General features: G+C 36.9%; 20 protein-coding genes and 5 long non-coding RNA genes across 36 annotated transcripts; 16 read left to right on the forward strand and 9 right to left on the reverse strand.

Moving 5' to 3' along the window:
- Window positions 1–580: 580 nt before the first annotated feature.
- LOC119078635 (nucleoprotein TPR-like) lies at window positions 581–20,571 on the reverse strand. Its single transcript, XM_037186230.1, has 11 exons — window positions 20,269–20,571; window positions 13,915–20,026; window positions 13,545–13,852; window positions 13,335–13,471; window positions 13,125–13,263; window positions 12,925–13,056; window positions 7,632–7,802; window positions 1,458–5,948; window positions 1,277–1,398; window positions 880–916; window positions 581–824 (listed from the first exon to the last, which is right to left on the reverse strand). The coding sequence occupies exons 1-11, from the start codon at window positions 20,429–20,431 to the stop codon at window positions 793–795; spliced, it is 11,844 nt and encodes a 3,947-aa protein (XP_037042125.1). The 5' UTR covers window positions 20,432–20,571; the 3' UTR covers window positions 581–792.
- On the forward strand, window positions 9,579–10,869 carry LOC119078975 (proliferating cell nuclear antigen). The gene is made up of 4 exons (XM_037186726.1): window positions 9,579–9,747; window positions 9,814–9,931; window positions 9,998–10,385; window positions 10,445–10,869. The coding sequence occupies exons 2-4, from the start codon at window positions 9,824–9,826 to the stop codon at window positions 10,729–10,731; spliced, it is 783 nt and encodes a 260-aa protein (XP_037042621.1). The 5' UTR covers window positions 9,579–9,747; window positions 9,814–9,823; the 3' UTR covers window positions 10,732–10,869.
- Window positions 20,572–22,452: 1,881 nt separating the features above from the next.
- LOC119078976 (histidine-rich glycoprotein-like) lies at window positions 22,453–23,560 on the forward strand. The gene is made up of 2 exons (XM_037186727.1): window positions 22,453–23,112; window positions 23,171–23,560. The coding sequence occupies exons 1-2, from the start codon at window positions 23,095–23,097 to the stop codon at window positions 23,540–23,542; spliced, it is 390 nt and encodes a 129-aa protein (XP_037042622.1). The 5' UTR covers window positions 22,453–23,094; the 3' UTR covers window positions 23,543–23,560.
- Window positions 23,561–42,743: 19,183 nt separating this feature from the next.
- On the reverse strand, window positions 42,744–44,948 carry LOC119078977 (esterase B1-like). Its single transcript, XM_037186728.1, has 4 exons — window positions 44,771–44,948; window positions 43,579–44,571; window positions 43,265–43,519; window positions 42,744–43,204 (listed from the first exon to the last, which is right to left on the reverse strand). The coding sequence occupies exons 1-4, from the start codon at window positions 44,906–44,908 to the stop codon at window positions 42,992–42,994; spliced, it is 1,599 nt and encodes a 532-aa protein (XP_037042623.1). The 5' UTR covers window positions 44,909–44,948; the 3' UTR covers window positions 42,744–42,991.
- Window positions 44,949–48,827: 3,879 nt separating this feature from the next.
- Window positions 48,828–51,560, forward strand: LOC119078979 (UDP-glucosyltransferase 2-like). The gene is made up of 7 exons (XM_037186731.1): window positions 48,828–48,935; window positions 48,991–49,164; window positions 49,236–49,459; window positions 49,522–49,813; window positions 49,997–50,204; window positions 50,688–51,029; window positions 51,085–51,560. The coding sequence occupies exons 2-7, from the start codon at window positions 49,061–49,063 to the stop codon at window positions 51,493–51,495; spliced, it is 1,581 nt and encodes a 526-aa protein (XP_037042626.1). The 5' UTR covers window positions 48,828–48,935; window positions 48,991–49,060; the 3' UTR covers window positions 51,496–51,560.
- Window positions 51,561–52,799: 1,239 nt separating this feature from the next.
- LOC119078978 (exostosin-1) lies at window positions 52,800–132,560 on the forward strand. The gene is made up of 11 exons (XM_037186730.1): window positions 52,800–53,952; window positions 73,636–73,788; window positions 125,329–125,403; window positions 126,608–126,734; window positions 126,803–126,922; window positions 126,991–127,245; window positions 127,311–127,417; window positions 127,480–127,660; window positions 127,717–127,961; window positions 128,867–128,938; window positions 129,001–132,560. The coding sequence occupies exons 1-11, from the start codon at window positions 53,180–53,182 to the stop codon at window positions 129,107–129,109; spliced, it is 2,217 nt and encodes a 738-aa protein (XP_037042625.1). The 5' UTR covers window positions 52,800–53,179; the 3' UTR covers window positions 129,110–132,560.
- LOC119078981 lies at window positions 74,918–101,851 on the reverse strand. Its single transcript, XR_005088093.1, has 4 exons — window positions 101,841–101,851; window positions 85,455–85,458; window positions 79,592–79,598; window positions 74,918–75,061 (listed from the first exon to the last, which is right to left on the reverse strand). It is a non-coding gene; the product is annotated as an uncharacterized LOC119078981 (long non-coding RNA).
- On the reverse strand, window positions 107,294–107,820 carry LOC119078982. Its single transcript, XR_005088094.1, has 2 exons — window positions 107,509–107,820; window positions 107,294–107,440 (listed from the first exon to the last, which is right to left on the reverse strand). It is a non-coding gene; the product is annotated as an uncharacterized LOC119078982 (long non-coding RNA).
- On the forward strand, window positions 109,151–112,388 carry LOC119078980 (alanine racemase 2-like). Its single transcript, XM_037186732.1, has 2 exons — window positions 109,151–110,063; window positions 111,811–112,388. The coding sequence occupies exons 1-2, from the start codon at window positions 109,177–109,179 to the stop codon at window positions 112,166–112,168; spliced, it is 1,245 nt and encodes a 414-aa protein (XP_037042627.1). The 5' UTR covers window positions 109,151–109,176; the 3' UTR covers window positions 112,169–112,388.
- A 5,807-nt stretch (window positions 132,561–138,367) lies between the features above and the next one.
- Window positions 138,368–141,160, reverse strand: LOC119078983 (L-sorbose 1-dehydrogenase-like). Its single transcript, XM_037186733.1, has 3 exons — window positions 141,037–141,160; window positions 139,184–140,367; window positions 138,368–139,125 (listed from the first exon to the last, which is right to left on the reverse strand). The coding sequence occupies exons 2-3, from the start codon at window positions 140,349–140,351 to the stop codon at window positions 138,443–138,445; spliced, it is 1,851 nt and encodes a 616-aa protein (XP_037042628.1). The 5' UTR covers window positions 140,352–140,367; window positions 141,037–141,160; the 3' UTR covers window positions 138,368–138,442.
- Window positions 141,161–144,858: 3,698 nt separating this feature from the next.
- Window positions 144,859–149,567, forward strand: LOC119078997 (translocating chain-associated membrane protein 1). The gene is made up of 4 exons (XM_037186762.1): window positions 144,859–145,262; window positions 145,653–145,732; window positions 148,091–148,199; window positions 148,275–149,567. The coding sequence occupies exons 1-4, from the start codon at window positions 145,128–145,130 to the stop codon at window positions 149,037–149,039; spliced, it is 1,089 nt and encodes a 362-aa protein (XP_037042657.1). The 5' UTR covers window positions 144,859–145,127; the 3' UTR covers window positions 149,040–149,567.
- On the reverse strand, window positions 147,447–153,165 carry LOC119079006. The gene is made up of 3 exons (XR_005088096.1): window positions 153,022–153,165; window positions 149,978–149,979; window positions 147,447–147,460 (listed from the first exon to the last, which is right to left on the reverse strand). It is a non-coding gene; the product is annotated as an uncharacterized LOC119079006 (long non-coding RNA).
- Window positions 151,950–152,526, forward strand: LOC119079004. The gene is made up of 2 exons (XM_037186771.1): window positions 151,950–152,223; window positions 152,295–152,526. The coding sequence occupies exons 1-2, from the start codon at window positions 152,075–152,077 to the stop codon at window positions 152,497–152,499; spliced, it is 354 nt and encodes a 117-aa protein (XP_037042666.1). The 5' UTR covers window positions 151,950–152,074; the 3' UTR covers window positions 152,500–152,526.
- A 202-nt stretch (window positions 153,166–153,367) lies between the features above and the next one.
- LOC119078994 lies at window positions 153,368–158,340 on the forward strand. The gene is made up of 5 exons (XM_037186758.1): window positions 153,368–154,723; window positions 156,704–156,969; window positions 157,030–157,251; window positions 157,309–157,538; window positions 157,690–158,340. The coding sequence occupies exons 1-5, from the start codon at window positions 154,459–154,461 to the stop codon at window positions 157,970–157,972; spliced, it is 1,266 nt and encodes a 421-aa protein (XP_037042653.1). The 5' UTR covers window positions 153,368–154,458; the 3' UTR covers window positions 157,973–158,340.
- Window positions 158,341–160,712: 2,372 nt separating this feature from the next.
- LOC119079005 lies at window positions 160,713–162,706 on the forward strand. Its single transcript, XR_005088095.1, has 2 exons — window positions 160,713–160,896; window positions 162,372–162,706. It is a non-coding gene; the product is annotated as an uncharacterized LOC119079005 (long non-coding RNA).
- Window positions 162,707–164,845: 2,139 nt separating this feature from the next.
- Window positions 164,846–172,498, forward strand: LOC119078990 (choline transporter-like protein 1). The gene is made up of 14 exons (XM_037186747.1): window positions 164,846–165,289; window positions 169,041–169,145; window positions 169,206–169,328; window positions 169,398–169,513; window positions 169,640–169,730; window positions 169,925–169,988; window positions 170,053–170,161; window positions 170,223–170,445; window positions 170,515–170,747; window positions 170,876–171,011; window positions 171,070–171,190; window positions 171,275–171,441; window positions 171,521–171,613; window positions 171,670–172,498. Exons 1-14 carry the CDS (start codon window positions 165,236–165,238, stop codon window positions 171,883–171,885), a joined length of 1,851 nt encoding a protein of 616 aa, XP_037042642.1. The 5' UTR covers window positions 164,846–165,235; the 3' UTR covers window positions 171,886–172,498.
- Window positions 172,499–179,528: 7,030 nt separating this feature from the next.
- LOC119078996 (guanine nucleotide-binding protein G(s) subunit alpha) lies at window positions 179,529–194,016 on the reverse strand. The gene is made up of 10 exons (XM_037186761.1): window positions 193,513–194,016; window positions 185,083–185,762; window positions 184,636–184,732; window positions 184,438–184,558; window positions 184,253–184,381; window positions 183,752–183,931; window positions 183,531–183,655; window positions 183,389–183,462; window positions 181,892–182,038; window positions 179,529–179,795 (listed from the first exon to the last, which is right to left on the reverse strand). Exons 2-9 carry the CDS (start codon window positions 185,359–185,361, stop codon window positions 181,892–181,894), a joined length of 1,152 nt encoding a protein of 383 aa, XP_037042656.1. The 5' UTR covers window positions 185,362–185,762; window positions 193,513–194,016; the 3' UTR covers window positions 179,529–179,795.
- A 6,623-nt stretch (window positions 194,017–200,639) lies between these two features.
- On the forward strand, window positions 200,640–209,092 carry LOC119078985. Of its 6 annotated transcripts, none has more exons than XM_037186737.1 (6): window positions 200,640–200,947; window positions 205,110–205,382; window positions 205,456–205,651; window positions 205,717–207,773; window positions 207,807–208,259; window positions 208,611–209,092. In XM_037186737.1, the coding sequence occupies exons 1-6, from the start codon at window positions 200,917–200,919 to the stop codon at window positions 208,658–208,660; spliced, it is 3,060 nt and encodes a 1,019-aa protein (XP_037042632.1). In that variant the 5' UTR covers window positions 200,640–200,916; the 3' UTR covers window positions 208,661–209,092. The 6 variants fall into 6 exon arrangements, with proteins under 6 accessions (XP_037042632.1, XP_037042634.1, XP_037042631.1 ...); XM_037186739.1 differs by having other exon boundaries at window positions 205,717–207,736; window positions 207,803–208,259; XM_037186736.1 differs by having other exon boundaries at window positions 205,717–207,676; window positions 207,707–208,259.
- Window positions 209,093–212,572: 3,480 nt separating this feature from the next.
- Window positions 212,573–214,794, forward strand: LOC119078999. The gene has a single exon (XM_037186764.1). It carries the CDS (start codon window positions 212,653–212,655, stop codon window positions 213,595–213,597), a length of 945 nt encoding a protein of 314 aa, XP_037042659.1. The 5' UTR covers window positions 212,573–212,652; the 3' UTR covers window positions 213,598–214,794.
- A 4,311-nt stretch (window positions 214,795–219,105) lies between these two features.
- LOC119078984 lies at window positions 219,106–223,918 on the forward strand. The gene is made up of 7 exons (XM_037186734.1): window positions 219,106–219,637; window positions 219,703–220,036; window positions 220,097–220,249; window positions 220,319–220,576; window positions 220,638–220,833; window positions 220,894–223,178; window positions 223,596–223,918. The coding sequence occupies exons 1-7, from the start codon at window positions 219,170–219,172 to the stop codon at window positions 223,643–223,645; spliced, it is 3,744 nt and encodes a 1,247-aa protein (XP_037042629.1). The 5' UTR covers window positions 219,106–219,169; the 3' UTR covers window positions 223,646–223,918.
- A 4,835-nt stretch (window positions 223,919–228,753) lies between these two features.
- Window positions 228,754–233,061, reverse strand: LOC119078987. 2 transcript variants are annotated; one of them, XM_037186742.1, is made up of 11 exons: window positions 232,903–233,061; window positions 231,988–232,061; window positions 231,788–231,918; window positions 231,537–231,713; window positions 231,228–231,478; window positions 230,449–231,160; window positions 230,141–230,392; window positions 229,903–230,073; window positions 229,381–229,833; window positions 229,168–229,321; window positions 228,754–229,105 (listed from the first exon to the last, which is right to left on the reverse strand). In XM_037186742.1, exons 2-11 carry the CDS (start codon window positions 232,040–232,042, stop codon window positions 229,008–229,010), a joined length of 2,454 nt encoding a protein of 817 aa, XP_037042637.1. In that variant the 5' UTR covers window positions 232,043–232,061; window positions 232,903–233,061; the 3' UTR covers window positions 228,754–229,007. The 2 variants fall into 2 exon arrangements, with proteins under 2 accessions (XP_037042637.1, XP_037042638.1); XM_037186743.1 differs by lacking the exon at window positions 232,903–233,061 and adding an exon at window positions 232,591–232,895.
- A 2,403-nt stretch (window positions 233,062–235,464) lies between these two features.
- Window positions 235,465–237,261, forward strand: LOC119078995 (general transcription factor IIH subunit 2). The gene is made up of 4 exons (XM_037186760.1): window positions 235,465–235,738; window positions 235,907–236,108; window positions 236,174–236,730; window positions 236,794–237,261. The coding sequence occupies exons 1-4, from the start codon at window positions 235,680–235,682 to the stop codon at window positions 237,206–237,208; spliced, it is 1,233 nt and encodes a 410-aa protein (XP_037042655.1). The 5' UTR covers window positions 235,465–235,679; the 3' UTR covers window positions 237,209–237,261.
- A 2,231-nt stretch (window positions 237,262–239,492) lies between these two features.
- On the reverse strand, window positions 239,493–241,062 carry LOC119078998 (transcriptional protein swt1-like). Its single transcript, XM_037186763.1, has 4 exons — window positions 240,788–241,062; window positions 240,433–240,719; window positions 240,197–240,320; window positions 239,493–239,993 (listed from the first exon to the last, which is right to left on the reverse strand). Exons 1-4 carry the CDS (start codon window positions 240,951–240,953, stop codon window positions 239,611–239,613), a joined length of 960 nt encoding a protein of 319 aa, XP_037042658.1. The 5' UTR covers window positions 240,954–241,062; the 3' UTR covers window positions 239,493–239,610.
- A 5,132-nt stretch (window positions 241,063–246,194) lies between these two features.
- On the forward strand, window positions 246,195–258,934 carry LOC119078991 (zinc finger protein 239-like). Of its 6 annotated transcripts, XM_037186748.1 has the most exons (14): window positions 246,195–246,346; window positions 246,631–247,245; window positions 247,319–247,449; window positions 247,511–247,646; window positions 247,852–247,918; window positions 247,995–248,078; window positions 248,133–248,216; window positions 248,298–248,381; window positions 254,238–254,321; window positions 254,403–254,486; window positions 258,372–258,455; window positions 258,539–258,622; window positions 258,699–258,782; window positions 258,843–258,934. In XM_037186748.1, exons 1-14 carry the CDS (start codon window positions 246,326–246,328, stop codon window positions 258,923–258,925), a joined length of 1,725 nt encoding a protein of 574 aa, XP_037042643.1. In that variant the 5' UTR covers window positions 246,195–246,325; the 3' UTR covers window positions 258,926–258,934. The 6 variants fall into 6 exon arrangements, with proteins under 6 accessions (XP_037042643.1, XP_037042646.1, XP_037042645.1 ...); XM_037186751.1 differs by lacking the exon at window positions 254,403–254,486; XM_037186750.1 differs by lacking the exons at window positions 258,372–258,455; window positions 258,539–258,622; window positions 258,699–258,782; window positions 258,843–258,934 and adding exons at window positions 254,569–254,652; window positions 254,729–254,812; window positions 254,877–255,236.
- Window positions 258,935–262,725: 3,791 nt separating this feature from the next.
- Window positions 262,726–270,036, forward strand: LOC119079007. The gene is made up of 3 exons (XR_005088097.1): window positions 262,726–262,754; window positions 263,440–263,443; window positions 270,025–270,036. It is a non-coding gene; the product is annotated as an uncharacterized LOC119079007 (long non-coding RNA).
- The last annotated feature ends 18,322 nt before the right edge of the window (window positions 270,037–288,358 follow it).

Below are 288,358 nucleotides of genomic sequence, written 5' to 3' on the forward strand. Positions count from 1 at the left end.
AAAAGATTTGGACATTTTTTCAAGAGTTTCGTTTGAACCCGCTCTAATGGTAAATTTATGATTAGCGCGGCTTCAGCCAAAATTTCTGCTCTACAGAGGAATTTTTAGATGTCGACGTCTTCGGAAAAAATGTTAGTGGAGTTGCAAGGAACAACTTTTCCTTTCAACGTCATAAGAAATTTTGGTTCTAAATATCGAAAGCAGCCCAACCCGTGTAAAGTGAAACAAGGTCGCATGACAATGTAGAATTGGTCCATACATTCTCGACGGTGTTATTCGGGATGGTTGCAGCTACTTAAGTTAATCTGTTAGGATTATGATTTTACCGCACGTTTTGCAATGGACACAAACTGATTTGTGACACAGATGCGTAAATTTGTCTGAGATTTGCTGATTACATCAAAAATGATTTTCAAAATTGCCAGTCAGGTTATTCGGGTTCACTTGACAGACTGAATTTCAGGTCAGATCATCGTCAATTTCCGCATCAGTTCAACACAATCTGTTTTAGTCTTAATTCGTGCTGGTCACATTTTATTGGCGCACCGGACAAATTAATTTTCATCCAAAAAAAAATTCGTTTTCAATTCCTCAACACATTTCTTTTCATCAAATATTTAAGTTCGTGTTTAAAGAAATTTAAATGTTGTAATCCAAGCTATTGATAATTATTTACATCATTGGTAAAAATTAAGTTAAATTCGAATTGATCGGTGATATCTGCCACCGAAAATTAATAAAATTTGCTGAAGAAATCCAATAAGGAAATAGGCCCAACTGGAAGTGATTTTCTCATTGACTCAATCGACTGCGTCCACGACGTGCTAGAGAGAAGAATGCTAAATTTCTTACAACTTCGACGCTATTTGCATTTGTTACCTTCTGTGCGAGAAGAAGTCCTCCGGATGCGACCGAGCTGAAATGGAAACAAGGAGAAAATTTAAATCATCTGGATCTGGACGGATGATGCTTGTAGGCATTGTTTAACATTTCATCGAATTGTGTTACAATACCTAAGACGAAAGATTTGTCTTGGATCTGAGCAGTCTGATCAAATTAGTCTGGGTACTGAGGGAAATGAGGAAGCGGATAAGTTGGCTAAGGCAGGCTTTGAAGAATATATGCGGACAAACCCATGTTTATGCTCTGCTATCGCTCAAAAACGAAACGCCAGAAAAAACGGTAACCGTGACCTAATGAACGACTGGTACGCAAGCGCAGACTTTCGAGCGACAACAACAACGACTCACAAATTCTTTCTTCATTTTGAACTTACCTGGAATTCTTCTGAATCCACTGTTAAATCGGCCGACACTCTTCCACTATCAACCGACTCGACTTCGCTGATCAAATCGTCACCAACTACGGTTGCAGATTCGCTATCACCCGTTTCGTCTGCTAAACAAAAGTTTAAATTAAAAATGTGAAAACAAATCACAAACCGGTCGGTCACTTACCATTCCCATCGACAATAGATTGTTGTGCTCCAGGCAACAACGCCACTTCATCATCCTGTGCGGTTTCACCATTCTCATCGTTGATGCTTTCTTCTAAATTGTTTTTCGATGTAACGGCTTCACAACCTCGTTGTAAACGTGTTCGCTTCGACAGTGGTGACACTTTGACAACTCCAGACGAAACTTTCGTATCGATCGGCAGAACTGCATCGCTATCTCGTGGACGCTTTAAGCCGCTTGGTTGTTTCTTCAGCGAAGTGGTAGCTGATGAAACAGTTTCTGTTGACGTAACAACATTTTTCAGCAGTTCGGGGTTCAGTTCGTTGTTCGAATCTTTTTTGTACTCTGATCGCAGTGCCAGACACTGATTCTTAAAATATTTCGCTTCGTTTTTGGCTCTAAGTTCACTTTCCGCGGATAGTTTCAGTTGTTCCTTAGACTCCTGTAGCGCCTCCTCCAGCTTCGAGGTTTTTTGCATCAGTTTCTTTCGATGGCCGTCAAGAGTCTCCATGTGCTTACACTTTGATTCAATGTCTTGTTCCAGACGAGCCTTCTCAGCTTTCATCAAATTCATTGCTACGGTTGCTTGTTGTTCCTTTTCTTTCTCGGCAGTCAATTCAGCTCTAATCGAATTTAGTTCTTCGGTAGCTTGCCGTTGACGTTCTTTCTCTGAGGCCAATTGCTTCAAATCTCTTCCCAGACAAATTTCGTTGATTTTTAACTTATTGACATTCCCTCGCAGCACTTTGTTCTCCTGAACCATTTTTGCTTCTGACTCAACGAGCGCACTGTTCTTGGCTTGCAACATCTGCAGTTCCCCTTCCAGTCTGGCTCTTTTTTCAGCCAGATCTTCAACTTGATGACAGAGATCCTGATTTTCCGATCGTAAAAGAATGTTGCTGTCTGTCACCGCATTCAATGTCCCTGCCGCACGGCGAAGCTCTTCGTATTCAGCTGACAGTTCAAAGTTATTTATCGATGATGTTAGTGAATCGGAATTTAGTCGACTAGTGAGTTCATTCACCCTATTCTTCAGCATGTCCAATTCAGCGGAAAGGCGAGTATTTTCGATGGTAAGAACTTCCAATTGAGTGACCGCTAGCTCCTTCTCTCGTCGTAAGTATTTTATCATTCCGAAGATCTTTTCAGATGGAAAGTTTTCGAATTCCTCGTCGGTAAACGTCCGATTCATTATGGAACTGTTGACAACGGATTCGTTGAATGGGTCGTCGCTTGCAGGTTTTGCCGGTTTCATATTTTGAGCTTGCAGCAGATCTACCAGCTCTAAAGTTTGTTTCTCCAACATTTCCACTTTGCGTTCCAACTCACGTCGATCGGCGATCAACTGTTTGCTGGTCGCTTCCCATTCCATCTGGGCCTTTTTCTTCGATTCATCGGCTTCCACTTTAGCCAATTTCAGTTGTTGGATTTGATCTTGACAACCATTCAATTCGGTTCTCAGAGAAGTTACACTCTTAAGATCCACGGAACGTGCGGAGAGTACGTCAGCGTAATTCGTTTCGACAATTTGCAAATTTTCCTTTAATTGGTGATATTGCCGGCGTAGCTCATGTAATTCTTTGTTGTTTTCGGCGACCTTCTCTGCGGCTTTCTTATTTTCTGTTTTCATGTTTTCCAACTCGACACTTGAGTTCTTCGATGTAAGAACTCGAATTTCACACTGAAGTTCATTGATGTGCGCCTTTGAATTGCTTTCGCCGAGTCTACACGCATCCAAATCACTTTTGAGCCCATTCTTTTCCGCTTCCCAATTCGACTTGAGCCGGTCAAACAATTTCGTTTTTGACGCAAACTCTTGAATTTCCAAATTTAGTCTCTCGATCTCGGCGTGCTTATTGTTCAGTTCAATCTGCAAATCCTTGGAGCTTCTAGCCTTCTTCGAAAGGCAAGCGGCTGAACTGCCCGTGGCTAAAGCTTCCTGCAATTTTTCGCTCAGACTTTGATTCTGTTGGTCTTTTCCTTCGACTTGCCCTCTTGTCTCGAACAATTTGGTTCGTAGACTTTCAGCAGTCGCTTGCTCATCCGACAACTTATTGATTGCGGTATCCCGCTGTCGCTTTAGTGACTCATTTTCTTCCTTGAATCGTATCTGCTCTTCGTCCAGCTTCCGTTTCAACGCTTCACATTGGCGCGTTTGGGAATCCAATCGCCTTTCCATTTGTATACGGCCCTCGAAGTCAGACCGTTCCGAAGAAATCTTGGCCAGCTCGCGACTGCTCTCCAGTATGCTCTGGGTCATCTTTTGACGGTGGAATACACTGTTCTCAATATCGAGATTTTTATTGGCCTCGGTGAGGCGGCGACACTCCATTTCCAGGTAGCCGCATCGACTTTCGGTTTTTGATATTTGCATGATGGTATTCCAGTATCCCTGTCTCAACTTGTTGTTAGCCACTTCGTGTTTGGCAATCGTTTTGTCGTAGATCTGGTTACGTTCCTCCAAAGCCTGGATCTGTTTCTTGTACATGGAAATGTCATTCCGGAGAGATACCACTTGCTCGCTGGCGAAATTTTCCTGCGATCGAAGTCTACTGTTCTCCGATATGAGTTCACTCACCTTTTGCTCCACACTTTCGCACTCTTGCTTCAACATTTCGAAGTTGATAGTTGCTTGTTTATGATACTCGTTGTGCTCTTCCTTAAACACTTTTAACTCTTTCACCTTCTCTTGCAGTTTGAGTTCTACATCCAAGAGTTTCTTGTCAGCTGTCGAATGACCTGTTGCTGATTGTGAACTACTCAACGGTATATAGTCCATCATCTCCTCCTCCGACAACGTTTGCTTGCCCATGCAATGCATGGCTTCGAAGTACAGTTGCTTGAATCTCTCTTTCTGCTTTGTGGTCATTGCAAGAAGATTTTCGTTAGCCAAACAGGCTGTTTCCGCGTCATTCACTTGCCTTTCCAGGTAGGAAATCTTTTTCTCGCAAGTCTGCAATTTGATGTTTTGGTCTTCCAGTTTGGCAATTCTTCTGCTCAGTTCTCGGATCTTTAACATCAACTTCTGGTTGTTCTCTTGCAGTTCAACGATATTGTCGAACGTGATCAGCTCCTTCCTGATTGCTTCACTGGACAAACCCAACCTTTCGAACTGTAGCTGATCGGATGTCGGTTCGTTGTCACTCGTTTCCACTTTATTCAAGAGATTGCAGATTTGACGAGCGAGATCCTTCTGGGTACATTTCAGCTGGACATTTTCGCTCTCAGCATCAGCCAATCTTTGAGAGTTTTCCTTCAGTTTTTCGCGAAGACTTTCCTGTTCTGCCACAGCTGCAACCACTTGCTCGGTGATCTCTTCGTTTTGCTTCAGAATTTTTCTGAGCTCAATCTGTTGTCGCTCAAATTCTGACGTGATCTCCTGGAGTTCGATCGTCAAACATTCCATTTTTGTGTTGTTGTGCAGACATTCCACTTCTAAACGATGAACTTCATCGAGCGAGTCATGATAACGGCTGAAAATTTCCGTAAGAGTGGCGTTTTTCGTCAGCATACGATTCGAAGTCGCAGCTCTGGGAAACAGTTTCTCCAGCACATTCTCGGCGCGTTCAGTCTCAACGGCTTTCAAAGTCTCACCAGCCGTTTTAAGTTCGTCGTTCAATTTCTCAATCGTCGCACTCATTTCTGACAGTTCCACTTGATGGTGTTCTGTTAAATCCTTGAGATGGGTCTCGAGCATCTCGAATTTCTCTATTGTTTGTTTCAGAGCTTGGTTTAAGCGGGTCGTTGCCGATGCATTTTGAACCTGACACTCATCGAAATTAGCCTTGTGCAAGTCGACCAATTTGATTTTTGCATCCAATTCGCATTTGTAGTGTTCAATCAATGCAGCCGATTCATTCAATTGAGCCTTCAGTTGCACCGACTCACCGTCAGGTTGACTCGTTGACAATTGGGTCGATTCGGTCAACTGACGAATCATGAAATTAGCGGCACGCAATTCCTCTGTCTTTTCTCTTAGGTCATATGACAATTGGGCAGTTACAGAAGTTACGTATTGATTTGCTAACGCCAGTTCCGCTGCCTGTTCGTTGCACTTATCGGTCAATTTACCGACTTCCTTTTTGAGCTGATCGATCTGCGTTTTTAATTTCTCTTCATTGTTGAGCCGCAACTGTTCTTGCTCCTGCATTTCGGCTATGCTTTTCTTGCCCTCATCATTTTCAAACATTTCGGTCTCGAATTGTTGTCTGCAACTCGCCTGGTCCGATCGTAATTGACTGATTACGGCATCCTTTCTGCCACAGATGTCCTTCAACTGATTGTTCTCGTCGACCAGATCATCACGCTTCCGGCGCAATTCTTCGTTTCGATTCTCTTCGGCTTGCATTCGCTCTGTGAGTAGTCTTGTTTCCGCATTGGACGTGTTTAATTGCTGGCGCAGTTCGGTTACACTGGATTCAGAGGTTGAAAGTAATTTTTCCAAATTTCCTTTTTCGGTGCTCGATGTCTGCAGATCTTTTCGAAGTTTTTCTGGAAATTAAATGAAGAAAATTGTAAAGGGTTTCGGTCAACCTAAATAGCCTCAATACAAACAACACACTCTACGGATAATAGCGGCAGAGTCGAAATTTTGCTTGATTTTTGCAAGTGGTTCCAGGTGGTTCCGGGTGGTACCCGTGGTCCAATCGAAAAGTGATGTATGGAAGGTGCCCCTTATTTTTGATAATGAACAAGTCGTCAATACATCATTTTGTCCAAAAACTTCAAATTTAGCCGATATAATTTTGGGTCATTTTGACTCTGCCGCTATTATCCGTAGAGTGTGTGTTGTTCGTATTGAGGCTATTTAGGTCAACCTATTGAGGATACGGCGGTATGTATTTCGACTGAGAGGCTTTTCATCTGTTATCTACAGCAAACGTCGTAGTAAGTGATGAGGACTGGACTGGCGTTCTCTTTTATAACACGCCATGTTCTAAGACTAGCAAAATCTAAGCGCAACACTATCAACAGAAGAAGTAGTAGATTTTACGATTAAAGCTCGACGCGCTCGTCGTTTGTAAGAGGTTAAAACGAAAGGGTCTTTAGGGAAATGTGCCGGGACTATTTTTGCGAAAGAATTTTTCTAGTTTTTTCCACATTTTACTGAATTTTCAACAAAAAAAATGGGAAATTTTAGAAAATGTTTTCCTAAAAGAGATCTACAGAAGTGTTACTTTCTAATAATAGTAAACTCTCTGCCCGAAAGAGAATGCGAAACGGAAAGGAAAATATTTTCAAAGCTTGCAGCAGCCTGCTCTTTGAAAATGTTTTCAGCTATCGAGTAGCTGAACTATACGTTCGGACTTACCAAAGACACGTTGTCTCCGTAATATTTTTAATAAATTTGATCGGAATATCCAATTCGAAGAGGAGTCGAAGAATGTCAGATCAAATCTTACCCGTTCTTGACGTTGGTAGCTCATATCCAAATTTGGGGGACAGTGGGACCAAAAAGTAGAAGTTAGAAAGTTGTTGTTCCTTAGTCCCTAAAATATTATTTTTGCAATTTATGTAGTACTAGACCTGTGTGTCCCGCGTTGTACCCACTTGCGGACATGATATTCTACCGATGATCTGGTAACTGTTTCTGTAGATTTTTTTTGTCCGTTGATTTTTAGTACTAGAATTTGAGGTTTCAGGTGATTTCAAATCAAGTCAAACATACTCAGCCAAGTTTGTGTGAAGAACAGCATTGGGTAAACCTGAACTGAAACTCTGTTCCCCCCATTCCCCGTCCTGGTTCAGAACCACTCTGCACTCCAACTGGATCGTTGCATATTTGAGACAAATTTCCACTTCAAAGCCATATTCATCGATACCCATGTATGGGTGGCGTCATTAGAAAGCAAAGACCAGTAGCAATTAGGGAAAACTGTTTTTTGTCAATTTGGTGGCTTTTCGGATGGACAGGAACTGTCAGAATTTCGCCTAAATAATCAAATTTTTACCAATACTTTCAACTGATCGTAACTCATCAGGGCTGTATTTTACCCCCAAATAAGACTAATTTACCCGAAAGTACATGCAAATGCAATTATTTACCCGAACTATATCGCATCATAGCACCCTCGCGACAATTCGTTATCATTCAAATGAATTACGATGTCATCATGGTTACAGGTTATGTTAACGGAATCGTAATAGTACAAAAATTTAGGACTTCCAACTTACCGATAGTTTTCTGTGATCCATTGAAACGATTTTTCAGATCGGACACTTTGTTATTTGCCTCCTCGAGCACCTTTTCCAGTCGTTTTGCAATACTTTCGGGAATTTTGTCGTAGTTGCTGCGACCGAGCAGCATTAGTAAACTTTTTGTAGTTTCCATTTTTCTGCAACAAACTAATTTATGCGAAATTGAGAAAGGCAGGTATGGATTTTCGTTGCGTAAAATGTTACCGATTGTTCTGTTTGTTTTGAACTTTTGATTTTAATAAAGAAAGAAAACAACAAAAACTAACTGAAGGTTAATCATACTTCGCTCTCGTTAGTCACGACACTTTGATAAATTTCCCAACCGCGAAAACTTGTTTGTAGTAGGGAGAAAAAGCTCAGTCATTATGACGTAAGACGTAGGGGTGTACTGAGACCAAGACTGTAAACTTTGGGGCCAAAGTTTACAGCCTTGACTGAGACCGCTCGCATGCATCAAGGCTGTATTTATGTTGGAGAGGTGATGTCAGTGTCACTCATCTTTTCATAGAAAATGTAATATTTATGCTTACCGCACACGAGACGTCAAACACACATCTCGGCCATAGTTTCATTAACGGTTGTGGAAATTAGATAGAATTTTATAGAAAAATTCCTAACTTCATTTGACAGTCACGACATTTTATCCATAAAAACTAGGACCAAAGCGTGTATTCAATATCTCCGTCTGTGGTGAGCATTAGAGTCATAGGAGGCAAATTATTTCGTATGAAACCCGTGTATTTCTATCTGCGTTACCTTCCCAAAGTTTACAGCCTTGACGTAAACGAAGCGTTTCCGTTTTATGACAATAGGGCGTTCCATTTCGGATATAGTTCACTTTTATGCCGTGGGACATCATACAAAAAATGAGTAACGTGTTCACTTTCGGTATTTTTTTTATGAAGATGCCGTGGGACAAACTTGAACCATCTCCGAAATGGAACACTCTATTTAAACAGAATCTTTTTGTGTAGGTTTGTTTTAAATAACTGTAAACTCGAACTTTGACAACACGAACGACAACATTTCATTCACAGAGGTGAACATAACCTAAACGTCAGCCCGTTAAAATTTTCATCAACCTGAAAGTTGGGGTTGAGCCGTCTTATGTGGATGAATTTTGACATTTCGAAATGACCTTGGAACAAACCTATTGTTTGAACGGACTTTTATCTAAACGGATTTTGACAAGTACCCCAACGTAAGTTATAATTAAATTGTCAACGGTTTTCTCGCTCTGATTATAAAGTATAGTTGTTACTAAAAAAGAGCACTCCGTTTAGCCTCCGTTTACATGACAGTTGTAAAATAGAACAAAGGAAGGAACTGTCACGTAAACGGAGTAAAAAATTGAAATAAATTTAATTTCCACTCCGTTTGTGTGACAGTTCTTTTGTTCTATTTTACAACTGTCATGCAGACGGAGGCTAAACGGAGTGCTCTTTTTAGGTGGAAACTACACTTATATTAGAACACTACATTAGAACAAAAGAACTCTGTCAATTTTGACACTATACGTCGCCTATTTGTCGCTTTCTAAATGGCCAGTAAGTATGTGGAGACTTTTAGTGCCACCAAGACTGTAAACTTTTGGGAGAAGCATTATGATACGCGGTTGACACACCACTCTCAACCTCAATATTAACAATTCACCAAGCCATATAAAACCGATTTTGATTCGAATATTTTTGGATGGACAAGGTGTGAGCCCAGTGAGGAACATGCTTTCGCATTTCCCTAAAATCGCCTTAAACCGGTCTGAATGCAACAGGTGGAATAGACACAATAACTCCGCAATAAACTTAAAAATTCCCTCATCTGTTCACCATGACATTATCCTTTTTGCAGTTAGATGGCAGATGAATCTATTTGTAGAATTTCGAACATTTTCGAATGACGTAGGTCTTTTCAAGCGTTTCGGCTTTGTTGTTATTTTCGCGCCTTTTGCATACAAACTTTGGCATCTGTCACTAAAACTAGTCGCGAGAATCTTCGGTAAATCGTACCTCCGGTAAAAATTATAAATTATTGCAATCTTTGCTCATTTCAATTAACGCAGCGATAAGTCTCGAAAGAGCGGAATACAAAAAAGGTAAAACCAATTGAATGTTACACCAAATTGTGAAATTCATCGTCTACAGTAATCTATCGTCATCAGCTCAGTGAAAATGTTTGAAGCCCGTCTAATATCGTCGTCCGTCTTGAAGAAGGTCCTTGATGCGATCAAGGATCTACTCAATGAAGCCACCTTCGATTGTAGCGATTCCGGCATTCAGGTACACAGTTACTTAAGTCCTTCACTGCCCGAATAGCGAGAATTAATCCTTCCTCTCATTCATCAGCTTCAAGCCATGGACAACTCTCACGTTTCGCTGGTATCATTGACATTACGATCGGACGGTTTCGACAAGTTCCGCTGCGATCGAAACCTTTCCATGGGCATGAATCTGACGAGTATGGCAAAAATATTGAAATGCGCAAACAACGACGACACGCTCACAATGAAAGCCCAGGACAATGCAGACACTGTGACGTTTATGTTTGAGTCGCAAAACGCGGAAAAGGTGTCCGACTACGAAATGAAATTGATGAACTTGGATCAGGAGCATCTTGGCATACCAGAAACAGATTACGCATGCATCGTTCGATTGCCATCGCTGGAATTCGCTAGAATTTGCCGCGATTTGTCTCAATTCGGTGAATCCATGGTCATTTGCTGTACCAAAGAAGGTTCGTTACATCCTCGAGATCCACTTGAATTTTCCGTCGCTAATTCCGTTTCCATTTAGGTGTCAAATTTTCGGCATCCGGTGACGTTGGCTCGGCCAACATTAAATTGGCTCAAACTTCATCAGCTGATAAGGAAGAGGAAGCTGTAGTCATTGAAATGCAAGAACCAGTGACGTTAACATTCGCCTGTCGCTATCTGAACTCATTCACAAAAGCAACACCATTATCGCCTCAAGTACAACTTTCCATGTCGGCCGATGTTCCACTTGTGGTCGAGTATCGCGTCCAAGACTACGGACACATTCGCTACTATTTGGCACCGAAAATCGAAGACGACGACAGTTAGAGTAATTTTTATCCAAATTCTGAAATTTCATTGCCGTCGTTTCTCTTCTAAAATTCACATTTGATTCGTAACGATTGACTAATTGTAATTGTACGCCTTAAGAACTGGATTTCTCATTAAACAAAAAATCTAACAAAATTTCCGAAACCGTTTTACTGGAGCCGGACATCATATAGCAGAGCTGTTTCGATCGCTAGATAGACATGTTATGTTGGTGTGTGCAAATATTGCCGTACTCAAGCATCCATGTAAATGATAATCCCCTGGAGTGAGGTCGACAATGAAATCTTTAACTCGTAGAACCCTCGCTGGTAAGTTCCATTTACATATCAGTCCCGGAAGTATATTTATAAGAATTATAGTGGATTGGGGACTTTTCCGTCATGCTTAATCGTTTTCATACGACAGTCTGTTCAATGTTCATCCATATCGATTCCAGGTTTTGGTGTTCGGTGTCGCTTTCAGTTCAAAGACTAGGTGTTTTAGTACTTGAAAAAGTACTTCAAGGGACAAATAATTCGAAAATTTGAAATTTGTCAATATTTTAGAAACTGCAAGCATGTATCGCAACATAATCATTGAATCTGCTTCTTCATTTGTGTAATGTAGCTCATAGTGTTCTGTACAAAATCTATTACTTCAACATTCTTCAACATAAGCCAGAGCTAAGATTTGTCTTCGTCGACAAACAAATCAAATGTTATTGCGAGTCCATATGCTTAAGTGTTGGCGACAGACTAAAATCAAATCTTTCATTTGCTTAAATATTAGCTAACTACAAAGACGACGTTGTGTAGAGCTCGAGGTTAAAAATGAGACGAATTTCGTAAAAGTGCTGTTTAGCCACTGTGCTATTGAATGTATGTACACAGAGAGTGTTAATCAATGGTAACCGACTGTAGAAACGGACCTCGGACTATTTTCCAATATTTTCCTACGTTTTCTCACATTTACCAGAATTTAGTTTCATCTTTCCAAATCTTCACTAAAATATTTTTCTTGGGAAAATTCAGGAAAATGCTTTCCCAAAAATAGTCCCTGGAGCTAACGGTTTTACTGGATGGTGACGGACTGTGTTAATAGAGGTAAACCGATCATGTAAAAATGAAGAACGACCGTGTTAATAGAGGAGGAATGGCTGTGTTGTTAATAGAAATCGGAAATGACCAGAATTTCTTGATCCTTAATTGATCGTCGTGATAAGTGTGGAAAAGTCGAACTAATTGTGGAAATTTTACTGCTGGATCAGTTCGCTAAGCAAAGGCAGTTGAAATTAGAAATTTATTTTCCGAGACGTGATTGCTTCTATTATACATGCTCTGGTGACCAAAGGCAGAAGCTAAACGTCGCGTGGAAGCGATAAAGCAATCAAAACTTCTGCAATTTCAAGGAAATGCTTCAGATGCTCATCATAAGCGGTGAATTGAATTTACAATGCTGGAAGATCTAATTAACATTGAATGTCAGCTCTAAACATGGAATTTTCATGCAAGTTTTCAGACAAACATTGAAGGCGTATCCGGCAGATTTAACCTGATTAATGTCTTAAGGTTTCGAGTTATATAAATCAGGTAATTCAGGGCCTGTTCAAGTAAAACTGGGCCTGTTTCGAACTTTAGTTAAATTATAAAGCGAAGCAAGTTTAACCCTTTCACAGACGGTAAACAATTTCACGATCATTGGACTTTCATTAGTTTGAACATACGTGCTGTTGGTATACCGGCTCTGTACTTCAGTGTGATTCCCTTCCTCGTTTCCCTGATTATGTCAACAATCGGCTTTTGTCAATTGCAAAATTCCGCCCAAATCAGAGGAAAATTTCTAAGACTAAATATTGCCTCAATTGACACACACTCTGTGGTCCAAACGAGCGCAAAATTTTCACTCGGTCCGCTTACACAAGCGGTGCCGGTTTGAACTAGCGAATATTTTTGTGAATTTTTTTTTACTTTTTCTTCAATTTTTCCAGATTTTCCTAAAATTTGCAAAAAAAAATTTGTGAGGAAAAATTTCGGAAAAGGTGCGAAAATCTAGGAAAATGTTCTCTCAAAAATCGTCCTTGCTTTTCCACGATATCGAACAATCACCCCAAACTGTTGCCTCTACAAATACCAACTCCATTTTAGTCGCTCAATTAAAATTTTATTCTTATTTCAATGTGATTTCACTGTCACATTAAGTAAATGCTAGCTTAACGATACGGTCGCCTCGGAGGCCTACCACGTCCACCGCGTGTTAACGGTCCACCTCGCGTTGGTGATCCTCGATGCGGATTTCCATGCTGTTGTTGCTGATGATGTGGTGGCATTGGATGATATCTCCCGTCTGAAAGTAAAAAAAAAAATGGAACAATGAGAAGACGACTTCTTGATCAGTACGGCCGGTGAACTTACAATTATTGTCGGCTTGATGCCAGATCATCTGATTGGAACGTTGATTGTCGATAGACATTCCGCGGCCACGCTGATACACACGTCGGGATCGTGTATTTCGTGGCAAAACCGATGCTTCAGCTTCGCGATCTTCTTCAACCTTTCGTTCGGGAAATAATGCGATTCGTTAGTTAAGCGAAATGAACAGTTTGTAAGCGCTGCATGACTTACCTGAACTCTCTCCGCCACTGGAGCCTTTTCTCCCTCCGACGAAACTCCATCACTTCCGCCCTCGGCTGATGCCACTTCAACTTCAAGCACATTTTGAACGACATTTGTCGTAGTCGCATCGTCATCAGTCTTGCGTTCTAAACAGAAGACAGAAAATTCAACGACGGTTATACCAGCTTCATCTGATATCGGCAACGCCAAGCAACTTACTCTTCTTAGCAACTGGAATTTGAGATCCATGAGCTTGGCTACTCGGACCGGCGACTGGTTCATTTGCTTGATTGTTGGCACCGTCAGGATCAGTCACCAAATCGACATTTTCCCCTTGTTGAACGTCAAGTGCTGATGAGCTGCTCTGACCGCCATCGCCAGATCCTTCCAACAAATTCAATTCCACACGCGTGTCGTCCATGCCCTCAACAGCATTCATCAATTGAGCTGCACGACCGGATTCACCAAATGTGAAACGAGAGCCATGTTGAACAGTAGGATGAGGCGAACTAATAGCCTCACTAAAACTAACATGCCAAACGTAAGCATCGGAAATTTATCAAATGAAAGTCAAGTTGAATTCACTTACCCGTCAGCTCTACGAGCTACGTATAAAGTTGGCGTACTGGGTACGATACTGTCATCCGTCTCGTACGTCTGTTGGATAACCAAGTTTTGTTGTTGTTGCTGCTGTCTCGACGGGGTTTGTACTTGTCGCCAAAGATTCGCTTGACTCGAAGAGCCGGCATCACTTCCGCTGCTAATCGTTTGGATTTGTTGATTTTCTTGTCCTGACGCTGACAATACAATCACTTCGGCTGGAGTACCTCGCGCCTCAGATGATGCTGCTAATCCACTGGAAGATTGATTCGGTGCATTGCTGCTATCGTCGACATCCACTTCGTTGCTGTCATTCGGAGCAACATCTTCGTCGATATCAATGCCTTCACCTTCATCTTGGCCAAACGATTCGATTTCATCCGTGTCGCCGTTATCAGCGTCAAAATTTTCGTCCACGTCAGCCACTGCTTCATGATCCATATTCTCTTCGTCGTCATCCTCACTATCTACCGCTACTACGTCGTCCTCTTGGTCACGCTGTGAAGAAGTTGGAACTTGATATTCCACGTCCAAACCGGACTCAGTCACACCTTGGAATGTTTGTTCGCCGACACGAGTGCGCTTATTTTGCGGTGAATTCTTTTCAGACGCAGAAGACTCTTCAACTCCCGTCGAACTATCGCCATCAGCATCGCGAGGACGTTTATGGCCTGCTTGCGAAGTAGTGACAGTATTACTGGATGAAGCTTGGTGGTGACTGCTCATTGCTGTTATAAATGATGAACTGGACGAACCAGATGTGCTAGCTGCTTGATCAACCACTTGCTGAGACGGAACCAAAACATTTTGTGGAACGACTTCGACTCGTGGCGATACCAGTGCAACAGTTTGCTGTTGTAGAACTGCTTGCGACGAGCTAGACGACGATGATGATGATTCGTTTGTGTTCACCGACAAACTCTCAGCCTCTTGTGTACTTTCAGCCGAAGCTGATCCCATCGGTGGAACAGCGGCAACAACAACTGTAGCTGAACTTGTAGCTGGCATGTAATCGGTATGTGAGCTTGTGGGCGAAGAGGACATTGCCTCAGCTGTTGATGTGTTACCGGTTGTGTGAACTTGTTGTTGTGGTGGAACTAGAGCTGTGGTCACATTTCCAGCCGATGACGACGAACCCTGAACAGCTGCAACGTTGCTGGTTTGACTGGTGGGAAGAACAGCAGCAATACGACTATTTTGCACAGACACTGGTCGGATACTAGCCAATGGTGTATCGCCACCACGTCTTAAATTAACGGGCGCTGATTGAGTACTTGGAGTCGCCATCGGTTTCACGTTGGCTGTTCTCGCTGCATCAGATGGACTCTTCTCAATACTTCCCGAACTTGTGGATGGTTTGGAGCCCTGTTGCTGGAATTGACGATGTAACTGATTGACTCGGGTGTTGAGCGTTTCATTTTCTCGTGTTAGACGAGCAATGGTTTCTTGTCTCGCAGCTTCCTGATCCAACAATTCTTTCATTTTGGCTTCCAATTGATTCTTCAATGCCGCAACTACTGAATCGTGTTGAGATCGACTCTGTTCGCATGACTGCAATTGACTTTTACAGACCTGATAATCTCGACCAATCTGTCGATGCGCCTCATTCAGTGCAGCAATTCGATTTCTGGCATCCGTTATGATTTGATTCTCGTCCTGTTTTCGCAGACTTTCGTTTTCCTTCTTGAGTTCATTGATTTCTTCTTGCAGCAAAGTCAATCGATTCGACAGTTCTTGCACCGATGATTCGGTGTCAACGCGTGCGGTTGAAGGTCCAGCCGCTGGTTCGCCCGATGTTTTGGCTTCATCGTCCTTCGTTTTCAGCTCAGTGTAGGCCTCCCTGTATTTTTTCGCAATTTTCCGGAGTTGCATTTCCTTGCTACGGGAATCTTTCAGTTGATCTTCCGTCGACGTCAATTCCGTTTGAATGGCCTTCAATTCCTCCTCTTTCTTCAAGATGTTCGCCTTGATTTCAATTGATTCAACGGTCAGCCGCACATTTATTTGCTTGAAATTGTTGAGTTCATCTTGCAATTTCTTCCTGTCGTCACTGACAGCCTGCAGCTGTTTAGCTCTCACAGCACTGTCTTGTTCGATACGATTCTTCTCGGTTTTAATCGAATTCAACTGTTCGTTCACTATTCTTAGGTTATCCTTTTCGGCGGTGAACATTTTCGCCAGATTCTCTCGTTCATTTTGCAGACGCTTAAAATCTTCCGGATTTTTATTGCTTCGTTCGGCGACGTCGGTAATTTTCTGCCTCAATTTATCAATGTTCGAGCGCAGCATGTTGTTTTCCTTAATTTTCTCTTCATTTTTCTCCACCATTTCTCGGTTCTTCTCCTGCATTGCCAACATTTCGCCCTGAAGTGTCTCCACTTTTTCAACCAGTTCTCGAATTCTGTTGTCCAACTGCAGCTTTTCTTCACGCAAATGAATGTTGGTGTCAGTGACCGCATTCAACGTTTCCATGGTGCGGCGCAGATCTTCATAGTTTGTGATCGGCGATATGGCATCGGGTGCATTGATCGCTGATTTGATGGAAGTCAATTCGGCATCCAACTCACTGATTCGTTTCGTCTGCAAGTCTAATTCAGCCAGTTGGCGGGTGTTTTCGATGCGAAGAATTTCCGTGTGTGTGGTCGCTATGTCTTTCTCTCGTCGCAAATACTTAACGACTCCGAAGAGCTTCTCATATGAAAATTCTTTGAATTCCTCGTCGGTCAATGTTCGATTCATGATCGAGCTGTTAGCAACGGACTCATTTAATGTGTCGCTGCTCGAAGGTAAAACTTTACTGTTTTGAGCTTGCAGCAGATCGACCAACTCCAAGTTCTGTTTCTCCAACATTTCCACTTTATGCTCCAGCTCTTGTCGACCGTCGATCAACTTTTTGCTGGTTTCTTCCCATTCCAATTGGCTCTTCCGTATCAACTCATCGGCTTCCTCTTTAGCGGTCTTCAGCTGATACATTTCGTCTTGGCATTTGTTCAGTTGATCCTTGCGTAAAGTGAGATCTTGAAGGTCGGACGAGTGGGCCAACATTTCGTTAGCATAATTTCGTTCGACCACCTGCAAATTCTCCTTCAACTTATGACACTGTGTGCGCAGTTCGCGTAACTCTTTGTTGTTCTCGGTGATCTTTTGAAGGGCTTCCTGATACTCTGCTTGAATCTTACCCTGAGTCAAAGCAGTCGAAGCCTTCGAATTGGAACTGGTTAATTGGAGCCGAATTTCTTGTTGGAGTTCATCGACTTGCGACATAAGATTTGTTTCGTTGAGGCGTGACGCATGCAATTCCGCATTGAAAGTGGTTTTCCATGCCTCGTAATTCTCTTTCAACGCCTTCGTTTCGTCTTCCCAATCTGATTTAAACTTGGCAAATGATTGCATCTTTGCCTCACACTCCTGCAGTTCCAACTTGAGTTGACCGATTTCGGCAGCCTTGGCTTTGACTTGCAGCTCCAGGTCTTTGATCTTTTTATTTCCTTTCGCTATCGGATTATCCGATTTGCATGGAGTCAATGCCTCTTGCAACTTTTCGCTCAAGTTTCGGATTTGCTGTGTTTTCGCCTCAACTTGGTCTCTCGTTTCGGACAATTTTGTTCGAAGATTTTCGGTTTGGGCCTGCTCGTCAGACAACTTTTTGATCGCGTTTTCTCGTTGCCTCTTCAATGACTCATTCTCTTCAGTGAATCGATGCTGTTCTTCTTCCAGTTTACGTTTGAGCACCTCACACTGACGCACTTGATCCTCCAGTTGCTTTTCCATTTGTATGCGACCCTCGAAGTCAGACCGTTCCGAAGAGATCTTAGCTAACTCACAAGTACTCTCCAGTATGCTCTGGGTCATCTTTTGACGGTGCAGTGCACCGTTTTCAATTTCAAGATTTTTCTTTGCCTCGGTGAGACGGCGACACTCCATTTCCAAGTAGCCGCATCGATTTTCGGCTGTGGACAGTTGCATTATTGTATTCCAGGCATCCTCCTTCAGTTGCTTGTTAGCCAATTCTTGTTTGGCTATGGTTTTGTCGTAGATCTGGTTACGTTCCTCCAACACTTGAATCTGTTTCTTGTAGATGGCTATGTCATTCCGGTGAGATTTCATTTGCTCGCTGGCGAAACTTTCCTGCGACCGAAGCTTACTGTTCTCCGATATGAGTTCACTCACTTTGCGCTCCACACTTTCGCACTGTTGCTTCAACATATCGAAGTTGATGGTTGATTGTTTGCGATACTCGTTGTGCTCTTCCTTCAAAACTTTTAACTCTTTCATCCGCTCTTGCAACTTAAGTTCCACATCCAAGAGTCTCTTGTCTTTTCTGTCAGGTGTCGAATGACTTGTTGTTGATTGTGAACTACTCAACGGTGCATTGGCCACTGCCTCCTCCTCCGTCAATGTTTGCTTGCCCATATATTTCATGGCTTCGTAGTACAGCTGCTTGAATCTCTCTTTCTGCTTCGTGGTCATCGCAAGAAAATCTTCATTAGCCAGACGAGCCGCTTCCGCGTCATTCACTTGCCTTTCCAGGTAGGAAATCTTTTGCTCGCAGGACTGCAACTTGATGTTTTGCTCTTCCAGTTTGGCAACTCTGCTGCTCAGTTCACGAATCTTTAACATCAACTTCTGGTTGTTCTCTTGCAGTTCAACGATATTATCGAACGTGATCAGCTCCTTCCTGATTGTTTCACTGGACAAACCCAACCGTTTGAACTGCAGCTGATCGGATGACGGTTCGCTACCGCTCGCCTCCACTTTATTCAACAGATTGCAGATTTGACGAGCGAGATCCTTCTGGGTACATTTCAGCTGGACGTTTTCGCTCTCCGCATTAGCCAATCTTTGAGAATTTTCCTTCAGTTTTTCGCGAAGACTATCCTGTTCCGCCACAGCCGCAACCACTTGCTCGGTGATCTCGTCGTTTCGCTTCAGAATTTTCCTGTATTCGATCTGTTGCCGGTCGAATTCGGACGTGGTTTCTTGGAGCTTCATCGTCAAGCATTCCAGTTTTGTGTTCAACTGAAGACATTCCACCTCCAAGCGATGTACGTCGCTAACGGAATCATTGTACCGGCTGAACATTTCGGTCAGACTGGCATTGTCCTTTAGCATACGATTCGAAGTGGCAGCTCTGGGAAACAGTTTTTCCAAAACTTTCTCGGCACGTTCAGTCTCAGCGGCTTTCAAACGTTCGCCAGCTGCGTTAAGTTCGTCTTTCAATTTCTCAATCGTCACATTCATTTCTGACAGTTCCACTTGATGTTGGTCGGTTAAATTCTTGAGATTGGACTCGAGTGTCCCGCATTTTTCCGTGGTTTCTTTAACAGTTTGGTTCAAGCTGTTCGCCTCAGCTCTGAGTTCATTTGTCTGAGCCTGACACTCATCGAAATTAGCCTTGTACAAGTCGACCAATTTGATTTTCGCATCCAATTCGCGTTTGTAGTGTTCAATCAATGCGACCGATTCATTCAATTGGATCTTCAGTTGCACCGACTCACCGTCACGTTGACTCGTTGACAATTGAGTCGATTCGGTCAGCTGACGAATCGTGAAATTGGCGGCACTCAATTCCTCCGTCTTTTGTCGTAAGTCCATTTCCATTTGGACAGTGACCGACGTTTTGTCTTGATTTGCCACCGTTAGTTCAGCCACGATTTTGGTGTACTTATCGGTCCATTTGACAACCTCGTTACTCAGCCGCTCGATCTCCTTTTCCAATCGTTTTTCTCGATCGTCCATTGACTGTTCCTTAGCTGCCATTTCAGCGAAACGAGTTATGGCATCGTTTTTCTCGGACACGGCCGACTTCAGTTCAGCTTTCAATGCTTTCAGATCGGATTGTAAATGGTTGATTGTGGCGTCTTTACCGTCAGCGACTTTCATTAGCTGGTCTTTTTCGTCGATGAGCTGATTGCACTCTTTGCGGTAGCCAGTTGTTTCCGATTCTTGGCTAGCCACTTGTCTGGTGAGGCGAGCAACTTCGGCATTAGCCGTGTCAAGTTGATGACGCAGTTCGGTAACATTTGACTGGGCAGCATCTTTTTTGGCTGTTGTGTCTTGTGTGGTTGAGAGCAGTTTCTCGTATTCTTTGCGCAATTTTTCTGGAATGGAATGAGGATATTCGTTAAAGGGAGAATTGCTACTGTCACTGACTAGGCTAGGCCAAAAGACAAATCGAAGTGGAATCACGTAGAGAAGAACTTTGTGCATTTCATACTGCCAATAATACGACAGTGCAAGAGCGACAGACGAATCATTTAGAGGTTATGTGTGTACGATGATTGTAACAGTTCCGAGCAGCTGTTCAAATTAAACAAATTCAATTCGCCGGTCAAACAATTACCTATGTTTTTCTGTGTCGTGTTGTACAGAACTTTGGTCTGTATGAATTGCTCGTTGTTGGTTTCAAAATATTTTTCCAATTTTTTCAAAACATCCGGTGGAATTTTGTCTATGTCTCTTTTGCCAAGGACTTTCGTTAATGTCCTGCTCGTGTCCATATCCATTCTTCGCCTCGCCGTGTGATCGCAAATAAGTTGTTTTTGACTCCCAATCAAAATTTTTCGTCTATTTTCCACCTTTTAATGAAAATTTTTGATGCTATTCGATCCGACTTTGTTTCGACACTTTCGACAGCAAAATGAACGTGAAGATGGCAACAATCGTTCTGTCATAGTGACATAAATGACATTAGTGTGTTTCCCAATGGAAAAAACTTTATGTTTAGACTTTGATTTTGCGCGGGAAATTTCAAAATTTAACTATGGAGGACTGATATGCAACGTAGACTTTCGGAATTTACTGAAATTTCATACAGAGTGAAACTCTGTGAGTTGTACAAAGTTTCATTTTCATGTGTGACGTGTTGCAAATTTAACGATCGAGTCAAAGTTACTAAACTTACATTTGTTATATCGACAAGGCTACCCTGCAACGCATAAAAACCAGGTTTAAGGTTTTTATGCGTTGTACGGTAAAAGGGATTAGGGAATCAAAAAGGACGGCTGCTTAGAAAATCATCAAATTTAATTAAATTAAAACAAAATTTTATGACCAGTGCAGTGTGAGGATCGGCGAATTGCTCGATTTCTTTCATAGGTGAGCATGGCGCTTTTCACATGTGTAATTATCGTCTTTATCCACGAAACGAACACTTAAAGGGTAAATGTCACGCAACGTCACGCATTTATCTTACTTACAAAATAACTGATATCGCTGAGGGTAACGCATTGTACGTCGTACGCAAAAGTTTTGACAACAAAAAATTGACCCAAAAAATTTGTGAAAGAAAATTTTCAAAAAGAAATTTGCGTCACAAGTGGCAGATAGTGGTATTGTTTTGAAAAAAAAAAAAAATTGGTGGAACGAGTTAAGGGTTTTTTTTTACTGATATCACCACTTTTGTAAAGTCTTTTCGACAACATCAAAAAACCTTATGGAAGTTAAAAAATTCTAGAGAAATCAACCTGAATCCCAAAGACCAATCTCGGAACACCTCACTCATGTCGAAAATAACTTTTGCTTATTTTCATACAAACATCATTATTTCGAAGTTCAATATCTCGGCCAATTTTGAAGCTGCAGTAACGTTAAATAGCTCGCTGAACTCGTATGGATTCCTAGATTCCAGATATCCTATTTTGGGGGTCGTTGGAGTCAAGGGGGAGAAGTCAAAAAGTTGCTGTAAATATGCTCCGCCGTCATCAACACACTTTTGTTAAAACATTTTTGGTAGTGGACTTGCGTCACGCCCGCTTACTAACGTGCGGGCATGATTATAACTTGTAAATCGCGTGTGGATTAAATAACATCGTTTGGATTGTATTCGTTGAAAAACCCGAAATCTACTTTTCTTACCTAGGACCCGAAAAGTGCGACTACGTCCAATATGAAAAATACTATTCGTACCACGGACTAAAAGTCTTTTTTAGCGTATTCGATTCCAGACCTTGCCTTCGGAAACTTCTCACACGCTAAAAAAGACTTTTAGTCCTAGGTACGAAATGTACTATTTCATCGACTGTAGCCTTCAATTAAATTTGTCTAGCATTCGCTCAATCTACAAATTTATTTGCGACTAGCTGTGTAATTAAGCCTAATTAAGCCGAAGCACCTCCTAGCATATTAATAGAATATATCTTATGTCAAAGAGAGTAGTTTTCGATAGCAGATTGTATGGTATAATTTTCATGACCTTATTCAATGTAAAAATGAAAAATTACATGATACTGATACACTGTCGTAATTCACACCTTTTGTTAATCTACTAATCTAGAGATATTCGTTTAGCTGTCGAAGAAATTCCTAACGACAAGATAGCATTATGTAGCTAAAGTTATACAAAAAATGATATCTGTGCACGGATTGAACTTGTTTCTGTAGGAAAAATTTACTTGCCTCAAAATTACATTCTATTATGCCGACAACAAAAACAATTTGTTTATTTGATGAAGACTAAGTGTGAATGTCATTGGAAAATGTTACTTCATAAATTTACTTTAAATTGTTATAAGTAACTGTCCATCAACAGGTAATAGGTAAGTGCAGCTACACCAATGGGTTGTGATATAGTTTCGTTCAACGAGAGGGGAAATCAGGGGAAATCAGATGGCGTTGCGAGTAACTCTATGATAAATTTGAATATTTGTATGGAGGATGTAAGATTTTTCTGAATTTAAAAATTTTGGAGTACGGAAATGGAGGTTTTTGATTTTTCTCGTTATAAATAAAACGTTCTGCATCGTTTAAAAATAGTTCCAGTGAATAATTATTTTTTCTTGAAATTTCATGCGGAACTATTTTTATACGACAGAAAACATTTTAATTTTAACAAGAAAAATCAAAAACTTTGATTTCCGCACTCCAAAACTTTTAGATTCAGAAAAATCTCACATCCTCCATACAAATATTCAAATTTATCATAGAGTTACTCCTAGCGTCATCTGTTAGTCTTTCTACATACATGCAATTTTTGCCAAAAACAAGATGGCGAAAATCACAACCCATTTACGTAACATGTAAACCTTGAACATCAGTACTACCATTATGGTTATAAATGAGGTAGAAGGGCTGCCATGAGGTCAGTAAGGTGTATGAAGTAAATTTACGTAGTTTTTACAATATACGTTCAGTGTAGTGTAGACGTTGAAACAATAAAAATATAGCTAAAATGACTGTCAAATTTAAGGTGAGTGCCGAATTCACTTCCAATAAACATTATTTAAAAATTAAAAACGAAAATTTAGCTCGCTGTGTATTTGGTTGCGCTTATGGCTGTAGTCATGGCTGATCATGATCACGGTCATCACCACGGGCACTACGATCACCACGACCATCATCACGGTCATCATCACCACGACGATTTTGGTCACCATCATCACGATGATTATCATCATCATCATCACGATGATTACCATCATCACCATGACGATTATCATCATCACCACGATGATGATCATCATCATCATCATGATCATGACCATCACAGACATAGTGGATTCGGACCCGGAAGCGGGCCGTTAGGTGGATTTGGACTTGGTTCTGTGCTAGGAGGACCTTTCAGAAGGCCGGGACTTCTAGGCGGACTTATCGGAGACATAAGACATGTTGGAAGATAGTTGATTGAAAAAATGTTGTTTTCTGTAGTTTCTAATCATATTTACAATAAATTGTTATCCAGTTTTAATCTAATGAAATGAGTGGAAGGGCATGATTTTGAGGATGGGTCTGGTTCAGTAATGCTATACAAGGTAACCTGATGCGACAATTTTTTTTATCTACTTATAGGTAAAATATTAGCAGTGAAAAAGTGCTATTATTTCACCGTCGGTAGATAAAATAACATAGTCACCACTGTCCAAATGTTTATTTAGACACTTGGGGAGTTATTGCATGAGCCGAATGCGAGGTGAATAATCTACTATTACTGGGGGTTTTCGAGATTATTTAAATAAATGCAAAAAAGATGGCTCACAAACACGTATTACGTATCTAATGTATTAATGATTTACTAACCGAACAATGGAAAAAATGATCGTGAAAAGATACAAGCCTCTACATACTCTCAACGAATATCGACATAATCTAATCGATCAAGCTCGCAAAATTGTAAAGGTACTATACTGATAAGACGGATATAATCTTTAGTTTATGTCTGTTACACGTGTATGTGTTCCTAGATCTAGCCATACCGTTCACGGTGTGAATGAAATGAATTTAATTGAGAATTTTTGCACATGTGATTCTCAAGGAATTTAGATTTTCTGGGTCGAAAGAAACAACTTCTGTTCGAACAGTAAGGGGCGCTATTGAAAATATTGATGAAGATATACATTTTTGCAGGGTGTCATCAACGTCAAAGGTAACGATTTTGTCTGTCTCGACGACAATAACTAGATTTGGCGTATTTTGTTTCTAAAATCACGCACGAAGCAACTGTGACGTCATTATAAAAATATGTGTCTTGTGATACCAAACAATTCTCCAGATCCGAATCTCATAAATAAAAAACTTTACAGTCAGATGCAGTGAAATTTCAGTGTGAATTCGCTTCAGCTGATCCACCCATACGATCAAAGCTGTTTATAAGGATAAAGCTTCTATGTGTAAGCGCGAAAATGGTAAAATGGTATTAACGGTTTTGGTTGCTTGTGTGGACAAGCTGAAAAACAGGTGAAGCAAATTCATGCCAAATTTCACTGCGGCTGCTAGGACTTTCGCGCCGCGTCATTCACAACAATTGACAAAATGACACATTTTGTATAAGGAAGATGTCACTTTGTGAGTTATTGTGAATGACACGGCGCGAAATTCCTCAACACCGTTCTACGGTATAGACATAGCCTCATCAATATTTATATGAAAACCTAACTCTTTGGATGAAATCGTGTTCGTTCGGCAAGTGAAAATTTGTGTTTACAGTAACCTGGAGCAAACATATTTAATTCACTAGGTCCCATCTTGTGGATGGGTCGGGTCCTTTGACTGATCCTAACTTAATTGGATATTCGACAAGTTTATATTAAGAGTTAATTCGCCAATTACTCAGACATTTGGAAAACAAGCTCGCTCCGATATGATTGAGTTGTAGCTTATTCGATTCAATTCTAGCGAACAGGTATCTGTAATTTTTTTTAAAACAAAATCCAGTTCGGGTGTAATATGTCTACATGTCATGTGATCTCAGAGAATGGTTAAAACACTGTTTTAGCAATAACTTGAGGAAGGAGGATCCAAATATGCTAAAATTTGTAAAATTGTTGGCCTATCCACGGCCGACAAATTGAGCCCACTCTGACGTCCGCACTCACCACCCATGGCCAGCCATCAGTCAAAGTATGGTCAACTTTCAAACAGTGATGTACGTCTGGACCGCTGCTATTTGTCCGTCGTGCAAAAAGTGCCTCTTGGGTGCTATTTACACATCGTGCAAATAGTCTCCCTTAGGTGCTATTAAGTACTGGACGATGATATCGTCAAGATTGTTTTTAAAAAACTAAATTTTAAACGATATTATTGTTCTGGACGATATTATCGTCCAGATCGATATTAGCGTCCAAACATTTCGTAAAAGGAAAATTACTAAGATTCGAATGAAAAGTCAAATTTTTAAAAGAATTCTTAAAAGGAAGATGACTCTGATTCGGATGAAAGATTTAATTTTCCGAAGAATTCTTAAAAGAAAAGTTACTTTGATTTGAATTTTAAATTTCTAAACTATTTTTAAAAGGAAAATTACTCTGATTCGGATGAAGGTTTAATCTTCCAAACAATTCTTAACAGGAAAATAACTCATATTCGAATGAAAAGTTCAATTTTCCGATAAAATTCTTAAAAGGAAAATTACTCAGATTCGAATGAAAAGTTCAATTTTGCAAAGTTGGAACTCGTTCAGGAACTAAAAATTTGTTACCCAAAGTGAAGATTTTGACATATTTTATATGAAAGAAGTGTCAAAATCCTCACCAGTGAAACTTAACGAAGAGTTTCTGAACGAGCTCTTGGACGATAATATCGTTTTGTTCAGTGACGCTTCTTCATAGATACCAATCCCTCCCTTATTACTAATCGATTCTTTTCGCGATTTTTTGTCAAATATCAGCAGAAATACGAAAAATAAGAAAGTCGTACATCGGGCATTCTCATAATATTGTCATATTTAAAAGATTTTACAAAAAGAAAATCTTTGAAAAAGCACTTCCCACTCAATTTCACACCCAAATCACATCCACCTTGAACTTAGTCGAATATAGTTTAACGAAGAGAATCGTCGTTAAAGTCGTATGGGGAAGCAGTAATGAAACAAGAAATGTTTCCTCCATAATTATTTATTTATTGAGATCTGAACTCGATGAGAGCTGAGATGGATCTGTTTCTCTCCGATACATAAATCGTTCTTATATACCAATCTAAATGTCAAATGTACAAATCATGAACGTTCTGGAAAACGTCAAAACTAAATGACAGTTTACAATGAGTGCGTTTAGTGCGCGCGAGACAAATGTGTGCAGTGTTGCCACATAACTCCCCTCTTAGAAAAGACTAGGGATTTTGACAAAATAGAAAGAACTCGCAAAAAAATGAATCACAAATCAAAATCTTAAGCTAAGCACAATGTAGAGTTTTTACAAATTAATATAAAGTTTCATATAAAATCGTTGTGCGAAATGTGCTGTGCTGATACATTTGGATTCGTGAGCCACGTGGATCGGAGAGTAGGTACATGTTTGTCCAATTCGCTTGTTGTGCTCCAATAATTTTCAATGGGTTCACTACGGTGGGAACTTGTCGTTGATGCTTCGGATATTTGACTGGAACATGTTGAATTGGTAGTTGGTTTAAAGAAGTAGTTCCACTTCTTTATTCGATGAACGGGAAACTCAAATTGTAATAATTTTCGTAAAGAGCAGACAATCTGAATCAAAAGTGCGTCGAAAATTTAGAACTTGGTTTCGTTGATCTGTGTGAGTATCATCTGGATGTCAGAAAGATGATTGAAAGATTTTAGTTGTGAAAATCAATTTGAAGAAACATGGAAATTTCAGAAATTGATATCAGTTAGCTTTTCTGCTTGGTATCCGTGATTGGAAAACGCTTCAGGTCGACGCTTAAGTACAAGTTAAGCATTGATCGAGACCTTCCGAATAAGGAAGTGGCTTGAGGACTTGCTCTAAGCGCTCGTAAGGTGTTGTAATGGATTGAAATGAATCATAAAGCGTGATTTAAGACCAATTTACTTTTCCAATAGCTTTAGTAATACTTAAAAGCGAAAGATTTTGAACTGCCCGGAAACATTCTTTCGTGAAGAAAGCTGAATGTTTGATCGAGGGCTTTTGATTTAAAAACAAAAAATGAATGGCTTGTGATCAGTCTTGCTTGCAGGCTTCCAACCCAATTAGAAGCGCTTGATCAAAGCGTAAACGCATAACAATTCACGATTATAGGTGGATAGGTGGACAGTCGTTGTATTTGAACTGATTAACTCCACCGATCGCTGCGTTGGTAATATGGAGCTCATATTAGAAAATTGACTTGCTCAGAGTCATAGCTCTGTAAACGCTTGGAAAATAAATCAACCGTAAGAGGCAGGTTGCGTTGGTTGACCGTTTAAGCGAGGGTAGCTTGACGGGGTCTGACGATGAACAAGTTTGAGTTTCTTGTAATCGGAACCAGAACTCTTACATGTACAACGTGTGAGTACGCTGAACGAAGCGAGTACGTGTTAGACATTTGAAACCTTCCGAATAGGGAAGTGGTTTTGACAATGTCAATACGTAAATGGAAACCTTTAGTTATTCCGTATGGAATACGAATATCAACCGAAAGAGGCAGTTTTGCGTTCGTTGACGAGTGCAAAGAGCGGTTTGAAGACCGAATAGGCAGATATTGCTAGCTTAGCAACGTGTTCCGTGAGGGGAACGATCGAAATTGCCGCGGGACATTCAAAGCTGTACACATCATATCTCACAATCAATCGACGATAGCCGACGAAGATTGAGTTTAATAGAGATAGTTGACGGTCAGTCAATTACTTTTAAGGGCAACGTGACCGCCACGAAAAGTGAGAATCAATTACTTGTAAGCGTCAAAGGATGACAGAAAAAGTCAAATCCCGTGCTGTCATAATTCTAAGTGTAATTTTGAATTCTTGAAACTGAAGGTGCTCGGAGAAATTGCGAAGCGTGTCTTTGTCGCAGCAACGCTCGAGAGCCGGAGGGCCGATGAGGAAAAATTTCCGGAAAAACGCGTTAGGTTAAGTTTTTCAAAACCATCGGACGCCCGAGATGCCATGAGTGAGGTTGAAAACTGATGAACTGGGCTTACGCCAAGCTAGTGAATCAGCATCGATTACCACCAGCGGGTGAACTTATAAACAACAGACACGCGTTGAATAAACATTCATAATCCGCACAATGATGAAAAAATGTCGTGTTACCGCGCACGGATGTGCTCAAGAATTTAAGCGCCTGGCTTGATGCAAAAATGATCATATCTACTGCAATTACCGGAATATAGCAGAAGCTAGGGATTCCCATGCTCGATAGATAATGAGAGCTGACATCGAAAAGCAAATATACTTTTAACCAGGTATTGCTTAGCCTTCCAAAAGTAACGGCTACCAGGCTACTTTCGTGACACAGAGGGTTCTGAGCAGGGAAAGTGAAACCTTTAGTTGGTAAACATTATTGAAGCTTTCAACCTTTAATTTTCGTTCTATCAGGTGGGCTGAGCAGCCGAGTCTGAGTAAGAGAACGAAAGAGCTGAGTTAGAAAATAAATCGCAGGTGGAACCGAGAAACGAGTCGTTTGTCGAAAAGGTTCCAGCTGAGACAAGAAAACTAGTGACGATGGTAGTCAATGGATTCGTGCGATGCAGTAGGACAGGCTTAAACCGTAACTGTGCATAGAAGACACAAAGTCCTGGTCCAATTACTATTCAACGAGTTGAAGAGCTCACCGATCGAAATGTTGATGCGTAGTTAGGACGTTGGAGCGAAAGTTCTCTTGTCTGTGTCATTAAGTATCTTTAAATTTAATTCGGGTGAACAGTAGAAATTAATTCACGTATGAGCTAGACTGTGTTCCGAGATCAAATAATTTGACTGCGCTTAACGGCTATAGCAGTCTTCATACTTCGACGATCTTATAAAAGTTTGACTAACCAATTTGCTAGCAAAAATGAATTGGTTGTAGTCCTGAGTAGGTGTTTTGAGCGACGGGCTCACCTAGTCGATGACGCCATAAAGCAAACAGTACAATACTGTTATCACAGCGTTGAGCTATCAGTGTGACTACCTTCACGTGCTGTGCAAACTTTGCTGAGCGTCAGTCTGACCAACTGAATTTTATGGCTGCAAGCCAGTTAAAATGAATTGGTTGAGAATGTTGCTGAAGAGAAAGGTGCTTTCTCGTTGAGAGCAGAAATTATTCTGATTTATTATGACTGTGCTAGTAGGTAGCAGTCAGAAGAGTTGCTTGAAGCTACTCGTGATCACCGATATGCTATGACCTTATCAGAAGCCTGACTTATTCAGAGTAAAAACTTTGTGAACATCGCGTTGACCAATTTGTGTATTTTAGCAGGTAAGATTATGCTAAAATAGAAATTGGTTATAAAAAGACGTGTTCGCAGCATAAGGCTGAACGTCGGGGTCACCAATTTATGGGGAAGCAGTAATGAAACAAGAAATGTTTCCTCCATAATTATTTATTTATTGAGATCTGAACTCGATGAGAGCTGAGATGGATCTGTTTCTCTCCGATACATAAATCGTTCTTATATACCAATCTAAATGTCAAATGTACAAATCATGAACGTTCTGGAAAACGTCAAAACTAAATGACAGTTTACAATGAGTGCGTTTAGTGCGCGCGAGACAAATGTGTGCAGTGTTGCCACAGTCGTTAATCGTAACATGAGTACTGTTTTTGAAACGTCAAATCACCAAAGCAAAAATTTAGTGTCGGTTGTGAAAAATGTAATAATTTCGGTGATTTCGATGTGATTTAAATCAGATTTTGTGCGGAAATGTGCTTTTTGTGTTTTTTTAACATTACAATCAACGGTTTACTTTAAATATTCATCAAAGCAAACGAATTTATGAAAAATTTATGATGACCAATCATGTAAACAAACAACAATATTGTCGTTTGGTGTGATGTGAGGTTCAAAAGGGATGACCCAGTAGAAATACAATGTCGGCGGTAATCTTAAAAATTACGTTTTAGCGGAAACGCTTTAGTTTAAATGTGTGTACGTTTCCGGTGAAATAAATTAGTTCGAAAGTATACACTATTGAGGAGCTTTACGATAACACCTTTAGTTAGAGGGGTGTCACATCCCTTATTGGACAATGGTCCAGGGCGCAGGGAAGATGGGGCGCTATAAAATGCGAACAGAAATTTCATACTACATACTTTGCATTTGCATGAAAATTTATGGGATGTTGCTTGAAAATAAAATAAAATAAATGATGGAATTTGTTTATGTATTGTCCATTTGACAAGAGGATCGCCACGGTTCAGCGGGGGGTTTTGAACATTTGTTTTTTACACGTTGGCACACGTGCTCTTGTCAGATTCAAGATTCTTTTTACGAAGGTTACGCTGATTATACTTTGTGAAAAAGGCCAATACCTTGCAAATATGTCACATCTTGGACAGAATTTGACACTGCAATATCTGCAACATGAAAAAACTAAATGTTCGAAACCCCCTGAAACCCCGTGCTTCCACCTACGTAATATACACAAACTAGGTGAGCCAATCTTAATTTATTGCTGTGCGGCCTTTAATATATGAGAAAATTACGCAGACAGCTCGAGTCTTTATCGTCATCGCGTCGTAATAATTTCTTCAATTCCTTGCAATTCCTTCAATTTCTAGTATTTCCTTATTAATTACCGGATACTTCGCCAGCTAAGAAAATTCAGTCATTTCGAGGTTTTCGTTCGGAAATTTAAGGTCCTTAAATTAAGGATCACTATAATCATGAATTGAGTTTTAAAAACTTGATAAATATGAAAATTAAAAGTAAATTGAAGTAAAATATCAAACAGAAACCACATTCTGACATAATAATATGAGTCCTCCCATAACAAATGTCAGAAATGGATGTGTTGATTTTTAGCCCCGTACGAAGTACTGGGGGCTTATAAGATTAATATGCCGTTTGTAACACGTCGAATTGGAAGCAGACAGTAAGGGCAAAGCATTTGGTTATGTTCATAGATGACAAATCCGCAATAAAAACAAGGCATCAGAACAGTCGGAGCGTTTGCTACGACTGAGCCCCGTACGACCCGTAAACCTATTTAGCCCGAAACCATTATACGTCCATAGCCCTAATAAGCCCGTAACCCTTATTCGTCCGATATCAAAATGCTTCCGTAACCTTATTGCGTACTTGACATCATTGTCTATTTTTGCAAATTGTAAACTGTAAGCGTTCATCTTTAAAATTGCGCTTAGCGCAATTACAAAAGACCGTACGAAGTACTTCTCAAGTATAAAACAAAAGTTTACGATGTAATTTTAGGAATCCGAATTTACAACTTTTTTTTATCAATTTTCTTTCGGTATTGAATTATCTGTCAAACGAAACAAAAAGTAGCAAAATCTGATGAAATATACTCGATTTATGTGCAAAAAACACTTAGGGCCGAGCAGCGGCCTTAGTTCAAGGGCCCAAATTTGAAACTTTTTTCGCCACGTTCTTTTCGGTATTATATTACCTTCCATAGAAAACTAAATCTAGCAAAATCGGATGAGATTTACTCGATTTATGTGCAAAAAATACTTAGGGTCGAGTAGCGGCCTTAGTCCAAGGGCCCAAATTTGAAACTTTTTTAGCCACGTTCTTTTCGGTATTCAATTACCTTCCATAGAAAACTAAATCTAGCAAAATCGGATGAGATTTACTCGATTTATGTGCAAAAAACACTTAGGGCCGAGTAGCGGCCTTAGTCCAAGGGCCCAAATTTGAAACTTTTTTTGCCATCATTCTATTCGGCATTCAATTATCTCTCAAATGAAACAAAAACTAGCAAAATCGGATGAGATTTATTCGATTTATGTGCAAAAACTACTTAGGGCCGAGTAGCGGCCTTAGTCCAAGGGCCCAAATTTGAAACTTTTTTCGCAACGTTCTTTTCGGTATTCAATTACCTTTCATAAAAAACTAAATCTAGCAAAATCGGATGAGATTTACTCGATTTATGTGCAAAAAACCCTTAGGGCCAAGTAGCGGCCTTAGTCCAAGGACCCAAATTTGAAACTTTTTTTGCCATCATTCTATTCGGCATTCAATTATCTCTCAAATGAAACAAAAACTAGCAAAATCGGATGAGATTTATTCGATTTATGTGCAAAAACGACTTAGGGCCGAGTAGCGACCTTAGTCCAAGGGCCCGAATTTGAAACTTTTTTCTCCACGTTCTTTTCGGTATTCAATTATCTCTCAAACGAAACAAATCTCATCCGATTTTGCTAGATTTTGCTTCATTTGAGAGATAATTGAATGCCGAATAGAATGATGGCAAAAAAAGTTTCAAATTTGGGCCCTTGGACTAAGGCCGCTACTCGGCCCTAAGTGTTTTTTGCACATAAATCGAGTAAATCTCATCCGATTTTGCTAGTTTTTGTTTCATTTGATAGATAATTGAATGCCGAATAGAATTATGGCAAAAAAAGTTTCAAATTTGGGCCTTGGACTAAGGGCGCTACTCGGCCCTAAGTGTTTTTTGCACATAAATCGAGTAAATCTCATCCGATTTTGCTAGTTTTAGTTTCATTTGAGAGATAATTGAATACCCAATAGAAAGTTGGCAAAAAATTTTGGGTTTCTAAAATAATGTCGTAAATTGTTGGTTTTATTTGAGAGGTACTTCGTACGGGTTTTCGTAATTGCGCTATGCGCAATTTTAAAAATAAACACTTTCGGTAAATTTGACCATGCCCAACTTGACTTGCATTGGTAACAGACGCATTAGAGGGTTGTAGGCGTATTACGGCTACGGACGTATTATGGTTACGGACGAAATAGGATTACGGGTCGTACGGGGCTAAGTCGCAGCAAACGCTCCGACTGTTCTGATGCCTTGTTTCATTTACAGTTGGTGCAATTTTTGATTTTTGGCGATTCTTTCGAATTTAAGAATATACTAAAAGTTTCGTAGAATTTTATTTGAAAGAACGTAGTATCATTTAATCTGTTCGAAACTGAGAGGTCCCGCACTTCCATGTCTAATATTGCAATAAGATAAAGCGACTTGTGTGAATTCACTCGTCGGAGTTGTCTAATGTTAGATTTGATTGACTTTTTATACGTACTGTATACGTACTGTATAAAAAAAATTTATGGAAATTTTTGTGAAGACGAAAACTTAAAATTTGCCAAAATGGAGCATGTTTCTTGACAAAAAAAAAATTTTGTATGAAAATTTTTGTGAAGACGAAAACTTAAAATTTGTCAAAATGGAGCATGTTTCTTAAAAAAAAAAAATTTTGTATGAAAATTTTTGTGAAGACGAAAACTTAAAATTTGCCAAAATGGAGCATGTTTCTGTTGAAATATGAATTGTACGTCGTCATTCACTGCTCATATGGTACCATCGGTCCATGTATATTGTCATCTATTTGCACGAATAATAAACATCATTCTTGCTCAGTCACTGTACAAAACACAAGTCTTTTATTTTGCTCTCGCCAAGAATCGATATTCAACAGGTTATGGGCCCAGACACTGAAGTTTTTTTTAAAGTTTTCATTAGAAGTGCACTTTAACCAAAAGTAATTCGACGTAATTCGCAACACGAATCGGTGTAGTTTTGCTGCGGAATTTTTTGGCTGAAAGGAAATTGGAATAGCGGTACATTGTGTTTTGGTGAAGCGGTACTGGTGCAGCAAGAATCGAAAACGAATTGTCTTCTTGTCCATGGGATTGGATCCTACCGGATTGTTAAATAATAGGACATTAAAATTCGTTTGGACGGGTTTTATTGTCGTTGTGCATTCGTTTTTTTTTGGTGGCGTTGTTGGAGGCTGCTACGTGATCGAGAATAGAAAGTTTTTTTTGCCATGGCGACCGAATCCAGCAGGTTTTCCAGCAATCCAGCGACCGAATCCAGCAGGACGTGAAAATTATGACACGTGGAAGATATCAGCAAAATCGTACCTCGTGATAAAAAAGTCATGGTCTTGCGTGGAAAATGGATTGGCAAGCGACGCAACATCTGTACAAAAAGACGCTGATTTGACGGCATGGTCTGAGCTGAGTTTGTTAATCGACGAAAGTGTCTACTCATACATAGCTGAAACGAACACCGCAAAAGACGCATGGGCAGCATTGCAGACGGCGTTTGAAGATAATGGATTATGTCGAAAAGTCAGTCTGCTGAAACAACTGGTCCAACTAAAATTATCAGATTGCACATCGATAGAAGATTACGTGAATAGAGTGACGATGACGTCACTAAAGGTGAAAAAGGCGGCACTGAAATTGGACGATGAGATCGTCGCATCACTTATGCTGGCTGGTTTACCAAACGATTTCAATCCATTGGTCATGGCCATCGAAAATTCGTCCGAAAAGTTGACAATGGATGGAGTCAAAACGCTGTTACTACAAGATACGAGATTTGATTCAAATGAAGACGATGAAGTCAACGCTTTTTTTTTGTAAGTCAATTCAGAGGAAGAAAAATGTTTTTCGGTGTCACAATTGTGGCCATTTTGCGAAAAATTGTCCGGAAAGGAACAAAGCCATGAAAACAGATTGGAAAGACGGCGATGAGGTTACCAGCAATCTTGCAAAAGTCCAACGTCATGGTAGTCCCTTGTAAGTTGTAGTGAATTGGTTACAATTTAAGATGAAAGTTTTTGTAAATTGGAGTGAATTAATTTCAATTTAAGGGGAAAGTCTTGTAAATTGGAGTGAATTAGTTTCAAATTGGAATGGCAGTGAATTAGTTGTCGAGATTCCTGTGAAGTAAACTTAAAGGGAATGGCAGTGAATTAGTTGTCGAGATTCCTGTGAAGTAAACTTAAAGTTTTTTTTATGTTTTTTTTATGTTGTAATGAGGGTATAAATTCAGTGGGAATGTTGAAATATGAATTGTACGTCGTCATTCACTGCTCATATGGTACCATCGGTCCATGTATATTGTCATCTATTTGCACGAATAATAAACATCATTCTTGCTCAGTCACTGTACAAAACACAAGTCTTTTATTTTGCTCTCGCCAAGAATCGATATTCAACAGTTTCTTCACAAAAAAATTTTTTGTATGAAAATTTTTGTGAAGACGAAAACTTAAAATTTGCCAAAATGGAGCATGTTTCTTCTCAAAAAATTTTTTGTATGAAAATTTTTGTGAAGACGAAAACTTAAAATTTGCCAAAATGGAGCATGTTTCTTGACAAAAAAAATTTTTTGTATGAAAATTTTTGTGAAGACGAAAACTTAAAATTTGCCAAAATGGAGCATGTTTCTTGACAAAAAAATTTTTTGTATGAAAATTTTTGTGAAGACGAAAACTTAAAATTTGCCAAAATGGAGCATGTTTCTTGACACAAAATTTTTTGTATGAAAATTTTTGTGAAGACGAAAACTTAAAATTTGCTAAAATGGAGCATGTTTCTTCACAAAAAAATTTTTTGTATGAAAATTTTTGTGAAGAAGAAAACTTAAAATTTGCCAAAATGGAGCATGTTTCTTCACAAAAAATTTTTTGTATGAAAATTTTTGTGAAGACGAAAACTTAAAATTTGCCAAAATGGAGCATGTTTCTTGACAAAAAAAATTTTTGTACAGTGAACGACATCTCAAATGTCTCACTGTCATTTTTTTCAGATAATGTCATTGTGAATTTGCAATGACACAATAAAATTCTCAGAAAAATTTGACAGTGAGACATTTGAGATGTCGTTCACTGTATGAAAATTTTTGTGAAGACGAAAACTTAAAATTTGCCAAAATGGAGCATGTTTCTTGACAAAAAAAATTTTTGTGAAGACGAAAACTTAAAATTTGCCAAAATGGAGCATGTTTCTTGACAAAAAAAATTTTTTGTATGAAAATTTTTGTGAAGACGAAAACTTAAAATTTGCCAAAATGGAGCATGTTTCTTGACAAAAAAATTTTTTGTATGAAAATTTTTGTGAAGACGAAAACTTAAAATTTGCCAAAATGGAGCATGTTTCTTGACACAAAATTTTTTGTATGAAAATTTTTGTGAAGACGAAAACTTAAAATTTGCTAAAATGGAGCATGTTTCTTCACAAAAAAATTTTTTGTATGAAAATTTTTGTGAAGAAGAAAACTTAAAATTTGCCAAAATGGAGCATGTTTCTTCACAAAAAATTTTTTGTATGAAAATTTTTGTGAAGACGAAAACTTAAAATTTGCCAAAATGGAGCATGTTTCTTGACAAAAAAAAATTTTGTACAGTGAACGACATCTCAAATGTCTCACTGTCATTTTTTTCAGATAATGTCATTGTGAATTTGCAATGACACAATAAAATTCTCAGAAAAATTTGACAGTGAGACATTTGAGATGTCGTTCACTGTATGAAAATTTTTGTGAAGACGAAAACTTAAAATTTGCCAAAATGGAGCATGTTTCTTGACAAAAAAAATTTTTGTATGAAAATTTTTGTGAAGACGAAAACTTAAAATTTGCCAAAATGGAGCATGTTTCTTCACAAAAAACTTTTTGTATGAAAATTTTTGTGAAGACGAAAACTTAAAATTTGCCAAAATGGAGCATGTTTCTTGACAAAAAAAATTTTTGTATGAAAATTTTTGTGAAGACGAAAACTTAAAATTTGCCAAAATGGAGCATGTTTCTTGACAAAAAAATTTTTTGTATGAAAATTTTTGTGAAGACGAAAACTTAAAATTTGCCAAAATGGAGCATGTTTCTTCACAAAAAATTTTTTGTATGAAAATTTTTGTGAAGACAAAAACTTAAAATTTGCCAAAATGGAGCATGTTTCTTGACAAAAAAAAATTTTGTACAGTGAACGACATCTCAAATGTCTCACTGTCATTTTTTTCAGAGAATGTCATTGTGAATTTGCAATGACACAATAAAATTCTCAGAAAAATTTGACAGTGAGACATTTGAGATGTCGTTCACTGTATGAAAATTTTTGTGAAGACGAAAACTTAAAATTTGCCAAAATGGAGCATGTCTCTTCACAAAAAATTTTTTTATGAAAATTTTTGTGAAGACGAAAACTTAAAATTTGCCAAAATGGAGCATGTTTCTTGACAAAAAAATTTTTTTATGAAAATTTTTGTGAAGACGAAAACTTAAAATTTGCCAAAATGGAGCATGTTTCTTCACAAAAAATTTTTTTAATGAAAATTTTTGTGAAGACGAAAACTTAAAATTTGCCAAAATGGAGCATGTTTCTTCACAAAAAATTTTTTTAATGAAAATTTTTGTGAAGACGAAAACTTAAAATTTGCCAAAATGGAGCATGTTTCTTGAAAAAAAAAATTTTTTGTATGAAAATTTTTGTGAAGACGACAACTTAAAATCTGCCAAAATGGAACATGTTTCTTCACAAAAAATTTTTTTATGAAAATTTTTGTGAAGACGAAAACTTAAAATTTGCCAAAATGGAGCATGTTTCTTGAAAAAAAAAATTTTTTGTATGAAAATTTTTGTGAAGACGAAAACTTAAAATTTGCCAAAATGGAGCATGTTTCTTGACAAAAAAATTTTTTGTATGAAAATTTTTGTGAAGACGAAAACTTAAAATTTGCCAAAATGGAGCATGTTTCTTGACAAAAAAATTTTTTTATGAAAATTTTTGTGAAGACGAAAACTTAAAATTTGCCAAAATGGAGCATGTTTCTTGACAAAAAAATTTTTTTATGAAAATTTTTGTGAAGACGAAAACTTAAAATTTGCCAAAATGGAGCATGTTTCTTGACACAAAATTTTTTGTATGAAAATTTCTGTGAAGACGAAAACTTAAAATTTGCCAAAATGGAGCATGTTTCTTCACAAAAAATTTTTTGTATGAAAATTTTTGTGAAGACAAAAACTTAAAATTTGCCAAAATGGAGCATGTTTCTTGACAAAAAAAATTTTTGTACAGTGAACGACATCTCAAATGTCTCACTGTCATTTTTTTCAGAGAATGTCATTGTGAATTTGCAATGACACAATAAAATTCTCAGAAAAATTTGACAGTGAGACATTTGAGATGTCGTTCACTGTATGAAAATTTTTGTGAAGACGAAAACTTAAAATTTGCCAAAATGGAGCATGTTTCTTCACAAAAAAATTTTTTTTATGAAAATTTTTGTGAAGACGAAAACTTAAAATTTGCCAAAATGGAGCATGTTTCTTGACAAAAAAAATTTTTGTATGAAAATTTTTGTGAAGACGAAAACTTAAAATTTGCCAAAATGGAGCATGTTTCTTCACAAAAAATTTTTTGTATGAAAATTTTTGTGAAGACGAAAACTTAAAATTTGCCAAAATGGAGCATGTTTCTTGACAAAAACATTTTTTGTATGAAAATTTTTGTGAAGACTAAAACTAAAAACTTGCCAAAATGGAGCATGTTTCTTGACAAAAAAATTTTTGTATGAAAATTTTTGTGAAGACGAAAACTTAAAATTTGCCAAAATGGAGCATGTTCCTTGACACAAAATTTTTTGTATGAAAATTTCTGTGAAGACGAAAACTTAAAATTTGCCAAAATGGAGCATGTTTCTTGACACAAAATTTTTTGTATGAAAATTTTTGTCAAGACGAAAACCTAAAATTTGCCAAATTGGAGCATGTTTCTTGACAAAAAATTTTTGTATGAAAATTTTTGTGAAGACGAAAACTTAAAATTTGCCAAAATGGAGCATGTTTCTTCACAAAAAAATTTTTTGTATGAAAATTTTTGTGAAGACGAAAACTTAAAATTTGCCAATATAAAGCATGTTTCTTCACAAAAAAAATTTGCTCGACGCGCCGCCTAGATGAAAGTTGTTTCCATTTTTTTTTGATTAAATACATTTCAGGCACACCGTGCCTCATTAAGGCTTTCAAAAGAACAACCGCTAAAAACAAACATTTTTCTTCCTACATTTTTAATGTCGGACCCTCAGCTAAAGATAAAAATCCCTTACCAGAGCTTATCGGTATTCACAATTTTTTTTAAGAGTCCACAGCCATAAAATTACACAATTCTTTTCGAACACAGAGAAAAAAGATTACGTCAGACACGTATAAAGTGTGGTAAGAAAGTTATACGCAAGACACATATGCGTGCTAACGTACGACACGTATTGTTATACATTTACATCTTGTATAAATACCAGTGGCATGTTTCTTACCTTAGTCATCTTATATTATACAATGACTATGTATGGAAATACGTGTCGTGTGTAAGTACGCATGCGTTTCTGGTATATAACTTCCTTACCAAACTTTATACGAGTCAGACGTAACTTTTTTTCTCAGTGTATATTAAAGGTTAGTTGCAACAATGATGTATAACGAAAAAAAAACGTTTTTATTGCATTGGCGTGTATATATCGACATTAAACACTGTTTTTCGGAGTATTATACCAAACATTATTTCTCTCAATTTATTCCATTGATATGACGTCATTATTATTTATCTAGGTAAATATATTGTACAGTAATATGTCGATAAGTTGATCGTTTGACCCAACACAATAAAACATTATAAGGTACCAGTGCATATACCACGAACGAATACTCTTCTGTATATACAGAAGAGTATTAATTCTCGGTATATTCACCGGTACCTTAATGTACTATTATGGCTTTAGATCAAATGAAGTATAACGGACTCGATAATTTCACTTGCCGCTACTGTTCTCACAAGTCAATACTAAAATTACGGACTAAGCTTTAACCGACCTTCCATCATCTTAAGAATGAAACCTTCACCATGCCTCGTCTCTACAATTTTCCTGAACTCTTTATCCATGTAGTCCATGGAATGCAGTCTTTTCCTCAGATCTACAAATCCGTGACATCCAACAGCGTCGCAAGCAACATTTTCGATCAGTTTCTGCCATTTCGACATAGCTTCATCGACATTTTCTCCGCAGTCGTGAATGATATCGAAGGTTTCCAAGTGTCGTGTTACAGTTTTATGGGGAAATTTTTGTAAACAATAATGATAGTAGAGAATATATTCCGATGCAGCATTCCATTTCTTTACTTCTACACATTTCATAAACGCCATCCAAAAAGGCAGACGGTGGTGTTTTTGAACATCAGCAAAAAGTGAGTCAATTATATCTCTTCTAAGTAAAATGTGGTGGTGCATTCCTGTGAATTTGTCTTTCAATTTCCAGCCAGGCACTAATCTTTTGCAGAAGTCAATGTGAGCATGCCTCGGTTCCGAATCAATATCTCCTCCAAGAGTCCAATTAAACGGGTATCCCCTTGCCAGTACGGCGTGCCCTTCGTCTGTTAAAAAAACCCATTGGCCGTTTAATTGCGAAATCTGAATCCAAAACCAGCACATTGTCACTCAAGTCATCTACAACTTGGAACACACAAAGCTTGAGCAGTTGTTGATAATACCACGTAGTATGAGGATGAATGGAGGCTTTAGCTTTTAAGATAAGTTCCAAGTCGTTCAATGTAAAAGGAAATTGTTCCTCCAGAATTATCTTCACTTTGGGCAGCTGAATGAACTCAAACCGATTGGATGCGATTAAGTAAATGTGGCGAATTGGTGTGTCACAATTGGATAGAAGGGAGGCCAGTGATATTAACAATTTTTGTGTGTCTTTTACAGCAACTGGTATGACAACGTCTATGAACATTTTTAAGTCTGATTTTTCACTAATTGCCAAAGTCACTACAGTAGACCAAACGGCGTAGTATTTGAAAGGAAACTACGATTAAATGGTAACGGTCGTGACCAAGTCAATCACAATTGGAAACAAAACATTTAATCAGCGAGGAGAGCATCTCCACTAGTATCAAGATACCGATTGCTAGTGATGATTTCTACTGTGGAAAACACTATAAGACTCCAAATTGAGCTAATTGAACAATTTATTTATCTAATTGAAACTAAAAAGGAGCATGAACCCGAACCCTTCAACACTGTGGTCTTTATGTCGTTTCAATATTCAGGTCAAGTTCAAATCAAATCAAATGCTTTTCAAAATCCACCTATCAAAATCGGACCCATTTCGTCTGGGATGGATGGTTTGAAAGGTCTTTGCCAGTAGACTTCAAAACATGTCTCAGATAGTCTAGAGCTACACCTTAGTCACCTTAGTGGTAGTGGAAGATCTTGGAAGATCGAAAAATGGTACTTTTCAGACTCATTTTGTGGCCGCTAAATATGAGCGATACCAGGTGACAGTGGGCTCGTTGGAAAGCTGAGTTCAAGTAATTTTAGGTCATGCCTAGTTTGAGAACACCTATTGATATTATTTAGACAGGTCTGGGCTGGTACTTATAACGGTTAATATGAACCTAATATTCTAGTTGTACATTATTTAAGCTTTCCATTGATACCTCATTTGCAGTGCTGGTGCCACTGGTGGATTTTTAAAAGAATCCCTCACAAGTTACCAGGTCTGATCTGTCCCGAACTGTGTAGAAAATGTCGTCCAACAAATAATGGAGATGGTCTGACTTTTAATCTGAGAGGAATAGAGGCAGGAATTTAAATTTTGCGTTCAAATCTGAAGTGGGCTCGAATGTGATAAGCGGTGATAACATTTAGATTTAACTGAATTGAATTCGGAAAAAAAATAGTGAGACAAAGAGTCGGTGCTGCGGGAAACGATGGATATGTTACGTTATTTCCGCATCTGCAAAACCGCGAAAAAAGGCCTTATTCGGATATATGCAACGCACTTCAAGCATGAGTGGTACTCTAAATAGAGTACTGAAACTGGACAGTGTATCATAGAGTACTTTCTGCAGCTGACCACAACGATTACTCATGTTGGAAGTGCGCTGAAAACTATAATGACATAAAAATGGATTATTTTGCAATTGACCCTGATTTCTCGTCAATAGTAAAAAATGATACTGTTTTACCCCTTCAAAACCTTCTTATCCTTCAAAGCCCTAAAATTTCAGAACTGGAATAGGGTGAAACATGTTAAATGATAGAATTGTCCAAAAGACCAGAAAGGAACAAAAAAAAGTCCACAAACCCTAGAATTATTTAGGTGGGAGTGGTGTGGGAGGAAGCCATGCTTTTACATTTGACTTTATAGATGTAGCTTCTGCACGAAATCGCTAAAATACGGACAGTTTTTGTCATTTCAACTGCCACTTTCATCAAATAATTACAAAAGTCCAAAAAGGAATAAAAAAACAGTCAAAGGTCCTCAAATCCTAGAATTCTATAGGTGGGAGCGGTGTGGGAGGAAGCCTTTCAGTTTTCGCAGATAGAAAGGTGTGAAGTCTTTATTTGAGAGAAAATATTTAAATATTTGATTTTACAGTAATTCCTTTAAGGACAAGTGAGACCCACTACCACTACTACAGCTGAATTTTTTTATAAAAATAATTTTTGACCGTTAAAATGAATTTGTATGAAAATAAAAAAAAAATCGTTCTTATGTTGGATTTCCATACAAGCCTGTCTGTCAAAATTATTTTTATAAAAAAATTCAGCTGTACTCGAAGTTTGATTGTTACTGGGCACTAGTACTTTTGCAGCAAATAAAGTGAATGAAAAGTGTCTCCTGGGCACCACTACTGACAAATACAAGTCGACGCCTCGGTATTTCTAAAGCACCCAAATTGGACGCTTGTTAACATTTTATTAACATAAAATCTTTCAATTCAAGTTAAAGAGCATTTGGTTAATACAGGATGCTGACGAAATCAAATAGAAAAGCCTTCCGTACTTCTTAACCTGTTAATTTGTTATCTACTACAACAGTAAATGATGAGCTATTTCTAATGCAGTCTTATATAGCAAAACTTATGTTTGAGCAAAGGAAGTCGACGATTCTGCCCTTGAAAATAGTTGATGATTGGAAGTCACAGATTCGACCATTGTACTAGTGATATGATTGCCGTCTGTGACGGGTTAATGAAGTCGAACTGACGCTTCCTCATACAACGATTCGAGTAACTTAAGACGATTTGACTCCTCCAAAACACTGAACTCCAATGTCCTATCAATATTGAGCCCTTCATATGGTGCAACAGAAACCGGTTTCCAGATCACTGAACCAAGGTCCACATCCAGAACGTTCGAGTTCGGATCGCCGGTAATCGCAAATGAAGTGAGTAATGTTGTCTGCAATGAAAATAGAAAATAAATTCCGTCCGCCCTCATTGTCCCTGGACTTTGATGTACAAATCTCAAAATGCTGATGAATTCGATGGTATCCCGACTAGGAACATCACCTTGATTGCTCTTCCACAGATAACACAGGTCGTCAGCATGGACAACTCCCTTAACGCCTGGACCGATCCAGCGGTTACGATAATGGTTTTGTGTTAGTGAGTCGACTGCAAATCGGTATAAAAATGTCCGACCACTTGCGTTACAGCTGCGTCGTGCGTGTATAAAACGTTGCAATGCTATCCAGCGAAATTGGTCGCCGTTAAACTAAAATTTCATTTTTCTTTGTTTAATGAGAGCAACTTGGAACAACTACCGCAGTCTACCTTTTGATAGGCTTCGAATTCAGAAGGGAATAACGTCAGATAGAATTCCTTCAAACGAACTGCAAACTCTTCCAGCTTCTGCTCGTCCACCGCTAATTTCAGCTCATTCGGAATGATAGCCTTGAAATTTGAACTTTTTTCGAACTCTGGTCTACAATGTAATCCTTCGTCAGACGTTGCACCAATAATTATATCAATCGAATTACTCCAAGCGGAAGTCAATAAATCCATTGGTGCTTTCAGCATAAAACTCGTGTCACTTTCGTATGGTTCAATACATGGACCGAATGGCATAGGCGCGAATTTGCTCCCTTTACTGTCAACCAGTGAGTGCTGTACTTCGGCTACACTTAAGACGTCTGCATCGTTCAAAAATGCTAGCAACTCCACCTCACTTTCCCCATCAAACCCGAGCATTTTAGCTAACTTTAGTGGGTAGTTTTCATCCGGAAATTGGGCTTCTTGAGCAAAGGGCGATCCTGACATAATTATGGCTCTATCAAAAAGACCACATGAGCTTTCTGCCAAACAGTGCAAACTGACGGATGTTGCTCCCGAACTATGACCGAAAAGTGTACAGTTGTTTGGGTCTCCACCGAAATTGCGAATGTTGTCTTTCACAAATTTCATCGCCAGTTGCTGGTCTTTCAGAGCAGCGTTTCCAGGCACATTTAGAGATTTGTCTTTCAACGACAGAAAGCCGAAAGGACCGAGACGATAATTGAAAGTGACAACAACGACATCCGATAACAACATGTAATCAGGACTGTAAATGTCCAGAGAACTTGACCCCGAAAAGTGGCCACCACCGTGTATGAAAATCATAACGGCTTGCGGTTTCTTCGGATTTAAGGTCTTTGTGAATACATTCAAGTATAGGCAATCGTCCGAGCCGACAAACGTTTGAGTGAACACATTTTTGGCTGGACATGGTGACATTTCCTTGTTCGCATCAAGAACATTTTCACCCCACGATGGTGGTTTTTGTGGCGGCTGAGTTGTAGAAAAAATTGAAAATTAGTCAGTGTTGAGAGATGACTTTAAGAGGTTCCACTTAAACTAGATAACACTTTGCTTCCACAAATTCCACATTATGATGATGATTTGGATGATATTTGAATGTGGAAGGTGGAACAGACTAAGCAAAATATTGGATCAAATGTGTTGAACTGGAACGATATAAATTTCACACCTTGAATCTCATACTACCGACTGGCGGTGCAGCATAAGGAATTCCTAGAAATTGGATGTATGGAACATCCAATTGTGATGTGTGTAAGACTCCTCTAACCTTACCATATTCCGTTTGAACGACGTAGTTTCCTTCCATACTTATGAAGTGCCGTTGACAGTATAACCGAACCGTTTTCTTAGACCTTTATTCTTTCCAATTATCTGAGCTGGCATTTTATGATAAGATTATATTCCCTGTTTATTGTCATGATAAGATAACAGCTGCACAAAGACGCGTGCTACTAATGCGTTCACAGCTCATATTATGAGTTGTGGAAAGTATTTGTTTGAAAATGTTTTACAGCAGTATATAGTGTTAACCCTTAGGAGACGTGTTGTTTTAATACAACAATTTCAAAATTTTTTTGTACTGAAATGCAACAAAAATGCAACAATGCAACACTTTTGGTCTACCGTTAGTAATCATAGAGTTTAGTGCCACTACACTATATAGCACTCACGATCCACTAAACCTATTTTCATGAACGTTTTTATCGAAGTGGTATTTTGAAGGTCTTTCATTTTACGTTTCATTTACACTTAAAGACTTTAAGCTTCCGTATGTTCACACAATATACAATTTGAGGTGTACAAGTTTTGTTTGCTAGAGAGAGTATTGCTTAAAGGTGAGTTTAGCGCAGTGTCAAATTCACTCTCCTGGAGTAGAAGTAAAAAATTGCAGAAATGGCAATAGTCGGTCAACTATTTGGTATTGCGACCAACATAGTCGAGCGAGATATGGGTATTTTTAGTGAGATATGAAAATGTTCATACCAGATACCAACAATTTTTAATCGAGAATCGTAATTTTCAGTGAGATACCGACACTATTCAGTGAAATCAACCGCAATATTCATTGAGATACGTGATATATGTCTACAATATTCAGTTAAGATACCAACAAAGGTGTATTACGAAAATTCGTAAAATGACGAATTAACTAATTCACACGCATTCTGTTATTGGCACAAGATAAATGAATTGGCTCAAAAACTGGCACACAAATTTCATTGTGTGTGCCAATTTCCAAAAAGCTTGGAAAAAAGTGAATCTGGTACGTATTTGCCAGATTCACCTCAGTAAGGAATCCCGATGCCTCAAATTTACGTAACCTCAACGCTGACATTTTCGATTTCCTTTCATGGAAAAGAATTTTTTATCGGAATCAGTTACATTTTCACATAATGTTAAATGTTACGCAATGTCGCATAAACCTAAGATATAAAAACTGTTACGATTACGAAAAATATTTTACGCACCACACCTCCGGAAACACGTTTTCCTTCACGGCGTTAAAATCTGAGATCTGGCACTATTTTTCCCAATTTTTCGCAAAAACATTTTTTTACAAAATTATGGAAGAGAAATATAAAAAAGTCTTGGAAAATTTCGGAAATATCATGCTGTCGTCTACATTTTTCTACATTTGGCCAAAAATGTTTTATCATGGCTTCACAGTTAAAAATCAATTTAAACTTGACATTTAATTGCTAAGGTTCTTTAAGAAAATATTGGAAAATGATTTTCCAAAAATACCACTTGGTTAAAACTGGCGTTTCCGGGGGCCTTAACGACCAGAAAATACTTCCATAGCAGAAAAAATTTGCAAGTTCTATGTCTCTTTTGTAAAGTTTGTTATTTCAGTGTTAATGTTGCGAGTCAGCATCAGGTCCGAACCGGCCAAACTGTGAATTTGGGCGATTCCTAAAAGGGCTATTTGGATTTTCGTATGAAATTTTTAATTTTTTGGCCCTTTACAAATGATATATCAAGATTTTATCAAAGTTGAGAATGTTCTTGAGCTAAATTCGGGGACATATACGGCTATTCATCTGTCGATAACGACGACAAAATAATAATAATGACAAGTTCTGGGTAATATGGTCCTTTATATAGCAAAATACATGTTAAAAACATAGCTAACGCCGACCCGTACGAAACACCTATTCGTATCAAAGGCCTTTAATGTGAAACTCTTCATTTCTCTGCTGAAAAACTATTCTCCCTTTAAAATCACTTACATTATCCACTCTTTGCCTTGTTATCATATACAACTAAATTGCCGGAGGCAATATAGACAGCTCCGTACGAAGACAAATTTCATAAATTCCTATTTAAACAGCTATATACCGCTATATTTACCTATATTTCACTATAAATAAACATTTCACAGAAAAATATGATATTATATAGCTCTATATGCCTGTATATAGCTCAATATAGCTGTATATAGGTATATATAGATGTCCATATATGGAATCCCTGAAACCCCACACACATAACAAATAATTTCCATGTTAACAGAAACTCTCTAAGTACCATTTTTCCCAAGATATATCACTTTTAATAAAATCCAATATGGCCGCCGGCAGCCATTTTGTTAGGAGACCGGAAATAGTACCGACGCTTTACATTCGTTAATACCTTTCAAACAAAAAAAATTCATGAAATTCGGTCAAAATTTACTCGAGATATTGTCAAAATACACCACGTTCACTGTACTTCCGAGTAGCCAGATAAGAGCTCACTCCAAGAGACCTAGCTCACGCTCCGGAGAACATAATTTCATTAAAAAAAATTTCCCTGATTGGTACGGTCAATACCTATCTAATAAAGCTAAAACAGACGAAATATGTTCAAATGTGGCCGACCTACAAGCAAAAACTGCTTGCCGCCCTGTGCCTGTTCCACACCAAGGGGTCTAACTCACGAGTCGGTCATCCGATTTCCATAAACTTTTTTTTTGTCGATCGGTAATGTCCGGAGATATCTTCGAAAAACCGTAAAGCACTTATTGGGCCACAGCTCGGGAGGGGTCGATCCAAAATCACTCATCTTCGAACTTAGCCTGTCTTTTGACATTACCAAACGGAAAAAAAAAGAATTTTCAAAATCGGATGCGTTTTACTCAAGTTATCGTGCAGACAGACAGACGGACAGACGGACAGACGGACATTTTTTTTTCGCGGATTTGGCATCTCTAGACAACCACAATAGGTTTCCCCTTACTCAGGGAGTCCAATTCGACGTGTTACAAACGTATGCGTAAACCTATAAGACCGCAGTACTTCGTACGGGTCTAAAAATTGAAGTACAAGATTTCAAATTAACCAAATGGAAGTAATAGGACCCGATAATAATGTTGGTCATATGCTTGCCGTCTGTAACAGGTTAAAAGAAACGGTTGAACCTGTTTTCAAAATGCCAGACAAGAAATTCCTTGTATTGCACACAATGCTGCATTATTTTGGAGATTTCGTCTTCAAAATTAAACATAAGATGCCAGTAAACTCTTCTAACTAAAAACTACAACTTTTTGCATTATACATTGCCATGCAACTAAACTGACCCATATACCGTGAATTGTAATTTATTGAACCAGATTCACCTATACGTACCGATATATCTGTTACGACATCGTAGATCGTATGGCTAAAAGCACTCTAAATCATATGCAGTCCTTCGATCAATGACACAGCACGTGATGTTGAGGTGTTACCGAAATCAACACATCCACAGTGAATACTTTGATCTTCTTTGAGAAAAACGCAGTGAATAACACAGCAAATAATATTGTCGTAATCAAGTCCGAATGGAAGGCTGATCCACTGATCTGTCTAATGAATTTATAGCTATATTGTCATACGCATTGAATTAGGAGGTTCAATGGTCATATTATATACCTTATTCTAATGTGTCTAATGCTATATTTCTGGACAAGAATATTGATAATTTCAATAAAATACGTCAATCGTTTAAATTATTGGCGGTCCCTGACGTGCCAATAAATTTCTGAAAACAGCTCTTCGTCGTTAAGGTTTTGCTGCATCAAATCGTTTTTCAAAGCAGTTAAATTGGTGCAATTGTATATTGCGCCACATTGAGTAAAACCGAATAAACTTGTATGTGATGACTCTAAAGTGGTATTGATAACCAGCAATATTACTAACATTGTTCGCATACGTATGAAACTCTCAACTGATTAGAAGATAACCATTTGATCAGTTTATATCGCTGCTATAGCAACAAAAAACGAAATCAGTATAAATAAAGCGTTCGGTACATGATGCGCTGATGGTTTTGAGTGAATTGTGTCTGATCCGTGAACATATTTCAGCTGATTTGTAACAAATTTCTGAATTAATTGGAGACAATTCATAAGTGAACTTTTATCTTCAGGTTATTTGGGACTGTCATTGACGGTATATAAGACGCGAGTTCAGACCATCCCGATCCCATTCCGTACGAAATGTTGATGAAATTCAGTTTTTTGATAATTCTAAACAGTTTGTTCGCCAATGGAGCAAATATTCTATTTCTTGCCACCATTCGGTCACCGAGTCATCACTTTTGGTAAAGGAAAAATGTAAATTTTCGCAGATTCATTCAATTGTTGAAATTATTTGAAAATATGCATCGTGAAGGAATAACGCAATGGTCACAGAGTTGGCACAACGAGGTCATAATATAACTGTGATCTCACTAGCCAAGGATAAAAATCCACCTCCAGGCGTTCATCATATTCTAATCGAAAACTATGACGAGGACAACAGTGAATCAGTCAAGGAAATTGTCGCATCCGCAAGTCGAGAAAGTTTCTGGTCTGAGTTACTTCTCTTACAGCATCATGCCACTGAGTACTGCGAAAGTAATCGACCGCTTTTATAGAACAAAATTTGAGTTCAGTACAAAAAATTGATTTTGTTCAAGGTGCAACCGATACGAATGGTTTCAGAACACTCCTGAATTATCCGGATGATTTCAAAGTGGATCTCATCATTCACGATTACACCGGTGGGCCATGCTTTCTGCCATTCGTTCATAAATTCAAATATCCGCCATTGATTGGTGTTACAACTTATAGCCATCCGTCGTTTACGAACCAAGTTATTGGCGGCCATCAATATTACGGTTACATACCAATCCATGCACTATTCTACGATGACAATATGAACTTTTGGCAACGCTTGCAGAATTTTGCCCTGCACATGGTGGAATATGGGTAACATTTTATAAATCGTATTCGAGTCGGCTAGGGTATATATTAGATCAGTGTTCCTCGGCATGTGTAGTCCCTCATATACGCGGCAATTGAATTCGACCCTCAACCCTCACCCTAAAATATGAATTAACAAAAGAATCTCGGTTTCTAACGAAATATTTTCCCTTCGTCTTATTAAAATAGCTACAGACAGCGAATAGTTTTACCGACTGTTAACGACATTGTCAGAAAGCGTTTTGGTGCTGACATTCCGCCTGTCGAAGACATTGAACGGAAAACTGCACTCGTTTTCGTAAACACCAATCCGACGATGGATTTTGGGGCACCGCTACCGGAAAACGTCATTCCCGTCGGTGGGCTACACATTAAAGACCCGAAATCAATACCAAAGGTACGATATGAATAACTAAATGCAGACAGGGGACATGTCGCGTTAGTAGATTATGAGAAAAATGAAAGTTTCGTGTTTTACCACTGTCTGCACTAATGAACACAAAACAACAGGTATGGTCTAATGTCACCGCGGAGGACATAACGATTTTAAAAGCGGATTCAAACGCACTCATTTTCATATTATTTTGACATGAATAATGAATGTGTTCAACATAAATCGACCAATTTTGAAGAATAGGCCATACCTGGCAATGAAAGTAGAGAACAGGTATGGTCAATCGCCGAATTAGTCTTAAACGCACTCACATTTTATGTCAAAATAATATGAAAATGAGTGCATTTAAGTACGAAAATTAAATTTTTATTTATATTTTCATTGATACCTGGTTTTGTTGATTCATTGGTTGGCACAAGTACATCGGTTCCATTTTCATTTTATAATTTCACTCCCAATGGTTACATTTCGTATCTTTATGCACAGGAACTGAAAACATTTATCGATTCATCGAAGAAGGGAGTCGTTTTATTCTCTCTTGGAACGAATTTTCTCAGTTCCTATATGCCCAAATCAACGCAACAATTGTTCCTCGATGTTTTCAACGAGCTACCCAACTACCATTTTCTATGGAAATTCGAAACCAATATGTCGTCAGCTGAACTACCGAAGAATGTTCAAATCCACTCCTGGTTGCCAATATCGGATCTTTTAGTTGATTCGCACGTCAAGGCCATTTACTTCCATGGTGGACTATTGACCACACAGGAAACAATTTGGAGAGGAGTGCCATCTGTTATTATGCCATTTGGTTTGGATCAGAATCAAGTGAGGAGCCTTCATTCCGTTCCATTCCGCGAATTCTAAACATTTTTTGTTTCAGAATTTGATTAAACTGAAGCGTCTTGGCATGGCCGAGGGTGTAGATTATTATCATTCGTTGAATCGACAAAACGTAAAGAATGCATTGCTCAAGGTACTCGAGGATCCGTCGTACCGAGAAAATGCCCAGAAATGGTCAGCACTGTTCAGAGATCAAAAAGAAAAGCCTCTTGACAGGGCCGTTTGGTGGATCGAGTGGGCTGTACGTAATCCGAACAGTGAGCATTTGACATCTCCTGTACATCGGCTCGGCTTTTTCGTTGCAAATGCATACGATATTATCGCTGTGATTACGTTGTGCATCACAGTTTGCTTATTTGTTTTGATCAAGTGCATTTGTACCTGCACTGGCAGAGGTGGCAGACGAGGAAATCATGAAAAACGGTCTGCTAGTCACAAGAAGCGACAGTGAACTTTTTTACATTTTCTCTGATAATCTGATAACTGGAGAAATGAATAAAATTCTTCGAAAATAAAGTTTTGATTGTTTCTATCGCAATACATACATCAATTTTCAATTTTGATAATGACCATAATCTGAACACTATTCGAGATAACTACTTTCCTTTTGGGCGAAAATAGTCAGTTTCATATTAACCTTAATTTCTACACTCCAATTTCTACAAAAAGTCATGGGAAAATGATGATTTTTGATGCTTTGTCTGATGACAGTTGAAGATAAAAAATGTCTATTTTCTTCCCTCTTGTTTGACAGGGGAGAAAATAGACATTTTCTACACCAAACTGTCACCTTTGTTTTTTACGAATTTTAATGTAAATATGTTCTATTCAATCTTACTGAACTCGTCCTTGTACGAACTGTAACGTTCAGGCGTTTTGTTTGATCTAATTGCCTTTGGACCAATTACGCAAGAAAGGTGTTTTTTTCGATCCTACTGCTCTTTCTACGAACCGTGAGGTGAAGGCGTTTTGTTCGATCCTATTGAATTCGTCCTTGATCGAACTTTAAAGCCAGGATCACAGCTCACTCCGTTTGCTCACCGTTTAAATTATAGAAATGGAAAGAGAGAGCGGTTTTCATTGTCTTTTTGAAAACGGAGACGTAAACGGAGTGACTGCGTTCAGCGCTTTTAGTTTTGTTTAAACTTAGTCAATTTTTCCTCTCACCCACTGTAGCGTTTTGTGTGACACTCGGGAATTTTTTCGTTTACGAACTGGAAAAGATGAACGAACTTTAGCTTTCTGGTTGGTGCTACTGAATTTGACCTTGATCTAAATGTTTATAGAACAAGAAGTGACATTTCATGAATATTTACCGTACTGGAGGTATTTCACCAAGAATTGGAGCGCAGGAATGAAAAGAATTGTAGCGCCTCTACAGAAATTCCCTTTTCAAAAATATTTTCAAGCGTCAAAATTCACGCACGACGTAACTAGACAAAAAAATCACACATCAAATAACGCATGAACATTAAAAAAAAATCGCTCGCTCTTCCTTATTTTCTCGAGAACAGATGAATATTCTGCAATTGTTATTGCTCTTTCAACAAAAGTTGAGACGTGAAATGAGTCTCACCCTAAAGTTAAAAGCAAAATTACTGAAAATATTTCATTTTCAATCATTTTAAAATTCGTTCACTTCTCCCTCCACACAACTGAATTCTTTTTCGGCTGGGACAATACAATTTCTATGAAGTGCCAATACCGGCCACCAGCTGGCGCACTCGATCCGTCCTCGATATGTGTGTATTTTTTGTGTGTTGTAATGTCAAAAAATTTCATTGTATATTTGTTATTTTTACAAGTCTGCGCAGAACTTATTTTCTCTCCTAAAAATACTAATTTAATATCATCGCGATCGGTTCCTTAATTTAGATTCTGTGAGTTTACTCGTCAAAAATAATGTTAAAAAAGTAGTCGGACGATGATTTACCATAAATGTTTAGTGTTTCGGTAAAAGTGTGTGGAACGACAAATGCATTTCTGTTGCACTTTACTGTGATTTACCAGTGACACAAAACGTGTGAAAAAAATTTCGTGTGAGATGTTGTCTCAAGAATGTTCAGCACATCGAAAATAATAATAAAAAGTCCAGTGACATGAGTGCCAGTGTTTAGTGTGGTAAATGTGCTAAAATGCAAGCCAAAAAACGGTATATTTTAGTGTTTGTGTCGTGCGCTTTTTTAGCGTATTGTTATTTCGGTGGCTATCGCCTAAAGAAATCGGCCAAAGTGATACGAAGTCCATCTGATTTGCCCTCATTCACAGATGCCATACATAATGATAAAGTGACTGGTGCATCCGACAGTGATGATGATGATGCGATATCGTCGAAAAATGTTCCTCTTTTAAATAGAAATAAAAAGCAACCGTGCCGTATGGAAACTTGTTTTGATTTTACGAAATGTTATGAAGATTTTTTGGTCTATGTCTACCCACCGGAACCATTAAATTCGCTCGGAGCCGCACCACCGCATAGTCTGAACTATCAGAAAATTCTGTCGGCTATAACCGAGAGTCGCTACTACACCAATGATCCGACCAAGGCATGCCTATTCGTTCTGGGCCTGGACACATTGGACCGGGATTCGTTGAGCGAAGACTATGTGAGAAATGTGCCACAGCGTTTGCAGCGATTGCCTTATTGGAATAACGGTCGTAATCACGTCATATTCAATTTGTATTCGGGCACTTGGCCGGATTATGCGGAGAATAGTTTGGGCTTCGATACCGGTGAGGCGATATTGGCCAAGGCCAGCATGAGTGTCCAGCAAATTCGGCCAACTTTCGATATTAGCATACCATTGTTCCATAAACAGCACCCGTTGAGGGCGGGCAATACTGGATTTGTTACGAGTAATAATTTTCCGGCTGATAAGAAGTATCTGCTGGCGTTCAAAGGGAAACGGTGAGTTGCACAATAGCTTTTCTTATTGTTATTGTATATGTGTGTAGTAATGGGACCAACAACACTGTTCAACTAATATGTTATCTAACACGCCTCTCGATTGATAAATTCGCTTTTATAGTCAGGGAAAATTTGATTTTTTCCCTTCGAAAATTACCAATTCTGTTGGGCAATTACCTACTCACTTAAAATGTGAATTGCCGGGGAAATTTTCCGCCGAGCCATTTCTTCGACGGCATTTGATCTTTTATTCAATAGCGAAACTTAATTTGCAACACAAAAATGCCATTTACTATGTATACACAAACAATGAAGTTCTGCTTTTCATTTGCCTTTGCTGAATAATTTGTGTGTCGAAAACGAAGGGAATTTTGTTTTAAAGAAGGACCGAACACACAACAATATTGTTGAACGGATTAGCTAAATGGATTGTAGCTTGCTTTGAACGATGGTAGAGTGACGATGCAGAAGTGCAGTGATGTTTCTCGTTTATTTTTTTTGCAATCTTTTCTTGTAAACTGTATAACCATTTTCGCTGAAATTCGACCGTTTAAAACTATTTCCGGAACCGATGCTGTGAACGCTCCCACGAGAACGCGGTACAATGTACATGAGTATACTTTGATACGTAAAATTCCAATTCCAAATTTTAAACGTCTCTTTCTCCATCGTCTACTTGACGTAATTTATGTACACAGTCACATAGAATAGGGGACGAGCATGTAACGAAACGAGGTATTCTTTATTCTCTATGAATTAGTAAATTTAATTTCCTGAAAAGTAAAATTCCAAAGCATTCGCTAGGCTTAGCGAAATTTAGTGAATGTATGTTCCGAACATGTGCCAGTAGTCGGAAACCTATTGTTTTTTCATTGAAAAAAAAAACTTTGTCAATTGGTGCGCCCATCCTATAACTTATTGAATACTGAACTAATTGGCCCTACGTTTGGCTTAGATATGGATCATTGAATGTTTGTGACACTGGCTTATCGATATACTGATGATAAGTTCAACGCCATTATAGTTATCGAATCTGCTACTTCTTTTGATAAACGTATTTTCAACACATCAGCTGATCTATTACTTCGTTATTTCTTACTCACACTTTTCCAATAAAACACTGCAATAGCTAGATTTCATTACTAATTTTTGTTGTTTTCGATAACAGATGGCCAGTTAACAGTTAACAATTGTAATTGCAAGAAATTTTGAGAGCTCCGTCTTAATTTACAATTCACTTAACAAACGACAAGCGTTCACAAAATCTAATCACTGAATCTGTTACTTCTGTTGTTTAAATGTTAATTGTTACTAGTAGAGTCACCCCGAATATGAATGAGTGACGGCGTCATGGCGTGTTTATGTTTCAGTTTGATTTTTGAAATTTATTTTTTATGGTGATTATGACATTACAGGAGATAAAACCTTGTTCCTAACACGGTAGTAAATGGGGGTTTTGCGCACACGATGTATTTTTGAACTCGCTTCGCTCGTATTGGCAATCTCACATCTAGTGCGCAAAACAATCCCATTTACTACTTTATTATGAAAATAGCTATTATCACTCGGTTGTATAAAACAATTTTTCCGCATTCTCACTAAGCTTTTCTCAGCAATCTAAGTTGCATGTCTCTAGGTCCTTTAGATGGACAAATAAACTAACTCACATAGAAAATCTTTTATTTAATTGAATTTTAGAAATGTATACAGAATCGCACAGCTTTAAAATACAAATTTTGTTAAGAGTGGGGCACGAACTTATAACCTTCAACTTGCTGGACCGCCGCTCTATCATTGGGCTATCGTGAACGTTTTCAAATAAATTTTGATATCTGTATTTCTATCTTCACTCAATGAAATAGCAAAAATTCATCGCTGACAGTGTTTCTCTAGTGAAACGTTTTACTTCGATTTAACCTAGACTTTACGTTAACAGAAAACTCTAGCTAAAGATCATCGCTTATTGCAACCTTAAGAGTTTCTCTGTTGGTAAATAAATTCAAATTCAAAATTATTGTTGTCGATAACAGATAGATGGATAGCCGTTTGTAAAAGGTGAAATTCAATATTAGATTTGTCGGAACAGCTCAGGTACCGACAAGAACGGTTATTTATTTGCCATCTGTTTTTCAAAACAAAGTCGAGAAATTATTTCTCATTGAAAGATGACGTTCCAAATACTCGAAGGTGGTAAACCATGTCTTACTTGGCGTTGCAAGAGAAACGACGTGCAAACATTTTGCTCCACGAAAATTTTAAGAAAATTTTAATATTTGAACGAATTTTGAGCTGAAAATATAATATATCGCCATCCATAAGTTGATCAAATTGCAAACAAACGATTTCAATTGAATATTTCGTGCTGATCGTTCACATAGACTTACTTTCGCTTGTCATAGGACGTTATGGGACAAGCTTCTGGTGGTATGTCTGAAAACACGGACAAATATTGCTTATGTTTGGTGGATATGAATGACCGCAACATGGAAATGGAAAAATGGATTCTTTGCAAGGGATGTAAAATTTTATTTCATCAAATATGCAATTTTATTTCAGATGAGGAGTATGACAGAATAATCAGTGAGAAAGGTGATTGGTATTGTTCAAATTTAAAGTGTCAGGGATTGGCGAACTTAGTAGCGAGTAATGAGGAAGGTTTAGTTAGACGAGGCCCTAAAAGGAAATGTAGAAACGAGAACGTTACACTTCCTTCGGGCCTTTTATTTGGAAGTAGTATAGATGATAGGGTTTCATGTGAGATATGTGGTTTTTTAGCGAAAAATAGTCGTGGATTAAAAATCCATATGAGGATACATGAGCGTGCTAGTGTTGATAGCAACGTATCTTCGAAAGATGAAGATGAAGTGCTTCATCCTTCTGTTGAGGTTAATGTTTCAGATGTTTTAGGTGAGTTTGGTTTGTTGCTCAATCAGTGTAGGTTGTCAGTGCCGTTGACTCGTGTTATACAGAAATCGGTTAGGACTGTAGTTTGTCAGGAGCTCACACGGGTTATTAGGGATCTAGTTAGAAAGAACGACCTTGATTCTTGGATGAAGCTTATGGCTTTTCCATATATCGTTCTTAGTAGTAAGTCTAAAGGAAGTGATGGCATAAATGTTATCAGGAAGAATTTAGTTGCTTTTGTAGAGTGTACTGATGTTAACCAGGCTCTGTCTAAGGTTTTAGAAACTAAGGGAGTGCCTTTTAGCTTTAAGGCTGTGGATAAGGAGAGTTCTGTCATTAAGACGGCGACTAGAAAAGTGAGTGAGGGAGATGTTAAGGGTGCTTTGAGAGTTTTGTGCTCAAATGAGTCATTGGCTCCGCAGACTGTTGAGACTGCTGCTAAGCTTCAGACTAAACACCCAGTAGATGAAGGGGGTACTTTCGAAGAGGTGAAATTAGACTTCGAGATATCACCGACTGAGGTAGGAGATGTAGTTAAGGCTATTAGGAGCTTCCCTTTAAGTTCGTCAGGAGGGATAGGGGGTTTAAGACCGAGACACTTGAAAGATTTGACATCTTTCACTTGTGGTGATTCAGCTAATGAATTGCTTAAAGCTGTGTCTTCTTTGATAGATATTATTAGATCAGGTCTAGTGCAAAAGGATGTTTTGAAGGTTTTCTTTGGTGCATCGTTAACTGCTCTTAATAAAGGAGAGAACGATGTAAGACCAATTGCTGTAGGTTTAGTTTGGAGACGTGTTGCAGGGAAGATTTCAAATTATAAGATTAGGGAACAGTTGGTGAGGAAACTGAAACCTTTTCAGTTTGGATTCGGAATTAAAGGGGGAGCTGAAGCTTTAGTTCACGCTGTGCGTGAATTTTGTAAGACTAGGCATGATAAGCCGATGGCTCTTGTTAAGTTTGACTTTGAGAATGCATTTAATATGCTTTTTAGGAAGTTTATGTTAGGAGAGGTAAAAGATGTTTGCCCAGAGTTGTTTCCCTTGCTACAGCAAGCATATCGACTTGTTTCAAATCTGTATTTCGCCGATAATCCTTTGTTGTCTCAAAGAGGCTATCAGCAGGGAGACCCATTAGGTCCTACAGGTTTCTGTATAGGTATAATGCGAATGACGCATTCCCTTTTGTCGCGATTTAATGGCTGGTATTTGGACGATGGTACTATAGGTGATGAATTATCAACTGTTTTAGTTGATATTCAGAAAGTATTATCGTTTTATGACGTTTCAGGACTACGCCTGAATACGAAGAAGTGTGAGGTTTTCTTTATAAATGCGACCCCTGATGAAGAAGCGCATATGTACGCTGAAATATCAGCTTTGTTACCAGGTATTAAGAAGGTTGATGAATCTTCTTTAGAGTTGTTAGGTACGCCAATCTTTGAGACAGGTTTAAAGAGGATGTTTTCTTCTAAGACCGAATCAGTTAAGTTGATGTGTGACCGACTTAAACTGATGGATGTCCATCCTGCTTTGTGTGTTTTCAGGAAGTCGTTGAGTGGTTGTAGATTTAATTACTTGATGCGTACTTCTAGAGCCTACTTGTTACCCGATCATCTTAGATCTGTTGATGAGATGTTTCGGTCGACATTGGAGGCTATTACGAATGTGAGATTAGAAGGTTTGTCGTGGGATCAGGCATCTCTTCCTTTGTCTTATGGTGGTATAGGTATTAGGAGAGTTGAGGATTTGGCAATACCGGCCTATTTATCATCTGTTTATTCATCGTCAGAATTGTGTGATGTCATACTCCAAAAGTTTAACTTAAAAATAATTAATGATCAGATTTTACAATTAATCGATGAAATTCCACGCAATTTTGTTCCAGAAACCGATACGCTTAAAAAAGAACAAAGGAATTGGGATCTTCCGAAGATCAAACATCAATTCGATGAGTTGTTTGAAAATGGTGATCTTAGGACTCGTGCACGATTACTTGCGTCATCAACTAAAGAATCTTCAAAGTGGCTGCAAGTGATCCCATCGAGTCAATTGGGATTGTTATTGGATAACAACTCTGCCAGAATTGCTGTTGGACTTAGAGTAGGTTCAAAATTATGTGAGGAACACAAATGTATTTGCGGTAAAATGGTAGAAAGAGATGGTTTACATGGTCTATCTTGCGCTAAATGCGCAGAAGGAAAATTTGCTAGACATGATACTATGAATAACATCTTCGCTCATGCTTTCTCTAGTGCAGGTGTCCCAAATATTATACAGCCCCCAGGTGTGTCAAGAGATGATGGTAAAAGACCAGACGGCATGACGTTGATACCGTGGAGTCATGGTAAATCACTCTTGTGGGATGTGACTGTGAGGGATACTATGGCTGCTTCTTATATTAATGATTCTTCAAAGAAAGCTCGCACAATAGCAGACAAAGCTGAGAGACATAAGCATAACCATTATATTTCTCTAAAACAAAATTATTTACTAACACCACTCGCTTTCGAGACGCTAGGTTGTATGGGCCCAGAAACAAAGAAATTCATAGACAAATTGGGTTCTTTAATGAAAAAAGCAACTGGTGAAGCTAAATCGAAAGATTATCTTTTACAAAGATTATCAATCGCGATACAACGTGGAAATGCCGCTTGCATTTTGGGAACATTAGGGAAGAAGAAAATTGATGATTTTTATTTATTGTAAATTTTTTTTTTTATATGAAAAGATCGATTTTTTACTGGCTGCGCCACTATTGTGAGCAGTCTTTTTTGTCGCATCAATATAAATAAATAAATATTTTCATGTCTTACTTACTTACTTAGCAGCCTTTGTCAACTCAAGCGGGTTTTGGCTGACTAACTTCCTCCACTCGTTCCTGTCCTCAGCCAGACTTCTCCAATCCGCGACCCCCAATGATCTAGTATCTTCGACCACACAGTCTATCCATCTCTTCCGTGGTGGCCCTCTCGGTCTACGTCCTTCAAATTTCCTGTCGATGGCTTTCTTGGCAGTTCGGTCATCATTCATCCTAGCCACATGCCCCGCCCATCGGAGCCTCGCTGATTTTACTGCAGCTGTGATGAAATTCCATGTCTTACTTTAGTGAATGTCCCAAGTCTAATAATTTTTTAGGAACTACAGTGAACGACATCTCAAATGTCTCACTGTTATTTTTTTCAGAGAATGTCATTGTGAATTTCCAATGACACAATCAAATTCTCAGAAAAATTTGACAGTGAGACATTTGAGATGTCGTTCACTGTATTAGGCATTGTGAAGAACTTGGAAAACGTTTAACATTTTTTGGGATTTAATTTTTCAAATTCTCAAACAGTAGACGTCAGTGAAATTTAGTGAGCAATTTGCTTCAGATGTTCTTCAGCTGACCCACTCATACAAACAGAATTTCTTACACCTTTTCGACCAAGATGAATAGTTACACGCATGGTAGTGGTTGTGGTAAAACCGTTAATGACACACAAGCGGCTTTGCTTGTAGACCAGCTGAAAATCAAGTCAAGCAAATGTCTCACTTAATTTCACTGGCGTCTGAGGTCTACCATGTGATATTTAAGTTAAATAATTTAACTCCTACAATAGGCTATCAATAACAAATCGGGTCAAATGACCTATCTATTCTGTAGGCTGTAATAGGTTTGCAGTATCGTTACTCATAATGTCATCGCGATGTTACAATAGTACAATGCTTTCCCCGTGTATAAGTTGAATACAGAAAGTCCAAGGTGAAATTAAATGCCAAAAGACTGGCCAAACATGTAGCACATAAATAATTCACACAATTCTTAATACACTTCATGCTCTATCCGTAACGGCATAAATGCGCTTATGTATAACTGAAGAAATCGGTAAGTCATTAAATAGCCAGCGGATAATTACTTTTACGTCTGGTATGAACAATGTTTAATATTTTCCTTTGTGGAACGTAAGCAAGATGGGCTGGAAGCATCTAGGTGAGGGGGTGGATTAGGGAATTAATTAGGAAGAAATGATTTTCAATTTAGCAGCAATCATTTCGAATGATTTACTTTCCCTTCTTTTTTTAATTTGTTGAGTTGAAATTGATCCGACCAATTAACCCAATATCGTCAGCTTATACACTACACTACAGGCGCCAGAATTTTTACAAATCGCATGGAATAAAACCCGCTTTGAATTATTTGCTTATTGCTTTTACGGTTTTAACGATTCGGTTCAATTGAATTGAAGTTTTTTTCTCCTTCTCCCTCTCTCCATTCGATGTAGATTTGTTTACCATCCCGGGAAAATGTGCGTTGTTGTGTTTGACATACGAAGAGATTGCTTTTTTTCACAAAAAAATTTCATTCTATTCTATTCCGACAACAATTCATTTCATTTGAATGCTGGTAGCGATGGGTTAAACGTGTTACGAATAATTTCGATTGCAAATTAATCGACATAATGGTGCCAATCAATAATTATGTCCATATATTTACACCATTCATTGTCGTTATATGTCTTTACCATTCATATCTACTTGATTCAACAAAGAAGGTGTCACCTATGCTTCACCTCTGAATATATTCTTTATCAATTCACTGCTCCAAGCAAAATCGTTTTATCAGAGAGACGGTCGGTATGTTCAGATTATACGATGCATGGCAGCTTGTTTCAGTAGATCGATTTAAACTATTGATTGGATGATTATTGATGTGGCCTTTACATCCCTAGTCCCTAGTGTGACATATTTGTAGAGCGAAAATATCGCAAATTCATCGCACATTTGCGACACTCCGAGTGTCACACTCGTTATAGAAAGTGCAGTTCTTAGCGAGGTTTTTTCATTCTCTGTTCAGCATAAGCTAGGAACGTAGAAGTGCCGCACTTCTTGGACTAAATGGACCAATTTATACGAGATTTAATAGAAGTGACTGGCTCCTGGGTAACGGACTTCAATTTAGTACATTTAATCCCAAATGATTTATTCTTCTCGGTTTCTAGCTTGTGCTGAAGGGTGAATGAGATTTTTTGAGAACCAGCCGAACTCAAGTTCTGTGATCATCAGGAAATAGTCTGTTAAATGACTGGGGATAAAAAGATGAAGTGAATTTTGTTCATCCGAGACGTAACCGAGGTACGAAAGTAGTGCGCTTTAAACATAAAAAATTCGGTTTTCGATGCATGTAGAATGTAAAGTACTATTTGTATCTCCGTCACCTTGACATCCCTAGTGCATTAAATCGTTTCGGACATATTATCGAAGTTTGTGATAAAATATCCTACGAAGTTTACCAAATAAGGGAGACATAAACATTTGTTAAGCACATAAGCACACCAACTCATGCCATCATCACTCACTTACTTGACCAATCTCGTAAGGTACAATATTCAAATTGATATACGTCGTATCGACTGAGCCTTGTTTACGTAATCGTACAACTCTAAATTTTAATTTGAACTGCGTGCAGACGCTATGTCATTTTATCTTCGTCAAGGTACTGTCACTGAATAATGAATATTTTTTGTTGATTTTATATCCCCAACAACATGGGTAGTATAGTTTCAATTGGATATGACTGGTGTATGTCGACACGTTCGCGTGTCATTTTCAATGAACAAACACCAGGAGTAATTGTTTGGATGGAATTTTCGTTGCGTATATAGCCTGTGAAGTGCTGAAACCATATGTGATAGTTTCTGCAATATTGTTAGCTGTTCTGTTGCAATCAACACACCAAGAGCCGCTAACGGTAGTAGACAGCGAAGCTTTTTGTGTTTTTGTAACGACCTGCAAAATACACACAGCCTTTATCCAATGTAAAAGCCACTGTTCGATAAAATTTATGCAAAATTGGTGTGTGTACGCTCCGTTTGGCAGGTCGTTTTCGTGCTGTTTAGTTCACTTAACAATCATCAATACGGAATTTTATTCGTCTCGTTTAAGTGTTTTGTCATTTCAATTCGAATGGAAAATCGTCTCGCAATATCAGGAATACCAAAAATCCATTTTACACAAAACGATAAAGTTTTACGAACAACTTGGAACTTTATTATTACCCTCTTCGGAATGAAAAATATAATAATTTGTGACCGTGATCAATTACGGTATGGGGTTTTTGGGAACAATCCGTTGTTCCGTAAATGGTTCCGTTTTATCGTTTATATTCGGAGAGAAATATGGTATGAGCGTTCGTTTGTCTATGATGGAAGTACATTACGACAAGGGAATGATTTTTTTTTCGCTCGAGTTTCTTTTGTTGTTGTTTAGTAAATTCATTGGATTTTTACAAATAATTTAGATTGCCGGACTTTCCTTTTAAGTGAATGAAAAAATAATAAATTCTCGGAATGCCAATCCCCTTTCGAGAATCTGTATTCGGTGCTTTGTGATTAACGCGAAGATCAAAGGAATAACAAAAAAAGGAAACTTCCCAACTTCTCTGGTTTTTTTACAGTAAAAGTCAGTGACATTTACACATTAATTTCAGCTGGTCCACTCATACAAACAAAACGGTTCATACGTCTGTTTACGGTTTTTTACCCAGAGAACGCTTTGGTTTGTGTGAGCGGTCCTCGTTCTCAAGGAGCTCATGCAGATTCATGTCTGAATTTCACTGACGTCGACTGTATGTTAACATTATAGAATTCTCGACTAAAGTCTGCTTTGTAGTTTGCAAAACGTTTAATTATTCTAGTTCTAAAGAGCAAAGTACTGGTGTAACAGTGACAATCACATTAAAATGTGTATGCGACGTACACGAACGATATCCGCGAGTAAATTTTGTCAGTCTGTCAGCATTCGAATATGAAACACGTTTGGTGTACATTAGATAAATGCAGGGCCGGACTGGTTACCTGACGGCTGATCGGACGATCTCTAAATCAACAGTAACATTATTTTGCCGGTCCGAGCTGAATGTAAAAAAGCAGGTCGGGCCCTGAGAAATTTCAAAGGAAATATTACTTTCTGGACGGCCAAATAGCCCTTTCTGATTTAGACAGCTTTCGATAATCATCCGCCGGTTCTGAGTGAGGACATTTATGAATGTCGTCAAACCAGAATGGTCGAATTACAATTTTACAAACGGCCAGCGGATCGCCACATAATGTTTAAATCTGCTACTTCTTTTGTTTACCAAATCTTTTACTTCTTCAATATACTTAATGTAAGCTTTTCTACATAAAAGATTACGACCCAGCGGTAATGTCTTCTTTTTGTCTTCGTTGTTGATTACAGATGACTAGCCATTCGGAAAAGGACACAATTCTGATTGGGCTATCTCTGAAAATCTTAAGAACAATGAGTGGTATCAAGACCTCGACATTTAAGGTGAAACATGCAACCATCCGTATTACACAGGTCGTTGAAAGTCTTCATCATTTGTTTTTTTTTTGTTAACTGGAATAGCATGGCAAAATAATGACATAGCATTTCCCTATGCCATGACAATGATTTATTCTGCTCATATTTACTTCTTGTATAAACTGCAGCATTGCTAACGTGTTAAAGCATTAAGAAAATTGTGTCATTACCGTACTTGCCTCTGTATGTTGAAAAGAAAATTATGTCGTCGAAAGCAAACAAAAACAAATTTTGAAATGTTTTTTTTTGTCGTTTATGTTTGTGTTCCATGTTGGATCTTAAAATATTCAACACCAAATTCAACCTATATACAAAGTACACACGGATACGCTCTCTAAAAATAGACCTTTTACAGGGGACAATGGACAACCCCACTATAGATATATGACAAATTTCTTTTTTCCGAGATATTGTCGTTGGAATAGGATTGTTAAAATATTGTTTCGACGTTCCGAGAGAAATAAATCAAATAAAAGAAGAAAAAAAGATGTCAGACGATACCAAACGTATAACCCTACCACTTTAGTAAATCGACAAATTTAATGATATTTATGTAGCGATTTCTTTGTTTATTATTTCCTTTTAAGTATATTCAAATCAGTGAGAAAAGAAAGGTGATTTATTGAATGTGAAATTTTCTCGGAAAATCTCATTTTTTTTTACTTCCACACTGGTGTTCAATACCAAAAACACATTTTCTGCCATTGTAATTCCTTTTAAAGTATTACTTCACTCTAATTCCACCGATTACGAGCCTTTGAGCGCACCATTCTTTTAGCACAACAGAACAAGAAAAAAACTCAATTAATTTCGCCAAGAAAGCTGTGGGGTTTTTTTCCCCGTTGTCGTAGCGTAACACACAGACAACCGAGGAGAGAACGTAGCAGACGATATTAGCCCCGTACGAACCAGTTTACCAATTGCGCACGTAATGCCTGTGTATCCATAAGTCTAATGCGTTCATAACCCTTACTGTCTGCGTAGCCGGAATAGCCCGAACGGGAAATGATTGCAGAAAGTATTCAGCTTAAACAACGCAATAGCTCAGTGCGTTGTCCGAGGATTCACATTGAATTATGGAGTTGCCAGTGTGGGGAATCGAAACTCAACCTAAAAAAAATCGGTTGCCAGACGTGTCAAAATCTGATGTAGTTAAGTCAAAAGCTGCCAGATGGCTTTTTGGTCAAGACATTTTTGGAATACGCCCGTATTCCTACTACCTTAAGGCCTTTGTACATAGAAGGCACTCGTTTCATTGTAACTTATGCTTGTCGTACAGCTTACCACTGACACCCGATTGAATCTATTTTTAAAATACTGTTTTTTCCTCAATCTTTTCAATTCTAAAGCCCTAACTCAGTTGATAGTGAGTTAAATTTTAATTTTAAAAAATGCTGGCAACTCCAATCATTTTTATTTGTTGTTTCATCTACATTTGTAAGGGTTATTTTGCCGTAGATATACTTGAAAGACCTTAAAACAATTAGGTGGTCCTAGTTTAATATACCCATCTTCGAACTTAAACCGACAATCATAACCTTTCAGGGGACTTTTTTTAATCGGTCGAAATTTTCTCGAGTTATGCTTTTTACGAACAGAGAGACATTAGGACAATACATCAACAACATCCTTAATCTATTTTGAAAAATTCTGAAGTTTTTTTTCGGAATTTCTTCAGAATTTTTATAATTAAAATTCCCAAAAATAGGCACTGACACACATACCGATATTTTTCTTTTCATTTGTGCGGGGTGATTAACATTGTTTTTTTCATTTAAAAGTCTAAGAGAAAATGAAAAATTTATATTTTCTCCTATATCAAAACAAGAGGGTAGAAAATAGAACTTTTCTTCCCCGAACTGTCACCTTTGTTTTTGTTTAGAAAAATTGTGTAAAAAAATTAAACATTTTGTTTCGTATAGAACGGTTAATCAAACCACTAGCATACGAAAAACATTGTGTTCAAGTCTGGAAGAAAATGGGAAATTTTAACTGGAACGAATCGTGGCCTTCACTCCGCTCTAGCAAAACATTGATCTTTTTTGGGAATTTCCTATCTTTTTTCCTCAGTAAATAAATACCTATTTCTATGGATTCGTCATAAATAAATCATAGGCAAATGCTGTGCTTCGAAATCCACGTGGTACAAACGGCATAACAGTCGTAATAAATCCTAGTACTTCGTACAAGTCTAAAAAAATCCGTTCAAATAAAATTCTATGTCGCCTTTTTACGCTATGTATGTGTATAATGATGGCCATTGTCTCTTCCCTCTCTATATAAAACTGCCGGTGCCATTACCCCAAATCTAATTAGGTTCGAGTTAAAAAAAAATTCCCATCGTTTCTTTTTTGTGCCCTGTTCCCATTCTTATAAATTCTAATTAATTAAAATGTATTTAACTTTCTAGATTAACACATTTTTTAACGCTTCCTCGTTCGCGTTCGGAAAATCAGGTCAGACTTCTTTCCTTCCCATATTTCCATATTTTCGCCGCGACTATACACAGTATTCACTTTTGTGATTTTTCCTTTTTTTTTCTTTAATTTTAAATAGAATTCATAAACGGAACTCTGTGTCGGGATATTCATTTTTCGATAAAAATGTTGTCTTTAATGAACTTGAATGAGACATGCTGTGCACATTAACCAAGATGAATGAGCAATTTGTTGGAAGGTAATTGGTTTTCCATCTGTTTTCGCAACCCGCCGATTACGAGAAAGGGAAAATTAATAAAATTGTGCCATTGCGTTCGTCGCTGCGAATGTGTGTGTCTGTGTCTTATCTATATTGATATTTTCAAACATTCCATATCTGTATCTATCTATATATACCTTTGTCCGCAATTAGTTTCATTTAAGCGACAACAAAACGAAACGAATTGTAACAGAAATTCAATCATCAATCTTACAACATTTTAAAGCTTTTCCTCATACCGTATCTATGCTGTTCAGTACGAGTATTATATATAACCGCTAAGCTACATCATCATCATCATCATATAGTATGCGAGTGGTGTATGTCTATAGATAAGTATAATGGAAAGGGTGGTACTTAGTACACAGAGAGAATTTGCTTTGAAATATACACCATTTATGTTATGAGATGGGAGTTGTTAATTGTAACATCAGCTAAACTTTTCTTATACAACGAACGAGTGAACGAAAAATTGAAGATTGTCAATGATAAAATTTGCTACACTCGTGACTTAGATGAAAATGAAAACGATATCTTTTCCATCTTCTTTCATCAGTACCATTTTCTGCTGTATTACATTAGATTGGTCGCTACATGTATACGAGAAAACACTCCACTTGTTTCAGCTCGATCAAAAATTTAAACCAAACAGAATTTAATTTACCGAAAATTCGTTGTTTCAACAATCTACAATGTTTTGTTTGACGAAAATTATCGACAGAGAGACCTGGAACGCAAATATTATATTCTATATGTGTGTAACGTGAAATGAACCCTTCTCGGTATTCTGTGCAAGTATAACCCAGTTCTTCACCAAGTTGTTGTTTACCAGCGTTCGTTCATCTCAATAACTTTATTGGTGAATTGCCAGAAGCAAATGGCACATAGCAACGCCGGATGTATTAGTGCGCTTATCTACGGGTTGATGGTTCATGTAAACTAACATGCTACACTATTCATTCTTGTACATTAGTTGCTGGAATGCGCTGCTAAACAAATATACAATTTGATGTACCGGTTGCGAGGGTTGTATGCATGCTCATTTTATTCGATTTCGGATAAACCTTTCTCCTTTTTATTGGAAGCCAATCGGACAGGGACTATTTTTGCAAAATTGATTTGCTGCTTAAATTTTCCAAAATTTTCCACAATTTTATTTAACCGAGTTTTAGCAAATTTTGGATTTTGTTTTGTAAATTTAGCGAATCATTTTTCCAAAAATAAACCCTGTCCGATTGGCATGTTATCAAGCAAACTGAAATCAGGTATATTGGATATTCGAAAAAATGTTCTTTATTGGTAAAGATACATAGCGCATACATCGAAGGGACCATTCACAAAGTGTGCGCGCGAAAACTGACGAATTTCAGACACCCCTACCCTATCGTGCACAAAAATGTATAAATCAAATTTATGAAAATATACGAAGCACACAATTTTTCCGGGTCAATCTTCCCCTATGAAGCGTGTGTACTTTGTGAATCAACCCTAAGAAATCGAGTGAATGGAATGTAGTTGGTTTTCACCATAAATAACGGAATCTTTTCGATCTGGTAAGCGAATCACAAAATAATTAAATCTGTTCTTTATTGAATACAATGCACCGACATATGTTAAGTTTGGGTGGTTTCTCATGCCTCGATAGCGATGTAAACAAATAAAAAATCTCACCTGTCGTGCTTTTCCATGCATTTTGTTATAGTTCCTTCAGTCCGCGAAGGCACAAATGAGCACTAAAACATTTATTACTTGATGCAATAATAAAAGCTTTTTTATGGTTTTTTAGCGACAAAAACACGGAAAATATTTTGATATAAGTACATATGAACTATACTATTATATGTAGTACTAGATCGATTGTTTGCTGAGGTCATTTTGATAAATTATATTTATTCAAATTGATGTTCGGACATTTTATAAAAATCGACAAAGATTTCACAAAGTTCTGCGTTTATTTAGAAGACCTCAGCTCAAATATGATTCTGCCGAGCGACTTAGCGTTACTAAATTATCCGGTAGATCTTTCGTAAGCTAATAAATCTTCTCTGAGTCATATTAATCAGACCCCTCTTCGCTTTAATAGTGACTTGCTGATCTTGTAATAAACCTTCGATGAGCTTTAATAAACCTCTGATATGAACTTTAATATATTTCCGACGAGCTTTAATAAATTTCCAATGAGCTTTAATGAACCTCCGCCCGAAGAGCTTTAATAAAATTCCGATGAGCTTTATTAACCTCAGAAGAGATTTTATAAACCTTCGAAGAGCTTTTATAAACATCAGAGAAGAGCCTGTTTAAACCTCTAAAGAGCCTTTATAAACATCCGAAGAGCTTTTACAAACCCCCGAAGAGCTTATACAAACGTACGGAGAGCTTTTACAAACCTCCGAATAGCTTTTATAAACCACTGAAGAGCTTTTACAAACCTCTGAAGAGCTTTTACAAACCTACGAAGAGCTTTTACAAACCTACGAAGAGCTTTTACAAACCTCCGACGAGCTTTTACAAACCTCCGAAGAGCTTTTATAAACCCCGAAGAGCTTTTATAAACCTCTAAAGAACTTAAGTCAACCTCTAAAGGGCTTAAATTAACCTCCAAAGAGTTTTAATAGACCTCCAATTAGCTTTGATAATTTTCCGATAAGCTTTAGTAAGTGTCCGTTGAGCTTTAATAAGAGTCCACCCCAGGAACCAGTGGTTAAAAAATTCATTAGTAAAATTCGGCCCACAAGCGTTTTCACATCGTCGTAGACGTTTTTTAAAGACCAATGCATAACTGACAGTAGACTTTTCCACAGCGCCAAGACCTTGATGTCGTTTTATAAATGGTACCCGCATCTCCTAAAACGCTCGAATCTATCGTTGCTTTTTTTGAAGCTGTGACCATTTTTGAGAAAATATTAAATTATCGAAAAACGTCCCGGTTTTTAGTGCTGTCATCAGATTGAAACAAGTAATAAGTCGAGAAGGATGCACTTTTTTCTGTCAATTGTATGTTCTACTCCCTCATTTTTATGGGCGTATTTGGAGGGACATACTAGGTATTGACCGAAAAGAGATCAATGTCGAGTTATTATTGTACGACCTCTTAAGGAAAAGTGGAGAATGCCTACTCAAAATTAGACCCTAGCTTGAAGTATCACTAAGAATTCGATGCCGAACCTTTCACTTCACCTGTATTAGCATACGTAGATGCTATTGACACTTCATTTCGCCGGCGAATAGTCTTTGTGAAAGAAAAAATGCTAATGGTAACCTGTGAAAAAGGCAAAATGCTATTGGCAGGCGCCTACCAATAGTATCTTTAATAATAATTTGGCTATTGGCAGGCGCCTGCGAATAGTCACTACGATTAACATACACACTGCTATATATAAAAGAACATTGACCGGAGTACAGCTACTCTTTTAGATAGCAGATGACTAGCCGTTTTTTTTAGATTTTAATAAGCAGTCAATATTTAGTAGAAATTAAATCAACTTGCTCTGCAATTTAATAATTTTTTTCGCTAATAAATCGCTAATTTTATGCTGACATATTTTATTTCGTGCCTGAATGATGCCAATTTCGTCGACGTATCCATTATGCTTGTACATTATTCACGAGATCACGATTAAATGTTTCGTAGAGTTAGAAAAATAATCAGATATTTTATCATCGTTCCAATAAAATAGCTTCCGCTACACTAAATAACCTTTCAATACCCATTGAAGTGCAAAAACTCTGCCACACGTATATTTCTGTTATCTCACGTCTTCGTGCATTAATTGTTGTCAGAAAGAGATGACCTCGGGTACAGAAATCACTGTTGGACAAGTCATTACTTTCAGTCATTGTCAGTTTAATTTTCCGCCATTTGTCAGTCAAACAAAATGACTCCTACCGTTCATCTCGACATTACGCCATTCGTTCACTTTAACTGTAATGTCCCGCATAATTTAATCAAAAGATGATAGAAAAACTGTCTGTTCTGTGTGCATATTAATTGACTTGTGCAAGAAGATTTCATGTAAAAGTACCCCGGCTCTTTGATGTTACAACACAATAGAGATTCCCCTCGGGGTCTATTGCAATATTCATACAGAAGTAAACGTTCATGCCATATTCACAGCGCAAAATGTTTTTATATTGAAGGTAATTGCATATGTTTTCCAGAATTGCAGTAAAAAACACAATATCAATCAAAAGCCCGCATGCGAATTCAAAAAAAAAATACGGAACGTAAAAGCAATGTGAACACAACAATAAATGCACAAAACTTTCATTCAGATTTTGTCGACACAATAGACTTGTGTATGTGACAGATAAAAATTAATTACAAAAAATGCAAAAAAAAATTGTCTATATTCATGGTATACGTTACGATACACGTCTGTTACAGAGATATGGTGTGGTTTTTCCCATTTTTACTCAATTTTTAATTTTATTTTATTTCATTTTATCGCTGTGCTTTGAATTCTTTCAATTGCTTCGTTCAAACGAATTCCAAATGTTTTGTTAAAGACGATTGTCGAATAATACACTAACACAATTCGCATGAATTTGCTGTACAGTACAGCCTGTAGTGCACGGAGAACACATCTGTTGTTCGTACAGTTGAACTATTTAAATTAATGGACTTCTTTATGCAAAAATATGGAAGTAGAACTTGCACGATTACTGACACAGAGGCTGTTATTTCTGTGACGACAAGCCTGACTCTCTGAATGTGTGTGGGAATGTTTTGCAGAAAATTTATAGGATTTTAAACTTCATCACGGTGCGGTCGAATAGAGTATGAACAAGTCGAAGTGGATCCACTTTCGATATTTTTGGATATTATTACTCAGATTGGAGCCCTGAACAAGGTTCCACTTTTTTTTTTAATTTACAACCGCGCCATTTAGTGCAATGGTATCAACGTCATCTACAGCTACAGATAGAGTGACGGAGAAGTGATTTGGGTTACAATCAGTAGTGGTTGCAATTTTGATGTTCATTGATGTTCGGATATTCCTATTTTAGGAAGCTCTTCTACGTCGGGAATCATGCGAAATACATTTTCTAATCGGTCCAACAGGTCCTATAAGATAAGTGCACCATGTCTTCTACGAACCACAAAAATGAACTTTTGAAAACAAACTGTACGAGCGCTCACAAACCTTGAAAGATAATAACATCTTTGTATGAACATTTTAATATAAAGTGCCGTTGCATTGGGTGCAATCTTTGAATCGTGGTGAGTGCTCGCACAGATCAATTTCAAAAATTCATTTTTGTGATTGGTAGCAGACATCTTATATTCCGAAAATCCACCAATTTCCTTTGCATCCATGGAACCAATTTTTTTGTTGTACCATTGCTATCAGAATTGCAACCACCACTGGTTGCAACCCAAATTCTCTCTGTAGCCGTAGGTGCAGTGGATTCCGATGCACCAAGTGGTGCAGCAAAATTTTACTATGTAACCTTGTTCAAGATAATAATATTGAAAAATATCGAAATTGCATTCACTCCACATTAAACACGTAAAGTCCATTCAACCGCACCGTTTCATAGCTTTCGGCGCGGAAATGTCGGTGGAAATTTTTTGTTTGTTTGCTGGGGAATTATAAATGCCAAGAATTACGATTCGGATTACTTTATGGTGTCAGACTCATTTCGTTGAACTATGGAATAATGCTCGTTCTTTCCAGCGAAAACCAAAATTAATTTTTGAATTTTAATGGACCAAAGAACTGACCTATTTTCTGCAATTTTCTGGTTCGTTCACGCTTTTTCATTTGTTGCTATCGATTTTTGGTTTTCTTCCCTCTCTATTAACATTTACGATCCTCCTGTGCAACAACTCAGTTCCTGTTTGTATAAATTATTATTGGATCGGACAAAGGACTTAATTATATTCCACCATCCACAATGCAGATGCTACATATATATTCGACGGCACTAAAGTCAATCATAAACTTTGGTCTCCTTTGTTTAAACTTTAACCAATCTTCCGATGAAATATTAAACATCATTCTCCTTGCGTCCGTTAGGCATATCCATAAATAAACAGAAGCTACGTAACAATTCAACATCAAAAGGCTTTACTTCCATATATATGTGAAAACGTCCACGTACACAATGGACTTGTTACGAACACGTAACATTGAACATTGTGCATCTCTTCTGCACATCACCGTAATATCTTTACAAAAGAAATCTATTGCATCCTGATGATGTTACACGAAAATTAAGCTTTAGATAACCGGTTGTTGCAATTTTGCTGACAACATAAAAGACTTTGTGTGCTCCTAAAGCTTCGTTGTAATTAAATTCACTTGATATTTGAAACAAATATATCAAAGGCTTTATCTAATCCTTAAGCTGCTTCATTATGTTACATGACCTAGTTCAATAAACTGATGAACTCTTTTCGCTGTGACTTCTTCTGCGTTTTTTTTTCGATTCTTTTCGTGTTCAATGAAAAATGTTGCATACAATTTTTGATTGTAAATTGCCGTCATCGTCTATTATATTCCTTGTAAACAAACGAGTGAATGGCGGAAACGATTTTTTCGTCTGCTCTGTTTTTGAACTTTACGCTGTACAAAGACAATTATTACATTCAATCTGTTGTCGACAATATCCACTTTGAACCTTTTGTGTTAAAAGCGTATTGCGTGTACATATACACAATTGGATGTTCCTACTATGCATACAGCAAAAATGTATTCGGGATTTTATTGCTGGAATTTATTTCTCTTTTCAGATATGTTCACGGTATCGGATCGGAGACGCGAAATTCATTGTTTCACTTGCATAATACGCGAGATTTAGTGTTAGTCACGACTTGCCGGCATGGAAAGAGTTGGCGTGAGCTCCAAGACGCTCGCTGTGATGAAGACAATAGAGAATATGACAGGTAAGATAATTACATTTCAACGAAAGTTTATATTCCAGATTTTAATTGATTTACTATACGGTGTGTTCGCGGAGACAAAATTTGTTTGCTGCACGAATAGTTTTGTGTAGGATCGTTATGTAGGAAATAGGTTGGGCGCAGCGATATTAAATTAAACAAATTAAATTTTGACGAAGCAATCACAATTTTGCTTTGCGAGACAATTGGAATGTGTTGCACTAACAGCGGATTTATTGTCATAGAATCGATAAGTCTTTTACTTCATTTGCGCCAAGTAGTACTTGGCAAGTATCTCATCTACGTTTGATGAAAATCTTTTACTTCATTAGTTTTGGCACGTATTTTGCTTTTATAAGAAAACACTAGCCAGAGTTCATCATTAACTTTCGTTAACGTTGTTGATAGCAGATGACTTGAGACTTTTTTCAGTTTCTTTCCTTTGTTCCTCCATCACGGTTGGATTGAAACGAGATTAAATAGGGAACGCCGACCACCAATATTTTTTTTTATTCATATTATTAATCAGTGATGGACAAAAACATCACACAGGAAAAAATCAGACGAAACGGCTGCTTCCTTTCGAAGATATCGTGCTTTTTCGACTACTTGGGGCTACAGCTGCCCAACCAGATGTTCCAATGTGATTTTTTTTTTAATAAAAAGTCTTAGAATTAGTCCCGCTACCGATCCCAATATAAGTCAGAATTAACCGCTACTCTGCCTGCCGTGGACGACACAGCTGCTGGTTCTCAGAAACGGCCCAGCCGTTCGGTGTTTCAATGTAGGATCTACATTGTAGATTCATGCTTATTCGAGTCGGATCCTCGTTGGCTGATTATAATCTATGTTATTGTATTGTACATTAGGAATGTAAATTGTCGTAGTGTTAGACGATGTTATTACAAAACTTAAGTGTCACTTGAGGTCAGGGTCTATTTTAGGGAATTATTTATTTATCGTATGTGTTGTCGTGTACATCATTTGAAGAAAATACAAAGGAAAATATCACAATCAGTGCACAGTGTAGTTACATTGATGTCGAGGCTGCTTAGCTTAGCCACTGAAGCGAGGGAATTAATTTCCTTAAAGTTTCCGAAAATTCACAAATCTTATTTGCATGATCATTCAAAAATGCTTGACTGGCTCACATATGGTCGAGCACAACTAAAAAATCCAGAATTTGTTCAATATGTGGCTTTGGAAGTAAATAAGTCAAAAAAATGACTAAAAATTGAGGAATTTTAGGGAAATAATTCCCTTAAAATAGGCCCTGCTGGACGACTTCAGAAATGAACGATAATCTCTTACTTACGCGGACCTATACAGCAAAAAGCATGCTCAATAAATGAAGTAAAAGATTTTTCACGCTTCGCACGATTTTTCTCGTATTTTCGTCGGTTTGAATGCAAATTTTTGTGAATTTCTGTCTTGCACGGTTGATTTTAGACACTTTTTAGGCAGTACCCGCATACTTTAATCAAAATTGTGCAACGAAATATTCGTAGAGCTTCATAATGAAGCGTCCTAGTGACTGCTGTTTGTTCACGACACATATTTGATACAACTGTGGTGTGAATCATTACGACACTTTTTCTCAAATGCCCCAAATGTCTTCAAATGCACAAGAGGACATTGTTAGAGGATGAACAGACGATTTACTGTTTGCATTCTTCCACTACATATAACATGTCATGTCACATTTGTCTACAACACATCTGTCTATCTCGTCCTCACTTTCGTGTACACTTTGGATAACCATTAGTTTCAGGCCCGAATGTAAGGGCAGTAAGGTGATGTCCAACGAGCTTTTCGGTTTTTTGGCTTTTACAAATTTTCGTCTTTCATCGTACGAAGGGTTTTGAGTGTAACCAGTTCCGCTCTGACTAGTTTTGAAAAGTCATCATTACGATACTGAAATGACACATGAAATGTACTTTGGACAGTTTCTAAATTCAATAAAAAAGAAAGACTTTTGTGCTCATCCCATTTTAAAATCAACTTATTCAGTGCTCATAATTATACCGATTCAACCTTATATACCACATATACCATCTCTAATTGCGGTTAAATTTAGCTATCATTTAGCGGCGGAAAATGTTCAAATTTATTCAAATTGTTAAAAATGTAAATTACGATCCAACACCGCGAAATTTTTATTGTGACAATTTTATGAATCAGTCGCTCCATTTTTCGTATAAGTAATGAAAATTGCGGCTTAAAATCGTTTAGCTTGAGTACGAATATAAAAGGAACAGCAAGCATCCTCCGGTACGACAAATAAAAAATATTAAGAAAAAAAAGTGAATTTAATGTCGATAAATAATGGCACTGAGCTCCTATATAAAGTGACAGTAATAAAGCAAATCCTGCCGCTTTCACACAGAGAAAAAAAATCATCCCGATACAGAAAACATTAATCATTGTGAACATATTGCAGAGGATTTAAAGTTTAATATTTTTTTTCTCGCTCGTCGGGGCGTACATATACTTTATGTCCCGATGTGTACACATTTTACTTTATCGTCATTTTGGTGTACATTTAAGTGGGTACTTCATTCTGTTTTATTAAATGCATAAATTCGCTGTGTAAAAGCTGGGAAGTCTTGGACTTTTTAGAAGAGGGTAATCATCTGCTATCCGCAACGAAAACAAAAGGAAGCGATGAGCTGTGCTAGTCTTGATTGAAGTGGTCTTGTACATGTAGGCATGTACGATAATTTATTTGATTGATAAAATATTGATTATTTCCTTAGAATCGAATATCGATATTTTCTAAAAGTAGATATCATTCGAATGTTTTATCGACAATTGATAAACATCAAATTTCAATCGATATTTACCGATTTTCCGATATTTACCCATAATCGGTCCTCCCAAATCGGCAAAGGTTGACTGACAATTCGATTATCAGTCGATATTTATCGATTGTCGATCAAACAATCGATTGATATTGTCTCAATTCTTTTGATACTTTATCATCGACTGATGATATTTGTTAGTGAACATGGGCTACGTACATGGCTGGGAGGTGCAAGAATTGACCAAGAAAAAGACATGTCAGACCATTACTTCTGTATTTTCGTAATTTATTATAATTCCTTCAATTTGAAGTGTGCTGGAGAATCTCCAGTGGAGCTGAACGTGTATGTAGTGCTCCTCTTCCATCAAAAAGAATGTGTGGTATTCAGAGACTATTCTTATACCGGAGCTATATCTGAATGTCTTCTGTAGACTTTCACTGACTTAATTAAAACAACCTAAGCAAACCACTGTTATTCGTTTCACTTCCCTCAGGGCTGTAACTTTGTAAGAAAATTAAAAATTTGTCATCAATTTGCTTCAATCTTTGTCCATTTCCACATTTTTGACTAGGTCTTTCTAACAAGCCCTCATTCACAAAAATCTGGACACTGTTAGATGAAATTTTAGGATATTTTCGACATTTATTCGTGGATTTCTTGGTTGATTCCCGCTGCTCACAGACATTTTTTTGAGAATTTTCAAAAGTTTCATGAATTTCATGAATTCAAATTCTTGAATTGAAACTCTTGAAATTTTTGAACATCCTTCAATTTAAGAATTTCGAGTATTTTCAAGAATTTTGGAAATATTAAAGAATTTAGAGAATTGTGAAAAAAATGGAACTTCGAGAATTTCGAAAAAATTCAAGAATTATGAAATTCTGGCAAATTCTTGAAATTCTGGAAATAAATTGCAAATTCTCGAATAAAGAATTCGAAAATAACAATTTTCAAGAATTTCACGAATTTTAATTTTGAAAGTTCGCGAGTTCTGATTTCACGAATTTTAATCTTGAAAATTCTTGAGAGTTCTCGAATTCCAAGAATTGTCAAGAATTTAAATCTATTTTTTGAAATCTTTGAAAACAATCGAAATTCTAGAATTTCTCTAGTAAAGAATTTCGAGAATTTTCCAGACTAAAATTCTTGAAGATTTTCAAAATTCTTTATTTGAAAACTATCAGGAATTTAAAGATTTTTTTTCGGGAACATAAGAATTTTCCAGAATTTCAAGAACTTTCCAGAATTTCTAGAATTCTTTATATTCGAAAAAATTTATGAATTTTGAGAACATTCAAAAACGATTTCACGAAAATAGGCCCTGCCGGATACGCTTACCATTTCTTAAAGATTAAAATCCCACCACTAACCATACTGTACCCAACCGAAATGTCGACTTCAACCGTATACTAAGATTTAAGTGAAAACATGTAATTGAAAAATTTCTCACAACAACAATTCTGGCTGTGGTAGGCATTGGTAGCGTACATATATACATGGCTAAATACATTACACATTGTTGCGATAAATCTAACATAAGATCCCCCGTTAATGTTATTAAGAGAGAGCCTCCCTTTTTTAACCATCCACATATTTGTGCCAATCTAAAAAAGAAAACTTAACTCCAACCTTATACACAACAGCCACCTTTGTGTGGTATATTCGCATAATAATATTTATATCGCATGCAAGAAAACGTAAAATATTTGCGCCACATTTTATGTACCCCATCTTCGAAGGAATACCTTATCTTTCCTTATCATCTATCATAAATTTATTGTATTTGCCTTTCAGCAAGGAATTTTCGAAAATTGTATATTATTCATTGAAATTTTGCTAACCATTTATGAGGAGTTATGTGGTAACGTCGAAGCGCTTTGCTTGGTTTCACGCGTTTGCTTCTATAATAACACACATACTCCATAATATGCGAAATCAATAACTGGGGGATATTATAATATATAATAATAATACTGATGCCGATGAGATTGTATTATTATTTATTTTCAACCAATTTTCTCATGCAAACCACAAAGTTTCATACGAGAAATATAATGTATAGTAGCAGTGGCATTGGGAGTGTTCGTTCATGGAATTTATATTTCTGATTTAATTTTAAAATGCTCCTGGATGATTGTCATCTCTCCATTCATTGTCATTATTATTGTGAAACGGTTTTCAAGTGTGTGTGGTGTGATGTGGGAATACATAGGGAGTCTCTTTAGATTGCGTTCTGATGCCGTTCATTGCATTATATTCAGTTTGCATCTTTCACTAAGAATGTTTTTGTTAGAATGAAACTAATTTGACGGTTAGGGAAATTGAATTGGAAGAAGAAAAACTTTTTGAATGAAATTATCGTTTGGAATATCACTTTTAGTTTGAGATTGTTTCGTTTGTTGTTCTTGTGATACGCTCTAATTTGACATGTGACCTCGTCTTTCTGTCAGTCCTAGGGCAATGTGTTACAGATAGTTTTTTTTGTATGTATCTTTAGATTGAACTAGCTTACGACCTGTCCTACAAGCAGATTTTTGTGGGACACGTTCAGTCTGTTTTGTTTTACATACTTATGAAGGATGATATGACCTTGCTTTCGGTAAAGTTTGGATTGAAATTAGCCAGGAAGATGCGGGATATTACAAAAAAAGAGAATTTAATTAATCAGCTGGCGTCTTTACGTAATTTAATTTTTCAAATTCTGAATTGGGAACGATGAAAAATGCTTGTTACAAAGGCTACCGAGATTCGATTTTGTGTCAACAATTTCCGAATATATAAAAAAAATTCACAAGAATTTGATAAGCTTACAATGTGTGAAATTTTATTGTAGCATTAGTGCACTTTCAGTTTTAGAGGATGTTTACCTTACTTCTTCGGAATGGATGAAAAAGTAGTAAAAGTTTGAGCAAAATTAAAATTTGTACTTTAGAATAATAACAATGATTACTCTAATTCACATCATCAGAAATCTAAACTTTTTCTCAGATAAATTTTTTCACTTTGAGCCTAATACTGAAATTCACGCCAAACACTTTAAATTTGCACACACATTAAAGCCAATTAAAATCTCAAATCCACCTGCATGCACACAATCTCCAACTAAGTCACTGTCAACATTACATGAAAATAAGAAGACAAACAAAAATGAACGATTTGGTTTTACCAACACAACAAACATGAAAACGTAATAATATTGCAAAAGTTGTAATAGTATTCGTTTGTAACGTTCCCGTAACTATATTATTACAGCCACGCACCTTCGATTCCTGCGGCCAATATGCAAGATTAAATTTTTTGACCTACGTACTTTGAAAGAGCTCATGAAAGTTCACAAAAGTACGCTATTGAACCCAAAAAAAGTTTGGGCCAAATGCTTAAGTTCACTCGCTGAACCTTGTAATCTTGCAATATTATTACGGAATTTGGAGGGTTCAGTGAGTGAACCTAAGGACTTGGACCAAACTTTTTTTTGGTTCAATAGCGTACTTTTGTGAACTTTCATGAGCTCTTTCAAAGTACACAAGTCAAAAAATTTAATCTCGCTCCATAGCCCCAGAAATCGAATCCGCGTTTTTGTGATGCAATAATATTCGTTTGTTATCTTATTGCGTTACAAACGAATACTATTGCAACTTCTGTAATATTGTTACAGTTTGGTGTGATATTATTGCATGTTTGACATAATGTGCCGTGTATTTTCGGTTGTTGTACTTTCATTATTTTTTGGTTTTCAACCACTTTAATTGATTTGTTGGTTTTCTAATATTGTCGTTTTCTTGGTAATGATGGTTTTAAACTCAATTGAAAGAAGAAAATCCAGATACTTTCTAAAATTTGGAACAGTTCAAAAATTGGTTGCAGAATCTTTTGATTTTAGGATTTTATTTTCACCGATTAATAAGAGTTAGCTAGATTTAATCGTTCGTTATAATTATTACGTATTTTTTGCGAGTTTTTAATTTTGTGAAAGAATGGTATGAAGACGTCAGAGTCAATGTCTTAATAAGATTACGTCACAGGACTGCAATCAGAAACATTGGGCAATTTTATTATTTAATTGTTCCATTACGACATGATTTGTCGCAAAAGAAAAGTATTTTTTTGTAGTATCGTTAATATGAAGAAGCTAGTAATAAGATACGAATATTCAAGTCTCTTTATTTGAACCTAATCTTCTTTCAAATTCCCGCATCTTCCAGAATTAAATCCGATTTTATTTAATTCCCTTGACTGAAAATCACTTGGAATGTCCGTAACAATAATTTCGATTTTTGTTCGAGAAACGCTTGTTCCCTCGATAACTCGAGTAATTCTTAACCGATTTTCAAGATTTTAGTTTTAATCGACGGAGAATGAAATTCGTAGATGGATAATATTGGAGTAACGACGTGAGAGATATTTTATGAATAATTTCTTCCTTGATACCTTCTTGTGTAATATAGGAAAGTATAGGTTTCCAGCTTCCAGTACGAGCGGCCAGAGCGAAGCGAGGTCCGTAATTCACACGATTTTCTGACAATTATCGTTATAGCGCTTCTTAGTAGACAAATACAATTTTATGTCTTTGTTTTCTACTTGTTTGAGCCTTAAACTTTAAGACTTACAGTTTGTTCACCTTTAGAAAACCCAACTTTAAATTTGTGAGAGTTTTTAAAGTCATCGATGCTCCCAGTCAATTAAACGATTCTTAGTATATGATATTTTGGCGCAAAATTTGAATTCGCTAAGGGTTTTTCAAATTTTGTGCCAAAATATCATAGCCTGGAAACAGTTCACTGACTGGGATAATAATGACTTTAAAACAGAGAAATGTTAAGTTGGTACAAGATGCGGCCAGATAGAAGGAACATTCATATGTTCGTTCTATCTCACCCTTGATCTCGCCGCATGTGTACCAACTTAACAATATATTAGATATGTCAGAGATCTGGTCCAGATCTACATTTTTCTCCATTTGGCCAAAAATGAGCCATCATGGCTTCATGGTGAAAAATCGATTTAAAGAATGTCTTGGCCGGAAATATGTCAGTAAGTTTTATGATTCTTTACATTCATTCAGCTCTATCGCTAAGTATTCTCATTGACACGATTGAACACTGAACAGGCACCAACAGTAAAATAGCTAAGTCTTTTCATTTTTAAGGTTTATTTCACTAGCTGATCCATATACACACACCATTTGTATTTGAAAGGACAAGCTTCACATAGTGTCTTAACTACGATGTGACGTAAAGATACTGCACAGCTTAGATAGTTTACTAATACAAAGGGTGTGTGTGTGTGTTCGTCAGAATTCAAAATGAAATCGACTCAAGGTTTTCGTCAGACATTCAGTAAATGGTCAAATACTGGTGAACCTTCTTACAAAATCCACGCAAATACCCATTTCACAATTCTTTTACATCGGTTGATCGGTTCCTTCTTTGTGAAAATACATTTCAAGAGTGCATGATTTCATTAACATAATAGGCCCGGGTGCTAATAGCATCTATAATAATAATGGCACTATTCGTACCCGAGTGCGAATAGCATCAATCATTTTTCTTGCCTTCAAGGTTACCCAAATTGTGCCATGTTTCGAGTTTAAAGACCATATGTGGTTTTTCCACTCTATGTCTTGATTGAAAAAAAAACAAAACATTTTTTTGATGACACGTAGAGAAATTTCGTTTCTCATGTGTTATCATTCTCACACCACGAACGAATATCGAATTTTTCTTTTCACTGGTTGCATAATCAGCTATTTAGAGTGTCCTTTTGTTATTTCTGCCAATGTATCAGTTGCATGCACCTGGTTTAGTGTCCACAAATATCTACCCACAATCCAGCTAAAGCTAATCAGCTAAATATCGCATTACGCATGGCCGTACATAAAATGTACTCATATGGGTTTTGGTTTTGCATTACCCATTGATTGTTTTGTGTATTCACCTGGAAATTTAAATTTAACTGAGTGACATCTAAATCAAATATCAATCTTTATTAAAAGCAAATAAATTTCTAATTTCCATAAATAACAAATTGCTCGATAACAAATTGAACCGCAGATTTAATCCAATCCAGATACATACATAATCCACATACCATACCGCACAAAATATGCTGAAAAAGCACACCCATACATTATATTCTCGGTGCCATATTTTGTGTTCCATGAATCAAATGCAAAATTAAAGCATGATAACGAAACACACCAACGAATGCGCGGGGGGAAGAAAATAACCAATAGCAAAATCCTTGAAATGGTTTAAATTTAAATTTAGATTTTTCGCGTGACATGTAACAAAGGAGTAAATGCAAAGAGGTTGGCATGTATATGTGGGGGTTCTCACTTTTCGCTAGTCTAGTTGCACGTATTATAGGGTGTTCGCTTTTTTCCGGACGTGTTTGGAAGTAGAAACGACGCACCGACAAGTGTAGAATCCGTTAACAGTGAATTTGATATTCGTATCATTTTCCGCTAGTAATCATGTGTTTTACTCTAAGAAGTCTTCTGACTGTCAATATTTTGGTGTTAACAATAACACATGTACTGAAGGGAGGAACAGTCGAAAGGAACGCATCCAGTCCAGATGTATATCAACTCGATCAAAGTTCATTGTGCGAAAAAGGAAAGGAACGGCCAAAGGCCATGTGTTTGTGGCCGATCTATTTGTGATCCATTTGTGTTGTCACCAATTTTTAGCTTCTCCTTGACGGTTAGATTTCCGCCAACCTTAAACTTCCCACAAACCTTAAGCTTCCCACCAGCCTTTACCCTCACGTCAACCTTTGACTTCCCGCCAGTGCTTCAGTGCTTATGCGTGCTTATATTTGTTTACCACAACCACACTCTTGTGTTTGACTGGACTGTAAAACCCGCAAGTTCAGGTCAGGCAACTTTAGAAAAGAAAAAACACCTGAAATGATATGAACATGCAAACCTGTCAGGTAAGGTTTCAGGTAACCTGAAGTTTTAATACAAAATTTTTCGTGACATTAGACGAATCACTTTATTCAGGTGGGTTAAGTCAAGTAAAACTGTTCCTAGATTCAAATGTTTAGAATTTGCTGACGTAAGAAGAGATCCGTATTCGTTGTTTGTTGGAAATTACATTTTAAAACATTGAACGAAATTTCGGCGTCCAATGAACTTTCTACCGTTAACCCATTTGATACTACGGCTAAAACAAAGACACAAAAGCTGTGCGGTTAAGTCAATAGTTAAATGCAGAAGCGGTACATGTCACATTAGGGAATTATAAGAAAAATGAAATTTCATTCATTTAGCTCCGTTTGAAATTTCCTCACAATCGAAGTTTTTTTATAGGTAAACGCAAAAAAGATCGCAGGCCTAATCAAAACGGTGCTAAATGAATGAAACTTCATTTTTCTTATAAGTCGCTAATGTCACATTTCTTATTTCTGCATTTAACTCTTCATATATAGTTTTAGGAAAGACGAAAACGACTAAAAGAATCAACTTTACTGTAAGTGATTCTACATTCTTCGTTGCATGGTTTCTGCAAAGTTACAAACAGATCTAACCCTTGAAAAATTGAAACACACCCTAACGAATAATATGGTGTATGAACAATTTTAACCTCTTTCCTCGGGTGTAAATAGAAAGAATAAAAAAAAAACAAATGGTCGTGTCATATGTGTACACTCGTATTTTATTTTCTTTTGTATTTGGAATATTTTTTTAACAAAATAAACGCTGTAGCTGGAGTGTTCATTGGTGGAGTTAGATAGCAATTGCTGTGAGTTGAGACGTATGTTGAATTGGATGAAAATAAAAAGTTTGTTTTTTTCGTCTTCATTTTTTCTATTTTTCTTTTTCATTTCCCCTAAGCACTGACCTGCCCTATATTTCTCAACGTTCAATTCTATTTTCTCAATCTGAATGCTGAATCTATTGTTACAGTACAACTTGCTGAAAACAGATATATTTCAACTGGGATCGGTAGCAAATTTTTATTTTTATTTTGTCGCAATAATTCCATTGATATCCGGCAAAACAAAATCCGCATTAGCTATGAATATATTCACAAAAAAAATGTTTCCTCTCTCCTCTATGCTCAAATTAAACCCTCACAAACCGCATCCAAGCGATATATAGGCCACATTTTAGCTTATCCCTTGTAACTCCTGTTAATATGGACTTTGGGGAAAAAATATACACACCAGGTGTTTGAAGAATTATCTTGAAAAAAAAACAATATTTCACTTTGTTACCATGCATGACCGCAAAGTAATTTCATATTTTATGGAATGTTTAGACATGTAAGATTGCAAAGCACTCAGGCTTACAAATTATACTGAACCTTTGCTTAACGAAATGAAGGGCGGAGTGATTAACTAGTGCGATTACACTGTTTAAATCCCTTTTTCAGGTTTTAGTTTCTTTTTTATTGAAAAGCATAAATGAATAGCTTCGCTCTCGGCTACACTTTTTTTTTATTTTAATTAAATTTTGTATATGACTTCCAATTGCTAAATTTTGCGCCGGACGAAACAATGAATTCACTGAACAAAATCGAAATTGAACGTTTCCAGGAATAACATTGAATGCCTTCGCTGGAGTGATGTGTGACGCAACTCCCTCCGTTCACATGGATTGACATTATTTGTTTGTTGAGAGACCTCACGAACAGCCCTTTTCGGTTAATACCAAGTTCGGCGTGGGTCACCGCACCAGCCTAACGTGACTTCCACACCACGCAACGAAGTATGTAAATACTCTCTGAGGAAAGTTAGGCACATACTTACATCTCGCCTAAATGTAGGCTAGATTTTATGCACACGAATTTATCGTATCTGCGTTACGTCATGACGCGTCATATGATTTTACATGCTTATGCACGGTAAAGTGCACTTTACATCACTGTTTTCGACAGGGAAAATGCACTTACCGTCCACAAACATGTAAAATGTGTTACGTCACTGCACGTGTGATTACTCCACTCGCCTTCGGCTCGTTCCGCAAACCTCACACTTGCCTAAACAAATATTTACAAATAGTGACGTAACATACTAAATTTAGTGTGTACATCGTTGCAGCCGGAACGTATTTTAGGACGTTAGGACAGGAATTGTGTGACACGGGAATCGAACCCGAATCATTTTGATGGAAGGACGTAACCACTGAGCCTTCCCGTCCGTGGGACAGGGTTCAAAAATCTAACTCAAATCAAAATTCATGACATCAACTCAATTTGACCATCAATGAAAAAAGCGTGATTATCAAATCAATTTGATTTTTTTCCCGTGATCATCATGATTTTTCAAAAAATTGATTTTTCGTGAAACTTGAAATTTTCATTAGTCTCATCATCAGTGACGCAAAAAACAAATAAAAAGGAAAAATCAGAAAAAGACGAAATCAAATCAAAACTAGAAATTAATCATCAAATTTTGTTGATGACCAATTTTTTCCCAAATCAAATCATCATTTTTTGAACATTGCCGTGGGATAGCCAATATCCGGTCAATAATCTGGCCTCTTTTTTATACTAGTAGATATATGACAAATGTCCCACGGTTGACGAAGTAACTTGTGGCGTAAATTGTGTCGCAATTTTTTCAAATAAAAGATGGATTTCTCTACTTCAGAGACGTCACTGATACACTTGCACGTTAAACCGTTCGTATGACATTTTTTAGTTCAGTTCGGAGAGTCAGATGATAAAGAAACAAACGTTTTATAATGTATAATCAAAACACATTCTAATCAACGAGTTTACTAAAGTCATACGTGTTATGTGCGCACATAGATGACCTTAACGTATGTATACACTGTATGTAGCTTGCCTTCGAATTGTTTTCGATACAAAGGTATTTTCTTTGTCGACCAGCTGGAGATGTTCAGCTGATTCTACACAAGCTTTTCGTTTAATAATTGTATGTGCGACGAAATAGATAAATTTACTTAATCAACCGTATGTACCTAGCGTGACCGTCCATAGATACCGTCCATGTCCATCTGAATTGGATGAGGGTCTCGCTAAAGGTGATACGCCTTGTGTGATAGTCTTGTTAGTAGAATTTTTCGTGTGTGTCGAGAAAAGTATTGGTACCTACACGCTAAAATCGCTTTCAAAAAAATTCGAAAAAGGTATTTTGGAGGGCTGAGGTGATGAAATTTTTTTTTCGTATATTTAGTTACAGAGCTACCGACTTGTTGCAGCATGTCATTGGAGACTAGCGTCACAACACCAAATTCTAACGTGAAACCATTGAGATGCAGAGGAGCTATTAATAAACTGTCGTGATTAAATTTTTAATTTTTGGGAAAATAAAACAGATTTGGTTACGTAATTTTCTCTGGTTTGTCACAGAATTCATCCGTATTCCTGTCTATATTTACATCAACAACATTTTTATGCCTATGTTGTGGCATCTAGCTCGTAACCACACTGCGACTGGTTTCCCATTTTCCGCTTGAAAAAAATTACATTCAAAAGCAAACTTCTTGCAAACTGTTTTGTCTGTGTACACGTACATTGTACAACAACTTGGCATAGTGGATTTTTATTAACCACAACGAGTCCATAACAAAGGTATTAATTTCAGGAAAATAGAATGGTTTATGTGCGACAAAACTTTGATAATAAAAATGTGAGTTTATTAAAAAAAAAAAAAAAATCCACCACATCACCACCGAGCCCACCACTAATAAATGCGAATTTACATCTCAAAAGTTTTACAAAAAAAATTATTTTTATTTGCGGAGAAAACTTATAGTGGGTGCATAAAATCTCCAATTCTCTTCCACATTCACCAGTGCCTGACTGTTCTGAATCCATTAAAAAAAATTTGCTATTACGAACCGGTTGAAAGATATATTTGTAAGTTATTAAATAAGTAACGAGCGAGCCATTTGCAAAGTATATTGAAAGATTCTGAAAACCTTCTACGGACGGGGGATATTTGAGTTTGTTATAATATGCTAACAGCAATATCCGGTTCTCGTTAATGCAATTTGATGTATTGTTCAATACTCTCTCGGGTTCGCCTAATAGACGTGCCAGAGCAATCGTACTTTACATATTATGAACATTCGAACCATTTCGATTGTTGAACAGCAAAATGTGTATTCTACCCGACGACGACGTTCGGAAGATGTTCTCGATAAATTTTTAATAATTTCTTTCCCATTTTCAAATACAGCTGTGTTAGTGGGAATGGTTTCATGGATGGGAGGAAAGAGCGGATGGATGTATGCTAAAGTATTAACAAGTTTCATAGCTCATTTCCATAAGTTAACACAAAAACTTTGTTCGGATTCCACTGTAAATAACTTGATTATGGCAATGCCGTCAACCACGTTGCGGATATGCTCTGCTCTCTGTGATTTCGTGTGCTATGTACATACCATGTGAACTTATTTATGAGCACGCTTTTCTACATCGTAGTCGTGGGAAGTTTTTAATAGCTGCGATGATAAAAATGTTCCGAACGAAAATGTGCTCTCCCTTTATCGAAAATATATATTGGCAAAAATGTATTCAATGCATGTATTCATTCAACATATTTTTCTATAAATTTACCGTATATCTTCGCCATTTCTATATAGTTCCACTTAGCACGTTGTATGAATTATAAGCATCTTCTACCTCCGTCTTCCATGTACGAAATCTTCCCCGAAGAAAAACCAACGATAGAAAATAAAATAAAAATCAGGGAAAAAAGAGTAACTTTTTAACAATAACGACGTGTAGTGATTTTCCATGGGGTACATAAATCGTTCAATGCATACACAAAGGGTTTCGTGTATACATTAATTACGGAACCGTTATATATTCAAATAATGTTCTGAACATTGCCTGCGAAGAGGCGTTGTCATCTTTTGTGCCTTTAGTGTATACGCGAGGTCGACACATGCTCCATTACGATGCTTTATGTAAGTTTCGTGATCGCTAATTAGGAAATGCTAATGTTCGTGAATAACTTGAGAGAAATATTTCATATCGACGCTACCAGCCCCAGTGATAGAATCGGTGCTGAATCATGTCGTATATGAACAATGATGCAGTTGCGTGTCAAATAAAGCGCAAAATAAATATATTAAGAAGGGGTTCAACGCGACTATTGGATGTTTGCTGGGGGATTTTATGATCTACTATCTTTTGCAAACATCATACGTGTGATAAATCAATCGTTGAATCTATTGCTTCAATTGCTTAAGCCAGTTCTTAGCGTTTGATGTAAAATCTCTTGTACTTCTTTAGTTTTACCATAGATTTTACTATATGTATAAGAGAACCGTGCATCGTTTTTTTTTGTCGTTGTCGATAACAGATGACTATAGTCATCGTTTATAAATGAAAATCGAATCATAAATAAGTTTTGCTCTCCGTTTATGTGGCAGCTCGCTTAAACAATTGAGAAGAGACTCCGGTTTTCATCGTTTGAAACATTGTCCTGAAATTTCGACGACATGAGTATCGGTGACTTCCTGAAGAAACGGTGACTTACTGAAAAAACAACGAGAAGAAACGATGACTTCCTGAAGAAACGACGAGAAGAACCGGCCACTATAGTCGCCGTTTCTTCTCGTCGTTTCTTCAGGAAGTCATCGTTTCTTCAGGAAGTCACCATTTCTATAGGATGTCACCGTTTCTTTAGGAAGTCACCGTTTCTTCTCACCGTTTCATCAGAAAATCTGAAGAGTCGTCATTACATGTCGCCATTTTTTCAGAAAGTCACCGTTTCTTCGAAACCGTCGACTTCCTGAAGAAACGACGAGAAGAAACAACGACTATCAGAAGCAACGCATCTTACCGTTCAATCTCTGATTGCAAGCAACTAAAACAAATAAAATAAAAAGCTTTGTATTTTATTTTAAATGAATAAAATCTACGTACAGTGTGGCTTATTCTTGATTTGAGATGAAATTTCGATTTCAAGAAATTCTTCAGTTGACAATCTCAACTCAAGATTGCTAATTCAGCTGACATTGAGATCCCAAATCAACTCTAATTTTTGTCTCGCCGTAAAGGCGTTTTGTTGGTTCCGAAATGTAACGTAAAGGAGTTTAGTTCATCACTACAGAATTCATCTTTTTACAACATGAAAACCAATTTTCATTGCACATAAAAAGCGTTTTAACACGCCGAGCGATCCGGCCCATTGCCCCGTAGCGAAGCGGAGGGCCGCAATGCGAGCCGGGCGCCGGAACGGTGTCGGTAACTTAGGAGTTAATTTTTTTTCTCTCGCATCGTGTCATAAATAGTCTGTGTAATTCATTGCACATAAAAAGCGTTTTAACACGCCGAGCGATCCGGCCCATTGCCCCGGAGCGAAGCGGAGGGCCGCAATGCGAGCCGGGCGCCGGAACGGTGTCGGTAACTTAGGAGTTAATTTTTTTTTCTTTCGCATCGTGTCATAATTAGTCTGTGTCATTTTTTATATATACACGCTCTGAATTTTGAAAACCGACACATTTTCTGTTTTGTGCTTTACTGCCTTTTTCTTAATTTTACATACATTTTTATATGGAGAAATCAAAAAACTCAAGTACAACACAGAAACATATCGCTCGGTGTCTTAAAACACTTTTATGTAACTAATTATGACACGATGTGAGAAAAAAAAAATAACTCCTAAGTTACCGACACCGTTCCGGCGCCCGGCTCGCATTGCGGCCCTCCGCTTCGCTCCGGGGCAATGGGCCGGATCGCTCGGCGTGTTAAAACGCTGTTTATGTACAATGAAAATTCGTAAAGGGATTACTTCCTTATGGTTGGTATTCAATGCAGAAAGATTATTACAGCAAGACTATTCAACAACCAAAAAGTTACTGCCAAAAAGATATCGCCAAATCGCTTATTATCGACTTTCTGTATAGAGACGATAGAATTTGGTTTTTGGCTTTATGAAGAAACGTTGACTTCCCGAAGAAACGATGAGAAGAAATGGTGAGTTCCTGAAAAAACGATTAGAACCTTCCGTCGCCGTTTCTTCAGGAACTTGTTATTTCTTATGAATTCACCGTTTCTTCCCGTTGTTTCTTCAGGAAGTCATCGTTTTCACAGAAAGTCACCGCTTCATACATAAAACGGCGACATCCTGAAGAAACTGTGACTTTCTGAAGAAACGACGAGAAGAAACGGCAAGTTCCTGAAGAAACGGTGACTTCCTGAAGAAAAAGCGACTTCCTGAAGAAACGGCGACTACTCTCCGTTTCTTCAGGAAGTCGCCGATACTCATGTCGTCGAAATTTCAGGACAATGTTTGAAACCAACTGTCATGTAAACGGAGTGCTGAACGGTGAAATGCGACGGTAGACTAAGGCTCAATAACTTATTCTAGGCCAAGATATTCTTTAAATCGACATTTCACGGTCACGGTCGTTTTAAAGAATTTCTTGGCCGAAAATAAGTCTAACGATTCTTCAGAAAGTTCTTAAAGTATCACAAAACGATTACTGGGTTGTTCTTCCACAGAATGTAGTACTTTGATTCTCCAACACTCCTTCTCAAACGTAAACCCGGTCGATGCTACCATGCTTCTCTCCACAAACTTAAAAAGAAACGCTGTTCCAGCTCATTCCATTATCTTTCAGGACATAACGGCATGGCCCATCAATTTTCTTTCTTAAGATACTCACCTACGCGTGCTATACCGTTATCTCTTGCTATCATGCTATGCAAACATATGTACATTTGATTAAATTAGTTTTGGCTATACTAATTCAATATATCAACAACAACTGGGCCCATAACCTGTTAAACGTTGGAAAATATTTTGATCTAACTTTGGAAAGGATCGCTCATTAATGACAGTAAATTTACAATGTTCTTAACGTATGACAAAATGATTACAAGGTTTTTCCTCCACCAATGCACTAAATCGCGTCAATGAATTAAGGAAATTGTTGGAACAAAACATGAAAATCCATTAAAAACTAAGAAATTATCGAGGAAATTACTTTGCAACTTTGTTTATCTTCCGAATTCTGAATATTTGATCTGTTCGAGAAAGTAGAGAAACAAATGTTTTGAGAGTTCATTTAATGCAAATGACTATTAAAGTTCTCCAAGACTCGTAAATTAGTTTCAAAATGTTTGGATTATCATACCATTGCATTTATCCCAGTCGAAGTGGTCGAAGCTTTGGTGCCATCATGCTGGTGATTTAAATCAAATTTTCACAATTACCATCTCGCTTGCAGCATGAATTACTGTTTTGCCGCAAACTTGTGAGACCGAAATCCACAAGCTATTATCACTAATTTATGCAAAGCCATTCACCTGCATCATCAAAGGGAAGCCTTACAGACAAAACAAAAAAAAATGTTTTACCGAATCCATGTTTAATAACTTTCCATGAGCTATCGATTTTCCATAGTGTTACAGGCTCTCATGCTACCGGTACCAATTTCCATTGAGACAATTGAAAATTGACCGTGTTTCCCATGAGAAATAAAGTTCTGGAGAAGTTGAAAAACAAAGTTCAGATATTGTAAATTGTTACAGCAGATAACAACAACATGAAGACGGAAAATTGCTTTGCCCTCGTGCGTTTCACCCAATAAAATTGTATAACATAAAATGACACTGGTTGTGTTGGCAGGAACATTATCATTTTATTCTGTAGGTAGTTATATAATGTGTATGCAATGCACTTTATGCTTGTTATCGCATGAGCACAACTCATCTGTATGTATCGGAATTTTCTTTTGTCTGACCAAACCAAAATGGGAATGTGTGTGCTTGTTAAATAAATGCGGTTCGTTGATTTTTGGCGACAAATGATACTCTCTCCGTTCTCATTTCGAAGTTGTTGTTTTTTTCCTTCTTTCAATGCAATTTGTGCAAAAAAAATTTATTCGTTTCGGAGGCCACATTTCATGTGGAAATGTTGATGCAATGATGATACATGTGCGGGATCCGAAAAATGTTTGTTTTCATATTTTTAATTGGATGAGAACATATCGTTAGAAAATAGCGCGCTTTTAATTAATGCAACCATATCAACCAGTCACACTTTGCTGGTTACTGTGACTTGTCGACTTTAGGCACCCTGGAAATCAGTAAAGGAGTCGAGGAAATAAATTTCTAAAAATCAAAAATTAAATTTTAGATTTTTTAAATTTTATTTGGAGGTAGCCCTCGACTCCTTTACTACTTTCCAGGGTGTCTGAAGTTCCAGCGTGCGCATTATTCTGCAATGTGTTAAGCCCAAAAATAAATAACAGACCCTCCGCAATAACAGATACTCCGCAAGGAGATTTTTCGAGAATCGTTTCTACATTGCTCAGTGGTAAACTGTGCCACTAACCTAATAGTTACATCTAGTGTAGTAGTAACGAAATTAATAGGAGTAGAATAGCGGCGGCAATAACAATATGTTGAGCGGTAAGCCGTGTGATAGCTCTAACACAACTGCACCAGATTTTTGAACCGATTGAAAATCGTTTTTTTTTTGTTGCGGTTGAGTTTCGAACCCTCGACTGGCAACTCATTCGTGTAGTGGAAAGCAAACGAGTTAACCATTACGCTATTGAGTTGTTACCATTAAGACTAACCACGGCCGGCATGACTACCCATTCGACCATCGGGCTCTTCGTTCACACAATGAAAAAAAAATGATTCTATGAGGGGACCAGGTGGTAAGATAGCAAAAGCACTATTATAGACACAAACTAGGTAGACACAAACTGTAATCCACAGGAAGATTACTAAATAGCTATTTTGCTAACTAGTTAGCAATGTGGTTGTTTTGCGATCTAAATATGAGATTTGCGAAACGAGCGAAGCGAGCTCGGCAACTCATCGAGTGCGCAAAACAACCCCATTTACTAACGTGTTAGCTACAAGATGTTATCTAGTGTAGTGTCAAAATCATCACAAATTAACACAATTTTACTAAAAAGATTATGTAAAAATGCATCGTCAGATACAAGTAGCACCTACTACAATAGAATCCGTGCGTAAATATTAGATTTGTGCACGGATCTGTCACTGATATGTGTCGCATCCACTACAATATGTAGCATCTACTATAACGTGTCTGTCAGGGTGTAAATTTACTCCATTTAGTTACTGAAACAGGGGTACTAATTATGCATATTTTGACATTAAAGTAAATGATTATGTTAATGTACTCGTTGTCTTATGGGCTGAAGACAAAGCGAGCACAGCGATACTTTTAGGTTCTCATGACTGTAGAAAATAGAGAAACCCATATTTTAATCCACAATAAATTCATTCCAACCGACAATTCCATATCGGTATCATGTCGCCCACACTTCCTCTTTTGTTTGATATTAATTTTCATTAAATTGAGATAAGGTTGTCATGTCATTTTTATGTTTTCGAAAAAAAAAATTGAAAAGTCTTCGATATAACGTAGGAGGGATATCATCCCTTGTGGAATAATATACGTACTGGAGGAAACAAGAACATATTTTATTCTCCCCGAAGTTATTTATTAAATATGCGAATTACCAAAAAAACACAACAACGACAACAGCAATACCCTTACCAATAATACCAAATACTTCAGCAAACATCTATGGATGACTTGATTAAAAATAAATCCCATCCGAACTCCTCACCGAACCTCCCATTTATATATTTGCCAAAATCATAGATAGCATTTTGTTCATCCTTATCCATACGTATATATTCACACAACAACCAGCAATCCTGTGGCAATCCCAAACTTTCACATAAAAAAAATTGGTAAAAATAACGTTATTTTGTTACGTCAACTTCGATTAACTTTTAACGAAAAACATATCCACTTAATGCTGCCCATATTTACGTGAATTTCATTCAGAAACATTTTCAATATAGAATTACAGTCAGACGGAATTCACAATTTTCGTTTAATCTCATTTGAGAATATTACTAAACTTTTATAATTTCATTTCGTGTAATCTTACAAAGAACTTTCTGTTTGCCATGGTTAACAAAAAAAAAGTTCAGTCTTTTAACGTTGGATTTTCGCATGATATACATTACTTACAAACATATACCGAATCGATAAAGTGGTTAATATGATTTTCGCTCGTGGCCTGATTATAATATATGCTGACAAAAGTCTCGAATGTATGGCAGGGTGGTTTTTTTTCCACTCCACCCGATTCGATTCGTAGTTTATGAACTTTTTTAAGCTACTAATTTCGTGTGATGGAAATCCGAAGCTCAGCTTTGTGAAGTTTTTTTTGTGCGATTATTTGGTTCATTTTATCCTTTATAAGCGGATTGAATGACTATAGTGCACCGAAAGGACTCTCTAATTACGGAAACTTTTTTTTTGTTTGATTTCTACCACATAGAGTTCACTCTCAAGTGAGCTTTTGTTGGGTTTTATTGATAGCTGGGGATATGCGTTCAAACAAGTATAACATGATTCATTTTATCAGTTCTGTTTTTACGGTCTGTATACATTCATCTGATCTTTAGGTTTGGAGAATATATACTCATAGTAATTATCTCTGGTCACCTGTGTGTAAATGGTACGTATTGAATGATATATTGTTTGACCGAGTGTTTGGCTTGGACTAAGCCAGAGTTAAGTGTTGCTAATTGATACACTAGTCGTTGTTCGGTAAGTAAATTTCAAGAACACTTTTCTTCTTTTTGACAAGGATAAGTGAAAGTGTGAAGGAACGGAAAAACTGACTTTAAAGAGTTTTTGGAGCCAATGGAGCCCTAACCGATGTAGTCGACGGTTAATTGAAAATGATTTGGAGATTTCTTTTCCAATTTAAATTTCTAGTGAAACATTTGTTTTTAGAAGTCTGCGTCCACGTTTGTTATCTATGGCAAAAAATACTTATCGAAAATGTCGTAAAATTTGAATCTCTGATCATAATGTGGTCAGTAAATCTGTTACTTCATTTGTTTAAACCAGTCTTTAAGACAAAATCTTTTACTTCATTTGTTTTGACATAAATATTTGTGATATAAAAGCATACATTGTCGATAACAGATGGTCTGCTACAATGGTCTGCTTACCATTACGAAATGAAAAGTGCGTGCTTAACCGTCGAACGAGCTACCAGCAAAGGCATTGTTGGGAGAACTGGTATTCAACTCCTAGAGTCCTAGATAGCGAATATTTTAGTAAAAATGATTCTTGAAAATTCTCGAAATTCTTAAAAATTCTAGAAAACTTTCAAACCTCCTGAAAATTCTCGAAAAAAAAATCCTGAAAATAGACACGGTGTCTCTCGGTAATGATATCAAACTAGAACCGTAATTAGTGAAACTAGTTAATAATGATCCAGCCCCTGACCCTTTGTGAGTAGTTAAGGCAGACAATTATGTTTACTTTAAATTAGTTAAAGTTTCTTCGCCAATAAAACTCTTTCGTACAAAATAGGTAAACCATCAAGATAACGAAATTCACACTAGCTTTTCAAATCTGCCTAAAATCAATCGTACAGAGTTAATGCCGTGTTAAGCCAAAACACCATAACGCATGTGTATCTTCGCTTTTAAGGAGCTTTCGATAGATTTAAGTTTCCAATGGAATCCAAAAAAAGCTCAGAGCTTTCATACGAACAATGCAATACGAAGTTTTGACTTAACACGGCAAGTTACCTTTAGGTATTTTCACTTTATCATCTAAAAACTTAGTCTTTAGTGCCTGCAGTGGGCCCCACTGAGTGGGGAGGCTTTATTTAACTCATTTTTCACTATCCGTGGATTATGTTTCAATCTAATTGCTACGAACTGGCGCGGCGTACAGTTCTATCGAAATATTGGGAACGAAAACTGGGTTAAATCGGCGTGAGTGTCTTAAGTTTTATTTTTGCGAGGACTATCTTGATTGTTAAGAAGCAAAACTTAAATACGTGGTTAACGTTCTACAATTTTATTTCTTCCACGGCGTTCCACATGTTGTAAACAAAAGAGAATCGCTTCACTCACATAATACGTGAAAGAGAGCGCTATTATGCTAGTTCAGCTTTGAATAAAAAAATCCTTGAAAATCAAGAAAAATCCTTAAAATCGTGTAAATTCCATTAAAATTGACAATAATTGACATTTCGAATCGCAGAAAATCCTCAGACAAAATCCTCGAAAATCCTTTCAGGATTTCTTTATTAAAATCCTTTTGAACTCAAAATGCACGGTTATCTGCTTCTCGATTGCGCGAAAGTATTCTTATGAAATAACGTACATGTGGAACGGATATAACGAATGCAACAAACAAAACTCACATAAACTGAAAACTTTTCTTGAGTTTGGTTTAAACAGGAAAATTTCCTTTGACTGAAAAGTACTTGAAAAACGAATCAATCATAAATCTAGAACGTCAATCGATATACATTCCAATAAGTCCGTTTATAAACTCATGTGTTATGAAGTCATGCAAATATCTCGTTAAAGAATTGTGATGAAGGTCCGTTATCAGATTTGACTCGTACGTTTCAGTCGACATTATAAATAGCAATCCAACATAAATGTCTGTTCGCTTCTCTTTAGCCTCCGAAATGATGCTCCAATCTTTTCCGTTTGTTATTTGTTTCCTATTTTTGTTGTTGAGTACATTTTGTATCCCCCTCCGTTAAATGCAATTTATAATTTAAGACGCAGATAGGCAAAGACATGGCCAACAGTTTTCGTACAAGAGCTCCGGTTGTTATTTCGGCTTATTTATTTTGCCATTCTGGTTTGAGGTATACATTCGGAATTGCTGTAAACTTTACATTCTATCATTCGCTTCTGCACAACACAAGAATCATTTATATTCTTCCGTCTTTGGCAAATACTTTCGTGGAAAAATATTCCGTGTGCTACATTACCAGTTTCTCAATATCCATTTCGAGGAATCGTTTTTATTTAAATTTGTTGCATATTTCTTCCCATGTATAATTTATCAGGAACTGAAAATATCCCACAATTTTTCAACACAATATTCCGAACGGAACATGTCTTCTGATGTGGCTGTGTGTGTGTGTGTGTTTTATACACTCTACGAAACTGGTGCTTCCATTTCCCCACATCGAAATCCAAATATGTTCCGTTTATTTTTCTGTTTCTCATTTCCCAAGCAAAGAAATCTCCAGCTACCAGCACATACACCAGCTGATAACTTTTGCCAAACATCGATTTATTATTCAGAAAAATGTTCGAAACTCTCTGTGTACTATTTTTGATCGTTATCCCTGGTATGGTAATCCACTCACTATAAGGAAATTCTTGTGTATGGCTTTTTATATGCGAAACGAAACTTTGTGATTTTAAAACTTTTCAAATCATATTCCGAGCAACTATATGCAAGTTAGAGATTTCTGTTGCTCCAGAAGAAAAGGCAGCAAAAAAAAAAACTGAGAGGAACAGCATAGCCCAACGGCATCCGAAATACGGTGTGGTGTAATTACAATAATTTTCAAATCTTAAACGAACATCTGGTTTAAGTAAAGTTTTGCCAGACTAGTTAGTAAGCAGGCTAGTTAGTTTCCTTTTTCAATTTAACTTCCGGTTAGTCATGGACATGCATCCGAAATAAATTCATTTCGTTTAATATGACACATATGTGACTGACTTCACTACTTCTACAATATGTTCGTTGATAGAACGTTATACGTATACGCTCTCTCTACATCGGTTTGCCCTGTCTATCGTAAAATGGAAAAGTTAGGATGCTACACAAAAGCACATAGTTCGTCAGGATGTAATTAGATAAGACGAATTTTGTGTAAGTGTTTCACTTTGCGATCATATATATACCGCAAGCTATATGGGTCTATCGCTGCTGGACTAGTACATATTTACATCCACACGTATGCTACTTTAGTATATGAACCGTGGAGATTTGCAAACAATTTTATTACATCCTTGTGAGCATCCTCGATTACATCACATTGTCTGAGTGTATATGTGCTGTAAAAGATGTGGAACGATATACAGAGGGAAAATGTTTAACAACATTGCATGATAGGGAGGGCACATTGCTTTCCATTCAAAAATGTGAATTCTGTCATGTGATAAAATGAACTGAAAGTAATTTCGTTTTCCGCTTTTTCGTTTCTTAAATCACTTTATTCCGTCGATACGTTTGGGGAACGGGCATGACCCACTTGAATGCCAGTCTATCTGGTGAACTTTGGGTGGTTTGTGGGTTAGGCGTCGTTCGTAAAGATCGTTCACTTTTGCCGAACGAAGTAGATTGAAGGAGGTTGAACAAATGTGTAGCTTGAATTCTATTAGGTATTGTGAATACTTGGGAATAGGGAGAGAGACTCCAAAAACCAAGAAAATTCCGGTCGTCTTTTATGAATGAAACCGTAAACGATTTTCGTCAAATTATTGTAGCAGTAATGGAAACTATACGAGTGAAAGTGAGGAGACGTTTTCTTTCATCCGGTAAAATGCTTTATAGAATTGCTGTTTCTGCTTCGTTCGTGCTTCTGTGCTGTTACACTTGAAGTGAATGCTCCTTGTAAATAGGAGAATTTCTATTTCAAACAATTTAAGTTTGGTTACGCTTACGCCTTCAGGAAGTTCGTAAATGCTGTTGTTTTATTGAATTAAACTGAATTGGTGTTACAGAAAGAATATTCCATCTGGTGAGAGTATACAATACACCTATCAACCTTCATAGATGTTAACAATGAACCGGAAATTTCTTATTGAAAAGGTGTTGTTAGCTTAACCTGTCGATAATAAGTTTGAGACTTAAATAATCGAAATGTTATGAGTTCAAAATTAATGAAAGTGTAAAACAGGTATGGTCTATTGTCCGCCCGGAGGACATAAAAATTTGATTTTCGTACTTAAACGCACTCATTTTCATATTAATTTGACATAAAATGTGAGTGCGTTTAAGACGAATTCGCCGATCGACCATACCTGTTCTAGACTTTCATTGTTCAAAACAACGAATGAAAGGCTTTCACTGAAAGCTGCAGTGACGTTTTTCTACTTTTTTTATTTTCTCCTAAATTTTCCCGCTTACCACTAACTTTTCCTAATTGAAAGAAAGAATTTTTTGAGAAAAATTGGAAAATTTAGGGAAAAAATCCTGAAGAATTGGAAAAATCAGGAAATAAATAGGAAATATTTTGAAAAAATCGGGAAAATTTGTGAAAAATTAGGAAAACTTGTGAAATTTTTGGAAGTAGTGGAAAAAGTTGGAAGCTTTTTTGGAAAATCCCAGAAAAGTGAATTGTTTTGGAAAATCGGGAAAAATTTGGAATAGTCACTGGAAAGCTGTATACAGGATTGAATACTCTAATTCGCTCAACGATACTTTCGGTGAAAGCTGTACTTGAAGTTGAGTGAATCTCTAAGTCGTCTAAACCACACTGCTACATTTTACGTTTCCATTTTCATTTTGCTATTTGGTTTTGCGTTTTTCACGTTGAAGTGGTTGCTCTTAAACAACAGCAGAGATGTAATCCGATATTCAGAAAATGTAATAATGAAATGGAATTAATCACATTACCTCTCTGGTGGATGTGTTCTGTAAGCAATTCAAAGATGTATCGCTTATGGAAAAGTGTATGTTTCATTAAGTCAATTAATTATTTTGGTTTAATTTTAAGACTCGTCTAATTTGGGAAAACGAAGCGAAAACGACTAATTGAAATCGATTCTTCACTCCCAACTCTTTGGCAAAAATTTTTACCAAAAAACTTTCACAGAAATAAACATTCACGCATCTCGTTTGGTTTATCTTTATTTTAATGTTTCATACAACCATTCATTTTCATACCCGGCACTGATGTTTTATGCGAGCTTTCCAAATGATCCTTTTATTTCCACTCAACTTTTGTTTTAATGTCTCGTAAAATGTAGCTTGCGATAGCCCTTTTTTTCACCCATTTCGTATGAACTGTGACACATACACAGATACACATAATATGCCCCCATACACAGCTGGGATGTTTGTATATCACATATCATTGGCGACCACATCGTATTATAGCTTTAAAAAACTTAGGCAAAACTTTTTTTTTCTCCAGCAATTTTGTTTGTATACATGAGGCAGTTTCACGTTACGTGCGAAAATTTTTTTCCTCAAGCGAAAGGTCAACATTGGTTCGGCCTGATATTCTTTTTATAACAGACAGAAGTTGGAGATGGTGTAAACATTAGGCAATTCAATGTTAACAAATTAAAACATTAACATTTTTGTGCGCTTGTTTACACTGTCAGGAAGTGAAGTCTGTTCAAAATTTTTGGGAGTTTGTTCGGGTAAACATAAAGTTTGTGGAACGATATAGAATTTCATTTTATTTTCGGTTTCATTTTTCTTTATATTAAATTGAGAGAGCGGAATATGGATGAAGAAAATCTATTTGAGTCTAATTAATGTGGGAGTGTTTTGAATATGAATACATTGCAGGGCCTATTTTTGGGAAATTTATTCTTGAAAATTTGAGAAATTCTTGAAAATTCTCGACACTTTTTTGAAGATAGAAGTAAAATTCTACATGTTTTCCAATTTGGAAGTTGTTGTGGGTTGTAATTGATTCCACAAGAATTTCGTTTAACAAATGAAAATCTAGATTTTCATTTTCTGAATTTTGTTGGTGCAAGCGCTTATAACAGGAGTGAATTACTAAAATTAAAAATCTAGAATTTCGTTTGTTAAACATTTTTTGTGTGAAATCATTTACAAACCACAACGAGTCTCAAAACAAAAAAAACATGTTTCACCTTTTAATGTGTAAATGTGAGAATTTATATTTGAAACAGAATAAGTTTGGTTTGGTTGCCGGTACTTTTTTTAATTGTTTTTAATTTCTCCAAACTTTTTCCGATTTTCCACAAAATGTTCCTAATTGAAAAAAAACAATCCTGAAGAACTGTGAAAATTTTGGGACAATTTGGAATATCACCAGCTGGATCTGCTAACACACACTTATTGTATGATAAACAATCAAAACACATTCTTAACAATGTGTTTACTTCATTCATACGTGTTATGTGCGTGTAGATGACGTTAATGTAGAAATGCACTGTTTGTAGGTTGTCTTTGAATTGTATACAATACAAAGTGTTTTTGTTTGTACACCAGCTGGTGATATTCAGCTGGTGCTCATTCTGCACATAGGAAACTATTAGCAATTGTATTTTAGAAAAATCTGGAAAATTCTTTAAAAAACTGTAGACGTGAGGAATTTTTGGAAAAATCCGGAAAAAGTGGGAAAATTCAGGATAAATACAAAAGTTTTAAAAAACTGGGAAAAGTGGTGAAAGTTCTGGGAAAATCTGTAAAAAGGGGCAAAAATTTTTCACAATTATTTTTACTTAGAAGCTGCATTTCGAATCGATTGCTCCAAATCATTTGAACATCAATTAGGCCTTCGGAAACCACATTGTAATATGTTTTCATTTTGCTATTCGGCTATTCGGAAAAATGTTTCATGGTGAGGTTGTCAATAACAACTACAAATTTCGAAATTCCTAAAAATTCTTGTAATATTTGTAAACTCAGGGAATTCTTGGAAACTCTGAAAATTCTTAATCATTCTAGAATTCCAGAGTTTGCAAACAGTTCACATAAGTCTTTTGATGAGTCAATAAAATTGTGCTGAACATTAACCTCCTTTTTTGAAATTCTTGTTTTTTTCTTTAAATTCTCGATTATTCTCAAAATTATTGAAAATTCTCGAAAAAAAATTCCCCTGAAAATGACCCCTGTTACGTTGTTTACTCAACCGTCAATTAAATAATCTAACTCAAAATAACTTCGTCCTTATAACGTGTTTGCATTTTAGTTTTAAGAAAATCCAAACTCCAACGAACTCAGAGGAAGGAATCCTGGAACAACTTTTCCGGAGTGGTTTTTCTTATTGAAAATTACTTTCATTTGAAATTTTCATGAATCACTGGAGGTTTTAGTATTCTGATGCAGTCAACCACACTTATTTTAAAATAAAATAAAATTTTAAATTACCGCATAAACCGCAAAGAATGCACACGAATATATTTAGGAAACGGAGAAAATTCGTCCTTGTGTTCCTCGAGAAGTGTTAAGATACAATCTATTTTAATTCAAAACTTTGGTATGAACTATGATCGATTAATTAAACATGTAATTACTTGAGCGAATAATGTTTTTATCCGACTAAAACTTTAAACCGTTTCCAAAATAACCATTTATAAAAGTCGCAATGACATAGCCTTCATTGTTCGAGTTCGTGTTTATCTTAGAGTTAATTATGCAAACCAAATAATTGGACAAATTGTAATGAAAAATTACAGTCTGGAAACAAGAATTTGTAATGCACAGAACGCTAGTCAGATCCGCATGTTACAGTTTTAATGTCTTTGTTGTCGAGTTAGATCAATGCGCTGAAATATCGCCTGTTGCAGAAAAGCTTTCGATCTATTGGCGCTGGTCTTTCGTACAGTTCGGACCGTACTTATTTTAATAAAATTCCCCATTCGCTCAGATATCTTTGCATACTTAAAACCATATTGAGAAATTTACTACCTGTGCAACTGTTCTAGCTGAACGCAAGTTTCAAGCTACCTTAACCAATTTTTACTTTATGTCCTAATCAACAAATTCTTTGTGCGGCTCTGTGTGTTATATAAGATGCCGAATTGTTTTATCTATTCGCCCAAAAAACCTGTCACAATTCAAATGTTTAGTCTTATCACTAACGTGAAACATATCGGAGTAACTGCACCATCTTGATCTGTCTCAATTTACGGTCAATTTTAATTAAGAAAAATGAATTCTATTCTCATTTTCTTGATATTATCGTTGATATGTTCCATTGCCAAATGTACAGAACATTCGGTAAAAATCAGTCAAGGTCGTGAGACCACGATTCACATAGATCTTGACTCCATCGAATACAATTATCAGCAGTTTGTCAAAAAACTAACCCCGAACCATCCAGTTATGGTTGTGGTCAAAGCTAACGCCTATGGTATCGGGTCTGTCGCTGTTTCGAAAACTGTGCTAGAACTCGGAGCAAAGTATTTAGCCGTTGCATTCGTTGATGAGGGAGTCTATCTACGAAACCATGGAATGAATGCACCCATTCTAGTTCTTGGCTACACCCCAGCTTCTGAACAAGCAATCGAACTTGCAATCCGCTACAATCTGACCCTCACAGTATATACGAAAGAGGTCCTTGATGCCATTCAATTCAAAGCTTGGTACAGTCAAAGGCGTGGTAGAATTCACATAAAGGTAAACACTGGCTTGAACAGACTCGGTTTGGAACCGGATGAACTTGTGCCATTTGTAGAGACAATTAAAAATGGATTCTACCCAGCAGTTGATGTAGAGGGCGTTTACAGTCATTTATCGCTAGGAAATCATTCGAACTTGGAAGACTCTCAGAGGCAATATGCCCGAGATCAATTGAACACATTTAAAAGTGTTGTTAAGGCAGCTCGGGAGGTAATTAATATTCCCATCGCTCATATGGCGAGCGACGAATTCATAGAGTACTTCGGCGAAGAATCTTTTTTGGACATGGTGAGACCAGGTGGTTCCATTTTAGGATTCAGACCATTTACGAAACCCGCTCTGTCGCTAACATCGATCATTTCAGCAATTCGCAAACCATCAAAAGGTCAACAGCTCGGCTATGAAGTGAATTCCGTAGCTACAGGCCATGACTGGATAGGAACTGTAACATTGGGATTCGCGGATGCCCTGACGCAAGACTGTCGAGGAGAAATTCTACTGAAAGGTGTACGAGTGCCGATTGTGCCGGGGATTATGATGGATCAGATGTTGGTGAATGCAACCGATGTGTATCCGGTTAAAATTGATGATCAAGTAGTCATTATTGGTCGTCAGGGTCAGGAAGAAATCACTGTTCAAGACGTTGCAAATATGTGTGGCAGTAGCGCTCATTCAGTTACGTCACAGTTGAGTGGAAGAATTCCGAGGGTTTACTACAAAAATGGGCGAGTGGTTTATTACGAAAACAATTTGTTGATGTACTGATTGCGTCAATGTCATGTTATAGTTTGTTGCTTGCAGTGAGAAAATTAAAAAAAAAGTTTTGTTCAGCAGACGGTTATGCTCGTAAATTTTAATGTTTCCAAGGAATGTAAAAAAAGTTTCTTTCGTCTGTTTGAGATAGGTGAAAACCGAATCCAAATGACTTCTTTTCGCAATTAAAAAATTTTTCGAGAATAAAAATGTTAAAATTTTCCGTCCAACTTTAACCAAAGTTTAAAAAGTCCGAACCAGTTTCGTCAAAGCTTTGTGCTTTGGTATTAATTATAATGTGAAACTTTTTCCCCATTTTCTTCTTTCTATGAATGTAAAATTGACTCGTAAACATTCCACTCCGCAATGAAAAGATAATGGCGAATTCGGTTCACAATAGCAAATTGTGAACAAAATGTTTAAAGGCAAAATTCGAGTTCGTATTTTTGCTTGCTTGTACTCTTTATTCAAATTTGAACGGATCAGGGCCTACATTTAGTTCATTAAAATCTCTGAATTTCTCTAAAAGAATAATAAATTCGATGAAAATCACGACTCATTAAGATGGTCTTTAATGAAATTGATGAATTAAAAATTAGGCCCTGGATTAGAAATTTGAGAATAGATTAGATATGCAATGGAAACTAGAAAGATGAAAACTTTTATAATGAGACCATTTTCCCTTATAAACGAACGTGGATCAACGAGTGTTTTTCAGTTCGAGGATAGATTTCTTCTCTCACGAGTTCTCTCGGCATTTTTTCTTCTTCTTCAATTAATACCAATTAGTAACCCTCGATCTCTTTTTTCTACTTCAAAGTGAAGAAGTCTGTAAATGAATTTCACTTTTTGATGTATTTTGGCTGGTGACAAATTCGTAAAGCTAGATCCAATCACAGTCACTCCGTTTGAGTCTCCGTTAACTTTACAACAAGAAAAATGGAAGAAGTTTTCATTGTTTGATCGTAAACGGAGATAAACGCCTGAAGTGAGTGTAGACATAACTGCGTCGATTAGAGCTCTAACCAAAGTATTTCCATGAGAATATTTTTTGGGAAAATTGAAGAAAATGCATGAAACTTCAAGATAATATTGGAAAATGTTTTTCCAAAAATAGTGCCCGGTCGACTCACAGACACATTTCTGAGGTGACATGGTACCGCCGATACTGTGTTGATAGACACTAATAAATAACATAGAATGGACTCAGCCCCCCAGAATCGTGTAAAAATGAAAACTCCACCATGTCATGGCTCGAGCGTAACTCCATGAGTTGTACAGACATTATTTTTGAAAGAACTAAAAATGAAAATGATGGCACTGAGTTAACCTATAGGTAAAATATACTCTGCGAAAATCGAGCATTTTAGAATTTTGGTTCGACTAACACGCAAATATTTTCATTTTTCGGTTGAAAAATTATCTCTCTTGAGCTTGAGAAGAGAATTATCAATCATGCAGAATAGACCATATTTCAACGCACAGGCTATATTTCAGCGTGCCACTGATTGAACTCTAAAAAGGAAAATTGCAATGGAAATATGACTCGTCATTCGTAAAGACATTTCCACGAAGAGCGCGCTTCTATTAGGTAAATGAGCAACGAGCACATTATAATGAAATTTTAGTATTTCCACTCTACAACCCCTAATGATAAAGGCATAGCGAACGCTTTGGATTTAAGTTGATTTTTTACCGAAATATGGGTTGTCCGTAGAATCTAAAATCGGATAACAAATGAATATTACAGAAATTTTATGGATCTCTGAATGTTGTTTGAAGAATTCGTCTGTTAAATGGTTTCAAAAAAGTTAATATCTCTCCCCTCCCCCTTCTTCCCTTTGCATAGACGTCATTTCTGGACAAATTCAAACTGCTAAATTACCACAGCACTCCGTGAAGAGTGAAAATAAAAATCCAATCAGTCACTGGCGGATGGTGGATTATATTGACAGATAACCATTAATCTTTAACCGATATACAATTCTTTCACTTTTTTTGTTGCTATAAGGAAATTAGATGTTTTCTCAACGCTTGCATGCTAAGTATAAAAAGCAACGTTTCCGTTTTATATATTCGTTAATAAACTTGTCATACTTTGTACTTAATCAAAATTGAAAGCTCTATCGGTAAAACTCAGTGCTCGTGTTAGTTATACTCGTGAAGTGTAGCCACGGCTTTTAGTTTTAGTTCGAGACTTTTTCATTCGGAACTATTATCCATTGCAAAGACATGTACTGGTTTGATTGAACGAAACATAATTTCAAGTAGTTGTTTAGATGTATTTCTCAAACATAGTGTCTGGTATTTCCGTCAACTCTTCAGAAACTTGGTCATTTCGAACTTTGGATTACTAAGTGGCATTTCATCACGACAAATTATTGAGGCAGCATCCTTCTCAGTATTTTGTTCTCCTTGTAATCTATACAAACTACAGAAGTACATCTACAGAGCTGCGGGAATGGACCAAGAAAACAACCTTTTAGACGATTAATTTAATATTTTCGTAATTTATTATAATTCCTTCAACTTGAATTGGATAATTTCCAGGCGAGATGAATGCGAAAGGTATTTTATTTGAATATGGTGCTCCTCTTCAATCAAAAAGAATGTGTAGTATTCAAAGACTATTCTTATACCAGAGCTAACTTCGAATGTCCTGTGTATACTTTCACTAACATAATTACAGCAAGCTAAGCACGTCCCTGTGTATCACACTAAAACGAATTTAAAATATCTTCGTAACGCTTTCCTTTGTGTTTTAGTAGTTCTAAAAATAGGATGAAATGTGATTCTTTGGAAAGGTATCCACGAGCTCTAGAAGGTGGTTTTCTTTGTCCACACGGAAAATCCCAATATGCGTGTGAGATCTATAAGTGGACTTAGCACCCCCATTTTTTGGCATATAGCTGTGTAATGCATATTGCGAAGACTGTAGTTAAAATAGCTGTGTAACTTATATTATAGCTGTGAGACGCGTTTCAAATCTATCTCGAGAAATAAAAATTTTTCCTAAACTTTCATGAATTTTGCGGTCACCCATCCAAGTACTAACCGCGCCCATTGATGCTTAACCTGAGAATCCGACCGTCACCTATGCTGCTGTTGTGCTAATTTTGCTTGCGCTTTAACACGTTCTTATTTCGAAGCGTTGTTACCGCAATATAAATTCTGCAGCTATATTATAAGGCACACAGCCTAATTCAAGTCTGTAGTTTTCATATTTAGCATTTTTACTTTGGTGAGTTGTCATTGGAGCATTGTTTCAGGTTCTGAAAGAAAGTGAATTGAGACTGCCTGCGTGAAGAATCGCCAATTCGATTGTTTTCTGTGAAATGCCTAGTTTGACATTTGGGAGCAGTTACTTCGCTTAATTCGTTTCTAATGTATTGAAATTTCTGATATATACTTTCATTCGTCTGTGTTTCCACGGATTTTGACTATTGAAGAGGTATTTCTATAACCTGACAATCAAGCTTTATTAAAATCAGCCAAGCTATTTTACGATTTTTCTTTATCTGTTAACATTGAGTCCGACCAAGCGTCAGTACGAATCACAACTTGCATGGTCCCATACATTTTATGATATGCAGCACACAGCTATATTTTTCAAACGTCAAATATGCGTTACACAGCTATGATATAGAGTACACAGCCACAATATGCAAATCCTAGCTATAACATGTGTTGTCGATGCATAATGTAGTAATCTATAATATAGTTGTGTAACTCACATTGCAGGTAAATAACCAACATTAATAGGATATGCGTCCAGTAGCTATATTTTTATAAGTCTTGCAGCTATATTTTAAGAACTGCAGCCACATTATAAGTTACACAGCCTTTAATGAAATCCACGAATTTTCCGTGCATTCCTGCAGGCATTATATGGTACTGTCGCGTAGTTTCCTAAATTTTCCACTTTTTTTCTGTTTGTTGTTTTGTTTTATTGGGCAAATTCGCACATTTTTCCATTGAGGCACTGAAATTTCAGCATAAATTTGCTTCAGCTGTTTTTCAGCTGATCCAGACATACAATCAATTTTTTTTTATACGGTTGAAGCTGCTAGACGTAAATGCGTTTTAGTGGATCAACTGAAAGTTAAGGAAATAGGAAAATATAGGAAAATTTAGGAAAATAAACCAAAAATCTTTTCCTGTTTTCACAAATTTTCTAATATTTTCCAAAAAAAATGTCAATAAAAAAAAATCGGAAAATTAAGGAAAATGAGCGAAAACGTTTTTCCAAAAATAGTTCCTGGTTATACGACACCATCATATAACATAATCCTCACCTCATAGAATGAATTAAAACATATTCTCACAAAAGCCAAACTTATGTGTCCGAAACAGAATTTGCACAATTTTATTATGGATTACACATTGGATAATCTTTTATGCTATCAACTTTCTGTATTGGCCCCAATTTGTCTGTAACGACATATATACATTACACGTTAAAGAGGAACAGAAGTTAAAAGCTACCTTAATTGGGTCAATTTTGGCACGATTACCGCATCAATAAATACTATGTGCGGCTCTGTGTCTATATTGTTTACCGATATATGTAAATGGAATCGTGTCGATACGTTTTAATGACTTAATTATATTGGCAAATAACAATGCCAATATATTAGTACGTCGTATTGAATCTGGGTAACACTTGTGACAATTAGTCTGCACAATAACAACGTCTACAAAGTCAACTTTAACATTAAAGAAAATGAATTCTCTTTTCCTTCGCTCGATTCTTTCGTTCATACTGTTGATCGTTAAAGGTACAGGAAGTTCGGTAAAAATCAGTCAAGGCCGTGAGTCAACGATCCACATAGACCTCGATGCTATTGAACACAATTATCAGCAGTTGCTGAAAAAACTACCCCCGAACCATCCAGTCATGGCTGTGGTAAAAGCTAATGCCTATGGTGTTGGGGCTGTTGCTGTCGCGAAAACTGTACTAGAGCTTGGAGCGAAATATTTAGCAGTTGCTTTCGTTGACGAGGGAGTACATCTACGAAAGCATGGAATCGATGCACCCATTCTGGTTCTTGGATACACTGCAGCTGGTGATGAAGGGATTGAGCTGGCGATTCGTTACAGTTTAACGATTACGGTGTTCACGAAAGAGGTGCTTGATGCCATTCAACTCAAGGCATGGCACAGTCAATGTCGTGTTAAAATTCACATTAAAGTCAACACTGGGATGAATAGAATCGGCTTGGAACCGGATCAGCTTGTGCCCTTTGTGCAGACCATTAAAAATGGATTTTACACTGCAGTTGAATTGGAAGGCGTTTTCAGTCACTTTGCATCTCTCGATTATCCATTTTTGTCAGAACCAGACAAGCAATATGCCAGAAATCAGTTGAAAATATTCAAAAGGGTCGTAAATCTAGCCCGTAAGGTGATGCGAATTCCCATAGCTCACATAGCCTCTTCCAATTCCATCGAGTTCTTTGGTAAAGAAGGTTTTCTGGACATGGTGAGACCAGGCTCTTCCATTAATGGGTTCATGCCGTTCGCTAGACCAGCCCTATCGCTAACGTCAATTGTTTCAGCGATTCGCAAGCCAGCGAAAGGTCAACAACTCGGTTATGAAGAAAACGTTACATGACTGGATAGCAGCTATCCCATTAGGATATGGCGATGGGTTGAGACCGGACTGTAGTAACGGAAAGGAAGAAGTACTGATAAAAGGCGTACGAGTGCCGATTGTGTCGGGGATTATGATGGATCAGTTGCTTGTAAATGCGACGAATGTGTATCCGGTTAAGGAGGGAGATAAAGTGGTTGTCATTGGTCGTCAAGGTCAGGAAGAAATAACGGTTATAGACATTGCAAATATGTGCGGCGGTACCGATCTTTCCATATCGTCGCAGTTGAGTAGACGAATTCCGAGGGTTTACTATAGGAATGGGCGAGTTGTGTATTACGAAAACAATTTGTTGATGTACTGATTGAAGTAACTCATGTCGACATCGGACGGGAAAGCAATAAAAAAAGTTCTTTCAATTGGTTTGCTCAGCTGTTTTGAATGAACCCGTTGATTGTTAAGATCTGGCAACAACAAAACGGAATCTTTTTTAAAAAACTGTCATGGAAAATATTTTCGCTCGTTGCGCAATAGACTAATTAAACATGTCTGCCAGCATTTTTCAATCATTTGCCGATACAATGCGTCGCAAGGGGTCGTTCATAAATTGCGTAATGTAAGAGGGGGAGGATATATAAAGCTTACGTGAGGTTCCATTCGTTTTTTGTAATTTCTCATACATTTAGCGTGACAGGAGGAAGGGAATCTTAAAAATCCTGATTTTTGCATTACGTAACTTATGAACGGACCCTCCTTAATTTGGCTAACACCTGTGACAATTCAAATCAATTAAAATTATTAGTGCAAAACTGCTATCGACTCTGAGTGGCTATAACATTTTCTCTGTCTCTTGGTACATTCGTGTTTATCTTAGAAAATGAATTCTCGTTTCCTTCGCTTGATTTTTTCAATGTTTTTGGTCGTGAAATGTACAGAAAGCTTGTTAAAAGTTAGCCAAGGTCGTGAGTCAACGATCCACATTGACCTCGATGCCGTCAAATACAATTATCAGCAGCTGGTTAAAAAACTACCTCAGAACCATCCAATTATGGTTGTCGTAAAAGCTAACGCCTATGGTGTTGGAGCCGTTGCTGTGTCAAAAACTGTGGTCGGACTCGGAGTGAAATATTTAGCAGTTGCTTTCGTTGACGAAGGAGTGCATCTACGAAACCATGGCATCAATGTACCCATTCTTGTTCTCGGCTACACCGCAGCTAGTGACGGTGGAATTGAGCTAGCGATTCGCTACAATTTAACTCTTGCAGTGTATACGAAAGAGGTGCTTGACGCTATTCAACGAAAAGCGTGGTACAGTAGACGACGCGTTAAAATTCACATTAAAGTCAACACTGGCATGAACAGAATCGGTCTGGAAGCGGAAGACCTAGTACCGTTTGCGACGACAATTCGAAATGGTTTTTATCCTAAAGTCGAAGTAGAAGGGGTTTTCAGTCACTTTGGATCGCTAAGCGACTATCCGAATTTGTCGGAGGCAAACAAACAATATGCCAGAGATCAGTTGAACACATTCAGAAGGGTCGTAAATCTAGCGCGTAAGGTGATAAATATTCCCATTGCTCACATGGCCGCTTCCAAATCCATAGAGCTGTTGGGCGAAGAAGCGTTTATGGATATGGTGAGGCCAGGCTCTGCTATCTCTGGATTTATGCCGTTCACGAAACCCGCCCTATCGTTAACATCGATTGTGTCTGCGATTCGCAAACCAGTTAAAGGTCAACAACTTGGCTACCAAGTTAATTCTACAGCTACTGGAGATGACTGGATTGCAGGTGTACTATTGGGATTCGCAGATGGATTAAGCCGAGACTGTAGTAACGGTCGAAGAGAGGTACTGATTAAAGGAGTACGAGTGCCGATTGTGACACGGATTATGATGGATCAGATGCTTGTGAATGTGACAATAGTGTATCCGGTAGCAGTCGAGGAGAAAGTGGTCATCATTGGTCGTCAAGGTCAGGAAGAGATTACAGCCGAGGATATAGCAAAAATGTGTGGTGGTAGCGCCACTTCAGTAACGTCGCAGTTGAGTACAAGAATTCCGAGAGTTTACTATCAGAATGGGCGAATGGTTTACTACGAAAACAATTTGTTGATGTACTGATAACAGCTGATACCACCAGCAATAAAAGTTTCTTTTGGATCAATTTGCTCTTCCTCTTTGCTACACGAATCGAAGCCGCTTGTAACTGACGATTCCTAGGAGGAATTGATATCGAACACAACATGTACTGACAACAAGTTGTTTGAGGAACAAGTGTTGGTGTTTACAGTTACACAGCTTGAGAATTTGAGAATAAATTTTCTTTTGGCAGAATGAGTTACGTTTCCCTATTATTCGCAAGTTTTTCATTTTCCGAAGAATGACAAAAATTTCTATCGTCTGTTTGAGAGAGGTGAAAACAGAATCAAAACAAAATCCAAAACGAGTTCGTTTCTCGCAATTAAAAACATTTATGCGAATGAATGTAAATCTTCGTGTAACTTTTCACCCAAACTCTGAAAAGTCCAAACAAAATTCGTCAAAGCTTTGCGCTTTGTTAATTATAAATGTGAAACTTTTTTGTCGGTTTTTCTTTCTTTTCTTTGATTACCAAACGTGAAATTGGCTTGTAAACATTCCAGTGAATTGAAAAGATAAAAGCAAAGTCGGTTTACAATAACGGAACTGTGTGAGTGAGCCAACATTATGAATGGGAAACTTTACGTTGATTTTGTGTTTGTTTGCAGTTTCCCTTTTTTACAACTTGAAACTGAAATTTGGGTAGAATGCAGTGGAAATTCGAAAGATTGCAAGTTTGAAAATCATTTTTCCTTTCAATTTCCTACTTTTATTGTCAATCATCATTAACGGATTACTCGTTTTCTTCAATATTCTTATACGATTCGGAGCCAATTTTCTTGCTATTCTCATAGATGAAATTTAAACATATTAGTCCGGCTCGATGTGTCAGGAAAAGTCGGACAACTTGATATACGTTCTTCAAAAAAAAAAAAATCGTTGTCCCACGTGATTGAGCATGAAAAACTGAATATTTTCCTGAAGAATAGCAGTACAAGCAGTTTATATGAAAAAAAGAAAAAAAAAATCAAAAGTCGAATATCTATTAAACGAGGCAACATTTATCAAAAATTCTTTATCATTGAAAGCTTGATAGAGTGGATTAAGCCTGATGGATCTACAAGTTCATATCAGTTATTAGGAACTCATCTCCAATTACCTAAAAAAAAGAAGAAAAATCTAATTAAATCGCGTAATATTCTAAGGTTCTAGAGCTGGGAGAACGATGGAACATCAAAAGTGACTTAAATATATTGAAATGTATATTTTAACGGACTCAGCTGTTACGTACTACACTTTCACCAAAATGATCCGGGTTCGATTCCCTTGTCAGAAGATTCCACATGGAATTTTTCGAGCGATTATATCGCACTGGTAAAGTCCCTAATGTTCACTCAAGCTGCATAATTTTTACACTGAATTACTCGTATGACGCGTCATGACGTAACCCACATACGATTAATTTGTGCCCATTTGTCCAGCCTACATTTAGGTGACATATCAATTATGCACCTAACATTCCTTAGAGAATATATATACATACTTCGAGGCGTGGTTCGGAAGTCACATTAAGCAGTTTCAGACTGCACTTGTTGTTGGCAGTAAAGGACTGTTAGTAAGGTCTCTAAGCAAACAATTCAATTATTTTTCAGTTCAGTTATTACCATTTGAAACGCTTCTGGCTGGCACCCACAGTGACCTGAGCTTTTTTAAGGATAGGATTCAATTATAATCACTGAATAATGTTGGAAAAACCTAGGTCTAGGAGCCGTATAATTCTTAGCGTCAACAGCGTGCGGCCGCGTTCGTAAGGGGCCGCGTCCGTAAGGCACTAAACTTCAGTTTTCCATGAAGTAATCATTTAATGAAATCAATTTAAAATTGACGGTGTTATGTAACCTCGAAACTTGGAATTTTCTGGGACACTTTTTGGCAAAATTCATATATCGACGCCATTTTCCCTTAACTAAAAGTTGTTCCACATTCAATTCATCAAAAATGTTGTATCGTTCAGGAGGCATTTGACTTTCAATTTTCCGGCCAGAAAATCGATTTTCCATTCTCTAGAAAAAAAAAATTATTTCCTCATTTGTCCAAGATAAGGAAAAAAAAGTTACAAACATAAATTGAACGAATTGCCACAACGTACCGGACTATATCTCCATAATGTGAAAAATACGTTGCCAGTTAAAAGCTAACAAGAAAATTACAATTGAGAGAGAAATCGCCTTTGCTGAATATAGTGGAGGTGTTTTTCTTCGATCAGCGTTTTTGTTACATCAAATTAAGACACAGAGGGAAAATGAAATCGTTTCACAAAAAACCACATCATGCTATCACATTATGAAATGTAAATGCTTGCAATCCCCCCATAAACGCTATAATTATACGGTAAAAGCCAAAAAAAAGAGTCGGATTCGGATTTAAAGTCGTGGAAGTGCGGTGAATATAACGAAACATTGATTCATTGATTTTCCACATTATATACCAAATTACAACACAGCATATCATGACGAGCAAAAATACAAATCCTATCAGTCACTTAATCCACTATTGACAGAAACCATTAATCTTTAACATAGATATGTAGAAGCAGCCAATTTCTTGCCAATTTTTATTATTTTTTGTTCTGTTATGAAGAAATTAGACGTTTCCTAAGTGCATGCATAACACTAAATTGTATAAAGCTTACATTTCGGTCTGTATTTTCGTTAATAACTTGCCATGTTTTGAGAGGGATTTTCAAATGAAATATGTTTTCGGAGCTTGCAAATTTTCCGTAAAAGTGTGGGGGGTGTTGAAATTTGTTCAGACGATACATATGTATGTTAGCTGATGGTGTGCCTTTTAACTTTACATGTTTCAAATTTCAAATTACATGCTTCATGTCAACTGTATACATATAATACGTACGACGTACGTATATAGGTGAAACGGAAATGAAAACGAAATAATACTCATCGCTGTGGTGTGTGCTTTTGCTTTAAAATGGATGTCTTAAATGAAAACATCCAAAACTGACACAGCATTTTCATTGTCACATTTTGATAATATCTCCCTTTTCCATTCAATGTATAATAATGTATGTATAACAATGTGACCGTGTAATAAATTCAAAGAATTAAAAATTTAGAGCCGTGTTCAATACGCTACAATGCTTCACGGCGCCAGATAATTAACAGGTCGTTGGTTGTTCCGAACAGTAAATGTATATTGTCGTTGAAATTAGGTTTGATCGAAACTTTCAATTTGAACGTAACGACACTAAGAAATTATGGCTTGAAGCCTTCAAACCCTAACATCGTAAATGGAGCAATCATCACACCTACAATCAAGACAATCGAATTACGTTCATATAGTTTCCGTTGTATTACCACCGTGACTTTTTAACGGTTCTTGTTGTAAATTTGGTTTGAGTTGCAGGAAATACATTTTTAAAGATGAAGGAAGCGAAAAATTATTGATTTAAAGTCAGCTAAAGACAACAATTCATATATGGTTTGAGCAAAGGAAAAATTTTGACTTCAGATTTTTGACGGCTTTAATGCCCCATACGAAACCTCGAAAAAGAACTGCTATTTGCACACTCTCACATTATAATGGGTAGGCTGTTCTCACAATGTGGGAATAGCCACTTCTTCGCTACTCTCATAAATCAAATGAAGGATAGAAGGATAAAATTGCTAGAATCACCAGGAACGCCTTCACATTTCATTTTGTAGAGGAATTAATTCTTTTGAATCGAGCCAAACACCTTCCTGATACACTTTTTTAAAAAGCCTTTAGGATCGAGGGAAGCTACGCGTGCATATACTGCGACAGGTGCTATTTGCTATTGGCGACCAATAGGTGGAAATAGTGCGCAAATAGAATGAAATAGTTCGAAAATTCAAGGAAATAGTGTGACAATAGACGCCAATGAAAGTAGGTGTAGGACAGAGTTTGCTCGTGCAGTTTCACCCTCGGTTAGTGTGAGTCGTTGTAATGATGATTACAACCGACCTACATATTTTATAACACTAGCCTTTAGTGCTCGAAATCGGTCAATCGAGATCAAAAAATGTCTTTACCTGAAACTTCAGGTCAGGTTGACCTGAAATTTTCATACATAATTTCTGGTACACCTGGCAGGTTTCAGGTCAAAATTATTAGAATCAGGTACAGGTCATGACAGGTTTTAGGTAAATCCAGGTCAGGTTCATATAAACTTGAGCTGTTCCGAGCCTTACCTGCCTTTGAAAAAATTTTCAATGATTTTCTCGTGTTTGTCAGAGAAAATGAAGTAAATTCGAGAAATGTTTTTTGAATTTTCTAGATATTCCAAATGTTAGTTGTAAGTTTTCGCAATTTTCTGGAATGGCTTCGAATTCGAGAAAATCACGGAAAACAACAAATTTTGTTGATTTTTCCGACATTTTCCATGTTTTATTGACTTGTGTGAAATTTTCTCAATTTTCAGTGTAATTTTCTCAATTTTCAGTGTAATTTTCTCGAAAAATTTCTCAAATGCAAAGGTTGATAATGTGCGAATAGCGACAAAACGTATTATTCAGTGACTAATCGCACATTGTTCGGATAGCATTCTATCCTATCGACATCTATTTGCTTTCACAGCTTGTTTATTCCGACAACGCATATTTATCGTAAATAGCAGAGTAGATAAACGTTTACCTATCTCGACAAATCGGAAACCTTCCCACCCATTTTATACAAATCGACTCATTTGACTATTCTTTAAAATCACGCGAGTCCGCACGTATTTCCTTCCTTGTTACAACAAAAGCATTAGCCCCGGTCACAATGTGTGTGTTATTGTGTTATATGTGTGCTGTATACCTCTGGGATGCTTAAATATTATTGTAAATCAATATGAACCCGTAAAAAACCAGAGTATATACGAGATTACGAATCCGGAAATTACGGTTTACATTGGTTTGTTGCCTCGTCTAGAGTGATATGGCATTTGAGAGAAGAACCGTAAAATGCTATAGCTCTACACAATTTTTTTTATTTATTTCATTACTGCCGTACATAAATATGAGAAAAGGGGATTTCCTCCACACAATTTTGAATGCTACGTTTTTAGCCCTGTACGAAGTACTGGGTGGGGGCTTATAAGAATACCTTGCCGTTCATAACATGTGGAATTCGAAACAGACGGTAAGGGCAAATTTTTTGCTTTAATAGATACGTATGGAACGTACCAATCAGGGAAAAAAAAAGTTTTTGAAATTTGGTTGACCGGAGCGTGAGCTGGGTCCCTTGGAGTGAACTCGTATCCGGCTACACGGGAGTACAGTGAACGTGGAGTATTTTGACAATATCTCGAGTAAATTTCGACAGAATTTCAGCAAAATGGCTGCCGGCGGCCATATTGGATTTTAGTAATAGTATATTTCAACATACCCCAATACACACAAGATGTGTGTGCACGCGCGGGCGAAGCCCAAGCGAAAACACACATCGAGTGTGTATTGGGGTATTTTGAAAGATATTTTTCTGTAATAGTGAGAGTGTGTTGGTGCTTTCCTTCCCAACCGTTACTTTCCTTCTCGACCGTTTACTTTCCCTACCGACCGATTCATATCATAGCTCACCAATACACTCTCACGTATACAGAAAAAGTTATATATTTTGGGAAAAATGACACATGAGAGTTTCTGTTAACACAGAAGTAATTGGTTATGTGTGTGGGGTGTTTCAGGTATTCCATATATCATGCATATGGACATGGTGATAGAAAAAGTTTTAAATTTGGGTTCCTTAAATTACTTCGTAAATGGTTTTATTTGAGAGGTACTATTAAGATGAATACTTTTATTAAAATTGCACGTGCCGTAACGGGCACATACGGGTTATAGCTGTATTAGGTTGCAGACGTATTAGGGCTTCGGAAAAATTAGAATCACGGACGAATTAGGCCTACGGATGCACTAGGGTCACGTACGTAATAGGTTTACGGGTCGTACGGGACACAGTCGCAGCAAACGCTCCGACTGTTCTGACGGCTTGTTTTGATGGAAAACGTAGCACATAGAATGATCTGATACAGTTAGACGTTATATTTACATGCTGAAAAGCTAGAGGTAGGTAGAGAGAGAGTGAGCTTTATTATAGTTGAGAATAGGAACTCTGATGGTATTTTAAATCACTAAAAAAAGGTTCGTTGATGATGATGATGGTAGTGTACGATTATTTATGTACGTATACCGATGGCATTATATACATTCCATATACATTTTGTGATGCTTTTTTCTTACAGTGACACCATTCAATTCAATTTGTTGTGGCGACAGTGTTAGATGTGAATGTGATGTTACACTTTTTTGTTCGGGCAATTTTCTGTGCTAATTTTTTTTTCTCTCTTTTTTTTGTCTTTTTGCGTCTTGAGCACAAATTGAAAATGCCTGTCCGTTTTTACCACTATCCAACCATGACAACATTATTATTTTGTGTTAATGTATCACTGCGGCTCACCATTTATCTTCATTATTATTGGAGCTGAGAAGCTTGCTGTATAAAACATTTATCAAGCTAATTCGTTTCAGAGTATAACCACACCACGTTCCACTTTAACTTTTTTAATTAGGCGTGGTACAAGGGTTTTATTTTACGCTTTCAAATGTCCTTATTCTAATGAAGCTTTTGAAAACAGCTTCACTTAATACCAACAAAGTCTTACAGAAGAACAGAGTTGGTGGTTTTGCTCGTAACCGAAATTAGGAATAATTTCTAATTAGTTCATCATTTATGATAGATATTATGTTCTGGAGTAGATTCAGGTCCTTCCTGCTCCGTCTATCAGTAAAGAAAACCCTGAAAGGGTAAAGGTGACGCAAGTCCTTGTAGTACTTACAAAATAACTAATACCTTTAATAGTAATGTATTGTGCGTCTGAACTCAACAATCTTAACAAAAACAATTTTACTCCAAAAAATTTGCGTCAGAAGTGGTTGAGGAACCCACATCACTTAAAAAAAAGTTCCAGAAAAGTGATGTTTTGGAAGGTTCCGAATCTGATTTTTTTAAGAAGCCACCTAGCACTTTAATAATCCGAAAATTCCAGACGGAGATCTGAAAAATCGGAAAAATCACCGAATATCATGAAGTTTTATAACTGTGAACATGGTTGATCATATGGGACGTGATGTAATTGAACCATACTTCAATAATCTCTAAAGTCCAGGTGGGAGCCCAAAAAAACATTCAACAGTCCTCAAAATCCTATAATTCTACAGTTGGGAGTGGTAGAAGAGTAAAACATATTTCGCTATTCTTCCTTATTTGACCTCAGGAATGAAGTTCCTTCTAAAAATCGCTGGAATCTCAACATTTTTGGCCGTTCTAACTGTATTATTTATGTAGCTCCGCAGGATTAGCACATTACTTTTCACAAGTTTGTCTCTTCATTGAACTTTATAATCGCTCCTGTCCAACCAAAACTGTACAGCCCATTCTCTGAATTTTTCGAAGAAACATTTTCCAGAAAAGTGATTTCTCCAAGTTTCAAAAGGTCCTCTGTCGAAAAAATTAATTACTTTACGTGCGGACATGATTAACCGCCGAAGAATAATAATAACGGATCAAATTACAGCTATGTTGTGACTAAGTTTACTTCAGCTGTTCAAACCATGGGAGTATTATCACCCATGTAATTGAGAATATGTATGAATTTGTATGGTGTACCACCTGGTGCTTGCAAACTTCAACATTGAAAAATTGAAGGTAGCTCGGTGTATGTTAGACACTTTTATCGATTTTCACAAATTGCAAAAGTTTCACCCAAATTCGCACAAGATTTGGCATTTACTTTGAACAAAGTGCAGCTATGGCCTTGTAGGTTTTGTATTTTAAATAGAATCGAATCAGAGAGATATGTCGGCTGTATGAATCTCGAAAATGGAACACAGATTCTATTCTACTGGGAGAGAAAGGTAAAGTTCTACATGTTTTATGTTTTGGAAGTTGTGGATGTTTGTAAATGAGTCAACACAAAATTTGTTTAACAAATGAACATCTAGATTTTCTATTTTATTATGTCATCTTTGTTCGCAGTTCATAACCAAAATTCAAAAATGAAAAATCTAGATTTTCATTTGTTTAACCAAATTCTTGTGGAATCAATTACAAAAACTACCAAATTAGAAAACATGTCGAATTAAGCTTATTTGATGAAAATCTTCTCTTCACTTTAAACAGCAGATGTATCACTATAAACTCATTAAATCTGCTACTTATTTTATTAAAAATATTTTCCCTGTGTGTTTGGTCTACAATCTTGTTTCAATTTGGTTTTATTGTAAGAGTAGACAGACCTCGAGGTATCATCGAATCATCGAAGCAAGAAATTTAAAATAGGAATCGTGAATGAACCGAGCAAACATATTTCATTTTAACAGTATTATGATGTCTTCAACTAGCACAACCGAGAAGTTACATCAATATTTCAAGTCTGAATAATTTAGTAAAATTTTAATTGGAACAGTAGTACGGTAAATTTCTACAATTAAAACTTCATAAAATTTTCATCACGACGATATACGTGACTAATGAAGATGAAGTACCACTGTTATCTTATGAGAACATCAACTTATTGGCTAGCCATGTAACCAAGGACAGTCAATTGTGTTAGTGAAATTGAGCATAAAAGTAACCAAATTTACGAGCATGAAACGGATGAGTGGCACAGATAATGCTACTGACTGAAAACATTTCCTACAAAATGTAGTGAACTGTTTAAGATTTTATTAGGCCAAACAGTTGTCTTTGTATACTATAAAAGTCGGCGCCACTAGGGGCCGTTCATAAATTACGTAACGCAAAAATTGATAATTTTCAGACCCCCCCCCCCGGGTCTGTAACGCTAAAATGTATGGAACTTTAAAAAAAATGTATGGACCGTAACGCCAGGTCAACACCCCCCCCCCCCCGGGTATTTGCGTTACGTAATTTATGAACGGCCCCCTACCCCAAATCATAAATAATATCTTTTTCGTCTTTTTTCTGCTCTGAAAATGACTTGCACAAAGCACAAAACCATCACGGGCTGTCAATTCCAAATCAAATTTGTGTTTCAAAGAATGTCGACTGGAATGTGTTTTGGTAGCGCAGCACGGTGTGCCTTAACCAACTTTAAATGGAAGTGTCGCACCACATCGGATTTTTTTTGCTAATTCAATAGGGGGAGGTAGACTGGTTACAAAAATAGCAATAATAAGAAAAACGGCTGGGAGAATTTTTTTTGCGACCACTTTGAAGTCATTTTTCCATACATTTTCATGTATTTTATGAAAATGACAAAAATGTTTTTTTCGCCAAAATACGCATTCACAATTTTTATCATTAAAAAATATTATTTTTAGCAAAAAATTCTTCTACAGTATGCCTCTAAACACTGAGATTTCGTTTATACACCCAATTTATTTTTCATGTCCAGCAGAATTTGATATATCCAAATAGCTGTATAAACGAAATCTCAATGTTTAGATGCATACTGTAGAAGAATTTTTTGCTAAAAATAATGTTTTTTAATGATAAAAATTGTGAATGAGTATTTTGGCGAAAAAAACATTTTTGTCATTTTCATAAAATACATGAAAATGTATGGAAAAATGACTTCAAAGTGGTCGCAAAAAAAATTCTCCCAGCCGTTTTTCTTATTATTGCTATTTTTGTAACCAGTCTACCTCCCCCTATTGAATTAGCAAAAAAAATCCGATGTGGTGCGACACTTCCATTTAAAGTTGGTTAAGGCACACCGTGCAGAGGCACCTATGTTGTTCTGGTGGTATCGATACTTTTTGTCAATCTACTATTCAGGATATTTTCTAGAAATTTCGTGGTTAAAAATAGTCACGCAGATGGTGGAGTGTCATGTTCCGTAACGCCCATGTCAGCGCAACTAAATAAAATTGGGAAATTAACTTGATAAATTCAAAACAATTTTTCGAGTAATTTATCAGTGAATGTAGGTATTCACACCTTATGGTACCACGGGTGCCACTGTTGAAAGACCAGCGACTATTTTTTGTAAAAACATTTTCTCGAATTTTGATTTTTGTATACATGAATTTGCTTCAGCTATTTTTCATCTGATCCACACATAACACATACAATCGAAACTGTTTCTACGGTTGAAGCTACCACACACGCGCGTTCAGTTGTGGGTAAACTGTATAAACTCGTGTAAACAGTTTTGATTGTTCATACTGAAATTTCACTGCCCCTGACTGTATTTTCGCAAATTTTCCCATTTTTTTTCTTTTGGAAAATTGATGGAAAACATATGGAAAACCTTAGGAAAATTTGAGAAAATTTCGGAAAATGTTTTCCCAAAAATAGTCCCTGTGAAACACTCTTCTTAGATTTACGAATTTTACGAGATTTTCTTTATTTTCATTTTCTTTTTGTTATTTTAAACGAAATGTACACCAACGAAATTCTATTTACCCAAGCCCAGTCCGTATAATTACAAATGCAATTAAATTTATCGTCCAGAATCAACAGTCTTGATGGTCTTAATCTTATTATCGCCCGTAAAGCTAGAGTGGAGGAAAAAAAATCGTCAAGCAGATGATGATACGTTAATTAGCAAAAACTAATTTAAAAATAAAACTTTTCGAAACGAATTTCATTAAAACTAAACAAATTAAAAATATTTCCATTCTGTTCGAACCACAAACCAAACAGACACACACACACATACAACTGGATTATTAACGACCCAAACCGTTGATGGATACGGATGGATGGATATCGTCTTCGGGTCATTCGATCCTTGAACATCCATTTCTGATATTATGCAAATAAAATTCTAATTTTGTGAACGGCAATAAAAGTTCGTTGCTACTTGTGACTCGTAATGGGTATATATTGAAAAGTCTTTGCCATTTTATTATCTCTTCACAATTTTTATTTCTTTCTATGCAGTTAAAGACAGAAGAATTCAAATAATGATACATTCCTCCTATCCACAATACACATTACACTATCGCTATGTGCTTTGTGTTTGTACTTCTTCTTTCTACATTCGATATTTTGTCAACCATAAATCATTTTATAAGAATATTTTTATAAGCAATTTCCTTGAAAAATGTCTTATCTCTCTGCGACATTTTTTATTTGTTGATCCTACTGATCAACAAGGAAATCTTATTCATTATACGTGCTTGTTGTGTGTTTTTATTTCGAGATGGATTCCTCAATTTCTCTCTTCAGATGCCTGTGCATTTTATGGTTGATTGTTGGATATTAATATTTGTCTGAGCGCATACCTAGACTTTCTAATTTTAAGAAAATCTGATTGTTAAACAGCTTGTGAGCGACGTTTTTGGGAAATTTTTCATTTTTGTCTATTGTATGGTAAGTTAGGATGATACCAGGGAGATGTTTCCTGTACGTACAATCCATTCATGCGACTGAACTGCATTTTAAATAAAATAATGAAAACGAACATTAATCAACAAGATATGAAATCAAATTATGATTAATGAAAAATATCATTCAAATCGTTAAGTGATGTCTAATCTGATTATTTAATCTCTTTCAAATCAGAACCAGTGACTCCTTTTACAGGATTGATTCACTAACACTTGATAAGACATCCAAAGAACTGATCGAACGAATCGAACAGTTATCGTTCTGATAGTAATCTTTAGTTATGTGAATATCGCCAGTGGAACGAATAGCATAACTTGTTTTGAAATGGACTTTTTACGACCTCAAAAAATTTAGATCGAAACGGGGTAATATTGACCTCGATAGTAGTGCTTTCGGTACGCGACGATATGTTCTTTTAAATCTGTTACTTCGTCTGATCAAAGAATCACATAATAATATCAAAGAAAATCTTTTACTTCATTATTTTTAACATACTCTATAAAGCCAAATTAATGACTGCTCATCGGCTATTTTACAAATTTATTGTTATCGATAACAGATGATCATTGATCAACCCATTAAAGTTGCAAGCACGTTTGGGTCGAATTCTTTTCTAATTAACGTGGTTAATCATGGTAAGCTACATGTTTTCTGTGAGAAAGGAGTGTTAATCGGTCATTACATTTTCACGATTCATTGCAAAATTGCGATAATTTCCCTGGATAATCGCTGACTAGTCATTATGTTGATCACAGGCTAATCATGTTAATCTGGAAGTTGTTTCCCTCTCGCCACGTTTTCGTTTCGACTTCATTCGTCAATTACGATAAGATATCCAGTGTTTGTATCACACTGCCACATAAATAATACTCTCAACTCGGTGACGAAAAGTAAAACACGACTAGTACTGTCATTGTCAGGCCTGCGTGACAATCTACACAACTAGTACCAAAAATACATTTATCACTCGGTGGCATAAATAACTATCATGTCACTACGTTAGTGAAGGGCCGTGACGCAAGACTGTTCACACTAAGAAATTTCAAAAAAATGCAATTCAGTCACAAAGTGTTCCTTTTGTTGAATGTTGCATGAAAAAGTGCATTTTGTGATGAAATTACATAAAACGTTGTATGCAACACGTTGCGAAATTATGTGTTTTTGTCCCCCCACGATATGTAATTATCAAACTAAGAAAAATCTATTTCGCCACTTTTGCCTAAATACCTATCTCGCAACCGTATCCAGAAAAAAATGCCTCATTACCACTCGCAAGCTTATTTAAAGCTTAACTTCTCATGCATCCCTCGATTGTTAATATTGTGCTTCACGTCAGTTTATTTTATTACTTAACAGCATTTAAATCCACTCAAAATCTACTCTTTTTGAAAAACATTATGGGTTATAGTATACAGCATACGTACATTATGTACGTACAGTTAAAAGTATAGACTGCTTTTACATGCTTCAATATAGTCGTAGAGGTGACTTAATTAATGGCAAAAGTAAACTCACGAAACGACATGCAAACTGCTGCGAGAAAAAAAAATTATTTTATTTTAATTTCGAGTGTTCTAAATGCCTTTGATCCCCCGGGAAAAATGTAATAAAAGTTTGAAAATAAATTTTCCACACCGGGAGATAGTCGAGTCTAATAAATAAGCCTTTTTTCCCAACCCCGCCCGAACGTAGTAAATCGAACTTTAAATGACGCTTTTATTATTCAAAATCATTATACGATCAATTTCCGCATTCATACACATAAACAGCATTCGAATTGATGATTCAATTTTTACAATTTTTTTTTTATTTTATTATTTCAGATACGACTACGAAACACTTTTGCAGAATTCAACTTTTTGTTTGGTGCCGAGGGGTCGTCGATTAGGTTCATTCAGGTATAAAATAACCATTATGTTTAACCATTTATGAGTTTTTGGGTATTGGCTTTGTATTTCAGTCGGTTTCGATTTTCCATTTTCCGATAAAATAAATTTTCGTATTCGCAAATTAAGTTTAATTATCGATTTTAATTAACATTCATTTGTAGCCAATAAAACCTTTGTTGTGAAGCTGAAATATATATTTTTATTCGTTAAATCATAATTTGGAAAAGCCATCGAACCGTTTCGTCCGATAATTTGATCATAACGTATAATTAGCGTTTTGCAGGAAGGCATACCCGCTTGAAACTGTTTGTCAGATACTTTGAGGTTTAATTTTACGTTTATATTATCCCCGTCTTTGCTCGGGATTGCTATAATGACAAGAAAATGTCATATTACATATTGTCACGCGGTAAAAGTAAGCTTTTCTTTCTTTCTTTCAAAAACATGCTCCGTTTAAAGAATACATCCACGACGGAAACGGACAAACAAAAATTCACGCGCTAAATACAATTATGTTCCTAACTTTTCCTCAGCGCACGGTGTGCCAAGTTTTAAGTTTCTGTGATTTTCCGTCTAGGATTTTCCTATAGACAGACAAACAAACAAATCATTGTCATCATGACTTCATGGTAAAAATAGATTCTCATGCCTCCATGCGGAAATATGAGCGATGTACAAACTCAATATTTGGTATGATGTAACCCAAATACGATAAATTTGAGTACATTATGTCTAGCCTACACTAAGGCGAGCTATCAATTCAGCCTAACTTTAAGGCGAGCCTAACTTTATCTCGTAGAGTATTTGCATACTTCGAGGCGAGATTTGAAGTCACGTTAAGCCGTTAGTCCAAGCTCAACTTGTTGTGTGCTCTAAACGTCTGTTAGTGAGGTCTCTAAACAAACCATAGAAAGACCTGTATCCGGGGTCAAGTAGAAAACGTGCAGTAGTCTTCACTATTTTCATATAAAAATTAGGGCAGCAAGGTTCGACTCTAAGCATTTTAACTGAAGACGATTAAGTTCATGTTACGTTCATTGGAATATTTTCATGAGAATGCCCAATCTTTTACTTCATTTGTTTTAACAAACTTTTCTATGCTATATTAGGCGATTACACTTGCATACGCTAAGATTATGATCGGCTGGACTATTGAAATCATTTTAAGATAGTTCCAATATAAAAACATTTCTAACGACCCATTACATTGCAGATTTTTAGAGGCTCTGCAAGCGGGATGCATTCCCGTGCTATTGTCAAATTCGTGGGTACTTCCATTTCAATCGAAAATTGATTGGAAGCAGGCAGCAATTTGGGCCGATGAGAGATTGCTGTTGCAGGTATATTCAATTTGAGTTCGATAACACAAAGCGAGCTCAATGCACAATTTTTTCTGATTACTTACCAGGTACCTGAAATAGTACGTTCTGTTCCCGCAACCCGAATACTTGCGTTGCGTCAACAAACGCAGGTTCTGTGGGAACGATACTTTGGATCGATTGAGAAAATTGTTTTCACCACATTTGAGGTGAGCGTTGAATGTTGTGAACGTGGAGCAGGAATTGAAATAATATTTTTTTTACTCTCCTTGCGTAGATAATCCGTGAACGCCTGCCGGATTATCCACAACGTAACGGACTGATATGGAATACATCACCCGGTGCACTTTTAACACTTCCTACATACACGGATTCCTGTAGAAATATGCCGTATTTATTAGACATTCTTGGCCATGAACCTGGCCATAATTTTACAGCTGTTATATTTGTTCAAATCGGTGTTCAGCTAACGCCCAGCTCGGCACTGTACAGACTAGTCAAAAGTATTACTAAGAGTCAATTTGTAGATAGAGTGAGTGCAACTGATCCATCAAATATGTTCAAATTGAAATGTTCAAATTGAATTCTCCATTCCAGTTAATCATAATATGGGCTTCGGATCGCCCGATTCCATCGAAGAAAAAATGGCCTAACACTGGGTCCATTCCACTGCATATCGTATCTTCAATTGTAAATGATGAACGGTCGGTAGAAGCGTTCGTACCACACGTATACACAATGCTAAACTCTTAATGTGTTTTCGCAGGCCTACAATATCCCAAAGATTTTATCCACATCCGCTTATCCAAACCGACGCAGTGTTGTCATTAGACGAAGATGCCATACTGAATACAGACGAATTAGATTTTGCATATCGAGTGTGGCGCGACTTTCCCGATCGAATCGTTGGTTATCCAGCGCGAGCCCACTTTTGGGATGACACAAAGGTTTGTGGTTTCTACTCGTTGGTTGGAATATTATTTTTGATTTGATACCGTCACAGAATGCCTGGGGCTACACATCCAAGTGGACAAATTACTACTCGATTGTATTGACGGGTGCTGCCTTTTATCATCGTTATTACAATTATGTGTACACCAATTGGCTGTCGTTGCTTCTACTCAAAACGGTGCAGCAATCATCCAACTGCGAAGACATTTTAATGAATTTGCTGGTGTCGCACGTAACACGAAAACCACCGATAAAAGTAACGCAACGGAAGGGTTACAAGGATCGAGAGAGCGGGAGGTGAGTAATTTGCGTTTATGTTAACCGTAGATGAGAATGTGTGTTTGTCGCAAACTGAACATCCGCATCCTTTGCTGTCTTGCTGTCCGGCTGTAAAAGGACAGTGGTTCATTCTTTTCATTTGATGATCATTACTCTATTCCAAGCACATCGCACTGTAATGTATAAATCTATTACTTCATCTGTTCACATCATCATTTATATTTTGATACTAAATCTATTACTTCATTAGTTTCAACCGACCGTTTCATGTATTAGGTTACATTGAACAGATCTTTGTCATTTGCCAGACCTTAGTCGTCGCTGCCGATAGCAGATGATGATTTTCAAAGTTTGAAGTGTCTTTCCAATATTCGAGCTTTTAATTTGTTTAACTGTTCTGCCACTACAGTCCTTTGAATGGAAATTTTTGTTTTGAAATTTGGACTCGTTTTGACCGCCCGTTTTCTTTTTCTCTTAAAAACGGCGTAGATATACAAAATCAATACTCTCGGTAGGTGCCATATCAAACTTTTTCTTTTGACTCGGACAGTTTAACGATAAAGCCATCATTCTCTATAGCACCGAAGTTAACAGTGACGCATGGGAGCACAGATAGAAATATGGATCTAGATTTGAATTTTTCAGGGACAGAATCTTTTTTGGAATTAAAATTTAATCCCGCAGGGGATTACTTTCATTTCGAACTGGCAAAATTAAATTTCTCTTTTGATGTGAACACTTTACTGAGCGTAGGAAGGCACTATTTGAATTATTTGAAATGACCGTCCCTAACAAATGCAAAGTAATCCCATACGGACCTAAAAATTTAATCCCAAATGAAGTAGATCTATAATCAAGTTCCGAGCATTACGACAAATCTTTCGAGTGATCTTTTACAAAAAATTCTTTAAAACATATTTCAGAAGTCCATGGAATGATCCTGACCATTTTATTCAAAGACAAAGTTGTCTGAACACATTCGCAGCCGTTTTTGGGTAAGTTTTTCTTTCTTCATTTAGCGAAAACACTGTTTGATAAAAAATTGTAATTTTTCCAGTTACATGCCATTACTACGTTCTAATCTCCGTCTAGATCCGGTACTGTACCGCGATTCCGTATCTAATTTAAGAAAAAAGTATCGACAAATTGAATTAGTTCTTAGCTAGCGCCTTTTGTAATGATTTTAAGTAACACAAAGAAATGGAAATTTTTACAATAAAAAGAAATTCTATTTTTCTATTTAATTTTATTTTTTATGTTTTCTCAATTTACGTTTCTATTATAGCGAAGACAGACGATAAGCCAAACTACTTTTAATTTATTACTGCGAATGAAAAACTATACATTGCATCCGGTTGCATTTAATGCCATACAGTTAGTTTGTTATAAAAAGCGAATCCATATACACTAGACATTCATGAAAAGGCTCTCTCGTTTACGTTGCATTGACAATTTTAAATCTAGTTCAGTAGTGAGTCAATTTGAGATTTTTATCGGGTCAGTTTCAAAGATTAAAACGAATGGGGAGGTAGAATCAAGGTGAACATTGAACAGACGAAATAGGAAAAACTTGGTGCTAGGAAGATCAATGGTCTTGTCAGGATCTATCTTCGAAAATTTCAAAAATTTCGAGAATTATCTAGAATTTCAAGAATCAGTTTCACAAAAATATGTCCTGGTTCTTTTATGCTATGACTATGACATATGACTATGATTTATTGAACGGTGAACTTTCTTACTGTGGCTTCTAAGTAGCCCTCCAAAGTTGTGCAAAAAAAATCAAAAATAGCCTTTTCACAGACGACAAAAACAAAAACAAAAACTGCCGAATCTATTACTTCTTCTGATTGGAGTATGTTTTCAATTGATTGATATAAAATCTGGTACTTCGCTAGTAACAACATCTATTCTGCCATATAAAGCCACACTATACAGCGACTATCGTTTATTTCAATCGGTTATGTCGATAACAGATGAGTGATATTTTACGTACTACTATTCTTGGAGGCAGGAAATTGGAAAATGTTGGAAAATTTAAGAAAATGTTTTTCTAAATAGAGCCCCTTCAAGTGTGAATAACGACTTCATAATGACTGAAATAATTTGCGGAAATGTTTTGATCAATGAACAGATGATTTTGTTAACTTTTGATAGAAGTTTTTGAATTAACTGATTTTTTGACGATTTGTTTTACTAAAAATGTATGCATCGAATGGTCGATAAGTTGCTGATCGGAGGGTACGACACAGTTATTTATCATCTTCATCTTCTAAACATTTAAAAAAAACTGATTCGATTACGATAAAATTGACAAAATTTATTGATGGAAGAATCTGGATTACGGATTATGTCTCAACTTTTTTCCAGTTCTTGTCTACCGTCCCATTTTGCTATCTTTGTGGCTAATTAGTACAAATCTTTAAAGAACATAAGTTTCTTAAGCATCTGAAGTTCCTATTTGATCGTGTCAACGATAAGTGAAACACTGGCGTCACAGAAAGGAAGTCAGCGTGTAATAGTTGAGTTAGCATATGACAATAGACACGGTCTGCTTCAATAAAATAGAAAAACACGACAAAATTGACCATAAAAATGTTTGCCATAATTTTTTGCAATATTTCTTTTATACCATAAAGCTGCCATAAAATATCCTGATTTTAGCTGATAAAAATAATCGCCACGTTATGCATATACGATATTTATAGACACAATTTTTGAGCGATAAACATTATGTCGATAAATAATTGTTAACATCATAATTGAGATACGGCTCTGCCGTTAATAAATTCAGAATTACGTAATTCGATTCGCATTTAACAAAAACCGTTGAGTCTTTTATATAGTCGGTAGAAGGAGTTTTTGAGTTTAGTTAGGATCACACGAAAATTGGGACTCACTGCGACTCATTGAAAATGAATTGATATGGAGATTACCTTTTGTTGACGGGTTTTATCAATTCGAATAAAAAGCCTTATCTTGTTTAGTAATATATTTGAGGTTCAGACAGTTTTTTTTTCAACTAAAATTGCAACTACACAAATTGAAGAGAGTTTTAGAGTGAGAAAACATAAACAAATTATTTATTTGAGCGATTAGAACAAGTAGAGGAATACAAGTAAGAAATTGAAGTGATTTTTGTTAAAATAGAATTTGTATTATCTGGCGGAATGGAACTGTTGCAATATTTGTTTCAAAAATAATTAATAATAAACATTAAACATAATCAAAAAACAATAAATGGATAGAAAATAAAGAGAAAAAAAAGTGAAAATAAATTTGTAATGTTCGTATCAATGCGAAAGAAGTACAGGCGAGTTACGAAACAATCTCTACTCATTTTCCAGAGACTTTGTTGTTAAGGGTACGCTTTGGTATTCCCTGTTTGCAGCGAAAACAACAAGCATTAGTTTTGCCAATTAATTGTCGTAGAATATGTTGTGCACTTACTGCCCAAGGTGTCCTTGACCCGTTAGCTCCGAATACATTGTCTGCACCGACATATCTGACCACCTAAATGCACCTAGTGGTCTATTCAAAAAAACTTCGAAAAAGTGGTCAAGGATGAACTAATACCCCAGGGATGTCTAGTGTGCTGATAGTGCTCGACCTCCTGTCCAATCTCATACCACAAGCTAAACATACTCATTTGTGTGTCAAACAATATTGGTAAAAATCCGAAAATCAAACTTTCGATGTTCGGCAAGGGCACCTCGTGGACCAACAGCTGTTTCGTAGAGTTTTAGTAGCTCTACATGCTACTAGAAATTCTTTTTCAAACAGAACCTTACGACTTAAATGTCAATTTATAGCTTACACTTTCTTAAAATCGATTTTTAACCGTAAAGCCATGATGACATATTTTTCGCCAAATTGAGCAAAATGTAAATGGTCTCCTTCTCGTCACTATGTGCGGCTAGCGTAGCTAGTGGTGCTTGTGGATTATTTGCACTGAGAATTTTTAAGATCACTTTATTCTAATTTGGCGCCAAATTTGAATTCTGCAAAAAGAAAATTTAAATTGTGCGTCAAATTTGAATAATTCGCTGACAATCAAGTGTGAGTCAAAAGTAAAAAAATTCTCTAGAATATGAGTGTTCAATTCGTTTCATAACTTTACTGTAAAAGTGAATAAAATGTAAAGATAATTATAAATGTAATTTTAATAAAAAAAGACTCGATTTGGACTATAATTTTTGAACACAGATTATTTATATAATAAACTAATCATCGGCTATAAAATGGGAGGGAGAGAAGAAGAAAATTTTTAGTATTTTTGCCGATCTAATAAATTTGATAAATGAAGAAACAAATAAGTGAAATGAAATCTAAAAAAATTATTTTTTAATTGTTTGCAATGAAAACAAAAAAAAAGGAAAAAAAAAACAATTTGTGTTAACGTTACGCGTATACCAAATAAAAATGGTGACATAAATTTGAATGGAAACTTATATCTAGTAACAATAAATAAAGAAAACAGAAAAATATCAAAATCTATCAGTGTAAATAATAAGTAGAATGTAGAACAAGTCAATAAATTATATCCCCGAAGAAGTAAATCAATTGAGATATTATTAAAACAAAAAACCTGTAGCTAAAAATTATATCTAAAGAAATAAACAAGAAAGAAAAATCTAGATGTTAAGTGAAATTTTTGACTTTGAATTGAAAATTGAAAAGAAAATACAATTGTTGAATGAAAATTTTATTACGTTAACAGTAACCAGACAACTAAACTGACAGTTTTTTCTTTGTATCTTTGCTACCACTATATATATATTCAATTCATTCCACATTTTTGCTTTTATGTGAATGAGATACAGTAGACTTGTTTTTTTTTAAACATTCGTACATTACACATTTATGATGGTGCTTTTTGAGTAATAATTTCTAACGAACAAAATGAATAATGAAAAATATGGAAAATGAAAAGTTTTAGAGTTAATTATTGAAAATTTTTTGATAAAAAAGAAAATGGAAAATATTTTTTAATAAAATTTGATCTGAAAGATTGACGAAGTAGACGAAGATGAAATATAAAACATTATGCAAAATGGCAATACTTTTTGTAGAATTACATGACTAGCGATTAAGACACAAGGGCAAATGACTTAAACAGCAAAACACAAACTTGAAAAATTATTTCGTATAATCCGTAAAATCAATTTCAGATTTTGTTGAATTGAAAACAGAAGTTCCTTTCAAAAACATTAACGGAAGTTCATGAGTTCGGGCAATCAGTCCCTCAATCGAGAGGAGACATTTTTAGTAGAAGAAACTTGTAACAAAAATACTAGACCGAGAGCATAGAGTCAAACTGTATGCATTTTAAGAAATTTCTCTCCCACAGAGGTCTCTGACCTCGCTCACACGTCAGTTCCTAATAAGCACACGGACTACCGGCCTTCGTAACTTAGGAATTCCAGGACCGTTGCCAATTCGCAACATTCAAAATATTGGCAATAAAAGCAGTTTCTATCTTTTCCCATATTTTCCTAGATTTTAACATAAATATTTTTTGGGAAAATTCTGAAAAATCTAGAAAATTCTGGAAATGTGGAAAATTTCTGAAAATATTTTTGAGAAAATTATTAAAAATTCATGGAAAAATCTAGGAAAATATGGGAAAATGCTCTTCCAAAAAATATTTCCAGAAAATAAGTGCACACTCAATATGGTTCATGATCAGTATAGCATACCACCGTAATTTATACGAGGGACTAGGGAAGTCTATTTTTTGAAATTTTCATAAGAGATGCAAATTACGACAGTATATGTCACTGATGTCACAAGTACTGATCTTACTGATTTAATTTTCCACCATATTCCGAGGTCCCCTGCCGTTTGACACTAAATACTTGTGTTACTAGAGCTGCATTCATTTTAAAAATTTTTGTTATCGACTTGTTTCTTCGATTTAATGCCGGATCCGACAGCTCTTCTTCTTAGTTTCCCTTTATTTTCAAACTTAGAACCAACCTAATTCTTATTAGAATTCCAGAGTGTTACTTTAATAAAATAAGACTTACTGCCGTTGATTGTGCCTTGTCTTCAATTTTAGCTGCTGGTAACAGCTGAGGAAAATAGAAGCTTCTCTTAATTGCAAAGAAGGACACGAAACCGTGACGCAATTCATGTCCTTCATACTAAATGTTGATTCACAGCAGGACTATTTTTTGTCAGGACTATTTTTAGGAAAACATTTTTCCTTATATTCCACATTTTCCCTAATTTTCCAAAAAAAATTCAAATATTTCCAAAACTCATTTCTGAGAAAATTAAAGAAAATATGGGAAAATCTAAGAAAATGTGGAAAAATTGAAGAAAAGACGGGAAAATGTTTTCCCAAAAATAGTCAACGCATGTCTATTCTGGGTTCGATTTCTTTGGCGACATTTTATGCAGTCAGTTTGAACAGTTTTCTTCTCGAACTATTGCAAATACAAACAAAAAACAAGTGCACTAAACGAAATTTTGTGCAACATAAGTAGATGTGAGAATTTTCAACCCAAGGCGAAGCCGAGGTCTTTCTGCAACTGAGTGATAAATGCTTTTTTTGGCCGCAGGCAGAGTTTGACAAAGCACAACATGCGCCTAAAAATATATTTATCATCGAGTTGCAAATAACGTTTTTCTCAAAAATTTTACTTTTCGTTACTGAGTTGCGAAAAGAGTTTTTTATGCAACATAGCATCATAATGTCTAAAAGCGTCATTAATAAGTATTTTGCACGACAGTAAGACTTTCAAAAACGTTTAATTTACGCACTCTAGTTCGCGGTAATACATAAAAATTAACTGAATGCCTCGGTCTGTTACGAATTTTTGTTCTATCTCGATACTGGAAAATGTGAAAATAATTGAAAAATAAAATGGAATTCATTTGCCCAATAAATATGCGACCATAAAAACACACAGTTTTGATGAAGAAGAAAATCAATGAAATCAATCATTATGAATATTAAAAGGAAAATCTTAGAGCTTTTTTAAACCGATGATGAGAAGAGGCTACAATACAATACAAAGAAGAAAACGTATTTAAATAATTATAATAAATAATAATGGTAAACACTGACACAAAACAATTAATAATTTACACAAGACAATTTTTTCATAGGCGATTTATATACAACATTGATATATACAAAGACAAGATACAATTTTACACACTTTACACACAAAATTTTATCATTTTCGGTTTTTTTTTAAGACAAACTGTATACCTAATTCTAACTAAATCAAACCATTTTTGCAAGATAACAAACCAAGAAAAACTTTCCGTTGGAAATCTTTTGGAAATCATTTCTCTCTAACATGAAATTAAATTAAATACTAACAACTATACTCTAGTAGACACACGTAAACTTTACCATCCACATATCTTTTCTAAAACAACAACCAGAACACCGTAAAACTGTACATAAAAAAGTTTAAAAAAAAATAATCAAATCACTCGCGGCGTGTTATAAACGTAGTAATTTGTGTAATCGTTGGAAATGTTTGACGCTGCCCATTTAAATATCTCTATAGATCCTCTTCAAAAGAGCAGTTCCTACAGAAGTTCACCATGAAACAAATTTCACAAAAAATCACTTTAAGTCCCTTTTATGACAGTAAGAAAGTGTCCGCTAGCATGTAATAGTACATTACTTATCAATGGGGCGACTAGTGGAAATTGTACTGCTTGTGTGAAGTTTACCGATCCGTGCCGAAGCCGAATTATCAAAATTCACCCAACGCACAATGCGGTGTTGAAAATGACTTAATCTATTACTTCTTTTGTTGAAAACATCATTTGTTTTATCAATCCCACAGTTTTTCTATAATATGTAAGAGTCCTATCTGGAGCTCTTCGTTAATTTTTGGCATCATCGCCGAGACCAATCTATGGGAACACTTTTTATTAGGAATTGGAACTATAAAGAGAATGAAAGGGTTGACATTGTTATGTGTCCGAAAAAACTATTTCCAATCGTAAACTGAATTGACAAAATAAATAGGAAACAAAAAAGAGCGAATCTGTCGCTCCAAAATCACTTAACGATTTTCATATCAAAATACCAGCTCTACTTCTAGATAGATTGCCGTTCAATAACAATGTATCTCGACGGATTTATTATAGAAATTATTATAACAGCAAACCGTTTATAAAGCTAAAGCAAAAATATAAGAGAACAGTCCAATATGCGCGCATGTCATAAAAGATAAAATGATTTTTTTGATGAAAGAAAAAATTGAGGAAAAATTAAAAATTTAACTAAAAAGCCAGAATAAATTCTGAATTATTCATAAAAAAAAACTATAAATGTCAATTTGAGCCATTTTTAGTTTCGACTATTTGTATGTTTTAGTTCCTGCAAATCTGAGCGCAGTGTTAACCTATAAGCCCATTTGTGTTATACATTTGTAAATGATAAGAAATTATAAACTTTTGTGATCTAGTCTCATCAAAAGTATTGTAAATATTGTTTTGTTATTTTCTGAAACCGGAGGATAGCAAAAATATGTTATTAAATAAAAAAAACAAATGAAAAAAAAGCGAAACCTTTTTTGCCTTACCCGCCTTTCAATTTTTCACAAATCAATCTGAAAGAACAGGTTAAGACAAGACACTTCTGAGCTGATCACGAAGACGGTTGAACCCAAATTTGACATTTTAGACATGTTTTGTTGACACTCATTTAGATTGAGTGAAATGTCAACTTGGTATCTGTCCAAAATGTTTATTTTGACGAGTGGGAGATTGTGATCCTAAACCAAAGATCATGACTCGACAGAGTGATTATTTGGACATTTTACGTGTCGATGGAAACATAAACCCGAATTCCCTCTCCTAGCTGATGCATATAATATAAATGTAAAACATATTTTAATAACTTCAATAGGGAGGTAATATCGTTCCTCCGCCCCTAGGGAAGACTCTCTTCCTGAGAGATTGATGCATATAGGTTACACTCGAGAGATGGGATGGTTCCATTAGCATCAGTGCTACCGTTGCTGCCATGTCACCACTCAAGTATAATGGATATTATTGTTCGAAACTTAAATAAAATCGTTACAGTCGACGTCAGTATTTGGACAAGAATTTGTGTAATATCTGGAGGAATACTTAATGTAGCACGTTTGTACAGTAGTGGACTGTTTGCGCAGTAAGTAAGTAAGTGAGTAAGTAAGTAAGTATAAGTAAGTCAACTTATAAATCCCAACTTGTAAGGTATCAGTCAGGTGGTTCTCAAATTTATTTCAACATGAGTTGAGTATGTTATGAAATCTTAAAAATTCGAAGCGTCTAGAATAAAAAAAAAACATGAAAAGCCTTTACAATCGTAAAGTTCTAATGAAATGAAGTGGTAAACGTAGTGGGTGAGAAAAAAATTTCTTGTCCTTCTAAGGCATTTGATTGCAGGAAGTAATGCAGCATGTTTTACAGAAATTTTATTATAGCTCACTTTTCAATGGGATCTCAGTGATTTCTTGCTTGCATGAGGAAAAATGAGGAAAGTAAATGAAAACAATTCCCTACCCACCACTTCCATCTCTTCATTTCTCTAGAACATAGGAATTGTGAGGATATTTTTCAGGAATTTTTCAGTTATTTTCATAAATAATCAGCAATTTATTTACTGACTTCAATTCCACATTTCAAACAGACCACTGCAGACCGATTATCCTCATTTTTAAAATTGACCAGTAGAATCAAAATGCGCTTCTTTGAAAATTGATTTGAAATTATACGCTCTATCGTGTTCACAAACATTTATTAGTTTTCCATTTTCTCTCTAAAAAAAATTGTTTGCGGTACGGAGCCTTATTTTCATTCAACAAAATAGTGACGGACCCATTTTACCCATTTTACCCATTTTTGACCGTTATACGCTGACTTTCAGTCAAGGGAATTATACGGCATTTGCGCAAACTGTCTAGTATCAGTAAAACTGATTATCTTTATTGACACAAAAGTCACTGTACTATGATGCTATATCCACTTCTTCTTTTTGTCCCTTTTCTTAGTACGAAACGATTGTCAAAGTGGCACCAGTGAAACCTATTATCACAACGTTACACACAGAATGGTTTAACGGCTATTCATCTGTTATCGATAACGACAACATAAATAATGACAAGCTCTGGGTAATATATGGTCCTTTAAAATGCATGTTAAAAGTACAAATTGAAGTACAAGATTTGAAATCAACAGATCGACGGAAGTAATAAATCCGTTCATAATGCATGCCGTCTGTAACAGGATAGGTTATAATTACTCTTTACTCGGGCCAATTTCTCTTAAGTTATTTTTAAACGACACAAGCCATAGTTCTAAGCAAAACAAAATTCTACGGTGTGACTCTAAAATGCACCGATTTTTCTAAAAAAAACTAATTTTGTATCCAAAGTACGACCTCCATTTTTTACCCTTTCCACAGCCGCCAAACGAAATTCAGTTATTTTTTCGTTGCATTTATTTATTGAACTAAAGGGAGTACAGATGGATTAAAGTAATTATTACGACCACGAGCAACCGGATGGTAGTTTGGGTTTGATAACAGCGGCAAAATGGTCTTCTTTGATAATATCTGCTGCTTTTTCAGCAACAGCAATTACTGGTGCATTTGTGTTTCCACTCGGTACAAACGGAATGATCGATGCATCAACGACACGAAGTCCCTTCACACCACCCAAAACTTCTAGTCGATTGTTCACAACTGCCATATGATCTGTTTTTTCGCCGATTCGGCAACTTCCGACATAATGATGATCTACTGTAAAGTACGTCAATACTGCACAGCGTAAAAACTCATCACTGTACTTGATCGTATAGGGATCCATATCCTTGAATTTTTTCGGGAGGAATTTGCCACAGCACTTGTCCAGTTCAGGCACACGATACATTGTCATGTTTAGATTTCGGAAGCAAGGTGTGTTGATGATTTTCAGTTGCATTTTCAAAACTTCGACAAATACATCAACGTCGGATTTTTCAGTTAAATATTTTGGATCGATGATCGGTGGATCGTCGGGATTCTTAGACCTTAATTCGATGTATCCTCTACTTTTCGGACGAAGAATGTCACCACGGATACCAAATTCAGTTTTGTGTCTGGGATCAGGTTCAACTACATTATTATCAATCAGTTGGGGCGGTTCCCAATACATAACACCATCAGCCCAATCTTCGTTGTCGTCGCCTAATATACAAATATATTAGTGATATGGCAACGAAATTAATTCAAATGAACATTTTACCTGCACTCGTTTTAAAGTTGAACATTGCCCAATTCATTAGTGTTAGCGGGCCACGGCTATTTTCGAAATAATTCTGTAGATTGGTTAATGTTAACAAGGCATCGTCGGTGGTCATATCTGGTTCGTTAGCAATAAAATGAAAGCCGTCGAATCGTACATGATCTTGAATGCCTTGACCTACTCCGGCTAAGTCAGCCACAATGTCAATGTCGAGATCTCGCAAATGTTTAGCTGGACCAACACCGGATGCCAACAACAACTTTGCTGAACCAACAGTTCCTGCGGATAGTATAATTTCTTTGCGCGCTTTTACAGTATGATATTGGCTTCCCTGCCGATATACAACACTTGTCGCCCGTTTTTTACGATCAAATAGAATTTTTGTAGCAAATGCCTCAGTTAAAACATGTAAATTTGATCGATTAATTGCTGGTTCAAGAAATGCTTTTACTGTTGAGCATCGTCGGCCGTCGCGCATTGTCCGTTGCATATTACTTATACCAATAGGATTCGGTCCGTTAAAATCGGTTCTTTGATAGCCCAACGATTCAATCGCTTCAATGAACGCCGCGGTTTGTGGTGTTGGGTCTGGACTAGTTTCAACTGTCAAAGGACCACCTTTTCCGTGAAAACATCTGTTTCGCCTTACCACTCTCGGATCACGATTATCTTCCGATTTAACGAAATATGGCAAAAAATCCCGAAATGACCAACCTTTTGCGCCATACATAGATTCCCATTCATAATCTCGTTGAACATCTCCCCGATTGTAGACCATATTGTTCATTGTCGAACCACCACCAAGGCCTCGATGAGCTTGCCAATACCACGGCTGATGCTTATTCGGTAGACATTTTTGTCCTTGTGGCTCCAGCTCGTAATACCACGTGTTATTAGAGTCAGGAGTCGACAAAATAACTTGTTCTGCTATGATGTCAGTGGCAACCGACTCTGTACCACCGTATTCCATTAATAAAATTGATAGATCGCTCTGTTCAGAAAGTCGTCCGGCGAGCGTAGATCCTGCCGATCCTGCTCCAACAATTATGATGTCATACTCGGGCTCAGCCACTTGTGTCTTCGCCAGTAACGTTTTTGACTCATTGTCACGTTTTATGTGAGAAGCGATTGAGAGTAGAGCCACCAGCAATGTCTTTCCATTGTACATTGTGACGACAGTGATACTGAAAGGAAATTCGTCTGTTTACAATAGAATACTAAACGGAAGTCGTCCGTGACGACTTGTAAACGCTTTGAGGGAAAGGCAGTTGACAGGACCGTACATAATATTGACTTTAATTAAAATCGTGTTTCAGGAGGCACCTTAGCGTAGCTATTTAAGTGTTTTTGACACAGTAAGTAAATAAATGCAGATTTTCTACGAAATTTGTACTGAACGGATAAATAGTATATTACTTACCAATGGGACAAATGACGGAAACGGCACTTCTTGTGCGAAACCGAGGCGTAACCGAGGTCGGTAAACACGCAAGTAAAGTCATTTCCATCATTTAACGCATTGCCTAATCACGTAAAGCATTGCACTTACGAGGTTACAAGTTGTTATTTGACAAGTACAAATACACAACTTGGAGCCTCGGAAGTAATATACTATTATTAAAAAAGTTGAGGTAAAGTTTTGGCTCCGTGAACTTTACCCCACGTTTTTGAATAAAATTTGTTTTTATTATAAGCATGCTTTACGCTCATTATAGTACGGATGTTAAACTACGCGATGTGTACGATGTTTGCCACAACACACTTTTAAGTGATGTTTAATCTTTAAAAGAAGTTTCACAGTAGCAAATTTTAAGTAGAGTTTTCCGGTCTTGCCGGGGAATTAAAATTCTTACCCAAACTATAGTCTTCAGATAGTTTCTCCTGAGCTAGGAGACTGAGTAGAATACAAGCTCGTTGAGTTTCTAGAGATAACTAACTTTATTCAATGCATTGCTCAGTCTTTTATACGGTCATTAAAATGTGAACATTTTAGAATCCAACAGCGGAAACGCTGTCCTCAACATCGATGTTTGTTTTAATATTATGATAAACAAGTCCGCACTGATATAGTTCGCCAATAATTGTTGTTATGCTTAACTTAAACGTCTCGTTTAGAATTGTTTCCAACTTCACCTCACGATCACAAGATTACATCGCCATCATCAGAATAATTTGTTTATTGTTTTGCTAAGCGTTGTAAAAATGAAATTCTATACGAAGAAAGGTGTTTTGGTTATGATGTTATGTTGTTGTGGTGGTGTTTTGATATGAAATGCAATACTCAAATATGGTTCGCATTTTTGATATTCCGTATTTCTAATAATTCTTTACGAATTATAACAAAGAACAAATCAAGAATGTTTAGATTTTGAGAAGAAATTGTTTTTTTCAGCCCAAGTCTTTGTTCGGATTTATAGTCTAATCGTAGACTGACTTCGAGGCTATCAAGAACGATCGTTTTTGAAGGGAAGTGCAGGCTGAGGCGCATTACCTCCAAACTATTATCTGCCTCGCTTATTGAGCTGAATACGCAAAACTCAGTCCTCACGACCAATGAAAGTGTAAAACAGGTATGGTCTATTGTCCGCCCGGAGGACATACAAATTTGATTTTCGTACTTAAACGCACTCATTTTCATATTATTTTGACATAAAATGTGAGTGCGTTTAAGACGAATTCGCCGATCGACCATACCTGTTCTAGACTTTCATTGCTCACGACGCGATAGCTTAACTACAATCACATTATATAGTTTCACAGAACTGAGGAAGGAAACTGAGTCGAATCCAATCCAAAAACGCGACGTAATCGCATCCTACAAACTCTTTGTATCTCTCACGTCTAGACCCTAGACTACTCCAAAGTTTCGAAGCTTTCAAAGCACCAATTGAATTCCTTCTTCCTTCAATTAGGTTTATTCAATGAACAACAAGAATTTCTCCTTATACAAATGTCCTAACAAAAAACTTATCTCAAATTACCAAAAAATTAAAAAAAGACCTTCAAGTAGTTACAAATAGACAGCCTCAACCACTAGAAACTATCAGCAACACTAGAAAAGTTGAGCAACATAACGAGAACTCATGGTTGGACTATATGCGAAAAGAAATTCAAGTGTGAAATATGATAGCATATAAGATCCGCAAATGAGTATTTTCAAAAGGTAAAAATGCCTGTGTGTGTATGGTAGATTCGTTAACTGTGGTATGTATTCATAGTAGCACGTCGCTTCGTTACATCTTACACTGCCATTTTTTCAAAACAATGACTTTTGAAACTATCCAATGTGTTTGACAATAGTCGGGAGTGCATTGTAGCTAGAAACAGCATCGACAAAAATGTTTTGTTGTATAGTGTGGAGGAGTGTCGTGGTAAAATCGAAACATTGGATCACATCGATTGTTGTAGCTTTTATCGTATAGGTAGTCCGGAGCTTTGGTTAGCATCTTGAAGACTAGCACTAACCGTCGATATTTTAAGTACTCCATGATACTCCATGATAGGGCATGTAACCACACAGTTAAATCACTCATTGACACTGCAGCACCTTCCAACTCCAGACCCCAATCAGGTGCAGGCGTAGAAAACACTACGTAACACACGAGCTTAGTCAGAATCCAAGTTTGTAGAGTATACTGAATCGGAGTACGTAAATAGCTGGGCGATCAGAGACTTGATCAGCAATAATCTCGTTTGTCATGACAGATTGCTTATGCTTGGACAAAGACTCCTCAGTCTTGCGAACACTTTCTTAGTTTTTTTTTTGAATGAGTATTAAACAGTAGATTTACGTCCATAGTAACGCCAATATTGAGAATGTTGTTTGAGAAACTTACAGTCGCTTCATCAATCACAAGTTCGGTGTGTCATTTGTCATTGGTTTTCGTAGTATTTAAGACAAAACTAGCCCAGACAGCGGCAATGTCCTCATTAATCTTTCTTTCTGAATCAGGAGTGTCCATAGGTGAAAATAACCGACCAATCGTTTCTTTGCCAGAATTTGAAGAACTTTATGCTCAATGGTCTAAACTCATCCAGTCCACGTGATCTAGTCTTGCCAATTTCCAACTTTTAGGCGTTTTAGATGAATTACAGAAAAAATTGACAATAAGTGTAAGAAACTGGGAGAATAGAGTGTTATGATGAAAGAGAAGAAGATATTTTGACAAATACCCCAAGGCAAGTTAAAATAAACTGGTCTTCTGTCCTCTCGCTCTCAACGTACCAAGTTGAAAGAGAAGCAAATGCTTTGACAAGTACCCCAAGGCAAGTTATAACAACAAGTCTTCGGTTTTCTCGCTCTGAACATAACATTCTATGAACAGCGCTACGATCTTAACAGATATAATGGGAATGTCATCAAGTCTGATAGCCTTGGATTTTTTTGAATTAATTGCTTAGCCACATCACTACATGTAACATTCCTGAATGCGAACGTTCCACTATTCCGGTTGTTATTAACCTGCTCAAGTGATACATGTGATTTCGTTGCGCTTGATCTTTCAATGATGATCTCTTTTCTCTTCTTGGAAGGTAGTAGTTGAGCATGGTGGTTCAGAAGTGACATCAGCACCGAGTTGAAGTAGTCGATTTTCTCATCAACATCAGATGAATTATAGTGTGGACTCCATTCCACTGAATTGAAATTATTGCATAGCATTTTATTGTTGATGCTGGTAGTTGCGATTGGAACTAGAAATTTGGTTGAACCTAAGTACTTTTCCTGGTCGATTGGTGAAGATAAGGTTCATGAGAGATGGTTGTCCATTCTCGGGGAAATTTCAGTCCAGAAGTCCATGTCAACTCCTTAATTTCTTTTCTACATTCAATACAGGCTCGCACGCAAATCATGCAACCAAATCATACCTTGTTTCTCATACCTCGTTGGGACTCGAACCCAATCCAAACATAACGAAATTCATGCTCTTCGAAATTTAACTCCATGACTCCGCGGATGTCCCTGACAAATTAAAAATTCGAAAATTTGACTCGTCAAGAACACCCAACTTACTGATGAAAATTTTATTTTTCAATTCCATGCTTCAGGCCCTCCTAGGGCTAGAAAGTAAAAGTCGTAGAATGGTTTTCATATAACAATTTGGCAAAGGTTTCAAGCCTCAAACACTCAAAGTACCCCGGCCACGGGGCACTAGTATCATCAGTTAATTTTTGTCGTCGTTATCGATAACAGATGACAGAGCCAAGTTCATTATATTAGGGTTTTGACTGTCCTAACAAACGGCTTCTGAAAATACGTCAACGCACTCAATATGAAGGGTCAATGATACCAAAACATTCACATTGATTGCATTTTATTTGTACCATTGTCCACAACTGAACGCTAGGTTCGTGCAATTTTAATTTTAAATTTAATTGAAAATTTCCGCTGCTGAACAGTACAACGTATATAGAATTGCTATACACAGTTGTTATGTTAGTGTCAACGATGTCAACTCCACATACGACCTTCAATACACATTATTCAAACGTTGCTGTGTAAACGCTCATTTTTCAGCCAACGTAACGCCACGTTACTACATTATACACATTAACATGCTCGGCACGAAGTGTAAACAAAGTGTTAACCGTCTCGCTTCAGCCAACGGTTCGCATGGCACGGTGTAACAGAGAAGTCGCTACAACACGAAACTATGTTGTTCAACCCTGGCTATACGTTATGACAGCCTCCGTGGAACTTTTCCTTTTCTTTTTCTTGTAGCCGTTTGTTCGGCCACACATTCATTTGCTTATTTGATGTTTTATTCGATTTTTTCCTTTTTATATTTTTCTATTTAAATTTGTGTCAACGCTAAAATTACCACAACAGTGTAGTGAATAGTCCGTGTTGTTCAGCTAAATCGGAAGAATAAAGAATTTTGGCGTCGATTCAGTTGAATCGAACGTTCGAAAATAATCAAAAAATAATAATTTAATCGGAGAGAGAATGGCGATAAAACCGGGTCTTGGCAGAAAATCATCGAAGAATCCACCAATATTGAGCCATGAATTTGTTATCCAAAATCATGCCGATATTGTGTCGTGCGTTGCGATGATATTTGTGATTGGATTAATGTTGCAGGTGGGTGATAAATTGGAGCATTTTACCACCGTTTCGATGTTCGCATAAATTCATTTCTATTTACGTTGACCAGCAAAATATTTACACAAAAAAAACCGAGAGTTGTATTCGACTGTCAAAATTTGATTGTCCGACTCGGTCAAGAGATCAAACCAAATCTTGTGACTTAAAGTCGAACAATTGAATTTTGACTGAAACACAGTCGATTACGAATTGGTCGTGAAAATATTTTGATATTAACCACAGAGTGGAGTTGTTGTGACTTCATTAATTACAATGTCAGTGCTACACAGTGCCACGTATTTATGCGTTCGTCTAACCTCAAACACATACACAACATCGAATGCCTTTCTTTTTTGTTTCATATTTCATTTATCGTTCCATTTATAGGCAACCAGTTCCATTGCTAGTGTGTTTGTTGCTTTACATCACAGCATAACCGGTGCAGATCCGACCCATGAAAATCCGAGGTAAGTTTGGATACCGCATCGTCAATGATATGTGAGAAGAATCGAACGTAAGGTGGGGAAACCGTGTTCAAATTTGAAGTATTGTGCCAATGGTTCTGGTTTTGCTAAAGAAAATTGCATTTCCAACTCTCGTCGCTACTGTTCGTAGTCAAATTGTCTTCGCGATGAGTGTGACATAAACTCAATGTTTGTTTTTGTTCCAAATGACATGAATGACATGACATAGAGAAAGGGGGGATAGTAGCACAGGTACAATATTGTCGACTGTCGTAGATAACAGAAAGTCATATTGACTACAGGGGCACAGACTTCAAAGGACATGCAAGGGTCAGGCACCACTAGTCAAAGGTTGCGTGACGCTGAGTACAAGTTCTCTTACAGTACGATGAATGAAACGTTTCTCGTGTGCACCACTATTCAAAATTACAAGTCGGCTCTCCTGATTGGCTAGACTGATTATTAAGACAGGATCAGTTCTTAAAGTCTTAATGTCCTTGTCTGACAGAGGATGAAAACAGAACTCATTCTACGTCTTCCTACTCCACAATGTGCCATTGTGGACATGATATTGTCTTTGGTCAATAGAAGTGATATGTAGACACCACTACCTCTGGCACTTGTCGATGTTCGCTGAAATTCTCTATAAATACTGGGAAGAACACTATACGCAAACCGATTCTGTGGCACGAATAAACATAATTCCAGTTAAGTCTAAGGGGATACGCGAAAAATGACCTTCGTCTTAGGAAATCAAAAGTTTAGGGCACCTATGTCGGAACAGGAATCGTATCACTGCTCGGCCGAATGACTTGAGAAAATTTTGCCAAAATGAACTGAAAAAAAATCGCATTTTTGTAGACTCAGACTAAATTTAACCGAATGGAAACGCCCCAAGCACATTTTCGTATTATTAACCACGATTCACAAAATTAACGTGAATTTAAAATTGATCAACCGCACCAACTGTGCAAACATTAAAATTTCGTAATTTCGTAATGAATGGAATTCAGCCTTCGGGGCATTTTTTTTTCGATTATTCCGAAAACCAATGCGATATTCAATTCAATTCGGAATAAAAAATGTACTTAATGCAATAGCATTGCTCCGTCGTCACCGTACGTTGTGCATTAATAAATTTCGTAAGTTGATTTGTAGCAATGGAATCCTAAATGTTGGGCCAACCAAGGTCCACTCATTTTCACAATGTTTTAAGTCCAATTTTTATGATGCTTCGTTGTTCAAAAACGGCTTTCCTACCAAAGAAACGTTAAATCTCTAAGGCCGAAAACATGCGAGCAGTTTTGTTTTAATGGGATCTCCAATTATACTGCGCTTTCCATTGTGACCAGATGTCCACCACAGGCTATAAACAATGGGAAACGGTGCATAATTGTGGATCCCATCAACGCAAAATTGCTCGTGGATTTTCGGTCTAAGTGAAAGATTAGGCCGATCTCTTTTTTGAAGAGTTAGCATTTAAAGATTATCAAATGAAATGTCACACCCTTAGACCTTTCTTTTCGCGTTTCTTCCGAACAAAGGATTTTCTCACTCCTGCTCCACATCACAGGATTGTACCGTTTCAAACATGTCGTACTCCACCAGTTAACCCTCTCGTAAACAGAAAATTGTTTTTCAGGACAAAACAACATCCGAAATATACTGAAAAGTAACAAGAAATTTTGCTTCCTTTATTCAAGATCCCAGCCCAACCAATCTCACAATCAACTCGAGAAAATATTATTAGAAAATTTTTTAAATATCTCAACTAAGGCCAACTAAAGCTGGGAACAGTTCAAGGTCACCTAAACCTCACCTGAAGGTACCAACTTTAATGTGAACCTGATATGATGAATTTTCACCTAGAGCCTAAAGCCGAAAACACACCAGACATTTTGCATTGATCGGATCTGCAATTGTGCTGCGTTTTCCACTGTTTAGCCTGTGGTGAATATTGAATTCTGTTCCTATCAATACAATGAAATTGCTCGGCCTAAAGCCAGGTCACCGATTTATATGAAAGTTTCAGGTTACCTTACATGAGGGTTTCAATAAAACCAGGTCAGGGTCAATTTTTTTTTATAAAATTATCTAGCGGTGACTGTGACCTGAATTATATAGGTAATGAATATCAGGCTGACGGGCTGGCCAGAGTTATTATGTCAAGCCTGTAGTTAATTTTGATCATCCTAGTTAGCTCAAAATTCCTTCGTGGAATATGTTTTATAGGTATATACTAGGAGTGCTGGAACGTTCGATCAGTCAGTTGTCCCTCTATGCTCTTCTGATCCATTTCATTTAAAATTCACCTTCAACATACAACTTGAAACTAATTTCAAAATCATTTTTGTTTTGCAGAGGAATCCCCTATACCTATGAGTCAGGCTGGAGAGATTGGTGTGCGGTATTCTTTTACACATTAATTTGTATCATTATGCATGCCGTGCTGCAAGAATATGTGATCGATGTAAGTAAAAGACGAAATGTTTTTCATTGGCTCTTCGAAGTCATTGCTAACTGTCCATTCTCCTACCATCAACAGAAAATCTCGAAACGATTGCATCTCTCCAAATTCAAATTGTCCCGCTTCAACGACTCATCGCAGCTGATTTTCTTCTACGCAATGTCATTCCTGTGGGGTGCCGACGTTATTCTACGCGAGGGTTACATCGGCAAAGCGGCCCTGTTATGGGAAAACTATCCCGAACATCCGATGATTTTCCTGCACAAATTGTTCTTCATCATCCAATTGGCCTACTATTTGCACATGTTACCCGAACTGTACTTCCAAAAGGTGAAAAAAGAAGACCAACAGCCAAAGATCATTCAGTCGATTGTTAGCTTTTCATTCGTTGCGTTAGCGTACTACTTGAATTTCCACCGTGTCGGTTTGGTTCTGCTCACGTTGCACTATCTGTCCGAAGTGATTTCGCATGTGTTTGTGTTGATTGAGATTTTCGACCGTGACGACAAGTACGTCAATTTGAACATCATCAGTCGCATTGTGTTCGTTTTCACGCGTTTCGCCACCATGGTACTGTCCGTCCTAACATTCTACTACAAAATCGAAAACAGTCCGTTCAGTTTGGTGGCACTGTTTGCCATCTTTGCGCTGCAAGGCTATTTGGTATTCCAATTTATCAATGATGTGCTGAAGGCTAAACGGGCTAGCCTGGTCGAACAGAACGTGGCTAAGAAGAAGGTTGTTAAGACGGAAAAGTCGAAAAAGGAGCGAAAACGTGAAAGTGATCTACCTGAAGCCGATCAGGATACTGGTCGTAAACCGGAAACGAAAAAAGTTAAATGAAAAAATTGAAAAGAAAATTTCTGGAGAAAATTCTAAGAATGGACACAAAGTTTTCTTTTGAAAAAAAAAAATAATAAAAAATCAAAAAACAAAATCCAAATTGTTTTGAATGTGGATTGCAGGCGTCTCGGCATGCGTGCAATAAATATAAATTTCCTTCTCGTTTCTCTTTTAAAAATTTAATTATTTTTTGGCAGTGTCTCCCATCAAAGCAAAACAATCTGTCAACTTACACGCGCAATTATTTCGATTTTTTTTTTCTCTAAAATTAATTTCGTCTCGTTAAAATGATCGTTTCGGAAAATTTTAAGACTAAAAGATAAATGCATTTCGATTATAAGAAGAAAAAAAAACACCTCAGCTCAGAATATCCACAGTGTGTCGATTGTGTTGTCAAAAATTTATTTTTTATAATTTTCGTTCTGTTTTTTTTCCTTTCCAACAACATTGTTAGATAGTTTTTGTAAATTGATTCTAATAATTTATAAAATAAAAAAAACTTTTTATTACAAAAAAAAACGAAGAAAATTTTTGCGTTTTCATTTTCATCGCCAGTTTTTTCCAAAATTTTTGTTATGAGGACCCTAATAGGGTGGTCCAAAATTGTTTGAAAACGATTTTTTCGCGTTTCACTAATGTAGTTGAAGCAATGACTCCGCGCCCTCAGTTTAAGATTTTTCTTTGTGTCATGTTGTTTGCCATGAAAAATTGTGGAAACGTTATGTCAGCCGGAAAAGCCATCAATGTGAAAACCTTCAAAGTCCAATATCTCCAAAACTTTTTGAAAAATTACTTCTGTTCTGGCTCATTACCGATATTTGGCATCGGGGAATCATACGTAATCCGCTCAGTCGACACCCAACTTGCACAGACACCATTCCCATAAACTCGCACATCAGTTCCATAAACTCACGCACCACTTCCACAAGCTCGTACACAACTTCTATAAACTCATACACCACTTCCACCTCGTACACCACTTCCACCTCGTACACCACTTCCACCTCGTACACCACTTCCACCTCGTACACCACTTCCACCTCGTACACCACTTCCACCTCGTACACCACTTCCACCTCGTACACCACTTCCACCTCGTACACCACTTCCACCTCGTACACCACTTCCACCTCGTACACCACTTCCACCTCGTACACCACTTCTATAAACTCACACAGGGAATGCTGTGCGAAACTCCCTCCTAAGATGAGAATTTCGTACCCCTCCTTTGGGGGAATCTCGCGGACAATGTTCAGTGTGCTAGATTCCACGTACTCCGATGTTGTTGCATATTGCAATTTAAATTACCTGGCCTTAATACACTGACATTCTAATATGTTATCATACGCAGAACTTTGCATTGTTTGAATTAGAACATTTTTACGTACGACATCACTTGCTAACTACCGTCCGAACGAACAACAAGCAATAAATTTAAATTTACAGAAAGACCGGTCTTTTTAATCGCCATACTTCATATTCTATAAGTAATTTGAGTGTTTACATCAGCCATAAACAGATATTTCATGGAAGAACCGGAACCAGAAAAATCGTCTTAATTCCCTGCTGTTCTCTAGTTCTAGTTCTAAAACAGGAAACAGGAAGAAAGTGGACCATGATGACATCACTTTTTTGGGAAATGGCCTCTGTTCACTTCAAACTTGTTGAAAGTCCAAATATTAGCCGAAAAAATGGCTAAAATGTATCAACCTGTTACAGACGGCAAGCATATGACTAGTATTATTATCGGGTCTATTACTTCCATCAATCAAAGAATTTTTTATCTGATGATTTCAAATCTTGTACTTCCATTTTTTTAACATGAATTTTACTCTATAAAGGACCATATTACGAAGAGCTTGTCATTGTTTTTGTCGTCGTTATCGATGACAGATGAATAGCCGTATGTACTATAACTAGTATCCCAGATTCTATGTATCTTTTATTGATCTAGAAAAAATTGAAAAAATCGGTATTGAGTTTCCCACGCCCTATCTCAGGCTCCTGAACATATGGATCATGGCAAGCCGGCTGAAATCAGAAGTACTTGAATGTATCTTTCGAATGACACCACGTTTATGAAAAATAGATTGAAATGGCTTCAGACGTGATGAATTTTCCGAAACAATTTTTGGGGGAACCCTAATACTGGGCCTTATACCGACTCTTTTCCGACTCCTCCAAAAACGTTTTTTTACGAATATCACATGGGTAACATCCTATAGTTCAATCAAGCTTCATAATTTTGGTAGTTGCAGTGTGTCTGGTGGCTGCAACGACGTATACACTCGTATGACGTCACCCAAAATACGGTGAATTTGTGTTCGTATGTCTAGCCTAAATTTAGGCGAGATATCAATTAAGCACATAACTTTCCTCAGATAGTGTTTGCTTTGCATATTTCGTGGCGTAGTTATTGGCCGTACAAAGGATTGATAGTGAGGTCTCTGAAGCAATCAGATCATAACTGTCGTACAAGGTGTGTTTAACGTTCACAGAGCCCATATATTTTCAAAAAGTCTAAATTCTTCATCGGAAAGAACTGGACTCTAGTTAATGTTGAGATCAACTACTACTAATCTCGAAGACCATGTAGTGTTTGTAAAATGTGACGGTATAAACGCTCAGGTTGAGCGGCTCAGTATTATACTTCCCCCATCACATTTATTTTTAAATTTCCAATTATTATTCGAATATACCACACAGGACTGATGGGGTGAAGAACTCTATATTTATATAATACTGACGAATCAATGAAATTGCACCACGTATACACGTTCCAACGCAATGCCATCCTTTATGCATTAGTCATGCATTGTACTATACATTCACCCCACAGACACAAAGTATAGCGAATTTGGAGCAGCCAATGCAAGTTCAACACGTGAAGCTCACTTTATTTTGGTATAGAAATTTGACTGTATGTATGCTCCACATGCAATGTACAGACTGAGATAGCGTTCAGTATGCCTTAAGAAGTTGTGGAGATAATACTAAGTAAATCGTAACAATAATTTTTACAAATAAGGGCAAGAATGGGCGATGAATTGGACATCCGATTAATTTTGCCCTTTCTTAATCATCGCCTAAACGGACCGATGTATGTGAGTTTTATCACACTTGCTGAATTGGGTTGTGCAGCGTTGTTTATCGTTTTCTCGATACGCATCTTATATATCATCAGGTAAATGAATTCTTGGTCAATGGTCGCAGTAGAGAGCCGAGCGTTTTTTGACGAAGTACAGACATTTGCAGAAACATGGCCACAGCTCAAAATCAGGAGCAAAGAGACCGGAAACTGAATGAACTGATGGAAAACATAGCGAAGCTCGAACGGGAAGTGAAGGAAAAGAGCGAACAGAGGAAACAAAAAAGAAAAGCCAAGAAAATGAAAGATGACGACAGCCGAAATGATGAAGAGATGGAAACTGAAGCAAATTCGAGTCATGGAGACGAATAGGAAATTGAGAATTAGTTTTATGTTGACCTGTTACAAATGGCAAGCATATGACCAGTATTACTATTGGGTCTATTACTTCCATCTATCAAAGTATTTTTAATTGGTTTATTTCAAATCTGGTACTTCATTTTTTTAACATGCATTTTACTATATGAAGTACCATTATTGGCCAGACCTTGTCGTTATTTTTTGTCGTCGTTATCGATAACAGTAGAATAGCCGTACGTGACAGGTTCAATCGATGCAGCTGTGGATGTAACTCACCCCGTAAGTACAAAAAAGGGTCTAACGGTATAAATTACGCGACTCAAATAATAAGTTCACTTCGATGAGAACTTGATTTAACAGACACAGTGCGATTGAATGGACTTTAATTAAATATATGGATGGAATTTCGACTTTTTTTAAATTATTTGTCGGCTTGGAGCTTGGATCCCTGAACAAGGGTCCACAAAAAATGTTTGATTATTAGCCGCACCATTTGGTGCAGCGGAATCGATGACATCTACGGCTATTATATACACTGACAAAAAAGGGTCGAAAATCTTACCTGTCACAGGTAACTTTGTCTCCAGGTAATCCACAATAGCTTCAACAGCTGTAGCTCCCCATACAAAAAGTACAGCTGTGACAGGCAATGTGGATTACCTGGAGACAAAGTTACCTACGACAGGTAAGATTTTCAAATCTTTTTTGTCAGTGTAGAGTAAGTAATAATAAATTGGTTTAAAAAAATGATTTGGCTTGCAATTCTGATGACACTAAAAGTACACAAAAATGGTTCCATGGATTCAATGGAAGCTGGTGGCGACTCGCTGAAGTTCAGAAACAAATTTCATACAAACTAATGTTGAATAGGGTTGATAGGGTGCAACTTTTGAACAGTTAGTGAGCGCTCGCACAGATCGTTTTCGAAAATTCGATTTTTTTGATTCGTAACAGAGATTGGAAAATATATATTTTTCATAATTACAACCTCGTTCCAGACGTAGACAACCTTCCGAAAATCGTACTTTCTGAACTTAAACAAGTCTCCATCAGCTTCCCTTGCATCAATCATACCAATTTTTGTACCATTGCTATGAAAATTGAAACAACTATCAATTGCAACCCAAATCAGATCTACACCTCTCTCTTTGTAGACATAGGTGCAGTGGATTCTTCTGCACAAAATGGTAGGATTGAAAGTAAAAAAAAGGTTGGAACCTTGTTCTTCAAGCTGGCTCCAATCTGATTAGTAACAACCCAAAACATCGAAAGTGCATTCACCCACATATTTGATGAAAGTCCATTCAAGCTCTCCGTGCATAAGAATGATGACGTCTAAGACAACTCTAGCCAGACCTCATTGCTTATTTTTGTCGTCTTTGTCGATAATATACCCGTTTCTAATTGCTGTTGTCCGAGGCATGCATCTGTTCGTATAAACCGCACATCACATATTATACACAATTTTCTCTCGGTGTGTCTGAAATCAAAAATTTTCGCAAGAAAATCATTTTCGGTCGTTCGGCCACATTGTGTATTAAAATGGGGGAGTGAAACAGAGTCATGCGTATATCCGACAGTTAAATGTCTCTATATGGTGTTTTATCATATCCTTTCGTTTCTGTTGCTTTTTCAATGCAAGGGGACTATTTATTTTCAACCGTGCCATTGATTTAGATGGAAATTTTCCGATTAAATGTCTGTGTGTGTAGCTTTTAAGTTTGAAATTGTTGTATGGAATGTTTGGTAAATTTTGGTTCGATTAAAATACATTTTTTTGATGGTACAATAAAGTGGAAGCTAGTGCTCTGAATTCAATTCAATTTGTCATTGTGTGCCTATTTATATATTATACCGAAATGGTTGTAACAGTGAAGTAAAAGTTGGTACAAATTTAAGAGAATTATCGCACAATAGCAACATAAATACGAAAAATACGAAAAAGCAAAGTTAAAATATTCTAAAAATACCATGAAGTACACGGCCACGGCAATAGTAGTGCTAAGCAATTGTTTTACCCTTATCGTCTGTTTTATGATTATTGCCGAAGTTCATGCAACAAGAAATTCCAACGAAATGGGAAAGTCTGAACAGAATGTAATGGAAAATGGCTGCAGTAAAAATTCGAATGTTTTGGTCATTTACAAGCTCATACTGCACACGTACTGGACAAGAGAAATGTTTCCGAAACATTATCCGGATTGGCGACCACAAGCACAGTGGTCGAAAACGTTTGGTAGGTAGCTCCCGACTTGATCCTTGAAAAATGAGTTTTTGGTGGTAAATCTTTTAGTTGTGTGAATAGATACAAGTGCCAAGTTAGAGTGGGGTTTCTCGTACTTGTTTACCGGGAAAATGAAAATTCTTGACAATAATGGTCTGAAATCTACAAGGACCATCGTAACATATCCACGAAAAAACGTAAGTTCTACTTGGTAACTACACTGCAAAGTGAAGGGCTAAGTTATACAAGAAGAAGATTCGCAGAATTCCTCTTTTCTGTTACTATCAATCACTCTCATCTATCAGAGACCATTCATAAATATCGTTCGCAATTTTTGTGGATTTTTAGACTCCTCCCCTCACCTTGTCCACTTTTTCTATACTTTATATAATACACGTCCAATTTTCGCCTTTCTCCCCCCATTTCTTCAAATAGGAAGGTATTTATAGACTAGACAGCCCCTGACTGGTTTTAGACTTCTTCAGTAACATTCTCCAATCGAACCTCTTCCGCATTAACGTCCTCCAATCGCTCATTGTAAGCGGTTTCAGATCCGACCAGATTGCATCTTTTCAGCTTGCTTTTGATTTTCCCGGTTTGCGGTTACCATAGGGATCTGTATTTAACCGTTTCAGGGGCACACGTTCCTCTTCACTCTTTGTACATGACTTCTATCGATGGATTTTGATGAATAGTCAACAACGGGCTGATGATTCAATCTTCTCTACCAATTGCCTTCCACTTTTAATCCACCCAATACTGACCGAGGAATTCTCTCTTCACATAATGCTATAACGGGTGTTTTTCACCTTCTAAATCCTTCCTGAGGTAAAAGGAAACTCTGACCATAGTTCGATCACAGTTGCCTGCAAGAAACTTAAGAAATGGCTGGTGTGGCCTTACATAGCAAAATGTTGAATCTAATAAAGTAACAGATTTTTGATCAAACAATTGAAAGTACTTCGATCAAATGAAGTAACAGATTTGGAATTACACCGGCGAATCGTTTGTCGCCCTGTCAAGGTTGACAATTCCTAAAGCGCCATGCCACTGACACCTAAAATTTTATCGATGTGTCGAGTATGAACGTAAAAGAAATTAGATCGACAAAAAAGTCGACAAGAAACTTAATATCTGGTTGGTATGCCATTATGCAGCAAAATGTTGAGTTTAATGAAGTAGCAGATTTTGGATCAATCTATTGAAAATTAATTAAACCAAGAGTAGTAACAGATTTGTTAATCATGCTGGGGACCGTTTGGGAAACGTTAACAATTCTCAAACCCCACTGCCATTTTCACAGCACTGCTGTGCAATTTTCAATTGGCGATTCAAGATTTATTTTCAAGTTCAGTGGCCTGGGTCCTGATCTGCATTGAAACTTTATGTACATGTTGTATACGAAATGTTCCGGTTTATTGACTGGTTTCTATGAGAGGGTTTATTTGTATACTTTGTGTGTCGAATGCACCCATCATCTATCCGTTGAGTGTAAGACGACAAAGGAAAACCCGAACTGTGTTAGTGTATAGTAAATGGGGAGCCATTCAAAATGGGTCCGTCGATATTTTCCTTTGCACATAAATAACACCGGCTTTTACGAACATTAATGAAAACGTGTGGAATAACTGCCTATCCATCTGAAAAACATGCAAAAATTTTCTCATTTTCCACATGAATCCACCTTTTATTTACCTATAGCGCACACACCTATCACGAGCGATTTATTTATGACGTTACAGTTTATCATGGAGGCATAACATAGAAAACTGGCTGTATGGTAGAGCGTAATTCTACTGCTTTTTTGGGAAGAAAAGGGTTGTAGTTAATGTCTGCCGGGCCGAACCATTTATTTAAAATGTTTGAATTTTCTCCGAGAAAAATTCAAATTGACACCAGCCGTTTCTGAACGGGAAAAACGGATTTATGGCTAGACCCAAGACATTACACCATACCCCGAGAAGCTGCAAATTTTATTTGATTGATTTCCAGGTCATACACACGATGCCTCGTTCAAACTGTTTAGCATAGGGAAAGTGGCCTCCGGTGGTATGAAAATGTTCGCTGAAACGGGTCAAACAAACGACCTTGAACTCGAATCGACTAACGGTGCATTCGAATTTATTGGTTCAGCAATTTTGAGCGGAAGTGGTCACAACGAAGCAAACATTTTTGCCGATGCGAATCACACACTAGTGTCTTTCGCAACGAAAATCACTCCGTCGCCTGATTGGTTCGTCGGTGTTGATTCGTTGAAGGTATAACGACTGGAAGTACTCAAAGCTTTTCGTCTTTAGTATGTCATTCCCTTTTCAAAGCTCTGCGAAAATGGACATTGGTTGGACAACACAACCGTGGAGCTACATCCTTTGGACGCTGGTACTGATAATGGATTTACATTTACCGCACCAGATTGGCCAACTGAGCCTACCGGAATTATTTACCGTATTACATCTGGTTATCCTGCACATCAGGCCGGTAGTTTTTTCTATCCTCAGCTGAAGGAACTCCCGCCCATTGCAGCGGTGACATTCATTAAGGTTAGTTTCCATATCTTATAACGTCACATGTGAAAGACTCCCCCAAAATGTTTACAGCTTAAAGAGTACCAGCTCGTGAATACGTTTCACGAAACGGAAGAAGAGATCCAATTCGACCCGATCAAAACGGCTTCATTCATGACACACCAACCAATCTCGATGATTGCTAATAACGAATTGTCAGCAGAAATTGAGGAGGAGCGTCGGATCGAGGAAATGTTCATGAATCCGTTCAAATCAAGAAAAGATCGCATCAGATCCCAAATGTTAGCCAAAATTAACTTAACGTAAGTCCGACAGCCTTATGTTCCATGTAAGACTGCAAACTTCGGTGATGAGTTCGCAGTCTTGGTTTCATGGACGTTGCAACCAAAGATTAAACTCTCAAATTCGAATTCTCTTCAAAGAAAATAATTTTATTCTCCCGACCATTCACAGAATTAACTCACGTTTCAATGAAACAAAAACCACTCCCTCCAGCATAACCAGCAATATCAAAAATCGATATTCGTTGAAACGGAAAAGTACACAGCCATCGAAAGATTGTCGTGTTGGTGATTGGTCCGAATGGAGTCCGTGCACGAAATCATGCGGTATTGGTGAAATGCAACGCTACCGCAAAGTAATACGACACGCAAAGTATGGCGGTCGACAGTGTCCAGCATTGAAAGAGGCAAAATGGTGTGAACTGGAGAGAGATTGCATTTCTGATTACTTTTAAGTCAAGTTGTAGGACTGGCTGTCGTGTTGACCTTTTGCACACACGGCTGCTTCATCTGTTAGAGAAAGCAAAATTGAACGATGGGTTCAATGTCGTGTTATTTACATAATATAGCTGAACGTATCGGTATGTTAAAACTAATGAAGTACAAGAGTCTGTATCAATCCGTTGAAAATGCTTTGATCAAAAACGAAGTAACAGATTCGATAGTTATATTAATTGGTGATATACCTGCCGTCTGTGGAAGGTTAATGATTTTATTTATCGATGAAAAAGAGAAAAATGACAAAAAAAATGAACTAAAACACAGAACTTTTATACAATTTTAACTGTAGAGACGCTTTCAATTAATTAATTACATATCTGAAATTATGTACGTTTTTAATGATAAAAATATATTCTTTACCTAGACGATTTTGCCTTTTATTTTGACTCAATCCGCTTCAGTCGTTGTTTCATGAGAAAATTTCTTTAAGAGACATCGATGCCATCATCAAAAGTAATCTAAAATCCGCAGTATTTAAAAAACGCCTAGATGTACACTTTTTCAGCTAAACACCGGTGCCTCTTAAATCTGACCAACGCACTCCAATAACAGATTTTTTTAACGGTCATTTGGCCTCATTACACAAATGAAATTGCAGCAAAATTAATATTTTTTGATAAATTTTTTTGTGTGAATTTTTCGAGTAGCGGAACAAAACCTCAAATTTATACTTCAAAGCCACATTCATCGAAACACTACCCATGTATGTTTGGTGTCATTAGAAAGCTAGGACCAGTACCAATTAGGGGAAACAGTATTTTTGATGTTTTTGTTGCTTTTCGAATGCTCAGGAACCGTCAGAAGCTCGCTGAAATAATCAAATTTTTACCCATACTTGAAACTTATCGTATCTCCTCAAGGGTGTATTTTACCCCCATGATCGACTATTTGCCCCGAAATTACATGCAATTACCTTTCCAATGACACCTCACACGATCTTGTACGTTTCGTGTAGCCGGAGAAATTTCCAGATGAAAAGTGCATGTTTTCTGTTTTCGATCACCTCTCGCTATCCACACCAATGAAAGTGTAAAACAGGTATGGTCTATTGTCCGCCCGGAGGACATAAAAATTTTCGTACTTAAATGCATTCATTTTCATATTATTTTGACATAAAATGTGAGTGCGTTTAAGACGAATTCGCCGATCGACCATACCTGTTCTAGACTTTAATTGATCCACACAAGCATCGATGAATTTTCAAAAAATATTTTTGGCCTCTAAGGACCAATACCTACATATAAAAAAAAATCCACTGGAAAATGCGTCCGATTTCGTCAGGTCGCTTTTCAAAAGAATCCCTCATATCTAAAATGAAAACATAAAATTTACTAACTTATTGCACGATCATCACATCTGACTTCTGTTGATAAACAAACATTTTTCATCTTTGGTGTCGTATGCCACAAAAAGAACTATTAATATGGACACTTGGTCCAGAATGTAAATGAAAATATTGCAATTTATCAACAGAAGTAAGATGTGATGATCGTGCAATAAATTTTATGTTTTCATTTTAGTTAAAACCCATCTTTACCTTGATCTTTACCCATCTTTGTTTATTAAGTTTAAGGTTCGTTTTGTAACCAAACCAAAATGTCTTTCAAATACAGCCTGGATGAAGAAATGAACAAGCCTCGAAATATTGCGAAAATCCTCGTTTTCTTTCGTCCGTTCAACGCCGCTAAATCCATGAAAATTTCAACATTTACACGAACAGCGAAGAAACGAAACCCACAAATCAGTGTCAACGTTGTCTGCACATGCAACCTGCTGTTTTTGTTGGCAAAGGTCCTTATTTTAGCCAAAAGAAAACTGCTACGGCCTGCATGACTAATTCTTTCGGCTCTTCATTCGTTCGGCTAATACTTTTACGAAATTTGTCTGAGTCTGACAAAACAGCTGAAGCAAATATACATCTAACTAAATTTCACTGATTTTTCCTGTAACCCAGCCGGATAAAGTGATCTGATGACTTATGACTAAAGGAGAATACGCATCTGAGAAACCTCGCGAATGCTCCACCACACAATATTTTTTATGAAAAGTATGATTTATACCAAAGGCTCGATCAGAGGTTGTCGGGAAAAAGAAAATTGCTACAGTCTCCCGTCATAAAATTTCTTACATTAGCACAGGATGCTGAAAACTATATGCGATATTGCGAGCAACGTTTTCATTGATGCGGTGAATCTATGGACGAATGCTGCCATATCTAATTTGGGTACGGAAAGGAAGCGAAATAAATGGCTTATCAAAAAATAATCGACGTCTTGCGGTATTGTTTGTTTTTCGATGTGTTTATGTGAGTTGAACGAGCAAGTGAGTTATTATAAATATTTATCCCACAGTCATTTCGTAATGAATTTGCCTTGATTAACGAGTGATGCAAATCCTTTTAAGAAAACTTTAGGAGCACCTAATTCGCCTTGATTATGGGTTGGTTCGGTATTGGGCTTGGTGCGTAAACTAAAAAAATAAAAATAAAATTCATTTATACAAGCGATGAAAAGTCAGTGAAAAGTTGTGAATGATCAAATTGTGAACTTGCGCTCCGTTTAGTACAGTAGACAATTTTGTACATTACACACCGAATGAGAAATGATAGTAAAAGAACAATGGAACTCGCGTCACCTATTCCTCTTCAATGGCATTTTCTGTCCAACTCTAAATATTAGTTGGAATTGTTCTTAATTGTAATTCATTTGAAAGAAAGTCATCGTGGTGTTCTGGTGCTGGCTTCCGAAATTCAACATGAGAGCAATTCTTCGAAGTTTCATTTTCGTTATGGTGCTGTGTGCGGTATTTTTGCCGGGAACGAGCACCAAATGTAATTGTTCGTGTGACGACCTATGCAGTTCCTACAATACCAGAGCAAGTACGTAGAGATTTTGTTTCTTCTTTTTTTTTTGTTATCGCAATTATCACTTTTTTCGAATATCATATGTTGCATGCCTTGGGCATAAATTACGGATTTTTTCTCGGCTTATACGGCATACGGCTTATTTTAGGCACTTTCGCTTGTCGAAATAGCCTCAAATATACCGTTCACAACAGATAACTATTCTCCCATCGGTAAACAATTTTTTTTTTGTTAAATAGCATTAAACATTTCGATAAACAGCCACTTGAAACTGGATGTATTTTCCAGGGGACTTTCTCGATTTGATTTGTTTCGAGACCTCTAAAAGCACTTTACGGCCAATAAGTAGTGCAGTCTGGAAATTTGACTTAAGAGCAATCTACACATGGCTAAACTGTTGCCTATATTTGAACGCAAAGTTATTACTATTTTGATGATAAACCGTCTTTTTCTAAATCGCTTATTTCTCCAACTTCTCTCATTTCTACATAACGAATATATAGAGAAATGAGAGAAACAAGAGAAATTTAGAAAAAGACTGTCATTTAGAAAGTTTATCACTGTATGTTCGTCTCCATAATTATTTCAATTTTTTACTGAAAGCCAATACATTTCAACGCCAAACGATGTTCGAACGTTTTCAGAAAATGATGCGAGTCTAAAATTATCATCGAAACAATAACAATTTTGCGCCTAAATGTAGGCAACAATTTATCCATGTTTAAATTGCTCTTCCGAATCACGCCTCAAATTATGCAAATAGTCTCCGAGAAAGTTAGGCGTTTAATTGATATCTCGCCTTAATGTAGGCTAGGAATATACACAGCAATTCATTGTATTGGGGCTAACTCATACAAGACATCGTTGCAGCCACCGAACACACTTCAACTTCCTAAGTTATGATGCTGGCGTGAACTTTAGGACGTTGCGAATGCGATATATTCGCTAGAAAAATTCCATGTAGAACCTGGATCATTTTAATGGAATGTTACTACGTAACTTCTGAGCCCATCCGACCCGTGTTATTGTTATACGCGTTTAGAAAGATCAAGGACCCTAGAAGCCAACCCAATTTCAAAAAAACTCATCAATGCGCTTGTGAGGCTAATAGACTTATCTTATGGAAATTTCTACAGGTAGATGAAACGTACATGGTCGGGTGGGGTGCCATACAAATAACTTTCGGGAAAAATGAATTTTATTGATTGTGTTTAAAATTCGTCTACAATGAACAGTCGAAATATTGGGTAAAATGTGAATATTTCGGTGAACACACAAGCATCGAGGATTTTTTTTAAAGCGATTTTTGCTTCCAAGGTTAAATGCACTTCTAAGCACATGTAATAAAAAGAAAGTCCCCTGGAAAATACGTCCGATTTCGGTAGGATGGTTTTAAAAGAACCCTCATTGCGTCCGGAAAATCTGTTCTAACTGCCTTCACATTCACATTGTTTCAACTCAAATCTTTCGTTCTTTCAAATTGAAAACAGCTTGTGTTCAGTATGGGTGTGCACACGGCTATTGCTGGGCTTCATGCAGTGCAGCTTTTCTACAGGGCGAGTGGTGCTGGACAACGAAAGGGGCATTGTGGGACCGCAATTACGTAAAATGTGATTATGATTTCGAATGCAACCCGAATTGGCATTGTGCCGGAGCTTGTGCCCTGTTTGATACGTTCAATGCGACAAACCCTGAAATGGACAACACGAAGAACATCGAGACGAATAATGTTTAAGGAGGAGCTTTGCATTTGTTGATTATGTGTTGATTGTATTTAGATACGACAGTGTAAAGCATAACATTTCTCACTTAACGATGTTAGAAATTTTGTTCTTTTCTTTCGATTTCATCGATTCTTAATAGTGCTTGAAATACAACCCTTTCAGTCGACCCATGGAAATGGCAATGATGGTCAACAATACAAGTCCAATACTACAAAAAAATTAAACTACGAAACATGGGAAGTTGAGGTTCCAGTCCTAGAAAGCTTTGTCTGCACCCGCTCTTCGTCAGCGATTTCGTCGCCTGGGAGCCCTTGAGACTGCTTGGAGAATGAAGGATTGAGATTGAGGGGAATATGTCTGTACCAGCTAGGTTGATCCTTTTGAAACCGTCTGAACACCAGGTAATTTGTTGTCATTGTTAATGTCATTGGGAACGCGTCACCTTTAAGATTATTTTAACCGATCGTCAACGAATTCGTAATTTCACTCCTTTCATTTCAAAGTCAATTTGTTCATTAAACGAGTTAACATTTTCCGTGCGAAATCAATGTGTGTGCCCAGCCCATTCACACGCTGATAGTTCTTTTATTATGAAAAACTAATCAGAAATTGATTTTCGTTCCTGGTTTGCATGACAATAATACAAAAACTATTAATACAGATGATGATGGCGATTATTATAGCCAAGTACAATAGGGCGGGAAAATACCATTCATGTACAGCGTGTGTATGAATGTGTTCGGTAATTATGATTAACAAAAAAAAATTCAACAAGGTGTTTACCAAATCAATGGAACGAATTGCTAGCCACGCTTTTCCGAGGTGTATTTTCGGTATATAATAAATAGGCTCAGCTGTCCTGGTAGAGTAAACTTGTAGTGTGTCACCCTCTTCGATGTGCATTACAATTTAAATTGAAAGGAAATAGTTTTGTTGTCAGAATTTAATTTGGTAATGCAGGAATTATGATTTCTGGAATTCTTTCCGACGATGGTTGCAGGAAATTTCTGCCTAATATTTAACGTCGATCTTTTGACAATAAATTTATTAAAAACTTAGAAGTGGCAACCGTATCGGTACATAGAACAATCATTAAGTCTATAGATTGTGAAAATTGTTATCGTCACGACCGCAAAAATCAGCGATGAGACTGCCTTCGAGTCGGTCTTTTGAGATACGAAATTTAAAAATCAAAATCATTTGTTAGGAAATTAAATTTTCGATCCATGAAAATTTTGTTCGATGAAGTGACATAAGTGACCGACTTGCTATAGCATTTCCTGCTTACCATGGGGCAAATATTTAGAGAAAATCCTTCGGAAGTCAAAAGAAAATCCTGAGAAAATGCTTCAAAATTTTACGAAAAAATACTCTCAAATTCATAGACAGCGTCCTCATAAATGAAAATCCGAAAATCCTTTAAAAGGCTTAAGAAATTCAAATCTAAAGAAGAAAATTCTTGAAAATTGAAAAATAATTCGTTGAAAATGCATCCAGAGAATCAATAAAAATCCTTGGAAAACGATAGAAAAATCCTCAGAAATCCTTTGAAAATAATCTCTTGATGCATATGAAAATGTTCTGTCACAGTTGTAACGAGAGCTACCTTGCTAGTCATCAGTACTTATTATCCGAAATTTTTAGGAGTTTTTAGAAATTTTTAAGTTTTTAGAAACGTTCTAGAGTTTTTAGGAGATTCAAAGAATTTTCGAGATTCCTCAAAAGTCTGAAAGACCCATAGAACTTAGTGACATTTTTGGCCGAGATATTCTCCAAATCTACTTGTTATCATGACCAATACTCTGTCATGACTCATTTTTGTGGGTGTTTAAGACTTTTTTAGAATTCCTAAGAATTCGTTAGAATTTTTTAGAATTTCAAGAATTAAATTCCTTGAAATTTTCAATAAATTTTTAAGAATTTATTTCAAAATTAAAATTTTGAATAATAACCCCTATTCGCAGCACCAAAGCGACTGAATTTTTGTCTAATTATTTTAAAAGTAACTGCCAATTGCAGCTGTGCATTGGTGTGTTTTCATTTAGTGTTGCTGCTTCCATATAATTTTCCTTCTGACCACGAAATTCATAGTAAATTCATGTATCAAACAGACAATAAACATACAATCAATCCCCTAACGAAAACACTTAATTCCCTTGAACTCAATGCTTTGAAAATTATTATTTTTTCCATTCGTCAAATGCGCGCTCAAAATCATTAGTCGAATGTCTGTGCATTCGGAAGCGACTACCTCGTCACCTCAATCTAGTCAATTATTTGAACTGAACAACGAACGTTCGTTTCACGGAATCACGAAAATTATAATTAGGCGTAAAAGACACTTGTACTGCGCTAGTTGGAAATTCGTTAGCGGTCACTTTTCGGAGTTTATTCAACTGCCATTAACAGATAATTAATAATGACTCTGTCATCAGTGTGGTTAAATATTTCACCATATTTGGAACAGACAATTGTCCATTTTAATCAATAAAATTGCTTGGGAGGGTACACAGTACACACATTACGAGACTGTTGACAAACTGGAATTTTACTATCGCTTTGATTGAATGAATTTATGTGTTTGCAAGCCTTGAACTGTAACTGGTATAGCAACGTAACGACCTAACGACATGGGCGGTTGTTTGACAAAATCAGAAGGATCGAAAGTATCGCCGAAAAATCAAGTAGGTATAACGTTGCAGTTTTTGCTACAGTGAACGACATCTCAAATGTCTCACTGTCATTTTTTTCGAAGAATGTCATTGTGAATTTGCAATGACACAATAAAATTCTCAGAAAAATTTGACAGTGAGACATTTGAGATGTCGTTCACTGTAATAAATTATTAAAAATTGGAATTGCGGTTGGATTTCTTTTATGTCGAGTTGATATTTACGTAGCACGCGATTCGATTGTCTAAAAATGTCGGTTAGTGTAATTTACCGGCAAATTGTAATTGAGGCTGAAAAATGTATTTTTAGTTAATTGAATCACGGTCATAACTACAATCAGCTTACGAAATTAGTTCGCTACATTTTAATCGAAGGAACGAAACCGAGGCACGATCAGTAAAAATCTGGTTCAGTTTCGTTTGGATAAATTAGCGACCGAATACCTTTGAAGTTGAAGCAGCCACATCTCCACAACTTACGCCATTCATTGACTCATTTATTCCCATTAATGAATATTTTCCGCACCAATTTTTTTGCACGAAATTGACGTGCAAACTCTAGACATAAAAGACAGTGTTCGGATAATTTAACGGATATTTATCTGTTATCGATAACGACGACAAAAATAATGACAAGCTCTGAGTAATATGGTCCTTTATATTGTAAAACACATGTTCAAAAAAATTGAAGTACAAGATTTGAGATCATTTCTTGTAGTTTTCGAAAGATAAGATCGTCGCCATCCTAACTTTCCTACAACTAAGAACAAACAAAAGATTTGTACAAAATCGATTCATTTATTTCTTAAATTTATACCAACAATCAATGGGATCACAGCAGGAAGACAAAAGCTAAAATTATTAAAGTTGCGACGATTGATAACACTAATGTGAACCCAACTCCCAGTGCAATTGCTATCAAATTGTCTTTGTCGCAGCAACAGTATTGAGACTCATTTATCGGAAACTCAATACTTAATGATTCAGGAATCGGTACATTTGTTACAGTTGACTCATACGATGGCAACGACAATTGATCGTATGCTACTGGTGTTGATCTATCGCCTATATTAAGTATTTCATTGTACGAAGGAAGGGTATGGTCGATGTTCTCCTGATACATTGGTGGAGCTGAAGATCTTTCGACGATATTGTATGCAGGTACGGTGTCATGAACATCATAGTCAGGCGTTGATATTCTCGGTCCTTCTTCAACTTCGGTATGACAATCATTCCATGGGCAATCCGGTACCGTACACATTCTGCGCAATTCTCATGAACTTGTGAACTTCAAAAATCTTCTCTTCGTTCACTTTTCGTTCGATGTCACTTGAATGAAAAATAATTAATTTGATAGTCCGCCAGCGGAGAATCATTCGTTTTATATTTATTTTTCTCATGCCAGACTTCGAGATAAGCTTCAAAATTTCGATTTTTAATAAATGAATGAATCATGTAAGACAGGCCTGTACGAGGAAATATACCGAGTATGGCATTGAATTCGGGAATAAAAAGTTATGAAAGCTCATGGTCGAAGAAAATACTTTCGACGAAAATCGAAGATATGGTGTATGGACTGGAGACCTTGAATTGATCAAGTCTATCGAGAAGAGCTTTTTAATATCACATGTAGTGGGAATATGTCCCTTCATTGAAGACTGGTTGTGCCAGTTCAATCGAAGAAAAAACAAATTTTGATATTAAATGAACTCTTCCTGACCATCCTTAATGTACCTGCAGCTGTGCTCCGATTGGATTTTACTCAGAAATAGATAAAAGTCTTATGAAAAGCTATGTCTTCGCCGTTGTTTTGATTTGATAATTTCACGTGATGCTATGAATAGAATGAATACAATCACGTGAAATTATCAAATGAAACTCGTTTTTATCGAAATCTTATCAGTGTAATCCAGATGTCCATAATAAAAACAAATATGTTTCGTTTGCACACCTTGCGCGTTCAAATTGCAGAATTACAGTGATATTTTTGATTTACTCGCTAATCTCACTAATAGCCTCTTACGGACAATAACAAGTGCAGTCTGGACCACCGGCTTAATGTGACTTCCCAACCACGCCCCGAAGTATGCAAATACTCTCTGAGGAAAGTTAGATTCGTAATTGATATCTCGCCAAAATATAAGCGAGACATATGCATACAAATTAATCGTATTTGGGATACGTCATACGAGTCATCCAGTGTATTTATCGTTGCAGCCACCAAACACACTGCAACTATGCAAATTATGAAGTTTCACTGAACGTTAGGACGTTAACAGTGCAATGTAATCGCGAGAAAAATTGGATGAGGAATTGTCTAACACGGGAATCGAACCCAGATCATTTTGGTGGAAGGCTATAGTACGTAACCGCTGAGCCATCCCGTCCGTAGTGGGGAATGTTGATTCGATCCTATGGATTCATCCTTTTTCAAATTGTTCAAGTGAGGACTTTGAATCAATCCTACTAAATTCGTCCTTATACACTCGCGGAATTCTGAAAACCGACACATTTTCAGTTTTGTGATTTTTGTATGTATTTTTAAAGGGAGAAATCAAGAACTCGCGTAAAACACAAAAACAGAAAATATGTCGGTTTTCAGAATTCCGTGTGTGTACACATTGTTCAAGGAAGCGGTTTTGTTCGATCCTATTGAATTCATCTTTATACAAACGATCTGGGGAAGTTGTTTGACTTGATACTACTGAACTAATCCTTCATCCGGTCGTGCATTTAACTGCATAAAAATGCTTTGTTCTCGATTTTTCAAAGATTTAAAACTGTCTGCTCACTGAAAAAAGTGTCCATCGTTTTAGGAAACCTAACTAAGCTTTTGTAATACTATTTTCTTCAGAATGTGCAAATAGCGAAGAAGATACTATTGGCACCTTGTGCGAATAGTAAGTTTATAATACTTTGGATATTCGCCAATTTTGTAGAACTGATATCCAACATAAGTAATGTTAGAACATCCGTTTTTCAACTAACTTGCCCCATAGTACACAAGAGAGTACAAAATTTGTAATTTCATACAATAGTGATGCAACGTTGTTGTTCTTAAGTCGACCAACTATAGTTCATAGCTCTTTTATTCGGCCGAAGCTATCTTTTCTTCATAATAATATCAGCAGCGTTTTGAGACATAGTGCTTAGAAATACAAGCTAATCTATTACTTAGTATGTCATCAGTCATCTGCTATCGATCGTGAAAATAAACGATGGACTCTAGCCGATGAGGCATTATGGAGCAAATTGTATGTTAAAACAAATGAAGTAAAAGATTTACTGTCAAATACGTTACATCATTGGAAGTAATAGACTCGAAAATTATACACGACAATATTATGCTTGCCACGCCTTCCATCTATAAAAATTTTGCCTTCCATCTATAAAAATTTTAATTTTGTTTATTGTTGGCAAACATAATTCTTAAATATCTCGTGGTAAAGTAACGAGTTACGCCCATTGATTTGTCTAAATTATTCGTCAGTGTTCCGAAAGTCTCAGAGGATTAGAAAACTATACAGCCGTTAGCCTTCACATTACGTTTATGAAAATGAAAACGAAATAGTTTTTTTTTTAACAAAAAAAAACGAGAATGAGGGTAGCAGTGCTGAACTTTAGCGTTGTGAGGCACTGACTTCAAAAGTAAGGCTTTTGCATTTTAACAAATGTCGAAATTTGGCACATTCCTGGCGTTACACATTTAACGAGTTCTAAAGTAGTCAAATCGTCGATATCCTCACTACTCTCTTTTTCGCAAGGCCTCTCCGGAAGATGATGCAGACGGATACATTGGATTGGCAAAGAATCGTTCCTGTACAGATCTTCCATTCATCATTCTTCTACCGTGTTTCCTCATCGTTCTGGTTAGTTAATTTTCAAGCAAAAAATTGCGCCACCGATATGAATCGCATGTTTGAATTCAGTTTGCCTTACTTGGATATTGCATTTCATACGGAGACATTTATCGAATAGTAAATGGCTACGATGACTGTGGCAATGTGTGTGGAATGTTAAATACGTTTGAGGACTCAGCGTCCGGTTGCAGGGTATAGCGAAATGAATATGTTTTACCCTGCCGTATTATGGTGTGTAAAAATAGAATTGTTCCTTTACAGGGATTCGACTATCGACGGCAGAAGTATCTGAAAGTTCAATCAAGTGGAACGACTGAAGTGGATAATGGGCAAATCAATCGAATTTGTGTGGAAACATGTGACGGAATCGCTGGATAGTAAGTGCATAAAAGTAGAGAGAAATTTTACACGATTTGCATTTCAAAATTGGTTCATGCATGAGTGTATAATGTGTGCATTGCCAGCGTTATATTGTTAAACTGGTCTCTAATGTTGTTTTTCAGCAAAAAATTTATTAATCGATGCATTCCGGAGAAGTCTTTATACCAAGTAAATTCGTTCTTCTCCAAAACTGGCATCTCCGAGTTTTTCCAGGTGACTTATCATTAGAGAGAGACAGGTCCGGACTGGCCCTATTGGCATTCTGAAGGGCTTTTCAAAAATTTGTGTATGAACGAAGGGAATTTTACAAACTTTCGTCATTTAACACCCGAAGGGCCTTTGGGTAGTCAGTCCGGCCCTAGCGTAGACATGATTTAGACACACACAAATTTTAATTTCTTTACCAGGAAGTGTCTGAAGACTTGCAAATGTGTTGGAGAGAGATTCTATACCTTTGCTTGGCTGCTTTTGGTAAGTGATCAAAATCCTCCCCGGTACCATATCCACCCAAATCGAAATTTCTAATTCTTCGTAGTTTTCGCCGTAATAATCATGTTTATGTTCCGCTATGTCGTTGGTTTCATTATTTGGCTAGTGTTAGCTGGTGCGATTGCTATCTGCCTCATAGGGACAATAGTGCTATGGTTAGGCGGTGATTCATCATTGAAGAATTTCCTCTAAGTCAAATCTTTAAATTTTCAACAGGGCAATATACGGTTCGGAAAAGAACATGAACTACAATGATGCAATTGGTAAACGCCGAACCAACTCATTCCTAGCATTCGCCATTATCGCCACAATAGCAACCATCGTGATCAGTCTAGTTGTGCTGGTACTGCGAAAAAGAATTCAGCTCGTCATCGCGCTGTTCAAAGAGGCTGGAAAGGCGCTGGGCAACATGCCACTGCTACTTTTGGAACCGATATTGGTAACTTGGTCTTCTCATTGAGCAATTGATTCCTACTCGTTCAATCCGATTGAATTATTCGAATTTCAGACTTTCATTGCATTGGTTACAGTCGTCGGACTGTGGCTGTACTTAGCAATTTGGATTGAAAGTTCTGGTGAATTGAAAATCGAAAACAATACGTCGGCTAAGTATGTGAAAAATGCCACCATGAAGGTCACACGATGGTATAATGTGCTGGCAATGTTTTGGATGACCCAATTTGTGATCGGGTGTCAGCATATCGTGATTGCTGGAGCAGTTGCGTCATGGTTTTTTACAAGGTTCGTGCTTGCGATATTTTACGGATTAAGCTCGGGTCGAAAAGGGTCGGACTTTGTCGTTTAAATTACGATCGGCGTATAAGGATGCATGCAACGATGATGTTGTCTCAATTTTCATTCTTTCTTAGGAACAAAAGCGAATTAAACTCACCGATTGCAACCAGTTTATTAAATCTGGTCAAATACCACTTGGGAACGGTAGCCTTAGGCTCACTACTGATAGCTATCGTTCAGCTCGTTCGCGCCATACTCAAATGGGTGGAGGTAATTCATTGTCGTTTCCCATTTTATCCCAATGTCATGTTGTCTCTCACCACTGTAGTACCTAACAGCCGATGCACAAAATCGCGTCACCCAGACATTATATTGCTGCTGTCAGTGTTGCTTGTCGGTGTTTGAAAATTTTCTGCAATATCTGACGAGGAACGCGTACGTCGAGACAGGTTTGTAATGATTAGATGTAGTAAAGGGTAGGGCGGGATGAGTACCTCTGAGTCTCTGAGTTCAATTACTATCTACTATTGCAGCCCTATTCGGTTACTCGTTTTGTACAGCCGGTAATAAAGCATTCAAAATTTTGTCCAGCAATGCGCTGAGAGTATTTGCCATTAATTCTGTGGGTGATTTTGTTCTTCTATTGGGTAAAGCGTTTGTCGTTGCAATCACTGTCCTTATTGGCATAGGAGTAATTCAAGTAAGTTTATACTCGAAAGTCGCTCTATCATTGGTCGACACTGTAATATTCGCTCGCTTCTTAAAAAACATTCTTCTAGAGCATGGATGGTGTACATCACAGCTGGGTTATACTGGTACTAGTCGGCCTATTCGCCTATCTTGTATCACATTGTTTTATAAGTGTGTACGAGGTAATGCTGTTAGTGTCTTCCTCAATCGCAAAATTTTCAAGAATTTTCATTCACAGATGACAATCGACACAATTTTCATCTGCTTCTGCGAAGACTGTGAACTAAACGACGGAATATCGAAACCGTACTACATGTCGCGTAGCCTTATGGAATTTGTTCAGAATTCGAAACGAGCCATCGACACAAATGCTAATACCCGGTCGACCAAAGCGTGGTCAACAAGTGCAACACCACCCCGCGAAGTCAAGACCATTTCGAGTGGAACGAATTAGTTTACTGTTTTTAATGACGCATAGGGATGGAATGAACGCTTCGAATGAACTTCTTTTTTACGATTTTCTTTTAGTGTTTGTATTTATGTGAAGAGGAATTTTAACCTTTCTTGTAGGCTGAGCGCTTTTAACAGAGATGTTGATGTGTCTATTGCCTTCAGCTTCATTGCATTTTCGTTGTAAATAAATCGTTTGTGGTAATCTTTCACAAGTGGTGGAGAATTCAAATCTGGCTTATTGAACGGTTTTTAATGGCAACATTTTAAAACCTCTAAAATAACTACGATCAAGCATTCAGACTGGACCAACGAGTCATCTGTTATCGACACCGACGATAAAAAATAGACCAGCTCAGATTGGTTCCGTTATTATATAGTAAATTCTTTCATATGGAAAACCCTGTATAGTAAATTCTATATCTAAACAAATGAAGTAAAAGATTTTGTACAAAACTCTAGAAAGTTGTTTAAGCAATAGAAGTACAAGATTTAATGATTCTATAGAGGACTATACCTAGACATGTTTGCCTTTTTTATAATGTAAGATATTTATTGATTTTGGGGAGCACGAAATTATTGTCGATTTTACAATACACAGACGAACTGAATTAAATGGTGGAACAAAACTCGTGTCGATCGTTTTTTAATTAATATATTAACAACACCGGTTACGAGCAACCTTTATTTATCTATCTAATAACCTGTTACAGACGGCTGTCATCTGTTATCGACAGCGACAGTACTAATAAACGACAAGGTCTGACTAATAAGGCCTTATATAGCAAAAAGAATGTTCCAAACAAATGAAGTAAAAGATTTCTGAAATCAATCTATGAAAATCTTCTGTCAAATGAAGCAATAGTTTGAAGTTTGAATAGTTAGTCGAACTGTTAATATGCTTACCGTCTGTGACAAGTTAAGAGTTTAGTCTCTCTCTTCTTTCACGTACAGAGTTGTAACATTCGCTTTTCTCTTTCGCGGTTCATAACTAGAGCGATGACGTGAATAACAGCTGAGTTCTTTCGAAGAGAATCCCACCCAATTCGATTGCATCTTTGAGATAATTCTCTGCATCATAGGTGATGTGGTGGTGGTGGAGGTGGTGATGTTTGGAAAATCATCAAAAAGTTATGTGTCACTCGCCGAGTCGCGCACACTTTTGGATTATATTTCAAGTACATTTCGTCGCAAAAAAGAGACCAAAAGAGAATAAGCAATCCAATCAAACAACACATTTATGGGATGGGATGGCTCAGTGGTTACGTACTAGCCTTCCACCAAAATGATCCGGGTTCGATTCCCGTGACAGACAAATTCCGCATGGAATTTTTCTAGCGATTATATCGCATTGGTAACGTCCTAAGTTCACTCAAGCTTCATAATTTGGGTAGTTGCGGTGTGTTTGGTGGCTGCAACGATGTACACACTGAATGAATCGTATGACGTAACCCAAATACGATGAATTTGTGTACATATGTCTAGCCTACATTAAGGCGAGATATCAATTTCACACCTAACTTTCCTCAGAGAGTAATTACATACTTCGAGGCGTGGTTCGGAAGTCACGTAAAGCCGGTGGTCCAGACTGAACTTGTAATTGGCTGTAAAAAGGCTGTTAGAACGGTCTCAAAACCAACAAATAAATAAATAAAAAAATAAAATAAATGTAAACCTTCCAAGGTCCAATAATAGTCCAATCAGCTGATAGTATTTGCCTTGCAGGAGAGAAATTTCCCGTTATTTGCACTTGCCTTATACTTTAGGAATTTTTATTACCTTTAACTATTCATTCCCCGTTCCTTGGACCGCCTTCCCCATCCCCTAATATCAATTAAAACTTTTCATTTTTATTGTAAAGGAAATATAACTGATCTCGGGGTATATCTGTCACAATAAAGTAACCTGAAAATTTGAATTTGCGTGGCAGTATGTTTTCATGTGAAAACAATTTTGAGTTTTTTTTTCGTTTTAATTGCATGTAGAGGTAGTGTGTTTGACTTCAAAACAATTGAATAGTAAACTGTAATCTTTCATTCGGTTGAATTTGTTTTTTCCAAATTTTAATTTAATTTTGTTTGGAAAATGCAACACAAATTCAAATTTTGCCTCCTGTTTTGACAGCTATACCCCGAGATCACTTACACTTAATTGGTCAAGAAACTCTCTGCTTAAACACTGTATAGAGTGTTTACGGATTTTTGATCAGTTAAATTTGACTTGTCACACGTCAAACTGAGAGAGATCCACACAAATTTAAACTGAGCTCGGCTCTCGATTTTTTTATGAAGTTCAAGGCCGACGCCGGGCCGGTTTTATTTCTCAAATTTCTAAAAGTATATATATCTTGAGTTTCTATATCATTTTTGGGCAAACATGAAACAAGTATAAAAGACAACCAGATTTAGATTTTAGTACATTCGCACAGAAATGAGTCGTATATATGTCACTAAGATTTACGGAGGGATTCGTTTGAAAAACAGCCTACCGAAATCGGACGCATTTTCTAGTGGAATTATCTATATGTACCTTCGACCCTAGAAACCGAAACCACTTCCAAAAAAAATCTTCGAAGCTTGTGTGGCTTCGGTCATTAAAAACAGAAAACTTGCACTTTTCTTACAAAAATTGCTCCAGTTACTCGAGTCGTACAGGGTCGTGTGGGATCTCATTAGAAAGGTAAATACATGAACTATTGAGCCGAATAGGGACTTAATGGTTTTAAAATTCATTCACACTGAAATATGTGCAGTTGAAGTTTTCAACCGAAGATTTAAACTGTTCTTACAGAAATTTCTCGAGGCCCACAAAACGTACATGGGGTATCATTCGAAAAGTAATTTTATGTGCTTTTGGGCCAAATAGGATCTTATGTAGTCGGGATGCATGTACAATGAAATAGAAGTTGAAATGTTAAAGTGCCTATATTTCATCGAATATGCATCCATACTTTTGAAAGCGGTTTCGGCTTCTAGGATCGAAGTCCTTTCTAGGTACAGATAGAAAATTCCACTAGAAAATGCGTCCGATTTCGGTACGCTGTTTTTCAATTTTTTTTAAAATAAATTCGAGGAACATTGAGAAAGTTGATAGACAAAAACAGAGCATGGGTGGAATAGAGCCTATGAAAAGTTCTACTTGGGTCATTTATAAATTACGTAACGCTTTTTCAGTTCTGTCATAACAATTAAATCTTAAATTGTTCGATAAATGTGCGGCCTGCGCAGTTAAAACTATGTTCTAACCCCCCAAAATGAGGGACCTGATCATAGTTTTAACTTCACACACAGAGTGCGTATTTCTCGAGTTATTTAGGATTTAGGCAGCAATGAAAAAGCGTTACGTAATTTATTAATGATCCCTTTCCGAAAATAAGGACAACACTTCTGCAGCGATACTCAATCAAAGACCATTATTTTTGTATTTAATTTACGTTTTATTTGGGTCATCATTTGTGTATTTTTTTCAGTTTTCGGTTAGAATCTGATTTTTTTTTAATTTAAACATTGTCACAATAATTCTAGTAACAAAGAATAGTTTACTTTTTAAAAATCACGTAAAACATAACCTCCCCATCATTTTTGTTTTCTCATTTTTTTTGTTTTTTTATATTTCAAAAAACCGTATTTTTGTAGAATTTTTTTTTTGTTTTTTTATTTTATTAGCTTTTTAGTTTTTGTTTCTTTATCAATTTTTATCTGGTTCTCCGTCTTCTGTAAATTTAAGTTTTCATTTTTAAATATAATTTTCTCCTTTTTCTTTTCTCTTTTTTTAGTTGATTTGATCGAAATAATGATTGAACCAAACACAAATTCTGATGCATAATTTTTTTTATCTTTTTCTTCTTCTAGATTACGGTTATGTTATACATAAAAATATATAAATTAAATATTTTATACTTTGAGTCTAGAACATTTTCACTTTGTTTTTTTATTCATTTTTTTCTCTGTTTTTCATCATCATTTTCACTTTCTTCTTCTTTAATATAAAAGTTAACCTGAAATTTTTTACAATAAAAATGTCATAATCAATTGGATTCAATAAATTTGGTTTTTTCTTTTTGTTTTTGATTAAAATTATATTGCGTTGCTATTTTTAATAGAAAAAAAAAACCTTTTTTTTATTTAAATAAAAAAAAAATATATTTTAACAATAATATAATAAAAAAAAACTCTTTTTTCGTTTAACATTTGGAATAACAAAAATATATTAAAATGGCATAATTTAATTGATAAAAAATATTTTCTCATTTTAACAAAATAAAACAAAAAACAAAACAAACAAAAAAATACTGAAATATAATTTTTAGTTTTTACAAAAAAAATTCTATTTTATATGACACTTTTGCTTTTACCTTTTTTTACGAAAATATAAACGACACTGTTCATCAATGCGGGGGCTCGCACATTTCTTTATGTCCAATTTTCAACACAAAAACAAATTCATTAATAGGATAGGTTTAGCAGCAGCACCATTTTATCTAAAGGGAAGGGCTTTTTGCTCCAATGTAATAGATTTCGTAGAATTATATTACATTTCACCATAAAATTATTAAATAATCTGAGAGCTCTATAGGTAAATGTCTGTAAACTAAATCTCGAATGTAATAGATTTGTGTACAATTCTATTACATTTCTAGTACTTCTCGTCATAAAATTTCTAATGTCAGTGCTCTATTTTTTAACTTCACAGCGATTACATTTCATGGATATTTCCCCAGAGTGAAGTTATTTAGAAAATAAGGGTTTCCTATTAGGAGAATGATGTTTAAAAACTAAGTGTGATCTCTCCTAACTTACTATCTTTTAGCACAGTTTGTCATAAAATCACTGATGCCGTGACTCTTATTTTCGTGTGAACCAACTTCATTTTTATGACTATTTCTCTGTGATGACAAAAGTTGCTTCACCTGAAAATAAGCGCCAGCGAAAGAAGTACTACGAAAAAAATGTGTCGCCTCTACAGGTCAGCCGACTCTTAGAATTTTTCTTTTGACCAAAATTAGTGCTATAACATTCCATGGCTCTTTACCAGAGTGAAGGTATTTCACCAAAAAAAAGTGCATAGAATGAAGGACTGGGGAAAAAAATGTTGGCGCCTCTTAAGGCCAACGAAGGTTTCCTATTGTGGATAACGATAACTATAGAAATAGTCTGGTATATTTCACTAACGGAGCGACAGAATGTAAAACGTCACTTTTAGGTTAGGTTTTTTGTTTGGAGGACTGGTCAGACTCGTTGTGCTTTGCATCTCTAACGCAGCCTCAGTTTTCACAGTTCGAGTTCCAGGTCAGACTTTTAATTCGTAAAATTTAATATCTCATTAAAATTTTCTAAAAATTCATGAAATTTCTTCAAAATTTCCTGATTTTACTGAACTTTTAATGAAGTGAATTATGCTGTTGTTGGGATACCTCATTGAAACGGAAATTTTAATGTTTATGCCGGTATATTTCGTGTCTACTAATGAACTAAAAAATTATTTGTTAACAAAACAATCCTTTGAGAATTGTTTAAAAAAGTCTCTTCATCTCGGCTTCGCCTCGAACCATTTCTCGAACATGTAGCATAAAATACTATAAAATCGAAGAAAATCCTCAAAACTCAAATAGGAAATCCTTGAAAATCACTGACAATCAAATATTTGCACCTCGTTTAAATCTACTTTGATGAATCTCTTTCCCATATAATAAGCATTGGAACATGCATGCACCTAGTTGGTAGCGATCCTTAGCCTCAACCTCATCAATTCCCCTTCAAAACCTAATATCTCCAGTTTACATATCGGCCTTGTCCGTTGGAATTCGTAGCAAATGTTTCTGGGAACTTTCATTTCATTCACCCACTCTTCAGCACCAGTCTTTGGTTTCAATATTAGTTTAGAGTAGGAATTTTTTTTTTCGGATTTGGCGTTGTAGACTTGAAAGGGCCGGTGTTACTGAAATGCTAAATGAATATTTTTTGTGCGTTTTCTTTGTCCGTTGAGAGATGCTACTCATTCCATTGGAATAGGTAAGACATGAGAAGAAAAATGAAAGTTTCACTAGCAGGATAAGGAAGTGAACGTTGTTGAATGGTTGGCCTGAGATAGGAAAAAGAAAATTGATAGAAATGTCATTTAACGTAGATGATGCCTTCGCCCTCGGCTCGTGCTGAAAATGTTGCATTCGATAATAGTTATTTATGACATCGAGTCCGAAGTACTTTATTGTGTCATATTACACATCGTGAGCCAAATCAAGTACTTCGCCCCGAGACTCATACAACGTTTTATGCAACAGAGGCATCTATAGTTCGCAGTTTTCGAATATTATGATCACGAGTTGTATAAAAACAACTAGAAACTTTTGGATCATTCAGTGATGAAGCAAAATTATTCGTGAACCGATTAGGACCAATTTTAAATTCAAAGTCAGGAAATAAATACGCGAAAACTTTTTTTATTAATAAAATTAGTTTGGCGATTCAAAGAGGAAATGTAGCTGCAATTTTAGGAACGATACCTCCAACAGCAAAGATGCAAGAGATTTTTTATTTAAATGATTAGATTGTATAAAAATCCGATTTCACCGATTGTAAAAATTTTATCAGAAAATAAATAAAATTGAAAAAATAAAAACAAGTTTTCAACTGAACTTAAATAAGCGATGATCATTAGCTTATCTACTCTTAATAGAAAGTGCATGTTTGAAGTACAAGATTTCAATGTCAAAAATTCCATATCTAGTTTAAACAAAGGAAGTAACAGACTTAATGATTATTACGAGATCGTTTGTGTCCTTTTTGTTCCAAAACCGTGTTTCAAACAAAATGGTTTCGTACCAAAGAGGTCTCTTCGACAAGTGAGTCAAATCTCAAGTCTTTTGATTGGTGTCACTTATGTAAACCTTTTCGTGTTTTATTTTCATTCAAGTTGTAATTGATAATATTGTAGTTTAGGGACAACATGGAAAACATTTTTCCAGTAATAGTCCCTACTGGAGTTTAACTCTACGTTTCATTCCGATTAAATCAAAAAACTTTGTCTATGAAATGCAAAAAAATGATGACAGGCGTTACTTGTTCTCATTTCTACGGGAAAGGTGTCTAAATGCTGCTGTTAACCTGTTACAGACGGCTGACATCTGTTATCGACAACGAAAGCAATAATAAACGACAAACTTTGCCTAATGAGGTCTTCTATAGCAAAAATCATGTTCAAAACAAATGAAGTAAAAGATTTCTGAAATCAATCCCTAAAAATCTTCGATCAAATGAAGTTATAGATCAGATAGTAAAACTGTTAATATGCTTGCCGTATGTGACAGGATCAATTGAAAATAAAAATTTGTACAATATAATGAAACTGGTTGAACCAAAGAGGAATGCACCAAAAATAAATGTGTGAGACAAACCGATCAATGAACAGCACCAAAGCACAAATTAATTAGTTTCTTCTCTTCCATTCTTCTTCCTTTTTTATAGTTTGTTTTGGGCTTTAAAGTTAGGTAAATTTTCATTTCTTTTCTTAAAAATTCAATTTGAACAATAATTTTGTGCTGTTTTCGGTTGTATTAATCTTGTTTTTACCGTTTTTTTTTACCTTTTACGTAATTTTAAATGTTTAATGCATTTTATCTCATACAAAATTAGAATTATAGAATTTTTGTTTGTTACTGTTATTTTCTCTCATTTATTTACTTTTTTCTTTAAATTTCTTTGTCTTCACTAAAATTACATGAAACATGATTGGTTGGTTGCAAGTATCTAGGATTTTTGCTTATTTTTTTTATTTTTTTATATAATTACTAGTTTTTTTTAATTTTTTCTTGTTTTTCATTTTTTTTGGCTAATTTTTTACCTATATAAATATTAATTTAATTTATTGTATAGACACGACGACAATGACCATATCAGTGAAATGTTTGTGATGTATCTGCAAAATGCGATTCAATTAATCAACAGAAGAAGTACACACACAGATTTTTTGTTTGTTTGTTTCTATTTTACTAATTTCTTTCGGCAACAGTAAAATTTACAAGAGGACACTCGAGGGGACACAGAAACTTTCGCTATGAATTAATATTCGGAATGGGTAGGAATCCGAACATGATTTCGACCCGAACTTGAACTAAAATTTCAGGTTCAACCCGAACTTAACCTGAAACTTTCCGAACCAGAGCCGAAACCGAGCCTGGACAATTCCTTTCGAGTTTGACTCGAAACTAACCTGAACCCGAAATCTTCAGGTTAGATCAGGTCAAGTTCGGGTAACCCGAAATATTTCGCTGGAAGTTGTGAGTTCTGGTTCAGGCTCCGTAAAATTTCAGGTTCAGGTCAGGTTCGCGTCAAATCCGAAAGTTAAAATTCAGGTTCGGTTCTACAATCAACTCAGGTTCTGGTGGAACCCAAAATCGAAAATTTCAGGCTCAGGTCAAGTTCGGGTTGAAATATGGTTCGGGGTAACCGGGAAACAGGCCAACCCGATCCGAGCTTTACTTGAAGGTACTGATTTAATAAATACAAAAAATTGGGGAAATACTGGGTCCGGTCACATTATTAATAGCTTTTGTACTGCTGCTGATCTGTCCACAATAACTTTTTGAAATTGTGCGGCTAAACATACAGAGCCCTTTCGTTCAAACCGATAAAGAAACCACAAAGGGTATCTGTGAAAATCTCTTCGAATATTCTTTGCTTTCAGTTTTAGGATTATTCATCGTTAACTGCTCGACAATAAATATGTTGGGTGTTTGTTAGCTGAGCACTAAAGCGAGACGGAAGGGATCCATAAAAAATTCTTCAGATCAAAGTTCTCAGGCTAAACGTAAGAAAATTATTGAGAGTTGTACCGACAGGACTGGGAATCTGCTTTCAGATTTCATATAAAATCGGCGCTCTTAAAATGGGTTACATTCAGCTGTGTACAAGTTGAATATTTCGGTCATTCCTTAAAAAATCAACGTAAAGAAGTGGAGAGCGATTTCTGGGAGAGAAAATTATTTCATATGTTATCGACACCGACGGCAAATATAAGCAATGAGTTCTTGCTCGTATCGCCTTATATATAGCGAAATGTAAGTTAAAACAAATGAAGTAATAGATTTGACTTCAATCTGTTGAAAATACTTGGTCCAAAAGAAGTAATAGATTCGATAACTGTCCTAATGATACGCGTGCTGCCTGTGAATAAGTATATGCCGATAGTCACACATAGTAAGGACGAGGACAACGGTGAATATGTCAATAGTATGAAATACATCGTAAGACTCAATTTTTTGTAAATGAAAATTGGAGTGATTAAGAAAGAAAACTACCGATTTATGGCGCTAAAAAGCTACAATGCTCTACATCTAGATGACTATCACTCCTCTTCAATCATAACGTAAAGTAGATCAAACGAATATTTAAAAACGAAATGGAAAACTGGACGAGTCGTTGATTAACCAAAATTAAAAATTCTAAAACGAATTGACTGGCAAATTATTGCAATGATGGGAGTCGGACCTCTGCATTATCTCGCAGAATATTGCTTTTACTGCTCGACAGATTAGAAGAATAAAACAACTAAAAGATTAGACAAAAAAAGAAACTGTCCGGTTTTGAGCGGTTCAGACATTTATGATGATGATTGTTCGTATCTCTTAACTTTGAAGATTGAGGCTTATCTCAGTGAATGTTTCATTCGTGTAGCTCTTGAAAACGAGATTAGCAAGAAATAATTTGATTGAGTGGTTGTCCCCAGACGAAAGAGAGTCTCTCAAATCTACCGCTTCTGTTCACTAACAATTCGGATCCCAAATCAGAAATTACGCGGAATCATCACAGACTATGTAGAATATATGTCCCCACTTTCTCTCAATCTCGCTCACTCTAGCTCTCTTTGTAATTAGACATTTCAGATACATCGAAATTTACACGTTACAAAATATTCATATTCCGATGAAAAAATCACATTGATTAAAATACAAATCACTTCCTATCCATCCAGCTTCTTAATGATTATATTGCAATTGTGGTTGTGGTACTCACTTATAAAAGTTCATATTGACGAAGATGCATCCTTTGAATTATATCGCGACAGTCATTAAATACTCTTTTTATATTTTCTGTGTCGACAGCGCAGGTAAAATGTGGATAGCAATAATGTTTTCCATCACCACTTGCAGTTGATATACGCTGTAAAGGAAGAAAAAACATTGTGAACAAAAGTCGCTTAAGATTCGTTTACACTGGGGCCACAAAGGTTAGCTCCCTCTAGAGTGATGACGGCATTAGGTGTTCGACTTAAGTGAGTGTAAGAAACATGTCTCAAACGAAAATTTTAGAAAAAAGTGATTTGGTCGGTTGTCAATGTGTGTGTTACAATATTGCTGTAGGGTAAGTCGGGCACTGTGAATTCAACAAAGCATCTCTAGACCGGTGCCATACGACACCTCATAAGCACACGAGTTGAAACCTGTGCCATTTTATTGCATTACCCGACACAAACAGTGTTTCTTCAACGACTTTTAATTTTGAGCGGATGTTAGCCCGAGTGTACATCTCAGCAGTCACACATCACTGAGCAAAACGATGGATAAAATGCAAAGATTCAATTTTTCGTTACCAGGTATGCCGTGAAAGAAGACCAACGGAACTGTTTTTTAAACTGACTCTATATGTCTGTTCCACTGCATAGTAAATGGCCCGGGTAAAACCCTTTCTTTATTGCTTCGTTGTAAAGCAGTTGATAGGGAAATCAGAGGGATTCGGATCAATGCCAAATGTCGCTTATCACTGAATACTACAAAAATTGACTGTCTAGTGTCCAAGGCCAAAGTGGATGTCATTTGTCTTTCTTCTTTTGAAGAGCTTTTGGTAGCTTGTTTTGTATTCCACGGAAATAAATCACAAAGTTTTCGAAAGCTCTCCAAAGCACGCATACGATGCCGTCATTTTGGCTTAATACGGCAGGTGCATGAAGGTTTCAATTAAAATTTGAGGAAAAGGTTATGAAGCCTATAGATGGATCATCGTCCGCAAAAGTGTCGCTGAGTGCTAAACATCTAATGCCGTGGTACACGAAGCCACTGTACCGCATATGTATCTATGCATTAGGAGCTTTTGAAGAGCTCTGGACAACTCTGGAGCTTATTTCGCATTCCACTGAAAAATTCAACCTCTCAGTTCAAAAGCAGCTCAAAGCTTTCAAAAAGCTCTAAAAAACGCGTGTATAATGCCATTTGATGTTTTGGCGCAACACAACCGATTGCGGAGTCGATTGGCACTGTGAAAAGGATTTTTGTCTGTACAATCGTTGCATCTTTGGTTATTCAATCACATAAAATGCGTGAAATTAGCCACGAAGTCATGCAATGAATACAAAAGTATTCTTTAGAGAGCAGAGTTTGTCCATAAGCCGTCGTGGCAACTACAATCAGGTAGAAAGGTTACTGGCACCGACAGTTAAGTTTTGTTATTTGAAACAACTACCACCCAATACCAGAGTATCGGACATCAACAAATTTGATTTCATTTTTTACTTACCAGAAATTCGTCTCGAATAAAATATTTCGCTCGAATGACTTCCGGTTCCTCTCCCGGTTCAGCCAAAGCATCACCTTCGGAAGAAGAACATTTTTTTGTTAATTAAAATTTAATTAAAATTCACAATAAACGCTGCGCTTACCAGGTGTTTGATATCTATTGTATTCAGCAAAGTACTCTGAAAGTTTACTTTTTCCGGCTTTCACCTTTTCAGCTAGTAAATCTTGCTTATTGAGAAAAAGAATTACAGAAATTGTACGTAACCATCTGAAATGACAAAAAATAGAGTTTTCGATGAAATCATTCCGATCGCACGATACAAATTGTACTGCGAGCGCACACCGCGGCCATCGTCACACTCACCTATTATTCCAAATGCTTTTAAATAAGTCAAGTGACTCTCTTAGTCGATTTTGTGTCGGATCTTCGCGAAGAACCATATTATAGCTAGAACAGGCAGTAACAAATATAATTGCAGTAACATCATTGAAGCACTGAATCCATTTTCGTCGCTCGTCGCGCTGACCACCAACGTCGAACATGCTGTTGATAAGATTTATGGAGATTAAATCGACGCTTGGATATGTCTTACACTGAGCCGATGGGGAAGGGAAACAAATGCACGTGATATTTTCACCACTTCAAAATTTCCTCGTACTTTGTGGACGCGACCGATTTTCTTTGGAATCCGATTCGATTGGAATGGTTAGGTGCGAAAATTCAAATAGCGAAATCTGATCAGTTGATGAACTGAGCAGCAGAAATGTTACGATTAGGCATTACGAAGCTAACATTTCTCTTTGCGACACCGTTCCCCTTCCTGTGGCTCAATTAGGGCACAAACTCTTGACTCATTTCACTTACTGAAAATTAACTTTATCGACTTGAAATCTAGTCTCAAATATACCCGAAGTGAGGACACGACAGCGTAGAATGTCCTGTTCAGAAGGTGTATAGTTTGCTTGCTTTACTACGCTTACTCGATCCAAAAAACTAGAAAGAATGACAACGATAAATAGGCGAACGTACGTATGGCGATATTGGCTTACTATTTTGCGCAATCAATTAATTGATATTCATTTGACCTGTCAAATGTTTGTTGTACACCACGGTCGTTCCATAATTCCTCAGTATTTTCATAAAATTCTGGTGGGTAGTTAAAGTCGGGACCTGTAATGTTTAACGGATGTGGTGAAGAAAAATATTTTCAAAGCCCATCTAGATCTAATGGTGTCGATATAATTTACCTGATGCGTAATCTTGAATGTAATCAACTCTAGCTTGATTATCTGGTTTTTCTAGTGTTATTGGTGGATTAAGTGTGCTCATTGCTCCAGTAATAGTCTGAAAAGGAATAGAAAAATTAATTTCTAGGAAAAAATTTCGAAAACTTCGAGAATCTCTAGAACTTCGAGAATCTCGAGAACTTCGAGAATCACGAGAACTTCGAGAATCACGAGAACTTCGATAATCACGAGAACTTCGAAAATCACGAGAACTTCGAAAATCACGAGAACTTCGAGAATCTAGAGAACCTCTTTGAGAACTTCGAGAATATCGATATAGAACATCGAGAATCTAGAGAACTTCGAGAATCTCAGGAGCTTCGATAATTCTTGTATTTCTCGAAATTCCTAATTCTCACGAAAATAGACCCTGAACAACAACATGGACCATCACAAAAATTCACTCACCAAAATGGCATCTCTAATATTTTTCTTTATATCCTCAATTTTTTGCTTCCGTTCCGTTTCAGAGAATCCATTCACGTGCAATATTCGCATTTGTTTAACGATAGTCGATTTTCCCGATTCACCAGCGCCAAGCAATAACAGCCGATGTGTAGCCCGGTACACTTGCTTGTCTTTCTGTAATTGTTTGGTGATTTGATCACTGCGTCGCTTTTGACTTTTTGTGTCCTCGGAACCACTAGCATCAGACTGTTTTGATCCAGCCGAACCAAAGCAGCCCATAGCAGTCCACGAAGCCCACCAACAGGTGGCTCCGCCTTCGTGTGGTGTGTCGGGAGACTCGGCCCCCCTTGTTTCACCGTTATGAGCCAGTCTTGAACTAGGTGCCAAAGTACACGAACGCCGTATTTCCGAGCGTTTATTTTCCTTAGCTTCAATGGAATGGAAATGTGTTGAGAACGGTGTTTGGTTTGTCACTGGTTGGAATGGATGCCAAAAATGGTTGTGATCGGCAGATGATTTTTGGCGTGTTGTTTGGGATGCCAAATACTTGCATTTAGCAGTACTCGGTCGTCAGTATATGTGTATATTTGTGCTTTTGGTTGTCAGTCACCTGAGTCACCCGTGAATGTGGTCACATTAGAGGATTACTTCGCCTGATCCATCCATCTATGTTGTCGCATCTGAAAATTTAAGTTTGAGTTTAGTCCTTGTTTCTATGTGGAAAATTGTGATAATGTTGGGAATGTTAATGGTCTAAAAAGTACTGACAAAATGACAAAAATATTCAGTTGAGTGGAGTTTAAGTGGAGTTATGTTGAGGTAGCACACAGTGACTGTTTTTGGTTGAACATTTCTCCACATTTTCTTGAATTTTTCAATTTTTCCCGAATTCTAGAAAATTATGGGAAATCTAGAAAATTTTTGGGAAAATTCAAGAAAAGTTTTACCAAAAATAGTCCCTGTTTAGCAATGCTCGCAATCTATTAGGTGAAAATAACTAATTCGCTATATCGCTGCCAACCATGGTTGCATCAGCAGCGTACCATCTTAACGTAAACAAAAGAACTCGATTTCTTTTCGACAATTTATGTCTATCTTCAACTAACTATTTCATTATTTGCCACTTTAAATAGTCAAGAATTACAACAATGCTCGAAGAACAATTGGAACTGGCTACCATTCAATTCATACTTTCCCTTGATTGTGCTCAATCATCACATCGGTAACTTTAACAACTTTAAAATGAAAAGCATTTACGAACAAAAAGGAAACTCCAGAATCTCTTTTTTCAATGAAACCGATTCGCCAAGCCCTGTAAACACACACACACACATTTATAAAGACTTCGAATTGCATACCACTCTCGGACTTAACGTATTTATATCGACGAACTTCAACTAATTACATCTCAATGGAAATAGTTACCGTTCCAACAGATTTTCACGGCAATTCAATTGTCCAATCAATGAAACTGGGAAGTTAATTAAGTTTATCTCATCCTGAACATTTGTTCGACATTACATCGTGTGTATTACGGTCGACAACTGGATAGAGATATATATCAAGTGTAAATTTAAGTGTATTCCATTCAAGGTGGTTTTTTTTCCTCTCTCTATCCAATAAAAACCGAAACCGAACCATTTTCGCTTTAGATTTGAAGATGTAAAGAAAGCGCAATAACAATTGATAAACAAATGAAAGCGTAATGAACACGAGTGGTGTAATGAATAAGTTATGACTTTATTTTGGTCACGTCTTTCAATTATTTTATAGAGAAGAAAAATGTTGTATTACACCCGGACCTAGAGCTGTATGACACGGTCATATATTGAATCGGAATGATTAATTTTACAATTGTTTAAAAATGAGAACCGACTTCCCTATCCAATGATTTTAAGTACTTTTACTAATAACAACCATTATGATCATCGAAAGGACAGAATGTGCTATAGTCATACATATTCGCATGGTAAGGCGAAAGAATGTACCTATCAGGTGACTAAGAAGACTCGGAGCCAACATTCCTTCATGGTGCTCACAACCGGACTTTTGCTTCTACTTCTTTCTGATCGTGTTCTTTTTCTTCTCGATTTAATGTAGAAATATAGCCCGAAATCGAGTGGTGGAGTGGAATATGATTCAAATTCGATAAATTTTGTCGCTAACATTAAGAGCCATGGATACGTAGCTGAAATTCGAGTCTACATTTGGGCGTTTCGTATTGTATTTTCAGTACTAAAGTTTGTTCACATTACGACAAGACAGAGTTTTAAAAGAGAACAAATGTTCCCAGTCAATAAGGTGCGTCACAGTTTGTAACATTTTGTGCCAAAGTATCACAAACTGGAAAGTGATTGCAAACATCGATGTCTTTTGAAACTCCAAAAATTTTCAAATGCCTTTTATTGAAAAGTGTAAGACGACAATCACCAACAGGCCAACCCAAATAGGCTATTTATCCTTAAAACACCACTCTGGGTAATAATATCTTCAGCTAGAGTAGGACTCAAACATTTATTCACACAGCTCATTGTAAATGATCTCGCGCGGGTCGTGTCAATCATGTCATTCTTCCGTATACGGTTTGTTGAGTGCACCAAGCACACCAACAATCCATAGATTATGCAGCTTGGGAACGCTTAGGAACGTTACTTTTATGCATTGAAGAAAAAGCCTATCCTATCACTTAGCCAATCCGTTCCTTTAATTTTTCATTAGCTCTTGAGCCTAAAATAAAATTCCACCCGAGTCGTTGAACAGAATTTTTGGTCTTACAATGAAACTTACGGAGTTCACGGACTGAAAAATCCAGGAATTCCCCATCTTCTTATTGTTTGTCCGGTTTTGTCAACCCCCATTCCCCCAAATCTGGACGTCGTTTATGGACACCATCCTACTCAAACAAAAGAAAGAACCTAAGGACCTAAAGAATCTTTGAATTGCAGCGAAGGTAGTGTCACTCAAAAAGGGAACTTAACTGAGAATGAAAACAATGAAAGAAAATGCTGAAAACAGTGTGGTTGACGTTGAAAACTTTACGACAGAACTCCACTTAATAAATTGTTTCGAAATTGTCGTATGTTAAGGCAAATGAAGTGCTACTTTACAATCAAAATGTGGTGAGTTCATCTCAATTTTTGTGTTTTCATTATTTCCAATGCCAAAACGATGACACATGATAATAGAATACGATATTAAGCATAATGAGAATAAATGGCATCAGGCTGGTTTTTTCCATTATTGTCACTCTCTACCGTTACTATTCAATACAGCAACAGCAGATTATAAAGCGCCGATATATTTCTGGCTTATTGCAATTCCATTTTTAATTCAGTTAAATAAGACAAAGAAGAAATTTAGGTGGAACGCTTATTTGTCATTTATCTTTTACAGAGATAAAAATCCATTTTATTTCCGGTTAACTAAATAAGCGAAAAGTGTTTGCGCCAACTGATATGTCTCGTGAATCTAATATTAGTAAGAGAGAAGAAAAAACAACATCAAAGATCGAAAGTTCGGAGCAATTTCGATAACATACACTTGGAGGCGAAGAATTATTTATTGTAACAATTTGCATATTACGTGTGCTGATGTGTTGATAGTGAGGGGGCAGTGGAATAAAAACTGAAAATTTAAAAAAAATGTGCGAAAACGTTTTTATATCCAGGCGGATCAAAAACGACAGAATTTCTCACTTAAAACTGGCACGAGAAACGTTTTTCATATCCACATTTTCTCACCAATTTTAATGGTAATTTTTGACCATACCAGCCCGTTGCACTTTAAAAGTGCTATAAATTCTTTCAGTACTTCATTCGTTGCGCAATATTTTCTGGTGAAATAACTTCACTTTAGAAAATATCAATAAAATGCCATAGCAGTGAAGTTGGTGAAGTTGAAGAACAAAAAACTAGAGCGCTGATATCAGTCATTTTATGACATTTATGACAAAATGTACTAAAATCTATTACATTTGAGCTTTATTCTCCAAACCGCATTTCCCTATTATCAAACATCAACAAGTCATTCTTCCTGATCACAATACCTAGCGAGCAAATCAGCAAATACGCAAGGAACTTACAGTCCGGATAATAGCGGCAGAGTCGAAATTCTGCTTGATTTTTGCAAATGGTTCCGGGTGGTTCCCGTGGTCCAATCGAAAAGTGATGTATGGAAGGTGCCCCTTATTTTTGATAATGAACAAGTCCGTAGAGTGTGTGTTGTTCGTATTGAGGCTATTTAAGTCCGACTAATTAAGTCATTTACTTCACCTTCAAAGATGTCAATGTAAGATTCATGATTTTTCTAATCGAAATCGGTGATCATCTAATATCATTGGACGATTCGCCAACTCTATGCGATTACCTATGTCTAAATCTAGTACTTCGAGTTAGATACATTTAAGACAAGTACGATGAAACATTGAATCAGAAATAAGTTTCAAAAGCCCAAATAGGGCGGCTATAATGATCTTAAGGTACTTGAAATTTGTCGTAGTTAACTTAAATGATATTCTTGCAACGAGACCTGCAGGTTATCTTCATAACTTCATATCTACACCTGTATGAAATATTTCGAAGAGTCCGATGAATATGCTCACTTCATAACTTCACTAATACTCCTCCAATTTCCTTGGACTGTGGCGTTGATATAAAATTACGAATAAAACCTGTAGGACAGGACTACGCTATTCACACATCAACGGTAACATAACGTCCTACTTCACAAATAATTCAATTTCTTTAGTCGAAAAACTCTGATGGAACCAATTTTTGTTTATCCCAAAATTATTAATCAATGGAAATCAAGACGAGAGTTCCGAACAAAAGTCGTAGACATATACTGTCCTAAAACTACACAAAACATTACCAGAAGATACAATGGACCCATTATTTGAAAATGGAAAACATTTTGTGAAGATATATAAAAGCCTGAGGGTGTACTTGAACAGCAGACTGCTACACTTTTATAACCGCCACAACACCGCCAACATCGAATATAATAATTATTTTAATTTGCTATTCATTCAAACATTATTATTATGTATAATAAACGACTAAATCTGCCACGATAAGTAAAAAGGCGAAACTTATGCGCATTTATATTAACATGATTAGCGTAAGTTTCTTCGCTTCCTTGTAACACGGTAGAAATGCAAAACAATTGGCACCGTTTCACACGTGGAATGGGGGCGAGCTGTTTTTTGATAACCGCAATCGAGTAATAAATAAATTTCACGCACATTTTGATAAGGCAATTTTGTGCAGAACTAAAAGTATCTTTTTTTATGATAGTGAAGTTTGTCGACAGCATCAGATTCTCTCATTGAGAAATGGCGATTTCCCCAAGATTCTTATCCCAGATTCTTAAGATCAGTAATATTAATGTGGCTTTCGTTACATACGAATCGAAACACCATAAGCATCTCTCAAATCCCATAAAGAGTTCCGTCTCTTTTCTTTTGAATAAACGATTTCATTCTTTAGAGATTCATTTTGCACGCACAAAAATGTGAGAAAAATTCAGAATCCCTAAATCATCCACAGAGAAGCAATGTGGAAAACGTTAATGCTCAGCCGTTTCTGCATCTCCACATTTATCGTAGGTAGGTGAGTCCCTATAAAGCCTATCAAATTTATCAAAGCCATATGGTAATTTATAAGGATATCCCTGAGTCTCCTAATGTCTCTTCTACTAAGAGACAGAGATTTTTTTGAGAACCTTGGGTAGTCCGTGATGCAGTTTTTTGTTTGCCTAGCAATGCGGTTCTACACTCCTTTTTAAAGGTTTCCTCTTTCCATTGGTTGATGAAAGCGTCGAGAGTGATATTGGAATTTCTGGGTCAGGACCATTCAACGGAGTGCTCGATGCTGATCTAGCCAGCCCGTTTGCTATTTCGTTGCCTTGTTAAAAAGCTTAAATCTTTAAACGCATATCAATATCCATACTCCATTAAACACTCTGAGAGTAGTACAGCAAAAGATAGATGAAGTGACAATGTAACAGAGAGTCTAAAACTACTAGCAGTGAAGAACTGGCCGAATTTCAAGTACAAGAAGTAGAAGTAATATCTACGAATAAGACTGAGCACTCCGTGAGCGATTCAGATTAGTAAATATTTGCATTTGTGATAGAATCATTTCATCCAATACATAGAACTGATCCTAGCATTAACACAGAAAATATTTGGAGGCTAATAAGAAGAAGCTTTGCAGTTCTTCGTTGAGGCCGGAGTTATGCTTTCTATAATGCATCTTACGATAGGCTGTGCTGCTGTTTTCGTACATCAGGCAAACGTACGTTAAATCTAAGGAAGTAATAGACTTGCTGTCAAATATAACAATTAATTTCAAACGAAAGACGTACAAGGTTTAATGATTATGCGACGACACGCGTGCCGTAAACGGTTAATTCCAAAATCAAAAAAAGCTTCCCAAAACTGGATCAAAGAAAGCCAGTTCGGATTACGGAGTCCCAATTCCACTTTGAAGCGAAACGAAGTAAATAACTTTTACAAAATGTGTGTCCATACGTCAGGCATATCAAGACTGAGTAAGTGGAAATGAATTTTTAACAATTGGCTTAGAGCAGAATTTTCGCGCGATTTAGAGACACAATTCCCTAATATAAGCTCCTGACACTTTAATTTGTAGCGCTGGAACGAAACACTATGCTTATGCGTGTTTATACGATTCGATCACTACAACGCATGTACGTTTGACTATAATCCACTCCCCCATACAAACACACATTAGCTGTGTATTTGCACAATGAACCAACTGTTAAAGAAGAACAACCACAACAAATTTGGATACAAATTTGGTTGACTTTAACTGTAGCACTCACTGGGAACAGATGAAAATCAGAACAAAAACTTGCACAATTAAAAATCACAAAATCAAATCGCGAAAGAAACAACAAAATTCCAACAACAAACGCTGTGCGCTCCACCCTAACTGATTATTCATGTCGTGTGTGTGCTGTTTTATCATCCGAAAGTTTTTTCCATTTCTGACAAACTAATATGCAAAAGTGATTGCGCGAATTGATAAGATAAAAGTCTCTCCTCGTCTATTACATATCTCAATTCGTCGAAAAAAAAAATAGGAAAAAAATATTTTTCCCATATTCCCAAGGGTCACAATGACCAATTTACAGATCAAAATTCGAAAACTCGAAAAAAAACACATTTTGTCAGTGTCAGATCACGTTTTTAAAACACACGGTGACACTCTGAATCAACATTTTGGGCGTGTTGGTAAAACAACAATGCAATTTTGTTCTAAATTTAAGATAATAAAAAAAACAACAAACTGAATTCATATAGACTGGTGTATATCTACGGTTCTGCATGTTACATTTAGACTGGAAAAATCACAAGCAAAAAACCTGCAAATTTTCGTGCTATCCATAATATTTTGCCTGTGGTAGACGGATTTATAAAGTCGGAATAGATGACAAAACAGAGAACGTCAAAGAGATTTCCAAAACAGGAGATGCATTGTATTTTCACATTGCATAGTGTCGCGATCAAGAAAAGATATCCAATATTTTCCAATTAATTAACTGGTGAGCTGAGAAAATTTATTAATTAGCTGGCTCTTTCTCTCTCTCTCACTCTCTCCCGTGTTGTCACACATATTATAATGTATATAATGTTGATTGAGCGCATTCGATTGAAATTTATTATTTTATATGCATAACATAGATATGGGAAAATCCCGGTGTGTATGGTATGTGCAAGATTTTTCTTGTTCTGTTGTATCAAAAAAGGATAATATAGATAGATAACGAAACGTGTCTAATCTCGTCCATGCACATTTATGTTTCTTTTTGTTGCTCCGCTGTTCTTGTCATTCTGATAAAAACTCTTTTTATGAATAGATTTTCATCGCAAATTTTTTTTTTCTCGTTCATTTGTAATGGTGACATTGCACGCATTATCATCGCGAAATAAAATTATTATTACAGAAAGAAGAAAGAAAGAACGACCGAAAAAAAAAACCGTATGAGTTCAGAGTGTTTCCCACGTACAAAACTATATATCGAAATTAGTGTTGTAGAAGTGAGGCAGATAAGAGCGAAAATCTAAATTTTTTTTTAATATTTTATAAATAGATAGAAAAGTGGATAAATATAAATTTGACACACACCAACTATTTTAATTTATAATTTTTTTTTGTACACTTCTTGATTATAAAAATAGAAACATTTTTCGAATGAAGACGATATGAGATATTATTGCAAAATTATAATTCTGATTTAAGAGAAATGGCACTCGAGCGCCTGGATCTAACCCATCTATGTACATATATATATATTTGAGTTGAGTATATATATGCACACCAAATATATGTGTATGTCTCCTCCGAATGGTATATACATATAATAAAAGGTAAGAAAAAAAAACTATCTGCAAGTTGAACTTACCCAACAGAAAAAATGAAAACTGAAAATGATATAAAATTCGCTCCACACACAAAAAATATCCTATCTAGCCTGCAGTTTTATATACACACGAATATTATTGTATATTCAAAACCACAATCCTGCAATCCACTTCACTACAATATTTCAACAAATTATATTTTTAGCAATCAAAAAAAAGAATAGCAGAGAATATAATCGGCTCTGAACAAATCACCACAATAAAAAAAAATGTTTTTTTTTGCCTTTTCGTTTTTACTGTCAAATAATTTTTTTTTGTTCACACAACTTTTCGATATTTTTTCTTTCAGGGGATTTAACACTAATTTATCGGCACAATTAACTTGTTACGCGAATAGCTCGACAGTAGCATAGCGATGTCGAAAAAAATTGTCAAAATTCCGATTTGATAATCTAGCAAAAAAAAACCTTTTCTTAACTTTCTACAAATTACAAATTGCAGTGAATATAAATTGCAAATGGCCGCGTTGAGATTTACAGTAGTTCGTTCAGATGGCGCTGGGGGCTAAAACGATAAGAAGAAAAAATTGATTTCAAAATTTGGCGGGAAATATTTGAACGATTTCGATCGAATTTGTTTGAATTTTGTGCAGGGTTTTGCTTGAAATGGGCGATGTGAATTTGTTTTCGTGATAGTGATGGTGAGCATAATCGATTTTGATATTTGAAACAGGTATTTACATCATGAACTATTTGTTTTGAATATGAAGGATTTTTATGTTATACCACACTTCGAAGTGTAGATAATAGGCAATGGAGGTGTAGCACGATGCTACGATGCACTTTGTTAAACTATATAACACTAAGCCGGAATAAGGGACTTTTCATTAATTTGACTTCATGAATTAAGAACTGACTGCTTTCTTCAAACTATTACAAATAGTTATTTATGCAACAAGTTACCAAATAGTTATTTATGCAACAAGTTACCAAATAGTCATTTATGCAACAAGTTACCAAATAGTTATTTATGCAACAAGTTACCAAATAGTCATTTATGCAACAAGTTACCAAATAGTTCTTTATGCAACAAGTTATCAAATAGTTATTTATGCAACAAGTTGCGAAATGCGTGTGTTTTCGTTACTAGATTTGTCAAACGAGCGAAGTGAGACATATTATTTTTATTCAATTAAAAATTTTCATAGACTAATCATACAGAGAATTTACTAACAAAATTACGTAAAATTTGTGGTCCGACATGAAATATGTAATATTTGATAGTATATGGGTCTTCCCTACTAAATTGTTGGGCAAATTAACGCAAAAAATTTAAATGTGTATGTGATACAAACTGGGGCTAGGACCATATTTTATCGTGCGAAATACCAGTCTATGTATGATTAGTCTAAGAAAATTTTGACAATTTCTCTTGTCAAGGAGGTAAAGGAGGATTCTATTAAATTACATGTGGTAATGTGTAAACGATTCCTTTTTTGATCTTTTCTTAGATAAATTTATTTCTTTATTGATGGGATGGCATGAAGAGGTAAAGGAATAGTATTTTGCATGAAATTTTAATACATTGGAAAAATAATTTTCAGAAAGATTACCTAACATGGACAAAGATCTTAATTTTATGGAAATTAGCAGTAGGTGATCGAATCGGTTTTGGAATTAAAATTTAATTCCTCTGGAATTACTTTTATTTAAAACACATTGAAATTAATTGCGGCTTGCCAACTTTCGGCACCCTAGACTTTACTTAAATAGTCGAGGAATGCCTCCAAATATATTTCTAAAAATCCAAAACTGAAGTGTAGATTTTTAGAAATTTATTTGGAGGTATTACACGACTATTTAAGTAAAGTCCAGGTTGCCGAAAGTTGACAAACCGCAATTATTTTGAATGTGTTAACCCCAAATCATTAGAACCTGGAGTGATTACATTTTAATCCTTCTAGACCTCGAAAATCCAATTAATATTTCGTATAGATCTGTTATTATTAGTAGGTAAAGTATTTTTTAATGTTTTTTTTTATCAGAGGCCTCCAGCCCTTTAATCGTTACATACAACAGGGAGATACTTAATTATCCAACAAGATCGAAGGATAACTTCCACCTCAAGCCAAAAACTATTTGCTGCACAATAGATACTATGGAACGAGTAATTATAAAGAAATTGATCGAACACGTTAAGTGTAATTAGAGGTTCTAATGTTTTGAAATTTTACGATTCTTGTGTTCATGAGTATGAACTCATTCTGTGATTTAATCGAATTTTTTTTATTATTCTACTTGAAAACATTAAAGTCATAGCCATCGTTGGACACTAACTGAATTACGCCGCGCCGTTGGATAGCTATCGAGATTGTTTGCAGCAAATAATCCAAAGAGCGCTTCAGTAGGTTGATTTTGGGATTCTGTGATTTATTTATTTAATTGTAAGAAAAAATTCTCTGTAATGAACGAACAAACGAATTGATTGATTGATAATCTTCCCGCCGCTAAAATTCGGTCTTACTCCCAGCTTAGCTCATTTTGAACGGTTCATTTTTACAAAGAAATTAATTACTCGATAGATTAAAAGGGGTATTAAAGCTGCAATCGCAGTTCACCGTTTTGGGTCTCCGTTTAGACAATGCGCATGCCTAGAGAGAGAATTCTCTCTGTGCGCATGCGCAATATCTAAACGGATACGCAAAACGGTGAAGTGCGATTCCACCCTAAATTGCATTTCACTATTTCTTCACGTTTCTGTCTTTCTATTTTTCCTACCCGGTAGCGTTTCTCAAAGTTGTTTTTTTACATCCAAATATTATGCTGAATAGGAGAATGGAGTTTAGAAACTAAGGGTAAAATCTAATACAATTTAGTACTTTTCTTCAGAAAAAAACTGCTGTCACTGAATTATTTTTTCATGAACAAACTTCACTGCTGTGACATTCCATGGGAATGAATCAATGTGAAGTTGTTACACAAAAAAATAGTCCAGTGAGATTGAACTATAAAAAAATGTGGCGCCTCTACAGGCCAACCGACTAGGCGAACAAATGATGATTTATATAAAAAGGATAACCACCTTGCAAGGCCGAAAACATACGATCAATTTCGTGCTGCTGCCATTGTAATTCGATTTGTAGCACACATTAAATAATGGAAAGCGCAGCATAACCTGAGCATAACGCTTCGCTGATGACATTGTACTGATAGCGGCGAATCTAGGTCAGGCTCAGCTTATGCTACAACAGTTAAGTGAAGAGGCAAGCAAAGTTGACCTCAAGATGAACTTATCGAAAACAAAAGTCATGACCAACATCGGGGGCGATAGAGAAATCAAAATTGGTGACACTGTCATTGAACGAGTCGACAGCTATGTATATCTAGGACATAAGCTGAAGTTAGGTCTGGACAACCAAACTGCAGAAATAAGACATAGGATTGATCTTGCATGGGCAGCGTTCGGAAAACTCAGACTAATTTTCAAAAGCAAAATGAATAATAGTCTGAAACGCAAAGTTTTCGACACTTGTGTCCTTCCAGTGCTCACTTATGGAGCGGAAACGTTAACTTTAACGAAAGCATCCGAAGATAAATTGAGAGTGACACAAAGAGCCATGGAACGGAGTATGCTTGGAATAACACTCAGAGACAGAATGACAAATCAATGGATTCGACAACAAGTCAGGGTCGTTGATGTCATGGAAAGAATAGCATGTCTGAAATGGAGCTGGGCGGGACATATTGCAAGAAGGACAGACGAACGTTGGACCATGAACTGGCGACCATATAAAAGACGAGCTATAGGTAGACCACCAGAGAGATGGACAAACGGAAATTCCGTTACGGAATTAAGACTATTGCAGGTACAAACTGGCAGCAAATGGCAATGGATCGTACGAAATGGAAAGAAGTTGGAGAGGCCTACATCCAGCAGTGGAAAGTAACAGGCTGAAAAAGAAAAGCATAATTGTCGACTTAGTCTTTTTTACGATTCAAATTTAATTCCACCAAGAATTATTTACTTTTACTTAAACAAATATTTAGGTCCAGGACGGATTACATTTTAATCTTTAGAGGCCTTACCTCAAAATCAGAAAAATTTTGTCTTGGTTTTGTGAGGAAGTGAATTTTTTTTAAATCTTGGAGCATGTCACACACAGTGTAGCGGAAAGGATGTTTTATCCATTAAATTTCAAAAATAAGTATCTGGATAATTTGGTGGACCGGTAAACACCAATATCATTGTTTAGTCCTAATTTAAGTTCCTGAAGGAATTATATTTATTTATTTCATAGCTGAAATTACTGGTTATTTGTTAATCATTATAAGAGTTTAAATGAAAATTATTTGTTTACTCCTCTAGCTTTCGAGACTTTAGGCTCTATGGGACCTAAAACAAAGAAATTCATTGAGAAATTAGGAAAAATTATAGGCCGCTTCAGGGGAACCGCGATCATTGGATTATTTATTGCAGAAAATTTCAATTGCGATACAAAGAGGCAACGCTGCATGTATTCTGGGGACTTTGGGACCGGATAGAGTAGATGATTTTTATATGTTGTAACCTTTGATTTTTGAAAAGATCGTTTTTTTACGGGCGTCATTGTGAGCAGCCTTTTTTCCGCATATTTAAATAAAGACAAATATAGTTATTTGTTTACCAAGTGAAGAAAATAGGAAATTCCAACAAAAAGAAAGTTTGAAGCCAGAGCGAAGCGCAGTGAACCCATAATTTTTCATCTGTGAGTGGCGTGAATAACTGTTTTTATCCACGAAACAAACACATCAATTTATTTCACCAATTTTTCTAAACCAACGCAAAGTGACAGCCGCAAAGAGAAAAGTAAAAACAAGAGATGAGAAAATAAAAATTTGTTACCGTAGAGACCGTCAACAAAACGCCAACTTCTCATCGCATTTGAATGAAGAAAATAAGGTTATTCACGCCGCATGGATTAATAATTTCTATTTGGAAGTTCTATGTGTACACATTACCATAGACTTAATTTTTAATAAAAGAACATTTCGTAATTTCTTCAAAAGAAAATATTCCAACAACAAACGAAAATCAACGTCCTCATTCATAACACCTTGATTTGCAACCACCCCATTCCGTATCTTTTTACAGTGGCACTCGTGAACAGTGCCTCTCTCGGTTCTCTTAGTGGTTTTCATAGTATTCTAAAACCATTTTTGCGTATTCAAAATTTAATTCCTGTGACCTGGGATGGCGACCGATAAATATTACAAAAAAACCCATCCTGCCAATTTACAATTTTTTTTAAAGCATTACGCGAATAGGAATTAGTAATTTCTTTAACAGTCTCAAACATTTCAAAATAAAATCCATGACGTTGAAAATAACCGCAGAGGTTAATAATACAGTAATTTCGTCTTTCTTTTTATCTTTCCATAACACAATAAGTATAAGTATAATGTATATGTAGGTACTGTGGATGGGTCCGATATAGGTACATTCTTACGCATACGTTACCACACCATGTAATAGAAATGACAGGCCGCTTGCGAACGGGATATAAAGTAAATGTCAACTATTGTGCGTATGTGTGTGCTTGGTATGAGAGAAAGACTGCCATAATGCAACTGCTCAATTATTTCTACCTCTCTCTCTCGTTTTCAACGACAATATTTCTTGTGTTAATGACCTCTTCGGCATGAAGAGAGTAATATGATAAAAAATCGAAAAAATTTAAATTTTTGATTTTAATTTTTTTTAAAGTTTAACCTTCAAATACATTGAAAATGTGGAAACCTTAAGGTTTCGGTTGGGTTAATATTGGATCATACTCTTCTGATTTAGAAAAATGAAAAAACAAAAAATTCTGAATCTAGGACTACGATTAATTAAATGTACAAGGTCAAAGTTTACAACCTTGCTTTCTCTGGGTAATTAGTCGCCCGTATCGGATCTGTTTACTTCTTTTGACCTGAGTTTTTCTATAAATTGAAAAATCTTTTTTACATCATGAGTTTAATGAGAATTTTGCTATATAAGAGAACACTAGTCAGAGTCAGATGATACAACCGGGACCGCTGTCTGCCTAAAATTCACGAACTTCTTGAAAATGTTCAAATTTATAAAACTCAAGAGAAACAATTCTCGAAAAAGATGTCCTGAATAGGTCCAACAATGTTAAGACATTCGCTTTAGGGAGTACTCCACTGTTTTAAGGTATAGGAAAAACCTAACATGTCTAGTATGTTTCCCTTAACAAAAACTAACATACAAGGGTGGCACACTGAAATGCTAGTAGACAGTAACAGTTCGAAAAAATTCTGAGAAAAGAATTATGTTAACGTCGGTTACAAATAACACATTCTGCTGATTACTTGACCGAAAGAGTGTTTTCGTACGGAGAGCAAACTCTGGAATATAAAAGGAGCAAGGTGTTAGGGCGAGGAGTCAAATTTTGAATTTTAAATTTTAAAGGAAATTTTCCTTCTGCAGCTGATGATTAAGAATTAAGGATCTTCAAAGGATCCACAAAAAGTTGATATTATACGTTCCATGCTACTTGATCGTTAAAAGCGGGTAGCGGGATTTCCTAATATTTTAAAAATATAAGCGAAAAACGTCGGAACAACGTTGTTGTTTTATTGTTTCTACAAGGATGACCGTTAGCCTCCGATCAGCTAATCAACGTTTAAAAATAACAGACAAAACGTCAGGCCGATGATTTTTTCTAGAGTAAAATTGAACTTAACAACCACATTAAAAATGATCGAAGGGCGGGCCCAATAACAATGAAGTAAAAGATGAAAGTTTGATATTCGGAAAACCCTTTGGTCCCTTTCGGTTCCATATTTTTCGTCTCCAATGCCATATTACTCACCTTAAGGTCTCTCCCCAAAGTTTCGATAGGCTCACTAGCTCCAACAGCTGACCCCTACATATATCATTTTTGACCTTCACTCATTTCCTTCCTTTCGTCTCTCTCCTAACTGTTGGGTTAGCCCTCTCTTACCGTGAAAATCCGCAATGGGAGCTCCTAATTAGGGGCAGTGAAAAGGGAATGCATCGTGGGGCGGATTCGTACCTACACACCCGACGAGAATACGAGAGCATTGCCAGCGAGAGAGTGTATGTACGCTTCTCTCTTTCCGAACCGGCTGTTCGGCTTTTGCTGTTCGTGTTTCGTTCGTATGTAGCCATTTGTAGGCCGCCATCTTTTTGTAAAGTGGCAACTGAATAAGAGCGCCGTAGTGAAAATGATATTAGTTTCAAATGAATAGATTCGAGAATTGATATCCATCTGATCGAAAAATTTGATTCGGCTTCATTAACGTGATTTTGTTTATCATTAAGTTGTTATTGCTTTGTACAACATATAGTGGAGTGTAGATTTTCGACGGGTGATTGTGTACTCAAAACTTTTACTGTGTAAATTGCTTCTGTCGATCTATTTCAATATTACGGCAGATATGGTGGAAATAAAGGACTACGATGCCGATTGTGAGTACAGTTTCCAATTGATTCATGTAAAATTGTTTTAATTCACATTTTGATCAAATTCGTTTCACTTATCAAAATGTTATTTCAATTGTTCGATACAAAATGTATAGTCAATTTCAATAGAGAGTCGACGGTTTAGACTGTTCGCAAGATGTCGTTAGCCACATTCATCTGGTACAACAACCATACACACTGAAGCGTGTGCGTGTTTTTAGTTAATTCGACTTTTTCACACCAGGCTTCTTGGGGGTTATTGTAATTTTGACGCTACAAAAGTACACTTTATGAAGTGGTTACTATGCAAGATCCTAGTTGACTAACGGCCAAGAGTGACAGAAGATTATAGTCAAGTTAATTTTTTACGTTTGGAATAGTTATATACGTTATATACGTTACCTTAACATGACTAGACTGTTGATTTTAATCAACTTTGTGAGCGGAGCGAGATAAGCAGCGCCCAGTCTATTATTATTTTCTTAAAAATTACAAAACTTTTGTTTTTAGATTTGTATTCTTTCAACGCACTTAAATAGCTAAATGCAGAAGGGGGTCATGTCCTCGGTCATGTCGCATTAGTGAATCATAAAAAAATGAAATTCGGTTTCTTGAAAATTTTCGAAATTCTAAAAAATAATTTTGAAAATATGCTCTGCTTACGATGTCTTTCTGCTGGTTATTCTGGAAGAGCACGTGGGGTCATAATGTGCTTTATTGATTTATTGATTATAAGGATAATGAAGCAGGAACTATTTAATATTAAGTGAATACAAAAAGATTCCACTGCATGAGTGTCGCTGAGCTCTAGGGCTCGGAACAAATCAGATCAATCTGATTTTTTTTAGATTGATCTGAAATTTACCCGACCTGAATCTGATCTGAAAATTTTGATCTGATCTGATCCAATCTGAATGATCTGAAGTCCCAAGAATAAAATTTGAAATTCCAAAATTTGCTACTATTATAGAAATATTTTTTGATTTTATTAGTTCCCCTGCACTCGCGGAGCCTTGCAGTTCAAGAATTTCTAATAAATTAGCATTTGTTTAGTCATACTGACTTTCAGATTTCAGATTGATTCGAAAATTTTCAGATTAAAATTTTCAGTTTTCAGATCAGATCAGATCTTCTTCCAATTTTCAGATTTCAGATCAGATCAGACCAAGCCGCCAGAGATCTGGATCTGAACCTGAAATTTTCAGATCGATTTTTTTCAGATTCAGATCAGGTCAGAACGATCTGTTTCGAACCCTATGAGCTCAAAATAGTCATCAATTTTGTCAGACTTAATTGACAATGTTACAAGATTTGTTTTTGAAACATTCTTTGCACCGACAAAACTATTTTGAAAGACTACCTGCAGCAGCCGGTATTTTTGCAGTTTTAGACAATTATTCGGTTACTGTAAGTTCTAGAAATTAATTTATGCAAATTGGTTACTTGATGCAGGTAACTATTCGCATACAATGCAGCACATTACCTGCTGCAGCAAATCTGAACGTTATGTATTACTTTACAATCTAAAAGACGTAATGCAATAACTAAAATGTAGAAAGTACCCATCTGGTGATCAACAGTACTTACTGACTACGGTGAGCACTGAGCACTAACACCATCAGTTATTATATAGTTCGCTGTGTAATAGTGTTATAAACCCGACAGTATGAGGTCACATGTTCGAGCGCCAATCTATCGAAAGTTTTTATGTTTACTAACATGCTAGGACTAAGAGTAATGATTAGTCTAAGTGCTAGGACGAACCATAAAACGTACATCTAACGTACATTTGTAGAAAGATTTGTTACAACAGAAACAGTAAGGAAATTATGTGTGAGACGAAGACTCAATCTATCATTAATGTGTCACATTATTACCATACCATTAACAGTTAACAAATTAAGTAGAAGATTTAATTAAATTATTTTACCTTATTTTATAAACAAAATAATTCTGCCAAGTTCTTCGAAGGTGGAATTGTACCAAAAATCGATGCAACATTTCCACGCTGAATTGAGATTGCTAATCGTTGTAACATAAAACTCGTCGCTCTTTTCTCATGAGTAACTTCAGCGATCTTGCTTCCAATTGCTTTTATTAGTTTAATTGCTTCTTTGACAAACGCACCGGACGTCTATGTGGCGACTGGAATGAAAATAAATTGTTCTAGCAAATCGACGTAGCGTTCGTACTTTTTTCTTCCGCGTGTTTTGCTGCCCAACCTAATTCCGAGGGGTTGCTCACTCTGATTAACCACTGGTTAATCATGGTTAATCATGTTAATCACGGTTAATCATGGTTAATCACTAGTTAATCAGTACTCTTCGGAACAAAACAAATAACTTCGGATAAGTACCAATTTGATAGATTAGTAGGTTCAAAAATGTTTTAAATGAACTGGGAGGGTACTGTCAGTTTAAATGGTTTATATGTTGGTAAGAATAATTGGCACAAATACTGTCCATTGCAGTATTGCATTGCAAAAACGATAGTCTCACGATTATCACGGTGAGCTTGAAAGAACTTTAAGTCGAAATCACGGGATTTTCAGCTTGAAACTTGTCAGGGGTACTCCCAGCATTGTTTTCATGCAAAAATTAAAATAGTCGAACCGAGTCGAACCGGGTTCTTTTTCAACTTCCTCGATTTTTTTTGATGTTTCGACCTCGGTAAACTTCGAGCACTGCCGTAACCTACCAGTACAACTATTTCGCAATAGAATTTTCTTAATCACTTAGCTGTGTGTCTAAGCTTTGTGATGATTATACACACATTCTATGGGTCAAGTGCAGCAAGTTAACTTTTAGGTGTATTGTGTGACCTAAACTCCGAGAACTACGAAATATACAAAAGTGAATTTTTTCTCAAGAAAAATTTAATGAATGAATGATGAAGCGGGTAACAGTGGCAGAGACGGAAATTTTCGACATGAGAAAATGCGACAAAGTGCTGTCGTAAGATTTGGAATTTTTTTAGCGCAACATTTTTGAATGAGAGAAGTTTTTAGAATTGGATTAAATTGATTGAATGCAAAAAAATAATCAAAATATTCCTAAGTAATGCTCACTACAACTCAAACCTTGTCTGAAACGATCAGTGTTTTTGTTTAGTTTTTCGCTAGCTTTTAAACCATATCTCAGGATGTTTTCGCTTAAAAATCGTGTGTGATACATCAAATAAAGGTATTGACAAGACGAATCTAAATAATTTTTTGGTACTTATAGGCGAGAAAGCGATCGAAACAGCGTGTTTTGCTAGTTTTGTCTAGTGAAGTGTACGTTCAAAAATCGTGCGCGATATGTTAAATGACAGGTATTGACGACGAGACGAACAAAATATTTAATTTTAAAGAAAATAAGAAAATCTGTTAACCGCAATAACAGCAAAACCGCATATTTTTATACTTTTACACTGTTTTCCCGCACCTCCGTGCAGAATTAAAAAAGATTAAAGTAAGAGTATTGCCTTATTAGATGTGCACAAGGTAACTATTGTTGATTAAAACGTTCATCTAGTGAAGAAAAATGCATTGTTTCTGGTTCGTTTAACACCAAGGCTAAGAATCCCGACAAACATGACGACTCACATCGAAAATTTCAGATGTCGGTCACTGGTAAGACGTCCGGTGACCGATCCCGTTTTCTCAGATGTAGTACTATTTTGTATGAAATGGTTTTTTACAGTTGTGTGACGCACTGTCAAGTTTCAGTACCCTACTTAGACTACCACTCACGCTTGAAGTGCGCTGGTACCACTCATGCTTGAAGTGAGTTGATTCAAATCAAACGCAGTGAAAGAGAGTGTGTGTGAGAGAGAGAGAAAGAGAGTGAGAGAGAGAGAAAGATAGAGAGATTAGCGTCTGAATAAAATCGTGCTCCGCACCTGAACCTGGGCGTTTCGACGGAAGCAAGTACGTTCTTTTTCGACCTAATTCAAACTTCTTATTTAAAATGGGAATTTATCTGTGGATGTTAAAGTGTGAGGGGAGGTTCCATGAAACTTAAGGTCGTGTCGTCTGTCATTAATGAATAAGATGTGACTATTTTAATTAATAATATGGTTAATGTTGCCTGGCCATGAAGGAATCTCAATTACACTGAACAATTCCTATCGACCATTAGTGAAGTCGAAGCAACTCTCAAGACTAAAACTTTCCATTTTTTTTCAGCATACGAATTGGAATTCGAAGAAGACACGCTGGAAGCGGAACGTAAATTTTATGTTCAAAAATATCCCAATGTAAATATGGTTGCTGATCGACGATTACATTGTACCACCTGTGATACTCACATTGGATGTGCTGTCGCAAATGAATTAACTATTCGCATGCATCCTGTGCTACGTGTAACGCATTGTAAAAAGTGTCACACATTCTACAATAGCGGTGAATTCAGTAAAGGCGAAGACGGTAGTGAATTGTACTGTCGATGGTGTGGTCAAGGTAAATTTGATGGCAGACATCATTCTGGTGAATACGTAGCTGAATCTTTCCGTTCTTTTACATCTTGTTCCAGGTGGCGAGGTGTATTGTTGTTCGAAATGTCCGTATGTTTTCTGCAAGAAATGCATTTTGCAAAATTTGTCCAAAAGTGTCATCACTGAAATAGAGAACAACGACGACTGGCAGTGTTTCTCCTGCTCTCCGAAAGTAATGTGGCCGTTAAGAGCGCAGCACTGGGCGCTTGTCAATTATATTGAAAAGACGAAAAAGTAAGTCTGGAAGAGACCTAGTTCGAGTAGAAATTAATGGTTTCCATTTTCATCTTCCTTTGCAGAAAAGTATTGAGTGAAGAGAAGGACGATGAGCAGATCTACGAATTGATGAACAAAGATCCGACGTTATGTTGTAAGGAAAAAAAGGCGATAAGGACTCGGAAATCTACGAAGAGTAAAAGAAGACGTCGTCACAGTAGCACCTCTGACAGTGATTGTTCGATACCCGAGCCAAAACGAATTCCAGATCATTCCGCAGTTTTACCGAAAATGATTGCACAACCGCAACAAAAAACTTCCAAACAACTGGATGAGTTAGTCTGTACCCCAGACATCTTAAGTATGTTCAGTGATGCAGCCGAAGAACCAGCGGCTCCTGCGCCAACCAAATCTTCGCCTAGAGTACCACCATCACGAACAAGTTTGTCGGTGAGTCAAAAATCGGCGACATCTCAACCGCCGCCCCTAGTGATACGCCAATTACCAACTCAATTGCCAACGCAATCACCATCACCAGTACAAACCGTTCGCTTTCCAAACCGTCAATTTTCTGCTGTTCCACGAGTAGCTGTCCCACCACCGGCCTATTATACCGTTAACGGATTCCGAGTTGATTTGAATGCTGCTTCTCAACAGGAAACATACAGACTGCCGAACGGAAAGTTGATCCAAGTGAAAAAGCAAACGGCACCGAATCAATTGCCCGGACCGATGAATCGAAACTCGCCGTTACAGTCGCGATCTAACGTCAACCCGAATCCATATTCGATTCGTTTCAATATTCAGCAGACTGTACCACCGGCACCCGTTCAAATTCAGAGTGTACAGACGCATGTACAGCCACAGCCTGCACACTCGGCTTCCGCCGCACAGACATTACACCAACAGCACCTTCAACAACAGCAACAAATTTTAAATGGAATATCAAATGTAGCAACTGCGCCGGTGCTTCCGGTGGTACAATCAACTCAATTGGCAAACCGATACCCCAGTACACCACTGGGTCATGCCCAAACCGAGCTGGAGAAGGAAATCCATGGAGCACAAGAAATTTGCCAGCAAATAGTTGGCAAGTGTAACACACTCATGAAATCGAATGCGTACAAAACAGTGCGAAACTTTAACGACGTCAAGGACTTGCACTTGCATCTGTCGTATCTGTTCACGTATACGATAGACAAGTTTACGACGTTGCAGACCAAATGTGCGGATGCTATGAAGTCATTGACAAATGCCCATGATGCAGCCAACAAATTGGCCGACAAGAAAAACAAATACACGAACGTGGACGACGATCTCGAAGTGGTAGAGCCGACAACAGTGTGCATTGAAATTGATTCAGACGATGACGCTGAACCAAAAAGAGCCCCTGCACCAGCAAGTGTTGAAAAGACAAAAAACAAACAACCGCGTAAGACAACCCATCAACCGAAGACAACCACACCTCTTTTAGACGGTCCAATCGAAATTGTCGATAACATTGATAATGACGAATTGGAACTGCCCCTGCCGCCAGTTCTGGAGTCTGACGATTCGGAAGCAAATGATCGTGAAAAATCAAAAGATACGTCGAGCGACTCGGCGAAAGATGTCTCAAACGACTCGGAATCATATGATCGGGAAAATGATGAAAAATTGAAATGTACGCCAATCGTTGCTCTCGAGAAAGATAAAGAAATTGAGCGAAAGTTGCAGGAAATTTTGGACCGAGAAAAAACCGAAAATGGTGCCGCCTCACCAGTGAACATTGAGTGCGACGTGCAGATCAATGATGCAGCGATAGCAATCGATAGTTCCATTGAAGAAAATGATAGTGAAACGAATGCAGTACAAAGAGCGCACGATAAGGGCGACAAGAATGACATTGAGATGGCGAATAATAGGGATGATGAGGTTGAGAAGGCAAGCAATGAGGATGACGACATTGAGATGGCAAATAATGGTAACGCTGAGGTTGAGATGGCAAGTAATGAAGATGACATCGTAGAGAAGGCAAATGTTGGGGACGATGACATTGAGAAGGCAAATAATGTGGATCCCATCGTTAAGAAGGCAAATAATGTGGATGACATCGTTGAGAAGGCAGATGCTGAGGACGATGATATCGTTGAGAAGGCAGATGCTGAGGACGATGATATCGTTGAGAAGGCAGATGCTGAGGACTATGACATTGCGAAGACAAACAATGATCTGCAAAATGAGGGTGACAAAACCAACGATGAGTTAAGTGTTGGAAATGATGACCATAGCACCAAAGGCGATGACAGCGAAAAAATCGAAGAAAATCACAAGCCCGAAGACGAGGATAAAATGGAAACAAATGAAAAGCAAGACGACTGCCCAAAAGACTGCGTGGAAAATGAAGACAAAGCCGATGATTTGACGAACGGTCAAACCAATGATGAAGATGTAGCTATGGCCGATTGCCAATTGAACACTGCCGATTTGAGTTGTCCGGGTAGTCCGGCGCTAACCGACAATTTGGACAACGATCTTCTGGACGAAATGGACCATCAGAACAATCTCACCGACAATTCGTTCGAAAATATCTCGTCGCCCGATATGTTCGATGACATGTCCAAGAATGGTTTTGATAAAGCAACAGGTAGGTTGATTATCTATTTCCTTCAATGTTTGTATGTTTGACATCAGGGCTGGATTGGTTAAAAAAAATCTCCTTACCTCTATGGGCTCTATGCTCATTTGCAACAATTCCAAAAATTTTCATAAAATCCAAAGGGCGCTTCGGGAATCCCCCAAATTTACAGGCCTGGTAGAAACCCGATAGGCACGTCTTTCGTATTTTTCATCATACCCTCAATAGTTTCCTAGGTATAGTCCGGCCCTCGTCACAATTGTTCCCATTCCCACTAGTGTGTATGTCCTGAATTATATTTTGGATGGTCCTACTTATTGTCTCCCCGATTAACATTTTTTTTTCATTATTATTCCACAGACCACATTGTCACCTTATCATCAGAAAATGCCGATCCAGATCTCGTGTAGTAGAATTAGAAGGAAAATCGCTGCTTGCCAGTGATTTCATATAGTGCAAAGATGTTTTGCATCATTCGGAATTATCTAAATCTAAATCATTCTCACAAATTATCAAAACTGGAATGTTTGAGTTTCAATTTAAAAAAAAAATGAAAGCAAAAATCGAAAATAAATCGCTGGCACTTTCCAATCACGCCAAATTTTATGTTACGAAAAGGAAAAACTTTTGGTTCTTTTATACTCTTCTCTTTGAATGGAATTTTGTTCTTGTTTTGGTATAATAACATTCACATGCAACAATTAAATTTGAAATTAATTTCTAATTAAATATTTTACGCGAACATAAGAGAGTCAGAGGAACGAATAAACGAATATATTTTCCATGAGTTTCATGATTTTATAGAAGAAAAATAATAATAAAAAAAAATAATTTTTGGAAAATGTTTCTGAGTTTCATTTTACACATCTAGACACAACGGATGAAGTAACTTGTCAGTGGAAATACCACTAAAAGTATATCGTATCACAGTTTTTAGTATTTACGAAATGCAGTGAGTCTGTGAATGGGTTTCAATATTGAATGGTCCACAAATCCACTGTGTCAGGTAACAATAGGCAACAGTTTGAAAATTTTCAACTAACGGCACCCTAGACAACTGTTGCACCAACAACTGTCCAGTTTCCTTTTTTTCGGCTTCGGCTGCAGCGGAACTATGGACACCATCGGGACCAACAGATGCATGTTTCGTACACTCACTTATACGTATTCATACGAAATCCGAAATTGAGAGATCTAGTAAGAGTAGATTACGTTCCTTTGTTGAATTTTTTCAAGGCGAAGCTTGACTCAGACCTCCCACGCCAAAAATGAGCTCCTTAATTATATAAGGAGGATTTTTTTTTTAAATCAGGAGGATTCAGGAGGTTTTCATAGTCATAAAATAAAACGCCAAAATTATTTTAAAATTCTAACTGAGGGGGAAATCACTCTTTGATTTACACGCGATTTACATGATTTACGTGATTTACACGTTAATGTAAATCACTTGATTTCACTGAAATTACCTGGTAGTTTCTCTTAATTTGAACGTGTTTTATTTTCTCCTTGTTGGTCTGACATTAATCGACATGATAATTATTAAAAATCCTTGATAAATGTAGAGAAATCCAGTGATTTGCAATTCGTGTAAATCGTGTGCAAATCGCGTGTAAATCAAAAGAGTGATTTCCCCCTCGGATCTAACACATCTAACACTTATAAGCTGAAAGATTACTTCCCACTTAGAAGAATCAATCATGCTACTCTGTATAACTAGAACACTGTTGTATGGAGTTGCATGCCAAATGTTTTTTCAGAGATCAAATATTTGAATCATAGAGTTGCACATTGAAGTCCAGCGGTTGAACTCCTTGCATTTAATAATTCTTTCGCCTTGATAGAACTATTCATATCACAATGATTCTCTCTAGGTCTAGCTCATACAACGACATTGAAAGTGTTCTAGTGTTCTTAATCAATAATTGGTACCTGTTTGGTACAAGTGAGTGGATATAAAGTAATATGTGAGCGAAGCGAGCGAAAATTTTTCATTTCCAGCCAATAAATGTGCATAAGCTTGTGTCGATAATAAGGTAATTTTCCTGTGTTCATTCGTTTTTTTGTCGAAAAATTAGGAAAACAGGAGAATTTACTAAAAATAAGGAGGATTAAGGAGGGTTCATCAAAAATAAGGAGAATAAGGAAAATAAGGAGAAGTGGGAGGTCTGTTGACTGCATAGTAACACGAGGTAAAATACAACTGGACGATTGATTTTAGGTAATTTCGCGAGTTGTAGCCCGAACGAACTGAGATACGGAAATAGTAGTTATTTTACTCGTGATTTTTAACACTCATGTCATTGAAGTGAGGACTAATTTTCCATTTGGGTGCAGTGAGTGAAACTCTATAAACTTTTACATGCACCTGTTGTAATAATAGAATGTTCTTTGAGTGGATTTTGAGTTTCAAGAAATTTTCATTTTCAGAACAAAATTTTGAAGATATTTAAATTTAGCCTTCAAATTAAAAACTACAACTGAAGAAAAATTGGAAAATCTGTGGAAAATCGGAAAATTTTGGAAAATTTTAGGATCCTGAAAAAAAGCTTGAACTTTCCTCTTTCATTTGAGCTATATATCACTAAGGTAGACGAAGAAATCAGTTCACAATAATTCATTAAAGTTGCCTCTGCACACAAAACTTTGAAAAGGGGTGGAGGGGTTAAGGGTGGGTTTTTTAAGGGCTAGTAATTGTTTTTAAAATCTACGTTTCAATATTAATCACTGGTCCAAAGCACACCATTCTACTATAATTTGCACTAATTTTATGCTATGGACCCGCACACCATTTTTATACATATTATAGTCACGGTCTGATTGAATTAACGAACAAAGAAACAGGATACCAAAGGAAGTAAGAACATCTAGTGACAATTACACCGAAAATTATGTACCACGCCTTCGGACGGATACGTTGCTTCCAAATAGTCAAAATAAACATTTTAGAAAGAGGTGCATAATCTACTATATATTCCACAGAAGCATAATCTACTATTACAGGTGTTTAAATAAATAAATAAATTTCTGAAAACGAATGTTGTTGCTAATTGTAATCTTTGAAAATTCAACAAATCTCTTTCAACAACAAATACTTAATAGGAAACAATTTTTTATTAATTACAAAGTGTAGTCCTCTCTATTACTCGATAAAGAATCAATTAAAATCAGACCTATAAAATCTAGATCCGTGTGCCGGTCACGCCAGCCAATTTTAGATCTAGCTTCTAGCATCTATAGCAGTCGTTGTCTTATTCAGTATAGATCCAAAGATGAATGCAATGAAAAGAAACTGTTGCTAATTGTGTACATACAAATACATTATTTGTAAGCAGTGAAATCAATCCCAAAATAGAATTGATATTCCGCTGAACAATAAGACCAAAGTTCGATTTGAACCCAAAGATTATATTTTGTCTTTTGTTTTAACTATTTTATTCCAAACCAGCATCAATGGAAAGCGAAAAACATTTTTGTGTGCCAATTAACCTTGAGCGATCTTTTTCGTGGGTACACCGAGTATTTTTGTCCTGATCGATGATAATCTATGATAATGGTTTTTCAACGATTCATCCGCCGTAGCCGCAGGGTATTTTTCCCAATCTAGCCGTCGAACCAACAGGCTCGGATTGATCGGCGCACGGGTTTTACAATAAAAATCTTTTAAAATGTGAAGAATGTCGACACCGTTGATCAGTTGAAAAAAATAAAAGTTTGGTTCAGTATGAATTTACCATTAGTGGCTTCGATGATGTTGGTGCTTTATGTAAGCGTAAGTATTTAAGTTGAGTGAGCACTTGGTGCAAATAAAAAATATCACGCAAAATATCTTCCTTTTGACACGAATTTCCCCCTATTCAATGGACTCCGCAAATCAATTTCAAATAAGGTTTGAAATCAATCCATTAAAACGATATTTTTTTTATTTCTACGTTGATGGTGACGTATATATAAAAAAGGATCGTGAATTATCCTATCAGTCTCTCCATGTATTTTACCAGTTTTACCGACTATGTATTCGCGATCTGCAACGAAGGGTGCAATTCTCAACGGAAAATAATTGCACCAGTCAAATTGCCAAGTTGCACGTAGAAAGTAACGCCGTGTCCAGTTTGGATATTTTGAAAATTGTGAATATTTGCAATACTCATATTTACAAAAATGAATCAAATAGAAAATGAAAATTAATTTCGAGCAGATGGACGTATTTGCAATGGAACATACTTCAACGAAAGAACTATTAAAAATATCAAACGAAATTAGACTCTCGTCAATTCTCGCATTTTATAAAAAGAGAGAAATCGATCCGACGCAGCATATAAAAAATTTTGACGTTTGGCTCGCTTTCTCTCTCGTCTGACATCTCAGTGAGTATAAACAAACAACGTGTTACTATTCGATTAAAATGGAGTCGCAACTGTATTATTTGAAGTGTAAATTTTATAAGAAAAACTTTGTTAGCCAGCGAAATGGCGTTCCTATTTACACTGGGGCGAAGGATATTGGAGCTGGTGACCTCACCGAACTACTTGATAACATTTGGAAGACAATCGTTGATAGTGGTTGCCTGGAGCGTGAAGTCATCGTCGAAGGCGAAAATGTTGCTTGGAGCGCTGATGTTCCAGATATTGCCAACAATCAAATTGATAAATTTGTGCAGATCTTCGATCCTAAGGGCAGAAGAAATCACACTCCTACAGGCATCAGCACGGATTTGCTAGTGAGCCTAAGAAGCAAAGAAGTGGACGTGGTGGTCTTTGTTTACACTCGCAACGTTGCAACAAACGGAATTTTCAATATTGTGAAAAAACAATTATTGGACCCAGCTGTTCGTGACCGATCTACTGCCGTTGCCAACGAGTTGATTGACGAGATCATCGGTAAGCTTAAGTCGGCTCACTCACATCATCTAACGACACCACAACCGATAGGCTGGCGAATATGGGCTACATTCATCGCAGCAAAACCAACGCATGCACACGAACAACTTATACGAGACAGTCCTCCGGACCATGTTGTGGTGTTGTTTCGAAATATTGCCACCAGTGAGGCAGAAATTTTATCGAATGCTCAGCAAGGACTTCGTCTTGCTCGAAACGTGAATGGGATGCAACGTACAAGTTTGCATGGTATTCGTTTGCGGGTGCAACAATTGCAATCGATTATAAACTCGTGCCAACGAGAAGTGGAAAGTTTGATGACGCACCTCGAGTATCTGGAACAGCAAGCCGAACGAGAAGAGTCACTCCTGTGTGATATGAACAACGCCGTACAACCAATGGAATCTACGTTTTCGCTTGATACTGCAGAGTTGGTCACGGATTGTGAAGACATTGACCATATGAACTGATATATGAGGCAGATGGTTCGGTTAACATTTTTCATTTATTTCTTTATCGTAGGACAGAATTCATTATATTGCTCTTGGAGCATTGCTTTGTTAAAAAACCTTTAGGGGCTTGAGAATTACTTTGTTAAAACCTTAAAGGGTCTTGAGAATTACACATGTTGAATTACGGCACTCAGAGGTTTTTCATTGGATCGAACGTGCCGTCATAATTGTAACCACATTTCGTAAATATTGCCGTCGAGTCGAAGTAGCTGAATTTAGTGATGGTGGATGCCACAGCTGACAACAAATCGCTTCCTTCCTTGTAGCTTTTTTTCATGCTCTTTTTGCACAACCCGAAAATGATTTCTATCGGATTATAGAACGGACAATATGCGGGTAAGAAAATCACCATGATTCCCAACGACCGCAAGTAAGTCGTTATGTTCGGATCACAGTGTATCCTAGCTCCATCCAAAATAAAAACCGAATGTCTGCCGGGATATGTTTGCACCTTGTTGCTCAGAACGAAATCTCTGATGTTGGAAAAGAATATCTTTCTCGTGAATGTCCCATCCGTTTGGTAAGTGGCCTGGATGCCTGACTGACCCAAGAAACACAGCAACGATATTCTGGGTTTTCGCACAAACTCACCTCGATGCACCAATCGCTCACCCTTGATTCCGTATCCTTTGTTCCTCAATATTCCCTTGTTGTCAAATCCTACCTCATCCAAAAAAGTCAACGATGACAAATCCCATTGTATGGCAGCCAGCTCAAAAAAAAATCGGGTGATGTCGTCCTCACGAACTTGAATGGCACGTCTTTCCAGAGTCTTCCAAGTGTATCCTGCGTGATGAAGTATACGGCAAATAGACGAGGCCGATATGTTCGTTTCGAATTTTTTCATGAAAAGGCACTTTGCTTCGTGCAGGTAAGTAACAGGATTCCGGCGGTACAATTCAATAATCCAATTTCTTTGTCCATCATTAAATTTTGCCAATTTTCGAGCTTCGGATCTGGAGTAAAAACCATTTTCGAGGTACTTTTTTATCCAGCGCGTGATGGTCGACTTATTTTTGTTGAAGGTTTTTGCGAGCTGTGATTTTCGTTGACCCAAAAAGAAATATCCGTAGAGGCAGTAGTATACCACATCTGACGATGCGTGTTCCTTCGAAGTTTTATATAAAATTAACGACATGGTGCTAACGACTTTCAAAACAAAATACAAATCAAAACATAACCTCTATGTTTCGAAATAAACTCTCTTTGCATAAATGACAGACGAGAGACAAAGAAACGTTGAGAGAAATTTAAAAAACTACCGCGCTTGAAAGCTGCGCTCGAATTTGTGAGAAAATCATGATCTAAGTTTCGTTGCATTTATAATCGCACGCATAATATATGAGGAGAAAGGTTCCGACGCAGATGAATGTTTTTATGAAGTTCTCGAACAACTGGAAGAGCTATCAAGAGATACTAAATATGTAGCCAAAAACCTAGTTCAAAAGTTTAAAAGTTGCCGAGCCAGACCAAATTTGTCACGATCATCGAGGTGTGTCCAAAAATATTGTTAAAATTTGGATTTTCTCTAACCAGTAATTTAATTATTTAGATGCGTGGTTTGGGTTCCCGGAATGGGACATTTCCAATGCCGATGAAAGTATTGTTGAAGTTCCTTAGTATAGATGAAAATCGTAACTCAAAAAATTTCCTGTCATTTGCGATGCTTAATTAAAAATAAAGAGTAAATGGTTTTTTCTTAGCTCAGTGACGAAATGTAAAACTTTCGTTGCTCTAATTGAGAAAAACGTTGTATGCAACTCGGTGATAAATGGTTTTTTAGGTTCGCTGTGTGTATTGTCACTTTCGGCCTATACGACCTTGATTGACAATCGACGCATCCAGTGCCTCAAAAAAGCATTTATCACTCGATGGCATAAATAACTATTCCTAATGTTGTCAATGAGAAAAAATTGGTAAACAGAAAACAAAAGGCAACGTTTAGCACCTTAAGTCTTACCCTTTTAGAAACGGCTAGCGTGCCGCAACAAAATCATAAAATCTGTTATTTCGTTTTTTCAATGTATATAAATTGATATTTTACAAAAAATCACACAAAATTTTAAAAGAAAAAAAAGATTTCGGACATAGCTCAGGGAAAATTTGTTGAGTGGAATATAAAAATGTAGAACTAACGAAAAATTTATTGAAAAAATTTCACTCACTTCGCTCGCCAGTGAAAGTATAAGTTTTGATGAAAAGATGGAGGAATTCTTTTGGTATTTTCGGTAATTTGTACAATAAATCAGCCAATAATGGCATGAAGCCGGCAAGTATGAAGCAAATGCACGTCCATCTCCATAAAAAAAATTTCATTCAATAGAAGAACTGTTGTTATAAGTTATACCGCTGTTAAAGCGTCTCCAAAGAGTCGTATCACATTGTAGACTTAATATAATTTTTTATAAAGATTTTGCAAGGAATCTGTTCCAGTTTTTATGAAGAACAGAAAAATTAAAAGTTATCTACCCTATCGTATCGACACAACAAAATTAAGTCTGTCAATTCTTGTAAAATTTTGTATCACAGGATTGAAACCACTCAATCACAGAATATGTGTGAATTCGTATACCACGAGAATAATTTTTGCATATTCATCATACATACTTATGCAAAAATTATTAGTCAAGTGCGAGTTGTCCAAAAAAGCCGTTTCGCTCATATTGAATGTAAAAAGCGATTTTATGGTTGATTATCGTAGATGGATCGACCAGTAACTCAAATCGCGATGTTGCCAAGCTGGGATCTTCGTGGTTTGGTCTAGGGGGCCGACGTTGCCTAACACTTCTTTTCGCTCAATGAAATTTTGATCTTTGAAAAAAAATTTAAAAATATAAAATGAAATATTTTTGACATGGTTCCATGGGCGAAATTATTCCAAATGATGTCTATTTTATGTTAAAAATAAAAAAAACATTAATTACTTTAAAAAAAGCATTTACCAGATTTTCCAGATTTGCACATTTTTTTGTATTGATGGGCGCCATCTTGAATTACAGCGCTACCTGCATACTTTTTCAAGCACATATATTTTTCTCGTATGCAGAAAGGTTCAAGGAACACAAGATTTTTTTTCCCACTCAATTCGGATCAAAATTCAATTTTATAGAGCCGAAAGAAGTTTTAGCTGGCGGCGGCTTCCTGGCCCAAACCAGGTCGATTCCAGCTTGGCAGCATTGCGATTCGAGTTCGTGGCCGACCCACATACGATAATCAACCATAAAATCGCTTTTTACATTCAATATGAGCGAAAGGACAACTCGCACCAGACTATACTGCAATTTCGTGGTTACAATCGGGATATTATATTCGACCGATGAAAAAATTCAACTTTACCGATAAAAAATAATAAATGACCGATAAAAGCGGTACCGATAGAAAAATTATAAACTACCGATAGCGAGTTCCTGAGTACCGATAAAAGTATAGGTTTGTTCCAAGGTCATTTCGAAATGTCAAATTTCATCCACAGAAGGCAACGTAACCTCAACTTTCAGGTTGACGAAAATTTTAACGAAAAATTTACAAAGAAATTTGTTGACGTTTAGGTTATGTTCATCTCTGTGGATGAAATCGTTGGCGTTCGTATTGTCAAAGTTCGGCTTTACAGTTATTTGGAACAAACCTATTCAAACGTACCGATAACATTTTACAGATAAAAAGATAATAATTTACCGATGAATTCGTTTCTTTTCTATATTCCATCGTTCATTGACATTTTTCTATCGGTAAATTACTATTTTTTATCGGTAAACCATCATTTTCTATCGGTAAAATATTTTTTTTTTGTTGGTTAATCCATATTATCTACCGGTAAATCCATTTCCAAATTATCGTCTGCTTCGAATTCCATCAGTTTACACCGCACCGTAAGTCCGCCAAAAATTTAAATATTTTCAACTGCCAGTTGGACTTCATATAAGAACACGTTGAAGTTAATTGCGGCTTGTCAACTTTCGGCACCCTGGACTTTACTTAAATCGTCGAGGAATGCCTCCAAATAAATTTCTAAAAATCCAAAACGGAATTCTAGATTTTTAGAAATTTATTTGGAGGCATTCCTCGACGATTTAAGTAAAGTCCAGGGTGCCGAAAGTTGACAAGCCGCAATTAACTTCAACGTGATGATATAACATATGTCAAACACTGTGCGTTAAAATGTCCTGAAATCCGTTATGTTGGAATCCAGAATGATGTCGGCGCATATAGACAGAGTGATTATATGCGATATATTTATACCACTTTATACCAATTGTCATTCTGTTATTTATAATTCATACTTGTAAGTTACGATGTTCACTTCATACAGGCAACATGTGTTGTAACATACAACTGCTGGCATAAATAAAGAACTGATAAAGTATAGTTTCCACTTAAAAAGAGCACTCCGTTTAGCCTCCGTCTCCTCCGTCTACATGACAGTTGTAAAATAGAACAAAAGAACTGTCACGCAAACGGAGGGAATTGAATTTATTTCAATTTTTTACTCTGTTTACGTGACAGTTCCTTTGTTCTATTTTACAACTGTCATGTAGACGGAGGCTTAACGGAATAGACTGTTATGATCAGAGCGAGAAAACCGAAGACTAGTTATTATAACTTGCCTTGGGGTACTTGTCAAAGTATTTGCTTCTCTTTCAACGTGGTACGTTGAGAGCGAGAGGACAGAAGACCAGTTTATTTTAACTTGCCTTGGGGTACTTGTCAAAATATCTTCTTCTCTTTCATCATAACAGTCTATGCTCTTTTTAAGTGGAAACTATACTTAAACGTATTGGAAAAACTGTTTCAATTTGAAATGTAAGGCGCACTTACCAAGGCTGTAAACTTTGGGGAGGTCACACAGATCGCCATTGTATTAGATACGTGGGAACACACCACTTCTGAAGATTTTATATATACAAAAATTCACCACATCGTCACGGCAACGATAATCCTCACAGCAGTTGAATTTTTGTATGAAATTCGCCATTTTATCGTAACCCTATAAGCCCCTTTGTACTTCGTACGGGGCTAAAAATTCACCTCACATGACGATTGTCGTCACTGTGATGATGTGGCGCATTTTTTAAGATGTAAAATCATCAGAAGTTATGGGTTCCCAAGGCTATAGACTGTTGGGGAGGTCACGCAGACCGTCCTTTTTTATTAGATACGCCGGAACACACAAAACAGAATTCATCTACTATCAAAATGTAAAATTTGAGAATCCGTCTTCTACGAAAATGTATAAATATGTCAAATTTTGTGTGTGTCACCCGCTTATTTGTATCTGCGAGACCTCCCCAAAGTTTACAGCCTTGGTGTGTTCCCGCGTATCTAATAATTGGCGATCTGCGTGACCCACCAATTTTTATAGCCTTTTTAGCAGGCATATGACCCATATGGCATCCGCTCTACAACGATATCGGCGGCGCTCATGGCTTTCCATAATGACAGTTCCGTTGACACCTGTCAAGTCTCAGTTCAGCTATATTCGAAACAGAAAGAACACAACAAATATCAAGTGAATTTTTGTTTATTAGCTGAAATGGATGATCTGGGCGATCTGGACGACATTTGTGATATAAAACCGTTTGACGAAATTTATATATCAACTGACGATGACGAGCCAATACCTCAGATAACGGATGTATTCTCACTCAAAAACGATGCATTGCCCGAGGCATCGAAGTCGAAATATTACAGAATCTATCACGAATTCAAGAATTGGCAAAAAAAGAAAAATGTCACCACGATTTCGGAACCGTTGCTGTTGGAATACTTTCAAGACTTGTCGGTGAAACAAAAGCCGACCAGTCTGTGGGCCCACTACTCGATGCTGAAGCGTACATTGCAAGTGAACTTGGGTATTGACATTAAGTCGTACAATCAAGTACTGGCCTTCTTGAAAGAAAAATCATCGGGCTACGAGCCAGTCAAATCGAAAAGCTTCACACTGGAAGAAGTGGTAAAGTTTGTTGTGGAGGCGCCTGATGACTTGTGGTTGGACATAAAGGTGACATAGTGTTGTTTTTTGCATTTTTTATTTTTCGTGTAATGGTACCATTGTTCTCGGTGCAGACTGTTTGCATTTTCGCTGTTTGTGGCTCACTAAAAAACGGCGAGCTTCGATCGATTAAATATTGCGATGTCGAACTGCATGGTGACTTACTTCTGGTCAAAGTTGAAGACTCCTGCACCAAGTCATACCGATCGTTTACCATAACCGGCCAATTCTGCAACGTTGTTAAGAAATACGTGGCCCTACGACCGGCACATGCCCCAATTGAACGATTTTTCTTGAACTATCAGCGAGAAAGGTGCACCATCCAACCGATTGGAAAGAATAAATTCGCTCGAATGCCGTATAAAATGGCGCAATATTTGAAATTACCAGAGCCCGTCAGGTACACCGGTAAGTTGTCGAGTCGATGAATGTGTGGACTTTGTGTCAAATAATTTCATTTCGATTCAGGTCAAGCGTTTCGCCTTTCCGGCCAGATTATCTTGAAGAATACGTCGCAAACCATCGACCGTCGCAGGATCGAAGCTATTGCACGTAATTACTCTTCGTGCTCGAACACATCTCAGTCGGTGAATCGGAGTGAGGACGATACGAAGGAAACTGGTAAGACTGTTACGACTGATTATCACGTCCACTGAATATTGAACTGTTGAATCCGATCCGAATTTTCAGTTATCAAAATCGAAGAGGATGAATCGGACTCGGACGACGATCTTTCCATTGAAAATTTGCTCAAAGTCGACAATCTACGATTGCATTGTACCGTATGCGATACTCACGTTGGATGTGCGGTAGCTAATGAGGGAAACATACGCACGCATCCCGTTCTACTCGTGACACAATGTCAAACCTGTCACACGTTCTACAATCGGAGAGAATTCACCGTTGGCGCAAATAGTAAAGAGTTGCAATGTCGTTGGTGTGCGCAAGGTAACTCGATTTAACGTTGTCTGATTCTTGCAGAAATATAATTTTGTGTACGATATTGCAGGCAGTGGGGTGTACAGCTGTTCGAAGTGTCCGTATGTGTTTTGCAGGAAATGCATTCTGCAAAATCTGTCCAAAAATGTCATCACTGAAATAGAGAAAAATAACAACTGGCGATGCTTCGCCTGCGCTCCAGGCGTTCTCAGCCATTTGAAGGCTCAGCACTGGGCATTGACGAATCATCTACGGCAAACGAAAAAGTAAGTTTACGAATGAAATTGTGCAGGAATTCCTTTGATTGTCGTGGTCTTTTCACACAGCCAAATTCGAGTGATGAAAAACCCCGATCAGCTGTACGAACTGATGTACCAAGATCTAACATTGTGTTGTGGAAAGGACCCGCTGAATTCACGACAAAATCCGAAGGATAAACGAAGACGCACCGCTACCAACACCAATTACAACAGTTCAGCGCCCGATCCGAAGCGAATCCGAAATCATTCCGTAGTTGGTACACCAAGTCAATCACCTACACTGCCAACAATTGTGAGTCAGAAGTCGGTTTCACCACCGCCATTAATATTACGCCAGAATCCATCGTCATCAACGGAACCTCCACCGCTAACTCTACGTCCAATGCATTCGTTATTATCGGAACGTTCGGCTAGTCCAGCAGAAGTAATTGACCTTCCGTCAGTACAAATGGCTCCGATTCCGAATAGTCAGTTGCCTGCTATGGCGCAGTTCACTGAGCTTACCTCGTCAGGCTATCAGACGTACAATATACTGGTCGACATGGCTGCTAGGGACGACACATTCGTACGACTACCGAACGGAAAATTGATTCAAGTGAGACCACAGTCTGTCGCAACCCAACCAACGCAACAAAGGCGCGAAATTTTACAGCAGATGCCATCTGTTCCAATTCAAAATAGTTCATCGCAAGCGGTGACACATCAAGCGCCATCCGCACAGATGATCAATCGACCATCCCTACAGATCATCAATGTTGGTCAGTCACCGCAACAACAAAATCGACAGCCAAATTTAGCACAACAACCCTTACCGCAGCAAAAGCCTTTGCAGCAACAAACCGTACCGCAACCACTGCAGATCATCAATGTAGGCCAACAACCTTTGCAACAGCAGCGACAACAAACCTTGAACAAGCAACAAACATTCCAGCCACCGCTGCAGATCATCGACATTGGTCAACCCTTAAGAAATCAACAGACCTTCCAACCACCGCGGCAGATCATCGACGTTGGTCAACCATTACAACAATCTTCTTCACAGCCACAACAACAGCCTGTACCATCGCAACAGCCCTTGCAACGACCATACATTCAACAACAACAACAACAACAGCCGAATGGAGTATCAAATACACGAACGACACCACAACCGCCGGCATCGAAAAGTTACCCAAATACACCGTTCGGCCAAGCGCAAACCGTACTCGAGAAGGAAGTTCATGGTGCGCAAGAAATCTGCCAGCAAATTGTCGGAAAATGCAATGCCCTCATGAAATCGAACGCATACAATTCGGCGCAACGGTTCAATGATTTACGGGATTTACATCAACATTTGTCGTATTTGTGCACCTATGCGATCGACCGGTTCACAACGTTGAAAGGCAAATGTTCAGATTCGATGACATCACTCACTACTGTTCATGAAGAAGAAATCAAGAAATTGGTTGAGACAGACGATGTCTACACGAATGTGGATGACGATGTCCAAGTGTTAGAAACAGTTACGGAGTGCATCGAAATCGATTCAGACGATGAAATCGAACCGGAAATTGGTTCGCCTGCAATTGGCGCTGAAAAGGAGCAATCGAACCCGGCAATCAAACAAGTTGAATCAGTTGCAGCCATAAATGTTCAAACTACAACCAATGTAGCCAATAATGCCGAAAAGGACGAGTTAGAACTACCCACACCGCCAGTACTGTCGTTAGACGACGGAGCGTATGATCATTACGATGAAAAATTGAGAGGTATGGCAGTCGTTGTACTGGAGAAAGATGAACAGATTGAGCGAAAGTTGGACGAACTTTTACAAAGACAAAACTCTGAAAATGGTGCTGGATCATCGTTGAGTCATGATTTCCTAATGCAGGAAAATGATTCCATTACTACACACGAAAGTGCCGTGTTAGAAAGTGAGACGATTGCAGTACACCAAACATGCAACGAAAGTGACAAGAATGACGACCACGATGTTGACGTTGAGATGCAGAGTAACGATGAGAAGAAAACCGATCCTGTTGAAGGGGATCATCAAGCCAAAGTTGAGCAACACATCGAAGACACTAAACGCGATGAATTTAAACAAATCAGTCACCCAGACCTACACGGAGATGCAAACGTTGATAGGTCTGTCGACCATTCCAAACACGAATCAGATGTCGGATCGGATAATAAGATGGATGCACAAAATAACGATAAAGGTGGAGCATGCATTCATGGTTCCGTAAGCGATTCCAATTTAAGTGGTCAGCAGTGCACACAGTTGATAAGCAATTCGGACAACGATCCATTGGATAAAATGGTTGTGAGCGACGATATATTTGATGACGTTACTCGGAATACAACAGCAGGTGAGCATCACAATTAATTTGAATAAATATTGTTAGATTCACAGTGTCTTACATCAGGCTCGGACTGGCTACACAACGGCCGCTCGGGCAATGCAGTGAAGAAGCTCATAGCAACCGAAAAATTGATTTTTGAAATTTTGAGCTGCCAAAATAGCCAGCAGTTTGTCCGGGCCTGTCTTAGATGATCATTTAGTTCAAAAAGGGCGTCACCCCTATGCTGCACTAACTGTCTTTGTGAATTTATTGAACGTAGCATATAGCTCACACACACGACGGTTATTCAAGACCACTTTAAGATTAAACAAATTTTAAAACAATTGCGTGTGCAGCATTAGGGCTTCAGCCACTGTCAATCCATTTAATCTACTAAGTTTGTCGATCATCTCAGAAATTTTCTTTCTTTTTTTCTTTCGACAGGAAACATCGTCACCTTGTCAACTGTAAATCCCGGCGCAGATCTCGTATAACAATGCAAGCATTAGATATGTCAGTGTTCATCCTCCGAACGATAGTCAAAATTTGCCAAATTTTGTCTCTTATAGGGTGAGGCAACCAGTCTCTGGAAGTGCAACAGCAGTCGAGTACCCATTGTTCTTTCGTTCAAAAACAAATTTACCGGTGAAAGAACAATAGGTGTCCGACTCTACTGGTACAAGTCCAGTAACTGGTGCGCCCACCCTAATCGGTATTGAATATGTATTAAATTTAGATAGTAAGAGTCACATTACACATTTTACGTACGAAAACTTCTTTCTTTTACTCGTTGCGAAAGAAAATCTTCAAAATACATTTAAATGCTCACCTCCTAAAGTATAACAGTCTTGTAAGAAATTTACTTGTACGTAACTTTTGAATGGGCACATACACTGATGGCATAGTGCATGTTTCGTAAACCGTCGTTTTTATGTTTCAAGCACTACTTTCATCGCCTTTAGCATGTAATAAACATTATGCACCTGTGCATCAGCGCCTTCGACTTCGGATCAGAATCACCATTTGAACATTTGGACGTAGATGCATGGTGCATATCATTTTTTATGTGTCGAGTCGATGCAAAGATTAACCCAAATTCCCTCTCCGAGTTGATGCATAATGTTAGTCTTAACTCACAGAGACATATAAAATCCATTACATAAGACAGAAGTGAATCAACAAAATTCACACAAAGAATGAATAATAAACTGAAATGAATCAAAAATTGTCAGTCAAGCGACCTGACCCGCACAAAAGGTGGGACCTAGTAAATTTAAAAGGTTTTGACAACGCACGTGAGAAAATAGTCACTTCCCTCCTCTGAAACTTCGGAAGCATTTGTTGTGAAAAACGTTGTGTTCGACGAGTGAAGAAAAGTTGGAAATTGTATTTTGATAGTGTTGTTGCCAGAGCGTACACTGATAAATTTGTTTTGTCAACATACGTCCAGTTATGTATGAAATGGCTGGTAGACAGCTTCATTTTTGCCTTACTTCAGATGTGTACATTCCAACGTCTGACATGTATATCGTACATTTTCGACGTATAAGCATACGACTACGAATCCGGACATGTACGATATACATGTCAGACGTCCCATGAAGTGCCCATGAAGAGGTCGTGACAGGCTCTTATTACTTTCATTGAATCACATACAAAAACGAATTTATTTATTTATTTATTTCAAATTGCATTACAATTGCTAATGGTCAATAGTAAAAACGTGTTTTTGTCTCGATCACTGCACTGCACAACTATTCACCAAATTTTAATGTCATCTTTTTCAGCAATACCCTCATCTACGAGATACAATTCGAAATTTTTTCGTTGGTCGCCCCTAAATTCCAAGTACTCTTCACCAGATTCATCATCGTAAAGTTTTGATCCAGAGCAGGCGCATTCCTTTTTAAAGTCTCTTAGTATTCCTCCAAGATTATCTTGTGGAAGTCCTTTCACGGTTGTTATAGCACTTCTATTATCTCCACTTCTAATTCTAATTTGCACATAAGCTTGCACAGAACAGAAATAAAATAAACACAATAATACTAAAATCAAGTTACGATTCATTTTAATAGGTTGTTATAAGCACGAAGCACTAGCAAACTTCTAGTTCGTTTTTTTTTTTAATTTTACAAAGAATTGTAACCTTCCAAATCGAACTGAAAGCGGAAACAATTCAATGCCCGACAAAATCAATCTTTATATAGTCTTCATATCAGGTACTGACAAAGTTACAAGTTTCGTTTTATGTCTGGGAGAAAAAGATATAAAAATAATTAAATTTAGATGTTTACTATATGTAAATTTTGATATGGTCAGGGGCGTAGTAGCTGACATTTTAAAGAATTTATCGACTTTATCGTTGTTATGTTTTGATTATTTCCATAAAATAGTATATTTCGTACTAAGAATTCGACTTCGGCTCTGTCTGGAAACCTCTCACACGCTAAAAAAGACTTTTAGTCCGCGGTACGAATAATATTTTTCATATCCGACGGATAAAAAGTGCAGCAAAGTCGCACTTTTAGGGTCCTAGGTCATCTTTTCTTTTGATCTTTTCTTATTAATTAATTAATTTTATACCAAACATGCTAATTTATGGCAGCATGGTTTTTGACGCAGTAGCGGACCACAAAAAAAGTATTCTAAACAGTTTCACTGATATTTGACTTATATTAACCATTTTCAATAAAAAAGATCCTTGTTCAGAGGTTGTGTAACCGTTGCACGAATGTAATTGTTGCGACGTTTCAAACAGAACAATTTTCCTGAATAAAGTTGTAGCCTCTGAATTTGTTTCAGTTTCACCACTAGTCTCGAGACTCAAAAACACGAAATATGTACATACAATGCATTCGTAAGATGGCAGCTCGAGTTTAGACTTTTCTGACATAGTATACATTTCATCGCTATAGCAGGTAAAACTAAAACTAAATGCAATATAATTGCAATATTTTGTATTATTTTTTAATCAAAATTGTCAAAGTATGCAGCTGGTCAGCTACTGACCCTCTTACCTTAATTCTTATTTAGCAAGATTTGTTATTTTATACTTTATCTCATTCTCATAGTAACGTAACCAGTATGCCCTTTGTCGGACTGGTTTCATCGCTATTATTTATTCTATTTTTATTATTATACCAGTTTTAGCAAAAATTACTGGTTTTTGGTTTTCAATTTCTAGTGTATAATGAAACGCAATTCGCTTCCCTAATTCTTAAAATTATTATTTTTTTTATTTGATTGAATTGTTTACTATTTATTGTTTACTCGTGTCTATCGTTAAAGACTTTAAACGCAAATAAATAACAATTTTTTATTTTTTGATAGAAAGTCAAAAATAGCTCAGATCAAATTGAAGTGGAGATCCAATGGCGCCGAATCCAGTTCATGGTAGCAGGAAATGGGTCTACCATCCGCACATATTTAACTTCTTCACTCATAACACAATGCTCGCGAGGATGCTCGCTTTTCCCAAGGAAGACCTGCATCTACTTCATATCACGACTGAGTAATAGTAGTAGTGTAAGTGGGTAGGGTAGTTACTCTAGCACCTAAGCCTCTAGTGGGCCTGTTGTGTGTACCCACGCTGGACTATCTACAATCTAGAAGTTCGATTGAGGAAGTCCAGGACGCTTTGAGGAGGTAGATACCAGATATTATTGTGAGGTAGGATATACGCGCCAAATGACCTGCACAGCACAGGTAGTGCTCCATTGTTTCGACATCGCCGCAATTCGGACAATGGGGGTCATCCACCAGGCCCATTGTAAATAAGTGTCATGTTAACGCAGCTGTGATTCTTCTTATATTCCTCCTGCTTAATTTTAATGCTTTCTTTTGCGAATGAAGCGTGTTTGATAGCTAACCAGTGGTTTTTAAAGGAGTTTTGCACCCAATTTTTTATAAGGTTTTTTAAGTGAGATGCTGCTGCTTTAAGTATGCGTTCGGTCCCAATAAATGGAGCTGTTGCCGTCGATATCACTATGTCGCGGGACCCATGCAAATGCAAGAGTGACCGAATTGGTGGTAGCGAGCCGATTAAGGCTGTCGGAGCAATCCAGGACGAGTGCTGAGTGTTGTTTGTATGCCCCGATTCCTTGTAGTGCACTTTGGCTGTCGGAGCAGAACCAGATGTCATTGCTATTTGCGTTATTCTCTAGCATGAGTTTGGAGCATTGCGAGATACCGAAGGTTTCCGCCTGGAAAATGGAGGCAGTGCTACACAGTGTGAAAGATTTGGATACATTAGATTGTGGGCAGTAGATGCCTGAGCCCGATAGGTTGTTACGACAAAGTAAAGTTAACCAAATTAGGGATTGCAATTCGTAATGGAGCGTCATATTTATCACAAAACTCCCTTTTTTCACTTCACTGCACAATAACTCACCACATTCAAATAACAAAACTTGGCACACCTTTGATGCTCTAAAACATAAAAGAGAAGGCTTAATTCCAGAGGATTTTTCCATTTTACAGAATTTGACAGAAAGGCTAACAGAACGATTCACCAACGAACGATTTGCCGAGATTGTAGTTTCCTGTTTACAAATTGTAACGAAAAGACGCAAGGCGCAACTACAGAGGATTTTCCCTTTTACAAAACGTAACGCAAAGGCATAATTCCAAAGGATTTTTCCCCTTTACAAAATTTGACTAAAAGCTAACAGAACGATTCCAAAGAATTTTCCCCTTTTACAAAACGCAACGAATAGGCTTTATTACATTGGATTTATCCCTTTTATGAAATGTAAAGTAAAAGGAAAAATTCCAGTGAATTTTCCCTTTCACAAAACGTAACGAATAGGCTAATGTAACGATTCCAGGGAATATCCTCTTCACAAAATGTCACCCAGACGCTAATTGATCGGTCGAGATTGTAGTTTCCCTTTTACAAAATGTAACGAAAAGGCTGATGGAACGATTCCAGGGAAATAACTAAATTTGAATGAAAGCTAGGACGGGTTATTTAATGCAGCTTTAATGCCTTCTCCGTCGGTCACATTAAGCTTCGATTTACTGATTGGCCCTATTTTAATTTTATACCATTACCATATTGTTGAATAGATTCGAATACATAATTTTTTGTGGTGTATCAGTTGCTCAACCAGCACTTAAAATACTTTTAAAAGTATTGTAACAAGAAGAGCCATCAATTTTTGGGCAATTTTTTTTGTCTCTTCTTGTTAGAAAAAGTTTAGAAGAATTTTAAGTGCTGTTTGAGCAACTAACTTTGGTAAACGTATGCCCTTATCGACTAGACTATCCTTATAAAGTGTTTATATGACTTTGCACCTGAGTGTAAGTAGTGTTTATATACCAGACGGGAACAGTTTATGAAAATTTCGTTAAACTGCTCACTTTTCTCACTCACTTTTCACTGGTCAAACGACTACAACCAAATTTATTTTCTGTTGAAAGCTAACACATTTGTGGTCGGAATTGCGGTCGTACATTTTTGAAAAATGGTTCTGATGGAAAGATATCATCAAAAATGAAATATGAGACACACAAAGGCTACAATTTCAGCTAAGTACAGGTGCCACTTAAATTCCACAAGTGATGAGCTGCCTCGTCCAAATGAAATGCAAAGCATGTGGTGTGGTCTACATAATCTATCGTTTATTCAAAGTTGTATGTAACTTTAACTTAACGCCTATACCTCTTATGATGAGCCGGGTCGTTTGTTAGTATGGTTGGAAAATTTAGTACAAATAAATTAATGAAACATCTATGCAGTGCATGAATGCACACACACAATTCTCATTTACGACCGCTCCGATCGGAAAATTATCAGTATCTCGTCTTTTATCATCGAAAAAATTTGTTTCTTTTTTATACAAAAGGGAAATGGTTCTACGTAACCAGATTCAGCGATTGATATTGTTCGTCCGACACTTCGGTCATCATAAAATTGCCATCGGGTAAAAGAAGTACGACGCGACGTGTTCCTCCTGAAAATTTTCAAAAATTAGTTTTCCGTTGCTCGTCAGCACAAATCGTTTCGTCAACTTACCGGGTGATGGTAGATCAGCCTGGACAACTTCGGCTGTTATTTGACCATCTTGTGAATCATTGTCGGTTGCAATCGACAATTGTTGCGTGGGATCATTCAGTTCGGAGGTGTCCTGCTTGATCACGTATTGTGTCTGATCGGTGGGATTTCCATCCTGAAACGATAGCGCTTGTTAAGTTACACATAAAACAGAAACTACCCGCCGACACATACCTCATCTGTTGCCATATTTTGCATAGCATCAGCAACGGCACTATCCAAATTGATCATACCGCCCTCATCATTCTCGTCGGCCGCCACATAAACGCATTGCTGTTCACCTTCAGCGCCCTGTGCAATCAAAATGGTTTGGCCCTGTTCATTCTTGCCGGCCACTTGATAAATCGTTCCGTCTTCACCGGTTACCAGCAACGGTTGGCCGTCCTCTTGTGCAGCCAATAGCTGTTGCAGACCGGCATCATCGGTCAAAGTGGCTTTGAATTTTTGCTCGTTTTCCGACATGTCGTCGGAATTCAAATGCGTCAGGTCATCGTCACCGTGGCCGAGGACTTTGCCGGTTATCGGACATAGTGTCATCTCGTTTGGTGGACTTTCGGTCAGATGTGTTTGGAAGTCTTTGATGTCTTCGTGAACGTTTTGGATTTTTGTTGACGGAATTTGCGTTACCTGAACAACGAAATTGAAATTGAGTTTTAGCTGAACCGATTGTACCGACCGCAAAACTCGATCACTTACCGAATTGGCGGGCATTTGTTTTCGAGTTATTTTCAGATCGCCGTGACGTGTTAGCGCTGCAATTTTCTGGTCTTGCATCAATTTCGTTTCGGACGATGGAGCACTTTTCACTGTACGTTGAACGGTTTGTTTTTGGCCTGATGAATAGACTTGTGGTGAAAGCGAGGAGCGCTGAAAGAAAACGAAGTTGTGGAACATGCAACAATCGATATATGAGAGGTGGCGCTAGTCACCGTACCTGTGCTAATGTCGTTTGTCCAATTTGAGTGCGGTTTGTTTGGCTAATAATTTGACGAACAGGTTGATTGCGCGGTGGTGCTGGTTTGGTTGTAATATTCGGTCTGACCACCGTGTTTGTCTGTCGAGCTGGTGGATTGGATCTGGCAGCCGGCCGTTGCACTATTTTCGTCTGAGAATTATTCACTCGCACTACACCGCTCGTGGATTCGCCTTTCTGGACCACTCTAACCTGAGCTTCACCTTTTTGTACCTAAAGACATCGGTCAGAAATTGCGACGGAATTTTGCGGAATTCTGATCTTCTTACCGGACTCGCCGTAACACCGGGCTTCTTTACAATTCCTGTCGGCCTCTTTTCCTTCGGTGCGCTGATAACCATTTCGGATTTATCGGGCGACTTTGACCCATTGATTTTATGAGTGATTCCAGAGTTGGCTTGCTTATTTACGGACACAATGCGAACCGCACCGGATTGATTGATTCGGTTGACAGCCTGTGATCCAGGCGATTCCGTTTTTATTATCTTAACAGCCGGTTCACTTTCTTCATTGTCAATTTCATGTTCAAAATCAATCTCCGTTTCGAGTTTACGTTTGTTCGTACCAGCGGCTGTCTCATTATTATCACTGATCCACTGCTTCACCTGGTCCATTGCCTTCGATTTGGAATTTCTGCCCGGCCGTACTGGTGATCCTTTTGAATCATTCGACTCGAAACTGTTGTTCACTACACTAGTCTCCTTTGCCTTTGCTTCAGCTGCCTGTTTTGCGGCTGCCATCGCTGCACGTTGCTCCTTTTGACGCGCTAATTGTTTCTCGAACAGATCCAGCATTTGTGGACACACTTTCAAATAGGTATACGGCTCCCAGGTGTTCTGGTCATGCGTAAAATTCTCCCATTTGACGAGATACTCATGCTCTTTTCGTCGTGGATTGAATCGCTTCGCCAGAATCTTTTCCACCGTCTGCTCTTCGGTCTCATTTGTTTCGCTGTCCGGAATGGTTCGCTTGGCTATTTTACTGTGGAATGAGGACAGTGATTAGAGATGCAAGGGAGAATTATTAGGCGAACAAGCAAGACACTTACTTAGCATTTCCCACTTTATTCAAAAGAACCGGATTGCCGGGTAGCTTGGCCAACGGTGATCGAACCACTTTCTTCATAATTTTCGGTGCGGCTTCAGGTTCCGGTTTAACTTCAGCTTTGATATACTGTCGTCCGACCAAATTCACTTTCGGTTCAGCTGGTTTGTACGTTTTTGTCTCTGGCACCGGCCCAGCGTCAACGACAGTCTTTGTAATTTTCACCGGCATTTCGTGAAGGTTGCCCTGTCCCATCTACAAAAATGTCGGGTGGTTAAATCACTCCGTTTCAATTCAAATTAGTGTGACTTACTCGTGCAAATGATTGAATTGTCCGACCTGCAACCACCCAGGTCTCACGTATCGCCTCATCCAACGTCAACCATGTCTGATACAATTTCCATGGATTAACAATTGTGTTCGCACTGTCCGAGTTCAGTTGCGAAGCTTTCCACAATAGAAACGCCCACACTTTCGGTTTAGTCTCTTGCTGCGGATAAAGAAAAGAAATTTTGGATTGTTTGAGCACACGCCTGTCCAAATAGACCAATTGACTGCTCTTACGCTATCCTTCAATGTTGATGTCTCATTGCAGTTGCCATTTTTGTGCTCGGTGAATTGTTCCAAAAAATGGAAAACCTCATTGCAACCACCGCACACAAGGACGTCAGTTTTCGTCATTTCGGTTTGGGCTTCTGTCGGGCAAAAAAAAAGTTCAGGATTTTAAGCAAAAAGCCAAAAAAGCAGCAAACATTCGAACTCACTTCTTATCAATTCTGGATGTTTACCAATGTCTGATGGATCCACTTCACGACCCATGCTACAGCAACCCGCTTAACTGGGGAAAGAAAATGACTTCGATTAGCGTTTTGCGGTCAAAATTACCATTTTAGCTCAATCTTCCGAAACCTAAGCATGGAAGGAACAGAACTGGCTGGTCATTCCGGAGGTTTACAGACACAATCAACTAGATTGTCGATCTTGTTGAGGTCCAGTGACCAGATTTACAATCAGAAGTTCAATAATGATTTTTGCCGTCGAGTTACGGTCATCATTCCACACAAAGAACATTATTCAATGTCGTACCGACCTCGTGCAAGATAATTAATCGATTCCACACACCCATATGAAGCGTAGGGCACCAACATACTATACTCCCAATGCAGTGCACAATGCAAGAAACTATTGCGCTCTCTTCGAAGCGAGTCTGGTAAGCAGTAAATAGACAGGTCGACCGACCAATACATTTCGCATTGTGCAACCACCCACATAATGTAACAATATTTGAGGGTTTTGCGTGAAGGGAAAACAGCGATAGCGCACTGAATAACATGTTACTTGCATCACTATCTCTGTGCCCATGTTACCTGACTGACAGACGCGCGAACTGTGTACAACTTTCTATCGAACAATTAGTAGAACCTCTGCAATTATGATCAAAATGTTAGATTGATATTCCTCGTTTGAATAGCGGCTGGCTTCCACAATCTTCCACAATACAATCAGTTCTACGACGCTTGCAGATCCAGCAACAAATTAATTTTGTACACACACAAGAAAACACTCCAATGTTGATACAGAAAAAAAATGCTTAGCGCCAAAGGTGAAAACATGAAAAACTTGACTCAAATTGGCCACAAATTTACACAATTTTCACTCAACGCCGATGCAGTACTCACCAAATATTCGAAACAACACAAAATATCAGGAAAAACTGCTGCGAAACGGATTATTTATTCAACTTTTGTGCCTCGAACAGACAATTTCTATGCTAAAGTCATTCGCTGTCTTTGTAAAATAAATGCACCAAATACGAAATGGCTTCGTTCGTTTATTTGGCGTTGAATGTCGTCCGTTTCATACAGCCAATGAGAGCGAAAAGTTTTGAATTCACAGCCAATCGGGTTGTCGTTCACAATCGGTGTACAATAAACGAACGAAGGTAGCCAGGTCGGCAAAATGATGAAATAATAAGAGAGACGACAAAAATTATGCTCAATAATAAATATAACAACACTGTTCTCGTTGTATGGACGGTATGGATGAAAATGTTGGATGGATGAGATCGGAGATGGGTTAATTACAGTGGAATATTGCTAAGCATTTTGAACAAATTTTATTTAGAATTTTGAAGAATTGTTAATGTATTGGAATTTGTATTCTCTTTGCTAGAATCGTTCTCATTAATACTTTGCAACCCTGATGGCAATGAAATCATTTAGATATACAGCGGAAAGACGCCTTTTATTATATATAGTCTCATTACAGTCTGATTTTCATCAATATTGAACTTTGAGAGTTATCAGAGTTATTCGAGAGTTATTACATTGCGGAATTATTTGCGGTATGATTTCGGCAACTCGATCTAAATGCAAGAGGTGTAATCATATATATCATACATGATATGAGTCTAGTAGATTACTTCTTAAATGATGAATACAAGAAACGTGTACGTATACGTGTGCTTCGACGAGTGTTGGTAAAGTCTCACATAAAATACTACGCTACTAGAGACAATATCAGATTTTAATAAAGCGAGGCGGAGCCCGAGGGAAAAACACACCGAGTGTGTTTTGAGTCGTTTGGATAGGCCTTTATATAACTAGACACAAAAAGAAGAAAAGCAGAGCTTCCGAGCGAATTTTGTTGATATGAGGTGTAGTCGAGGTTAATAACTGTAATGACTTGGAATTTTGGTTAATACAGCAGAACCATAATGACATGTTTTATTGTCTAGATGCACAACTCTGCTATTATAAGAACATAAGAAATATTCGGAGGCTAATGCAATCAAAATAGGCCTTGCATTTTCTCGTACAGATAGGAGTCATGATTTCTTAGTGTGAATAAAAACACACAATACATGCAATCGTACACGCATACATATTTAAAAATTTGGAGGCTTCTTGACGTTTTAAAAATGAGTGGTCGTGCTAGAAGCAGTGCTATGATAAATGATAACCACACAAAAACTAGACTTTCCATTTTTATCCCGAGTCATGTAACAGTCTCGGACTGGCAGATCGGGGAGGAAGAATGAGACGAAATGACGAACAGGACGGAATGGATGAAGGAGACAAAATGACGTGGTCAAAACAATTCTTCATTCTTCAGCCCGATCTCTCAGTTCGGGGCTGTATGTAATAGATTTTATGCCACTCAGCATAATAATGTGCAAAATTTGCAAACTTTAAATGCCTCTGTGGCATAAATAGTTCTTTACGTCACAAGGACAAGTTTACATTCGCCCCTCAAAATTGACATTTCTACTTTCGGCTCTCGTATGAAGCATGAAAACGTTTTATGCAACTCGATGCAAAGTATTTTATTAGGCTCACGATGTGTATTATGCGGCCTCGTGTCATAATTACGCATCTAGAGCCTAATAAAGTACTTGGCACCTCGATTACATAAATACCTTGTGGTGACAAACCCGGATAGTGAATGATTTATTTAATAATAGTTTCTACGTATTTATACCCTAGGGATTTGATTCCATTGAATTAGAAGTGGACGTTTACTAAAAATCCACTAAGACTGTTTAAATTGTATTGCCAACGTGAGTGTCTTTATCTTTTAGAGCCCAGATTAACCAGCGTTACAATAGTACCACTCTTTTAGTTCCACTTTTTTCGTAAAAGGAAAAAGTGGAACTATCTTCAGGCCGCATATATGCAGCGTTACAATAGTTCCAATTTTTCCCTTTTACGGGAAAGGGAAAAATTGGAACTAAAAGAGTGGTACTATTGTAACGCTGGTCCCAGATTATCGTAACCATTCTATAAGAAATCTTATTCGTACTCTGTTTGACAGCTGCCGATTATCATCAATTTTGCTTGAAGTGCATTGATTGAATTGAAAATTTTGAAATAAATCCACTAAAAAAGTCTCACTCAAGACGTGAACTGATGTCGCTTTTCTTTAAGAAACTCTTCAACAATTTCAAACCAGCATCAGGTCAACCAATATAGTCGAATAATTGATCCAACGTGCAGGTTTCGGTTTAATTAACAAGAAAAGAAATTAATTGAGAAGGAACGGAATAGTTTTATTAGTTATTAGCGAAAACTGAATCAAAAATCGTTGCAGTGTCTCTATTTTGTACGTTTTCTACGAACAGCTTATAAGCGACATCTGTTGGAATCTTACGTTAAACTCTACAACTCTATCTATGCCATCTATACATTCGAGAAAGGACTCATAGCTAAAAATTATTATAAAAAGTGTCATTAAAATGAACGTCAGTGCATTGTTGCACGACGGCTCTTTGAGAAGACTGTCAAGATTGTACAATACAAAACACAAAACAACAAATCTGAATTTCGCTCTCGGTCACATTTCTAATTCGTAAATTTCGTTTTGATGAAAAAAAGCGAATTTTTCGCCAAATTTCTAATAAAAAGCTGAATTCGCATTTCGATATAATTTGATCAATTCACGGATATTTACCGCTTAAATGGCAGACGACGATGATGGAAAAGAATACAGATGGGAGACCGGCTATGAAAAGACATGGTGAGTAAACACAAACAATTCGATGGAATGGTTTAGACATGAAACCATTTCCAAGTGGAATATATACAAAACGCTTCGACAGTCGAAGATACAATTAGTCCAACTGCATTTACTACTCAACTCGTACCACACGTTTTGCTATAAGAAATTCTTCTGTTCGTGTTGAAGGGAAGCAATCAAAGAAGACGAAGATGGGATGGTGGAGGGAGCAATAGCTGACATAATACAGAAAGCGAAGCGCAAACGGCAAGCCCAGAAGAAGGGACACAGTCGTCTAGGTATGATGAGACATTTCTACATTATTGTCGACTGTTCGGAATCAATGTCTATGCCGGATCTTAAGCCCACTCGTATTATGTGTACCACAAAGGTAACTTCCACCCCAATCGAAGTAGATTCGTTGTTCCAGTACCAAAGAATCGTTTTTCTTTCCAGCTGCTCGATAAGTTCATTGAAGAGTTTTTCGACCAGAATCCCATCAGTCAATTGGGCGTGATTGTAATGAAAAGCAAACGAGCTGAAAAACTATCGGAAATGGCCGGCAGTTCGAGGAAGCACATCAAGGCATTGGCTCAAATGAATAAGATGCAGTTGACTGGTGAACCATCACTCCAGAACGGTCTCGAGTTGGCATTGCAAACGCTAAAGATGATACCATCGCACGCCAGCCGCGAAATTCTAATCATCATGGGAAGTCTAACAACGTGCGATCCGGGCGATATCAACACGACAATTGAAACACTCAAAAAGGAAGGGGTGCGATGTTCGGTTGTAAGTCTGTCCGCAGAAATACGAATCTGTCGCCATCTCGCCACTGAAACGGGTGGACTGTACAGTGCTGTGCTGGACGACACACATTATCGCGATCAACTGTTACAGCATATCGATCCACCGCCGGCGGCCCAAACACAAGAAAATTCATTGATCAAAATGGGATTTCCACATAGTCATTGTGAAGAGGCCAAGGAGCCAGCTCTGACGATGTGCATGTGGTAAGTTTGTACACGATTCATCGATGAACGAACGCCTTTACCTTTACATGTTTGTTCTTCCAGTCACATTGACAACGTTGATGAACCCAGTAAATTAACGGCCGGTGGATATCAGTGCCCCCAATGTAGCAGCAAATACTGTGAGCTGCCCGTGTCATGCGTATCCTGTAATTTAACACTAGTGTCAGCACCACATTTGGCTCGGTCCTATCATCACTTATTTCCCGTGAACCCGTTCCGCGAGATTCCGTTTACCAAGCAACGTGATCTGTGCTACGCATGCCAGAAAACCTTCAACGATCTGGACAAAAATGTGTACCAATGCGATCTGTGCTCGCAGGTGTTTTGCATCGATTGTGATATTTTCATCCATGACACATTGCACATTTGTGTGGGATGTACAACGATTCCGATGGCTGCACAAAGTGTCCACATGAGAGAGCCCGTCTACAAAGCGAACGCTCATTATGCGAATTGAACCGGAATTGATTGATGATGTCCAATAAAGTAATCGCTGTCCGAATGTAAGAATTGTGCGTTTTGTCTCAAGATTGGACGTCTGATCCGAGCGATCCTAATTCAAAGCAGGTAAGGAGAGATAAGAAACCAAAAGTGTTCCGTATGAGGTGGACAAAGAATCGTATTGTTGGTTTTCTCATATACGAAAACCTTTCTTGATATTTGACTTAAGCGAGGCACTCGTGTGCCCCACCGAGTACTGATCACGCATACTTCTTCATGGAATTGTCTGTTTCGGAGTTTTATTGTCAATTGTAAATCAAGGACATGAGATATCTCTCCAGATACCATGCGAAGGAAATTTTGAATGTTCAGCTTTAGATCCTTGACTTCCACTAAAACAGTAAATAAAAAAGGGAAATATTTGCGTATCGGATGCAAGGGGACCGCTAGAACTTCGGCGAAGTCATCACAGTTTTACCAATTTTTTTCAACTGCTCACATCTCAGTGTGAATGAATTTCAAACCCAATAAGACCGTACTGTCAGGAAAGTACATACAATTACCTTTCTGATGCCACTCCACACGCCCTTTTACGTTTCATGGATCTGGAAAAATTTCCTTTAGAAAAGTGCATGTTTTCGATCATCTCCCACTAGCCACACAAGCGTCCAGGAAAAGAGGGTTTGGCTTCTATGGTTCAATACCTTTCACAAAGGTCCTTTCTAGACAAATATAGAAAAGTCCACTGGAAAATGCGTCCGACCTACCAGGCTGTTTTTCGAAAGGATCCCTTAAAGTACGTGCAAGCTGATAAAGTAAATGATTTCGCATCAGACACTCTAAGATATACTATGTGTATCATATGTACTATGATATACTATGTACAAGGATGTAGAAGATTTAGCGATTTATATAGTGTAGCGGTGGTAAAAGGTTATGGTTTGTTTGTTTTGGTACGTCAGACGTCATAACAAGCCTTTTACGGCCAATAACAAGTTCAGTTTTGACCTCCGGCTTAAGAGCAAATTTGTAGACGAAGAAATATACGTTTTTTGATGATTTCTATGAACCCTTTTTTTAAAAGTAAAACTTCAAGCATGAGTGGTACTCACTGTAAGAAAATTTGAAAACATTTTTCATGCAAAATAGTACTCTATTTGGCAGCTGCCACTCGAAGCACTTTTGCTTGAAGTGCGTTGGTAAAACCATTCACACAAAAATGGGTTACTTTTAAAGGAAAAATTGGTTTGTGAGTCATAGCTTAGCCAACTTGGAGAAAAATGTGCAGATTACATAAATTTACACAATCTGCAAAGGTTTCTCCAAGTGGGATGAGTTATCACCCACAAACCAATTTTTCCTTTTAAAAGTAACACATTTTTGCGTTCGTTAATGGTTTAAAAAAAAAAGATTTTGGTTCGTAGAAATCATCATAAAAATTCTTCGCCTAAATGTAGGCAACAAATTTACAAAGCGTTAATTGCTCTTAACCACGCCTCGAAGTATGCCAATGCTATCCTGAGGAAAGTTATGCGAATAACTGATATCTCGTCTAAATGTAGGCTAGACAGATATTTAGGCAAATCCATCGTACCTGGGCTACTTCATACTAGTGTCAAGATTGGAACATGTCAGGTCAGGTCAACCTGAAATTACCTGTATCTGTTTGTTGGACTTGAGCCTGTTTCAATAAATTTTGACATAGTAACCCAGGTAGCCTGACATATTTGTATGAACATTTTGCGTAAACTGAAACCTAAACAGAAAAGATTGGAAGGATCAGGTTAGGTCAACCTGTTTCGAGCTTATAACGAGTCATTCAGTGTGTACACCGCTGCAGCCTACAGACAATCAGCAACTACACATATTATTCAACTTAAGAGATCTTCAGTACGTTACCAATCCAATATATTCACTAGAAAGATTCCACGGGAATCGAACCTGATTCATTTTTCGGTGGAAAGTCAGTACGCAACCATTGAGTTATCAACGGTTCTGGACTAAATTGCTCTTTGGAAAACGGTTAATTTAAACGGATGAGTTTCTGGGTGGTGTGTTACACCTACACTGGTCTCACTTGCCATATTTATGCATTAGTAACTTAGCTTATAAAAATGGAAATTCCGGGGTGACACACCTCTTCCACACATTCTTCACAAGTCCTTGCATGGATTTATTAAAAAGCGCGCCGATTTGTTAAAATGCTCGGAATTAAATTAATTTATTAAAATTGCAAATTACAGGAAGCGCCAGCGCAATTTAGACATGAATTCGACTCAACTGTTTTTCAGCTGATTCACTCATGGAAAAACCACTCATACGTCTTGTGTGTGTATGTGTGGCCCAGTTGAAAAACAGCTAAATGAAGCAAATTCAGTTCTGAATTTTACTGACGTCGTCGACTCTCAGAGTGGATGCTTAGCGCAAATTTACATTATTTTTCCTAAAGCTAGACAAAATTCCTTCCAATTCACTTTTAGTGTACACCTCGATATGCGAACATATCGCCTTGTTGCTCAAACTGAGATCATTCGTTAGCAGCACCACATGCTCACAATTCTGTTTGAGTTGCAAGCAACAATTTATGATTGAGTCGTTTGCATTGAATACGTCAATGAATTGGATGCCATTGTCCATGGCAGACTGACCGCAAATATGGTCTGGTTTCATTTTCAGTTGCTGGGATATGAACGCAATCGCATGCATTGCCTGTACAGAAATATGTTTCTTGGTTCTCATTTTTAATTCGTCCAGTTCTTGTAACACCACGTATGGGATGACTAGCATCGGTTTGCCTGGAACTGAAAGCGTGATTTGAGTTTGGTACATTTTTTTGGATAACCAATTACGTTGTCCAGTGCCGCCTTTTCCATATGGACACTTAGTGCAAAAGTGTCTGTGGCGCCCAAGACTGAAGAGTGGCGGCAAAAATGGCGAGAACAATCATTTATCAAAGTACCCAAAAGATAAAAGGCAGCACTGACTGACGTGATGTCCCATTTACCATCGTTGATTTTGTTCAACAAATTTTCGAGGAACGTCATTTGAGTTAAAAAAATGTTGGTATCGATGACTAGGTGGAACGATCGTTGAATCATCGATGCTTTGTTGTTACGAAGCAACGACACCTGAAATTTCAAATAAATTGACTTCAGATTCTCAGTCTTCCTCAATTTTGATGTTCAAATTTGATTTTGTAGAATTCAGGACTTCTGATCTGATTGGTACTACAACACCAACCTCATGTATTGCCTGCTTGTCGGGGAATGTGATAGACTGAATGGACTGTGTATCGAAATGGTGTTCCTCATATGGTGAGTAGGCTGAAGACGAATCGATGGCTGAATCAATAGCCGCATCTTTTTCAATAATCGCCAGAGCTTCTTCAAATCTTTTATATTCTGATTCCAAATGAGAACTGAAAGTTGCTGTGGAACTGTTAGCACACTGATCATCACATTGACTTGGAACAGTCGGCGAGTTAACTGTTACTGGTACATTATTGTCGGTAGTCGATCCAGTTTCATCTATTCAGAGTAGAAACAGAAAACATTGAAGAAAGAAACTGCTCCTAGAATGTGAAAGTTTTCTTTACTTTGGTGCAGCCATTCAGCAATACTGTTTCTCGCAATGTCTTTTAACGGATGGTCCCATGACCTCTCTTTGGTTGTTGCGTTAAAAAAATATTCCTTGCCACGGTATCTTCTTCTGCTGATTCTTTTGAACCAATTCCTGGGCAGCTCGTACTTTCTTTCGCACATTGTTTAGCTCGTTGCATACACAAAACCGGGACACCGAGACCGAATTTGTTACATACATTCAGATTGCATACGTCAAAATTCGGCTCGTTAGGTTGTGGACAGTACAATAGAGTGTGGGGCTGCTTAAAGAGAGTAACTCGAAAATTATCTCTCATTTCAATCATGATATATGCTGCACTACACTAGTACCATTATTGCAAAGATTCTATTCGCATACGATGTGTTATTCGTCTTCGATCATAGCACTGTTCCTAGCATTAACATAGAAAATATTTGTAGGTTTCTGGTATCAGAATTGGTTTTGCATTTCTTTCTTACCTAACACATGCAAGTGCACGGCACACACGCTTCTATTCGATCCAAACTTTTAAAGTTACAAGTTTTTGCGGCAGTTCCTTCTTAAGACTATGAGCGCCCTTATTGCACCAAGCAATTGATCGCGAAATTTAAAATAAATTGAATAAATTGTTTGTCACCATTGATATGCCTTGGTACCCTAGTATAGTGCAATTGCTCATTTTGCCACTTCGATAAAATACTGTTGTAGCACTACTGTTTTGCTGCTCGAGAATGTCTTGTAGAATTCACGCCGTAAGTGCGGTCGAAATTCAAAATGGAAAGTCCGGAGGTCTTTCTAACGTAGAGTCATATTCATACAATGAAGCGTTGAAATGTATTTTTTGGATCACTTTTTCATCGAATCATTCACTTAAAATTTAAATGTTAGGCTCGCCGTAAGAATACAAACGGACAGACATTATTCTTTGAACGTTAGAATAGTCCTCGGTATAGCCAATGACATAAAACTCTATTAAATCATTGGGTATAGCCCCTTTAGCGATTAAAACCTAAAATGTGGATACGTCACATCATGGAATCTTGACAAATTTCGCCTAGAAATATCAATCAATGAATGTAATGAAATTCAAAACATCAAATTGAATTTATTTTATCGGAAAAACAGTTAAATTATTAAGCGCAGCAATCACATTTTGCAAACAATAAAAGCAGCACTTTTCCAAGGACATTTTCAATCGTGTGCAGTAAATTATCAATGTACATCGGGTCGCCTAATGGCGACTAGCATTCATCAGTTATGGTTGAGCTCTTTTTGCATGTATACTTACTATATTGAATGCGTGTTTTTCCTTCCGCAAATTCGATGAAAATATTACACGATATGAAATAAGTGCAATTGAGGAATGTGCACCCATCGTCGTCACGACATAATTTTCTTTGATGAACAAAATTATGATTGAAATGGATCAGTTGTATGACACATTCGTTTTGCAAGAATTGGCGCCGTGGAGTTAAGCTACCATATAGGTTGTGGTGTATTAAGGGAGTAGGAAAACGGTGTTAGTAAATCCGAACGGTAGATCGACTTTCGTTGATGATAATAATTGTACACGCAGGCCCGGCACTGTGTACAAGGAAAATCGTAACGATTTTCCCGAATGATGTCATAAATGACTAGCACGTAATAATGTCGGGATCTCAAAGCGGGTTTCTTAGGTCTTCACAACCTCTTAAGTCACCAATGGTGTGCCTTCAGAAGACGAAAATATGGATTTTTTATCCGAATTTTTACAGCGCTAGGGAATGATGTTGGGGACTATGGCTTCAATCGAAAGCTAACGATGACCTAAGAGGCTGTGAAGACCTCTGCAAGATGTTTTGGGCTCTGCTTTCGTCGGGCCAGTTTTGAAAGAATCCCTTTTTGTCTTTTAAAGACCATTTTACACCAATCTTCTGTAACTTCGGTAACTGTAGATTTATAAGCGTAGACCATAGAATAAAAAGCTCCAAGGGAGGCATGAATTTAATCAGATCAGCTCTCTAGCAGATAAGTTTACAAAATTAGAAAGCCAAAAATCGGACGGTGTACGCTTGACAATTACGTTATGCTAGAAGTGTATGAATACAGTGAAATGAACCTGATGCTTGTTTTCCTCTTAGCAAAAGAGAACCCCGTGTTAGAGAAAAAATTGATTTTTTTCAATTTTTGCTTTATTTATTTGACAGCTCACGGATTGTCCTGAAATTTCGACGACATGAGTATCGGTGACTTCCTGAAGAAACGGTGACTTACTGAAAAAAACAACGAGAAGAAATGGTGACTTCCTGAAGAAACGACTAGAAGAACCGGCCACTATAGTCGCCGTTTCTTCAGGAAGTTATCGTTTCTTCAGGAAGTCACCATTTCTATAGGATGTCACCGTTTCTTTAGGAAGTCACCGTTTCTTCTCACCGTTTCATCAGAAAATCTGAAGAGTCGTCATTACATGTAACCATTTTTTCAGAAAGTCACCGTTTCTTCGAAACCGTCGACTTCCTGAAGAAACGACGAGAAGAAACAACGACTTTCAGAAGCAACGCATCTCACCGTTCAATCTCTGATTGCAAGCAACTAAAACAAATAAAATAAAAAGCTTTGTATTTTATTTTAAATGAATAAAATCTACGTACAGTGGCTTATTCTTGATTTGGGATGAAATTTCGATTTCAAGAAATTCTTCAGTTGACAATCTCAACTCAAGATTACTAATTCAGCTGACATTGAGATCCCAAATCAACTCTAATTTTCGTCTCGCCGTAAAGGCGTTTTGTTGGTTCCTATGGAATTCATCCTTTTACGAAATGTAACGTAAAGGAGTTTAGTTCATCACTACAGAATTCATCTTTTTACAACATGAAAACCAATTTTCATTGTACATAAAAAGCGTTTTAACACGCCGAGCGATCCGGCCCATTGCCCCGGAGCGAAGCGGAGGGCCGCAATGCGAGCTGGACGCCGGAACGGTGGGTAACTTAGGAGTTAATTTTCTTTCTCTCGCATCGTGTCATAATTAGTCTGTGTGATTTTTAGGTCTTTTTTCCATAGGAAAAAAGTCCTATTGTGGGCACTTCATCTGTCCGTCCGTCCGTCCGTCCGTCCGTCCGTCCGTCCGTCTGTGTCACAAATCAAATGTGATTGATAAAAGTTAGAATTGCAATGCTACTATGAGCAAACCAACACCAGGCAAATCAATTGTTATTTGTTATCTGGTAACCGATCGCTCATAACAGACATTGCAATTTGAAAGTTTGGTAGTTGTTGGTAGTTGGACCCCCAAAATATTTAGCAGCAAAGATGTTTCTTACTCGAGAGACGCACACCGACTGACGAAATTATTCGGCCTGCTGGTCTATTTATAACACAAATATTTGGTAGTTGACTACCACGGTGGTAAATTGCAATGCTACTATGAGCAAACCAACACCAGGCAAATCAATTATTATTTGTTATCTGGTAACCGATCGCTCATAGCAGACATTGCAATTTAAAAGTTTGGTAGTTGTTGGTAGTTAGACCCCCAAACTATATAGCAGCAAAGATGTTTCTTACTCGATAGACGCACACCGACTGACGAAATTATTCGGTCTGCTGGTCTATTTATAAATCGAGTATTTGGTAGTTGACTACCAAAGTGGTAGTTGACTACCAAAGTGGTTGTTGACTATCAAAGGGGTAGTTGACTACCAAAGGAGTAGTTAACTAGAAAAGGGGTAGTTGACTACCAAAGTGGTAGTTGACTAACAACGTGGTAGTTGACTACCAACGTGGTAGTTGACTACCAACGTGGTAGTTGACTACCAACGTGGTAGTTGACTACCAACGTGGTAGTTGACTACCAACGTGGTAGTTGACTACCAACGTGGTAGTTGACTACCAACGTGGTAGTTGACTACCAACGTGATAGTTGATTAATACGGATGTTGTAGATATGTTTACTGTTTGAGAGCTGCACACCGACTGATGAAATTAATCGGCTCGCTTGCCTATTTATAATTCCAAAATTTGGTAGTTGAATACCAAAGTGGTACTTGAATGAGTACCAAGCTAGTAGTAAACAGAAATTGAAAAAAAAAATGAAAAAAGACCTCACCAGGCTTCAGCCGGTATATTCTTGTTTATATATACACGCACTGAATTTTGAAAACCGACACATTTTCTGTTTTGTGCTTTACTGCCTTTTTCTGAATTTTACATACATTTTTATATGGAGAAATCAAAAAACTCAAGTACAACACAGAAACATATCGCTCGGCGTCTTAAAACACTTTTATGTGACTAATTATGACACGATGCGAGAGAAAAAAAATTAACTCCTAAGTTACCGACACCGTTCCGGCGCCCGGCTCGCATTGCGGCCCTCCGCTTCGCTCCGGGGCAATGGGCCGGATCGCTCGGCGTGTTAAAACGCTGTTTATGTACAATGAAAATTCGTAAAGGGATTACTTCCTTATGGTTGGTATTCAATACAGAAAGATTATTACAGCAAGACGATTCAACAACCAAAAAGTTACTGCCAAAAAGTCTGCCAAAAAGATACCGCCAAATCGCTTATTATCGACTTTCTTATTATCGACGATAGAATTTGCACTTCATATATAGAGATGATAGAATTTGGTTTTTGGCCTTATGAAGAAACGGTGACTTCCCGAAGAAACGATGAGAAGAAATGGTGAGTTCCTGAAAAAACGATTAGAAACTTCCGTCGCCGTTTCTTCAAGAACTTGTTATTTCTTATGACCGTTTCTTCTCGTCGTTTCTTCAGGAAGTCATCGTTTTCACAGAAAGTCACCGCTTTTTACATAAAACGGTGACATCCTGTTGAAACTGTGACTTTCTGAAGAAACGACGAGAAGAAACGGCGAGTTCCTGAAGAAACGGTGACTTCCTGAAGAAACAGCGACTTCCTGAAGACACGGCGACTACTCGCCGTTTCTTCAGGAAGTCGCCGATACTCATGTCGTCGAAATTTCAGGACAATAGTTCACGGCTCTCTCATGGAGCACTTTTTGTTGAGTGGAAACAATCCCTAAATAAGAGAATTTCAAAACATTGCCTCTCTTTGGCACTAAGTTTTTTACGCGTTGTAAGGCAGATTTCCAATTTTAGGCGTCCTAATTCTGTAAATAAGGTTAATGCGGTTGCTACTCACGATAAAAAAGTCGCTTTCAGAACGACTTTCTGACTCGAGAAACTCAATTGAAGTTTACATGAAAACGCGTAGAAACGCATTATAACTCATAGAAACGCATACATTTTAAACGTAATCGACATTCCTTCGGAAACGATATATTCCGAAGGAATGTCGATTTCGTTTCTCGATCGCTAACAATTGAATAAAACCGAATGGTAAGGGTTAGAAATCTAGTCCCACACCACCGCAGAAGCTGTGACCAGACCAGTGCAATTTCAAATAGGATTGTCGTTCAGAACGTTCAAAATGATTTTTTGTCAGTGTGTTTTCGTAGTCTCTGTTTTTATTTTTTTTTAACGAATTTTGATCATTTTACATTTTGATTATTGAAATATTAAGAAGATGAGGGTGTTAGTTTCACCGGTGAGTTTTCCAATTCGGAAGCCAACGCTTGTTTCTACACTCAATTTTCGAATAGTTGGTGTTGATAGTATAGGAACTAACCTCAAACAAGAGTGTATCGTTGCAATTACGCTTCACAGCGCCTTTACAGGGCCTTTAGAATTTTTGAAAGTTATTTTTAGTCGACGAAAATCTTTTTTTTTTGTAAGTCTCCTATTTCATCAATCGGCTAGGTCGATTTTCCATTAAAAGGAAGGTTTGATGGAGAACTTTAAGCAATTAATAAAATGTCTCGTCTCAAACAGGGAAAACCCGTTCCAATCAAAGTCCCGAGGACGGTGGAATCTCACAATTCGAAGACGCATTGTAACGACGCTGAAAGAATTCGTGAGGAAAGACTACTTGCCAAATTTGTGGATCAAATAGAAAAGATGCAGCAAAAGACTGCACAATTCAATGGCGCTGCCAGATCTCTATTTGCGAATGTCGATAGAGAGGACGAGGACAATGACTTGCTGCGAAAATTCTTCGATGAGATAGACCGTGATCGTCCATATTGTGACACTTCAAGCTGTGTCGATCCAGTGTTAGAAGGTCCGAAGAACTACTCGCTCGATGCTCGGTTATCTCAAGTCTCTAATAATGACAGTCAGTCGGAAATGGATTTTAACAGACTGACTGGTGATTACGCCAAGGAAAACTGTAAGCAAGGTACTTGCAGTGGTTACGAAATGGGTGTCGGTGCTCAACGAAATTTAGCTGGACCAAGTGGAGGGCTGCCATTACTGAACAATCAAGCCGAGCAGCAACAGCTGTTGATGTTAGAATTACAGAAGCAGTTGCAAAACTTTACTGTGATGATTCAGCAGCAATATCGACAGAAATTGGGAGAAAATGAGATGCGGGAAACGCAGGCACAGGTGAGTTTGGATTTTTATATCTTGTGTCACAATCACTTAAGTCTCCCAGTTTTACCAAAATTATTTTTCGTAGACTACACAAGAATCAGCAGTCAAAGAAGCTGAGAGCATGCGAATGCATTCAGAAAATGCCGACACTGAAATCGTGTCAACGAATAATTCACCGCCACTTTGTGTCTTGAATCAAATGAATCCTGTTGGCGGGTAAAAAGACAATGTTTGTCTCTGCAAAGTTTTTGAATTGAAAGCCACAAATTCATTTCAGACTCAAGAGCACGCAATCGATTGATGACGTTGCGGTCGATGCTGAACAGACTAGTCACTTGAGAAAAGAGTTGCAACATTCAAGGCAGACTAAACGAGTAGACAAATCCGAAGGATCATTGCGGACGAAGAAGCAGGTAAATTTTAACGGAATCTGGGGGTTTAACTTTTGACGAATATTCGTTTCTTCTTTAAACTGCGTCAAATTGATTGCGAACATTCTTCTAAGACATGATTCTTCTCAGTTCACACGTTTTTGCAATCTGCACTAGACTCCTGTCTTCGACAATTGTACTATTTTGAATCGCGATGTTTGACTCACTTTTTGAAAACTTGTCTCAGGTGCTTGAAAATGTACGCGTGAAAAGGAGCGATTTCGCCGCTGACAAGGATCCCGTAGTTCGTGGAAGTAAGTTTTCATTCCGAATAAGTTTTCAGCTGCAATGCAAGTCAATAAAGTCGAGAATCTTGTCCTTATTTCAAAGAGTCGACAACGTACTCCTGTAAACATTGTAACAAAGCATTTACTTACAAGGGCAATTTGATCGCACATTCAAGGATCCACAGTGGTAAAGACCAGAGGAGTTTTGCGTCAAAATTCAAACTTTCAATTTGTTCTGTAGGTGAGAAGCCATTTAAGTGTGAGGAGTGTGGCAGTTCTTTCAGGCGAAAAATCACTTTGACTGTTCACAAGAGAATCCATTCAGGTGAGTAAAAAGACAGAAATTTTGTCCCGTTCTGATAGAGAACCTCTGCGATAAAATTCAAACTTTAAATCTGGTCTGTAGGTGAGAAGCCATTTAAGTGTGGGGAATGTGGCACATTCTTCAGATTCAGAAGCAATTTGACTGTTCACAAGAGAATTCACACAGGTGAGTAAAAAGACAGAAATTTCGTCCACTTCTGATAGAGAACCTTTGCAAAGAAATTGAATTTTCTAATTTTGTTTCGTAGGTGAGAAGCCGTTCGAATGTCGAATTTGCAATGTAGCTTTCAGTCAAAAGCCCAATTTATCTCGCCATTTATTGATCCACACAAGTAAGTTGCTGATATAAATTTTCACTCAAATCAATTTGCGATCCGAAATCATTCACCGTCAAAATTTCCACTTCAGATGAAAAGCCATTCAGTTGTGACATCTGCAAACAATCATTTCGGCGGAAGGGAATTTTATCGGATCACATGAACATTCACAGTGGTAAGTTCATAACACTCCGACAATGGAGCTCCTGAAATGAATCCGAAATTTCGATTGCAGGTAATCGGCCGCATAAATGCAACGTGTGCCAAAAAACGTTTCACCAACAACCCACTTTATCCAAGCATCGAAAAGTCCACTCCGAGGAAGAAGAGTGGCCGACCGATATACAATTTCTGAAAGAAATCCAAAACTTCAAATTTATTCAGCGAGAATATTGAAACGACATTGCGAACGAAGTAATTTTTCGGTGAAGGAGACGGTTTCTGTGAAGATTTTCTTTCTTGAATTTTTTTAAACTTTGTTTTGTGTTCGTTTGTAATATTCCACTTGAAGCATTCGCAGACTCTACTTGCTTGTAGCAGGTAAGATTTGTTATGAATCGAGTTTCTGAATAAAAATGTGTTTTCCAACTGTGCTGTAAAATATGTACAACTGTCGAGTGAAAAGTTAGCGAAGAACCACTAGACGAAAATATTCTTAGGGGAGATTGTCGTGGGGAAAACCACTGAAAAGAGTTACAAAAAGTTGCACGTGAAATCAAGAGCTGCATCGGAGTCACATTCTAAGAAAAAGTACATCGGAATTGTATGCCAAAAAAGAATTGCAATTCGAGTGGTTTACCCATCGGAAATTGTGCAGTTTTGTTACGAACGCCAGCAAACCGAAGGCTAATTTTTTAATTCCATGTAAGTATCTACGTCTCGATCTATGTAATAAGTTTTGCAACTATAACATGAACAACCAACTTTTTAGGTCTTTTTTCTTCTAGAAAAAATACCCTATTATGGCCGGTTTGTCTGTCTGTCTGTCTGTCTGTCCGTCTGTCTGTCTGTCCGTCTATCTGTTCCACAAATTTGGCAAAACTACCAAATTTGTGGAACAGATAGCTCTCAGTCGGTAGTTGGTATTTTTGGTAGTTAGTAGTTTCGAGCTGGATTGACATTCAAAATTACAAAGCCACCATGAGCACATCAACACCAGGCAAATAATAATTATTTGTTATCTGATCACCGATAGCTCACAGTTAACATTGCAATTCGAAAATTTGGTAGTTGGTAGTTGGACTACCAAGGCTATAATTGATTACCAAACGTAATTTTTGGGGAGGAGATGTTTACTATTCGAGAACTACGCACCGACTGACGAAATTATTCTACGTGCTCGCCTATTTATAAATCGAAAATTTGGTAGTCGGTAGCTTTGGTAGTTGGTAGTTGCGAGATGGATTGACATTCAAAATTGCAAAGCTACCGTGAGCATATCAACACCAGGCAAATAATAATTATTTGTTATCTGATAGCCGATAGCTCAGAGTTGACACTGCAATTCAAAAATTTGGTAGTTGGTAGCTGAGTACAGCTGAGTACCGAGGTTATAATTGGCTACTGAACGTAATTTTTGCTACTGCTCGCCTATTTAAAGTTTAATTTATGGTAGTTGACTACCAAACTGGTAGTTGAATTCCAAATTGGTTAAACGTTAGTGGAGATGTTTACTCTTCCACAGCTGGATATCGACTGATCTTCATCATCCTATTCTTCCGCCTTGCCTACAAAAAAAGAAAAAAGACCTCACCAGGCTTTAGCCGGTCTATTCTTGTTTACTATGAGACTGTTCGTTGGATCTATAGTTTAAGTTTCCAGTGAGAGGTATAATTGAAACGAACTTGTCTGAAGTTCCAAGCATGGAACCGAATGGAAACGTATTTTTACAGTCCAGAATGATCCGATCTCAGTCCCCGGTCAGATCGGGATCGGACTGCCCAGAAGAATGTTTCCATAATAGTTACGGTGTCTCTCAATAGAATTTCCAATCCAGTTCTCGTGCGACACAGTGCGGTTGAATGAACTTTTGATATTTTCGGATATTATTAGTTAGCTTAAAGCCCTGAACAATGTTCCACAATTTTTATTTTTATTTCATCCGTACTATCGGTGGCAGCAGAACATAACCCATCCAGTACACAGTCACTGTAGCACAGGGAAAGTGTTTGAAAACTGTTTGAGATTGCGATAGTGAATACTTTTGAATATGTACGTGAGGTTCATGTTTGAACTAACACGCATCGACAAACATACACGATAGTCATTTGAAACGTCTCGATACGAAGGCTTTAGAAAGTACAAGACACACCCCTAAGTGGTGAATCTCGCACAATCATGACTTTTGGTTACATGTCGTAAAAGGACGCATACTATGATTCGCGTGTGCGAGACTCCCCGACACCGAAAGCTGTGGCTTAACAACTAATCAGACTATACAGTTCACTTTCAGAACTAAAGCTAATAACAAAGGAACTCAATTAGTTCACTCAAAACTTGTGCCAGATCGGTACATCCCTTCGAATGGAGGCCGGTGACCTTTCAAATGACCCTGGTATTGATCATACAGATCGGCCGATATCCTTCTTGTATCAATTATTTAAGCTCTTTGATTATCCACCATATCTGCTCGACCTTTCCATTGAAGCCGTGGTCAAACCTCCCTTCTATGCCGTAAAAACGTATATAAAAAATCCATTTTTTCTTTTTATGTCACGCCACTGGCGACGCGACGTAAGAAGTTGGACAGACTTCAGAAACCCGTTTTGAGATCTACGAAGTAAGGCATATCCAAACATGTATAAGAAACCTATAGGAAAATCGTTCCGATTTCTTCGGGACAGTTTTCAATAGGATCCGTCTTAGTCTTTTACAGACCATTTCAAATTGATATGTCTGCAACATATGTAGACGTTTCATTTAACTCCAATTTTAGCTCCAGGGCATGTATTTAATGAGACGCCTAAAGGTCTATGATGCAAGAACAAGAGATTATCAGAAATTTTTGTTGTAGATGTCGCTATCAATTGAATCAAGCCGAACGGGAAAGGGTTTAAAATCTAGTCCGACACAACCTCAGACCAGTGCAATTTCAATTAGATTGACGGTCAGAACGTTCAAAGTGATTTTTTGTCGGTGTGTTTTCGTGGTCTCTGTTTTTATTTTAACTTTTTTTTTTACGAATTTTGATCATTTTTCACAACTTTTACAATTGAAATAGTAAGATGAGGGTGAGTCTTTCAATTGGAAGTTACAGTAAAATTTCGAATAGTTGGTGTTAGTAGGAACTAACCTCAAACACTCAGGGGCGGATTACCCTATGGGAAATTCGGTACCGTGCCCATGGCGCTGGAAAAATTTGGCGCTGAGCTCAGTCACTGAATGGACAATTACTGTCTGAAGAGAAATTGTATATTAGTTTCCCGAGTGAAAACAAAAGTCCCAAAGGTTCGAAAAACGTAGTCTCACGTCTCAAAAGACAATAGATTTGAGACCGTGAGACTACGTATTTCAAAGCTTTGAGACTTTTGTTTTTCACTAGGGTTCAAAAAGAAATTTCAAAAAATTTTGCCTCCGGCGCTCATAATCTGTCACAAACCTATAGAGAGTTTGCGAATGAACTATACACATTGTATAATCTCGTAAAGCACAGCACGCAAGTAGTTCCCAATTTTTATTTTGACAAGCGCATGAGTCCATGAATGGTCATTCCATTTCATTTATTTCAGTTTTAAAGGTAAAATTACAAAAACAAAACTCTGGTGTGACGAAATCAATTCAAAAGAGCTACGAAAAGTCTAAAATGAAATATTTAGAACTATAGTTCTTCCTTACATTATGTAAAGAGACAAAAAAGGAGGACCTCGTAAACTAGTTCAGAATGGAGTGTTGATCTGATCTTCATTTTGAGGGTAACATCACTAAAGGGCATACCTCCGATATCTCAGAGATCTTTAAGGCAGCTTTTACATAGTGAAAAAGCTAAATTCTGTGTTCTGGCATATTTATTCTTCAGGTCAATTCAGGTTTTTCCAAAATTAGGTTTTCAGGTCAATCAAGTCAGGTCCAAAGTGAATAAAACAGGTTTCAGGTCAACTCAGGTTCAGCATTTTCTTTTCAGATGTATCAGAATTTTTGTAGTGATATATTACTCGCTGAGCTCGCAATTACATTTATTCCACTTCTATCTTAACACTATCATCCATTTCAATACTCTCCTTAACGTAACGTTCGTCTTGAACAAGCCGTAATGTTCGTTTATTTATATACGAATTTCGAATAGAATAATTGGCGCTTAGATTCCGTTTGCCAGTGGCACTGGAAACCTTAATCCGCCCCTGCAAACACTTAGAGTGAAACGTCAGAATGAAGCCAGCCATCGTCTAATGGTCCACCTTCATTTCATCAATGTCTCTGGGGATGGAGAACTTTAAGAAATTAATAAAATGTCTCGTCTCAAACAGAGCAAACCTGTTCCAATCAAAGTCCCGAGCAGCACTCAGCACTCAAAGATGGATTCTGACGATGCGGACGAATTAATCATTCACTCAGGTGGAACTCTAAACAATATCACTTGGAGTGGTGATGAAATGGGTTTCGGTGATCAAGAAAATGTGTCGGGAGGAAATATCGAGCTGCAATTATTGAACAATCAAGTAAAGCAACAACGGCTGATGACTGTAGTTTTACAGAAGAAGTTGCTGAACTTCAACATGACTCAAAAGCAAAAGTATCGACAGAACGTGCTAGAAAAAGAGAAGCGGAAACAGGTGACCTCTGATTTTTGTGTTTTGCTTACCTCTCACGCCTTATCATCTTGACATAATTCCATATTCCGTAGATTGCACAAGAATCAGCAGTTAAAGAAGCTAAAAGCATGCGAATGCCAAAAAATGCCAAAAATGAAATTGTTTTACCGAATCAACCGAAGTCCCTTGACAGGTACACAGAGAATCTCCCTCAGCAATGTTTTCGAATTGAAAGCCACAAATTTAATTTAGACTCAATAGCATACAGGCACGTTCGCGACAGTACAATCAGAAATACACGATTACGCGATCGAATGACAAAGTTGCGGTCGATGCCGAGCAGACTTGTCAATCGAAGAAATTGTCACGACATCCAGAGCAGAACAATCGAGTAAAAACCGATGGTTCATTACGGAAGAAGAAGCAGGTAAATTTTGACGGCATCTGAGCGTCTGATTTTATAAGAATTTTCTCTTCTTCGTTAAACTACGTCAAATCGATTGCGACTATCCATCGAAGAGATATATACATTTCAGTTCTCAGCTTGAAATAACTCCACCGTTCAAATGTTTTTGCAATCTGCACAATCTGCACTAGACCCCTGTCTCCGAGATATTTTGGATCGCGGTGTTTGATTCATATTTTTTTTGAAAATTTGTCGTCTCTCAATTTAGGTGCTTGAATATGTACGCGTGAAAAGGAGCGATGACGTCACTGAAAAGGATCCCACCGTTCGGGAAAGTAAGTTCTCGTTCTGAATAAGTTTTTAGCTGTGAAATGCAGGTCAATAAAGTCGAGAATCTTGTCCTTATTTCAAAGAGTCGACAACGTACTCCTGTAAACATTGTAACAAAGCATTTACTCACAAGGGCAATTTGATCGCACATTCAAGGATCCACAGTGGTAAAGACCAGAGGAGTTTTGCGTCAAAATTCAAACTTTCAATTTGTTCTGTAGGTGAGAAGCCATTTAAGTGTGAGGAGTGTGGCAGTTCTTTCAGTCAAAAAATCACTTTGACTGTTCACAAGAGAATTCACACAGGTGAGTAAAAAGACAGAAATTTTGTCCCGTTCTGATAGAGAACCTCTGCGATAAAATTCAAACTTTAAATCTGGTCTGTAGGTGAGAAGCCATTTAAGTGTGGGGAGTGTGGCAGTTCTTTCAGTCATAAATTCACTTTGACTGCTCACAAGAGAATCCATTCAGGTGAGTAAAAAGACAGAAATTTCGTCCACTTCTGATAGAGAACCTCTGCAAAGAAATTAAATTTTCTAAATTGATTTCGTAGGTGAGAGGCCGTTCGAATGTCGAATTTGCAATGTAGCTTTCAGGCACAAATCCAATTTATCTCACCACTTATTAATACACTCGAGTAAGTTGCAGACATAAATTTTCACTCAAAACAATTTGCGATCCGAAATCATTCACCGACAAAATTTCCACTTCAGATGAAAGACCATTCGGTTGTGACATCTGCAAACAATCATTTCGGTCGAAGAGAATTTTATCGGATCACATGAACCTTCACAGTGGTAAGTAGATAGATAACACTCCGAAAATGGAGTTCCTGAAATAAATCCGAAATTTCGATTGCAGGTAATCGGCCGCATAAATGCAACGTGTGCCAAAAAACGTTTCACCAACAACCCACTTTATACAAGCATCGAAAAGTCCACTCCGAGGAAGAAGAGTAGCCAACCGATATCCAATTTCTGAAAGAAATCCAAAACTTCAAATTTATTCAGCGAGAATATTGAAACGACATTGCGAACGAAGTAATTTTTCGGTGTCGAGACGATTTCTGTGAAGATTTTGTTTCTTGAATTTTTGTAAACTTTTTGTTTCGTGTTCGTTTGTAATATTCCACTTGAAGCATTCGCAGACTCTACTTGCTTGTAGCAGGTAAGATTTGCTGTGTTATGAATCGAGTTTCTGAATAAAAATGTGTTTTCCAACTGTGCTGTAAAATATGTACAACTGTCGAGTGAAAAGTTAGCGAAGAACAACTAGTCGTGGGGAAATCCACTGAAAAGAGTTACAAAAAGTTGCATGTGAAATCAAGAGCTGCATCGGAGTCACATTCTAAGAAAAAGTGCATCGGAATTGTATGCCAAAAAAGAATTGCAAATCGAGTGGCTTACCCATTGGAAATTGTGCAGTTTTGTTACGAACGCCAGCAAACCGAAGGCTAATTTTTTAATTCCATGTAAGTATCTACGTCGCGATCTGTGTAATAAGTTTTGCAACTATAACATGAACAACCAAGTTCTTTACTGTGAGACTGCTCGTTGGATCTATAGTTTAAGTTTCCAGTGAGAGGTATAATTGAAACGAACTTGTCTGAAGTTCCAAGCATGGAACCGAATGGAAACGTATTTTTACAGTCCAGAATGATCCGATCTCAGTCCCCGGTCAGATCGGGATCGGACTGCCCAGAAGAATGTTTCCATAATAGTTACGGTGTCTCTCAATAGAATTTCCAATCCAGTTCTCGTGCGACACAGTGCGGTTGAATGAACTTTTGATATTTTCGGATATTATTAGTTAGCTTGAAGCCCTGAACAAGGTTCCACAATTTTTATTTTTATTTCATCCGTACTATCGGTGGCAGCATAACATAGCCCATCCAGTATACAGTCCCTGTAGCCCAGGGAAAGTGTTTGAAAACTGTTTGAGATTGCGATAGTAAATACTTTTGAATATGTACGTGAGGTTCATGTTTGAACTAACACGCATCGACAAACATACACGATAGTCATTTGAAACGTCTCGATACGAAGGCTTTAGAAAGTACAAGACACACCCCTAAGTGGTGAATCTCGCACAATCATGACTTTTGGTTACATGTCGTAAAAGGACGCATACTATGATTCGCGTGTGCGAGACTCCCCGACACCGAAAGCTGTGGCTTAACAACTAATCAGACTATACAGTTCACTTTCAGAACTAAAGCTAATAACAAAGGAACTCAATTAGTTCACTCAAAACTTGTACCAGATCGGTACATCCCTTCGAATGGAGGCCGGTGACCTTTCAAATGACCCTGGTATTGATCATACAGATCGGCCGATATCCTTCTTCTATCAATTATTTAAGCTCTTTGATTATCCACCATATCTGCTCGACCTTTCCATTGAAGCCGTGGTCAAACCTCCCTTCTATGCCGTAAAAACGTATATAAAAAATCCATTTTTTCTTTTTATGTCGCGCCACTGGCGACGCGACGTAAGAAGTTGGACAGACTTCAGAAACCCGTTTTGAGATCTACGAAGTAAGGCATATCCAAACATGTATAAGAAACCTATAGGAAAATCGTTCCGATTTCTTCGGGACAGTTTTCAATAGGATCCGTCTTAGTCTTTTACAGACCATTTCAAATTGATATGTCTGCAACATATGTAGACGTTTCATTTAACTCCAATTTTAGCTCCAGGGCATGTATTTAATGAAACGCCTAAAGGTCTATGATGCAAGAACAAGAGATTATCAGAAATTTTTGTTGTAGATGTCGCTATCAATTGAATCAAGCCGAACGGGAAAGGGTTTAAAATCTAGTCCGACACAACCTCAGACCAGTGCAATTTCAATTAGATTGACGGTCAGAACGTTCAAAGTGATTTTTTGTCGGTGTGTTTTCGTGGTCTCTGTTTTTATTTTAACTTTTTTTTTTACGAATTTTGATCATTTTTCACAACTTTTACTATTGAAATAGTAAGAAGATGAGGGTGAGTCTTTCAATTGGAAGTTACAGTAAAATTTCGAATAGTTGGTGTTAGTAGGGACTAACCTCAAACACTTAGGGTGAAACATCAGAATGAAGCTAGCCATTGTCTAATGGTCCACCTTCATTCATCAATGTCTCTGGGGATGGAGAAATTTAAAAAATTTATAAAATGTCTCGTCTCAAACAGGGAAAACCTGTTCCAATCAAAGTCCCGAGCAGCACTCAGCACTCAAAGATGGATTCTGACGATGATGACGAATCAATCATTCACTCAGGGGGAACTCTAAACAATATCACTTGGAGCGGCGATGAAATGGGTTTCGGTGATCAAGAAAATGTGTCGGGAGGAAATATCGAGGTGCAATTATTGAACAATCAAGTAAAGCAACAACGGCTGATGAATGTAGTTTTACAGAAGAAGTTGCTGAACGTCAACATGATTCAACAAAATTATCGACAGAAAGTGCTAGAAAAAGAGAAGCGGAAACAGGTGACCTCTGATTTTTGTATTTTGCTTCCCTCTCACGCCTTATCATCTTGACATAATTCCTTATTCCGTAGATTGCACAAGAATCAGCAGTTAAAGAAGCTAACATCATGCGAATGCCAAAAAATGCCAAAAATGAAATTGTTTTACCGAATCAACCGAAGTCCCTTGACAGGTACAGAGAATCTCCCTCAGGAATGTTTTCGAATCGAAAGCAACAAATTGAATTCAGACTTGAGAGCATGCAGGCACAACGTAATGAGAAACCCGCGACTACGCTGTTGAATGACAAATTCCCTGAACATACTGAACAGACCCGTCAATCGAGGACATTGTCACGAAATCCAGAGCAGATTAATCGAGTAAAATCCGATGGTTCATTAAGGAAGAAGAAGCAGGTAAATTTTGACGGCATCTGAGGGTTCAATTTATGAAGAATTTTTTCTGCTTCGTTAAACTACGTCCAGTTGATTGGGACTATATTTCGAAGAGATGTAGCTTTAGTTCTCAGCTGCGACATTCAAACTAGACCTGTCTTCAAGATATTTGTACTTTTTGCATCGCGGTGTTTCATTCATCTTTTTGAAAATTTGTCAATTTCTCAATTCAGATACGATCGAAGAGGCGTGATGTCGTCACTGACAAGGATCCCATCGTTCGGGAAAGTAAGTTCTCATTCCGAATAAGTTTTCAGCTGAAATGCAAGTCAATAAAGTCGAGAATCTTGTCCTTATTTCAAAGAATCGACGACGTACTCATGTGAAGATTGTAACAAAGCATTTCCTCGCAAGGACAATCTGATCGAACATTCAAGGATCCACAGTGGTAAGAATCAGAGGAGTTTGTGCGTCAAAATTCAAACTTTCAATTTGTTCTGTAGGTGAGAAGCCATTTAAGTGTGGGGAATGTGGCACATTCTTCAGATTCAGAAGCAATTTGACTGTTCACAAGAGAGTTCATACAGGTGAGTGGTGAAAAGACAGAAATTTTGTACACTTCTGAGAGAACTTCTGCAAAGAAATTGAATTTACAAAATTTGTTTCGTAGGTGAGAAGCCGTTCGAATGTCGGATTTGCAATGTAGCTTTTAATCAAAAACCCAATTTATCTCGCCATTTATTGATCCACACAAGTAAGTTGCTGATATAAAGTTTCACTCAAAACAATTTGCGATCCGAAATCGTTCACCGACAAAATTTCCACTTCAGATGATAAGCCATTCATTTGCGACATCTGCAAACAATCATTTCGACGTAAGGATACTTTATCGGATCACATGAACATCCACCGTCGTAAGTTCTTAACTCTCCGAAAATGGAGTTCCTCAAATAAATCCGAAATTTCGATTGCAGGTAATCGGCTGTACAAATACAACGTGTGCCAAAAAGCGTTTCGTCAAACGGTCTACGCCGAGACGACATTGCGAACGAAGTAATTTCTCTGTGAAGGAGACGGTTTCTTGAACCTTTTTCTTTCTTGAAATTTTTGAATTTGTTTCGTGTTCGTTTGTAACAGACTTTCTGAATAAAAATATGGTTCCGAACTATGCTGTAAAATTATGCGCGAAAAGTAAGCGAAGAACAACTATTTGAAAACATTCTCAGAGGAGATTGTCGCGGGGCAAACTACTGAAATAAGTTACAAAAAGTTCCGAGCAAACCGAAGGTCAATTTTTAATTCCATGTAACACATGCGTCTCGATCTATGGGATACGTTTTGCAAAATTGTCCCCCAGTGCCCAGTGTGATGTTTCCACATAGATTTCACAGGAATTTTATGTAAGCGAACTAGAACTAGCTTTGAAATCAGCTGGAAGCAGAAAATTCGAATTCATCGGTTTTGACGCTGACTTAAGAACTGTTCCTTGTTGTCTCAAATAGTTAATTGCCGCGTTCATTAGTGTAGTAACTTTATGCTGTTTGTTGGAATTCACGAGTATTTACAAGGATCGAGTGGTTACAACATGATACGAGTTCGAATTTCTCAAGCTGTTGGGTGGGTCAGATCCCTTGACTGACTGAACTTCTCAAACGTTTTTGTATTAGCCTCGTAACATTCTGCGAAGCATGATTTATTTCAATACAATGTAATTTTGATGGGAACAAAAACATCATTAACAGAAGAACTACTAGAAGAACGGTGTTAATCTTTAATTCTGTTTAATTTCCCTGAAGATCTGACGTTCTGAATCGATACGTAGTCTTAGTTTCATAACTTCATTTTCTGATACATGCAGGTCTGGTTTTATGCTGACATTAGAGTGTTTTTGTCTATCAAATGGCGAGTCTTAGAAATGCCGTATGTCTTCAATAAAACTTAAACTCGTGTAAAATGCGGCCCTCGCTTCACACTCGATAACTTTGTTCTGTTTTATTCGTTTCTGTTAACAAGGCTTTTATTGTTCCATCAGTTATCGTGTTAACAAAGAACTACTCCAAGATCGTCAGGCCGATTTCGACCATTTTCGAGCTTGATCCCTGCAGAATTGCATTCCCCGTAGAAAAAAAAAAAAGTTTTCAAAATCGGATCAGTTTCACTCCAGTTAAGCCGATTTCGCCCATTTTCGAACTTGACCTAATTTTATTCCGCGTCCAATTAGAAAAAAAGGTTATTCGGTTGAGATTTACTCAAGTTATCGTGTTAAGAGTGATATCGCCAAGACTTCAGGCGATTGGGGAACAAGCGGTCTCCGATTTCAATTCTAGGAAACAAGTCTCTTTCAATTTTTCGAAAAAAAATTATTTTCTGTGAAAAACGTTCAAAAGTAAAGACATGTCAGAGGGTACCGAAAACATTTTTTGGCAATAACTCAAGAAAAAATTATTTTAAATTGTTGTAATGTTATACGAATGTCGGCGTTGGAAAGACCTACAGGTAGAGTATACGCATTGGCTGGTGCGAGTACATCCACGAGAGTTATGACTAAAAATATAGTGAATGTTCGGAGAGTCCGCCTTCCTTGCAGCTTCGATGTTCCACGGAGCTGAGTATGGGGCGCTGTAGCTTGCCTCACCCACTATTGTTCCACAAAAAATGAACCAAGTAATTTTGCTGCAAGTCTGCAATCTTAAGAGAACTGTGAGTTTGGTTGCTAGAGAGAGTATTAGTAAAGACCCATGACTTACAGTCAAGGCAATAATTTCAACTCTTTGTAATACATGTCATTGGTATTCAGTTCATTAAAAGTTGTTTACATTTCGATACATTTGCCATTCCTTAGACGAGTTAACTATGAACCCGGTCCACCTATCAGTATGACACAGTTTATTTATTGCTCTCTAGCCGGAAAGTTTGAAGGATACAGTTCAGAAAGGTATCACATTTGCTGTAATCGCCAGTTAAAACTTATTTAAGCTGCTAATTCTGTTCAAAAATTTTGTGATAGTCTGTGAGGGCTCTTAACACTGAGTGGTTTGGGTAAAGCTCGAAGAACCGTTTGCTTTTTCGCATGCCAATCAGACTGGCAATAATATTTCGGCTGTCGCAATAGAGATCGGATGATCGACAGTCAGGTAGCCAGTCCGGCCCAGGCTCTAAGTGTCACTAAGTAATCCAAAAACATTCTAGGAAACCTTAATTCCTTAACCTTACACAATGTTTGGTGTCAATTTACCACTGGTTAATTGCCAATCCAGCTCTCACACTCACGGATCTTGTCAATGGCAGCGATGTTAAACACAAACCCCCATTTCAAATTTTTGAAATAAATTTATTTCAATTTATTTATCGCAGCAATGGTCTGCTGTATTTAATTCAAGCAATTAATAGTATATGCAGCAGTGTAACACGGTATTGAATAGTAAAATTTGTTGCATCATTCAATTGTACGTAGAGAGAAAATATTTAGCGTCGCAGTGGTCACCTTTGTACAATTTCTATCAAAAAAGTGTAGAACGGAAAAAAATTGATTTGGTGAAGTTCAAACAATCAACGTATGATGCACACGGCACACCGTATTTGACTTAGATAAAACTCATTTCACCCGCAACATATTTACGCTCGTACATGTGGTGAGTTCTTGGACGCTGATATGTTTTCCATAAAGTACGTTACACTGCATCGGCATTCCGCTTTCGGCTATAAAGCCTTTCAAAATAGGTCTCCAAACCACTGTTCTCTAGAGTACCACAAGTTCGTTTGGGTTCCAAATATTCGCACGTATTTACCGAACAGTTTTACAAATAGGTCAAGCCTGTTTTTGATAAGGCTTTAAGGATTTTACATCAAAAACGATATGTAGCTTTTCCCAACCGTATCATTAAATCTGGTACTTCACTTGTTTTAAGTAATCTTTCATATTCACCTATCTTTAGTGAGCTTAGGGCGTTATTCATGCAAACGTTTACATTGCCATGTGAAGCGCCTTAACCTTGACCTTGGAAAATCTCGTACTTCATTAGTTTAATAGGTCACTTTCATACGGCTGTAAGCTTTGGGTATGTCACTGCTTTTAATTTGTTTCTTTTCTATCTGCTCCTTTGTGTGACGTTCACTCTAACGTTGGTGCGTTTCCTATTCCTTGAAGTACCATACGTATATGTATGACTACTCGCACCACCATAGCATGGGTATGATCGAGTAAATTTTACCTTAATCGTTCGATTTTTATCATATCAATAAAATGTTTTTTAGTCGAAAATAGCATTGGTGCAAGGTATCATCAAGGTGCAAATAAATATAAATGCATTGTTAGTGTCTGGATGTTTCCCCTTATTATACATAAAAAAAACGAATAAAAATGAAACAAAAATTGTAAATTCAACATCTGCTTTCACATTCGATGTAATTATTTTTGGGCCAATTTTTTTGTTTTGTTTTCGTTATCTATTCTCGAAAAGAAATATTAATGGCAACCCACCTCATCATCATCAGCTGCTTATTCTAATTGTCTAACGTCGGTTTTTTTGAGTGCGTAAATGCGTTTTGCTAAGTATGAAATTAGGACTGTTTGGAATAGCAAATAAATTTACAGCGGACGTCAGTGAAATATAGGAAGTGAAAAGCCATGAATAAAAAGGTCTTGCATTGGATAGTACCTGATGACACAACACCGCTCGATGTAAGTGAACCTGACAAATTATTTTCATTATTTAAATGGATGTTTCTGAGGTTTGTGTTAGTTATGACCAAAGAATAGGGGCTTCGATTTCAGCGAATACTACATGAGTGTCTCTGCTCTCATCATTCGTATACTATTAAGATCATTCATAAATAACGTCATCATATTCTTTCAAGATACTTCCGTAATTTGCATAGGAAACTTAGTGAAAATTTTAAACAAAAGAATTCGCTGTATAGCACACGCGTTACAATGCTGGCACAATATTTCCTCTTTACTACCATTTCTCATAATCAGTAAGTCATAAACATATGCTCCAGTAACTGGAGTCCAGTTTGAATATCTTTATTTGAGAATCGCATTTTTGACACATGATGCCCATTTGTGACACTAATTCCACACTTTCGTTCCACGCACTCATTCCACACACTTATTACACACTGTGGAATCCACAGACTCATTTCACAAACACATTTTACTAACTCATTTCACGCACTCATTTCACACGATTTCTATTTTCATAAACATTCACGTTTAGTGGCAAAGGTACCGCAAGGTAGAGTGGTGAATTTGTATTGAAGTTAACTCTATTCTGAAGAGAATAGGAAACTGCCACACCCCGAATTTGTATTGTGTGCCAAAATACCCTACCATGCTTAATAAAAAGCCACTGACTTGTATGAATATCAATGGACTGGTATCAACTTTTGAATTTAGTCCAACCAGGTCGCCAAGGCAGAGCTATCTAAAGCAACCGCATACACCTTATTTACAAAATTAGGAGGCCTAAAATCGCAGAGAAGGTACGCTTGAAAATTTCGTTATATTAGAAGTGTATGGAATGCAGCGTACACTGTCCGATATTTTGACTCCTAATTTTGTAAACACAGTTAAGTGTTGCTTTAGCATTACTATTTTTAGTCAATGCTCTCATGTCTCATTTTCTATGGTTCTTTCAATCATTAATTAGTTTAGAAGCGTCGTACACCTCAATTTGCATTTGGTTAATTTGAATTTTTCTTAGATTATCAGATCAGGTATGCGTATGGTCAGATCATCCAAATCTGGATAAATCTAAGAAATTCATTTGGTGCACTATGTGGTGCAGATAAAAATCAGAACGAAATTTGCATTTTTATTAAAAACATAGTCGATGTCGATGTCTAGCTTAAAATAATTTACGGAGGAAAAAAATGTACAGCAAAATCCATGCATGAAAGCATATCAAAACTGCCCCGAAAGCGCTTAACTTCAGCACTCATTTTATATATGAAAAACAAATGAAAAATGACGAATAATGAATTTTGGTGGAAGCCATTAGTTTGTTGATTTGTGAAGGAGACAAAAAAACATTTGAATAAAAAATGACGACAAAAAAGGTCTTATAAATATAAAATTTTGCATGTCTAGAAACGAGAGAAATTGTTGTGGCGAAAGCTTATCCAAAGCGTGAATCTACTATAAAGGTTTTATCATGCAATCCACTTACCTTGAAAACAATATCATTACACTCTGTAATTTATACATTGTTAAAACTCAATTCGAATAAAATGTGAAATGAACAGAATGAAAAAAAAAAGAAAAAAATCCTCCCGAATATAAATCACACCCTATTGAGTGTGGTGAAATGTTTAAAGACTTTCGTGAGATTTACGAGACATGTTAAGAGTTTTCCCTTTTCCACTGTCGAAATGTTCAAAGATCGAGAACTTTTCATCGTGAATTTCAAATCTCCATTTCCTTTAACAGTGTAACGATAATTCTATAAGTGCTGTATGAAATACACGAAAACCTGCTCAAACCAAAAAGTAAAATAGAAAAAAAATTAGCACGAAAGTTATACATGAAATTTTGTGTTTCGTGAAAATGTTGGTTATACTAGGCGAATGTAATAGAACTATTAATTTGTTCCTTGCAAAATTTACATTCTAAGCACAGCGAATTATGAAATTACGTTCGAGCATGACCTTCATACGTTGGTGATTTGTTTTTCTTTAATTATATACGTAACAGCATAAATCCAGGCATATTTCAACAATGTTATTAATGATTACAGTTGTGGACAGCTTTGCACATTGTACTTTTTCGAAAATTTTTGAAAATTCTCCAAACTCGTGAAATTCTTAAAGTTGATGAAAATTCTCGAAAATTTTGAAAATTCACGAACCTTTTCGGGGTCCTTGAAATTCGTGAAAATTTTCAACATTTATGAGATTTCTCAGAATTCTTGAGATTCTTTAAAATTCGTGGGAAATGTAAAAAATTTTCTTGTAATTTTGGAAATTTTTACAAATTTCTAGAAAATTCTTGGATTCTGGAAATTTGATTTTTTTTGTAAATTCTCTAGATTCTAGAAAACTCTTGAAAATTATCGTCGACAAAATTGTCATTATTGTTATATTAAATCAACATCCATGTGTCAACTAACTCAAAATAATCTGGCAAACATATGATGAAGTAGTAGATTTCGTATCAATCTTCTGGAAATACTTGTAACAAAAGAAACTGAGAAATGATTACAGATGGCGTTGTTTTCGTTCAGCCGGTTTGGTCAGCGCAGCGCCATCTGTTATCATTTCAACTCTATAAACTGTACTATAAACATATGTCGAATGTGAAAGGTAGGTAAGAAATGATGAAGTAACGAAGAAGAAGTGATTTGAGTATACGATTTGTACTGTGGCTGCACGTTATTATTCATCTATTCATCGAATGAGCTTTTGTTATGCTTCAAGGAGCAATCATTGTAAGTAATACCTGTACAAGGATTTTAAAGAATAATTTGTCAAAGTGCATAGCACTGCTCCAAGCATTAGCAAATGTCATATGTAGAAAAGCCTCCAAATTTTTGGTACATGTATGCGAGTACCAAGAGAGCATCACTCCTGCAATAACGAAAGAAATGAAAAGTCTACTTTAATTCAATCAGTCTCAATCTTCAGGACAATTTTTGCCTGGAGTCTTTGAACTGTCAGAACGAAATGTTCTCAGCTTGTATGTGTCAGTCCAAGCAAGATTGAGCCCATATAATAAAATTGGTAGCGCACCTCCAATGTGTACGCTATATCGACATATTAACTATATTTTCGTTACGAGACGAATTCCCACCATCTGATGCCAATTAAAAATCCGCACAGTTATCCAAATCCGCTCACAGTCTCTACCAACATCAATCCACAATCGTGTGTGATTATGTTTTTTATTCGGCTAAATTGAGTCTTCCCTTTTCGGAGTCTGTGGGAAACCGATTTCGTATAGAATCAAAACGCGAATGTTTAATCGAAATTAATTACCAAAAAATGCCTTGTGCCCCGTATCCATCAAACGAATAACAGGAGAGAAAAAAGAAATGAAAGAAAAAACATTTTTTACCAGTTTATGGCTAAAAAAACAACACAATTGACCTACCCGCAGTTTTTATTCGAACCGTACGATGAGGGTAAAAACTGCATCGAAACGTTTTCTTTCGAACGAAATTTATAAATTGAATATTATCACATGACAGAACTTATTTTATGCAACGGTGTAGGGTGTATATAGCGTAAGTGAATAAAAAACCCAACAATCTTGCGATCAAATCTAATTATGAGGAACACTGTTGATGTTTTGGAAATATATCAGTGGGTTATTCGGTGGTGTTTTTATTTTTTTTTGTCAAATTACGAATAGCATATGGTTGGTATACATGAATCGCCAATTTGGGTATAACGTGTTCGGATCAAAATTGTTTAACTTATGGTCGCAAATGTTCTCTTGTCACGAAATGCAATATTAGTCGAATTTGTGCCCGAAAAAAAATTTAATTTTGTGATTCTCCAGCAACTATGATGTGCTTGTGAGAAAAAAAACCTTTAACAGACGGTAAGCATATTAATTGTCGCATCTTTTACATCTTTTGTTCAACTATTCTAATGTTTTGATACAAAATCTGTTACTTCATTTGTTAAACCATTCATTTTGCTGTAAAAGACCACAGTGCAGTGAATGTCATGGGTGATTTTTGTCGTCGATGTCGTTAACAGACGAAATATCCGCTTCATTACTCTTGACTCATCGACCTGTTTTGGCGAGTGTTAGCTTTGCGGGATGAGCCGAGTGGAGTAATCACACAAGCCAAAACAATAACTTACAAGCAATTACGTAAGATTGCCATTAAGTCCCCATTCGTCAAAATAAAAATTTGGAATCTCGGACGTAATGTATACTATTACATGCTTGTGTACGCTTACTGCATTTTGCTGTCACAAACAGTCGAATCGCTTGAACAGATCTTTAGTCAACGATCCGATTCTAAAACTAAAATCGAGAGCGGAGGCAACTAACATTTCTTTGTTATGTCCAATAAATTCATTTCCGATCCATCCGAATAATCTTTCGATACCACTTGACCAAAAAATAGCAATGCCAAGAAACTGCAGACGAAGGAGTAGCTGTCTGAACGAGTTTGATAGATTTTCCGGATTTCAACAGAATCAACAGAATTCACACTAAAACTCTAATTTTTTATACCTAGTTATGTCAATGACTATTAGTCGGTTTTATCGATAACAGATGAATAGCTGGCTGAGTACACAAAAATCCTAGTTAACAAGGACAAGAACTGTGCAAGAATAAATTGATCAAGTTTGCAATAGAAGAAAAACGTCGCTTGTCTTTGCCTTCATTTTTAATTTTTATTAATAAATTGGTAACACATTTTTCCGTTGATTCTTGTTGATATAAGCGTATTGCCTTATTGGGTTCCACGGAACTGACTTGTTATAACACGTCCGGATGAAGCGATAGCCGCTTAAGAAATTCTCTTTCCCTAGAGCCTAGTGCCCTTTGTCCTATTGGATTTAAATTCTTATCTAAAAACACTGCACTATTGGCGTCAAATTTAACCAAAGAACCATCTTGCCTTCTAACGCCCTTACACGATCTAACAACTACTGGTGTCTTAACGTCACCTCCTCTCTGCGGTGTCGCGCATACATGCTGTGGAAATTTATTTTTATTTAAATGAAAAATCATTTAAGTTTTAAATTTTTCCCATATTATCATACCTGTAAAAGTAACCCGATAATTACCAATGCTACCAATTTCATGTTACGTTGTGTGATCACACTTACAGTGTTGAATCGTGATTAATGTACCTCGGTTTTCTGTGGACTTTTTATCGACTTATCACTTTTTATCGACAATTTAAGGAAACATTCTTACCAACTGTTGCGATGTTTATGCGATGTTCTACTCTTAAAATAGAGACTCAACAATATTTATATTTACACAATATTTTACTGCAATATAACAATTACCCGTTTTTCCGTTCCAGTTTTCATTTGCTTCCGATTTCAACTCGTAAACATTTGAGTAAGCTGGTTCTGAAAAATGGTTCAATGTGCATTATCACAATATTCAGCATAAATATTGTTGAACCTTTATTTTAAGAGTAGAACATCGCATAAACATCGCAACAGTTGCTAAAAAGGTTTGTTTAAATTGTCGATAAAAAGTTGTTATAAAAGTCCATGTCGGAAAACAGAGGTACATTAATCACGATTGAAGACTGTAAGGTGAGGTGCGACATACACCGAAAAATGAAACTGGTAGCTCTACTAACAATAGCAATTTTCGGATTACTGTTACAGGTATAGAAATATGGAAAAAATTGAAAACTTAAATCATTTTTCTGTTAAAAATAAAAATACATTTTTGCAGCATGTACGTGCAACACCACAGAGTGGAAGTGACGCTGTAGATATTAGAAAGTGTCATCCCTATAAAAGGCCAGATGGTTCTCACATTGTATTTGACGAAAAAAGTGTTTTATTTTTGGATAAGAATCTAAATCCAGCAGGACAACGGGAACTAACTCGTAATGAAATGCAATTCTTTAGAAAGATATCACTACACACGGAGCTGGTCTAATAATTCAGTTATGTGGAAATAGTGTAACACTATTATGTAGAATTAAATTCGCAAAAATGTGCGAAATTTTGCAAAAATTCGTAGTTCAACATAATATGCCCTGGTGGCATCGGATAATCTCGCACACGGGCCAGCGTGTGCCAGATTATCCTTCTACGGGTGAATTTGGCACACAATCAAAATTCAGTATTATTATTGTGGTATTATTATGGGAGTTTAAAAACAAAAGCTCGAAATTTTTAAAGAGCAATTACGTAGGCATCAATGCCGGTAATTGGTACGTATCTCTTCCCGAACCCAGAGATTTAACGAGTTTTAACAGACTTTTTTTGTTCTCGTCTCACCAAATGCAATTATTGAGATCTTCAAGGGTCAGTTCCTATGTTTTGGACACTCTTCACCTCAGAAATTGATACCTACATCTTCCAAGTTCTCCTATGCGTAGGGCAGGCCTCACCTCGGAAATTTATAATTACATCTTCTAAGTTCTAGAGCGTAGAGATTCAACGAGCTTCCATATGACTTTTTGCTCTATTTCATGAAAAATTGTCATAATTGAGATCGTCAGAGGTCAGTTCCTATGTGTAGGGCACTCTTCACATCAGAAGTTGGTAATACATCTTCCATGTTCTAGAACCTAGGAATTCAACGAACTTCTATTCGACTTTTTGCTCTATTTCATCAAAAAATCGTCATAATTGAGATCGTCAGAGTTTACTTATACCTTTCCAAATCACTTTTATTTATCAAAATTGACTAAGAATTGGCCATTATCATTCAACAAAGTTGAGGAATTTTCCGGTACACTTTTTCTTGGAACATAAGTACCGCCGCCAGTTTTTTTTTTTTCAAGAAAAAAGTCCTTTCATAATATTTTAGCATTGAATGACTCTAACTAACGCAAAAATAAAATCTCAGAAAAGTCATCGGGATCGCGAGATATTCCACTTTTAAGTTTTTCATACAAATGGCTTTTCCGGCCGGAAAATCGATTTTCCATTTTCCGGAACAAAATTTAGTTCTATACTTTTTCACTACAAACAACATGCGATATCAAAAAAATTCGAAAATCGAAAAGCAAGCGGAGCCACTTTTTCTGACACAAGCACCTGGACTATTATTAAAGTGGTTCACTGTTCACTATTTGTAGTTTCGCATGTAACTCTTCGCAACTGTTTTGTGTTGTTTGTCCGTCGGGAAGAATGCGCAATTTTTTAATTATTTCCATGCGTTATTCGACGTCTGAATTTTTTCCGTATGCGTCGTGGATGCGTTCTTCAAACAAGATCAGATTTTTGTAACGTAACACGTGAAATTTCTTTTTGAGTAAATTTTGTTTTTAACCTGTCACATTACCGTCTATATTAACAATTTCACTATTCAAACTATTACTTCAATGTTTTCAGAGATTGATTTCAGAAATCTTTTACTTCATTTGTTTGGATTTGGAACATGCTTTTTGCTTTATAAAACCTCTTTTAGTCAGAGCTTGTCATTTATTATTGTTGTCGTTGTTGATAATAGATGACGCCGTCTGTATTACAGACTCTGTAACAGGTTCAGAGAAAAATATTTTTTTGAAAGAGGAAATTACTTTTGACGCTTGCAATACTTTTGTAACGCATGAAAATTTTTGACGCATGAAAATATTTTTTTTATGGGCGAAAATATTTAAGTATTTTAAAATTACAGTAATCCCTAACAACAAAGCCGTTTATAATAAAAATCGAATCGAATAGCTTTTCGGGCTAAATTGGTTTTTCCCAATAAAAAAACTTTCTCAAAATTTTACACGCATTATTCTCCTTACATAAACACAAAAATTTAATGAATAAATAAGGTGGCTATTAATTCACATATGGATGTATGTAATTTCGAACGGGTAGGTAATATTACTTCAGAACTATATACGCCATTGTAACATCAGAACGACAACGTATCTCTTTCTATTTCGTTATACATTTAACCATGTAGAATATGAATTTAATGGACGCTAAAACGCTAATGGCATAAAATATTAATAAACATCATTTGTCACAATTCCCAAAAAAGTAAGGCCAAAATGAACGAAAATTTTTAATATGTAAATTATGTTGCTCTAAATGTAAAGTGGAGAGAAAGTGTATGTAATAATATCGAATATTGAAATATTGAATAATTCGTATATGCCATAAATATTAGACATTTGGTTCATATTTTCCACCTTCCATTGTAAAAGTTCCTTCGGTTTTTTTTAGTTTATTTTTTGGTTATTGCCCACTATAGTACAACCACCCGCTCCACCACCACCCCCAAAAAATGTCGATTTACATTTATTATTCATAATAATTGCGTACGGACTGCTATTACTGAATTTTTTTGGTAAATGTGGAAACATGCTATCTTACAATATCTTTTTGCTGGACAGTAATACGTTTTAGAACGCATGGGATACGTATATACGTATGTTTCACTGTAAGTATCTGTACTCTACATACACACACTTGATATATACCTGGTAGTCACACACAATCAGTCCTTTTTAACTTTTCTAGCAATTATCTAATTCTAATTTTGGTAATTGGGTTAAAGTTTTTCAACGAAATTCGGTACGACTTTGTTGGAGGGAAGCGTCAGTATAATTGTGAAGAAGTTCCAATGACGAGGTCACCATATAAAATTACATAAAATCTTTCCAAGGCTGTCACGAGAATAGCTTTTTTTTTGAAAATGTTATCTTTCTTTGAGTCCGAGACACGGTTCCATACCATATATTTCCATATAATTTATTCCCATAACTGTTAACAAGTCTTACGTTCAAGTTCATTTAGATTCAAAAGATTTTTCTGGTTTCTTGATGTCACTACAACTTGAGAATTGCGGAACCAATTTTGGAACTTTTGTCTTTAATCGACGAGGAATATAATGTTTGGTGTCAAGTTCGTAGCTGGACAATATTGACTAATACTACCTGGACTAATGATATTGGAGTCATTCCTCAAATTTCTTTTGCCTATTTTCTAGCCAGTGCTGAACCGATTTTTAAAATTTTTGTTTCCTTCATTGAAGACTCAGTGAAGACATTTTCACTGGCGATTTCCTACCCATTTTTCATAAGAGTGGTGTCATTTAAAAGCTACATTCAAATACTTCTGAGTTCTTCCGGCCAGCCATGATCCATCTTCAGTAGCCTGAGATATAATCTGGGAAAGTTACGTAGCTGTAATTTGGGATGCTACTTCTAGTGTTTCTAGTTTCTTGCACAGACATCTCATCACTACTTTCCCTCTCCTTCATTTCTGAACAAGAATTGTGAAAAATTTCTTTTCTGGAACGTTATTGACGATTTTCCTAATGCACGTAACCATTTTATTGGTCCTGTTTCTCGATGAAATAATTTCTGTGACTGGTTAAGGTGTAACCCATCCAAAATAATCTTGACGTTTCTTCTACTTCCTTGGTCGAAACACTTACGTTTTCGGCCACTTTTTCGGCTAACATCCGGACTTTTAACCAGTTTGAAGTCACCACAGATCAGTTCCTAAAAATAAGTGACGTCTTTATGGTCCACTGTCTTCCCTATTCTAGAACAGTAGAACTGCAAGGACTAATGTTTTTCGATATCCTCGATCCAACCAACAACTTTGTATCATATTTGCTACATTTTAACATGAAACTAAATCTTGGAATTTTCTAGAATTTTTGAGCTTTTGCATTAATTCACAGCACTGCTTCTAGCACTTCATTTATTTTGTAAAGATAGATGACTGGTTTTCGTTGTATGAGTTAAAACATACAAACAATACTAAGCGGTAGCTCTTGTCACTAAAGCCTCCAAATTTGACACTTGTCAATTCAGTGTTGATGCTAGGTGCAGTGATTTCAAGAATTGAATTCTTTACGATAGGAAACCATTTAGATGATTAACATGATTAATCAAATGTTTATCAAGTGATAAGGTATGTTAGTCGTCATCTTCGTAAGTTAGTTGCTAATCATAATCCTAAGGCGTATTCAAATTTTGTGCTAAAATATCATAAACTGGAAATTTTCCAGTCAATTAAGGGTTTCCAGTGGAAACCCTTAATTTACTGGATACATCGATTGTTGGAGGATAAAGATTATGGAAAGAACGTTATTTCAGTAATAATAATTATCCGGGAAATTCAGGTCGCTTGTAATGACTAGTTGCCATCATCTCATCTGTTATCGACGGTAACGATTAAAGTAATCGACGAACTCTGATAAGTCTCATTTTATATAAGCTGATGGAGTGCTTCCACACCAGAAATCCTGACTTAAATTAAATAAAGTAACAGACTCGTTAATTAGATTGGAAAAATGTTGCAATATAGTCAGCAATATGTCGATAATGGCATCCTCGTTATTTTCGCTCATTATAATTAATATTCCCTTTCAAAGGATAACCCTAATATTCCACCAATAAATTCTCTCACCGCTGCCAAGCTTAAATTAATTGAATGTCTGTTCTGTTTGGTTGTGTACGTTTTTTTTTCTCTTGAGAAAATAAAACGAGTAAAGCAAGTAAAAAAAAGAGAATTTCTGTTTGGAAGATCATCATTTCCTGGATACATATGCGTTCAACGTACTGATGCGTTTTTCCCAAAAAGGATGTTGTTAATAAACACTCTAAGTCATATCGAAAAGTGAAAGGATTTATGTTCACCTTTTTTTCGGTTTTTTGAGCCAGCCACAAATAACAAATAACCGAAAAAAAAACTTGGAATATTTTTCACCCTCATTTTACATATGTTCAGCACAACGATTCCTTATTTATGTTTCAATTTTACCATGACAAATAACCCTTTTTTCCTTTGCTTTCAAAAAAACACTTTCAATGAACGTAGTTTTTGCCACAGGTGAGGGATTTGGTTAATTTTTTTTAGAAATGGAAATTTAATTGAAATTTTCAACAGCAAGCAAATATTTGAGAAAATATAATTCAGTCAATCTGGCTTCAGTATTTAAATAAGAGAAGGTGTAATCAAAGGGAATGTTTTTTTTTTTCTTTGTGATGTTGAGGTATATTAACAGTCGGGAGGTTTATTTTTAAATTTCTCCTCCGCTTTTCTCAATTTCTTCTAACAATTTCATTGCTAAAATGGCTAAAAATAGAAATTAATTAAATGAATTCTTTACTGTAGAATTGAAGGACCTTTTAATGGTCAGGTCAGTTACATGCTTTTGTTTTCCCAAGGGTCGAAACTGGCTTATTACACACCTCAAGAAAACAAGAAAATTGGTTTAGGTTTCAAGGGCATGTCACAGTTATTTTCCTGACTCATGCTACAATTCTTTTTTTTAGCGAATTAGAGGTTTTCAGCTTCAGGTAATATGTCTCTTCCGCCCCGAAGGAAGATCCTTTACCGTGCTCGTAAGGTAAAACCCAACTCGGGAAAAAGATGAAAAGTCTCGTTTTATGTGTCGGCTTGGCCTTGGATCAACAATATTCACACGAAAAGTATACTTTTCAACGTTTTATCTCTTGATACGTAATAGTTATTTATATAACCGAGTGATAAATGGCTAGATGTGACTCGAGGCCGTAGGAATGTGACAATACACATCGTGTATGTCGCTACATTAACAAATCAAAGAAGTCTTCTCGAACCGCTTTGAGTCCGGATGTCACAGTCATGTCACTTTTTGAAAGTTCGATGACCATTTTCTTAATCTTCCACAGATGGCAAGCACATCATCGAAATAATTTTTTCTATTACTTATTTTGATTAATACAAAATCTGTTACTTCAATTGTTTTGCACAGGAATTTTTCTATTTTCTATATAAGACTGTATATGTCAGAACTACTCTATTACCGTTGGTGGTTGTGGTTGTCAATAACAGATGGAATCCTGGTACCACGATATGCGCTTTTCATTTTGGTTGTGCGTTTAAAAACCAAAGTCTCTACTTTTTAAGACTATTAAAAATTTTCTCATTTTAATCATGTATAGGTTTTCATTATAAACATCGGTTCCCTGGATCATGAGCTGGAGCTCTAAGAGTGGATGCAAATCATGCTGCTCGGCCGTACAATAATTGACGATGGTTTTAACATGCATAAAAAACCGTTTTTGTAAATTTCTGCTTTTATAATTATTGAAGTGGTATGTTGGTTCCAGAAATTGCACCACTCCTCATGGTTCACCGTATTCTCAGTTATAGAAATTTAGTATTTTAAAGAATTTCTGAGGTTTTTTTGGTTCTCTTAATGATATTTGGGTGGGATTATTAAGGTAGCATGTAGGTTCCCAAACTTTTAGCACCCTAAATGGTCAACCATCTTACCAGTTCTAGAATTTAAGGAATTTGAAGGATATGTATGGTTTTTTGGGGGTTTTCTTCTGTACTTTTATGATTATTGAATTGAAAATGTGTTAATTCCCAAAATTCGACAATGACAGATGATCTGGGTCTATATTCGAGAAAATATTTTCGAGAATTTTCTCAAATTTTCGAAAAAAGTTTTTCGTAAAAATTTGAGAAAATTCACGAAATTATTTTCGCGAATATAGGCACAACAGATGATCTACCATCGTTTCAGTTCCAGAATTCAAGTATTAGAGATTATTGAGGTGGTCGTTGTAGTATGTTGATCCTCAAATTTCCAGGAGTTGGGTTCCTAAGTTTTCATCATAAAATTTCTTGGTTTCTGCTAAATTTTGTTTTATATGAAAGGTACTCCGTACGGTCCTTCGTAATTGCAATATGGGTAATTTATAAGATGTAGGAGAATCAATCTTCTCAGAGTAACCATCTAAAACCTATTTGGCACAAAAACCGATTGACTCAAATTCTGTTCGTGCAGTAAATCCATCAAAGTGAAGCAACAATGCAATTCAATCTATTATGGTGCGTCATTTTCGATAGTCTTATTATCCCATCCATGCAATGACGATTTATTTCTTAATTATTTTTCTTTTTCAAATTACTTATACCTACAGTTTGTGTCAAAAAATAATGAAATGCCTCTTTGTGCCAGAATTTTTTTTATTATCATCGAATAACCCTACCTACACTACATTTTGAGCTGGTTTGTTGTTTTTTTTTCTCGTCTACTTCTTATTCGATATTTATTTAGACTTACGCAGTTTCTAATACACGCAGAGCATAATACATTCATTACGTACGCACAGATCTCAAACACAAAACTCCGATATATTTCCATCTCTATTCAACCGGAGTAAAACGAAAAACAATCTCCAGACTTATGAAGCTGCTGTTATCATCAATTCTGCATCTTATTTCACACAGTTTATATAACTGGCTCTTATTTGCTTCGCCTATTTATTCCACAGATAATTCCATCTCTTTCGATATGTTCATCGTCGTCGTCGACATCTATTCCTTTTAATAAAGCGTATGCATCTTTTCGGAGCAATTGGTGAACATACAGTTTTATAAACCAACTGAGAAAAAAAGGGTCAACGGCCTAGTATCGAAAATTGTTCAGGGCCTCACTTAACCCAAGATTATGGCCCTAGGTTTTTCGATGATTTTTTTTTTCAGTAACATTGCTTTTGCTTCGCACAGTTTGGTGTGTGTGGTTTTCTTTTCTTTTTTAATGGACTATATGTCTCTATATCTGAAATGATTGTTATTCTTAAACTACATTACGTGGTATGGTTTCGTATAACCAAATGCTATTAATGAATGATGATTTAAATTATAAATGGAAACGATTCTTATAATTTGTGTGTGCGTTACGTACGTATATACATGTGCTCTGTTCATTTACAATCCATATTACTACTTAAAGTAAGTAGGGTAAGCTCACTATACTTGATTTCCATGCAATAACAAATCGATTGAATTTTGAATTGCTACAATGAATGAAATATAACAGACACAATGCTCCAAGGCTCCATCGCGAATTTATTATAAAATGCAAATTGCGCAAATTATTGCCAGGTTTTCCATTTTTCGCTTGTAAGTAAAAGAGAAATGTGTGGTGCGTTCCACAAAATTCAAATAAGTAATGAAGTCAGACTTGAGGTGTACTCATTGTACAGGTGTATGTCACATATGCATCTGTTATCAAGAACGACTAGAAAATTAAGCATTAAATTCAGGTTAGTGCTGTCTTATATATACCAAAATATATTTCATAAACAAAGTGAAATAAAAGATTTTGCATAAAAAAATGTAAGATTTTTGTGTCAAAAATACTGGAGATCAATTGAAGTATCAGATTCGATTGATACTAGCGAAAATTCTTGTGTCTGTGAAACCTTAAATATCGCATATGGAGTGTGTGTGAGATTAGGTCTTGTCTCATAATTCTTGTCAATAATTTTGAAAGATTTAATAGTTTAATTACAGACGTGTGGCCCGGCGCACCTTTCTTGCAATAATTTGAACTCACCAAATGCCTTTATTCCGTTGACTGTAAGTCAGGGTCTTATGCCGGAAAATACCCTAGAATGTTTGTATACCAAAGGTTGTATGAAATGTTATGAAAAACGGAATTGTTTGTCCCAATATTTTGCGTGTATACACGATAACTTGAGTAATTATCAACCAATTACCAATTTTATTTTTTTAATCGACGCAGAATTGAATTCCTGAGGTTAAGTTCGAAGATGGGATATGTGGGATTAAGGATCTGGAGGTTATTCCAGAAAAACAGTATTTTACACTGTTGGAAAATTCAATCAATCTAAAAAGATTACTTTGATGAAATTTGATTTTGTCGGTTATATTAGTTATCGCGCATGTTAGTTGGCTATCATGGTGATAGTCAGCTATCACGGTGATAGTCAGCTATCAAAAAAAATATATTGAAAAAATTGTCAGTCAAGGGACCTGACCCGCCCAAAAGGTGGGGCCTAGTACAATGTGAAGCATATCCCCCATAAAACATTCAGTGGATAATTAAGGATTTGCTTTATATGCAAAAACAACAGACGGTAGTAGTCACACGTGGAGTCTATTTTTTCAATGCATCGGAAAGGTATTTGCAAACAACACCATTCACCGAATATTTGTTGCATTGTTGCATTAAAGTGTTCAAGTCAGCGTCAGAGTTCTGTAAATTAATAGGGGCTCTGACAGGCCAAGGCTTGCCGTATGGGGTGACACGCAAAATCACAAGTGCACCTTTTAGTAATTTCATTGAGTTTACTATATTGCTGCATTTCAATAGAGTTTTTGGCGTCTTTTGGTAGCCAGTCCGGTCATGGGCTCTGACATTCTTATAAATAAACAAACGATCCATCTATCACCCTAAACCAGTCTAAGATTTAGAGTTTACAAAATGCCAAAATACCTGCACTTCTTTATATTTATGCTTTCACATCTTGCTGCTTGTACTTGCATCATCAATTATCAAATCTATTACTTCTTTTGATCAAAGTATTTACAACGGTTTGATACAAAATCTTTTACTTCATTATAATTTAACATAAATTTTGCTATTTAAAATCAGAGTAGAAAGAGTCCCTTTGATTATTTGTGTTGTCAGAGTTTCGATAACAGAATAGCTGCTACCAATACCTAGTCAGAAGATATTTGAAATTGTGGAACTATGTGTGAGTCTACTACAGAAGATGTTCTTAACAGGAAATCAATATTCTTAGGTCATTATCTGAGTAAAATATTAATTGGGTTTCAGCGAACGCATCACAAAATATTCAAAACTCAAACTGCGACGTTTTCAATGCGTATCTAATTTTCCAACAAATACAAAATCAGCGGGGGAAGTTTTTTCTGTTGTTGTTATAAATTCACATTATACAATTCATGTGCTCATATTTTTAACATTCATGCAATCGTACAGCTGTCTTAAGAAAGGGTTGAATAGACAGCGAAAAAAAAAACGAATTTAAAAATTGTTGATCGAGGTACACACATAAAATAAAGACTCTGCACTGCATTCCCACGCAAATTATTGTACTGGTATTATACCCTAATAAATTTGAATGTTCAGCTTAGGCTCTAATGCAATTCGATTAGAAAAAAAAAACAAACCGAATGGAGGAAAAATGTGCACCGGGATATGGATTTATTTAATACCACCACCACTATCGTCGTCTACAATAAAAATTTATTTTTTTCTGAATCGAAATCAGTCAGGTGCAATTCAAATGTTTTGATTTTCATGAGAACGAAATCGACGAATTATTTTATCCTTGACTTAATCGGGTAACCAGATTTATAATTAATAGAAAGAAGTCTAGATAGAGAAAAAAATCCACTATACTCAATCCACACCGATATTTTGTATAAAATGCATTATGTGGCTAAGATTTATATATATTCGTAAAACGAAAAAATAAGACGAAAAAAAATTGAATTTAATTCCTAGATGCATAACGTCGAAAAGCATTATATAAACATAATGTTTTTTTCGGTATAAGGGCGTTGGCCCGTCTCTATTTTGGCCTTGAATTTTTATGTACACACATTTAAATGTGCCTTTGCCTATCCTTTTTCTTAAAGAAACACGTTTGGCTATGCACGTTTTTATATACGAATATATACGACTGCATAGGCAAACGCGGAACGCTAATGATAGAAACGACAGCCCGAATGTCGCAAACGCAATTTTTTCTAGAAAACAAAATTAATTTGAGGGAAAGTACTTACAAAAACGAGTTAAAAATCTTAGATGTAGCCGGTAATTTAGTATTAGTTAGTATTTAGTATCTGCCTGTACTGTCGATTACCTGGAGACACACTTACCTGATAAAGTTGAGATTTTCCACTGTGTTTTGTTAGTGATTTGCGAATAATATTTTCTCAGACTACAGACATATTGTCAGCACATTCAATCTATTACTAATTTCAATCATCGCAACAAATTGATACAAAATCTTTTACTTCATTCGTTTCAACATAAGCATATGGTATTCGTCTAGTCGATTTGTCTGTAGAGGCGCCACATTTTTTATATTACTTCAATCTCACTGGACTATTTTTTGTGTAACAACTTCACATTGATTCATTCCCATGAAATGTCACAGCAGTGAAGTTTGTTCACGAAAAAATAATTCAGTGACAGCAGTCTTTTTATGAAGAAAAGTACTAAATTGTAATAGATTTTACTCTTAGTTTCTAAATTTCAATTTTTTGTGAACTGATCAGGTTGAATTTTCAGGTTGTCGGAATAGCTCAATAAAAAGACAATTTCTTTAGTTTTGCCAATATATTTCGTTGATAACAACACATATCATCGCTGCAAAAAAGAGACACAGCGTACCTATGTATAACTACATTCGTACAAAATTTCAAAAAATGTTTAGTTTCTAAACTCCATTCTCCTTAAAAAGACTACATTATCGTGAGGTTACTACTTACTTGTGTCGTCGCTTTCGGTAGCAGATGACTAGATGACTTAGGGGTTTGGTTTCGGAAACATTTGATCAAAAAGGAGCCATCATGGCTTCATGGTGAAAAATCGATTTAAATAATGTCTTGGCCAGAAATATGTCAGTAAGTTTTATGATTCTTTGCCTCAATTTTCTGAAATTTACCTAAATTAACTGAAAATTGCTAAAGACCGAAACCGCAGTTTATTATTTCGCTATAGGTCGTTTATATTATCTTTTATCGGTAATAAAAGATTACTGTACCAGTGAAGGAATTTGATATCTCGTATCCAGATGAGTAAAAGTATCCGAGGGCGTCAGCCCGAGGTACTTTTACTTATCTTGGTACGAGATATCAAATTCATTAACGTGTACAGTATGGCGTTTTACTTTACGAGCAAGGGAAAGACTTTTTACTAGTGAGGGAATGGCCATGTTCCCTCACTAGTAAAGTCCAGTTATTTTCATAACTGAATGGTTGCAATAACTCTTACGCGTTTTTTTGTAATTGAACGCCGAGTGGCATTCAACTATCGGTACAACTTATAGAATTACAGAAGCTTTTTATTTTCAACGAGCTTTTGGCGGGATTTATTGAAAAGTTGAATCTAACTACATGCGAGGTACGCTGTTTCACAAAATATCTGCGTTAAGATGTAAAAATCTGAGATTACCTAGCTTAACTTCTTTCGATACTAGGTTCTCCACAACCAACGACCAAAAATATTTTCAAATTTATTTTTTCGCCCACTTCACATTTAAAGCATTCGAACCAATCCGATTTTACCCGAAAAAAAGGTAGAGGTAAGATGCGCGTTTTTGTTTAAAATATCAAAATGCATTTCAGATTTATGAAGAATATAAAAAGAGATATAAATTTAACCCTTTTCGTGGTCCGAAAACGAATAGTAGAAGAATAAAAAAACAGCCGGCTTAATTTTATAGTTCCAGAGTGGTTTTTTTTTCATTCTCTCTATAATGAAAATAAATAAATTGGACGGACATTAATCGAGACGGAGGCGAAATTATTGATATCTTTCCATTTATGTGTTGCGTGATTTCTACTGATTCTTAAATTAGGAACAAGAGAAAGATGAGATGTTAGGGAGACTGTTACATTAAGTTGTTGTATGGTGAAAAAATATTAATTTCTAGACAATGATTTCATATTGAGCCCGTTGAATCAATTGAATTTAGATGACTATGGATTTTAGGGTTTTCAGTCCCTTTATACTTTTTGCTTTTGTAACTTTGACAGCATTTGAATACTTTTGTAGCCATGCAAAGTGACCTTTTGAGTTATTTAGGCACCTTTCACCTTCAGGGCCGAAAGTGAGTGGAGGTATTGAAACACGGCAAAGTCCATAACCTACAAGCCTCAGTGGTGAAAGTTTAGAAGATTTTGAGCTATTTTGGGTTGAATTTGTGTTTATTTTTCCAGTACTTTATTTTCTATAATGAAATTAGTTTACAAATAATGCATTTCATTTAAATCCTTTGAATGTGATAAAGTTTCAAAAACGGACGCAACCTTGTCACGTCGAATGACCAACCCTAATCTTTGAATTCAGAAGCTCATCACTCATTTTTCGTGCGTTTTTTCGGTTATTCTGCTGCCATTTTTTTTTTTTTAATTAAATTAAACCGCATCTGCCAATCACACCAGAGGTTTACGTTGCAATCGGAACGAATATAAATTGGCTCATTAAGATTCTTGATTTAAATACATTTATTATAAATTGGCTCATTGGAAAAGGCCGTTACAAGTCAACTTACTTCTGTTTTGAAAAATGGGTTATCGAAAAATTACTCGAAATATAGGTCAAAGACAAAGGAGCATTAACGGACTATAGGATGTTAAAAAATCAAAAATCCAAAAATCAATAAAAGTTGCTACTATGGACGTCATCATTTCCCGGCCCCTAAAATGATTCTTTGCAAAACAGTTAGAACCGTGTACCGTTTATTTTGAAAGAAATTCTATCGAGGGTGAAGCCAAAAGAGTTATATCTTTTAGTCCATACATCCATCTGTTATCGACAACGACTAAAAAATGCGTCACTAGCCTTGGCTTTTATTTTCCTTTATAGCAAAATGTATGTTGAATTTAATGAAGTAATAGTACATTACTATGCAAGGGAAGTAAAGTGATATCAAGATTTTACATCGAACATTAGGTGGTAGACCATTGATGTAACAGATTGTTGTTTGTAAAGTTTAAAGCCCGGAATTATAGGTCTATGATGTGTTCAAAACGTCACATTATTCGTTTGATACATATGTCATGCTATGAACGTGATTAATATTCCATCATTAGGGTAATTTCTGCTCAGCCTGTTGAATGGTTTGTCATGTTTTTTGAACTCAATTTATTCTTTATTATGCCAATGAATTGGGGCAATGTGAATACAGTGGTCCCACTAAAATTTTCGTGTCCTACCGCAGGACATGTAGGACATTTTTTTTAGATTTTTAGATTTAGGACAAGTAGGACAAATTTCGAAAAAGTAGGACAAAGTAGTAAAGTATGACATTGTGGGAGCGCTGGTGAATATTAAATTAACTTAACCAATGTTGGAATCTTTTCTCAGGTGAACTTCAAAATGACTCAGTTTGTCGTTCAAAACTGATATTTTTCCGAAAACAAATCACTGGGGAAGCAGTGTTGTACTATTAAAAGGAAAGAATTCCATGAAAGACATCGTCTATGAAGAAGGACCGGTCTGACCATATCGGCCAATCGGGCCGGTCACGAAGCGCCTTGCTTTCGTTACTTGATATTCCTAAATTGACGCCTCTTATGTCCTAAGTAAAACTCCCCTTAAGTAAAAGCATGGTTTGGGGGTTCAAATGGTTTGGAGACCAGAGTAATTTAATTCCTAAAAGTTTTTGAAGAAATTTCCAGAGTGTTTAGGGATTTTGAAATATTTTTAGAGATTTTGAAGAATTTATTGTGAATTTTGAAGAATTATGTGCGTTAAAAAGATATTCTCACGTTCCTTTTCGAATTGTCAGGACACTAAGAGATTGAAAAAGTTTTAAAGATTTTTTAGGAAATTTGAAGAATTTTAGAATCATAAAACTTACTGACATATTTCTGATCAAGACATTCTTTAAATTTTTCACCATGAAGCCATGATGGCTCATTTTTGGTCAAATAGAGAAAAATGTAGATCTAGTTGTGAAGAAATTTTAAGAGATTTGAAGAATTTTAAGAAATTTGAAGATTTTTCTTTAGAACCGAGAGCCTGAGTCCCTTAAAGAAATCGCCGTTTGTGAGTCACTTTTCGGTTTTTATAAAATTTAACAAAATATTCGACAATTTCTCCGCCCAAATATTCATAAAGTTTCTTATCGTTTTATTTTTCGTCGACGCGATATTGCATATAGACTTTCCGAAACATTATTAAATATTCCACTACAACTACTATACATAAAATGCACATCCATACATCTTATCATGTTCCGAACAACAACATTTTCTCGGCTTCAAACGTTTATATACATAAAATGAAACGTTCGGTTTGTTCGCGAGCGTTTTCGCTTGTTTGCTGTTTTATTGACAATAATTTATTTGGTGTTTCGAAGCTAATATTTTTGTTGGAAATTATTTTTTCGGTTTTCGGTGTCAATGCCCTTTTGAATTCACAAAACTGAATGTAAAATGTACCTACGATATTATATTCAGCCTACGATTATATTTTATTATACAGAATATATACAACGCACACTGACTGGAAAGCATTGAATATTATGTGTATGCTTTGCTGTTTATAAGAGAGATATAAAAACTGCTCGTTCAATGTTCAATTTTTTTTTTTCACCAGCAAAAACTCGGTCGCCACGTGCAATAAATATGCACGTAGTAATGTAGGACACACGTGTAAAATTTTTGTGTTTCTTTTATGAGAAGCAGAAAAATGTAAGTGTAAAATGTGAAACGAACGCAATTTGGTCGAATGAATGCTGTTTGTAGATTGAGAGACCAGAATATTTGAAACATATTTCCAAATGCAAATAATTAATGAATTCGGTTTGGATGTCTTTTATTACCAAATCACCTGAATATTGGATCAGATCTTACACTTCTATTATGTAGATAGAGACCTACAGTCATCTCGCTGTATGTCTTTTATGGTTAGAATTTTGGTATCGACTTATACAAATTACAATAAATAAATAGAAAAAAGACGAGCGAGCGTGTAAAATTGATTTAATTAGTTATGTATGTTCGATTGAACAGAATCATTGGAAGGCATCGAGAAAACGTTTTGTACGTGCCACACATAAAACATGACATTACCATGTTGCAAAAAATGGTAAGAAGTATACACGTCGTCACAGATATTATGTCGAAAGAAAATTTACGTGACCTGGTGTATACAGCATTTTCGTCATTATACAGTTGTGTACTATTGCAAAATATTGCTTAGATATATGTGTCAATCTCATTACATTCATTATTGAACGATTCAAATTTGCAGAAATTTTGAAAAATTTTGTTAAACGGTTGTTAAACGGCTATTTCATCTGTTAACGGCACTGAATAAATAAGCGATGAGCTGTGGCCTCTACCCCCTGATATTGTATTAAAAAGTAGTTAAAACTATTGAAGTAAAAGATTCTCTTTCAATCTGTTGAAAATACTTCCACTAAAAGAAGTAAACGATTCAATTATTCGTGACATTTTGTCTGTGAAATGTCAACATTTTACAATAAGCATGCGAATTGTAACAATTTAATCTCTTACTTCATTTGTTATAAATTGTTACCTTGTGTTTGATGTAATAAGTTCTTTCCTGTCGAACGCTAAAGGGTCTTTTTGGCGAATGAGAGGTTTCAAGCACAACATGAAGTTAGGACCAACGTTTTGTTTAAAGTATACGCTCGAAATTTGCGGCGAGGTCAACAAAAAACTTTCTCACTGCAGCCCCAGGAAATGAGTCATTACTTTATTGTCGTGAGCAAATCCCAAACGGAATTCTAGATTTTTAGAAATTATTTTGGAGGCATTCCTCGACGATTTAAGTAAAGTCCAGGGTGCCGAAAGTTGACAAGCCGCAATTAACTTCAACGTAACTAAACTCGTTTCCAGTGAGTTAAGTGAATATAAATCAACTGACTTAAAGGAAACGTAACTGAAATTTAGTCATGAATTTGATAGAACTGGTCCACACATCCAAACAAAACTGATCATGCCGTAGATGTACGTTTTATGCTGTTTTAACACCACCACGCGTGTGTATGGAATTATTTCACCCGTACGAACAAGTACTTTTGATTGTGTGAGTTGATCAGCTGAAAAACAGCTGAAGCGAAATCCCGTCTAAATTTCACTAACGTCGACTGAACGTAATTATTTGAAACTTTTTATTTTTCCTTGTGTAAATGAAAACCTTGCCTTCGGCTTCTATAACACTTAGCAAATTAAAAAGTTCCAAACAAGGACGTAAGCTACTAATTGCTTAATTTGCTTTTCGAGGCTCGACTGGTCAAAGGTCATCTTCATTTGAGAAGGCAGGGTATAGGCACACTCTGCAAATTTCGGTGAGGTGTAAAATTTGCAACAGCTGGTTTTTTTATGCGCTGATGTTAATGCTAAAGACCAGCTGTTGCAAATTTTGCACTCCAGTGAAATTTGCCGAGTGTGGATTTTTGGGATGACATGACTTTATTCATTAATAATTTTGTTGTATAGCAAGATCTACAAACATTTCTTGAAAATGCTTGGAGCAGAGGATGTAGTAGACTCAGAAATTATGTTGGTGCTTGCCGTCTGTGAATGGGATTAAATCAAGGTTTTGCCTCTAATACTATCAGCTTATTTAGGTTAATCAAAGTTTCGTTTTTATGAGATTTAAGATCGCGACGGCCCACGGGAACTAGGAGTCAAGTTTAAAGCAAGGCCTATTTTTGAGAAATTAATTTTCTAAATATTATGAAATTGACCAAAATTTACTAAAATTACTGGCGAAGTTTGGTTATTAGAATTTTTTGGGAATCAAATGTATTTTAAACGAACGGATGAAGACGAAAGGTTAAAAAATTTACTCCAGTAAAATACCCTTTCCCTTTTTGGAATAACTCTTTGATTTTCATTGCTTCTTTGTCCATTCACCCCATTATTTTTACCTGAACGTCCGAGAATAAACGAACAACTTTTGAGGTAACAAAAATGATTTCTTAGATTTGATAGACGATGTTACATCCTCTTTCTATTCACAGCTAACTAATTGCTAAATTGCATCTTACGTTCAGATGACTGTGGTTGAAATGCTTTATCAAAAAAAAAAGTTTTTCCTTTTCGATTTTATTTCCAATTATTTTTAATTTGAAACGAACCTACATGCTAAGCTAAGGAGATGGGGTTAATGCAACGCACATCTATATATACAACCAAAAAAAATATAAAAAATTGTTTGTCTTAGGATTTTTTACATGTCTGTTTCGTGTTTACTCAAGACACCCAGATACTATAGAGTTGCATAAATAAAACAACGAAAGTGAGAAGGGTTTGACGATCACAATTTTAAGAAAAATATTTTTTTTCTCTAACTTTTCAAACATTCAGCTCAAAATGGAACACGCATTTTATATTTTCACTGTTTTTCTGTTTACATTTGATCGCTCATTTTATGTTTGAAATAGAACCAACACAACAGGTTCAATGTTTCTTTTATGGTTTCACTAAAATGTACACGAAATCGGTTTTGTTTTCTTCATCTACTTTCAAATAGACGTCGATCTACGTCTACACCTACATCCTTGTTTTTAGATTGCGGTGCAATTGGAAGGAAATGAATTGGGATAAAGTCAATGGAATGACAAATACAGGAAATTGTCATGAAATTTCAATTGTGTACCAGTCAATGCGACTATACTCGTATAATATCCTGGTACGCGAAAAAAGGTTCTAATTGAAGCTCGGACAGGTCAGGTTTACTTGAGCCTGAAATGAAAATACCTGTACCTGCTTTGACCTGAACGTGATATTGTCTGGTTTTATCTGACCTGAAACCTAGCATGAAGTAAGTAAGGCAACCTGTCAGGTCAGGTTTATGGTAACCCTGAAAATTTGTATGAAAATTTCAGGTCAACCTGAAACCTGAACAGGTTTCAGAGATTCAGATTCAGCCCAGGTCAGTCTTTTTTTTAATTTTCTTATCTTTGATCTGTTCCAAGCATTATTTCTAAGAGACCATCACCTCCTCAACAGATATCAAATTGATAGGTTAGACATCTGTTAGCGCCAACAATGACAAAAGTAAGCGATGAAATCTGGCTATTGTCCACTTGAAACATATATGTATGTTGAAACAAATGAATTATAAGATTTTTTATTAAACAAACGAATAGACAGATTTAATCGTTTTTATATGGGTGATCCGCTTTTCGTTTTCTGGAATTCAGCAATTTGCTTCGAGTGGCTCGTAAATAGGCTCTTCTCGAAACTGTTTGAAACATCGTAAGGAACAATAAGTATAAATTGCAGCCTGGTGACGCGAAGCCTTTACTCATTTCATGGATTTATAACGTGGGGTACGTCTATCATGCATAGCACGTATAGGATTTTGTTTTGCCTAGATTTCATCTAGAAGCTACATTGTACGAAAATCAGCAGTAGAGATGGGCATTAGGATAGTGACACAATAATGGCCATTAGTCATAGTCACTGCATACCAAACACATTTTTCACTATCTACTGATGCGAAATTCTCAATGGCATCAAACAAATTATCCAGCAATTTATTAAACTTTAATATCATGTTGATCACCCATCCTGCAGTTATTATCAGGTCAAAGTGATTTATTGCATATAAAACATTGAAATTCACTCAATTCACGTATAGATCTAAACGCTACTTACTGTCTGTTCGAACACAATGCCCAATGCAGATATATTTCTTTCGACAATAAAAATCAAATTTATGTCTGAGGAAACCATCCCCTACGTTTCAGGTAAAAAAGCGAACCTGTCCGGGAGTGTCAATAAAATAAAAAATTTGCAGGTAAAATTTTGGTCGGTTTTATTATCAAATTTCGAAATAAAAATTGCACAATTTTGCTCTTTTCCACTGTTCATCTGCACACATTATAACGGGATATGTTTTGAGAAAAAAAAAATCTGCTTCTTCTCGGTGAAAATTAAATATAATTCGAGTCCGAAGAGACGAGCATACGTTGGGTGTAGTGCTATTCGTATAACATTTGTAGTTAAAACGATTTTGATTATTGATTTGAAATTGAATGATACCATAGCACTGTTCGTAGCATCAACACTAGTATGTTAGACGTCAAAAAGCCTCGAACTGTTTAATACATGTCCGAGTGTGTAATGTACTTGCACGTGTAGTGTACTATTACTTGCATGTTTTAAATCTTCTTAAGAAAGCATTTCTACTTTCTTAACGAAAGAAATGAAAAGTCAATTCTGATACAATCAGCCTCTAGGTGCAGATAAATGTAGAAAATGTTGCTCTCACAAAAACAGCCTTTATTAAGAAAATCCTCCAGAAAATCCTTTAAATTTTAAGAAAATCCTTGACAACAAAGAAAATCCTTGAAACTCAATGCAAAATCATTAAATT

Source organism: Bradysia coprophila, unplaced genomic scaffold, assembly GCF_014529535.1.
Source record: "Bradysia coprophila strain Holo2 unplaced genomic scaffold, BU_Bcop_v1 contig_297, whole genome shotgun sequence".
Classification (NCBI taxonomy): Eukaryota; Metazoa; Arthropoda; class Insecta; order Diptera; family Sciaridae; genus Bradysia; species Bradysia coprophila.

Bases quoted from the DNA above. Each gene is read 5' to 3' on its own strand.
- LOC119078990 (XM_037186747.1), top strand. From the start codon at position 165,236: ATGGGCGGTTGTTTGACAAAATCAGAAGGATCGAAAGTATCGCCGAAA. The intron at 169,514-169,639 runs GTAAGTGCATAA...GTTGTTTTTCAG, and splicing joins TGTGACGGAATCGCTGGATA to CAAAAAATTTATTAATCGAT. The intron at 169,989-170,052 runs GTAAGTGATCAA...AATTCTTCGTAG, and splicing joins CCTTTGCTTGGCTGCTTTTG to TTTTCGCCGTAATAATCATG.
- LOC119078635 (XM_037186230.1), bottom strand. From the start codon at position 20,431: ATGGATATGGACACGAGCAGGACATTAACGAAAGTCCTTGGCAAAAGA. The intron at 13,853-13,914 runs GTAAGTGAATTC...TTGGCATGTTAG, and splicing joins GTAGCTCGTAGAGCTGACGG to TTTTAGTGAGGCTATTAGTT. The intron at 13,057-13,124 runs GTAAGTTCACCG...TTTTACTTTCAG, and splicing joins GCATCAAGCCGACAATAATT to ACGGGAGATATCATCCAATG.
- LOC119078979 (XM_037186731.1), top strand. From the start codon at position 49,061: ATGTTGATGAAATTCAGTTTTTTGATAATTCTAAACAGTTTGTTCGCC. The intron at 49,460-49,521 runs GTAATCGACCGC...ATTTTGTTCAAG, and splicing joins TGCCACTGAGTACTGCGAAA to GTGCAACCGATACGAATGGT. The intron at 50,205-50,687 runs GTACGATATGAA...CTTTATGCACAG, and splicing joins ACCCGAAATCAATACCAAAG to GAACTGAAAACATTTATCGA.
- LOC119078996 (XM_037186761.1), bottom strand. From the start codon at position 185,361: ATGGGCTGCTTTGGTTCGGCTGGATCAAAACAGTCTGATGCTAGTGGT. The intron at 184,382-184,437 runs GTAAGCCAATAT...CATTCTTTCTAG, and splicing joins TTAATTGATTGCGCAAAATA to TTTTTTGGATCGAGTAAGCG. The intron at 183,656-183,751 runs GTGAGTGTGACG...TTGTCATTTCAG, and splicing joins AAAAGCATTTGGAATAATAG to ATGGTTACGTACAATTTCTG.
- LOC119078998 (XM_037186763.1), bottom strand. From the start codon at position 240,953: ATGTGCGAAAGAAAGTACGAGCTGCCCAGGAATTGGTTCAAAAGAATC. The intron at 240,321-240,432 runs GTTGGTGTTGTA...TTGAAATTTCAG, and splicing joins ACAAGCAGGCAATACATGAG to GTGTCGTTGCTTCGTAACAA. The intron at 239,994-240,196 runs GTAAATGGGACA...TCACGCTTTCAG, and splicing joins GTTGAACAAAATCAACGATG to TTCCAGGCAAACCGATGCTA.
- LOC119078987 (XM_037186742.1), bottom strand. From the start codon at position 232,042: ATGGGTCGTGAAGTGGATCCATCAGACATTGGTAAACATCCAGAATTG. The intron at 231,161-231,227 runs GTAAGTGTCTTG...CTCATTCCACAG, and splicing joins AATAAAGTGGGAAATGCTAA to TAAAATAGCCAAGCGAACCA. The intron at 230,393-230,448 runs GTAAGAAGATCA...CGATGTCTTTAG, and splicing joins CCGGTGTTACGGCGAGTCCG to GTACAAAAAGGTGAAGCTCA.
- LOC119078994 (XM_037186758.1), top strand. From the start codon at position 154,459: ATGAAGTACACGGCCACGGCAATAGTAGTGCTAAGCAATTGTTTTACC. The intron at 156,970-157,029 runs GTATAACGACTG...CCCTTTTCAAAG, and splicing joins TCGGTGTTGATTCGTTGAAG to CTCTGCGAAAATGGACATTG. The intron at 157,252-157,308 runs GTTAGTTTCCAT...AAATGTTTACAG, and splicing joins CAGCGGTGACATTCATTAAG to CTTAAAGAGTACCAGCTCGT.
- LOC119078995 (XM_037186760.1), top strand. From the start codon at position 235,680: ATGGCAGACGACGATGATGGAAAAGAATACAGATGGGAGACCGGCTAT. The intron at 235,739-235,906 runs GTGAGTAAACAC...TTCGTGTTGAAG, and splicing joins ACCGGCTATGAAAAGACATG to GGAAGCAATCAAAGAAGACG. The intron at 236,109-236,173 runs GTAACTTCCACC...TTTTCTTTCCAG, and splicing joins GTATTATGTGTACCACAAAG to CTGCTCGATAAGTTCATTGA.
- LOC119078980 (XM_037186732.1), top strand. From the start codon at position 109,177: ATGAATTCTCTTTTCCTTCGCTCGATTCTTTCGTTCATACTGTTGATC. The intron at 110,064-111,810 runs ATGACTGGATAG...AGTTAATTCTAC, and splicing joins GGTTATGAAGAAAACGTTAC to AGCTACTGGAGATGACTGGA.
- LOC119078985 (XM_037186735.1), top strand. From the start codon at position 200,917: ATGGTGGAAATAAAGGACTACGATGCCGATT. The intron at 205,383-205,455 runs GTAAATTTGATG...ATCTTGTTCCAG, and splicing joins CTGTCGATGGTGTGGTCAAG to GTGGCGAGGTGTATTGTTGT. The intron at 205,652-205,716 runs GTAAGTCTGGAA...CTTCCTTTGCAG, and splicing joins TATATTGAAAAGACGAAAAA to AAAAGTATTGAGTGAAGAGA.
- LOC119078977 (XM_037186728.1), bottom strand. From the start codon at position 44,908: ATGGAAGGAAACTACGTCGTTCAAACGGAATATGGTAAGGTTAGAGGA. The intron at 44,572-44,770 runs GTGTGAAATTTA...TCTACAACTCAG, and splicing joins TCGGTAGTATGAGATTCAAG to CCGCCACAAAAACCACCATC. The intron at 43,205-43,264 runs GTACATCAAAGT...TTTTCATTGCAG, and splicing joins TCATCAGCATTTTGAGATTT to ACAACATTACTCACTTCATT.
- LOC119079004 (XM_037186771.1), top strand. From the start codon at position 152,075: ATGGGCGATGAATTGGACATCCGATTAATTTTGCCCTTTCTTAATCAT. The intron at 152,224-152,294 runs GTAAATGAATTC...AGACATTTGCAG, and splicing joins CGCATCTTATATATCATCAG to AAACATGGCCACAGCTCAAA.
- LOC119078983 (XM_037186733.1), bottom strand. From the start codon at position 140,351: ATGTACAATGGAAAGACATTGCTGGTGGCTCTACTCTCAATCGCTTCT. The intron at 139,126-139,183 runs GTAAAATGTTCA...TTTGTATATTAG, and splicing joins CAACTTTAAAACGAGTGCAG to GCGACGACAACGAAGATTGG.
- LOC119078999 (XM_037186764.1), top strand. From the start codon at position 212,653: ATGGAGTCGCAACTGTATTATTTGAAGTGTAAATTTTATAAGAAAAAC.
- LOC119078984 (XM_037186734.1), top strand. From the start codon at position 219,170: ATGGATGATCTGGGCGATCTGGACGACATTTGTGATATAAAACCGTTT. The intron at 219,638-219,702 runs GTGACATAGTGT...TTCTCGGTGCAG, and splicing joins ACTTGTGGTTGGACATAAAG to ACTGTTTGCATTTTCGCTGT. The intron at 223,179-223,595 runs GTGAGCATCACA...TTCTTTCGACAG, and splicing joins TACTCGGAATACAACAGCAG to GAAACATCGTCACCTTGTCA.
- LOC119078997 (XM_037186762.1), top strand. From the start codon at position 145,128: ATGGCGATAAAACCGGGTCTTGGCAGAAAATCATCGAAGAATCCACCA. The intron at 145,263-145,652 runs GTGGGTGATAAA...TTCCATTTATAG, and splicing joins TGATTGGATTAATGTTGCAG to GCAACCAGTTCCATTGCTAG. The intron at 145,733-148,090 runs GTAAGTTTGGAT...TTTGTTTTGCAG, and splicing joins CCGACCCATGAAAATCCGAG to AGGAATCCCCTATACCTATG.
- LOC119078975 (XM_037186726.1), top strand. From the start codon at position 9,824: ATGTTTGAAGCCCGTCTAATATCGTCGTCCGTCTTGAAGAAGGTCCTT. The intron at 9,932-9,997 runs GTACACAGTTAC...CTCATTCATCAG, and splicing joins GTAGCGATTCCGGCATTCAG to CTTCAAGCCATGGACAACTC. The intron at 10,386-10,444 runs GTTCGTTACATC...GTTTCCATTTAG, and splicing joins CATTTGCTGTACCAAAGAAG to GTGTCAAATTTTCGGCATCC.
- LOC119078991 (XM_037186748.1), top strand. From the start codon at position 246,326: ATGAGGGTGTTAGTTTCACCG. The intron at 258,623-258,698 runs GTAAGTTGCTGA...TTTCCACTTCAG, and splicing joins CCATTTATTGATCCACACAA to ATGATAAGCCATTCATTTGC. The intron at 258,783-258,842 runs GTAAGTTCTTAA...TTTCGATTGCAG, and splicing joins TCACATGAACATCCACCGTC to GTAATCGGCTGTACAAATAC.
- LOC119078978 (XM_037186730.1), top strand. From the start codon at position 53,180: ATGCAAGCCAAAAAACGGTATATTTTAGTGTTTGTGTCGTGCGCTTTT. The intron at 126,923-126,990 runs GTGAGCGTTGAA...CTCCTTGCGTAG, and splicing joins TTGTTTTCACCACATTTGAG to ATAATCCGTGAACGCCTGCC. The intron at 127,418-127,479 runs GTCGGTAGAAGC...GTGTTTTCGCAG, and splicing joins TCAATTGTAAATGATGAACG to GCCTACAATATCCCAAAGAT.